The sequence below is a fragment of the Saccopteryx leptura genome, chromosome 10, assembly GCF_036850995.1.
Source record: "Saccopteryx leptura isolate mSacLep1 chromosome 10, mSacLep1_pri_phased_curated, whole genome shotgun sequence".
Taxonomy (NCBI): Eukaryota; Metazoa; Chordata; class Mammalia; order Chiroptera; family Emballonuridae; genus Saccopteryx; species Saccopteryx leptura.
Window position 1 is genome coordinate 7,568,978 of NC_089512.1, and position 244,868 is coordinate 7,813,845.

Sequence of the window (244,868 nt, forward strand, 5' to 3'; positions counted from 1 at the left end):
TATGTTCCTGTCTCTCTCTCTCTTCTTTCCTCTCTTGCTAAAAGCAATAAAAAATAATAATAATAAAATAAAAGAGGTGTTGGCCTGACCAGGCGGTGGCACAGTGGATAGAGCATTGGACTGGGATGTGGAGGACCCAGGCTCGAGGCCCTGGGGTCGCCAGATTGAGCCCGGGCTCATCTGGTTTGAGCAACAAGCCCACCAGCTTGAACCCAAGGTCGCTGGCTCCAGCAAGGGGTTACTCGGTCTGCTGAAGGCCCGCGGTCGAGGCACATATGAGAAAGCAATCAATGAACAACTAAGGTGTTGCAACATGCAATGAAAAACTAATGATTGATGCTTCTCATCTCATTCCGTTCCTGTCTGTCTATCCCTGTGTATCCCTCTCTCTGACTCTATCTCTGTCCCTGTATAAAAAAATAAAAAATTTTTAAAAAATTTTTTTAAATTAAAAAATAAAAAAGAAGGCCCTGGCCAGTTGGCTCAGTGGTAGAGCATCGGCCTGGCGTGCAGGAGTCCCGGGTTCAATTTCCGGCCAGGGCACACAGGAGAAGCACCCATCTGCTCCTCCACCCCTCCCCCTCTCCTTCCTCTCTGTCTCTCTCTTCCCCTCCCGCAGCCAAGGCTCCATTGGAGCAAGGTTGGCCCAGGCACTGAGGATGGCTCTGTGGCCTCTGCCTCAGGTGCTAGAATGGCTCTGATTGTGGCAGAGCAATGCCCTAGATGGGCAGAGCATCGCCCCTGGTGGGCATGCCGGGTGGATCCCGGTCGGGCGCATGCGGGAGTCTGTCTGCCTCTCCGTTTCCAGCTTCGAAAAAATACAAAAAAAGAAAAAAAAGAAAAGAAAGAGGTGTTGGTCCTGGCCAGTTGGCTCAGCGGTAGAGCACCAGCCCGGTGTGCGGAAGTCCTGGGTTCGATTCCCTACCATGGAACACAGGAGAAGTGCCCATCTGCTTCTCCACCCTTCCCCCTCTCCTTTCTATCTCTCTCTTCCCCTCCTGCAGCCAAGGCTCCATTGGAGCAAAAGTTGGCTGAGGATGGCTCCATGGCCTCTGCCTCAGGCGCTGGAGTGGCTCTGATTGCAACAGAGTGACGCCTCAGATGGGCAGAGTATCGCCCCCTGGTGGGCATGCTGGATGGGCGCATGCGGGAGTCTGTCTGCTTCCCCCAACCCTTCTCACTTTGGAAAAATACAACAACAACAAAAAAAAAGAGATGTTCGTTAATTTGCCCAAGGTCACACAGCTAGTAGTAGGTAGCAGGGCTGGGAGTCACACTGCAGGCCTTTGTTCTTGTTCACTTGTTATAGTCCTTTCTGCAGTATATACACAGGCATTTCCAAACAATTTCAGCCTAAGCCACCTGACCTCTCAAGACTACATAAAAACATAACTTTACTCCACTGCTTTGATTCACGTCTTTAACTCCTGGCGCGGCGCCACTGTTTGACTTGGCAAATTTGGGAGCAAGTCAAGGGTGGCAGTTCCTGAGAGCTGTTTCCCTGAAAGCACCTTCGTTTCCTTCCCCACTGCAGCCAGGAGTGAGGCCTTTCCCACTCTCCGAACCCCTCTGACCGGGGGCCTGTGTAGCCCCCCGGGAGCTTCCACAGCGGGTCCCCCCTGCCGAGGCCCTCCTGTCACCTCAGCTGTCCCCGGAGGCCGGTAGAATGGAAAGCATCCCTCCTCTCCAAGGCCAGAGTTTATGGTCCCTGCTGCCACAGTCCGCACAGAAACACAAACCCAGATCTTTGGAGTCTGAGGCCAGAACCTTCTCTACCGAGTGGTGTGGCCTAAGAATTGAGCCCAGAAACCGCCCGGACCCAGAGGAGTTTTCCTGGCACTGGCTCGGGGGGGCAATGAGTCTTACACTGTCAGCCTTTGCTCTATTGATTCCTTTGGGGCCCTTGCAGGGGACAGTGAATGTGTCCAGAGTAAAACCGGGGCTGTCCCCCTCCAGTGGCAGATGGAAGGGCTCAGAAGTGGGACAGGAAAAATACTTTCCTGTACTCCACCTGGGATGTCCCCGAGATCTAAGAAACAGAGTCGAGGTGTTTCAGACATAAGTCAGCCACGCCAGGGGGGCAGATAGCCGCGAAGGGTCAGGGGCTTCAGGGTAGAAGGCCGTGCCTGGGTCCTCGGTGGCTCTGAGGGCCGTGCAGCAGAGAGGATGCTGCTTTTGGATCAGACAGGGCCTCATCCCTGGGGGCCTCCCAGGCCTGGTGATGCTCAGGAGGGATGAGGAGCTCCAGTACTTTCCAGAGATCTGGGTCAATCCAGTTTTCATTCTCTTCCCTGCTGGCGGCTTTAAGCAGTTTAATTTAGCTGAAAGGCAAAATCCTTTAGTCACCAGCTCTAAAGTTTTTTTTAATGTTTATTTTATTGATTTTAGAGAAGGGGGTAGAGGGAGAGAGAGAGCGGGGTGGGGGGAGACAGAGAGAGAGAGAGACAGGAACATTGAGCTGTTCCTGTATATGCCCTGACCGGGGATTGAACCAGCAACCTCTGCGCTTCGGAACAATGCTCTAACCAAGGAGCTCTCCGGCCAGGCACCAGCTCTAAATCAAGGTATGATATTTGGGGTAATGAGGAGGAGGGCAATGACAAGTAGATAAGCTGAGGCTGCAGGGTGGCAGAGCCTGGGGTGAGGTTCGGAGTGTGATCTCAGCTGATTGGCGGCTGGCAGCAGGGGCGGGCCTCCTGTTAGGCGTCTGTGATGGACCTCACCTGACACCTCGGACAGCATTGCTGCAGACACCTGAGCAGTGGGGCGGGGCAGGGTGGAGACTTGGTAAGTTATGGTTTTCCTTTAAAAACAGAATTTGAAAACAGCATGTCCACACAAGGGCTCAAACATGAATACTCATAGAGGCATTATTTGTAACACCAAAGCTGGAAATAACTTAAGTGTCCATCACTGAGGAGTGAATAAGCCACCTGTGATACACCCACCCAATGGAATAGTACTCAGCAGTGAAAAGGCAGGAAACTCCTGACACACGTCCCAACATGGATGACCTCAAACATGTTATGCTGACTGAAGAAGGCCAGACACAGAAGACCACATTCTGTGTATGCCCATGGGTATGACATTTCTCAAAAGGCAAGTTGAGAGACAGAAAGCAGATGAGTGGTTGCCAGGAGCTGGGAGTGTCATGGGACTGCCCGCAGATGGGCCCGAGGGGAATTTTTTGGGTGGTGAAAATGTTTTCAAACTGGATTGTGAAGATGATTACACAATTTTGTAAATTTATTAAAACTCAGCAAACTATACACTTAAAATAGGTGAATTTATGGTATGTCAAAAAGTACTTGAGGCCCTGGCCGGTTGGCTCAGCGGTAGAGCGTCGGCCTGGCGTGAGGGGGACCCGGGTTCGATTCCCGGCCAGGGCACACAGGAGAAGCGCCCATTTGCTTCTCCACCCCCGCCTCCTTCCTCTCTGTCTCTCTCTTCCCCTCCCGCAGCCAAGGCTCCATTGGAGCAAAGATGGCCCGGGCGCTGGGGATGGCTCCTTGGCCTCTGCCCCAGGCGCTAGAGTGGCTCTGGTCCCTCGCCGCAGAGCGAAGCCCCGGAGGGGCAGAGCATCGCCCCCTGGTGGGCAGAGTGTCGCCCCTGGTGGGCGTGCCAGGTGGATCCCGGTCGGGCGCATGCAGGAGTCTGTCTGACTGTCTCTCCCCGTTTCCAGCTTCAGAAAAATACAAAAAAAAAAAAAAAAAAAAAGTACTTGAAGTGCCCGACCGGTGGTGGTACAGTGGATAGAGCATCGACCTGGCGTGCTGAGGTCCCAGGTTTGAAACCCCAAGGTTGCCAGCTTGAGCGCAGGCTCATCCGGTTTGAGCATGCTGGCTTGAGCCCTAGGTCACTAGCTTGAGTGAGGGGGTCACTGGCCTGGCTTGAGCATCCCCCACACCTGTCAAGGCACGCATGAGAAGCAATCAATGAACAAGTAAAGTGATGCAACTACGAGTTGATGCTTCTCATCTCTCTCTCTCAATAAAAATGTTTTTTTTAAAAAATACTTGAAGTGTTTCACTTTTGAAGAGTCCACCACAGAGTTCCCCTGTGCGTCAGTCTGGGAGTAGAGGGCACAGTCTCCATTTTCTCCTGGAAAGAAAGATAGCCTGTCTGTGGTGGCGCAGTAGACAGAGCGAGGACCTGGAGTGCTAGGTTGCTGGTTCAAAACCCCAGCCTTACCCTGCCCTGTGTTTTCTTTCTCTCTGTCTCCTCTCTCCAAAATCAATAAATAAAATCTTAAAAAGAAAAAAAAAAAAGAGAGAAAGAAAGAAAGATCAGCGTGAAATGTGACCTCTGTGCCACCCGCAGCAGCAGCCCCTGGAGGTTGTTGGAACTGCACATTTTCAGGACCTGGCTCAGAGCTGCTGAATCAGGTGCTCTGGTGGTGAGACGCCCAATCAGAGCTCAGCTCCAGCAACCCTGCAGGCCGGTGAGGGCTGTGGTCTAATGGGAGGGGGCGGGGAGGGCAGGAAGGTCATCTATGTGGAGCACCAGCCACCAGACATGCCCTGAGTCATGTCGTTCCCACAGCCACAGTACTACTGACCCTATTTTATAGACAAAATAAGTTTCCATGAGACTGAGAGACTTGCCAGTTAATTAGGGGACAGAGCTTACACCTGACATTAATATATTATATTGTATGTTAACAGTAATTGAAAAATTAAAAAGATTTTTTTAATAAGAGGACAGAGCTGGGATCAAATACCCAAGTTTCTGACTTGAAACACACCTGCTCCATTATTCCACCAACCCTGTGAATCTGAGCAACGTTCATAGTGCCTGGGAGCCCAGAGAGGCTACAGGAGAATTATAATTAACAGTCCTCCTAGGTTCTAAGTTGGAACAAAGCGTGGGTATAAAAAAATGAACAGTAAACATAGCTCTCAACATGGCCCATTATTTTCCTCAAGGCTGTGGCAGTGGTCTTTATTTAAGGCTATATTGTTTTCTCCCAGGGAGAGGGGGTGGGAGAATTTAGAAATAGCTGTTTGGCCAGAAGCCCAAGAGGTCCTGACTCAATTCTTTGGGAGCCTGGAATGTGAGGGTTGGGGATACAGCGTGAGCGGAACTCAGGGATCCTGGACAGAGAGCACGAGAGCCTCTGGGGACCCGGAGGGCGTGTCTGTGGTTTCCAGATGCATGAGTGACATCATGTCTGCCTGGCCTGGAGATACCGGTCCTGCTCCCAGTGGCCCTTCCAAGCATCAGGGCCATTGGCCCTGCCCTGGCTTTGGCCTGCTGTTTAGGGAGTGGACTTTGTTCTGCAGCTGCTCCCGAGACTGAGGCTGACCAGCTGTGGTGTTCCGCTTAAACCCAGCACTGCCAGAAGCTTGGCTCAGTGCCATACCTCAGGCCACCCCGTGTGGGGGTCACTTCCTTCGGTCATTCCACGCTGTTTGCTGCTGTCCGTTTGCTTTGCATGGCCCTCCCACGCAAGGTTCACATCCCTGCTTTTCCCACAGCGATCACCATCGATTGTCAGGCTTGATTCAACAGAGACGCTCTTCTTTTTTTTTTTTTTTTTTTGTATTTTTGTATTTTTCTGAAGCTGGAAATGGGGAGAGACAGTCAGACAGACTCCCGCATGCGCCCGACCGGGATCCACCCGGTACGCCCACCAGGGGCGACGCTCTGCCCACCAGGGGGCGATGCTCTGCCCCTCCGGGGCATCGCTCTGCCGCGACCAGAGCCATTCTAGCGTCTGGGGCAGAGGCCAAGGAGCCATCCCCAGCACCCGGGCCATCTTTGCTCCAATGGAGCCTTGGCTGCAGGAGGAGAAGAGAGAGACAGAGAGGAAGGAGGGGGTGGGGGTGGAGAAGCAAATGGGCGCTTCTCCTGTGTGCCCTGGCCGGGAATCGAACCCGGGTCCCCTGCATGCCAGGCCGACGCTCTACCGCTGAGCCAACCGGCCAGGGCCAGAGATGCTCTTCTGAGAGAGGAAGGGATCTACCCTGGGTGAGGGCAGGGACATTAGAAGAATCCAGAACCTCTGGCCACTGAGCTACTTAATAATAATAATCCTGATCCTCTGGGTAGAGTTTCGTCATTTCCAAAGTGCTTTCATGTGTGATCTCCTTGGCCCTCCGACTAACCCTGTGAGAGGGAGGGTTTATGACTGCTTGATCTATTTATTTATTTTTATTTTTTTATTTTTTACAGAGACAGAGAGTGAGTCAGAGAGAGGGATAGACAAGGACAGACAGACAAGAACGGAGAGAGATGAGAAGCATCAATCATTAGTTTTTCATTGCACGTTGCAACACCTTAGTTGTTCATTGATTGCTTTCTCATATGTGCCTTGACCGCGAGCCTTCAGCAGACCGAGTAGCCCCTTGCTGGAGCCAGTGACCTTGGGTTCAAACTGGTGGGCTTTTGCTCAAACCAGATGAGCCCGCACTCAAGCTGGCGACCTCGGGGTCTTGAACCTGGGTCCTCTGCATCCCAGTCCGATGCTCTATCCACTGCGCCACTGCCTGGTCAGGCTATGACTGCTTGATCTATAGATCAGCAACTTGGGGCTCACAAAGGTCAACCATCTTGCTCAGGATGACCCGATAGTGTCAAAGCCATTGCTTAGGACAAGACAGATGCCTTGGCTCCAATCTCCTTGCTCAGTAATTCATTCCTGATGCTATAAACAATGTCCCCAGTGTCCAGAGGCTCAGGGAGAGCTAGAGGAGTCACACCAAGCACAGGGTCCTCTCCAGTGACTTTCCAGCCTGAACTGGGCAGGTAAGTCCCCAGCTTGAGCAAGTGTCCTGAGCAGCAGCTGCTTCTGAATGCTGAGAAGGGGACGGTGACTGCTGATCTCCCTCTCAGATTTACGGGCAGCCTGGAAACGGCCCTCTGCCCCTGCCCACTGTTTATTTATTTAAGACTTTATTTACTACTTTAAAATATTGTTTTTCATTTATTCATTTTAGAGAGGAGAGAGAGAGAGAAGGTGGGGAGGAGCAAAAAGCATCAACTCCCGTATGTGCCTTGACCAGGCAAGCCTAGGGTTTTGAACCTGCAACCTCAGTGTTCCAGGCCGACACTTTATCCACTGAGCCACTATAGGTCAGTCACATTATTTATTTTCAATTAGTCTTTTCTGTTTTTTATTTTTTAATCAAAAAGTAAAACTGATTATTAAGGGGTTTCAAAATGCTAAGGCATAATGCTCTTATTCAGGGTCCATATATCCAACATACAGTGTCATAAGCTGTTAATATTTGATAGAAAAGAAAGATTTGATAGAGATGGCATTATATTTTTATATAAGATAGTATTTCTTTTTCTTTAAAAGCCTGACCAGGCGGTGGCGCAGTGGATAGAGCATCGGACTGGAATGCGGAGGACCCAGGTTCGAAACCCCGATGTTGCCAGCTTGAGTGCAGGCTCATCTGATTTGAGCAAAAGTTCACCAGCTTGGGCCCAAGGTCGCTGGCTCAAGCAAGGGATTATTACTTTGTCTGCTGAAGGCCCGCAGTCAAGGCACATATGAGAAAACAATCAATGAACAACTAAGGTGTTGCAACGCGCAATGAAAAACTGATGATTGATGCTTCTCATCTCTCCGTTCCTGTCTGTCTGTCCCTGTCTATCCCTCTCTCTGTCTCTGTAAAAAAAAAAAAAAAAATTAAAAAAAAGGAAATTCTTGCCCTGGCCAGTTGACTCAGTGGTAGAGCATCGGTCTGGCGTGCGGGAGTCCCAGGTTCGATTCCCGGCCAGGGCACACAGGAGAAGCGCCCATCTGCTTCTCCACCCCTCCCCCTCTCCTTCCTCTCTGTCTCTCTCTTCCCCTCCCACAGCCAAGGCTTCATTAGAGCAAAGTTGGCCCGGGTGCTGAGGATGGCTCTGTGACCTCTGCCTCAGGTGCTAGAATGGCCCTGGTTGCAACAGAGCAATGCCCCAGATGGGCAGAGCATCGCCCCCTGGTGGGCGTGCTGGGTGGATCCCAGTCGGGCGCATGTGGGAGTCTGTCTGACTGCCTCCCTGTTTCTAACTTCAGAAAAATACAAAAAAAAAAAAAAAGGAAATTCTTTTTAAATTTAAATCTATTTTTATTATATTTAATGGGGTAAGATTTGTAATACATCATCTGTATGTTGTATTGTGTGTTCAAGTGTTTTCGGGTTTTTTTGAATGTTATAGATGACAAAACTCACAATCTGTCATGGTCAGACTAGACTACTGTCCCTTTCATTTTTCTTTTTCTTTTTTTCTTTGAAGTGAGAGAAGGGGAGATAATGAGACAGACTTCTGCATGTACCCCGACCAGGATCCACCTGGTAACCCCCATCTGGGGTCGATGCTCAAATTAACTGCGCTATCCTCAGGGCCCGGGTCCACTGCTAGAACCAATCAAGCCACTGGCTGCTAGAGAGAGAAGGAGAGAGATGGAGGGGGTTGGGGGAGAGAAGCAGATGGTTGCTTTCCATGTGTACCCTGACCGGGGATCGAAGCTGGGACATCTGCATGCTGGGCTGACACTCTATCCACTGAGCCAACCAGCCAGGGCCGAGAAAGATCATTTCTAATGAGGCAATCGGAAAAGTCTTCATGGAGGAGAAAACATTTGGGTTCAGCGCTGAAATAAGGTCAAAACGTTCATAATGTATTTATGAAGGGTGGGTTGGGCAAGCTTTCTGGATGGAGGGCACGAAGTGGGCTAAAGCAGGACCTGTAAACCTTTGGGTGTGTGATTCTTAAACTCATGAAGACAGAGGCCACGCTGGTCCACCTGGCTCACTGCCTTTATCGCCAGAGTCTGGCCTGGGTTGGCACCTAGAAGATACTCAGTAAAAATGCGTCGCTCTGAGCAGTGAGTAGTTCAGTTTGGCTGGAGGACAGGAAGCCTAGAGGGAGGCAGTGGGAGAAGGCTAATGCGTCGGGTATCCACTGCTGTGCAGCAAATTACCTCAAAGCTCAGTGGCTTAATTCAACAAGAAACCTTTATCATCTCTCACAGTGTCTACAGACCAGGAATTCGAGAAGGGCTTGGCTGGCCGTTCTGGCTTGGAGTCTCAAGCATTGCAGTCACATGTTGGCCACAGCCTCAGTCTTCTGAAGGCTTGACTAGGCTGGGGGATCCCCTTTGCCTGCTGCTCACTCACAGGCTTGCCAAGCTGGCCTGGCTAATTTTTTTTTTAAGCAGAAGGGAGAGAGAAGAGGGAGGAGAGAGGGAGAGAAGCCTCCATCAACAGTCTCCGAGAGAGCCTGGAGGACCCCTCTCCACCTGTCTCTCCCTCGGGGGGAGTTTCAGGGTTTGCTCAATAAGTAGTTGAGTCTGGGGAACTCCTATTGTCCCCCAGGAAGAAGCAGATGCCATCTCTGGGCCTTTTTCTTTTGCTGTCACAGACCAATGGGCAATGTCCCCCCTTGTCGTCATCTTCCCACAGGTGCGCCAGGACCCTTGGACAGGCTCCTCAGGTTCTGTGTGGAGTCCAGCTGTGGCATGTGATATATCTATTTAAAAGTCAGGTCTGAGCCTGACCAGGTGGCAGCGCAGTAGAAAGAGTGTCAGACTGGGATGCAAAGGACCCAGGTTCGAGACCACGAGGTCGCCAGCTTGAGCACGGGCTCATCTGGTTTGGGCAAAAGCCACCAGCTTGAACCCAAGGTTGCTGGCTCCAGCAAGGGGATACTCGGTCTGCTGAAGGCCCACGATCAAGGCACATATGAGAAAGCAATCAATGAACAACTAAGGTGTTGCAACGCGCAGTGAAAAACTAATGATTGATGCTTCTCATCTCTCTCCATTCCTGTCTGTCTGTCCCTGTCTATCCCTCTCTCTGACTCACTCTCTGTCTCTGTAAAAAAAAAAAAAAAAAAGTCAGTGCTGAATGTATAAAAAACTGCATCACTGCTCCTTTTGATATGTTGGTTGTGAAGTTTTTGGAAATGACTGTGTGACCTTGGGCAAGTTGTACAGCTTCTCCGAGCCTTATCTGTCAAAGGGGTAACAGATACCAATCTCACTGTGAGAATGAAAGATGATGTGTCTACAATGTGGAGTCCTTTCCGAAACTCAGTAAGGGCTGGGCAAATGGGGCGGCTCTGTCCTGCCCTCCTTGCAGGACGAGTGTGAGGCTTGGCAACAGGTGTTGAGGGTGTTGGACAAAGGAGGGCTGTGCCTATGCTGGTGTCATTTCTAGAAAGTCACTCTGTGAACTTTGGGAAGTGGAGGGAAGGTGTGGAGAACAGAGGCTGAGTGCCTGGGGTGTGACAGGCCCCAGCTGGAGATGGGGATCATGACCCCTGTCACAGCTTCAGCCCCTGATTATGACCCCTGTCAGACCTTCAGCCCCTGAGGCTCAGAGACTCCTGACCTGCCCGTGGGGCTCTTCTAAGCCTCCGCCCAGTTCAGCCAGGATCTGGAGCAGGACACGGCAGTGACCCCCTGATGGGGAGGGAAGGAGTAAGACAGCGGGGCCATGATCAGAAAGACATCTGCAAGGCCAGGGGAAAATGAACGTTTGAGAGAGAGTCTGGGAGGCTGGTTGCAAGAAGACCAAGTGGAGCAGTCTTGAAACTGGAGGGCAGCACAAAGGACCAGCAGGTCAACACAACGCAGCAATTTCCGGAGAAGTCTGGGGCATGGAGGGGAGGTGGTGAAAGCAGGATTATAAACCAAGTCTCGACTCCCACTGTGTTCTTTCTGGAGTTGCGTCTTCCAGGCGGTGGCAGAGGGCCAGAGGGGAGGTCAAGGAGCAGCCTAGAGCTTCAAAGGGAACAGGAAGTCTTTAGAGAGATCAAAGTTCCCAGAGAGCTGGGAATGAGGACACATTGAACTATCTCCCGACTCATTTAAAGACTTCTTTTATTTATTTATTTATTTATTTTTACAGAGACAGAGAGAGTCAGAGTGAGGGATAGACAGGGACAGACAGACAGGAACGGAGAGATGAGAAGCATCAATCATTAGTTTTTTGTTGAGACACCTTAGTTGTTCATTGATTGCTTTCTCATATGTGCCTTGACCATAGGCCTTCAGCAGACCGAGTCAGTAACCCCTTGCTTGAGCCAGCGACCTTGGGTCCAAGCTGGTGAATTTTTGCTCAAACCAGATGAGCCTGCGCTCAAGCTGGCGAGCTCGGGGTCTCAAACCTGGGTCCTCCGCATCCCAGTCTGATGCTCTATCCACTGCGCCACCGCCTGGTCAGGCTAAAGACTTCTTAAGGTCATGTCTTGACCATTTTTTGTCACGAAGATAGCCCTTGTTTTCAGCTTGCTAATAAAAGCAACAGAAAACTTGACCATAAGTCTTGCTCTTCTGCCCATTGCTGATGCCAGCCCCTCAATTCCAATTTCTTGTACCCTGACTGTCAGACGACAAAGCCACACACACGCGCGCACGTGCGCAAGCACACAATGTTCTGCACGTGTGTCCTGCTCAGTGGCTTACCGTTGTTGACTGAGTCCACAGCAGATGCCAAGGCCATCTCATCCTGGGCACAGTTTGGCTCACTGGCCTCCTCTCCTGCCGTTCTTTGCCCTCTTGCAGCTTCCTAAAAGGGCCTTGAAGTTTCAAGATGACCTGTGTTTCCTACTGGAATGCCCTTCCTCCCTCTCCCTCCTCTGCCTTTAAAATATTATCTTTCAGGCCCATTTCCTAGAACTCCTCCTCCCTGAGACTCTCCTTGACCCCTGCCTCCATCCGTCCCCCGCAGACATAAATGTCCCCACAGAACACAGAAAAGAAAGCTGGTTCTATACCACATCATTTATTAAAGCCCAACTTGAATTATAAAGGATTGTCTTTCCCCCAATGTTTTATTAGGAAACATTTCAAAGTCAAAAGAATTTTACAGTTTACACCTACTTCTCTAGCATCTTGTTTCTATCATTAACACTTTATGATGTTTGTTTTTTTGTTTTTTTTAAAAGGTTTTATTTATTCATTTTAGAGAAGGGGGGAGTGGGAGGAGCAGGAAGTATCAACTCCCATATGTGCCTTGACTGGGCAAGCCCAGGGTTTTGAACCGGCCGACCTCAGCGTTCCAGGTCAACACTTTATCCACTGCGCCACCACAGGTCAGGCTATGATATTTGTTTATATCACATATCTATCCATCTTCCTATGCTACTATCCATCGATTAATCCATATTATTTCTGATACCTTTCAAAGTAAATTCTGGACATCAATACACATCTCTCTAAATACTTCTAGATGTATAACATTCATTGCAGTTCAAAATTTTTTTCTTTTCTATTTTGTGTGTGTGTGTGTGTGTGTGTGTGTGTGTGTGTGTGTGTGTGTGACAGAGACAGAGAGGAACAGAGAAAATGACAGATAGACAGGAAGGGAGAGAGATGTGAAGCATCAATTCTTCATTGTGGCACCTTAGTTGTTCATTGATTGCTTTCTCATATGTGCTTTGACGGGGGTGGGGGGGCGGGAGGCTATAGCAGACTGAGTGACCCCTTGCTCAAGCCAGCAACTTTGGGCTCAAGCTGGAGAGCCTTGCTCAAACCTGATGAGCCCTCGCTCAAGCTGGCGACCTTGGGGTTTCGAACCTGGGTCCTCTGCGTCCCAGGTCAATGCTCTATCCACTGCACTACTGCATGTCTTCTTTTCTATTTTTAAATTATTTTTTGGCCTGACCTGTGGTGGCGCAGTGGATAAAGCATCGACCTGGAAATGCTGAGGTCGCTGGTTCGAAACCCTGGGCTTGCCTGGTCAAGGCACATATGGGAGTTGATGCTTCCAGCTCCTCCCCCCTTCTCCCTCTCTGTCTCTCTCTCTCCCTCTCTCTCTCCTCTCTAAAAATGAATAAATAAAATAAAAAATAAAATAAATAATTTTTATTTATTTATTAATTTTAGAGGGGAGAGAGAGAGAGAGAGATGGGGGGGCGAGCAGAAAGCTTCAACTCCCATATGTGCCTTGACCGGGCAAGCCCAGGGATTTGAACTGGCAACCTCAGCATTCCAGGTCGACGCTTTATACACTGCGCCACCACAGGTCAGGCCTTCTTTTCTATTTTAATGTGCAATTTATATACAATGAAATACACACAGCCTGACCAGGTGGTGGCGCAGTGGATAGAGCGTCAGACTGGGATGCAGAGAACTCAGGTTTGAGACCCCAAGGTCACCAGCTTGAGCATGGGCTCATCTCATTTGAGTAAAAGCTCACCAGTTTGAACCCAAGGTTGCTGGCTCGAGCAAGGGGTTACTTGGTCTGCTGAAGGCCCACGGTCAAAGCACATATGAGAAAGCAATCAAAGAACAACTAAGGTGTTGCAACAAAAAACTGATGATTGATGCTTCTCATCTCTCTCCGTTCTTGTCTGTCTGTCCCTATCTATCCCTCTCTCTGACTCTCTCTCTGTCTCTGTAAAAAAAAAAAAAAAGCATTGACCTGGAAAGCTAAGATTGCTGGTTCAAAACCCCGGGCTTGCCTGGTCAAGGCACATACGGGAGTTGATGCGTTCTGCTCCTCCCCACTTCTCTCTCTCTCTCTGTCTCCACTCTAAAAAAAATGAATAAATAAAATCTAAAAAAAAAAAAAGATTTCAGGTGTACACTTCTATTATACTTCATCTGTATATTGCATTATGTGTTCACCACCTCAAGTCAAGTCTCCCTCTATTACCATCTACTCTACATTCCCCCTCTACTCTCCTCCCCTGCCCCCACCCTCCTTTCCCTCCTGCAGTCCCTACAATATTGTCTGTGTCTATAGGTTTTTTTCTTTCTTTAATCCAGTGGTAGTCAACCTGGTCCCTACCGCCCACTAGTGGGTGTTCCAGCTTTCATGGTGGGTGGCAGCAGAGCAACCAAAGTATAAATAGAAAGATAGATTTGGCCCTGACCGGTTGGCTCAGTGGTAGAGCATCGGCCAGGCGTGCAGGAGTCCTGGGTTCGATTCCCGGCCAGGGCACACAGGAGAAGTGCCCATCTGCTTCTCCACCCCTCCCCCTCTCCTTCCTCTCTGTCTTCTCTTCCCCTCCCACAGCCAAGGCTCCATTGGAGCAAAGATGGCCCGGGCGCTGAGGATGGCTCTGTGGCCTCTGCCTCAGGCGCTAGAATGGCTCTGGATGCAACAGAGCAACACCTCAGATGGGCAGAGCATCGCCCCCTGGTGGGCGTGCCGGGTGGATCCCGGTCGGGCGCATGTGGGAGTCTGTCTGACTGCCTCCCTGTTTCCAACTTCAGAAAAATACAAACAACAACAACAAAAAAGAAAGATAGATTTAACTACAGTAAGTTGTTTATAAAGATTTATTCTGCCAAACTTAGCAAAAATCTGACATAAAGTACTTGGTAAGTAATTATTATTATATGCTTTAACTTGCTGTAACTCTGCTTTATAAATTTTATAAAGTAAGTTACTTCCCTATTTTATAGATCACCATTTCTGTGAAACCAGTGGGCGGTTAGAAAATTTTACTACTAACAGATACAAAAGTGGGCGGTAGGTATAAAAAGGTTGACTACCCGTGGTTTAATCCCTTTACCTTTTGCACCCAGCTTCCAACCCCCATCCTCTCTGACAGCTGTCAGTCACCTTTCCATATCTATGAGTCTTGTTTCTATTTTGTTTGTTAGATTATTTTGTTTATTATATTTCACATATAAGTGAAGTCACATGGTACTTGCCTTTCTCTGGTTTATTTCACTTAGCATAATATGCTCCAGGTCTATCCATGCTGTTAGAAAAGGCAAGATTTCCTTCTTCTTTTTTTTTTCTTTTTTTTAATTTTAATTTTTTTACAGAGACAGAGAGAGAGAGTCAGAGAGAGGGATAGACAGGGACAGACAGACAGGAACGGAGAGATGAGAAGCATCAATCATTAGTTTTTCATTGAACTTTGCGACACCTTAGTTGTTCATTGATTGCTTTCTCATATGTGCCTTGACCACGAGCCTTCAGCAGACTGAGTAACCCTTTGCTGGAGCCAGCGACCTTGGGTTCAAGCTGGTGGGCTTTTTGCTTAAACCAGATGAGCCGGCGCTCAAGCTGGCGACCACGGGGTCTCGAACCTGGGTCCTCTGCATCCCAGTCGGACGCTCTATCCACTGCGCCACCGCCTGGTCAGGCTCTTCTTTTTTAATGTTTATTTTATTGATTTTAGAGGGAGAGGAAGGGAGAGAGAAAGAGAGGGAAGAACATTGATCTATCTGTTCCTGTATATGCTCTGACTGAGGATCAAACCAGCAACCTCTGTGCTTCGGGATGATGCTCTAACCGACCAAGCTATCCAGCCAGGGCAAGATTTTCTTCTTTTTTTGTGGCTGAATAGTATTCCACTGTGTAAATGTGCCACAACTTTTTTTTCTTTCCTCTTTTTTTTTTTTTTGAAATATTTTATTTATTGATTTGAGAGAGAGGAGAGAGAGGAAAAAAGGGAGGGTATAGGAATGGGAAACATGAACTCATAGTTGCTTCTGGTATGTGCCTTGACTGGGCAAGCCTGGATTCTCAAACTGGAGACCGCAGCATTTCAGCTTCTACTGTGCCACCACAGGTCAGGGTACCACAGCTTTTTTATCCTCGCATCTGCTGATGGACACCTAGGCTGTTTCCAGATCTTGGCTATTTATTATAAATAATGCTGCAATAAACATAAGGGGTGCATATATTCTTTTGAATGAATGTTTCGGATTTCTTTGGATATATTACCAGAAATGGAATCACTGAGTCATAAAGTTTTTCCATTTTTAATTCTTTTGAGGTAACTCCATACTGATTTCTTTTTTTTTTCTTTTTAGATTTTATTTATTCATTTTTAGAGAGGAGAGAGAGAGAGAAAGGGGGGAGGAGCAGGAAGCATCAACTCCCATATGTGCCTTGACCAGGGAAACCAGGGTTTTGAACCGGCGACCTCAGAATTCCAGGTTGACGCTTTATCCACTGTGCCACCACAGGTCAGGCCTCCATACTGATTTCTACAGTGGCTGTATCAATCTGCATTTTCACCGACAATGCACAAGGGTTCGCTTTTCTCCACACCCTCGCCAATGCTTGCGTTTGTTGATTTATTGGTGATAGCCATTCTGACAGGTGTGAGGTGATATCTCATTGTGCTTTTAATTTGCATTTCTCTGATGATTAGAGATATTGAGCATCTTTCCATATGTCTATTTAAGTCATCTGTAGGTCTTCTTTGGAGAAGTGTCTATTCAGGTCCTTTGCCCATGTGTGGATGTATATTTTAATTTCCTTGGGTAAATATTTAGGAGTGGAATTAACTGTCTTTTTCTTCCTCTAAATTGTGAGCTTGATGAGGACTAATTCATTTTGTCTCTATCTCCAAGCCCTGTACCTTGGTACATGGTAGGTGTTCAGTAGACATTAGTTGAAATGAACCATTTAAACACAACATAATTTTCCTGTAGTCTATATAATATGCACCTCTCAATTAGCACACCATGAGCGCAACAAGATAATGAGCCAACAAGATAAGAATTATTCCATATTATAAGTTAGGATACAGAGGCCAGTGAGAATCGAGGTGAACTGCTGGAGGTCACTAAGTAGGTAAGGGGAAGAATCAGCATTTGAAACTGAAATTGTGTAGAGAGCCTCTGCACATTCCTCTATGTTACTTTGTTTCTTCTTTTTCTTCTTTTTATTTTTTTAAGATTTAATTTATTAATTTTAGAGAGAGAAGAGAGACAGAGAAGGGTCGGGGGAGAGGAATGGAAAGCATCAACTTACAGTTGCTTCTTGTATGTGCCTTGACTGGATAAGCCTGGAGCTTTGAACCAGGGACCTCAGCATTCCAGGCTGATGCTTTCTCCACTGCGCCACCACCACAGGTCAGCTGTTATTTTTCTTCTTTGAATGTCTCAGTTTCTTTAGGTGGAACCCTTGGAGTGACTGTCCCAGACTGTCTGTTCTCAACAATTAGTCAAGGTAGGCTGTCTCCTTTCCTTCTATCGCCATTAGACATAAATGACTATGTGCTAGTGGAACTACTAATTTCCCTTACCTTGTTAGAGATCAAAACTGCACCCCCTTGGGAAGAGGGGAGGGAGATATGGTTTATGTCAAAATGCTTAGTGTCAACAGGCAAATGCGCAGGAGGTGGAATGGAGACTCATCACTGAGTAAACATCACAATAAAGGCTGTTTAGGGCAAGAATCATCAATGGGTACTATATCAAGGGAATAATTTGGATGAGGAACAGCACATAAACAGTCTAAAAACACCCTCCAATCTGCCCTGCCCAGTTTTAACTCTATGAAGAGTGTCAGAGGTACATAAAGTTGCCGTTTTGCTTCCCGGTCAGGGCACACACAAGAACAGCTCATTCTGCCTGACTCTTTCTCTTTCTCTCTCTCTCTCTCTTTTTCTCTCTCTGTCCCCTTCCTTTCTCTCAATAAAGTCAGTAAATCTGGTGTGAATGAATAAGAAAAAAAAAAAAAAAGAGATTCTCTCCATAGATTGCTTATTAGTTACAAGGGGAAAAAAATAGTAACAATACCCTAGGAAAACCAGACATCAGATGTTAATGAAATTGACATCACCAGTTAGGGCCAGATGGATACCACATGCCTTCTGATAGGCTATACTGAGAAGGACACGCTATCACTTGTGCAGTATTCAAGACTGGGGTGCATAACTCAAATCTAACCATGAGAAACCATCAGATACTCAAATGGTACACGTTGTAATAAAAAAAGGGGAGCCTTATTCTCCAAAAATATTAATGTTAGAAACACACACATGTACACATACATACACAAAGGCTTTGAAAATGCTCCTCATGAATGGAAATTAAAGAGACATGACAACTAAAAGTGATATTTGATTCTGGACTTGATCCTATTCTGAAGCAGAAAAAAATGTTCTAAGGGACATTATTGGGTCAATTGACAAAACTGGTATACTGACTGTAGATTAGACAGAATTCCCGAATCAATGTTAAATTTACTGAGGGTGATATTTGTATTGGTTATAGGAAATATTCTTTTTTAAAATATTTTTTATTTATTCATTTTTTTAGAGAGAGAGGAGAGAGAGAAGGGGGAAGGAGAAGGAAGCATCAACTCCCATATGTGTCTTGACCAGGCAAGCCCAGGTGTTTTTTTTTTGTATTTTTCTGAAGCTGGAAACGGGGAGAGACAGTCAGACAGACTCCCGCATGCGCCCGACCGGGATCCACCTGGCACGCCCACCAGGGGGCGACGCTCTGCCCACCAGGGGGCGACGCTCTGCCCACCAGGGGGCGATGCTCTGCCCCTCCGGGGCGTCGCTCTGTCGCGACCAGAGCCACTCTAGCGCCTGGGGCAGAGGCCAAGGAGCCATCCCCAGCGCCCGGGCCATCTTTGCTCCACTGGAGCCTCGCTGCGGGAGGGGAAGAGAGAGACAGAGAGGAAGGAGAGGGGGAGAGTGGAGAAGCAGATGGGCGCTTCTCCTGTGTGCCCTGGCCGGGAATCGAACCCGGCACCTCTACACGCCAGGCCGACGCTCTACCACTGAACCAACCGGCCAGGGCCAAGCCCGGGGTTTTGAACCAGCGACCTCAGCGTTCCAGGTCAATGCTTTATCCACTGTGCCATCACAGGTCAGGCCAAGAAATATTCTTATTATTGGGAACACACACTGAAGTGTTTAGGGGTAAAAAGCCACAATGTATGGAACCTACACTCAAATGGCTCCAAAAATATTTGGGTCTGGTATGTGTGTAGCACATAATCAAGCGAATGGGCACAATGTTTTAAAGAGGTAAACCCTGGTAAAGGGTATGTGAGAGTTCTATGTCCTATTTTTAGCCTTCCAACTTTTCAATCAGTTTGAAATTATTTTCAAACAAAAAGTTTAGAAAATGCTCCCCTGCAAAGTCCCCTGAACCCTAATTCAGTCGGCGTGGACTGTGCCTACAGGTATATCACAAACACATGCAGCTCTTTACTAAATATAAGTTAGTTTGTCCTAACCTGCCAAATGTTTGATTTCAAGCTAACTGGAGGAGTGACAAGGAGCTAAGGTGGGCATCTTTTTTTTTTTTTTTTTTGTATTTTTCTGAAGCTGGAAACAGGGAGAGACAGTCAAACAGACTCCCGCATGCACCCGACTGGGATCCACCCGGCACGCCCACTAGGGGCAACGCTCTGCCCACCAGGGGGCGATGCTCTGCCCCTCCAGGGCGTCACTCTGCCGCGACCAGAGCTACTCTAGCGACCAGAGCCACTCTAGCGCCTGGGGCAGAGACCAAGGAGCCATCCCCAGCGCCCGGGCCATCTTTGCTCCAATGGAGCCTTGGCTGCGGGAGGGGAAGAGAGAGACAGAGAGGAAGGAGGGGGGGAGGGGTGGAGAAGCAAATGGGCGCTTCTCCTATGTGCCCTGGCCGGGAATTGAACCCGGGTCCCCCGCACGCCAGGCCGACGCTCTACCGCTGAGCCAACCGGCCAGGGCTAAGGTGGGCATCTTTTAAAAGAATTTTGCTAGACCTGTGGAAGCACAGTGGATAGAGTGTCAACCCGGCACGCTGAAGTCGCAGGCTTGAAACCCCAGGCTTGCTTGGTCAAGGTACAGATGAGAAGCAACTGGTTAGAGTTGGTGCTTCCCCCTTTTCCCCTCCTTCTCTCTCTCTCCTCTCTCTAAAATTAATAAAATCTTTTTTTAAAAGGCAAAAAAAAAAAACAAAAAAAAACAAGCAAAAGAATTCCTTCATCTTTGTCTTTCTTCAGAATGTCTTTCCTAGAGCAGGCTCTTATACTAGAGGCTTGTTGAATAGGCTCAGGGTCCAGCTTCTGAGTGACCCAAAGAGAGCTCTGAATAAGAGATCTGAGGTTTGGGTCTTGCCTCCCTCTTTTCTGCCCATCTGCTCCAGGGTGGTGGATTCCTTATCTGTGGGAAGAAGGGTTTTGTTTTTTTTTTTAATTTATTTTTATTTTATTTATTCATTTTAGAGAGGAGAGAGAGACAGAGAGAGGAGAGAGAGACGGGGGAGGAGCTGGAAGCATCAACTCCCATATGTGCCTTGACCAGGCAAGCCCAGGGTTTTGAATCGGGGACCTCAGCATTTCCAGGTCGACGCTTTATCCACTGCGCCACCACAGGTCAGGTGGGAAGAAGGGTTTGGACCAAAGCATCCCAAGTACTAGCAGTCCACAGATGTGTTCTGCCTACACAGTATTTTTTTTTAAATGTTTAATTAGTTGCTGATACCAACCAGAATACTGAACATAAGAATTTGACTCCATCTTCTCTGACCATATTGGGCCCACATTTCCAGCAACTGGCAGCGATTAGCTAGACCTGGAGTGTATGCCTTCCTGCTCCTCACAGTCCCCACCCTGCTCTTTTATATTATGACTAATCAGCTTCCACATTTACAATTCCTGCTTGGCCTTTGGACAGGAAGATCTCAAAGGGCCCTCCAGTTCACATCTTCTTTGACCATATCTCATCTCTCTCTCTCTCTCTTTTTAAAGATTTTAGAGAGAGGAGACAGCGGGAGAGAAGGTGGGGGGGGGGGGAGGAAGAGGAAGCATTAACTCATAGTAGTTGCTTCTCCTATGTGCCTTGACTGGGCAAGCCTGGGATTTTGAACAGGTGGCCTCCCCATTCCAGATTGAGGCTTTAATCCAATGTGCCACCACAGGCCACGCAGGCTTCTTTTCATGTTTTTAAATATTTATTGATTTTAGAGAGAGAAAGGAAGGAAGAGAGAGAGAGACAGAGACAGGAACATCGACTTATGCCCTGAACAGGGATTCAACCAGCAACCTCTGTGCTTCAGTACCATACCCTAACCAACCGAGCTATCTGTCCAGGGCGTCCTTTCATTTTGTTGATGTTTTCCTTGATGTACAAAAACTATTTAGTGTGATGTAGTCCCATTTGTTTATCTTTTCTCATTTCCCTTGCCCAAAGAGATATATCTGAAAAAATATTGTTGTGAGAAATGTCCAAGACTTTACTGCCTATGTTTTCTTCTAGGGTTTTTATAGTTTCTTGTCTAATATTTATGTCTTTAATCCATTTGAGTTTATTCTTGTGTGTGGTGTAAGGTGGTCTAGTTTCATTTTTTCGCACATTTCTGTTCAATTTTCCCAACCTTATTTGTTCAACACAACAGATTGTCTTTACTTCATTGTAACTTCTTGTCTCTTGTCTCAAATATTGACTATAGAGGTGTGGGTTTATTCCTGGGCTATTTTGTTCCATTGATCTAGATGCCTATTTTTTTTTTAAGACTTTATTCATTTTAGCCTGATTAGGTGGTGGCACAGTGGATACAGCCTCGGACTGGGATGCGGAGGAGCCAGGTTTGAGACCCTGAGGCCGCCAGATTGATTGCAGGCTCATCTGGTTTGAGCAAAAGCTCACCAGCTTGGACCCAAGGTCGCTGGCTTGAACAAGGGGTTACTCAGTCTGCGGTAGCCCCATGGTCAAGGCACATATGAGAAAGCAATCAATGAACAACTAAAGCACCACAACGAAAAACTGATGATTGATGCTTCTCATCTCTCTTTGTTCCTGTCTGTCTGTCCCTATATACCCCTCTATCTCTGTAAAAAAAAAAAAAAAAAAAAAATTAAAAAAAGACTATTCATTTTATTTTTTAAAGATTTTATTTATTCATTTTAAAGAGGAGAGACAGAGAGAGAGAAAAGAGGGGAGAAGCAGGAAGCATCAACTCCCTTATGTGCCTTGACCAGGCAAGCCCAGGGTTTTGAACCAGCGACCTCAGCATTCAAAGTTGACACTTTATCCACTGCGCCACCACAGGTCAGGCAAAAGATTATTCATTTTACAGAGGAGAGAGAAAGAAAGATATAGTTAGACAGAGAGTGAGAGAGAAGGAGGGAAGAGCAGGAAGCATCAACTCCCCTATGTGCCTTGACCAGCCAGGTAAGCCCAGGGTTTTGAACTGGCGACCTCAGCATTTCAAGTCAATGCTTTATTCACTGCGCCATTACAGGTCAGGCTAGATGTCTATTTTTATACCAGTAACCATGCTGTTTTGGTTACTATGGCCTTGTAGTACAGTTTGATATCAGGTAGGGTGATTCCTCCAACTTTGTTCTTTTTTTTTCAAGATTGCTGTGGCTATTTGGGGTCTTTTGTGGTTATATATATATATATATATATATATATATATATATATATATATATATATATATATTTGGAATATTTGTTCTAGTTCTATGAAATACATCATTGGTATCTGATAGGAATTGTGTTGAGTCTATAGATTGCTTTAGGTAATATGGACATTTTAATGATGTTATTCTTTTTTTTCCTTTTTTAAAGATGTTACTTGACTTTAGAGAGAGGAAAAAGAGAGAGAGAGAGAGAGAAAGGGGGATGAGCAGGAAGCATCAACTTGTAGTTGCTTTTTTGTATGTCTCTTGACTGGGCAAGCTGGGGTTTCAAGCCAGGATCTCAGCATTCCAGGTTGACCCCCATCCACTGTGCCACCACAGGCCAGGCAATGATGCTAATTCTAACTATCCATGGACACAGTATATGTTTCTACTTGTATCCTCTTCAATTTCTTTTTCCAGTGTCTTATAATTTTCTGAGCACTAATCTTTTACATCCTTGGTTACATTTATCCTAGGTATTTTATTATTTTTGAAGCAATTGTGAATGGTATTATTTTCTTGGTATCCCTTTCTGATCATTATTGGTGTGTAAAAATGCAACTTACTTCTGGATATTTACTTTGTATCCTGCTACTTTACTGAATTCATTTATCAGTTCTAGCAGTTTTTTGGTGGAATCTTTAGGGTTTTCTTGAAATTATTATTATTTTTTTTCAGAGACAGAGAGAGTCAGAGAGAGAGAGAGATAGATAGGGACAGACAGACAGGAACGAAGAGATGAGAAGCATCAATCATTAGTTTTTCTTTGCAAGCCCACTAGGGGCGATACTCTGCCCATCTGGGGCGTCGCCCCGTTGCAACCAGAGCCATTCTAGCGCCTGAGGCAGAGGCCACAGAGCCATCCCCAGCGCCCAGGCCAACTCTGCTCCAATGGAGCCTCAGCTGCGGGAGGGGAAGAGAGAGACAGAGAGGAAGGAGAGGGGGAGGGGTGGAGAAGCAGATGGGTGCTTCTCCTGTGTGCCCTGGCTGGGAATTGAACCCAGGACTCCCGCATGCCAGGCCGACGCTCCACCACTGAGCCAACCGGCCAGGGCCCAATCATTAGTTTTTCGTTGCGCGTTGCAACACCTTAGTTGTTCACTGATTGCTTTCTCATATATGCCTTGACCATGGGCCTTCAGCAGACCGAGTAACCCCTTGCTCAAGCCAGCGACCTTGAGTCCAAGCTGGTGAGGTTTTGCTCAAACCAGATGAGCCTGCGCTCAAGCTGGCGACCTCGGTGTCTTGAACCTGGGTCCTTCAGCATCCCAGTCCGACGCTCTATTCACTGCACCACCGCCTGGTCAGGCAAAATTATTTTATTTAAAAAAAATGTTTTGCCTGATCTGTGGTGGCGCAGTGGATAAAGTGTCAACTTTGAATGCTGAGGTCGCCGGTTCAAAACCCTGCACTTACCTGGTCAAGGCACATATGGGAGTTGATGCTTCCTAATCTTCCCCCTTCTCTCTCTCTCCTCTAAAAAACCCCAAAACAAACGAATAAATAAAAATAATTAAAAAAATAAAAAATAAATTAAAAAAATGTTTTGCCTGACCAGGTGGTGGTGCAGTGGACGAAGTGACAGGCTGGGATTCAGAGGACCCAAGTTCGAAACCCCAAGGTCATTGGCTTGAGCGCAGGGTCACTGGCTTGAGTGTGGGATCATAGACATGACTCCATGGTCACTAGCTTGAAGCCCAAGGTCACTGGCTTGAGCAAGGGGTCACTCGCTCTGCTGCAGCCCCCCCCCCCATGCACATATGAGAAAGCAATCAATGAACAACTAAGATGCTGCAGGGAAGAATTGATGCTTCTCATCTCTCTCCCTTCCAGTCTGTCTCTATGACTCTCTGTCTCTATCAAAAAAATGTTTTATTGATTTTAGAGAGACGGGGGAGAGAGAAAGGGAGAGAGAAACATCAATCTGTTCCTATATGTGCCCTGACTGGGGATTGAACTAGCAACCTCTACGCTTCAGGATGATGCTCTAACCAACTGAGCTATTTGGCCAGGGGTGGAAATTATTTTAAATATACTTTTATTTAGCCAGATATATCCAAAACTGTACCAATTTTGTAGCCAATTATCTGACCTACAATCAATATAGAAGTTGTGAATGAGATAGCTTATATATTTTTGATACTAAGTCTCCCAAGTCTGGTATGCATTCTACACTAACGGCACACGTCAATTTGGACCAGCCACGTCACTTGCGGCTGGTGGCAGAGCAGCTCTGGAAAGGCGCCCCCCAGCCACGCCCTCGTCCCCTTCTGGTTCCTTCCAGCGAGTAGCCGCGGGCGCCGCAGGCCCGCTCCGCGCCCCTCCCAGGTTACATCATAGAGCCCACAGGTCCGGCCCGCCGGCAGACCCGGCCCCGACGCCTGAGCCTGGTCGCTCGCATCCTTGTTGCACCCAGCTCCCAACTTCTAAGAGGGAACGACGCCATCACACAGCAGCGGGGCCGAGGGTCTCCCAGCCGGTCGCCGCGTTTAGGGGCAGGGTCGGTGCGGCCAGGACTCCCTCAGGCGTACCTCGCCCCCCAACCGCCCTCCGCTCGCCCCGCTACCCCGGCAAGGTCGAGGCGGCGGGGCCGGCGCCCATTGGTCCGCCGCGGCTCTCCGCCCGCCCCCTTGTCGCGCTTATTGGCCAGAGCAGCGGCGCCCGCGGGATAGGCGGCGGCGGCGCTCCTCCTCCGCGCCGGCCTTGAAGAGGGCGACGAGGAAGCGGCCACCTCCCTGAGCCCCGCCCCTCGGCTTTGCTCGCTGGTTCCCGGCTCCTCCCGGCCCTCTCCAGGCTCCCTCCGGCTCCGGCTCCGGCGCGGCGGCAGCGGGTAGGTGCAGCGGCAGGCGGGGCCCAATCGGAGGGGCGGCCTCGTTGCTGTCCCGGGGGCTGCGGAGCCTCGCCTCGCGGGCGCCCGGGACCTTGTAGGGCCCGCGTGAGGCGGGGAAGGGCGGTGGCCGCCGGCCTGCGGGACGCGGGGGCGGTCCGGCAGGGGGCCCGCGGGCGTGATTTTCGAGTCTTGTGGGCGCGATCTGGGGGCCTGCGGGGCGGGGCGGGCTGAGAGGTCCGCGTCCCGGAGTCCAGGGCGCCGGGGCCGAGGGGCATGCTGCAGGCTCGGGATGGAGCTGCGTCCGAGGGTCGGCTGTAGTCTGGGGCCCTGGGTGGGGCTTGGGGACGCTGGGGAACGCAGAGGTCGTTCTGTGAGGAATTCGGGGGTCAGGTGACGTACGGCTGAGGCGAGCTTGGGAAAGGGCGTCCAGGCAGGAGCTGTGGGAGGGGCGGGGTGGTCCGGGGCTGTCGCCCCCAGCGTGCGTTGGTCCTGACACTGTTTGGGGGGGAAGCATGTGTCTGGCTGAGGGAGGGCGAAGGGGTCGCCGGAAGGTTGGGGTGGAAGGGTGGGAACAGGGACCAGGAGAGTGGGGACAGGGACCGGGAGAGCCTTTGGGAATATTACCCAGAACCGAGATTGAGCACAGGGGCCCGGTTCTCCGCTGGTGTGTAGCTTGAGCGCTTCTTTAGTGAAATTACCCCGTGAAGGGAATGTTGGGATTTTGCTCCCTTCCAGGAACGTGCAAATTAAGTGCATTTGGGGAGGAGGCAGGTAGGACGCTGAAGTTTGCGTTTTAGGACCCGACCCAGGGTGCAGGCATGCTTCCCGGGAAGACGAATGTTACTCAGCCTTCTCCTGGAAACCCCCTGCTCTCCTTTTCCTCCTCTGGTCCAGTTACAGCATTGCTCCCCAGGGCCTCTCCATTCCCTTTCCCTGGCTGCATAGCATTGTAGCCTATCTTGCTGTGCGTGTGTGTTTGTCTCCGTCTCCCGCCCATTTCCCTGCTGCTGCGCATTTGGCAACTGCCTCTGTTCTTTCCCAGGGATGGTTGTGGCATTGCATCAGGGAATATTTGTGCTTGTAACTTGCTCACTCAGCCCGGGAAGAGGGAGAAGAGAGCACGCTGCAGAGATGGGAGGGGGTGCCGTCTGCCGGGCTGGGGAGGCAGAGAGAAGGGTGTGGTGAGGGAATACAGCTGCTCCAGGCCTATAGGGTAACACTGCCCAGTCATCAGCTGAAAGAGATTGAAAGAGCAGCCGCGGCAGCATCTATTTTTATAAATCAGCCCCGAATCCAAGCTGAGCGCATGGATTTAGAGTGACCAGTTGTCATGCTCTCACTGTTACAGGCTGGGTGTTTGGTAGACAACATTAGAGTTGCTAAGCAAGAGACTTTATTTGTACAGTACAGCAGGTACTTCATTTGCAACTTTTTAACTTGGCTCTTCTCAGCTCTGTAGAGTGGGGCTTCTCTCCTCAGGGAGTGTCTTTTATATTGATGTCCTTGGATAGTCCATACTCCTTCCATTCAGATGAAATGGTGTGTTCTTCCTCCTTTCAAATTAAGCTTAAAGACAATAAAGCTATGTTTTTGAGCACTTGCCATCTAGTTGTCTGTATTTACAGATGAGGAAATTGAGACTGATAGGAATAAGAGGTCACACATGGCAGAAATGGCGTCCACACCAAGGTCTCTTTCACCGCCTACATAGTAGTTCACATACTTGAAATTTTTGGTTCACACAGGAGTGATTCAAGCATTTGAGAATTTATTCATGCAAAGTAAACTCACTGGAGACTGATAAACCAGATACCAGTTTTATTTATGATGACAGTATTAAATGCCATGTGTGCAACTGGAATTGATTATCCACTGGCCAGGACTCCTCCTTTGTTTTGGGCAACCTAATCAGTAATAAGGCAGTTGATTATAGAATTGGAATGAAGGGCACTGGATGTTCTTAGGTGCTACTTTAATCATGTTACAGAAGTCTAGTACATCTCCTTCCATTGTATGAACATATACTAATGTTTCACAGTGCTGGGGAATTTCTTATGACACTTTCACCCTCTGTCTTGGTTGTGTTTTTTAAGTCATCACTTTATATATTTGGTAATCAGCATATATTTACCTGTGTTAAAAATTCCAAGCTTACGCCTGACCTGTGGTGGCGCAGTGGATAAAGTGTTGACCTGGAAATGCTGAGGTCGCTGGTTCAAAACCCTGGGCTTGCCTGATCAAGGCACATATGGGAGTTGATGCTTCCAGCTCCTCCCCCTTCTCTCTCTCCTCTCTCTCCCTCTCTCTCTCCTCTCTAAAAATGAATAAATAAAAAAAAACAAACTTGTAATAAAAAAAAAAATTCCAAGCTTACGCCTGACCTGTGGTGGCGCAGTGGATAAAGCGTCGACCTGGAAATGCTGAGGTCGTCGGTTCGAAACCCTGGGCATGCCTGGTCAAGGCACATATGGGAGTTGATGCTTCCAGCTCCTCCCCCCCTTCTGTCTCTCCTCTGTCTCTCCCTCTCCTCTCTAAAATGAATAATAATAAAAAAAAAATCCAAACTTACAAATAAGTTTACATTACATATTTAAAAATTGCTTTCCATTGTTCACTGACAGTGAAGGAAGCACCTGGAGTTTCTTGTCTAGGTGGTTTATTTTTATTTTTTTTATTTCTTTCTTGAGAGTATGAACACTTATTTTTTTATTTTTTATTTATTTATTATTTAAAATTTTTTTTCTTTTAAAAAAAATTTTTTTTCTTATTCATTTTAGAGAGGAGAGAGAAAGGGAGAGAGAGAGAGACAGAGAGGGAGAGAGAGAGGAGAGAGACAGAGAGAGAAGGTGGGGAGGAGCTGGAAGCATCAACTCCCATATGTGCCTTGACCAGGCAAGCCCAGGGTTTTGAACTGGCGACCTCAGTGTTCCAGGTCGATGCTTTATCCCATTGCACCACCAAAAGTCAGGCAACACTTTTATTATTAATTTTATAATATGGCTTTCAAGGGAGAGTAGGACAGTCTTCTCAAGTTTGTTCAAAGTGGCTTGAGAGCAGGGAAGGATGCTGGCTTTCAGGGTTTTATTTTGGTTATAGGATGGAGGTGAGAGTGAATGTTCCCATGTATGTGAAGGGGCTTGTGTGGTTTAAATATCACATCAATGTCAAGATAGGTGGCTCAGTTGAGTCAGAGAGGTGGTTCTTCCTGATCTTAGAGTCTTGTTCTTTTTCCTGATCTTGTTATCATCCTTTGGTTCTGTAAACTTTTGCTGTTGACACTTCAAAATTTTGGCATCACTTTTCCCTACTTCACCACTTCTCTTCCAACTTGGAGCATGGCTGGTTGATGTGTAGGTTTTATTTTTCTTTAGAAAGCAAGCAAATCAAAGAGGTGTATATTTTCACCCAATGGAAGTCATCTCGCTTCATCTGATTTTAGTTTGAAAAGAAAACTGAGTAAATATCACTGATTGCACTTTGTCTTTCTAAATGGCACCTTTGGAACCAGGTTGCTGTGGACTTCTTGGTAGGAATGAATGTTGAGGACAGGATTAAGAAAGGGAGCCTGTGGTAGCACAGTGGATAGAGCAGTGCTGAGGTCACTGGTTCAAAACCCTGGGCCTGCCAGGTCAAGACACATATGGGAAGCAGTCAGTGAACACCTAAAGTGAAACAACTGCAATCTTGCTTCCTCCTTCTCCCCCCCCCCCCCAAATAAAATCAATAAATGAAATCTTAAAAAAAAAATAAGAAAGGAAAATAAAGGGAGCCTTGGTGTTGGTCAAGTAAGTTTATAAATATGATGTATATATTTGCTTGCTTATAGTTTGCACTGGGTGTGGGAGACAGGCTGTAAGCTGGCAAAGTTCTTATAGCCTAAGGCTTAGTTTTAAGACCAAGCCTTTGCCTGACCTGTGGTGGCGCAGCGGGTAAAAGCGTCGACCTGGAACTCTGAGGTCACTGGTTCGAAATCCTGGGCTTCCCTTGTCAAGGCACATACGGGAGTTGATGCTTTCTGCTCCTCCTTCCCTTCTCTCTCTGTCTGTCTGTCTCTCCTCTCTCTAAAATAAATAAATAAAATCTTAAAAAAAAAAAAAGACCAAGCCTTTCTCACCCTTCTAATTCTAAGATCTTCTCTTTTTTATTTATTTATTTTTTACAGAGACAGAGAGTGAGTCAGAGAGAGGGATAGACAGGGACAGACAGACAGGAACGGAGAGAGATGAGAAGCATCAATCATTAGTTTTTCATTGCGCGTTGCAGCACCTTAGTTGTTCATTGACTGCTTTCTCATATGTGACTTGACCACGGGCCTTCAGCAGATCGAGTAACCCCTTGCTCAAGCCAGTGACCTTGGGTTCAAGCTGGTGGGCTTTTGCTCAAACCAGATGAGCCCGCGCTCAATCTGGCAACTTTGGGGTCTCGAACCTGGGTCCTCTGCATCCCAGTCCGACGCTCTATCCACTGTGCCACCGCCTGGTCAGGCCTAAGATATTCTCAAAACTAATAATCTTTTCCCCACACCCTTGACTGTTGTACTCTTATGAGGAATCCCATTTATGCCTCAGATAAGTAGCTTTGTATCAGAGACTTCCTTATTTGTATATTGAATTGAAGGCTTTAATTTTCTACACTAAAATAAAGCAGACCAGTGTGTCTGTCTGTCTGTCTGTCTGTCTCTCTCTCTCTCTCTCGGTTCCTGCCATCAGCATTGCAGAGGCCTCCCTGATCCCTTGCCCTCCATGGGAAAAGCAGGTTTTCTGCCTTTCCCTTGGCTTTTCTTGTAAATAAATTTTTATTTTAATGGGGTGACATCAATAAATAAGGGTACATATATTCAAAGAAAACATTTCCAGGTTATCTTGTCATTTAGTTCTGTTGCATACCCATCACCCAAAGAAAGATCGTCCTCTGTCACCCTCTATCCAGTTTTCTTTGTACCCCTCCCCCTCCCTCTCCCCCTCTCCCTCCTTCCCTCCCCCCACCCCCTGTAACCACCACACTCCTGTCCATGTCTCTTAGTCTCGCTTTTATGTCCCACCAATGTATGGAATCCTGCAGTTCTTGTTTTTTTCTGATTCACTTATTTCACTCCGCATAATGTTATCAAGATTCCACCATTCTGCTGTAAGTGATCCAATGTCATCATTTCTTCTAGCTGAATAGTATACCATGGTGTATATGTGTCCCATCTTCTTTATCCAGTCTTCTATTTTTTTTTTTTTTACAGTGATTAAAAGCCTTTAAGCAAACTCTTGGCCAATACAGCAAGAATCCATAAAAGAGTAGTGTCCTTAACATGTTCACCAAGTCCAAGTTGGCCCCATCACCATGCCAAATCCCTGAAAAATGCAACCCAACCACACACAGTTCAGTCTGTTAGGAGCTGTCACAGGGAGCAGGAGTCCAGGAAAAGTCCACATCCAGGAAAAGTCCGCATGGCACTGGAATTGTTGTCACCATTCTATACTTTGCAGCTCACGTCCAAGTCCCAATGACCACTGCTTCTAGCTGGTAATGATTCAGGTAGACTGGAAAAGCCATTTGCAGCATGTGTGGATATGGAGCTTCTGTTCTCCTCTGCCAGTCTCGGTGTGGCTTCTTTAGTGTTCCTTGGTTGAAGAGTCCTCTTAGTTTAGTCCAAAATTAGTTTTTCCAGATGATAGTTCTTAAAATTAGTTTGTAATCCACTTTGGTTCTGGGAGGTAGATGTTGGTACGTCCTCCTACTCCAGCGCCATCGTGTCTCTCCTCCAACTCCCCTGTTTCTTTACCGTCTGCCCGAATTCAGTGAGAACCTGCATGTGAGTGGCCACAATGGCGGCCCTTGGCCATACACCTGGCCAGGTAGCTCAGTTGGTTAGAGTGTTATCTGGATATGCCAAGGTTGCTGGTTTGATCCCCAGTCAGGGTACATGAAAGAAATCAACCAGTGAGTGGAACAACAAATTGATGTTTCCCTCTCCCCCCCTTTCTCTCTCTCAAATCAATAAGTAAGAATTTTAGCCTGTTTTTTGCAGGTACAGTAGAAAGAGCATTGACCTGGAACGCCGAGGTCGCTGGATTGAAACCCTGGGCTTGCCGGATCAAGGCATTTATGACAAGCTACATGCAAGCAATGAACAACTCAAGTGAAGCAACTATGAGTTGATACTTCTCGCTCTCCCCCCACCTCCTCTTTCTGTAACATCAAAAATAAAATCTTAAAAAAATAAAAAATAAAAAAAAGAAAGAAAAGCAAGCTATGGAGTTAAAGAAAGGGGTATAAAGCAAATTGATATATATGAAGGATCATACTCAGGACCTTCCTAGAGCTCTCCAGGTTAATTTCTCAAAATAGACCTTGTGAACTATTTTGAATGTCACTAAAATTTTAAGCCTGAAAAATCAACCCACATAAAAAAAAAAAAGTCCACTTTGATACCTTTTTTTTTTTTTTTTTTTTTGCACTTTCACGAGAGGGTAGAGGAAGGGAGAGAGATGAAAAGCATCAACTTATACTTACCTCACTTTAGTTGTCCTTGATTACGTCTCACATGTACCTTGACTGGGGAGCTCCAGCTGAGCCAGTGACCTTGGGCTCAAGCCAGCGGCCATTGGATCATGTATGGGGTTTCGAATCTGGGAACTCAATGTCCCAGGTCAATGCTCTATCCACTGTTCCACCACCGGTCAGGCCCCACTTTGATACTTAAAAAAAATTTTTTTTAAGCAAAAGAGAGACAGAGAGAGGGACAGATAGGGACAGACAGATAGGAAGGGAACCCACTTTGATACTTTTAAGGAGGATTTGTACCTTTCCCTCATTATTTATGCAGTCTTTTTTTTGTTTGTTTTTTACAGAGACAGAGTCAGAGAGAGGGATAGACAGGGACAGACAGACAGGAATGGAGAGAGATGAGAAGCATCAATCATTAGTTTTTCGTTGCGACACCTGGGTTGTTCATTGATTGCTTTCTCATATGTGCCTTGACTGCGGGCCTTCAGCAGACCGAGTAACCCCTTGCTCGAGCCAGCGACCTTGGATCCATCTGGTTTGAGCTTTGCTCAAACCAGATGAGCCCGCGCTCAAGCTGGCGACCTTGGGGTCTCGAACCTGGGTCTTCCGCATCCCAGTCCGTTGCTCTATCCGCTGCGCCACCGCCTGGACAGGCTATTTATGCAGTCTTTTAAAGCAGTATGGATATCTGAAAAAAAATTTTTCCCTTTGGGTTATAATCCAGTACTATAGTTTGTTGCTTATATTCTTCTAGCTTTGAACATTCGCATCTGTTCTTTTTTTGTTTTGTTTTTTTTTTTTGGTAATTTTCTGAAGCTGGAAACGGGGAGGCAGTCAGACTCCCGCATGCGCCCGACCTGGATCACCCGGCATGCCCACCAGGGGGCGATGCTCTGCCCATCCAGAGCGATGCTCTGCCCATCCGGGGCGTCGCTCTGTTGCGACCAGAGCCATTCTAGCGCCTGAGGCAGAGGCCATGGAGCCATCCCCAGCGCCCGGGCAAACTTTGCTCCAATGGAGCCTTGGCTGCAGGAGGGGAAGAGAGAGACAGACAGGAAGGAGAGGGGGAGGGGTGGAGAAGCAGATGGGTGCCTCTCCTGTATGCCCTGGCCAGGAATTGAACCCGGGACTTCCGCACACCAGGCCGATGCTCTACCACTGAGCCAACCGGCCAGGGCCTGCATCTGTTCTTTTGACATGTCCCTTTTTGGGGGAGGAAGGGAGCGTTTTTACTTAGTGGTGTTACAAGATGCTCCAGTCTCATCTTGTATTTTTCCTAACCTTGCTCTAAAATCAGCCATTTCACCAAGGAGTCCTGGTTTCTTTTACTGGAGAAAAATATTTAGAAACCAAGACCTGGTTTCTAAGTGAACTGTGTATACCTATTGCTACTAGGGTATCACTTCTCCTAGGTCCTCTTAGGGGCAGAGCTGGGAAATGCATGCATGCATGCTCACCCCTGTCTACATGTTTCTACATATTTATCTCTGTGTCTGTCTGTAAGTACATACTGGTCTCTATCTCTAACCTAGCATCACAGAGTTTGTTCCAGCATTCCCCCTCCTTGCTTATTTGTAACTCCTTTCTCTGGCAGTGAGTGAGAAATGTGGCTCTTGTTAGTTATATTTGATTTACTTAACTATTTAACCCTAAAATATACCATATTTCCCCATGTATAAAACACCCCCATGTATAATACGCAGTTTAATTTTTGGGCCCAAATTTTGAAAAAAAAAGTATCACTTAAAGTTATTGAGTGAACTCAAGTTTTATTCATCATAAAATTCATACAGCTCCTCGTCACCATCAACAGTCCCATCCATTAGTTTGTCCTCATCTGTGTCTGATAACGAATCACTGTCTTCATATATTGCCTTGTCCTCAGTTCCATCTATGGCATTTGAAATGCCACAACCACTGTATAATATAAGAGGCACCCAGTTTTTGAAAATTGGGTGCATCTTTAACATGAGGGAATATGGTAATCCCACCAAAAAGGGACAAAGGTTGATTTGTTAGTCAAGATACTTGATATGAAGAAACTGCTTTGCTTGGGATCAAGCATAACACTAGGAGTGAGACTAGATCAATTCCAGCTACAGTCACTTCCTGTTTGGCCAAGAGCAAATGACTTCACCTCTCCGCTTGAGCTGAAAAATAGTAATTCAAAATACCAATATTACAGCAGTAAAATTTAAATTAGTTAACAACAAAATGCTTTGGAAATTTATGTGATAATTAAAATTGCTTTATCCTACTTTACTAACCGTATTCCTCTATGGATAGTGATGAATTGTATGAATTTTATGATGAATAAAACTTGAGTTCATTCAATAATTTTATGTGACACTTTTCAAATTTTAAGACTAAAAATTAAAATGCATCTTATACATGGGGAAATATGGAACTCCTTTTTTTTAATTTTTAAAAAAAATTATTTATTTTTTACAGAGACAGAGAGTGAGTCAGAGAAAGGGATAGAAGGGCAGATAGACAGGAACGGAGAGAGATGAGAAGCATCAATCATTAGTTTTTCATTGATTGCTTTCTCATATATCCTTGACCGCGGGCCTTCAGCAGACCGAGTAGCCCCTTGTTGGAGCCAGCAACCTTGTTTTCAAGCTGGTGAGCTTTTGCTCAAACCAGATGAGCCCGCGCTCAAGCTGGCGACCTCGGGGTCTCGAACCTGGGTCCTTCCGCATCCCAGTCCGACGCTCTATCCACTGCGCCACCGCCTGGTCAGGCTGGAACTCCTTTTAATAAAGAAGCTGCTGATTTTTAGTGGGTGTTTTTTTTTTATAACTGTGGTAGTATTGCAAGCAAAAATGATTTATTTTCTGGACTCCTCCCTTCTTGTAGAATCATGGAATTGGAAGAGATCTTAGAGATAATCTACTGCAATTTTTCACACAGTGTAAGTGATTCCTCTTGCTTTCTGTGCAAATATTCCCCAAGCAAGATAGGGACTTCACAGCTGGTGGCTATCAATTCCAGGTTTGCAAATTTGTCCTTTTAGAAAGACTTCCCTGATAATGATCTCAAACCTGCCTCCTGGCAGTTTTTATTCACTGGTTCTAATTTTGCTGTCTGCAATATTTTCTTGTAGCTCCAATCTCCACTTGACAGCTATTCAATGACAGTTATTCTGTCCCACTTAAGGTTTTTCTTTTCCAGACTAAACGGTTTTTTTGTTGCAGCCGTCTCTTATGAAATGTTCTCTCTAAACCTTTTACTGTGTTGGGCATCATCCTGTAGACATGCTACAGTTTGTCAGATATGGTCTGATTCAATACTATATTAGGCCCTGGAAGTGAAGTGATTAAGAAATTGAAAAAGATCCCTGCCCTTGGGGAGCTTACCACTTAGTTTCTATCTGTGCTGCTTTAGAATAAATTAGGTTCTTTTTTCTTTCACTGTCCACTTTTCTGTATTAGATTTTATTCTTTTTTTTTTCTTTTTTCAGAGACATAGAGTCAGAGAGAAGGATAGACAGGGACAGACAGGAACAGAGAGATGAGAAGCATCAGTCATTAGTTTTTCATTGGACACCTTAGTTGTTCATTGATTGCTTTCTCATATGTGCCTTGACCGTGGGCCTTCAGCAGACCGAGTAACCCCTTGCTGGAGCCAGCAACCTTGGGTCCAAGCTGGTGAGCTTTTGCTCAAACCAGATGAGCCTGTGCTCAAGCTGGTGACCTCGGGGTCTCAAACCTGGGTCCTCCACATCCCAGTCCGACGCTCTATCCACTGCGCCACCACCTGGTCAGGCTCTCTCTCTTTTTTTTTTTTTTTTTGTCAGAGACAGAGTCTGAGAGAAGGATAGATAGGGACAGACAGAGGGGAAGGGAGAGAGATGAGAAGCATTAATTCTTTGTTGTGGCACCTTTGTTGTTGATTGATTGCTCAAGCCAGTGCTTGGGCTCAAGCCAGCGACCTTGGGCTTCAAGCCAGCAACCCTGGGGTCATGTCTATGATCCCACACTCAAGCCAGTGACCCTGCACTCAAGCTGGTGAGCCAGCGCTCAAGCCTGCGACCTTGGGGTTTTAAACCTGGATCCTCTGCATCCCAGTCAATGCTCTATTCACTGCGCTATTGCCTGGTCAGGCATATTTATTCATTTTTTAGAGAGAGAGGAGAGAGAGAGAAGGGGGTAGGAATAGGAAGCATCAATTCCCATATGTGCCTTGACCAGGCAAGCCTGGGGTTTTGAACTGCGCCACCATAGGCAGTTTATATTTGTCTTACGCTTAGTTCTCCTCCAGGCCATTTTCTTTAGAACTGCTATTTACCCAAGTCTTTGTGTTTGGTTGGCTGGCTTTCTTTCTTTTTTTAAAAATTTTTAAAAATTTATTGATTTTAGAGAGAGAGGAAGGGAGATATAGACAGAAACTTCAGTCTGTTTCTGTATGTGCCCTGACTAGGGATTGAACTGGCAACCTTTGCTTATTGAGACAGTGCTCTAAGCAACCAAGCTATCTGGCCATGGCAGCTTTCTTTCTTTTTTCTTTTTATTTTTTTGTTGGCTTTCTGAACCTGTGTGGCTGACTTTAAAAAAAAATTTAATTCTCTAGACCTGTGGTGGTGCAATGAGTGGATAAAGTGTTGACCTGGAATGCTGAGGTCGATGGTTCAAATTCCTGGGCTTGCCTCATCAAGGCATATACAGAAAGCAGCTACTACGAGTTGATGCTTCTCATTTCTCCCCTCTCTCTCTCTCTCCCTTTTCTCTCAAAACCAATAGATAAAAAATAAAAAATATAAATAAAAAAATAAAAAATTTTAATTTTATTTTTAAGTTCAAGAAAATTTTTAGGTCCTGGCTGGGTGGTTCAGTGGTGGAGCATCGGCCTGGCGTGTGGATGTCCTGGGTTTGATTCCTGGTCAGAGCACACAGGAGAAGCATCCATCTACTTCTCCACCCCTTCCTCTCTTGCTTCTCTCTCTCCCTTCTCCTCCTGCAGCCATGGCTCATTTGGAACAAGTTGGCCCAGGGCGCTGAAGATGGTTCCCTGGCCACTAAGAAGAGCTCAGTTGCTAAGCAACAGAGAAACACCCTAGATGGGCAGAATATTGCCCCTAGTGGGCTTATGGGTAGATCCTGGTATGGGCACATGTTGGAGTCATCTCTCTGCTTCTCCTCTCACTGAACAAAATAAAATTGTTTTTTTAATTTATTGATTTTTAGAGAAAGAGGATAGAGAGTGAAGAACATCACCTTGTAGTTGCCTCACCTTAGTTGGTCATTGATTGCTTCTTGTATGTACCTTGACTGGGTGAGCCCAAGGCTTTTTTATTTTTGTTACTTTTTTTGTATTTTTCCAAAGTGAGAAGTGTGTGTGGGGGGGTGGCAGACAGACAGACTCCCACATGACCTGACCAAGATCCATCCAGCATGCCCACCAGGGGGGCGATGCTCTATCTGGGGCATTGCTCTGCTGCAACCAGAGCCATTCTAGCGCCTGAGGCAGAGGCCATGGAGCCATCCTCAGCGCCCAGGCCAACTTTGCTCCAGTGGAGCCTTGGCTGCTGGAGGGGAAGAGAGAGATAGAGAGAAAGGAGAGGGGGAAGGGTGGAGAAGCAGATGGGTGCTTCTCCTGTGTGCCCTGGCGGGAATTGAACCCCAGGACTTCCACGTGCTGGGCCGACTGGCTAAGGTCAAGCCTTAGGTTTTGAACCAGTGACCTCACCATTGAAATTTGACACTTAATCCACCGTATCACCACAGGCCAGGCAGTTATTGATTACTGATTGAAGTTAGGGTATAGGATTCTTTATTATGACCAAGTGTAGTTATGACTTAAAAATAATTCACACATAAAATAGTTATAACTTTTTATTTTTTAATTTTTTTAATTTTTTGTATTTTTCTGAAGTTGGAAATGGGGAGGCAGTCAGACAGACTCCCACATGTGCCCAACTGGAATCCACCCGGCATGCCCACCAGGCGGCGATGCTCTGCCCATCTGGTACGTCTCTCTGTTGCTAAGAGAGCCATTCATTCTAGTGCCTGAGGCAGAGGCCATGGAGCCACCCTTAGCGCCCGGGGCCAACTCTGCTCCAATGGAGCCTTGGCTGCAGGAGGGGAAGAGAGACAGAGAGGAAGGAGAAGGGGAGGGGTGGAGAAGCAGATGGGCGCTTCTCCTGTGTGCCCTGGCCGGGAATCAAACCCGGGACTCCTGCACGCCAGGCCGATGCTCTACCACTGAGCCAATCAGCCAGGGCCTAAAATAGTTATAACTTTTATCTTATTATTCTCCAACCCCAAATGTTGAGATTGCTATGGAAAATTTATAGCTTTTAGAGAAGATGTATATTCTAAAGGAAAAATGGAAATATTTAGGGGAGATTGGGGATAGGTGGTGAGTGGGAGTGGAGAAGAGACTTTTTAGAAAACGGTTGCTTTTTGCTATGGTTCCTCTCTGAGCTCTATTTTTTTGTTAAACTTTGAAATCCTCGCTCACATTCATTTGGATTAATCCATTTTCTCTTTTAGAAATAGAAGGACACTGTGAGGATTCAAGAGAGCTCAGTCAGTTTCTTATAGGTAGAACATATCTTGAAATAATTTTTGAGGACTAAGTATTTTTTTGGTTAAAGTAAAGTGATTTGCTAGGTAGGTGATTTCTGAGTTTAGACAGGACTGGGGAGAGAAGGAAGTAGGGAATAAGACAGATTTACAGACATAATATCAGCTCAGATGTTACCTTTAGAAAGGCTTTTTTTTTTTTAGAGAGAGGCAGGGAGATAGGAACATTGAGCTGTATGTGTCCTTACCGGAGATCAAACCAATCTCTGTGCTCAGTGCTCTAACCATCTGAGCTATCTGGACAGGGCTTAATTTATTATTATTATTATTAGTATTTTTGTGGCAGAGACAGAGTCAGAGAGAGGAACAGATAGGGACAGACAGACAGGAAGGGAGAGAGATGAGAAACATCAGTTCTTTGTTGCGGCTCCTTAGTTGTTCATTGATTGATTTCTCATATGTGCCTTGACCGTGGGGCTACAGCAGACCAAGTGACTCCTTGCTCGAGCCAGCGACCTTGGGCTCAAGCTGGTGAGCCTTGCTCAAAGCAGATGAGCCTGCGCTCAAGCTGGCGACCTCGGGGTCTGGAACCTGGGTCCTCCACATCCCAGTCCTTCACTCTATCCACCGTGCCACTGCCTGGTCAGGCTAATTAATTAATTTTTTAGAGAGACTGAGAGAGAGGGAAGGGGGAAGCGAAGCATTCACTTGCTGTTCTATGTAGTTGTGCATTTATTTCATTGGTTGCTTCCTGTATGTGCCCTGACTTGGAATTGAACCTGCAACCTTGTTGTTTTGGGACGATGCTCTAACCAACTGAGCTAACTGACCAGGGCTAGATAAGCTTTCTGACCACTTTCTACTTTAGTGTAGGTTAAGTAAGAACTCTTTGGTGTTTTCACCAATATTTATCTTTTGGGCATATATTATTCCATATTTTTTAAAAAATTAAGATATAATTCACATACAGTAGAACTCACCATTTTAAAGTAAATAAGTCATTGTGGTTTTTGGTAGCTTCATAGTGTTTTGCAACCATCACCACTGTCTAATTCCAGAACATTGTCATCATCCCCAAAAGAAATCCCAAACCCATTATCATTCACTTCCTGTTCCCCCAGCTCCTGGCAACAATCACTAATCAGCTTTCTGTTTATGGATTTGCCTTTTTCTGAACACTTTATTTAAATAGAATCATACAATATATGGCCTTTTGTATCTGGTGCTTTTTTTTTTTGTGAGAGAGAGAGAGGGAGGGAGAAGGAGAGAGAGACAGGAAGGGAGAGAGATGAGAAGGATCAACTCGTAATTGTGTCATTCTAGTTCATTGATTGCTTCTCATATGTGCCTTGATTAGAGGGGGGCTCAAGCCTGAGCCAGTAACCCCTTGGTCAAGCCAGTGACTGTGGGTTCATGTCGATGGCCTTGTTCTCAAGCTGGCAACTCTGCGCTTAAGCTGATGGGCATGCACTCAAGCCGAACCTGGGCCTCAGCGTCCCAGATCAGTGTTCTATCCACTGCGCCACCACCAGTCAGGCTTTGTTTTTATTGCTGAATTAGAAGAAGAGTGTTTTGGCCCTGGCTGGTTGGCTCAGCAGTAGAGCGTCGGCCTGGCATGCGGGGGACCCGGGTTCGATTCCTGGCCAGGGCACATAGGAGAAGCGCCCATTTGCTTCTCCATCCCCCCTCCTTCCTGTCTGTCTGTCTCTTCCCCTCCCGCAGCCAAGGCTCCATTGGAGCAAAGATGGCCCGGGCGCTGGGGATGGCTCCTTGGCTTCTGCCCCAGGCGCTAGAGTGGCTCTGGTCTCGGCAGAGCGTCGCCCCTGGTGGGCGTGCAGGGTGGATCCCGGTCAGGTGCATGCGGGAGTCTGTCTGACTGTCTCTCCCCATTTCCAGCTTCAGAAAAATACAAAAAAAAAAAAAAAAAAAAAAAAAAAAAGAAAAAGTGTTTTTTATGTATTTTAGATAGAAATCCCTATGAGATACATGAGTTGCAAATATTTTCTCCATTCTGTGAGTTGTCTTATATTTTCACTTTTTTAAAAAAATTTTATTTATATATATAGTTATTTATTTATTACAGAGACAGAGAGTGAGTCAGAGAGAGGGATAGACAGGAACGGACAGACAGGAGTGGAGAGAGATGAGAAGCATCAAGCATTAGTTTTTCATTGCGTGTTGCAACACCTTAGTTGTTCATTGATTGCTTTCTCATACATACCTTGACCGTGGGCCTTCAGCAGACTGAGTAAACCCTTGCTGGAGCCAGTGACCTTGGGTTCAAGGTGGTGGGCTTTTGCTCAAACCAGATGAGCCCGCGCTCAAGCTGGCGACCTCGGGGTTTGAACCTGGGTCATCTGCATCCCAGTCCGATGCTCTATCCACTGCGCCACTGCCTGGTCAGGCTATTTTCACTTTCTTGGTAGTATAGTTTAGAAGCACAAATGTTTCTAATTTATTTTTATTTTATTTATTCATTTTAGAGAGGAGAGAGAGAGAGAGACAGAGAGGAGAGAGAGACAGGGGGGAGGAGCTGGAAGCATCAACTCCCATATGTGCCTTGACCAGGCAAGCCCAGGGTTTCGAACCGGCGACCTCAGCATTTCCAGGTCGATGCTTTATCCACTGCGCCACCACAGGTCAGGCGCAAATGTTTCTAATTTTGATGAAGTCCAGTCTATGTTTAAAAAAAAAATTTTTTTTATTGGTTGTAGAGAGAGAGGAACATTAACCTGTTCCTGCATGTGTCCTGACTAGGGATCTGTACTTTGGAATGGTGCTGTAACCAACCAAGCTGTCCAGCCAGGGCAGTAAATAAAATATTTTTTAAAAATAGGAACCTTGAAAAATTAAAAACATTTTGGCATTTTAGAAAAAAAAAAAGAAAGAAAAAAAATAGGAACCTTAATGTGATTTTATGTATTATTCATTTATGAAAATGTGTTCTGTCCTTATTCACAAAATAGTTTTTTCATGAATCCTAGATATATTTATAATGTGTTTGGCTATGGTGGTTGTTAATTTCATGTTCACATTTTTTTTCTTTTAAAAACGTTTTTATTGATTTGAGAGAGAAAGAGATAGAGAAAGAGTGAGAGAGAATCATCAATTTGTTGTTCTACTTATGCATTTGTTGGTTGATACTTGTATGTGCCCTGACTGGGGAGTGAACCTGCAACCTTGGTGTATTGCGGTGATGCTGGGACCAACTGAGCTACCTGGCCAGGGCCTATTAACATTTTTTTTCTTTTGGGTAAACCAAAGCTCATTTTCTTTTCCCTCTTGTTTACTAAATCATAGCTGTCAAAGGTAGGATCTGAACTGTTCTTTTTCATTATTGTCTACTTTTCATTACCAGACATGAAGAAATGCTTTTTTTTTTTTTTTTTTTGGTGTGTGTGTGTGTGTGTGTGTGTGTGTGTGTGAGAGAGTGACAGAGACAGAGAGAGGAACAGATAGGGACAGATAGACAGGAAGGGAGAGAGATGAGAAACATCAATTCTTCATTGTGGCTCCTTAGTTGTTCATTGATTTCTCATATGTGCTTTGACCAGGGGGCCACAGCAGACCGAGTGATCCCTTGCTTGGGACAGGGACCTTGGGCTCAAGCTGGTGAGAGCTGGTGAACCTTGCTCAAAACAGATGAGCCTGCACTCAAGCTGGCAACCTCGGGGTCTCTAACCTGTGTCCTCCTTATCCCAGTCTGACGCTCTATCCACTGCACCACTGCCTGGTCAGGCAAAGAAATGTTTTTAAAAAGCATCCTCTGACCTGTGGTGGCGCAGTGGATAAAGCGTCGACCTGGAAATGCTGAGGTCGCCGGTTCGAAACCCTGGGTTTGCCTGGTCAAGGCACATATGGGAGTTGATGCTTCCAGCTCCTCCCCCCCTTCTCTCTCTCTGTCTCTCCTCTCTCTCTCTGTCTCTCCCTCTAAAAAAAAAAATGAATAAATAAAAAAAATCACATTATTAAAAAGCATCCTATTCTTCAAAAAGAGGAAGAGTAGAGAATTTAAAGTTCTCTTTTAATCAGATCATATTGAGATGATTTTTTTTTTTGACAAGAGACAGAGAGTCAGAGAGAGGGACAGATAGGGACAGACAGACAGGAAGGGAGAGATGAGAAGCATCAATTCTTCGTTGCAGCTCCTTGGTTGTTCATTGATTGCTTTCTCATATGTGCTTTGACCAGGGTCTACTGCAGAGCAAGTGACCCCTTGCTCAAGCCAGCCATCTTGGGCTCAAGCCAGCGACCATGGGGTCATGTCTATGATCCCACACTCAAGCTGGCAATGCCTTGCTCAAGCTGGTGAGCCCACTCTCAAGCCAGTGACCTCAGGGTTTTGAATCTGGGTCCTCCGTGTCCCAATCTCATGCTCTATCCACTGTGCCACCGCCTGGTCAGGTTATTTCTCTTTTTTATAACAATTTTTATTTATTAATTTTTAGGGAGAGAGAGAGAAACATCAGTTTGTTGTTTCACTTAATTATATATTTATTATTTGATTCTTTTATGTGCCCTGCTTGGGGATGGATCGTGCAACCTTGGTGTATCAAGACGATGCTCTAACACAGTGGTAGTCAACCTGGTCCAGGCTGCCCACTAGTGGGCGCTCCAGCTTTCATGGTGGGCGGTAGCGGAGCAACCAAAGTATAAATAAAAAGATAGATTTAACTATAGTAAGTTTTATAAAGATTTATTCTGCCAAACTTAGCGAAAATCCGACATAAAGTACTTGGTAAGTAATTATTATTATATGCTTTAACTTGCTGTAACTCTGCTTTATAAATTTTATTAAGTAAAGTTACTTCCCTACTTTTTATTTTTTTTAAAGATTTTATTTATTCATTATAGAGAGGAGAAAGAAAGAGAGAGAAGGGGGGAGGAGCAGAAGCATCAACTCCCATATGTGCCTTGACCAGGCAAGCCCAGGGTTTTGAACCGGCAACCTCAGCGTTTCCAGGTTGACGCTTTATCCACTGTGCCACCACAGGTCAGGCCTGCTTCCCTACTTTATAAATCACCATTACTGTGGAACTGGTGGGCATTTAGAAAATTTTACTACTAACATAGATACAAAAGTGGGCGGTAGATATAAAAAGGTTGACTACCCCTGCTCTAACCAGTTGAGCTACCCAGCCAGGGCTTTATTTCTCTTTTCTAATTTTTTTCTTCTAAACAGCTGTGGATTGGGAAACCAAGCATTAGAATTGATTTCAATGTAATCATGTTTTTTTCATGCAGGGGTTCTGTGACAGACTTTTGACTGATCTAATAGGCTTGTACTAGTGTTCCATATACTAATTCAGTCCTTTTTTTTTTTTTACAGGGACAGAGAGAGAGTCAGAGAGAGGGATAGACAGGGACAGAAAGACAGAAACGGAGAGAGATGAGAAGCATCAATCATCAGTTTTTCGTTGCAACACCTTAGTTGTTCATTGATTGCTTTCTCATATGTGCCTTGACCACGGGCCTTCAGCAGACTGAGTAACCCCTTGCTCGAGCCAGCGACCTTGGGTCCAAGCTGGTAAGCTTTTTGCTCAAACCAGATGAGCCCGCGCTCAAGCTGGCAACCTCAAGGTCTCAAACCTGTGTCCTCTGCATCCCAGTCCGACGCTCTATCCACTGTGCAACCACCTGGTCAGGCTCATTTAGTCCTTTTAATAATCTTTTCTATGTAGACAGTAAAGTAGAGATGAGAGAAGATAAGGGCACAAGTTTGCAGAGCCAATAAAAAGATAGATATGCCTGACCTGTGGTAGCGCAGTGGATAAAGCGTCGACCTGGAAATGCTGAGGTCGCCGGTTCGAAACCCTGGGCTTGCCTGGTCAAGGCACATATGGGAGTTGATGCTTCCAGCTCCTTCCCCCTTCTCTCTCTCTCTGTCTCTCTCTCCCTCTCTCTCTCCCTCTCTCTGTCCTCTCTATAAATGAATAAATAAAATAAAATAAAACACACTAGCCTCGTGTTTTAAAAAAAAAAATAGATTTGCTCTGGCCTGATAGCTCAGCTGGTTAGAGTATCATCCCAAATCACAGAGGTTGCTGGTTTGATCCCTGGTTAGGGCACATACAGGAACAGATCAATGGTCCTGTTTCTTTTTTCTCTCCTTTTCAATAAATAAAAGTAAAAAAAAATAAAAATAGAATTGCCTGATCAGCGGTGGTAGAGTGGTTAACACGTCAACCTGGACACTGAGGACCCAGGTTTAAAAACCGGAGGTCACTGGCTTGAGCATGGGATCATTAACATGATCCCATGGTTGTTGACTTGAGCTCAAAGGTTGCTGGCTTGAAGCCCAAGTTCACTGGCTTGAGCAAGGGGTCACTGGCTCCGCTTGAGCCCTCCAGTCAAAAAAAAGATTTAAATCTAGAGCTGACCATAAAGTATGTGTTCTTTGCACAGTGCCATGCAGCCTGGACTGGTAATTCCTTTCAGGCTTTTACTTGGTTTTTGTTTAATTAATTTATTTATTAATTCATTTTTCCATCTATTTGAGAGAGAGAGAGAGAGAGAGAGACATCAATTCTTTTCATTGAGTTTTTCCATGTAGTTTTGTATTCACTGATTGCTTCTTGTGGTGTCCTGACTGGGGGTCAAACCCGCGACGTCAGCATGTGAGATCTACACTTTATCCACTGAACCACCTGGCCAGGGCCTTACTTGGTTTTTAAATACTAGACGTTGCAAAATATATCTGATACTTGAACTCTGTGTGGTTAGGCAGCACAGCATTCCAAAGCAAATGCATGACACTGGAATACAAAGAAGGTGATAGCTTGGTCCATTATCTGTGGCTTTAATGTGTTGCTGTAATGAGAGAGTGTCAGTGCTTCAGGGTCAGGTTACAGCTTCAGGAGCAGCTCTGTTTTAGTTTTAGTTTTCAAGTTTATATTGTCCGCCATTTTCTTTGTTTTTGTCTTTTTCTTTTCTTCTTCATCCCTTTCATTTAGCTTTTGTACTTTCCTTTCTCTCTGTTTCTAATAGGGAAACCAGAGATGTGTTTTTGAAGAACCAGCATTCTTTTCAAATATCTAATATTTATGTACCTTATTTCTTAGGCTTCCAGGAGTTCCCTTTTGTTAATGAGTTTGAGAGGGACCACCATTTCAAATGGAATTTTATCTTGAAAGTGAACGTAATGAATAGCTCAGTTGGTTATTGTGTTGTCCTGATGCACCAAGGTTGTGGGTTTGATCCGTGATCAGGGCACATATAAGATTCACAGTGAATGTATAAATAAGTGGAACAACAAACTGATGTTTCTTTCTTTCTGTCTAAAAAAACAACAACAATAAATAAATAAATAAGAGAAATTGAATTGAATGTGGTGAAAATGGCACTGAGAAAATAATGAAATGAACAGACATTGAAACACTGATGTAATTCCCAGGAATCAGGGTTATGTATTGTGTATTGTCATTGTGTTTATGGTAAGTTCAGTTTCCTTTTTAAAGTTAAGCTTAATTATTCCTTTTGAATTATATATTATGTTTCCTCAGTTTGTGAAATTTATTTTCTCTTTTAAAATGGTAGCTATCTTCTGACAGCTCTATAAGTTAAATAAATTGGGCCAGGTCACCTTACCACAGAACTTTCTTCCTTTCCCTACTTGGTCTTCTTCAACACCCTCCTCTGGTGTTGAAGCCAAATCATGGGAGCTACCAGGACTCCCTCCCAGTCTAAAAGAAGGACTCTGTCTTTGCTCTGCCCTACCTAATGGCTTTAGACTGAATTTTGGCAAGGAGATAGGGATTAGATTTGATTTTAGGGTGATAATTCTGGTTACCACGTGGCGAGCTGAGTGAGAGACTGTGTTAGAGAGCTCTGTTAGACTTGTGTAGTGTCCACGTGAGGGAGAGGGTTTGAACCAAGATACGTGGTAATCAGTAAGGAGGGCCAAGCCCTCTGTAGTCATGATGGTGATAGGATTAATTATAGAGGTTATCATTACTGAATACTTACTATGTGATAGAAGTAATAAGTACTCTCTATGGATTTAATTCTTTTAAAAGATTTTATTTATTCATTTTAGAGAGGGGAGACAGAGAGAAAGGCCAAGAGAGAGAAGGGTGAGGAGCAGGAAGCATCAACTCCCATACGTGCCTTGACCAGGCAAGCCCGGGGTTTTGAACCGGCAACCTCAGTGTTCCAGGTCAATGCTTTTACCCACTGCACCACCACAGGTCAGGCGGATTTAATTCTTATAACAGCTCCGTGATTACAGGTCTTAACATTTTCATCTTACAGTTGAAGAAAAAGTGTCATGGAGAGATTACCTAATTTCCCCAAGTAGGACAAATTTGGATAGCTGGAAGGAGTTCAGTCCAGGATGGGCAGTGACTGTCTGATTCTAGCTAGAACCTGTACTCTTGAGCATTATGCTAGTTTGGGGGTTTATTTTTCTAACCATCAGAGCTACCCTGAAAAGTAGGGTGCTTTAAATTATGGTCACCAGTCATCTACATCAAGGGTACACATATACTCTGTAAATAGTTAGATTACCCTAAAGGAGCTTTCTGAATTGTCAAGATTCTATGATTTGAAATACAGGGACTACTTTGTCTGTTTCTGATACGCGTGCATTTCCCTTACCATGATTTAGTTAATGACACTATCCCTAATAACATGTTTCAGAATTTGCACAGTATTTTATTAGCTGTGACTGGTCCCTGTATATCTGTTGTTCAGTTCATGCACAGACAGCAAAGTATGCAGTTATATTCCTCTTCGTTTCTTAGTGGTAAACTTGTGACATTTTCCAAAAATAGATAATTGTAAGAAGAAGTGGCCAACAAAGATGGAAGTGTAGCAAAGAACCCAAAAGTAATAACACTGTAAGTGAAAGCAAATTGAATGTAAACGGAGTTGTAGAAGAAAATGGCTCATTGTGGGAGTTGTGACACCACTGCCATTCTGCAGTGCAAGGACCTTGGTGAAAATGAGCTCATCTATAAACAGGAGGAAAATGGTTTGATGAAAAAGATGAAGCTGTCCTAGAGCAAGTGATACTCCAAGAAATTTCACATAAAAGAAGTCTTGAACTACTTTGTGACATTGAAAGCACAAAAGATAAAATGTTAGAAGCTGATCCAAACATCGGAGTATGACAATTTGCGAAGGCATAGAAAAGATGCCATTGTCTATCGTGAGTTACATGATAAGAAGAAGGAGGCTGGCACTATTCAAATAACTCTTAAGTTTTTTTTTTCTTGAGAGACAGAGAGAGGTAGGCAAAAAGGAGAGAGATGAGAAGCATCAACTCATAGTTGATGCTACTTTAGTTATTTATTGATTGTTTCTTATATGTACTGTGACGGGGCCGTGGGTATAGGTGGGGCTCAAGCAAGCGACCCTGGGATCATGTAGATCAGGGGTCGGGAACCTATAGCTCGCGAGCCAGATGTGGCTCTTGATGGCTGCATCTGGCTTGCAGACAAATTTATAATAAGAAAAAAATAACGTTAAAAATATAAAACATTCTCATGTATTACAATCCATTCATTCCCTACTGCTCACGTTCCTGATTGCGGTGGCTGGAGCCAATTACAACTGTCCTCCGGGACAACACCAAATTTTTATTGGATAATGCGTAATGTACAGGGGTCGTTGTATGGCTCTCATGGAATTACATTTTATTATTATTTTTTTATTTTTTAAATTATTATTATTTTTTTTACAGGGACAGAGAGAGAGTCAGAGAGAGGGATAGATAGGGACAGACAGACAGGAATGGAGAGAGATGAGAAGCATCAATCATCAGTTTCTCATTGCGACATCTTAGTTGTTCATTGATTGCTTTCTCATATGTGCCTTGACCGTGGGCCTTCAGCAGACCGAGTGACCCCTTGCTCAGCGACCTTAGGTCCGAGCTGGGGAGCTTTTTTTGGCTCAACCCAGATGAGCTCGTGCTCAAGCTGGCGACCTCAGGGTCTCGAACCCGGGTCTTCCACATCCCAGTCCGACGCTCTATCCACTGTGCCACTGCCTGGTCAGGCCGGAATTACATTTTAAAATATGTGGCGTTCATGGCTCTCTCAGCCAAAAAGGTTCCCAACCCCTGATATAGATGATCCCGTGCTCAAGGTGGAGACTTTGGGTTTTGAAACCTGAGTCCTCAGAGTCCCAGGTCAACTCTCCATTGTGCCACCACTGGTCAGGCTCTTGATAAGTTTAAAAAAAAAATTATATCATTTTCATAGATAGTAAACTCTCTGATATTTCTCGTAGCAATATTTTTGCCAATTTATCTCCACAGGCAAGTGAGATAAAGGACAAAATAAACAAATGGGACTATATCAAATTAAAAAGCTTTTGCACAGCAAAAGACACCATGAACAAAATAAAAAAGACAGCCCCACAATGAGAGAACATCTTCACCAGTACATCTGATAAGGGGTTAATAACCAAAATTTATAAAGAACTTCTAAAACTCAGCACCAGGAAGGCAAACAATCCAGTTAAAAAATGGGCAAAAGAACTTAGACACTTCTCCAAAGAGGACATACAGATGGCCTATAGGCATATGAAAAAATGTTCAACGTCACTAATTGTCAAAGAAATGCAAATTAAAACCACAATGAGATACCACCTCATACATGTCAGAATGACGCTCATTAACAAATCAACACACTAGAAGTGCTGGCGAGGGTGTGGAGAAAAGGGAACCCACCTGCACTGCTGTTGGGAATGCAGACTTGTGCAGCCACTGTGGCGTTTTCTCAAAAAATTAAAAATGGGCCTGACCAGAGGTGGTGGCGCAGTGGCTAGAGCATCGGACTGGGATGCAGAGGACCCAGGTTCGAGACCCTGAGGTTGCCAGCTTGAGCGCGGGCTCATCTGGTTTGAGCAAAGCTCACCAGCTTGCACCCAAGGTTGTTGGCTTGAATAAGGAGTTACTCTGCTGTAGCCCCACGGTCAAGGCACATATGAGAAAGCAATCAATGAACAACTAAGGTGACACAATGAGAAACTGATGATTGATGCTTCTCATCTCTGTCCATTCCTGTTTGTCCCTATCTATCCCTCTCTCTGACTTTCTCTCTGTCTCTGTAAAAAAATAAATAAAAAATGCCTGACTTGTGGTGGTGCAGTGGGATAAAGCGTCAACCTGGAAGTGCTGAGGTCGCTGGTTTGAAACCCTGGGCTTGGCCCTGGCCGGTTGGCTCAGTGGTAGAGCGTCGGCCTGGCGTGCAAGGGGTCCCAAGTTCGATTCCCAGCCAGAGCACACAGGAGAGGCGCCCATTGCTTCTCCACCCCTCCCACTCTCCTTCCTCTCTGTCTCTCTCTTCCCCTCTCGCAGCAAGGCTCCATTGGAGCAAAGATGGCCCAGGCGCTGGGGATGGCTCCTTGGCCTCTGCCCCAGGCGCTGGAGTGGCTCTGGTCGCAACAGAGCGATGTCCGATGCCCGGAGGGGCAGAGCATCGCCCCCTGGTGGGCAGAGCGTCGCCCCCTGGTGGGCGTGCTGGGTGGATCCCTGTCAGGCGCATGCGAGAGTCTGTCTGACTGTCTCTCCCTGTTTCTAGCTTCGGAAAAATAAAAAAAAAAAAAAAAGGAAAAAAAAAAAAAGAAGAAACCCTGGACTTGCCTAGTCAAGGCACATATGGGAGTTGATGCTTCCAGCTCCTCCCTTCCTTCTCTCTCTCTGTTTCTCCTCTCTCTCTCTCTCTCTCTCTGTCTCTCCCTCTCCTCTCTAAAATGAATAAATTAAAAAAAAATAGAACTGCCTTTTGACCCAGCTATCCCACTTTTAGGAATATATCCTAAGAATACCAAATCACTGATTTAAAAGAAGACATGCACCCCCATGTTTATTGCAGCATTGTTTGCAGTAGCCAAGATCTGGAAACAGCTCAAGTGTCTATTAGTGGACAAGTAGGTTAAAAAGCTGTGGTACAGGCCCTGGCTGGTTGGCTCAGTGGTAGAGCATCGGCCTGGTGTGCAGTAGTCCTGGGTTCGATTCCCAGCCAGGGCACACAGGAGAAGCGCCCATCTGCTTCTCCACCCCTCCCCCTCTCCTTCCTCTCTGTCTCTCTCTTCCCTCCTGCAGCTGAGGCTCCATGGGAGCAAAGTTGGCCCGGGCACTGAGGATGGCTCCATGGCCTCTGCCTCAGGCGCTAGAATGGCTCTGGTCACAACAGAACAACGCCCCAGATGGGCAAAGCATCGCCCCCTGGTGGGCATGCCGGGTGGATCCCAGTTGGGTGCATGCGGGAGTCTGTCTTACTGCCTCCCCATTTCCAACTTCAGGAAAAAAAAAGGGTGGTGGTGGTACATACACAAAATTGAATACTACATGGCCATGAAAAAGAAAGAAATCTAACCTTTTGCAGTGGCATGGATGGACCAAGAGATTATTAGGCTAAGTGATATAAGCCAGGCAGAGAAAGACAAATATCATATGATCTCACTTATATGTGGAATCTAATGAATAAAGTGAACTAAGGAACGGAATAGAGGCAGAGGCAGAGTCACAGGGAGCAGAGGGACAGCTGTCAGAGGGAAAGGGGATGAGGGGATGGGATCAGAGAAGGTGAAGGGATTAGTGATATTATATCTACATTACACGTAGATAAAGTTAACAGGACAGCAAATCCCAGAGGAAAGGGGGGAGGGTGTTAGGGGGAGGAGGACAAAGGGGGTGTAATGGAGGACATAGGGGTGGGAGGTGAGGGTGTTATATTCAGTGGGACACTTGAATTCATGTTAACAATAAATTAAAATTAATAAAAATAAACATCAAAAATTTCAAAAGTAGAAAATAATTATAATTTCCTATGTTTTTCAATGTACTAAATACATGTTAGTTTCCTTGTTTTTTATTTTCTTGTATAATTACAACTGAATTTTTTTTTTTTCTTTCTTTTTTTTTTTTTTTTTTTCTTTTTCATTCTTCTGAAGCTGGAAACGGGGAGAGACAGTCAGACAGACTCCCGCATGCGCCCGACCGGGATCCACCCGGCACTCCCACCATGGGGCGACGCTCTGCCCACCAGGGGGCGATGCTCTGCCCATCCTGGGCGTCGCCATATTGCGACCAGAGCCACTCTAGCGCCTGGGGCAGAGGCCACAGAGCCATCCCCAGCGCCCGGGCCATCTTTGCTCCAATGGAGCCTTGGCTGCTGGAGGGGAAGAGAGAGACAGAGAGGAAAGTGCGGCGGAGGGGTGGAGAAGCAAATGGGCGCTTCTCCTGTGTGCCCTGGCCGGGAATCGAACCCGGGTCCTCCGCACGCTAGGCCGACGCTCTACCGCTGAGCCAACCGGCCAGGGCCGAAAGAATTTTTAATGTTTCAACAAAACATTTAGAAGATCACAGAACAATTGTAATTTTTCCCATTGATATTACAGTCACTTTGCATGATTTCAGCCAGCTTTGTTACTTTCTGGTCTTGCATTACTGTGCAAAATGAAGACTATTCTGTGTGTGTGTGTGTGTGTGTGTGTGTGTGTGTGTGTGTCACACAAAGAGAGAGAGAGACAAAGAGAGGGACAGATAGGGACAGACAGGAAGGGAGAGAGAGATGAGAAGTGACAGTTCTTCGTTGCAGCACCTTGGTTGTTCATTGATTGCTTTCTCATATGTGTCTTGACCTGGGGTGTGGGGGGGTAGGGTGGCTACCACTGACCGACTGACCCCTTGCTCAAGCTGGTGAGCTTTGCTCAAACTAGGTGAGTCCGTGCTCAAGCTGGTGACCTCGGGGTCTCGAACCTGGGTCCTCCGTGTCTCATTTCGATGCTCTATCCACTGCACCCCACTGCTTGGTCAGGCAAGACTATCCTTAATTGTTGAAAATTTAATTTTTTTCTTAAGCTTCTAGTAGCACTCTACCCTTTTATTGCAGAAATTTGTACATATATGCATATAACAACTACTCATGCTTATTTTCAGCAAGTTTTGCTTTTTAATCAAATGTTGTACTTACTGAAAATAATGTCTGTCTTCTTAGAATAACAAGAAAGGAGACATCCTTAAAGTTGGCATTGCCTGACCAGGCGGTGGCGCAGTGGATAGAGCGTCGGACTGGGATGTGGAGGACCCAGGTTCAAGACCCCGAGGTTGCCTGCTTGAGTGCAGGCTCATCTGGTTTGAGCAAAGCGCATCAGCTTAGACCCAAGGTCGCTGGCTTGAGCAAGGGGTTACTCGGTCTGCTATAGCCTCCTGGTCAAGGCACATATGAGAAAGCAATCAATGAACAACTAAAGTGTCGCAATGAAAAACTAATGATTGATGCTTCTCATCTCTCTCCGTTCCTGTCTGTCTGTCCCTATCTATCCCTCTCTCTGACTCTGCCTGTCTCTGTAAAAAGAAAAAAAAAAAAGGCTGGCATTAAGGAGAATCTCATATGTCTAGTGTTTTCTTTCTCTCTCTGATAGCTATTTTATTGAGATATTATTCATATATTATACAGTTCACGCATTTAAAGTATAGAATTCAGTGGTTTTTAAGTATATCTTCAATATATGTAACCATTAATTGCTACAGTTTTTTTTTTTTTTTTTTTGTATTTTTCCGAAGCTGGAAACGGGGAGAGACAGTCAGACAGACTCCCGCATGCGCCCGACCGGGATCCACCTGGCACGCCCACCAGGGGGCGACGCTCTGCCCACCAGGGGGCTATGCTCTGCCCCTTCGGGGCGTCCCTTTGTCGCAACCAGAGCCACTCTAGTGCCTGGGGCAGAGGCCAAGGAGCCATCCCCAGTGCCTGGGCCATCTTTGCTCCAGTGGAGCCTCGCTGCGAGAGGGAAAGAGAGAGACAGAGAGGAAGGAGAGGGGGTGGGGTGGAGAAGCAGATGGGTGCTTCTCCTGTGTGCCCTGGCCGAGAATCGAACTTGGGACCCCTTGCATACCAGGCCAACGTTCTACCACTGAGCCAACCGGCCAGGGCCATTGCTACAGTTTTAGAACATGTTTATCACTCCCAAAAGAAACTCCATATTCTTTAACCATCACCTCCAATCTTTTCTCTCCCTACCACCCCCTTTCAGCCTTTGGCAACCATAGTCTTTATGTCTTTATAGATTTACCCGCTCTGGACATTTCACATAAATGGAGTGGTATAATATGTGGTCTTTTGTGACTGGTTCTTTTACTTAGCATAATGTTTCCAAGGTTCATCCATCTTGTAGCTTATTAGTACTTCATTCCTTTTTAGAGACATGTAATATTCTATTACATGTGGGGGTGTGCCGCATTTTGTTTATTCATTTATCTATTGATGGACATTTGGATTGTTTCCACTTTTTGGCTTTTATGGATGCTGCTGCTATGGACTTTGGGTACAATTTTTTTTTTTTTTTTTTTTTTTTACAGAGAGAGAGAGTCAGAGAGAAAGATAGATAGGAACAGATAGACAGGAACAGAGAGAGATGAGAAGCATCAATCATCAGTTTTTTGTTGAGGTTCCTTAGTTGTTCATTGATTGCTTTCTCATATGTGCCTTGACCGGGGGGCCACAGCAGACCGAGTAACCCCTTGCTTGAGCCAGGGACTTTGGGTCCAAGCTGGTGAGCTTTGCTCAAACCAGATGAGCCTGCGCTCAAGCTGGTGACCTCAGGGTCTCAAACCTGGGTCCTCTGCATCCCAGTCTGACGCTCTACCCACTGCGCCACTGTCTGGTCAGGCTCATATGTGCCTTGACTGGGGTGCTACAGCAGACCGAGGGACTCCTTGCTCAAACCAATGACCTTGGGCTCAAGCTGGTACCAGGAGCGCCCGCGTTCAGGTTGGTGACCTCAGGGTTTCGAACCTGGGTCCTCTGCATCCTAGTCTGACACTATCCACTGCGCCACCACCTGGTCAGGCTGTTCCCTTTTTTAAAGATGGTACATTTACTTTTATTTATTTATTATATTTTAAAATTTGAACTTATTGGGGTAACACTGGTTAAAAAATTATACGTTTCCAGTGCACAATTCTACAACACATCTTTTATACACTCTATTGTGCGTTTATCCCACAAGTTCAGTCTCCATTTATCACTGTTTTATCCCTGTTCTTCTCCTTCTCTCTTTCCTCTCTCCTCCCCCCCGTCATTTTGTTCTATTTTTAAAAATTGATTTTAGAGAGAGCAAGGGAGAGAGAGAGAAAAAGAAACAGTTTGTTCCTTATTTATGTGTTCATTGTTTCACTCTTGCATATACTCTGATTGGGGATCAAACCCACAACCTTGGAATGTCAGGGTGACACACTAACTGAGCTCTTAGGCCAGGGCATTGACTGTGTTGAATTTAAAACTCAAGAATCAAGGATCTTCTTTTTTTTCCCCTTAGATTTTATTTATATTTGGAGAGAAATGAGAGAGAGAGAGAGAGAGAGAGAGAGAATGGGGAGGAGCAGGAAGCATCAACTCCCATATGTGCCTTGACCAGGCAAGCCTGGGGTTTCGAGATGGCAACCTCAGTGGTCCAGGTTGACGCTTTATCCACTGCGTCAGCACAGGTTAGGCAAGGATCTTCTTACTGGCTTGTAATTATAAGAAATGGAGGCTTGTGTTGTAAGGTGCTCTTACAAAAGCTTTATTTCAGCATTGGCTTTCAAGCAGTTTGTGGTCAGACTGAGCTATTAGCGATTGCTTTCCTCGCCACTTACACTTAGGAGTTCCAAACTGGTGACTACATATGCCACTTATATGATCAGTGTGACTAGTTTTCAAAAGTCCTTTCAGTTATTTATAAAGCAAAGGACTTGGCAACAAAAGTGCCTTTTATTCATATCAATCCTTTTTTGTGTGTGTGACAAAGACAGAGAGAGACAGAGGGACAGATAGGGACAGACAGACAAGAAGGGAGAGAGATGAGAAGCATCAATTTTTCGTTGCGGCACCTTTGTTGTTGATTGATTGCTTTTCCACATGTGCCCTGACCAGGGGACTACAGCAGACTAAGTGACCCCCTTGCTCAAGCCAGCGACCTTGAGCTCAAGGTGGTGAGCCTTGGTCAAACTAGATGAGCCTGTGCTCAAGCCGGTGACCTCGGGGTTTCAAACCTGGTTTCTCCATGTCCCAGTCCGACGCTCTATCTACTGTGCCACCACCTGGTCAGGAATTCTTTTGTTTTCTTGATGGGAAGAACCAGAAGAACCTTAGTTAGAGGAACAGTTAGATTTTTGTGGAAGTCTATAAAAGAAAAAATTGTTAAGCCAGCTTTCAGATTAAAAACCAATCTATTAGCAAGGCAGGACCTTCTTGCAGATACTGTGGTTAACTGTAGTTTAATGTAAGAAGATTTAAAGCTATGACTTTTGAAATTGAATCTTAGATTGTGTAGGCATGTTTCTGGTAAATATACTTTTATCATCTATATCAGAACTAGTTGGACTACTTTGAAATGCAGATTCTTGGGCCTCTACCCAGGCTTATCAAACAAGATTCTGGGAATAGAATTCTGTAATATATTTTAAACTAGGCCCTGGCCGGTTGGCTCAGTGGTAGAGCGTCGGCCTGGTGTGTGGAAGTCCCAGGTTCGATTCCCGGCCAGGGCACACAGGAGAAGCGCCCATCTGCTTCTCCACCCCTCCCCCTCTCCTTCCTCTCTGTCTCTCTCTTCCCCTCTCGCAGCTGAGGCTCCGTTGGAGCAGGGTTGGCCTGGGAGCTGAGGATGGCTCTGTGGCCTCTGCCTCAGGTGCTAGAATGGCTCTGATTGCGGCAGAGCAACCCCCCAAATGGGCAGAGCATCACCCCCTGGTGGGCATGCCGGGTGGTTCCTGGTCAGGTGCATGTGGGAGTCTGTCTGACTGCCTCCCCGTTTCCAACTTCAGAAAAAAAAATTTTTTTTTAAACTATCTTCTCAGGCGATGTCCACACTGAAGTTTAAAAAACAGCCTTTTAATTTTGTATCTTCTTCTCTTAAGAGTTTTTTTTTTCTTCTTCTGAAGTTGGAAACGGGGAGGCAGTCAGACAGACTCCTGCATGCGCCCTACTGGGATCTATCCGGTATGCCCACTAGGGGGCGATGCTCTGCCCATCCGGGGCATTGCTCTGTTGCAACCAGAGCCACTCTAGGGCCTGAGGCAGAGGCCACAGATCCATCCTTAGCGCCTGGGCCAACTTTGCTCCAATGGAGCTTTGGCTGCAGGAGGGGAAGAGAGAGACAGAGAGGGAGGAGAGGGGGAGGGTGGAGAAGCAGATGGACGCTTCTCCTGTGTGTCCTGGCCGGAAATTGAACCTGGGACTTCTACACTCCAGGCTGACGCTCTACCACTGAGCCAGCCGGCCAGGGCCTTCTTAAGAGTTTTTACCAGAGCCTGACCAGGCGGTGGCGCAGTGGGTAGAGTGTCGTTTTGGAATGCTGAGGATCCTCGAGGTTGCTGGCTTGTGCACAGGCTCATTCAGCTTGAGTACAGGGTTCTCAACTTGAGCATGAGATCATACTTAGACTTAATCCCATGGTCGCTGGCTTGAGCCCAAATGTTGCTGGCTTGAACCCAAGGTCACTGGCTTGGCTGTGACCCCTTGGTCAAGGCACATATGAGAAAACAATCAATGAACAACCTAGATGCTGCTACAATGAGTTGATGCTTTTTCTCTCTCTTTTTGTCTGTCCCTCTCTCACACTAAAAAAAAAAAAAAAAAAAAGGAAGATAGCAATATATTTTACATAGTAAGGGTTAGTATTGATTCATCAAACTTCTATTTCATTTGTATTTGCATGTGTGTGTGTAAAGAAATGTTTGTAAATATGGATCATTACGTAAAATGAATTTTTTCCCATGGGTTGTGATCAGAAGAGAAAAATGGAAGACCTCAAGTAGAAAAATGTACATGTTTTTTTTTATTTTAATTTTTATCTTTTTAATTTTTTTTAAAGAAACAGAGACAGAGTCAGAGAGGGATAGATAGGGACAGACAGACAGGAATGGAGAGAGATGAGAAGCATCAATCATAAGTTTTTCATTGCGATACCTTAGTTGTTCACTGATTGCTTTCTCATATGTGCCTTGACCGTGGGGCTACAGCAGAGTAACTCCTTATTCAAGCCAGCAACCTTGGGTCCAAGCTGGTGAGCTTTGCTCAAACCAGATGAGCCTGCGCTCAAGCTGGCAACCTTGGGGTCTCGAACCTGGGTCCTCCGTATCCCAGTCCGACTCTTTATCCACTGCGCCACTGCCTGGTCAGGCTACATGTTTTGTTTTACATTATTTTCTGTCTACCATATTCCTGGAACTGGGATAGGTGGTGGTGAACTCCCAAAGATCACTGGAAAAAAATAATCCTTGCTTTTGAACTCACAGTTTGTAAAGGATCATAGGTGCAAGAATAACAGTTTGTCGGTGGTGCGCTAGAAGCTCTGCAGGTCATGGAGACTTTCATGCAGTTCTCAACCTGTGGGTCGTGACCCTGGTGGGGGTCGAAAGACCAAAACACAGGGGTCGCCTAGAGCTGGAGATGACTGGGGTGAGTCTTGAAAGATGGAATAGAAAAATAGCATTTGAGTTAATTAAGTGAGAAGGAATTATTTTAGTATGCTTTTTTTTTTTTTTAATTTCAGTGAGGAGAGAGAGAAAGAAGGGGGAGGAGCAGGAAGTGTCAACTCCCATATGTGTACCTTGACCAGGCAAGCCCAGGGCTTCAAACTTGTGAGCTCAGTGTTCCAGGTTAACACTGTATCCACTGCGCCACCACAGGTCAGGCCGAAAGAATTATTTTAGGATCGAAGATGAAGAATTGACAGATTATTTCTGATTCAGGGTACTAATGTATTTATCCACTCTTATTCATGTCACACTTATTCTGATGTAGCTCCTGAGGGCATGGGGATCACTTTAGCAGTAAAGTGATGAAGGGAGGTTTTAGAGCAGCAGTTCTCAACCTGTGGGTCGTGACCCTGGTGGGGGTCGAAAGACCAAAACACAGGGGTCGCCTAAAGCCAGCCGGGGTCACGACCCACAGGTTGAGAACCGCTGTTCTAGAGCTTTTGTAACAACAGCTTTTCCTCTTTCTGGGACATTCTTTCTTCCTCAGAACTTTGTGTACTGGAGTTCATTTATAATATCCTTTTCAGATTATATTTTGTAATTGTGTTACTATCATCATTTAGAGTCCAAGACAGGATGGGAAGGTCAGTTGAGATCCGGGAAAAGTGTTATGCATTTCAGAGGGGCACACTCTATTTTTGTCTTCAGAAACGTTTTAGACTCTAGGCCAGTTTTCTAACTCTAGTCTTTATTTCTCAGTCAGCTTTGTAGCTATCTTTGTTTTCTCTTACTTTAGGACCATATTCACCTTTGGAATGTCAAGAGAGCTGGTGCATACACCAGAAGAAATTGTTATTTTTGTTCTTTATCTTTCTTGTAGATCCTTTGTTTACAGTTTACATCAGGCACCTTTAGCCAGTTGTTTCTCACATGCATTCTGACACACAAGCAGATATAGGATGATTCACTCCAAACAGTGCTCTTGAACTATTATGTGTTTCCTGAATGTTTAGAGCAGAGATGGATCACTGACCACCTAAGCAGAAGGAACTGCTTGGGTAAGATCTGGAGGTGCGTATCCTGTGTCAGAGCGTTTGGTTATGGCTCCATACCTGACAGTATGCTTCCTTGGAGCCAGGCAGAGAGAAGGCACTTCCATATGCTTTGAGTTCCCAGATATATAGTATATGATGAAAAACAACTTTTTTGTGTGTGTGTGACAGACAGAGAGAGGGACAGATAGGGACAGACAGGAAGGAAGAGAGATGAGAAGCATCAATTCTTTGTTGCAGCACCTTAGTTGTTCATTGATTGCTTTCTTACATGTGCCCTCACTGAGGGGCTACAGCAGAGCGAGTGTCCCTTTGCTCAAGTGACAACCTTGGGCTTTAAGCCAGCAACCTTTGGGCTCAAGCCAGCGACCATGGGTTCATGTCTGTGATCCCACACTCAAGCCAGTGACCCCATGCTCAAGCTGGTTAGCCCGTGCTCAAGCCAGATTAGCCCACGCTCAAACTGGCAACCTTCGAGTTTTGAACCTGGGCCCTCTGCATCCCAGTCTGACGCTCTATCCACTGTGCCACCACCTGGTCAGGTGAAAAATAACTTTTTAAGAGAATTAGTAGTAGTCAAGTTAATAGATGGTGAATGCTAATGGATGACTGTGTTATTTCTTCACTAGATGTTGCAAGAGTTTACTTTTGGGGGTAAGGTCAGTCGTGGTCTTGGTGAGGGGAGCTAACTGGTTACCAGTCTTCAGGATCTAGGTTATAATCTTTAACTGTAGATAATAACTTTTCAAGTGAGACAGACTGAGTGATTAGAGGTCTACCTTTTCTTGTTGCTTTTCTGCACCACCACTTCAACCCATCTTGTCTTATTCTGAATGGGAAGAATGATGGGTGAGCATAGATTTGTTTTTTTATTATTTTTTTTAAAGATTTTTTTTTTTTTTTTTTTACAGAGACAAAGAGAGAGTCAGAGAGAGGGATAGATAGGGACAGACAGGAACAGAGAGAGATGAGAAGCATCAATCATCAGTTTTTCGTTGTGACACCTTAGTTGTTCATTGATTGCTTTCTCATATGTGCCTTGACCGTGGGCCTTCAGCAGACCGAGTAACACCTTGCTCGAGCCAGCAACCTTGGGTCCAAGCTGGTGAGCTTTGCTCAAACCAGATGAGCCCACGCTCAAGCTGGCGACCTCGAGGTCTCGAACCTGGGTCCTCTACATCCCAGTCTGACGCTCTATCCACTGTGCCACCACCTAGTCAGGCTAAACATTTTATTTATTGATTTTACAGAGAGAAGAGAGTGGGGTTGGGACGAGAAACAGCAACTCATAGTTGCCTCACTTTAGTTGTTCATTGATTGCTTGTTGTATGTGCCTTGGCTGGGCAATCTCAGGGTTTCGAACCAGTGACCTCAGCATTCCAGGTTGACACTCGATCCACTATACCAGCACGGGTCAGGCACCATGGATTTAGATCAAGGGAATATAGTTTGGAGCTATTTCATCTAAGCTCTAGGAAAGCCAGACAAAATGCCTCTCCCCCCCAGCAGAGAACACTTTTTTTTTTTTTAATTTATTTTTTACAGAGACAGAGAGTGAGTCAGAGAGAGGGATAGACAGGGACAGACAGACAGGAATGGAGAGAGATGAGAAGCATCAATCATTAGTTTTTCATTGCGCGTTGCAACACCTTAGTTGTTCATTGATTGCTTTCTCATATGTGCCTTGACCGCGGACCTTCAGCAGACCGAGTAACCCCTTGCTGGAGCCAGCGACCTTGGGTTCAAGCTGGTGGGCTTTTCCTCAAACCAGATGAGCCCACACTCAAGCTGGCGACCTTGGGGTCTCGAACCCAGGTCCTCTGCATCCCAGTCTGACGCTCTATCCACTGCGCCACCGCCTGGTCAGGCAGAGAACACTTTTTAACTGACTAGATTGCTTATGCTTCCCAGATGTTTGGAAAATAGTGCAGTAATACTAAGATTTGGCTTTTCTAAAACCCCCTTTTCCCTACTTTTTTTTTTAGGTGTGTGCTAACCCTTCCTCATCTGGAACATCTAATGTTATAGAGCAAGGGAAATCCATATACATGTATTTGTTTGTATACCAGCCTGCTTATTTTCCTGTTCCATTACACTCTACCTCTAAGTGTAGATGTCTTTTTTTTTTCTTTTTCTTTTTTTTTTTGTATTTTTCTGAAGTTGGAAATGGGGAGGCAGTCAGACAGACTCCCGCATGCGCCCGACTGGGATCCACCCGTCATGCCCACCAGGGGGTGATGCTCTGCCCATCTGGGGCGTTGCTATGTTGCAACCAGAGCCATTTTAGTGCCTGAGGCAGAGGCCATAGAGCCATTCAGCGCCCGGGCCAACTTTGCTCCAATGGAGCCTTGGCTGCAGGAGGGGAAGAGAGAGACAGACAGGAAGGAGAGGGGGAGGGGTGGAGAAGCAGATGGGCACTTCTCCTGTGTGCCCTGGCCGGGAATCGAACCCAGGACTCCTGCACACTAGGCCGATGCTCTACCACTGAGCCAACTGGCCAGGGCCCTTGATGTCTTTTTATCTGTTTTTTTGGGGGCTAGGAGTTGGGCTGTTGGGGCTGTTGGTGGAGGTGGTAGGATAGAGTGTTATATTGCCTCTGACTTTTCAGTGTATTTAATGATCTTTTATCTCTGCCTCAGGCTTGCTGTAAAAAGTAATTACAGGTTATTTAACCTCTAAGTGCTTTGCTGTCCTCATTTTAAATTGGAGTGTTAATATAGCTACATACTAGAATTGTTCAACATATAATTGAATTAATATATGTAAATATACTGCTCACAAAAATTAGGAGATATTTCAAAATGAATATGAAGTGATAAAAAAGAAGCATTTGGTATTTTTATTAAACAAGAACATTAGAAAAGCAAACAAGTCAAAGAAAGTTGTTTGATCATGCAAATGAGATGCAAAACCAACTTTTATTTCATTGGTGAAAATACACTATACATAAGGCTGAAAGTGCTGGAGTATCTGCACGTTCTCTGATCCCCTAAATTATGTGATGAGTATAGACTATAAGTACTCAGTCAATGTTGAAATAATGCTGGAGAAGAATCCTTGTTTTTTCATACAAATCAGACTCAACAGGTTCAATATTGGGACTAGATTATGAATTTGTTTTACAATTAAAAAATTGTGACAGTAATTTTTTTTTTTACTGGCATTAAATAATTCTGAAAGTCTCTTTGTTCACTTGTAGTGGGGAAAATTTTGTAGAATAAGTGATTTTTAGAAATGGTCAATATGTGAGCTCTTTTTTCCCTGATTTCGTTTTTTCCTTTTGGTTGCCTGAATAGTAAAAATAGATCTGGTTTCCAGGGTTATCACAGCTTGTAACAAAAAGCTTTTTGATAAAGTTTGTTGTTGGATCACTAGGATGAGATCATTCTTTCCTAAGTAGTTTGTAATGTCCAAAGTATTTGTTGAAACAAAAGCCTGCTGGGTAGGCTAACCACACAATAAGCCTGACTTTGTGGTTATGTTTAGGGCAGGAGTGTGGGTTTTCTGTGTGATAGAATACCAGTGATATGTAGAAGAAGGTGAAAGGTACTTGGCACAATACCTGTGCACTCTGTTGGCCACGTGTAGAAAGAGATCAGACTGATAAAGGGGCTCAGGATACACTTAAGGTTGGAACCTGGGCTTAGGCCTTCATTGAGATATAATGAATTACAGTAATTGAAAACAGAATAGCTCTTCTACATTTGGATCAGTGCATCTCTAATTAAAAATATAAAAGATATTTTGAAACTGGAGAGAGGTGAATGCCACGGAATTAATTGAACTCTCTAAAATGGTTAATTGTTGCCTGAGTGGGGGTGGAACAGGGTAGTGCATCAACCTGGGTTGCTGAGGTTCCAGGTTCGAAAACCTGAGGTGGCTGGCATCAGTGCAGGCTCGCCAGCTTGAGTGTGGGGTCATCAACATGATCATTAGGTCGCTGGCTTGAGCCCAAGGTCACTGGCTTGAGCAAGGGGTCGTTGGCTTAGCTGGAGCCCCCGGTCAAGGCACGTATGAGAAGCAGTCAATGAACAATTAAAGTGGTGCAACTAGAAGTTGATGCTTCTCATCTCTCTCTCTTGTCTGTTTGTCTGTCTGTCTCTCAAACAAAATAAAAAGTAAAAAGGAAGCCTGGCCTGTGGTGGCACAGTGGGTAGAGTGTTGACCTGGGACATTGAGGTTGCTAGTTTAAAACCCTGGGCTTGCCCAGTCAAGGCACATGTGACAAGCAACAAGCAAGCAGTGAACAACTATGAGTTGACACTTCTCTCTGTCCCCTCCTCCTCTCTTTGTAAAATCAATAAGTAAAATCTTTAAAAATTTTTTTGGCCTGACCAGGTGGTGGCACAGTGGATAGAGCATAGGACAGGGATGTGGAGGACCCAAGTTCGAGACCCCGAGGTCTCCAGCTTGAGTGTGGGCTCATCTAGTTTGAGTAAGGCTCACCAGCTTGAGCCCAAGGTCGCTGGCTCGAGCAAAGGGTCACTCAGTCTGCTGTAATCCCCCCCCCCCAAGACACATATGAGAAAACAATCAACAAACAACTAAGGTGCCGCAACGAAGAATTGATGTTTTCTCTCTCCCTTTCTGTCTGTCCCTCTCTCTGACTCTCTCTGTAATAAAATAAATAAATAAATAAATAAATAAAATTAAATTAAAAAAAAATTTTTTTTTGGGGGGGAAGAAAATGATTAATTGTTCTGTAAATTTTACCGCAATAAATTATTAACGACAACTGGGAGGAAAACTGGTATATTCACTTCTCTGTTTGTACCAAATTAAATTGTTCACTTAGGAAATTTAATGAAGGCTTCAAGTTCACATCATGGGTATTGACTAGTGGCACAGTGTAAGAATTGATAATTAAATGGGATACAAAGATCTGTATCAGGTTGGCATGGCATTCAAAAAAAAAAAAAAAAGAATAGCTATTTGGCGCTATTTCTTTTTTTTTTTTTTAAAGATTTTAAGTAAATTTGCTTCTTGTAGTTGCCTCAATCAGACAAACCCAGGGCTTTGAACCAGTGACCTTAGTGTTCCAGGTTGATGCTTTATCCACTGCTCCACCATAGGTCAGGCTTGGTGCTATTTCTGATAAGTGACCTCTGAGAAAACTCAAGCATTCTAGCCTAGTATAGGAAATGGTCAGAATTATAATACCCCTTATCTTTCACTTGCTTCCTGCTTTGGAATATAGGACTGAAAGGAAATCCTGGTTCTAGTTGAGACTCAAGGATGACCTTGCACAAGTATCTTTGTTAATCCCCTTAGTCCTTTTCTCACTTATAAAATAAGAAGGTTGGATTTACATGCCCTTTTTAAAGTCTTGTCATTCAGTTGAAAATATTAGATACACATTGTTAAGGTGTTTTGTTTTTCTGAACAATGATAAGTCCTTAGTAGTAGAGTTGGTCACTGTTGTCTATGAATCAACAAAGTTGGTTTTACAGAGTACCAGTGGTAAGACTTCAGATTTGAAGGTTCAGTGGAGAGCCAGTTGTCAGTGATTAGAGACTTGGAAGGTACTCTCATACAGATTTTCCTCCAGGCTTAACTAAGTCTCTTCAGGGAATTGTAGATTGTAAGAGTGCAGTTCTAGGTCTTGGATTAGATATAAGTTGGAAGTGAATACTGGTGATTATTAGAATATTAAAGGGGGTTATCCCTTTTTTTCCATCTGTTTTTGAATACCTGGTCTGGGGAACATAAGGGAAGTATTGTGAACAATTAATATTTTTCTGTTTTAGAAATTTCTATAAATAAGGCTCACATGATTTTTATGCGTAAACAATATAAAATATTGAAATGGCACTTAGCTCTAGTGGCAGTAATCAAGCACTTGAATGGCTAACTCTCTGACCACTTTATTTTATTTTTATTTATTTTTAGATTTTACTTATTCATTTTTAGAAAGAGAAAAGGGAGGAGGAGCAGGAAGCATCAACTCCCATATGTGCCTTGACCAGGGAAGCCTGGAGTTTCAAACTGGCGACCTCAGCATTCCAGGTCAACACTTTATCCACTGCATCACCACCGGTCAGGCTCTCTGACCACTTTAGAAGTGCACATTCTGACCATGTCCAGAAACAAAGACAATTTAAAATTATTGCATTTTCTTTTTAGTGCATGCATGTGCACGCAAGAAAGTGACAGATAGGAAGGGAGAGAGGAGAAGCATCAACTCATAGTTGTAAAACTTTTAGTTGTTTATTGATTGCTTCCCATAAATGCTTAATTGGGGGGTTCAAGCCAAGGCAGTGACCTTGGGCTCAAGCCAGAGACCATGGGATCATGCTGATGATCTCACGTTCAAGGCGATGACCTGAGTGTCCAAGGTTGAAGCTCTATCCACTGTGCCACCACTGGTCATGCAACATAATTTTTATTTTTTTGTATTTTTCTGAAGTTAGAAGCGGGAGGCAGACAGACAGACTCCCGCACGTGCCTAACCAAGATCCATTCGACATGCTCACTAGGGAGCTATGCTCTGCCCATCTGGGCATAGCTCCGTTGCAACCAGAGCCATTCTAGCACCTGAGGCGGAGGCCATGGAGCCATCCTCAGTGCCTGGGCTAACTTTGCTCCAGTGGAGCCTTGGCCTGCGGGAGGGGAAGAGAGAGACAGAGAGAAAGAAGAAGGGGAAGGGTAGAGAGGCAGGTGGGCACTTCTCCTGTGTGTCCTGGCTGAGAATTGAACCTGGGACTTCCACACACTGGGCTGACACTCTACCGCTGACCCAACCGGCCAGGACCCAGGATTATCAGTTTTTTTTAAAAGAACTGTCTTTAGCCTGACCAGGCGGTGGCGCAGTGGATAGAGCATTGGACTGGGATGCAGAAGGACCCAGGTTTGAGACCCTGAGGTCACCAGCTTGAGCGCTGGCTCATCTGGCTTGAGCAAAAAGGCTCACCAGCTTGGACCCAAGGTCACTGGCTTGAGCAAGGGGTTACTCGATCTGCTGAAGGCCCACGGTCACGGCACATATGAGAAAGCAATCAATGAACAACTAAGGTGTCGCAACGAAAAACTGATGATTGATGCTTCTCATCTCTCTCTGTTCCTGTCTGTCTGTCCCTCTCTCTGACTCACTCTCTGTCCCTGTAAAAAAATAAATAAATAATAATTAAAAATAAATAAATAAAAAGAATTGTCTTTATTGATTTTAGAGAGGAGTGTGTGTGTGTGGGGATAGGAGCGAGAAGCATCAATTTGTAATAGTTAACTTCTCTTATGAGCCGTGATTGGGTAAGCCTGGCGTTTCAAACTGGTGACCTCAGCATTCTGGGTCAACAATTTATCCACTGTACCACCACATGGTGGGCGCATCAATTTTTTACATGAATATGTCCATAGAAGAATTTTTAACAAAGATTGTATTTATTGATTTTAGAGAGAGGACACAGAGAAAGGCAGGGGGGAGAAGGAGTGAGAAACATAGTTGCTTTCTGTATGTGCCTTGACTGGTCAAGGCAGGGGTCTCAAACCAGCAACTTGAGTGATCCAGGTTGATGCTTTTATTCATTGTGCCACCACAGGATGGGTAAGAATTTTTCACTTAAATATTTTCAAATTAATTTTAAAAATTGTAGAAAATAGATTTATAGAAAAGTTGTGAGGATGGTACAGAGTTTCCATATACTTCATACCCAGTTTCTCGTTATTAACATTTTACATTAATATGGAATATTTGTTACAATTAATGGACCAGTTTTGATACATTACTAACTGAAGTTCATACTTTATTTGGGTTTACTTTTTCTGTTCTAGGGTTTCTTCCAGGATACTACATTACATTTAGTTGTCATGCTTAGGCTTTTCTTGGCTGTGATAGTTTCTCAGATTTGATTTTTAGTGATCTTTTTTTGGATGACTTTGGCAACTTTGAGGATTATTGCTCTGACATTTTGTAAAATGTCCTCCAAGTGGGATTTGGCTGATCTTTTTCTTATGGTTAGACTGAGGTTATGGATTTTGAGAGGGAAATTACTGCTCTGGCCAGTTGGTCAGTGGTAGGGTGTCAGCCTAGCCTGTGGATGTCCTGGGTTCAATTCCCAGTCAGGGCACACAGGAGAAGTGGCCATTGGCTACTCCACCCCCACCCCACTCTCTCTCATTCTTTCTTGCAGCCATAGCTGGATTGGTTCTCGTGCATCGGCCCCAGGTGCTGAGTATGGTTCCTTGGAGCCTCCACCTCAGGCACTAAAGTAGCTTGATTGTGAGCATGGCCCTAGATGGGCAGACCATTGGCCCCAAATGGGGGTTGCCAGGTGGATCCCGATCAGGGTACATGTGGGTATCTGTCTCTCTCTCTCCCCTTCTCTCACTTGGAAAAGAAGAAAAAGGAAAAAAGAGAAAGAAAAGAGAAGAAGATTATGAGGTAAAATGCTTTTTTTTTGCTATTATGTCAAGGGTATATACTGTCAACATGACTTAGCAGTGTTAACATTAATAATTTTTCTTTTCTTTAGAGAGACAGACAGAAAGGGAGAGAGATAAGAAGCATCTACTTGTAGTTGCGTCACTTTAGTTGTTCACTGATTGCTTCTCATATGTGCCTTAACTGGGGGCGGGGGCTTCAGCTGATTCAGTAACCCCTTGCTCAGCAGTGATCTTGGGCTCAAGCCAGTGATCTTGGGCTTCAAGCCAGGGACCATGGGTCATGTCTATGATCCCACACTCAAGGCAGCACCAGTTATTAGATTAAGTCATATGAAAAAATATTTTTATAGGTCAAAAACAAATATCAATCATTTTATATGGTTCCACCTACTAAATATTAAATACATTTTGTTGACCTGAGATGTCAAATCATAGTCAAAGTGGTAGGCTTAAAAAATACATTATAGGGCCCGGGCCAGATGGCTCAGTGGATAAAGCATCAACCTAGGATGCCAGAGGTCATGGGTTTGACCCCCGTTCAAGTCACAAATACGAAGCAATCAGTGAGTACACAACTAAATAGAATAAGTAAAACAACGAGTTGTTGCTTCTCTCTCCTCTCCATTTCAAATCAATGGGAAAAAAAAAAACCCACAAAAAAACTTTATAGATAATTCTTTTTATAAATCGAGTGAGTTGACTTGCCTGTGATCTTATATCCGGCTATGACAGGGGTAAAGAGAAGCCAGATGGCCTACCAATGATGAATTATTTTAATTTTTTTTTCTTTTTTTTCCAAGTGAAAGGAGGGGAGACAGGCAGACTTCCATATGTGCCCCGACCAGTATCCACCTGGCAACCCCTGTCCAAGACTGATCCTCTGCCCATCTGAGGCTCTGCTGGGAACCAAGCTATTTTTAGCACCTGAAGCAGAGGCTCCATGAAGCCATCCTCAGTGCCTGGGCCAATGTGCTCGAACCAATGAGCCATGGCTGTGAGAGGGGAAGAGAGAGAGAGAGAAAGGGAGGGGTCAAGGTGGAGAAGCAAACGGTCTCTTTTCCTGTGTGCCCTGACCAGGAATTGAACCCAGGACATTCACATGCTGGGCTGATGCTCTACCACTGTGCCAACCAGCCAGGGCCAAATTATTTTAAATCAGACTTGAGTTATTGTTAAAAGCTTGGTATTTCTTTCTTCTCTTGTAGAAATAAAGGCATAATTAGAAGCTGTGTATTTGACAATAGGCCTAATGTCCATGGTACTCTCCTTAGAAATGATCACAAATGCCATTTTCACATGATATGCTTAGATAGGATGTAATACTTTAAATATCTCCTGGCCCTGGCCGGTTGGCTCAGCGGTAGATCGTCGGCCTGGCGTGCGGGGGACGTGGGTTCGATTCCCGGCCAGGGCACATAGGAGAAGCGCCCATTTGCTTCTCCACCCCCCCCCCTTCCTCTCTGTCTCTCTCTTCCCCTCCCGCAGCCAAGGCTCCATTGGAGCAAAGATGGCCTGGGCACTGGGGATGGCTCCTTGGCCTCTGCCCCAGGCGCTAGAGTGGCTCTGGTCGCGGCAGAGCGACACCCTGGAGGGGCAGAGCATCGCCCCCTGGTGGACAGAGCGTCGCCCCCTGGTGGGCGTGCTGGGTAGATCCCGGTAGGGGATCATGCGGGAGGGGAGTCTGTCTGACTGTCTCTCCCCGTTTCCAGCTTCAGAAAAAATACAAAAAAAAAAAAAAAAAAAACTCCTTAGAAAATAAGGGTAATAGAGTAACAAATTATGTAATGTGTTAGTTTGTTGTGATATACAGAGTTGCTAATATTTTCAGCCATATTTTATGGATACAAGTCCAAATGTGCAAACTGGTGTCAATCATAGTATCTGGAATGGATGTCTGTAAGATTTTCACAAGTATTTTTGTAGAAATTTAAGGTCCCTCATGTTTATATGGGAAACTGTATCTTGCTGCCTTTTTGTAGGTTTGTAACAAAAGAACTTGATTGTTTTATTAACTAGTGTAAATTTTAGAAAATCTCTTTATATCAGTTTATTTTTAAAATGAGGGTTTTAGATATATAAGGTTCTTTTTTTTTTTTTTTTTTCCTTTTCTGAAGTTGGAAACGGGGAGGCAGTCAGACAGACTCCCGACCGGGATCCACCCAGCACGCCCACCAGGGGGCGATGCTCTGCCCATCTTGGGGCGTTGCTCTGCTGCAATCAGAGCCATTCTAGTGCCTGAGGCAGAGGCCACAGAGCCATCCTCAGCACCTGGGCAAACTGCTCCAATGGAGCCTTGGCTGCGGGAGGGGAAGAGAGAGACAGAGAGGAAGGAGAGGGGGAGGGGTGGAGAAACAGATGGGCACTTCTCCTGTGTGCCCTGGCCGGAAATCGAACCCGGGACTCTCGCATGCCAGGTCGACGCTCTACCACTGAGCCAACCGGCCAGGGCCAGATATATAAGGTTCTTGTATTAATGTTATCTCCTTTCACATATCTAGCATTTCAGTGACTTGACACAGTTAAGATTTATTTCTTGCTTCCTGTGATAACTGAAGAATTCCAGTTCCTTTCATCTGGTGTCTTCGAGTCTTCCACTGGATCCTTTTTTATTTATTTGGTTGAGAGCAAAGAGCACCAGCAAGGAGGAGCTTATTTCATGTTTTGTGGTGAAGCATATTATTTCATCTTGCATTCCACTGACAAAAATCCAGTCATATGGTCTCAACTTGTAACTGCCAGGGGGGTAGGAAATATCTTTCTGAGGACTCAGGAAGAAGAAATAGGACTGGGAGCATTGAGCACATCTTTGCTGTACTCCCATTTCAGTTTGGATTCTATATTCACTACCAAAATCTTTCTCCTATTGAATGATATATGTTCTACCTTTGATTACTCAGAATTTACTTATGAATTTCTTGGAAGAAATTTAGTTTGGAAGTCTTTGATTTTAGTTTTTGAACTCTTTGGTGCTTGCTAAATTTAGCCCCCCCCCCCAAGTTGGTTATATCATGTTATTTTCTTTTGTAATTTCATTTGTGGTTTAAACTTTTTTATTTCATTATACTTAGCTTATTTTTGAAGGATTAAAAATACATTTATGGCAGAAATCTGCCATAAATTATCGTATAAGAAATACAGTAGGAAAAAACACAGCCATCATCAGAACCAAGTCATTGTCCATGTATGTTCAGTCTATCAGCCCACTATCAGGAAGGAGAACAGACAGACTTTATATTTTCTTTTAAAGGTCAGCACATGCAGACTTGCAGACCATTAGAGAAGCACATTCCAGTGAAGAGGCAAAGTTCTTTTTGCCTTGTACCCACTTAAGATTAAATTTGAAGAGTCAGCAAAGGCTTTTCAGCTTTGATTTCAAAAGCTGCTGTTTTAGAGTTAGCCCCCAATCCCTTCCTTTTCTTTCTATGATACAGTATATATACACCCTTTACATCTAAGTATAAAGTGTAATTCTTCATGGATCCATCCTGTGTTAGTAAATCTGATGAGAATGTTCTAAGTATTAAATGCATTCTTTTCTTAAACTATATAATGAGCTCAAAATAATGCCACAGTTCAGGTTGCATAGTGTTTGAATCAATACTTTCTGTGTTGTTACCCTTCAGTAACTTCCCTACCCCTAATTTTTACTTGTCTATTTTTTCCTGATTAGCATAAAAATATATGACATCTGTAGCATCTGTACCACATATGTAAGGTCATTCAACTTCTTAAAATTATAGTGTTTGTGGAAAGGTTAATTTTGGACAGTATTTTTCTAGGTGTAATAATGCATTACCATCATCCTGGATTTTTTCATTTTTCTTTCTTTTCTTTTTTTAAGAGACAGAAAGAGGGATAGACACAGTCAGATAGGAAGTGAGAGAATGAGAGGCATCAGCTTGTAGCTGTAGCACTTTAGTTGTTCATTGATTGCTTTCTCATATGTGCCTTGACTGGGGGGGCTCTAGCTGAGCCAATGACTCCTTGCTCAAGCCAGTGACCTTGGGCTCAAGCCAGCAACCTTGGGCTTCAAGTCAGTGACCTTTTGGGCTCAAGCCAGTGACCATGGGGTCATGTCTGTGATCCCACACTCAAGCCAGGGACCCTGCGCTCAAGCTAGATGAGCCTGCGCTCAAGCTCACAACCTTGGGGTTTTAACCTGGGTCCTCAGTGTCCCAGGCCGATGCTCTATCCACTGTGCAACCACCTGGTTAGGCTTATTTTTCTTATAGGTTAATTGTACTATTACTTGGGTGCTACGGTTTTCCTAGGATGCTGCATTCAGGTGTCATTTTCCTGGAAGTTCATTCTCAGAAAAGGTGTCTGGAAGGAAAATAAATGTTTTGGATTTATTGCATGTTTGAATTTGCCACTTGATCCTCACTTGATAAATTGGTTGAGTATAAAACTCTAGGGTTTTCTTTTTTTATTTGTTTGGTGTTTAGGTAAGAGTAGAGGAGATTGCCTGACCAGGTGGTGGCGCAGTGCATAGAGTGTCAGACTGGGATGCTGAGGACTCAGGTTCGAGACCCGAGGTCGCCAGCTTGAGCACGGGCTCATCTGGTTTGAGCAAAAGCTCACTAGCTTGGACCCAAGGTCGCTGGCTTCAGCAAGGAGTTACTCTGTCTGCTGAAGGCCTCCGGTCAAGGCACATATGAAAAAGCAATCAATGAACAACTAAGGTGTTGCAATGTGCAAAAAAAAAAAAAAAAGAAGAGTAGAGGTCCTGGCCGGTTGGCTCAGTGGTAGAGCGTCGGCCTGGCGTGTGGGAGTCCCGAGTTCGATTCCCAGCCAGGGCATACAGGAGAGGCGCCCATTTGCCTCTCCACCCCTCCCCCTCTCCTTCCTCTCTGTCTCTCTCTTGGCCTCTGCCCCAGGCGCTAGAGTGGCTCTGGTCGCGACAGAGCAACGCCCCGGATGGGCAGAGCATCGCCCCCTGGTGGGTGTGCCGGGTGGATCTCGGTCAGGCGCATGCGGGAGTCTGTCTGACTGCCTCCCCGTTTCCAGCTTCAGAAAAATACAAAAAAAACCCCAAAAAACCCCCAAAACCCAAAAACAAACAAACAAAAATAAGAGTAGAGAATATAGTGAGGCAGATGCCCACATGTGTCCTGACTGGGATCTACCTGGCAACCCCGTCTGGGGCTGGTGCTTGAGTACTGAGCTATTTTTAGTGCCTGAGGCCGATGTGCTTGGACCAACTGAGCTATCCTCAGTGTCCAGGGCCACACGAACCAATGGAGCTGGCTCCGGGAGGGGAAGAGGGAGAGCAGGGGGAAAGAAGCAGTTGGTCGCTTCTCCTGTGTACCGACTGGGAATCAAACCTCGGACGTCCATATTGCTGGACCAAAACTCTAGGTTTAACATTTTGGTTTTAAAAGGCATCACTCCATTACTTTCTAGCATTTACTGCTGCTGTTAGAAATCAGAAGATAATCTGTTCCTCATTACTTGGTGCTTCTTGGGGAATTCTCTTTTGGTTTTTCCTTTTTCTACCTCCTGTCCTTGTCTCTCTCTTCCCTCAGTCATCCTTATGCTCTCCACCTTTCCTCTTTGTATGTAAAATATATGCAAAATTTAAAGAATAATAAAAAGATAAATATCCACAAGTCTACCACCCAGCTTACAAAGTTGAATTTTTCTAAGCCCCTTGTTTGTACCTTCCCTATTGAATTTTTACCTTAGAGTGTATCACTATCCTGAATTTTGTGTCTTTTCTTGTGTTTAATAATTTCAGTACAAATGTATGACTCCTTTAGCACCATGTAACTGAAATTCACCCATGTTGATTGGTATATCTGTAGTTATTTCATTTTCAATGCTGTATGGATTTCATTAACTTAATATAAGATTTCTTCTATTCTCTGATGTACATTTGGATTGTTTTCAGATTCTTGTTATGAATAATGCTGCTCTGATATTCTCGTATATGGATGCAAGTGTTTATCTAAGAATCTAAACATATCTAGAAGTAGAAAGCCTGGGAAGGATATGTATAAATTCTACCTTATAAATAATGACATACTGTTGTCTAAAATGATTATATCAATTTGTAGTAGTGCATAAGAGGTCTCCTTGCTGCTCATCCTTTCTAACACTTGATAATTGTCTTTCTCATTTTAGCAATTCTGGTTGATATTTATTGGATCTTAATTTATCTCTCCCTGATTATTAGTAAAATGAATCACTTTTTATGTGTTTATTGGCTATTTGGATAGTCTCCTACTATAAGAAGTAGCTCTTTTTTTTTCTTTTTAATAGGAGTTCTTTATATATCCCATGGATAAATTCTTTTCTATGTATTATAGATACCTTCTTCAACCCTATGGTTTGCTTTTCATTCTCTTAATGATATGTATATTTGGATGGACATAAATTTGTACTTTTAATGTCCAGTTTATCATTTTTAGTGTTTTGAGTTTTGTGATTTGTGTGATCTGTTTAAGAAATCTTTGCTTATCCCATGATCATAAAGATATTCTCCAAATTATCTTCTAGAAGCTTTATTGTTTTATCTTTCACATTTAGACCTGCCATCCAAATGGAATTTTTTTTTTTGATAAATAAATTTTTATTTTAATGGGGTGACATCAATAAATCAGGGTACATACATTCAAAGAAAACATTTCCAGGTTATCTTGTCATTTAGTTATGTTCAAATGGAATTTTTTTTAAAATATTTTATTTATTGATTTTACAGGGGGAGAAGGAGGAACAAGAAGTAGTTGCTTCATTCTAGTTGTTCATTGGTTGCTTGTCATATGTACCTTGACCAAGCAATTCTAGGGTTTCGAACCAGCGACCTCAGTGTTCCAGGTCAACGCTCTATCCACTGTGTCACCACAGGCCAGGATGGAATTGGTTTTTGTGTACAGGTGAGGTAGAACTCAAGGTACATTCCCCCAGTAATCAGATAACCAATTGACTCAGCACCATTTATTAAAAAGACAGTTTTCCCCCCAACTGCTCTTCAGTGTTACACTTGTCATAAATTAATTGTGCATATCTAGTGGCTCTTTTTTGAAACTGTTCTCTTGTATTGACCTCTTGTTGTGCCGGTGTCACAGTGTCATTAGCTGAAATGTATATATTGAGTTGTTCAGGCTTGTATATACTTACTGATTTTTGTCTACATGATGTGTTATGATATACTCCTATGAATGAGGACTCGTCTCTTTCTCCTTATTATGCCAGTTTTATGCATTTGAAAAATAGCTGTGGTGTTAGGTACACGCAAGTTTGTTATTTATTGGTAAATCTTAGTGAATCAAACTTTTTGTTACTTTATTTCTATTAATGGGTTTTTGTTTAAGAGTCTATTTTGCTTGGGTTTTATATACCTATACCAATCTGCTATGCTTTTTTGTTATACAGCTGATCCTGCTGTAGTAGATGATGCTGGTGCCCTGTCTAGAGTCCTTTTACCAGCCAGTGTACACACCTCATGGCCACCCCCAAACCAGCTTTGGGTGTTAGCTGCCAAGGGCAGCAGCAGATAGCAGCCACCTCCCCCAGAAATGCCTGGGAAGTTACATCCCTCCCTTTCCTATGACCCATAGCCAGTGACTGCCTGATGAAGGTTACAGAGACCTGGCCCCTTGCCTCACAGTGGCACTGACTTTGTGGTGTGGTTGTGCTTCATAGCTTCCTAAGAGGAGGTGGAGGCTAGATTTCAGCTAAAATCACAGCTTTGTTTCCCTTCCTTACTCACAGATTTCTCTAAGGGCACTCACTCCCTCAATAGATCACTTGCTTAAGTCTTAGGCTTTACTTGTGAAGGGAGGGAGAAGCAAGGGAGACCGTGTCTCTTTCTAGTGTTAAGTTTTACAAATGCTGTTTTTGTTTTATATTTCATTTTAATGAACTTTCTTTTCTTATTTTATTTATTTTTTAAGTGAGAGGAGGAGAGATAGACAGATTCCGCATGCACCCTGACTGAGATCCACCTGGCAACCCCCATCTAGGGCCGATGCTTAATCAACCAAGCTATTCTCAGCATCTGAGGCTGATGCTCAGACCAACTGAGCTATCCTTAGCACCTCAGGCTGATGCTCAAACCAGTCGAGCCACTGGCTGCAAGAGAGAGAGAAGAGGGAGATGGAGGGGAAGAGAAACAGATGGTTGCTTCTCATGTGTGCCCTGACCAGAGATTGAACCCAGGACATCCACATGCCAGGCTGGAGTGCTTCCACTGAGCTAATTGGCTAGGGCCCAGGGCTTTTCACTTTTTTCTTTTTTAATTATTTTTTATTCATTTTTTAGAGGAGACAGAGAGGGGGGGAGGAGCAGAAAGCATCAACTCCCATTTGTGCCTTGACCAGGCAAACCAGGGTTTTGAACCAGCGACCTCAGCGTTCTAGGTCGACGGTTGATCCACTGCTCCACCACATGTCAGACCAGGCTTTTCACTTTTAACACAGATCTTTACCTCTGTTTCAGGTACAGTGTTAAAAGTTATGTTAATAGCCCTGGTCAGATAGCTTGTTTGGTTAGACCATTATCCCAAAGGGCAGGGGTTACTGGGTTTTTTTGTTTGTTTGTTTTGTTTTTGTATTTTTCTGAAGCTGGAAACAGGGAGGCAGTCAGACAGACTTCCACATGCGCCCGACCGGGATCCACCTGGGACGCCCACCAGGGGGCGATGCTCTGCCCATCTGGAGCGTCACTCTGTTGCAACCAGAGCTGTTTTAACACCTGAAGCAGAGGCCACAGAGCCATCCTCAGTGTCCGGGCCAACGTTGCTCCAATGGAGCCTTGGCTGCGGGTGGGGAAGAGAGAGACAGAGAGGAAGGAGAGGGGGAGGGGTGGAGAAGCAGATGAGCGCTTCTCCTGTGTGCCCTGGCTGGGAATCGAACCCGGGACTCCTGCATGCCAGGCTGATGCTCTACCACTTAGCTAACCGGTCAGGGCACAGGGGTTACTGGTTTGATCCTTGGTCAGGGCACATACAGGAACAGCTGGATGTTCTTATCTCCCTCCCTCCCTTCTTCACTTGCTAAAATTAATAAAAAGTTTTTAAAAATGTTAATAATAACTTGGAATATTCCTTTGACTTTTTGCTTTGCCTGTTCAGTTTTCACTTAATAGTATTAGTTTTACTTCTAAGCCTTTCCCCCTTCTACTTAAAAACATCTGTAAGTTACTTTTATGTTAAAGGCAACACATTTACCACCACTAAGATCATTCTACAAAATGCCTACTAAGTATTCCTGTAGTATTTATGCCTACTCAGAATTCTTCCTGCTCAGAATTGCTAACCTACTGTACTCCAATGCTAATTCTGCTCTAGAACCAACAGTAGAAAAACCAGGAGGGTCCTTGCAGCTGGTCAGATGTCAGTCCCAGCCAGAGAAGGCTGACCATCATGACATAGAACAGAGCACACCCAGCGATGTGCATGTGCATTTAATGAGAACTTATGAGGTATCACTTGGTGCCCAGGGTAAATGCAAAAGATACTATCTTTGCCATCTAGGAACTCGGAGTCCAAGGGGGCCTCTAGAACAGACACACATGGTAAATAAGTAATTCTCGAATCAACAGTGCACATCTCTATCTCCTTTCAGTTCTACCACTTTTCTTTACTTTCACTGGTATACAATAAAATATGGTATATTATGGCTCTGAATTTCGGAGAAAAACCCACTTTGCCTGATGGAGAGGTTTTTCTGAAATGAAATAGTTCTCAAAAGCTAAGAGCTGATCAAATGTGAATACTCTTCCTTTTATTCAATTTCTCTAGCAATGAGTCATCTTAAAATTACATAATTTGTTACTCTTGGACAGAGACATGTGAGCTACTACTATAGAGACTTAATATAAAATACATTTTTTTAAAATATTGATTTTAGTGAGAGAGGAAGGGAGAGAGACAGTGACAGGAGCATCGATCCGTTCCTGTATGTGCCCTGACCAGGGTGGAACCGGCACCCTCTGCACTTTGGAGTGACGCGCTAACCAACCGAGCTATCCGGCTGGCCAGGGCACAGAGACTGAACATTTTAATAATTGTAAAAGTTTTAATATTTATACAGTGATGTTAACATCAATGGTGGCAGCTAATCTCTTGAATAAAAACCTATTTGTATTTTGCCACGTTGCATCATGATGTTGTGTGTTTCTAAAAGCAGAAAGCTATTTTTATGGCTCTGCCTAATAATGATAAGATGACTGACATGGAGAGCTGGTTTGTATGGTAACGGCCGGTTGGCTTTCTTTCCATGATTGCTCTGGCATAAGGTATGTTTGGAAAGTAGAAGAATGAGGTGAATATTCTTTTTTTTTTTTTTTTTTTTACAGAGACAGAGAGAGAGTCAGAGAGAGGAATAGACAGGGACTGGAGAGATGAGAAGCATCAGTCATTAGTTTTTCGTTGCGTGTTGCAACACCTTAGTTGTTCATTGATTGCTTTCTCATATGTGCCTTGACCGCGGGCCTTCAGCAGACCGAGTAACCCCTTGCTCGAGCCAGTGACCTTGGGTCCAAGCTGGTGAGCTTTTGCTCAAACCAGATGAGCCCGCGCTCAAGCTGGCGACCTCGGGGTCTTGAACCTGGGTCCTTCCGCATCCCAGTCCAACGCTCTATCCACTGCGCCACCGCCTGGTCAGACAAGGTGAATATTCTTAATTAGTGATGACCCTTCAGCATTGAACCTATTTACTCTTTTTCTGGTTCTGAAGAGTTTTTGTAGTTTTGGCATTTCTGATTAATTTCAAATTAGACATGTTCTTTTATTAACTTCTATTGTACCATTTTATGTATTTATTTATTAAAGATTTTGTTTATTTATTTTTAGAGAGGAGAGAGACAGAAAGGGCCAGGAAGCATCAACTAATACTTGCTTCTCATATATGCCTTGACCAGGACACACACACACACACACACACACACACATACCATTTAGTCACTGTCCTTGACTTTTGAGAACTAGTAGTTTATAGGAGCTACTGGTGTTATGTATGCAGCTAACTACAGCACAGATCAGACTGTACCTGTTAGAATAGAAGTACAGGTGATGGGTGTTAGTTCAGAATGGTGCTGGGAAACAGATTCTATAAAGGAATCACAGAAAAGGTGATAGGATGAGGACCTTGATTTTGAAACTTTGATAAACAAGCAGAGAAGAGAATTTAAAATGTGAATAGCAATATGAACAAGGTAAGGGGGGGGGAAGAAACTTTTCTCTATGCTTAAAGTTCTTTTGGCTGGTCTTATACCAAGGAGACGTGAGACAGATGAACAAGAGAAAATAAGCAAATTTAATATATACATATATATGGGAACCCTGTATACATGAGAGAGTCGGAGATCTCACATGCACAGGAGGTTCGAGACACAGGGAAAATGGGCATAGGTAAGGCACCTCAGCTAGGGCTGAGGTAAGGCACCGTGAGGTAATGCACTAGAAGGTCATGGCAGGGAGAGCACATGGTCAGTAATTATTAGTTTTCCCTACCATATAGAAAGGCAAAAGGTCATTTCTGATTTTAACTCCTATCCTGGGCCAGGCTTCTAATTTAAATTCTTCTAGGTAGTTAAGGGGCAAGAAGTTTCTTTTGAGCCCTCAGAGTTTCAGTTGCTTTAGCTCACAACAATCCACCTACACAGAAGCACATCTTCGGGTAGATCATTCTGAACCCCTGCAAAGGGCAAAAAGTGCTAATGTCCATGGTGTGCTTGTAAAATGGCAGCTGGTCCCATGTGACTAAAGTGTGGGGAGACCCAACATGGAAACCTGCTGACAGCCTGACCAGGCGGTGGCGCAGTGGATAGAGCATTGGACTGGGATGCAGAGGACCCAGGTTCAAGACCCCGAGGTTGCCAGCTTGAGCGCGGGCTCATCTGGTTTGAGCAAAAGCCCAAACCCAAGGTCGCTGGCTCCAGCAAGGGGTTACTCGGTCTGCTGAGGGCCTGCGGTCAAGGCACATATGAGAAAGCAATCAATGAACAACTAAGGTGTTGAAACGCGCAATGAAAAACTAATGATTGATGATGCTTCTCATCTCTCTCCGTTCTAGTCTGTCTGTCCCTGTCTATCCCTCTCTCTGACTCACTCTCTGTCTCTGTAAAAACAAAACAAAACAAAACAAAAAAAACCTGCTGACAGTTGTGGTATGTGATAGGACTGGGTCTCTTAGGATTGTGGGGTCTTAGGATTGTGGGGTCTAAACACTAAGGGGTTTAGATTTTTTTAAAAATAGGCATTGGGTTTCTTTTTTTTTCTTTTTTAAATTATTTTTTAGATTTTATTTGTTGATTCTTATGGAGGGGGGAGATAGAGAGAGTGGAGGGAGAAGTGGGAAGCATCAACTCATAGTTGCTTCCGGTAAGTACCTTGACCAGGCAAGCCCAGGGTTTTGAACTGGTGACCTCAGCGTTCCACTGCGCCACCACAGGTCAGATTGGGGTTCTTTTAAATCAACTGGGATGTTTTCTCCATGTTAGGACTCTTCCCAACTGCCTTTATCCTTTTCTTAATTTAATTTTTGATTTTTATTCTTACTTAAGTGAGAGGAGGCAAAAGAGCAAGGGTCAGGAACCTTTTTGGCTGAGAGAGCCATGAACGCCACATATTTTAAAATATAATTCTGTGAGAGCCATACAACGACCCGTGTACATTATGCATTATCCCATAAAAATTTGGTGTTGTCCGGAAGGACAGCTGTGATTGGCTCCAGCCACCCGCAACCATGAACATGAGCGGTAGAAAATGAATGGATTGTAATACATGTGAATGTTTTATATTTTTAACATTATTATTATTATTTTTTTTTTTTTTGTATTTTTCTGAAGCTGGAAACGGGGAGAGACAGTCAGACAGACTCCCGCATGCGCCCGACCGGGATCCACCCGGCACGCCCACCAGGGGCGAGCTCTGCCCACCAGGGAGCGATGCTCTGCCCCTCCGGGACGTCGCTCTGCCGCGACCAGAGCCACTCTAGCGCCTGGGGCAGAGGCCAAGGAGCCATCCCCAGCGCCCGGGCCATCTTTGCTCCAATGGAGCCTTGGCTGCGGGAGGGGAAGAGAGAGACAGAGAGGAAGGGGGGGGCGTGGAGAAGCAAATGGGCGCTTCTCCTATGTGCCCTGGCCGGGAATCGAACCCGGGTCCCCTGCACGCCAGGCCGACGCTCTACCGCTGAGCCAACCGGCCAGGGCCTTTAACGTTATTATTTTTTTATTAAAGATTTGCCTGTGAGCCAGATGCAGCCATCAAGAGCCACATCTGGCTCGAGAGCCATAGGTTCCCGACCCCTGCAATAGAGAGACAGATTCCTGCATGCTCCCCAATTAGGATCCACCTGGCAATCCCCATCTGGGGCCTATGCTCACAATCGAGCTATTTTTTGTACCTGAGGTAGAGGCTCCACAGAGCCATCCTCAGTGCCCGGGCCAGCACACTCAAATCAGTCGAGCCATGGCTGCAGGAGGGGAAGAGATAGAGAATGAGAGAGAGAGAAGGGGAAGGGGAGGGGCAGAGAAGCACATGGTTGCTTCTCCTGTATGCCCTGACTGGAAATCGAACCTGGGACTTCCACATGCCAGGTCAACGTTCTACCACTGAGCCACCTGGCAAAGAAGGAAAGGTAGCCTGAACAGTGGGGTGCAGTGGGTAGAGCATCGTCCTGGGAGGTTGAATTTCTGGGTGTGAAACCCCAAGGTCACCAGCTTGAGCATGGGGTCGCTGGCTTGAATGTGAGGTCATTGACATGATCCCATGGTCACTGACTTGAGTCCAGAGGGTGCTGGCCTGAAGCCCAGACTTGAGAAGGGGTCACCGGCTCAGCTTAAGCCTCCCCCCCTGCCCCAGGCAGGTATGAGTAGCAATCAGTGAACAACTAAAGTGACGCAACTACAGGTTGATGCTTCTCCTCTTTCTCCTCCTCCCCACCCCTCTTGTCTGGTTGGCTGGCTTAAATAAATAAATAAAATAAAAGGGCAAAAAAATCAACTTTTAAGTATAGTGATGTTGCTCAGAGATAGGCAGAACCTATAAAATTCTAAGATTTTGGCCATTTTTGTGACACCCTGCTTCTCTTCTGGTGTTCTCTGGCTCTCCTCTGAGCCTGGCCCTCAGTCCCAGCTCCATCATAGGGGCTTGTTTGCTCTGGTTCTCCTTTTGTCATCTGTTCAAGTGAAGGAATTGGATCCTAGAATATTTGAACTGGTGGTTTTAAATTTATTTATTAATTTTATTGATTTTAGAGAGAGAGGAATGGAGAGAAAGAAACATACAGAAACTGGAACATCAAGCTGTTCCTTCAAGCTGTTTCTGTATGTGCTCTGACTGGGGATTGAACCAACAACCTCTGTGGTTTGGGACAGTGCTCAAACCAGCTGAACTTGTGGTTTTAAACAAGCTTTTAGAGATTTTAAGTGGTTAGAAATAACTTTTAGATAGTTGTAAGCAAACTCTGAATTTTTTTTCTTATACTGAGGAAGAATATATGGGATGAATAGTAAAGTTTTTTAAAAATACTTTGTTTTTTTCCAAATTTGAGGGCATTAAGTATTGAGAATCATCTTAAAATTTGCTTTTCTTCTTTTAAAATTGAGATAAAATTGAAGATTCCACTCTTCAGGATGGTCAAAGCAGAAATGTAAGTGCTGTGTCATTGTCGTCTCTTGTTTTGGCCCACATAACCAGACTTCAGACTGTATCACATGGCTAACAGTGGGAGGTATCTAGTGTAGATTATTCTTCTTGGAGAAATAGATTTAAATTCACTTGGACAGAGATGTAGGAGGCAGGTTCCTGTTTAGAGATCTAAAATGCATTCGGTCAGGACTGAACCCAAGCTGCCGGGATAGCTCCTGTAAGTAAGCTAGCTTCCTGCCTTGTGCTGGAAGGTTTTATGTGTGTGTGTGTGTGCCTGTGGATGCAGTGCTTTTATATTTAGAGGCCAGAGCTCTCTAAAGTAGTAATGGGAAGAGTAACTCTTTGTTTTGGGGAACTACATGGAAATAAAATGTATCAGCTGGGTGATCCTTCAGCTATTCTAGTAACCAGTGGCTCTCTCCTGTTGTTAATCCTATAAGGAACAGGACAAATGGTGGTTAACAGAAACCTGCCCAGCCTGGAACTCCCTATAGTTTGTCACAGTACAGCTGTTGTCCTTGAAGTGTGTAGGGAGGCACCTGGGGTAGAAAGTTAGCATGTTCTCCAGGGAATTTAGAGTTTATTGCTCAGGACAGTTAAGATGTTGCTGAATTGTCTGTTGCTTTTTGCCAGTCTGGTTCTGGGGAGTAGCGGGAGAAATTCAGATTAGCCGAGGGGATTATGTGCCTCCGAGTTGCATGAGATGGCAGCTGAGTCCTTTAGAGATTCTTAATAAAGATGTGGTTTTACTTACAATAAAATATAGTTTTGATTGAAAGTATAAATCAAGGTTTTCTAGTTAATTAAATTAAAAACAGAACACAGCCATCAGACAAGGTTCAGCTTGATATCAATAGGCTCCTTAAATTCATTAAAACAAATCTGAGGGATAAAGTCCTTATTTAATGACTGAAACTTTGCTAGGCAAACTCAAAAAATCTCATGCTGAATATGAAATCTTTATGATGCAGGCTATACCTATCACCATGTCAGGTTATAAATGGTCTTAAAATCACATTGGGTCTGGCTGGGCTGCTGGTTTTTTTCCACGCCTGAGAAACAGCACTGCATTTTGGCCACAACACTCTCAATAATGTCTTCGGGTAGCAGCTTTGTTGTTGGCTTCAGAATATCAGTCATGCAAAAAAAGTATAGAAGAAAATATTTAGCCCATGTATCTTTTTAGTTCTGTGTCTTGCCCATAACTCACCCCCCGCAAAATAACAGGACAGATTATCAATCACAGATAAAATTTAAGTGAGCATTATGGGCAGTCTCCTACCTTTAAGAATTATTAAACATTTATGTATTAAATTGGTTATTTGGAACGCAAAGTGCATTTCCCTTAGACAACAATGTTGTAAGTGATTATTTTGTTTCTAAACGAATCCAGGTTATTAAGAACTTTTTTTTTTCTTTCTAAAATTGTCAGGAGGCAGTCTTTTGAAAGATGTCAAACTTGTCCTTAGCCATTGTATTGCCTCCCTATCTCCTCCTAGGGCCCACTTGCCCTCTCCCAACTTTATCTTTTCCAGGTTGGCTTTATTCCCGGAAATGTCCCATGTTGCTAAATTATTATTTAAAATTATTTTTTTAATTTAAAATTATTTTTTAGAGGGAAGGAGGGAGAGAGACAGAAACATTGTTCTGTTCCTGTATGTGCCTTGACCCGGGATCAAACCCACAATTTCTATGTATCTGGACAATGCTCTAACCAACTGAGCTGTTTTTCTCCCTTTTCATACTAACCCCAGAAACTCAGAAACTTTCAGAGGAATTTCTCTCTGAGATCAGGAGAAAATTACTTGATAAGCAATCCCACTAAGGTGGTCCTTCTATATAACATTTTATCCCTTTTAAATTGTGAAATAGGCTACAATACTTTTAAAAAGAGAATGCTGGCTTTCTCAAATGAATCTTGGTGGAAGTTTGGCTAATGTGACAGTACCATAAAAATACAGTGTTATGAACAGTGACTGAGTATGTTGGTAGGACTTAGGCTTCTGTTCTTCCTTTTTATGAGTTTTCTTTTTCTGCATTAGCAACACCTTGGGCATGGGGTGGTAGGCAGAGAGATGACAACAGCTCTAACCATCTGCAAACTAGATTGCTCATTTCTCATCAGAAAGAATCAGCTCAGATCCCAAGTGACTGACTATAGATAAGACAACTGACCTAGAATTTTCAAGAGGACTCCCAGGAGCCTAAAAAATTGTCCATACTACTGTGTGTTTAAATTACATATGAATACTATTTAATCTCTTAGACCTAGAAAATATTTTTAGTTCAGTATTATTCCCGAGTTTGTGATCTAAAGTAAACCATAAAACAGAGAAGCTGCTTGTGACCTCATCATATATTCTTATGTACTCTTTATGAGTACATAACTATTAATAGCAAGAGGTAGTCAAGGGAGCAGAATTCTCTCCTGTGCTTCATCATCCTGTCATGTCATTTTCTATGGTTTGCCTGTTCAAAACCAGTCTAGATTACCAGATAGTTTCACTTCAGACATGTAGTCAGAATGAAAGATCAGATGTCCAAGGTGCTATGTTGAAAAACTATGTTCTCTTGGTGACTGGTTAAATAATGTGGGGCTTACTTTCTGGCAGAGTGGTGTCAAGTCTCCTTTGATGTAAGCCAGCTCTGAGTAGAGTTCTTTTTTGAGAGAGAAAGGGGGGGGGGGGGGAGAGGAAGAGGAAGAGAGAGAGAAACATCCATTTTGTTCCATTTATTTATGCTTTCATTGGTTGATTTTTATAAGTGCCCTGACTGGGAATTGAACCCACAACCTTGGTTTAGCTGTACAGTGCTCTAACCAATTGAGCTATCCAGCCAGGGCTGGGTAGAGTTTAAAACTCCAGTCAGATTTGTGCAAACAGAGCCCTGTGCACTGATGAGTTTGTTTTCAGTCTCTCTCTTTGCTAAAAAGCTTTTAATAAACCTGAACCCAGTTATAATTGAGAGTATTTGATATATAAAGTATTTCCATAATTTAATAATGTGAATTCACATTCACATTGAGGATATATATGAAGTTTGTTTATTTCTAACTTAACTGATGAAACTGAATTATAAGTAGTTTATAGAGTAATCAAGCTCAGGAATCATGTAACATACCATTCTCATTTTACAGATTAGGGAACTCAGCCCTGGAAGGTGACTCACTCAAAGCCACAGTAAGAATCAGATTAGACTAGTGCTTCAGCGAAGCACTAAAACTTCTGTAGCCAGCTTTCTTTTCTTGCCTCCGATTGACAAATCCATTTAAAATTAACATTATTATATATATAAATAAAAGACAAGTAGTATAAATAGCAAGAAATTTATTTAAATTTTTATTTATTTACTCATTGACTTTAGGAAAGAGAGGAAGAGAAAAACATTGATTTGTTGTTCCACTAATTTTTTTTTATTTTTAAATTGTTTTCTTTTTCAAGTGAGAGGAGGGGAGGTAGTGAGTCAGACTCTTGCATGCACCCCAACCAGGATCCACCCGACAGCCCCTGTCTGGGACCAATGCTTTGCCTATCTGGGGCCATGCTTACAGCTGAGCTATTTTTAGTGCCTGAGGTAGAGCCTCCATGGAGCCATCCTCAGTGCCCAGAGCTGATGTGCTCGAACCAACTGAACCATAGCTGTGGGAGGGGAAGAGAGAAAGAGAGAGAGAGAGAGAGAGAGAGAGAGAGAAGGGGGAGGGGGAAGGGTGGTAGAGAATCAGATGGTAGATGGTCGCTTCTCCTGTGTGTCCTGGCTAGGAATCGAACCCAGGACATCTACACGCCAGTCCGACATTCTACCACTGAGCCAACTGGCCAGGGCCTTGTTCTACTTATTTATGCATTTGCTGGTTGATTTTTGTTTCTGTCCTGACCCCAGAGATGGAATTTGCAACCTTGGAATATCAGGATGACGCTGTAACCAACCCAGTAACCCAACCAGGGCACAAGATATTTTTAAAAAGTAGATACTTTTCGGCCTGACCTGTGGTGGCGCAGTGGATAAAGCGTCGACCTGGAAATGCTGAGGTTGCTGGTTCAAAACCCTGGGCTTGCCTGGTCAAGGCATATATGGGAGTTGATGCTTCCAGCTCCTCCCCCCTTCTCTCTCTCCCTCTCTCTCTCCTCTCTAAAAATGAATAAAAAAAAAAAAAGTAGATACTTTTCATTCACAGTGGTTTATATTTTGGGTTTTCTTGAATTTCCAAATTTGAGGCTAACACTGTGTCATATCGTTTTGTGCATACACTATATAACTAAACATTTAAGACATAAATGAATATTAAATCACCTTAAATGAGTCTGTAAATGGGATAAATTTATTCATGAGTTTATTGAAATCAATTCTGAAACACTTGCAGAACCAGTTTTAATAACTCTGTAGAGCACTTAAGGAATTTATTTTATATGTCTTAGAATGAGTAACTACATAATTGGGGTGCTCTTTTTTTTGTATTTTTCTGAAGCTGGAAACGGGGAGAGACAGTCAGACAGACTCCCACATGCGCCCGACCTGGATCTACCTGGCATGCCCACCAGGGGGCTACGCTCTGCCCACCAGGGGTTGATGCTCTGCCCCTCCGGGGTGTCTCTCTGTTGTGACCAGAGCCACTCTAGTGCCTGGGGTAGAGGCCAAGGAGCCATCCCCAGCGCCCGGGCCATCTTTGCTCCAATGGAGCCTTGGCTGCGGGAGGGGAAGAGAGAGACAGAGAGGAAGGAGAGGGGGAAGGGTGGAGAAGCAGCCCTGTGTGCCCTGGCTGGGAATCGAAGCCAGGACTTCTGCATGCCAGGCCGACGCTCTACCACTGAGCCAACTGGCCAGGGCCGGGGTGCTCTCTTTAATATATTGAAAACCAGGGCTTTCTGACTAAGAGTGTGCACTTGCACTTCCAATACAATACTAGCATTGCTTTTACAGGGTAATTTTCCATAAGAAAAAATACTGTGTATGTGTTTGTGTGTGTTTAATCATACTGCTATTTATATTTGGTGACAAGAAAAGAATGGCTTAACTGTGTTGAGTTGTAGATGCTGGCTCATTGGCTAGATGCACACAGAACCAAGTGACCTTCCTATTTTATGTCTAATTTTCTATCAGTTTAACTTCTAAGGCTGAATTTAAGCTGCTGTTCATATTCCATGAACCACAGGTCAGCTCAGGAAGTGGTTTGGGAGGTGGTGGTAATGGGGGAGGAGGGGGGGGGAATGATTACAGAGTATTAAAAGCTCCCTTTGAGAATATGCACTCAGATAAATGAGGTTTAAAATCTATTGCTGGATTTTCTGTATTTTCCCATGTCCAAAATTAGAAAATTTTGACTAGATTGCATGAAATAAGTGTCATAATTATATATTTCCAGCAAAAATAAATCTATTGAGCTTTTATTACATGCTATTAAGGGTGGTACAGATATCCTTTCAAATTCTCTTTGATTATGAAACTAGTTATAGACATCCTTTATTGTTTTCAGTTCATAAGAACTTCCATAGGCTAACTGATAATAATGGTTATCATAGGTAGAAAAGGGAAAAGCAATGACTTTTTTCTTTTTAAGAGAGAAACAGACTGGGACAGACAGATAAGGAATGGAGAGAGATGAGAAGCATCAACTTGTAGTTGTGGCACTTTAGTTGTTCATTGATTGCTTTCTCATACGTGCCTTGACTGGGGGTTCTAGGTGAGCCAGTGACCCTTGCTTAAGCCAGCGACCTTTGGGCTCAAGTCAGAGACCATGACGTCATGTCTATGATCCCACACTCAAGCTTGGTGAGCCAGCGCTCAAGCTGGATGAGCCCCACGCTCAAGCCAGTGACCTCAGGGTTTCAGACCTGGGTCTTCAGTGTCCCAGGTTGATGCTTTATATCCACTGCGCCTCCACCTGGTCAGGCAAAGCATTTAAACCTTTGACATTAAAATCTGTCGATTGGTTAAAACATCATCAGGAAGCACAGAGGTGCATCCCCATCAGGGCACATATAGGAACAGCTTGATCTCTCTCTGCCCCCCTTTCCTCTCTCACTGAAATCAATAAATTAAAAACTTAAAAAATTTTTGTCAGACTTTTAAAAAGTTCTTTAATTAGTTATTTTTTAGCTTTTTCCCTGGCAGGTTCTGGAGTGACAATAATACTTCATGTTGCTAAATAGAATTATTTTGTTAATATTTTCCATCATTATTTTTTAATTTATTTATATATTTATTTTTGGCTTCAGGGTTAACAATTAGTCAAAGTGATTTTTGATAGGCTTTTATAAGACTTATTTGTTAGGGAATATTAAAAGTTATTTTCAAAGAAACCAACAGATTAAATCTATTAACGATATTGTGAGCTTTACAAACTCAGAAACGTGGTTTTTCAAAATTTTGTATATATAACACAATTGAATTAAATGGATCAATATTTCATGACTTCTTGTTTTTCTTACTACATGCTTAAATCTGTAATTTGTAGCAAATTCCTAAGACTAAATAAATTAGATAATCTAAGTTTTTCTTTTGAAAGATTGATTTTACTAAGCTATAAGTGCCTGTAGTATGTTTAATTAAAGTATTATAATGGGTTACTTGCACAAGACAAACATTGATAACTAACATAAAATAACATTCCTCCTACCTTCTAAGTTCTTTTAGTTGGGCCAAAGTAACACGAGAAAAATTAATAGCATGATCGGTGGTGGCGCAGTGGATAGAGCGTCATCCTGGGATGCTGAGGTCCTAGGTTCGAAACCCCGAGGTTGCCAGCTTGAGCATGGGCTCATTGGCTTGAGTGCAGGCTCAGCAGCTTGAGCACCAGGTCTCCAGCTTGAGCGTGGGATCATTGACATGATCCCTTGGTTGCTGGCTTAAGCCCAAGGTTGCTGGCTTGAGCAAAGAGTCACTGGCTCGCCTTGAACCCTTTGACATCCTCCCCATCAAGGCACATATGAGAATTAGTCTGTGAACAACTAAAGTAATGCAACTATGAGTTGATGCTTCTGCTCTCTCTCCCTTCCTTTCTCTTTCTCTCGGTCTCTCACAAAGAAAAATAAATAAAAATAAAAAATTTTTAAAAGTTGATATAAATTCAGTATTTCCAAATCTTGTCATTTAACTTGCAATTATATAATATAAAGAATATACAGTAAGTGTTCTCACCAAACCTTATATATATAATAGTTATGCCCTACCCCCTCCCTCTAGCATTCCCTATACTGGACATAGTTATTTTTTTTCTGGACACTTTCCTAGAAGTAAGTCTTGCTCCTGGGCTTATCCCCTCTGTGCTTTGTTCTGTGTCATAGTAGAACTGAATTTGCAATCTATGTTAGTCTAGTTTATTATCTCTGCTTGCTTTAAGCCTCTATGCTACTACTCCTACACTTTCTGCATCATTGAAACACACAGCAAAGCCTTTTAGGTGTTTGATTTGGGAATGGGGGATGGGGTAGGTTCTGAGTTTTCAAGGTTCCAGATGTATTTGCTTTGTGCATATTTTATAATTGTGGTAGTCTCACAGCTTGGTCTTATGGGAGAACTAAGAAGAAATAATGATTGGAAAAGTATAACTTTCGCCTGACCTATAGTGGCATAGTGGATAAAGTGTCAACCTGGAACGCTGAGGTTGCTGGTTCGAAACCCTGGGCTTGCCTGGTCAAGGCACATATGGGAGTTGATGCTTCCTGCTTCTTCCTCTCCACTCTCTCTGTCTTCTCTAAAATGAATAAATAAACACATTTTTAAAAAATGTATGACTTTCATATTTGTATCACAGGTAGAAAAAGTGGGAGCAGAGTGGGGATAAAGGTGAATATAGAATGACTGTATTCCTTGCTGTTTATTTCTTTTTTAGTAAATTTGTTGGAGAGAGGTAGATAGTAGGGGAGAGTTTGAAAGGAGAGCCTGAACATTAAGTATCTTGAATCATAGTAAATTTTGTCCTTTTAAAATTTGGTTTGGGGAAAGATTATGTGTATTTAGTTGAGATTCTTTAGTCAACAGAAATAAATTGACTGAATTTGGCAAAAGAAAGATTGGAAGGTTGCTCACTTAGACTCTAGAAAGGAGACAACCAGGGCAAATGAACAGCTGCCACTGTGGCCCTTCCTTCCAGGATGTAGTCATGAAATGGTCCTTTCCAACTATTGTCTTCCTGTCTTCTGATTGGCCAAACTCCAGTTATGTGTCTAACCTGTTGAGGTGGGGTGTGTGTGGGGGGATAAGATAGAACACATTTCTGGCCAGACAGAAGCAGTAGCCAATATACCATGCAACTAAAGATTGTTATTTTATGTACATTTGCCTGGTCAGGCTTATATGTCCCCTTATCCTTATGAGTCTCTTGGAGACTTGATTCAAATAGACTCTTTGAGAGCAGAGATACTACCCTGCACACTTTTTATATATTTTACTATGCTTAGAATAAACCAGGAATTCAGTTTATTGCAGGCTCTTTGTCTCTTTTTACTACATTATTTCTGTATTTTCTTGGCTATTCACCTACAGTTTTGCCTATAATAGATTGTACTTCTTAATTCAGGTTATGTTTGAAAATTGAGAACCTGGTATTCTGTAAAGATAATATACATGACCACAGAGAGGAACTACCTCTCCTTGCTAATTTAGGGAACATGTCCTTACTTTTCACACCAGCAGAGCTAAGTGTAGTTTGGTGTTGACATAGCAATCCACAAGTGATTCATGAAGAAACAGGACTTGCCTCAGGATGAGACCCCTATTCATAGTCTTTGGTCAAGAAAGGTGACTTTATCTCCTTGATAAAAATGTAACCTTTTTGCCCTGGCCGGTTGGCTCAGTGGTAGAGCGTCGGCCTGGCGTGCAGAAGTCCTGGGTTCGATTCCCCGCCAGGGCACACAGGAGAAGCGCGCTTCTGCTTCTTCACCCCTCCCCCTCTCCTTCCTCTCTGTCTCTCTCTTCCCCTCCTGCAGCCGGGGCTCCACTGGAGCAAAGATGGCCTGGGCGCTGGGGATGGCTCCTCGGCCTCTGCCCCAGGCGCTAGAGTGGCTCTGGTCGCAACAGAGCGACACCCCAGAGGGGCAGAGTGTCGCCCCCTGGTGGGCGTGCCGGGTGGATCCCGGTTGGGCGCATGCGGGAGTCTGTCTGACTGTCTCTCCCCGTTTCCGGCTTCAGAAATATACAGAAAAAATAAATAAATAAAAAATGTAACCTTTTTAAAAAAATGAAAATCTAATCTAATCTGATGTCTGTTTGTTTATTCTTTTAAGACTTATTCTGGGACATAATTTAGAAATGAAGATAATATGGAATATTTGAAAGGGTTATAAGACTTTTTTTTTTACAGAGACAGAGAGAGTCAGAGAGAGGGGTAGACAGGACAGACAGGAACGGAGAGAGATGAGAAGCATCAATCATCAATTTTTCGTTGTGACACCTTAGTTGTTTATTGATTGCTTTCTCATATGTGCCTTGACCGCGGGCCTTCAGCAGACCGAGTAATCCCTTGCTCGAGCCAGCGACCTTGGGTCCAAGCTGGTGAGCTTTTTGCTCAAGCCAGATGAGCCTGCGCTCAAGCTGGCAACCTCGGGGTCTTGAACCTGGGGCTTCCTCATCCCAGTCCGACACTCTATCCACTGCACCACTGCCTGGTCAGGCAGGGTTATAAGACTTTAAATCAAAAGACTTGATTGAGGCTAACGGGCTGTAACCTGGGATAAATGGACTTTTTAAATATACTTCCACCTGATTGGTGGTGGCACAGTGGATAGAACGTTGACCCGGAATGCTGAGGTTGCTGGTTTGAAACACAGAGGTCACTGGCTCTGAGCATGGGCTCATCAGGGCAGGGATCACTCGCTTGAATTGGAGATTGTTCACATGACCCCTATAGCATGAGCCCAAAAATCGCTGGCATAAAAAGCCCAAGGTCTCTGTATTGAACAAGAGGACACTGGCTTGGCCCTGGTCAAATCATGTACAGAAGGAATCAGTGTACAACTATAGTGAAAGCAACTATGACTTGATGCTCCTTTCTCTCTCTCTCTCTCTCGGAAGTAGTCAGTGCACAACTAAAGTGAAAGCAACTATGAATTCATGCTTCTCACCCTCTCTCTCCCTTCCTGCCTTTCTCTCAAATAAATAAAATATACTTCACGTTTCTTACTAATGAAAAGGACAAAATGGCACTTGCTCTGTTTATCTCTCAGATAATGTTAGAGAAAAGTGTTTACCTTGGATAAGACTGTTACTGTGCTTTAATTTTCTAATCTGTAAAATGAGGATGTCACTTCTAGATCTAAATGTTTGGATTTTAATTTTTTGTTGTTGTTTAAAGAACTGACAAGAGTTCCTAAGAAGGCTTTCCCCTTGGTAGTGCTCATTGTATGAAACATTTTTTCCCCTTTAACCAGGCAGTTGCAGTGGTGCAGAATGGCTGACCTCAGTCTTGCAGATGCATTAACAGAACCACCTCCAGAAATTGAGGGAGAGATAAAACGGGACTTTATTGCCACACTGGAGGCAGAGGCCTATGATGATGTTGTGGGAGAAACTGTTGGAAAAACAGACTACATTCCTCTTCTGGATGATGATGAGAAGACTGGGAATTCAGAGTCAAAGAAGAAACCAGGCTCAGATACTAGCCAGGTTGAAGGTAAGTAATTAAACCAAAGTAGATATATAGTTCCGAAAGTAGATTAGGGATTATGCTTTGGGTCATAATCTTGGAATCTTTGAGGAAACTGAACTGAATTTTTTTTTTCAGTGAATTTCTTTTTTTTTTTTTTTTTTTTTATAAATCAAATTTTTATTTTAATGGGGTGACATCAATAAATCAGGGTACATACATTCAAAGAAAACATTTCCAGGTGAACTGAATTTTATACTACAGTCTGGTAACTTTCTTTCTATATAAATTTCTTTATTTGAAACCAAGGAGGTAAGTTTTATACCCTTTAGTTGAGTGTGTGTTCATAGAAGCTGTTGATTACTTTTAACCCAGAGGTTTCTTCTGTAGTGTCTCAACTTCCATATAATCTTCCTCTTAATTTCCTAAATTAAAGTGTTTGCTGTGTCTTTTCTTTGAAAGTAGCCTTGAAAAATTAGAGACATAAAATTCTGTGTTTACGTGAAGACTTAATTTAGAATGGAATCAGATACGTCTGACTGGTTGGTAGTGCAATGGATAGAGCATCAATCCGGGATGCTGAGGACCCAGGTTCAAAACCCTGAGGTTGCCAACTTGAGCTCGGTTTTATCTGGCTTAAGTGTGGGGTTGCTGATTTGAGTGCAGGCTCATCCAGCTTGAGTGTGTGATCATTAACATGATCCCATGGTGGCTGGCTTGAGCCCAAGGTCACTGGCTTGAGCAAGGTATCACTGGTTTGGCTGGAGCCCTCCGTCAAGGCACGTATGAGAAGCAATCAGTGAACAACTAAAGTGAGGCAACTGAGTCGATGCTTCTCATCTCTCTCTCTCTTAAAAAAAAAAAAAAGGAATGGAGTCAGATGCCACTTGACTTTGAGAGTAATCCCTGGTCAGGATTAAAACATGATTAAATCCTTTAAAAGAGATTTGCTGCTTTTATATAGTACTGGGTCAGATTTGCTAATATTTGAGGATTTTTGCGTCTATGTTCGTATAGGATATCGGTCTGTTTTCTTGTGATGCTTTTGTGTAGTTTTGAAATTGAGGTCATGCTGGCATCATAAAATGAATTGGAAAATCTTTTGAAATAGTTTGCTTAGAATTGATGTTTTTTTCTTTAGTATTTGATAGATTTCCTCAGTAATTTCTTTGTCAGTTAAAAAATAGGAATTCATTTTCTTTTTTACTTTTCCAAGTGAGAGGAGGGGGAGATAGAGAGACAGACTCCTGCATGTGCCCCGGCTGGGATCCACCCATCCACCCCTGTCTGAACCAGTGCTCTGCCCATCTGGGGCCATGCTCACAACTGAGCTATTTGTAACGCTTGAGGCAGAGGCTCCACGGCGCCATCCTCAGCACCCTACCCTGGGCTGATGTGCTTAAACCAATTGAGCCATGGCTGTGGGAGGCGAAGAGAGAAAGAGAGGAAGAGGAAGGGTGGAGAAGCAGATAGTAGTCACTTCTCCTGTGTGCCCTGACTGGGAATCGAACCCAGGACATCCACACGCCAGGCTGACACTCTACCACTGAGTCAGCTGGCTAGGGCCGGAATTCATTTTCTGTGAGAGACATAGAACTATTTGAGTCACTCATTTCTTCTCAATGAGATTCTTCTCAAGTGTTTTTGTATCTTTCAAGGAACTGTTCCATTTCCTCTAAGTTATCAAATTAATGGAGATAAAATTGTAATTATCTTTTATTTATTTATTCATTCATTTTAGAGAGAAGAGGGAGAGACAGAGAGAGAGAGGGAGAGAGAGAGAGAGGAGAGACAGAGAGAGAGAAGGGGGGGAGGAGCTGGAAGCATCAACTCCCATATGGGCCTTGACCAGGCAAGCCCAGGGTTTCGAACCAGCGACCTCACCATATCCAGGTCGGTGCTTTATCTACTGCGCCACCACAGGTCAAGCCGTAATTATCTTTTAATGTTTGTGCAATTTATTGTCATGTGCCTCTTTTCACTCATTATATTAGTAATTTACTTTTCTTGATGAATCTGGATAGAGGATTATCAATTAATAATCTTTAACATCCGGCTTTTTGTTTTCTACTATTTTTCTGTTTTTCATCTGCTTATATCTTTAATATTTTCTTCCTTTTGCTTACTTTGAATTTATTTGCTCATTTTCTACCTTTTAAAACTGGCAGTTTAGATCATTGATTTGAATTACTACTCTTTTGGGGGGGGAGTGAGAGGAGTAGGGGGTGACAGAGACAGACAGGACAGGAAGGGATAGAGATGAGAAGCATCAACTAGTAGTTGCGGCACTTTAGTTGATCATTGATTGCTTTCTCATATGTGCCTTGACCGGAGGGCTCCAGCCAAGCTAGTGATCCCTTGCTCAAGCTAGCAACCTTTGGGCTCAAGCCTGTGACCATGGGGTCATGTCTATGATCCCACGCTCAAGCTGGTGACCCCACGCTCAAGCCAGTGATTTTGGGGTTTTGAACCTGGGACCTCAGCATTCCAGGTGGAAGCTCTATCCACTGTACCACCACCGGTCTGGCTCAAAATATTTTCTGATTTTCCTTGTGAATTCCTCTTTGACCCATGGGTTATTTAGAAGTATGTTAATTTCTAGAATTGGGCACCTGAAATCTGTATAATTACGTTAACCAAGTATCACCCCAATAAATTCAATTAAAAAAAAACCGTATGGCCTGACCAGGTGGTGGTACAGTGGATAGAACATCAGCCTGGTACACAGAGGACCCAGGTTCGAAACCTCAAGGTTGCTGGCTTAAGTGCGGAGTTGCTGACTTGAGCACAGGGTCACTGGCTTGAGCGTGGGATCATAGACATGACCCCATGGTCGTTGTCTTTAGCCTAAAGATCACTAGCTTGAAGCCCAACATTGCTGGCTTGAGCCCGAGGTTATTGGCTTGAGCAAGGTGTCACTGGTTCGGCTGGAGCCCCCCCCCCCCCCCTGTCAAGGCACATATGAGAAAGTAATTGATTAACAACCAAGGTACCACAATGAAGAATTGATGCTTCTCATTTCTCTCCGTTCCTATCTGTCTGTCTCTCACTAAAAACAAACAAACTATGTTAATTTTTCAACATTCGGGAATTTCCCAGATGCCTTTCTGTAATTGATATTTAGTTTTATTCTGTTGTGGCCAGAAGACATCCTTTGAAGTTTCAATTTATTTCAGTTTGTCAGAGTTTGCTTTATAGTTCAGGATATGGCCTGTTGTGGTCAATGTTCTGTGAGCACTTGAAGTAATAACATGATGCTGTTAGAGTGTAATGTCAAGTAAGTCTAGTTGGTTGATAGTGTTGTTTAGGTTTTCTGTATCCTTGCTGACTTTATATCTACTTGTTCTAATGATTTTTGAGAGAGGCATATCGAAGTAATTTTGTTTCTGCCTTTAGTCGTATTTGGTTTTTTTTGTTGTTGTTTTTTTACAGAGACAGAGAGAGAGAGTCAGAGAGAGGGATAGACAGGGACAGACAGACAAGAATGGAGAGATGAGAAGCATCAATCATTAGTTTTTCATTGCACATTGCAGCACCTTAGTTGTTCATTGATTGCTTTCTCATACATGCCTTGACCGCAGGCCTTCAGCAGACTGAGTAACCCCTTGCTCAAGCCAGCGACCTTGGGCTCAAGCTGGTGAGCTTTTGCTCAAACCAGATGAGCCCTCGCTCAAGTTGGCGACCTTGGGGCCTCGAACCTGGGTTCTCTGCATCCCAGTCCGACGCTCTATCCACTGCGCCACCGCCCGGTCAGGCAGTCCTTTCAGTTTTTGTTTGATGTATTTTGAAGATCAGTTGTTATGTGCATATACATTTAGATCATATCTTCTTGATGAATTGACCTTCTTAGGATCCCTCTTTATTCCTGATAATTTTGTTTGTTCTGAAGTTTAATTCTGTTCTGAAGTCTAATTTTTGTCTTATATTAATATAGCCACCCTTGCTTCCTTTTGATTTGTGTTTGCAGGGTATATCTATCTCCATCATTTTACTTTGAACACATTTCTTTCTTAATATTTAATAAAAGTGGGTTTCTTATAGACAAAATATAGATGGTCTTGGATTTGTCTAATTCTACAGAGCTCTGTCTTCTAACTGATGTGTTTAGTCTATATATGGTTATTGATATGGTTGGATTTAAATCTGTCACTTTACTAGTTGATTTCTAGTTTTTCCATCTGTTTTTAATTCAGTTCTTTTTATGTTTTTGAACTTTTTTTTAAATGAGAGGAGGTGAGATAGGCTGACTGACTCCCATATGTGCCCCGACCAAGATCCACCCAGCAACCACATCTGGGGTGATGCTCAGATCAACTGAGTGATTTTTAGCACTGAGGCTGATGCAGTTGGACTAGCAGAGCTATCCTCAGCTCCCTGGGCCAACACTTGAACCAGTTGAGCCACCGGCTGTGGGAGGGGGAGAGGGAAGGAAAGAGAAGATTGCTTCTCTTGTGTGCCCTGACCGGGGATTAAACTCAGGACTTCCACATGCCTGGCCAATTCTCTATGCACTGAGCAACCCAGGGCCCTGGAAAGTTTTTGGTTACGAAATTGTGGCCTGGGCCCTGGCCGGTTGGCTCAGCGGTAGAGCGTCGGCCTGGTGTGCGGGGGACCCGGGTTCAATTCCCGGCCAGGGCACATAGGAGAAGTGCCCATTTGCTTCTCCACCCCCCCCCTTCCTCTCTGTCTCTCTCTTCCCCTCCCGCAGCCAAGGCTCCATTGGAGCAAAGATGGCCTGGGCGCTGGGGATGGCTCTTTGGCCTCTGCCCCAGGCGCTAGAGTGGCTCTGGTTGCGGCAAAGCGATGCCCCAGAGGGGCAGAGCGTCGCCTGTGGTGGGCGTGCCGGGTGGATCCCGGTCGGGCGCATGCGGGAGTCTGTCTGACTGTCTCTCCCCGTTTCCAGCTTCAGAAAAATACAAAAAAAAAAAAAGAAATTGTGGCCTGACTAGGCAGTGACACAGTAGATAGAGAATTGGCCTGGGATGCTGAGGACCCAGGTTTGAAACCCCAAGGTGTCTCTCTCTCTCTCTCTCTCTTAAAAAAAAATTGTTTGTATAGAATGTGTTAATTTAAGACTGTGGTTCTGAAATTGTGGTATTTGGACCAGCATTGTCAGTATCACTTGGGGGTTGTTCAAATTGCAATTTTTAGACCTACGGGGATTCAGAAACTCTGGGAATGGGGCTCGGCAATCTGTATTTTAACAAAGTATTGCTGGTGACTTGGATGTATGTCCAAGATTGAGAAACATTGATCCTGGAGAAAGGGTCCAGTCAGTCCTAGAAAGGATGACGGCTAGATATGTATTTCTCCTGTTCAGCCTTCTATTGCAGAGCATCACAACCAACTTTTAATTGGCCACTAGAGGGTGATGTTTGCACAGGCCTATCACAAGAAGGTGCCCTCGCTTGAGACCATGCTGAATCCTCCCCATTCTGCCCAAAGCCACTGTGGCTTTTCCTCACAGCACACATGCCTTCTCAGTGTGCTGCTACTTCCCTTCTCTGCCAAACTGACTTGCTAGCTGTGGCACTCTGAAATCTTTTGTGAAAGAATAGATTAAAAACAAACAAAGTAAATTTGAATATCCTGAATCTCAGAGCATGTGATTAGCTTTTTAAAAATACTTGTGGTGGTGTCAGTGCTATGTGTGTTTAGTTGAGAGAGTTTTCATTTCACGCTATGGGAGTCTGTCTGGGGAAATCTGTGAGAGAGGGCAGTATAGCATCTTTTGAATTAGGACTTTGCTGGTAATATGCAACATTCTCGTGATTAGAGTCCAACAAATCTACTCTGCAGAGAAGTGTGCGTGCCTTTTCTCTCCTCTAAAACTTAATGCTTTTATGTTGTAGGGTTGTTTTTATTTTTCTTTTCTAAGCTTAGAGTTTTAGATTGTTAGGTGTTGTGTACATGGTAGAATCTCAGCCTCCTTTTTATTTTCTTTTAACCTTTGTTTTTATTTTATTCTGATCAGTTGCTTCTATCTTAGACTCACAATTATGGCTTAGTCTAGTAATGTCATTTAAGCTAGATTTTTATATAAGGTAAAAGTAAATTTTAGTGTTCTCACAAGGTTACTTTATAATTTAGTGATCAAATCTAAAGTTGATCTATAGTTGGTCTATAACCAATCTATAGTTGATCAAGCTACAGTTAATAACAATGAGAATAATAGTTATTAACATTTATTAATTTTTTTTATTTATTAATTTTTAGAGAGGAGAGAGAGAGGGCGAGAGAGAGAGAGAGAGAGAAGAGAGAGACAGAGAGAGAGAAGAGGGGAGGAGCTGGAAGCATCAACTCCCATATGTGGCTTGACCAGGCAAGCCCAGGGTTTCGAACTGACGACCTCAGCATTTCCAGGTCGACGCTTTATCCACTGCGCCACCACAGGTCAGGCCAAGTTATTAACATTTATTTGACACAGTACAATTGACACACACAGTACTGCATCCAGTATCATTGCATTTAGTCCTCATGATAACCATAGGAGGTAGATTTTGTCCCATTTTTCAGTTGAGGCTATTAAGACTTAGAAAGCATGAGGAATTTGCATTTGATCATTTAGCTAATAAATGACAGAATCATAACCTGTACCCAGATCTTCTGATTTTAAAACTATATTCTTTCTCTGAAAATATGCCATCTTTATGAATGCATACTTTCTGCTTGACTTATATCTATCTCATAGATACTATTTTTTAAAACTAAAGATTTACTTATTTGACCTAAAAATAATTTTAGATGTATAGATATTATGTCCAGGAAATTTAAGTAAGAATATTACTTTATTTGCATAAAGAGTATGAAATGGAGGACTCTGTTGCGAATCATATAAATTTTTGTAAAGCCTTCCACTTTCCCAGACAATTATTGCACATCTTTTCCTCTTTGTTCAAACCTCCAGCACTTGCTCTCCTGTTCATGTTCTCAACTGATGACCTTTAGAAGAAAGAATCAGTAGTCTCAACCAGAGAGAACTTCTGTACTGTCTTCCCACACCATCCTTTTCTGAGCTACCACTCAGGGGCACTGCCTTACAGTAATGGTCCTTCTGTCTCCTGCATCATTAGCTCCTCCCTTTCAGCTGGGCTGTTCTCCAGCAGTAAACACACCATAATTCTGTCCTTCATGAAAAAAAAAAAATGCCATCTCAATCTCATGCCATCTCATCAACTCCTTTTTATGCTGTTTCTTTTTAAAAATGTTTTCATTTATTGATTTTACAGAGAGGAGGGGGGAGAGTGAGTAGTATCAACTCATAGTTGCTTCGCTTTAGTTGTTTGTTGGTTGCTTCTCACAGTGTGCCTTGGCTAGGAAAGCCAAGGGTTTCGAACCAGCAACCTCAGCATTCCAGATTGATGCTTTATCCACTGCACCACCACAGGCTAGGCCTGTTCCTTCTTTCCTCTCATTCTTTTTTGAACCTACTCTCATTTGACTTGACATGCCACCCAAACTGCTCCTTTTAATGTACAAGCCCTTTACATTGCCAGGAATGAATCCAGGATGACTCCAGGAGTTTTGGCTGAGAAACTGAAAGGAAGGAATTGCCATCATATGAGATTGGTGAGACTGTAGAAGGAGTAGATTTTGAGGGGAAGGTAAGAAATTCAGCTTGGGGTATCTTGAGTGTGAGTTATCTTATATTGGAGAAGATACGCAAGTGGAGAAGATCAGTAGACAGCTAGATAAAAGAATTCAGGGGAGAGTTTTTGTGTTACAGTCTAAGGATTCCATAATTCAAAATTTATTTATTTATTTTAGTGAAGAGAGAAAGAGAGAAGAACAGCCTGACCGGGCAGTGGCACAGTGAATAGAACATCAGACTGGGACATGGAGGACCCAGGTTCAAAACCCCGAGGTCGCCAACCTGAGTGCAGGCTCATCTGGTTTGAGCAAGGCTCACCAGCTTGATCCCAAAGTTGCTGGTTACTCGGGGTTCTGTAGACCCCTGGCCAAGGCACATATGAGAAAGCAATCAATGAACAACTAAGGTGTCACAGCAAAGAATTGATGCTTATCTCTCTCCCTTTCTGTCTATCTCTCTCGGTCTCTGTCACAAAAAAAAAAAAAAAAGAAAGAATGAGAGAGAGGGACAGACAGAGACAGACTCTCTTTGAAGGGAGAGAGATGAGAAGCATCAACACATAGTTGCTGCACCTTAGTTGTTCATTGATTGCTTTCTCGTATGTGTCTTGACGGGGGGAGGGGGGGCTCCAGCTGAGCCAGTGATCCCTTGCTCAAGCCAGTGACCTTGGGTTCAAGCCAACGACCTTGGGCTTCAGGCTAGTGTCCTTTTGGGCTCAAGCCAGTGACCATGGGGTCATGTCTGTGATCCCACACTTCAAATCAGTGACTCTACACTCAAGCTGGTGAGCCTGTGTTCAAGCCAGATGAGCCCATGCTCAAGCCAGTGACCTCTGGGTTTCGAACCTGGGTCCTCGAGTCTTAGGTCGATACCCTATTCACTGCATCACCACCTGGTCAGGCAATATAATTTAGTATTATTAAATTATTTTAGGGGGCCCTGGTCGATGGCTCAGTGGATAGAGTATTGGCCCGGTGTATGGACGTCCCAAGTTCGTTTCCTGGTCAGGACACACAGGAGACGCCACTATCTGCTTCTTCTCTCCTCCCTCTCTCCCTTCTCTCCCTCTTCCTCTCCTGCTGCCTGTGGTTTGATTGGTTCAAGTGTGGCCTCGGGCGCTGAGGATAGCTCCATTGGAGTACATCAGCCTCAGGTGCTAAAAGTAGCTCAGTACTCGATCATCTGCCCAAGATGGGGTTGCCGAGTGGATCCTGGTCAGGGAGCATGCGGAAGTCTGCCTCACTATCTCCCTTCCTCTCATCTTAAAAAAAAATTTTAATGTCCTGTCAAATGACAACTCCAGTATGACCTCATTGATTTTGATGAAGGCAAAGAATTGGAAACTAATTTGGAAAAGGACTGTTAGTCATTAGATTACTCACTTTGTTTAGGGCTTCCTCTTTTTTCACTATTTGTGATGATTATTGTTTTAATCTCTCAGAGAAAATTACGTATTTCTTCAGCATTGTTTCCCTGAGTGATATATGACCTCTTTGAATGAGATGCCTTTCTTCTTGTATTAGTTTTCGGGTTTTTTTTTTACAGAGACAGAGAGAGAGAGTCAGAGAGAGGGATAGATAGGGACAGACAGACAGGAACGGAGAGAGATGAGAAGCATCAATCATCAGTTTTTTGTTGCGACACCTTAGTTGTTCATTGATTGCTTTCTCATATGCCTTCACCGTGGGGCTACAGCAGACCGAGTAACCCCTTGCTCGAGCCAGTATCCTTGGGTCCAAGCTGGTGAGCTTTGCTCAAACCAGATGAGCTTGCACTCAAGCTGGTGACCTCGGGGTCTCGAACCTGTGTCCTCCGCATCCCAGTCCTACGCTCTATCCACTGCGCCACTGCCTGGTCAGGCTATTCTAGGTTTCTTATGATGCATGACTATCACCTACCTGCCTCTGGCAGGGATGTGACAGTGCTGTCAAGTGGGATGTGGAGCTTCCTACTCCTGGGTATCACCAGTCATACAGTGCCAAAGCATTCAGTCTCTGCCACCATCTGGAGGTTGGCACAGTACTGACTGTTGTGGAGTGAGGGAAGGGAAGCGTAGGGGAGGAGCTGGCCTGGCAGCATGTGAGAATCTCATCGACCCTGCTGTTTCTAAGTTTTAAGTACCTTGGAGTCCTGCTTTCTTCCTGTGCTGCCTTTGGGTTGTGGTTTCTCCTTCAGGGTGGTCATGTTTGCTATCATTTTCTTAGCTATTTCTTGTACCCTCCTTCATTCCTAGATCTTTTATTACTTTATGCTTTTAAGCAACGTTTTCTGCTGTTTTTAAGTACTTGTGATAGTATGTTGAAGCTGACTTGTGTGCTTCATTTGACTACCTTTGTTTACTGTTAAATTCTTTAATGTGCTTAATTAAGACAGGACTCTACATTTGTGAGTCTTCTTTTTATCTGTCTCTGGTTCCCCACACTCCATTTCTTAGCACTTCCAGTGGCATTTGGTATATAGTCTTGCATATTTTTTCTGAGTATTTTTGTGTTGTTTTTTATAATGCTATTGTGTATAATTTGTTGTTTTTTTTTCTTAATCTGTCCTGGCATCTTCCCATATCAGTACATGAAGAACTACCTCAATTCTTTAATAGTTGTATATTATTTCACAATTTAATGAATCTATTCGCTTGCATTGGTTACTTTTCAAACGATGCCATAAAGAACATCCTATTTACATTAATTTTTGTGAGCTTTTATGTTTTTTTGTTAACTAAATATCAAAAATGGATTGTTGAGTTAAACCAATATTTCAAAATTTGGTGGACTCCCAAATGCCTCATAAAAAGATTGTCATTCCTGACCTGTGGTGGCACAGTGATCGGAGTGTCGACCTGGAATGCCCGGGTTGCTAGTTTGAAGCCCCGGGCTTGCCCAGTGCAGGAACATACGGGAAACCTATTTCCTGTACTTTTGCCAACACTGCCTATTATAAAATTTTAAAAAGATTTTTATCATTCTCACAGTCAAAACATGGTATTAGTTTTTATAATTTACATTTTTTTCTTGAGATGAAAAGAATAGATTTTATAAGCTTACTATGTGAGGATAAAAGGGAATTTATTTATTTTGGCTTAATTATGGGATAGAGCATATTTTGCATCTCGCTGGATGAGTAAAACACAATATATAAAGCCCTAGCATGGTGCTTAGTGGATATTTAATGATCTTGTTCTATTTCATTCCTTTGTTTCCTGCTTCTTGTTTCTATTAATTGATACTCTCTTTTGGTCTGCCATGTTCTTTTAGTTGTTCCTCTATTATCTGAGACAGAGGAATGAATGATCTTTTTATTGGGTTTATATGGAAAGATTTCTGCTTTGGATGTGTAGGAGCCAGGAACTTGAACAGTGTAGTTTCTTATCTTCCAAAGAAAAATCTTGCGTCCCTGGCCGGTTTGCTGAATGGTAGAACATTGGCCCGTTGTATGGAAGTCCTAGGTTCTATTCATGGCCAGAGCACACAGGAGAAGTGCCCATCTGCTTCTCCACCCTTCTCCCCCTCTTCTCCCTCTCTTTCTCTCTGTTCCCTTCCCACAGCCAAGGCTCCATTGGAGCAAAGCTGGCCCTGGGTGCTGGAGATAGCTCCATGGCCTCCGCCTCAGGCGCTAAAATGACTTCCACAGCAACGGAGCGATGCCCCAGATGGGCAGAGCATCGCCCCCTGGTGGGCATGCCAGGTGGATCCCGGTTGAACGCATGCGGGAGTCTGTCTGACTGCCTCCCTGCTTCTAATTTCAAAAAAAAAAAAGGTAAAATCTTGCATTTTAGGACTTTATGTCATACATCCTAGGTTTTCACTTGTTTTATGAAAAATATCTTTGTTAAGTTCTTGAGAGTGATGCATAGGAAACTCTTGGGTTGGCAGGCTAACTCCAGAGCTATAGCAGGAATGTTAGATATATTCAGAGCCTTTCGGAAAAGGTTGTACGTCCTCAAATTGACCTACATAGTCAGTGAAGTTGTAGTCAAGATTCCATCAGGATTTTTGTATAAATCAACAACTGATTCTAAAATTTATATGAAAAAGCAAAGTAATCAAAATAATTTTGTAAAAGAACCAATTTTAAGGATTCACATGACCTAATTTCAAGAATTTATATAAATACAGTAATCAAGAGAGTGTGTGGTATTGGCAAAATGGATAGATTTTTTTGTTAGTGGTCAGTGGAACAGGAGAGTCCAGAAATATATCAACATGCGATAAGGTCATTTGATCTTTGTCAAAGGTGCAAAAGACAATTTGATGGAGTAAGGATAGCCTTTTCAACAAATGAAAAGGGAAAATATTTGCCTAACTCATATGATGAAGGCTTGGTATTCAGAATATGTACAAAATTCTCAAAACTCACTAAAAAACAGTAAAAAAAAAGCCTGACCTGTGGTAGTGCGCAGTGGATAGAGAGCGTCAACCTGGAATGCTGAGGTTGCTGGTTCAAAACCCCAGGCTTCCCTGGTCAAGGCACATGTGGGAGTTGATGCTTCCTGCCCTCCCCCTAAAATGAATAAATAAAATCTTAAAAAATAACTGAAAAATGTAAAAAAATTTGACCATTTAGTTAACCAAAGAAAATAAAGGGATGGCAAATAAACACATGAAAAAATGTTTGGCATCCTTATTCATTAGGGAATGAGACACAACTATACTTTATTAGGATAGCTAAATTAAAACAAAACAAAACACACTGCTTTCAGAAGTGCTGCTGACCTCCACCCACGTAACCCTCAGGTCTAGGAGCCGTGGTGCCCTGGACTTTTTATGTGGGGGTGTTTTGAAATGTTCCTGTGTCCTTGGAGCATTTGATTCAAATCAGGTGGTAAACGAGTGGTACTTCATGATGGTTTTATTGAATATGATGCTAATCTTTTACAGTTTACAGAACAGAAAAGACTTCGGCTTGTTGTTATGAAGGGCTTTCCTACACTGGGGGTGTTTAACAGAGTCTGGGGACCATAGAAATGAATGACTCAGTTCTGTTCTGATTTTTGAGTTTCCTTTTATTGGATCTTTAAGTTTTGAACTTATTTTAATCTCCTTTAAGCTAATGCTGTGACACAAATTCTATTATAGTTAGACAGTAGTTGAATCTTTTTTTGTTTTGTCTTTTACAATGGGTGATCAGTAACACCTTATTTTCTAGTTTTGTGAAACAAAATTTTTGTATTTCTTTGATGATCATAGTTATCTTTGGTTTTGACCGTCCCTCTTGTTTGTGATGGTTGCAGGTACTCCATCTCCTAAACCAGCAGTGCTAGCCAACGGTGACCATGGAATAGAAGGCAATGACACTATAGGTAAGTGGTTCCCAGGATTCTTTAAATGTGTGGGTAAAACAGTCACAGTAAATACCTGGATAAGCTCCTTTGAGGAGGATTGTTAATGGAAGCATATGAATTATTTTTATTTCTCAGGGTATTGTTGTTCTTGTTGGATGTGTTTAATCCAAAGCATCTGTCACATTAAATCTCCAACAGAGGAAAGAAGAGTGAATTTTCTTTGATATTCTTTGAATATTTGCTGTCGTAATACCACACAAGAGCTGGATCAATCTTAAAAATACACTTATAGAGGCAGAATAATCACCATCCAGATACTTTATATTGGAGGCTTTTGGCCACTCCATCTTTAGGCAGCTCTCTTCCCTGAATGCACACTGCACTCAACTTACTTTCCATGGCTCAGTTGTAGGAAACCTGAGAGCTACTGATGAAAGGTTCTTTCCCTTTCTCTTTTGCCCTCAGTCTGTTGTATTTTTTTTAAATTTTCCCTTAACTGTTACTTTTGGAATCTGTCTCTGACTTTCAACTCCTAGCCTGTTACTAGGGCTTTGATATTCTATTAGCTAGCACTGAGTTCCTATGGTGCCCACCTCATAATTAGCACCAATCCCTGCCCCCGTGTATTTGTAGTGGGCAAAATTCTTGAAGTAATGGCAGGTATCACAGGGAGGTACTATGTAAATCTTTTCTTAGGTAGCTGATAGGAAGGCATGTTGAATTTTTATGAATAACTGCACATAACTTGCAGTCATGATCAGGCTGGTACTTTTGAGCCAAATGATTAGTCTCCTGATGATCAAACACATTGTTCTCTGCTGTAGACCGTGCTCTTCTTAACTAGGACATAGCCATTTGACTCCCATTACTGTGTGGAAGTAAACACTAGCATGGACTGCGTCTGTGTTTCTCTCTTGGATGCTCACCTCAGCCTTGAGAAGCCTTCCCTTCAGCCACTACAAAATCTCTGTTGCTAAAGTCTCCCAAAGCCTTTATTAGCAATAGCGATTATTCCAGGATTTAGTCTTTATTCTGTGACCTTTAGAAATATTGTGTATATCTCTTTACCTCAGATTTATTGATTACTAGGTTGTATTTGTTGCAACAGTTAGTTTTACCCAGTGACATTAATATCCTTATTAGCAACTCAAGAATTAGGAAGGCTTTACTTTAAAAGCAAGAAGCAACCAGAAGTAACACCTTATTTTCCAGTTTTGTGAAACAAAAATTTTGTATTTCTTTAATGATCTTATATTCGGTTTTGACCGTCCCTCTGCCTGCTTTGAAAGCAAAGTCATCTATGTCATTTGCTTTTAAGAAAACATTTATGGAAGTATCCCTATGATTAAAGGAAAATAAGCTTGAATGTGAACTTTAAAAAATGTAAATGCACCTTTTTAAACAGGAAATAGTGCCAGGGGAAGGAGAAGCTGTGAGGGGACTGATTTGATTAGCTGGTGAAAGAGTGGGCGCCATTTTATCAGGAAAGGAAACAACTATCAAAAGTAGAGTAGGTTTCTTCTCCACTATGATGTCAAATATGATCAGAAGAGACTTGAACTTTATGTAGCAATTGTTTCCCACTGCCAAATCTTAATAGGGCAGGAGAAAAAGAACAGGAAAAACACATAGTCTAGTCCTTACTGTTCCAAGACGTTTAGTTCCTTGGTTGCAGAAAAGAACCCTGCTGGTGATGAATTCCCAGTGAGATTGTGAGAGCAGGGCTCCCTGGTCTTGGGCACCTTACCTCCACCCTTGGGTGGAACACACTGGGAAGATGTTGACATTTGACTGTATTAAAGAAGATTTTTAACTTAAAATATGCATGTTTCATTGAGGGTGGGAAGGAGTAGGGACGGGTCAGAGTGCATGTTTTTGGAGCATGTGGTGACTGCATTGCAATTTGGCCATCACTAACTGGTGCCATTTTGAAAATTCCCATTTCTTGCCTTCAGAATGTTATCTCTAATCATAAGAGCATCTCAGCCCCACTGATAGTGTATAAAGGGTTTATGAGCATCTTGCTGTGTTGAACTTGCTGTTTACTAATGACCTGTGCTTTTCCATCCCTTCTTTCCCCTTCCTACTTCTTCCTCCCTTTTCTATTTTTCTCCTCCTAGAAGCCTAGAGTGTCTCTCAACACTGGGGCTGCAGCATCACCAGACCAGTGATCTTTCCTAAGCATCGTTACACTTCTAAAACCTTCAGCATTTTGCAGAGCTTTGCTTTTCCTCCCTGGACACGATATAGAAGAAGCTGAGGGTAGTTCTCCGGGGCCTCTCTCTGCTGATTCCTGAGCAAACCACCTGCTTCTCTTGTACTCTGCAGGGCTTGATGGAACCTCGTTCCCCTTTGTGAGCACAAAGTACAAGATGGATTCTTTTTAATTTTAGTATTTTTATAAAGATCGTCTAATGTTTTTTATTTCTTTTTCTCTTTTCAAACTCATTTTATCATTTAATTCAACCTCACATTTTTCTTTTCTTCTTTTCTTTAAACATTTTCAGTTGGTGTTTTTCACTGGGTGTTCAGATCTCCCACATGAATCAGGATATGGTAACACCAGATGAGAACGTGTGCTTTCATAAAGGCATTGGGTCCACCAGGACTGCAGTGACCTCCCTTTCCTTCTCCCTCCTCTCCCCTCTGTGAGCTTGCTTTTAGGGAAGGGCAGTCTTTTAGGCTACCTGTTTCTCTCCACCTTACTAAAATCTGAGTAATGATCGCTATTTTAATTTAAAGTTTTCTAATTTAGAGGAACTATGTTGAAACTTTACAAACTATTTCCTCAAAATTAAATTATTCTTTGTTAGTTGCAAGTTGGACCAAAATTGATTCTATTATGAAATTATCTTTTTGCCAAGGCTCAGATTCTCCTGAAAATTTAACAGCCTTATTATTGTGTGTGGAATTTTATAACCAAAATTACTTTCTTAACATGATCATGAGCTATCAAATTAAAAACTGAAAATGTAAAGAGAATGGAATCCAGTATTGTTAGAATACTGGGATATTAATACAATTAGAAAATAACTTTTCCTGTAACAACATACGATAAAACTAAATGCCAACATATTGAAGGAAAACAATTTGTCAGGTTTCTAATGAAGTGAATATCTGATTGGACTCCATCTCTGTTCAGGATTAATATCCCTTTAAACTCTGAAGGTGCCTTTATGCAGCATGCTAGGGGATGGGTGGGTCACCGTGAAGACCTGCGTGTCCCGTCCTTCACCATGAACATCAGCATCCACACACATTCTGAGGACTGTCTAATAGGACTTTCTTATTTTCGTTTCTCATTCTTCCAAAGTAATAGCTAAAAAATCTGGAACCATTTGGGATTAGTACTATGGAACTTAACAAATGATAAGCTGTGATTGAAATTTTAGAAATAGAATATAAAACATGGGCCATGTTTTGAAATCTTAGAGGAGTTCTGATTTAAGATCTGGAATGTAAAATACTCTTTTAAATTTTCCATCCTGTTACTGACTATGCAGGTTTTTGTTTTTCTTTTAATTTTTTAAAATTCATTTTAGAGAGGACAGAGGGAGAGAGAGAGAGAGAGCGAGGAAGATAGAGAGAGAGAAGGGGAGAGGAGCAGGAAGCATCAACTCCCATATGTGCCTTGACCAGGCAAGCCTGGGGTTTTGAACCAGCAACCTCAGCGTTCCAGGTCGACACTCTAACCACTGCGCCACCACAGGTCAGGCCTGACTGTACAGGTTTTTTTATAATTGCCAAGCTACTTGATTATTTCAGCTTAGAATGAATAATTGGCACTGTGTTCTGAGGAGAGCTTGAGATATACATTTAGATTCTATTATACAGAACTGCCTTTGGGATGGTAAAATCAAAATGTTATGAAAGTTTAAACAGTCCTTACAATGACTTTTGGGATTTAGGAAGCATTCCCTCTTCTTTTTTTTTTTTTTGTTTTGTTTTGTTTGTATTTTTTTGAAGTTAGAAGCAGGGAGGCAGTCAGACAGACTCCCGCATGCGCCCGATTGGGATCCACCCGGCATGCCCACCAGAGGATGATGCTCTGCCTATCTAGGGTGTTGCTCAGTTGTGGCCAGAGCCGTTCTAGCACCTGAGGTGGAGGCCATAGAGCCATCCTCAGCGCCTGGGCCAATTTTGCTCCAATGGAGCCTTGGCTGTGGGAAGGGAAGAGAGAGAGAGATAGAGAGGAAGGAGAGAGGGAAGGGTGGAGAAGCAGATGGGCGCTTCTCTTGTGTGCCCTGGCTGGGAATTGAACCCGGGACTTCGACATGCCGGGCTGATGCTCTACCACTGAGCCAACTGGCCAGGGCCAGGAAGCATTCCCTCTTCTGGTCACAAGGATCTGATCACAAGGGTTGGTTTCTCTGCTCCGAATTCCTTCTATGGGTTCTAGAGAGAAGACACATAAGGGAACACATTTTAAAGAGAAGACCTTTATGCTTACCTTCTAAGCAGTTGATCAAATAGGGAGAATATTACCATAGGAGACCACACCATCAAATAAAACCCAGCTCTTTCCCTTTGGTGTGTGGCTATTTACTAGTTTTTCTTGTGCTTCTTTTATTGCCAGGGAACTTTTTACAGTCATGTAGTACTAACTTTCTAAGACCATGTTTGACATCTCTCTAAGCAGTCTCTGCAGTCGATGTTAGTGAAAGGCTGGGGAGACCCGGCAGGACTCTCCTGTGCAGTTGTCAGAGGCACACATTCACACTTCGTTACTGACATGGGTTTATTCCACTTCTGTTTCCATCTTGTCCTGTTTTTGTTTTGTTTGAAATACCTATTTTTAATTTATAAAATTAAAATTTTCTAATAGCCAGCAAAAATTTGGTATATATTATTAGCTCACTTTGTTTCACTTCGATGTTTCATTTTGAAAGAAATGAATTTAATGTTTTACATATAAGCTTCATATGCAGTAGCCAGTCCTCTAATGAAATGCAGTGTTGCCGTGGTATTCACACCTGAATGGTCCAGCATCTTTCACTGCGGAGATCACCAGACTGGTCAGGGCTGCTCTTTTGAAATGTGATGTTTCTTGTGTGTAATCTCTTTTCTTCTCTTTCTCTCCATTTTTGGCCCAATGTTGAAGATGTAGAACTTTGTTTTTAAATATTTTTATAACTTTGTTCATGCATCTAAGTTTATATTTTTTGTGATTTTAGACTTCAACAATTTGTATATCAGGATGTTTTAATGTGATCATTGTGCTAATTAAATTACACTAATAAACATCTTACATTAATATCTTACGGACTGGATTTTGGTTGGGGTCTTAATTATTGAAGTATAATGTGACTAAGACATGAGTTGGGTAAATAAAGACGCTTGCGGCATGAGTTCTAAACCTAATAGCTACTAATCCCTCCCATAATAATTTTATAATTGTATGGGCTTTATGCTTCTTGCCAGGCACTTTTGCTTACATTGTTGGTTTTTGATTTTCAGAGTAACTATTCCAAACTGTAAGACTTAAGCCCAAATGACTACTTCATATTTTATAGCATCTGGTGAGAAAGGCAGTTGGCAGAGTGGCAATATGCAGTTATTCCAAAAGACAGTTTCATTGGCATATAAATTATTGTTAGATACCTTTTAATACACATGTATGTTTGGTGTGGTACAATTAAAATTTATGTTCACAGTCTTCCTGAAATACTTTCTGAATTATTAAATAAAACTGTTACATTCAATATCATTTTAATTTTTAACTTTATTATTTGATAATCTGATATACTGGATCTGGGAAGCATTTAGTGGAATGCCCAATTCCCTAGTCATTCTGAGTTAATGTTTTTTTACTAATAGTAGTAGATAGATTTCTAAATGCAAAATGTTGACTTAATTAAGACATTGAAAAGATTCTGTGCCTGAGTTAATTTGTATGATATGAAGAACATTTTTAGCTTGGCAGAAATTTCTTTTTATTAAGAAAGCTCAATTTAATATTTTTAGTTTCCTTTTATTAAGAGAGTTTTATAATCTATTCTTAGGTTTAAAGCACAAGAGTTTAAATACAATGACTAATAATTCACAGTCCTCACTAACTTTCTTATATATACAGTAGGACCAGAGTTTTTGGTGATTAGGGCAATTCTTGGATTTATTAGTAGTGTTTAGTAGATTATTTGATGAAAATGGGATGAAATCTGGCTACAGCTGGATACTATGGTGGAGGTGAGAGAGGGTTCTGGGCAAAGACAAAGGGCTGGTTTTATTCATTTCTAAGGCATGTATAAAGCTGAATTATTCTCGATTTTATATTGGTGCTGTTTCCATTACAGTGAAGGCTTACCAGGACTTAATCACAAATTATTTGTGGAATAAATGTCTGTGATACCATCAAGGCAAATTACTGTTATTTATACTGTTTGGGGCTTGCTATGCAGTACATTAAATGCTCCACAAATGGCAGTGTTATTTGGTAGTTTCCATTGTGATAAGAGTAGGTGGTCTATTTTTATAACTGTTCTAGATATGATGTGATATCAATCCCTCAGGTCTTTCCAACAATGAAACAGTAAAATTGCTTTGTTAGAATGTTCTGACACAGAAGATATCCAAGGTTTTTAAACTGTCTCTTGTATCATCAGGTAGAATGCATTATTAGATTTAGCATTAGAAAAAATTTAAGGCACCAAAAAACATGAAATCTTAACGGAGAATAAATCTGTAATGTTAGAGTGTCTGAGCAGCAGTTACAACCAGCCCATAAACTTGGCATTATAACATAACTGAAGTCCAAACATAAAGCTACATGCTGTATTCCTAGCTATAGAAGTAGCAAGACTGCCTTTCTCCTCCTCCCTCCACAAATCCTGGAAACAAAGCTTTTTAGTTTTTTTCTATTCACTTTCCAGCTATGAGTTGCATGTTGGAGACACATTAGTAAAATACAAAGCCGTTGTATTTCTTAAAGTTTTTTTAGTTCATAGTTTTCTGGTAAAAACGTAGAACTTCTCAGAAAAATACAAGTATACTCATTAACACAACATTTTACATTTACTTTTAGGATGTTTAGGACTCCCCTGAAACCAGCTCATGGACTGAGCTTAAGAACCTTTAAGCAAAGCATTTAATTATACTGTGAGACATTTGATTTCAGTTTCTATTGGAGTTTTGTATTAAGAGAAAATAGCTTCTTCCTGAGCTTTGCGTGATCCATGGTTCTGATAACAATTTTTTAATTATAGCTTTGTTTATATAATTTGCTTCATTTTGTGGAATAAAGCTCCACACTTTGCTAAAAGGCATATATAGATATAAGATATAAAATATTTTCCTTTTTATTTATTTATAATTCTATAAGTGATATATGAATATGTTCTACTAAGAAAAAATCAATGCATTATAGATACAGCCATTCTTTATTAGAGACAGAGCAGTTTTACAGAACTACTAACATTCATACACAGCTACTATATATTAATCTTGTATTTTTACCTGAATCTAGACTTAACAGATTGTTCACATCTTATTAATAATAACGATAAATGTCATTTGTATAAAACATTCAAGTTTGTAAAGTTCTTTTGCAAGTCTAACAGTATATCCATTTTTCATTTGAAGAAATTGAAGTTAGGTTAATAATGGAGCTCAAAGTTGAACCAAGTAAAGCCTTTAAGCTCTTTCCACCACAATATGTCATATCACAGAGGATCTTTTTAAGTCTCAACTAAGCATCAGAAAGGTAGTTGAAAGGAATGGACCTGTTTTAATACCTTTCTTTTTTCTTTTTTTTTTTCTTTTTTTGTATCTTTCTGAAGCTGGAAACGAGAGGCAGTCAGACAGACTCCCGCATGCGCCCGACCCGGCATGCCCACCAGGGGGCGATGCTCTGCCCATCGGGGCGTCTCTCTGTTGCATCCAGAGTCATTCTAGCGCCTGAGGCAAAGGCCATGGAGCCAACCCCAGTTCCCGGGGCCATCTTTGCTCCAATGGAGCTTTGGCTGCGGGAGGGGAAGAGAGAGATAGAGAGAGGGAGGGGTGGAGAAGCATATGGGCGCTTCTCTTTTGTGCCCTGGCTGGAAATCGAGCCTGGGACTTCCGCACACCAGGCTGACGCTCTACCACTGAGCCAACTGGCCAGGCCTTTAATACCTTTCTTAGGCATTACTTTCTTGGAGAAAACACAGGCTGAGGCAAGGACTTTGCATGTAGGTGGCTTATTTTTTGAGAAGTGATCCCACAAAACAAGAGTGGGAGACTGGGAAAAGCAAAATTAGAAAGAGGACTAACCAATAAAATGAGGTATTACTAAATTAGCCACTGCTGTGGACAAAGGAGGCTTAATCTTGTTGGGATTTTTTCAGGAACCATGTCTCAGAATTTTCCACCTGAGTTATAGAATTGGGTAGTGTTAATTCATTTGCCACGCTTGTTGGTTAACTTTTTTTTTTTTGCATTTTTCTGAAGCTGGAAACAGGGAGAGACAGTCAGACAGACTCCCGCATGCACCCGACTGGGATCCACCCGGCACGCCCACCATGGGGTGACGCTCTGCCCACCAAGGGGCGATGCTCTGCCCATCCTGGGTGTTGCCATGTTGCGACCAGAGCCACTCTAGCGCCTGAGGCAGAGGCCACAGAGCCATCCCCAGCACCCGGGCCATCTTTGCTCCAATGGAGCCTTGGCTGCGGGAGGGGAAGAGAGAGACAGAGAGGAAGGCGTGGCGGAGGGGTGGAGAAGCAAATGGGCGCTTCTCCTGTGTGCCCTGGCCGGGAATCGAACCCGGGTCCTCCGCACGCTAGGCCGACGCTCTACCGCTGAGCCAACCGGCCAGGGCCTGTTCTTTAACTCTTAGACCTCTGCTCTGCACTTGTGCAGTGCCAGACTGCACATGATGCAGATGTCTTATCTCTGGCATTGGAGATGGTGTGGGGTGGAAAAAAAACTCTGGTGAGTTGAAACAAAGTACTTTCAGATGATCACACCTATGTGCAACTGGGTGCTGCAGTAAAAGATTGCTGGAGTAAAGATGGACTTTAGTCTGACCAGGTGGTGGCGCAGTGTATAGAAAATCAGCCTGGGGCACTGAGGGCCCAGGTTCGAAACTCTGAGGTTGCTGGCTTGAGCGTGGGATGATAGACATGACCCCAAGGTCACTGGCTTGAGCAAGGGGTCACTGGCTTGGCTGGAACCCCCTGATTAAGGCACATATGAGAAGCAATCAATGAACAACTAAGGTGCCAAAACTATGACTTGATGCTTCTCATCTCTCTCTCCTTTCCTATCTGTTTGTCCCTGCCTGTCCCCCTATCTCTCTCTCTCTCTCTCAAAAAAAAAAAAAAAAAAAAAAAAAGCCTGACCTGTGGTGGCACAGTGGATAAAGCATCGACCTGGAAATGCTGAGGTCGCCGGTTCGAAACCCTGCACTTGCCTGGTCAAGGCACATATGGGAGTTGATGCTTCCAGCTCCTCCCCCCTTCTTTCTCTCTATCTCTCCTCTCTCTCCCTCTCTTTCTCTCTCCTCTCTAAAAATGAATAAATAAAATAAACACACACACACACACACACACAAACATAGTTAAAAAAAAAAAAGATGAACTTTAAAGGAGAAGAATTGGGCACAAGGGTATCCAGTTAGCCAAGTGGTTAATTCAACAAAACATTTGCCTGCTTATACCTATTATAAAGAATGAAATCCTTGAATTCTCTAAGGAAGTTTTGTTAAAAAAATTTTTTTAATAGTTCTTTTTTAGATTTTATTCATTTTTAGAGAGAAAGAGAGAGAGCGAAAAGGGGGGTGGAGCAGAAAGCATCAACTTCCATATGTGCCTTGACCAGGCAAGCCCAGGGCTTTGAACTGGCAACCTCAGCGTTCCAGGTTGACGCTTTAACCACTGTGCCCCACAGGTCTACATGGAAGTTTAAAGAATCTCCATCTATGATAGAACTAATTTGCAAGCCTAACTGTTAAAAGCTGTAGAACTAACCACAAAAATTAGTTTTGGAATTGTCCATCCTAATGTTTTCTTCTTGAATAAGTTTTAGTAGTTTCTTTCTTTCTAGGAATTTGTTGATACACAAAGGGTTTTCGGGTTATAACACAGTACTGTTTCTATAACAGTGATGTAACCCGAATTTTGGTGTAAGTTGGAACACTCCCTAGCCTAAGTCACTTCCCTATCCTAACACAGTTGTAAAATCATAATCTAGAACATAAAAGCACAACTAAGCCACAGAAAAAGGAAAAGAACATAAATATACTGTATTGTACATTGTACTGTAGTAACAGAAAAAACAATAAAAAATGAGTAAGCTGAAACACGTCTCAATTTTTTCAAGTTTTATGGGAGTGAGCGACGTAAACTCAAAACACCATGTGTCAACACTGTCGTAACCTGAGGACCCCCTGTACTGTTGTTCTTAGTATTCTTTTTTTTTTCCCTAATGTATTAGTATTCTTTTTATAAACCTTTTTATTTCTGTAAGATTGGTATTGATGTCTCCTCTTCTAGTCCTGAATTTAGTATTTTTTAAACTTATATTTCTTTATTTATTTCCTTTCTTTTTAGAGAGGGAGGGAGGCAGAGAGGGAGAAAGGGGGGAGGAGCAGGAAGCATCAACTCCCATATGTGCCTTGACCAGGCAAGCCCCGGGTTTCGAACTGGTGACCTCAGCGTTCCAGTTTGATGCTTTATCTACTGCGCCACCACAGGTCAGGCTGAATTTAGTATTTTAAGTCATGTTTCTTTTTCTTGATCACTCTAGAAACAATTTATTAATTTTGTTGATCTTGTCAAATAACCAACTTTTGGTTTTGTTGAGTTTTCTGTTTTACTTACTTCACTGTAATCTACATTATATCCTTTCTTCTGCTTGCTTTGGGTTTAGTTTGCTCCTCTTCCATTTCTAGATTTTATTTTTTTATGTATTTATTTATTTTTTTCCTGAAGCTGGAAACGGGGAGGCAGTCAGACTCGCATGCGCCTGATGGGGATCCACCAGGCACGCCCACCAGGCACGCCCACCAGGGGGCGATGCTCTCTGCCCATCAGGGCGTTGCTCTGCTGCGACCAGAGCCACTCTAGCTCTTGAGGCAGAGGCCACGGAGCCATCCCCAGCGCCCGGGCCATCTTTGCTCCAATGGAGCCCTGGCTGCGGGAGGGGAAGAGAGAGACAGAGAGGAAGGGGGGGAGGTGGAGAAGCAGATGGGCGCTTCTCCTGTGTGCCCTGGCTGGGAATCGAACCCGGGACTCCCGCACACCAGGCCGACACTCCACCACTGAGCCAACTGGCCAGGGCCTGTATTTATTTTTCTTGAGAGAGAGATAGAGAGAGACAGGAAAGGAGAGAGATGAGAAGCATCAACTCATAGTTCTGTCACTTTTAGTTATTCATTGATTTCTTCTCATATGTGCCTTGGGGTAGGGGTTGGGCTCAAGCCAGTCACCTTGGGCTTCAAGCCAGAGACCTTTGGGCTAAAGCCAGTGACCTTTGAAATATGTTGATGATCCTGCACTGAGGCCTGCGACCCTGTGCTCAAGCCAGATGGACCCACTCTCAAGCCAGCAACCTTGGGGTTTCTAAACCTGGGATCTCCACATTTCCAGGTCAGTGCTGTATCCATTGTGCCACCACAGGTCAGGCATCTAGATTCTTTTATTTATTTATTTATTTTAATAGTAGGGGAGCTACAGAGACAGACTCCCACATGTGCCCTGACCGGATCCACCCAGCAACCCAGTCTGGGGCCAATGCTCTGTACATCTGGAGCCCATTATTTTTAGTGCCTGAGGTGGAGGGTCCATGAGCCATCCTCAGTGCCCAGGGCAATGTGCTTAAATCAGTAGAGCCATGGCTGAGGGGAGGAAAGAGGCAGAGAAAGAGAGGAGTAGGGAGGTAGAAGCAAAGCAGATGGTTGCCTCTCCTATGTGCTCTGACCGGGACTCAAACCTGGGATTTCTACATGCTGGGTCGATGCTTTACCACTGAGCCAACCAACCAGGGCCAGGCTTCTAGATTCTTTTTTTTTTTTTTTTAATTTTTATTTTTAGATAGGCAGGGACATTGAGCTGTTCCTGTATGTGCCCGGACCGGGGATCGAACTGGGAACCTCTGCACTTGTAGACGATGCTCCAAGCAACTGATCTATCTGACCAGGGCCAGGCTTCTTAAGGTAGAAGGTTATGTTATTGATTTGTGACTTCCTCCCACTTGGGTTGTAGGTGTTTACAATGATAAATTTCCCTCTAAGCACTAGGTTAGCTGTATCTCCTAAGTTTTGGTGTGTTGTGTTTTCATTTTCATTCATCTCAAAGTGTTTTCTCATTTTTTTTGTGTGATTTCTTTGCCCTATTGGTACTTTAAGAGTGTGTTGTTAATTTCCCACATATTTGTCAGTTTTCCCAACTACTTTCTGTTGTCATTTTCTAATTTTATTCCATTGTGGTTAGAAAACATATTTTATGTGATTTATATCCTTTTAAATATAGTCAGGCTTGTCTTCGGGCCTAACATATGGTCTGTCCTGGAGAAAGTTCCCTGTGTACCTGAAAAAAATATATATTGTGCTGCTTTTGGGTGGAATGTTCTTTAAAATATCTGTTAGGTCTATTTAACATGTGTTAGGTTTATAGTGTTGTTCATGTCTTTTCTTCCTTGTTGGTCTTCTGTCTGATTGTTCTATTTATTATTAAAGCAGGATATTGAAGTCCCCAACAATCATTGTTTCCCAGTTTAGTTTAGTTTCACTTCATATATTTTAAGGCTCTCGTTCTGATGTTTTAAAGGAGACATTTGAATAATGTAATTGACTTTTATGTACTTTTTATATTATTCAAGGATTCGTTTCCTGTGAAAAGTTCTGGACTATAGATTAGAGGATGTGTACATACTACAACTGTGAGCTTCCAGCAGCTTCCAAAATAGCAGTGAAATGTCAGTTACTGGTGGGAAGATTTAAAATGCTTTTTCTTTTTTTTTTTTAATTTTGTAATTAAATTTAATGGAGTGACATTAATTAATAAGTACATAGGTTTAAGGTGAACATCTCTATAGCATTTGAATTGTTGATTGTGTTTTATGCCCATCACCCAAAGTCATATCATTTTCCATCACTATATATTTGTCCCTCTTTACTCCCTTCTCCCACTTCTAAAGTGCTTTTTTAAAAGATGATTTTCTTTTCCTCAAAATCTCAACCTTTTTTTTTTTTTTTTTTCCCTGAAGCTGGTAACGGGGAGAGACAGTCAGACAGACTCCCGCATGCGCCCGACCGATCCACCCGGCACACCCACCAGGGGCGAAGCTCTGCCCACCAGGGGGGATGCTCTGCCCCTCCTGGGCGTTGCTCTGCCGCAACCAGAGCCACTCTAGCGCCTGGGGCAGAGGCCAAGGAGCCAGCCCCAGCGCCCGGGCCATCTTTGTTCCAATGGAGCCTTGGCTGCGGGAGGGGAAGAAAGAGACAGAGAGGAAGGCGGGGGTGGAGAAGCAAATGGGTGCTTCTCCTATATGCCCTGGCCGGGAATCGAACCCGGGTCCCCCGCACGCCAGGCCGACGCTCTACCGCTGAGCCAACCGGCCAGGGCTCAACCATGTTTTTTTATAAATAGAAAAATTTATCCTTAAATTCATATAGAATCTCAAAGGACCCTAAATAGCCAAAGCAATCTTGAAAAAGAATAAAATTAGAGGTCTCACACTTCCTGACTTTGAAACTTACTGTATTCTAAGGCCATATGACCCTGAACTTGCCCATTCTTGTCTGAAACTTACTACAGGGCTACAGTAATCAAACAGTGGTCTTAGCATAAAGACAGATATATAGACCAAGGAACAGAGTAAAGAGTCCAGAAATAAGCCCTTGCATGTATGGTCAAGTGATATTGGACAAGGGCACCAAGACTATTTAGTGGGGAAAAGATAGACTTTTCTTTTTAAAAAAAATATTTATTCATTTTAAAGAGAAGAGAGAGAGAGAGAAAGGGGGTGAAAAATGGGAAGCACCAACTCCTCATTGCTTTCCATATGTGCCTTGACCGAGCAAGCCTGGGGTTTTGAACCGGTGACCTTAGCATTCCAGGTCTGTTCTTTATCCACTGCGCCACCACAGGTCAGGTGAAAAGATAGACTTTTCAACAAATGCTGTTAGGAAAACTGAATGTCTAAATATAGAAGAATGAAGTGGACCTTACTTGACACCTTGTACAAGAGTTAACTCAAAATGGATGAAAGATCTAAATGTAAAAGTTAAAACTATAAAATTCTGAGAAGACAGAGCATAAGCTTTATGATGTAGAATCTGGCAACAGTTTCTTGGGTAGGACACCAAAAGACAGGCAACTATGTGAAAAAGATAAATTGTGCTAGATAAAAATTAAAAAATTTGTGCATCAAAGGGCACTATCAGCCCTGGCCGGTTGGCTCAGCGGTAGAGCATCGGCCTGGCGTGCGGGGGACCCAGGTTTGATTCCCGGCCAGGGCACATAGGAGAAGCGCCCATTTGCTTCTCCATCCCCTCCCCTCCTTCCTCTCTGTCTCTCTCTTTCCCTCCCGCAGCCAAGGCTCCACTGGAGCAAAGATGGCCCGGGCGCTGGGGCTGGCTCCTTGGCCTCTGCCCCAGGCACTAGAGTGGCTCTGGTTGCGGCAGAGCGACACCCCCCCCCCCCCCAGGGGCAGAGCGTCGCCCCTGGTGGGCGTGCCAGGTGGATCCCGGTCGGGCGCATGCGGGAGTCTGTCTGTCTCTCCCTGTTTCCAGCTTCAGAAAAATATAAAAAAAAAAGGCACTATCAATAGAGCAAGAGGACAAGTCGTAGAATGGGAAAAAATGTTTGCAAAACATGTATCTGATAAGAGATTAATATCCAGAATATATAAAGCACTTATAACTCAGCAACATCAAAACCACTTGATTAGAAATGAGCAAGGGACTTTGAATATACATTTCTTCAAATAAGATACAGAAATAGCCAATAAGCACATAAAAAGAAGATTAATATCACTAATCATTAGGAAAATGCAAATAAAAACCTAGTGCAAATCACACCCATTAGTGTGGCTATTATTAAAAAACAAAAGTTTTGGTGACGATGTGGAGAAATTGGAACCCTGTGCGCTATTAGTGGGATTTGCAGCCTCTATGGCAGGGGTCTCAAACTCGCTGATATTTTTAATAGTTGATGATCTTATTATGACCCGTATCTCAGGATAATCTAATAGTGATGAGGGAAAGTTTTTTTTTTGTTTGTTTGTTTGTTTTTGTATTTTTCTGAAGCTGGAAACGGGAGAGACAGACTCCCACATGCCCCCCGACCGGGATCCACCCGGCACGCCCACCAGGGGCAACGCTCTGCCCACCAGGGGCGAAGCTCTGCCCACCAGGGGGCGATGCTCTGCCCCTCCGGGGCATCGCTCTGCCGCAACCAGAGCCACTCTAGCGCCTGGGGCAGAGGCCAAGGAGCCATCCCCAGCGCCCGGGCCATCTTTGCTCCAATGGAGCCTTGGCTGCGGGAGGGGAAGAGAGAGACAGAGAGGAAGGAGAGGGGGAGGGGTGGAGAAGCAAATGGGCGCTTCTCCTATGTGCCCTGGCCGGGAATCGAACCCGGGTCCCCTGCATGCCAGGCCGATGCTCTACTGCTGAGCCAACTGGCCAGGGCCGAAAGTTTTTCTTTTATAGCTCACAAATGAGAAACAAATAACAGAATTAGAATATCACTGTATAGGCATTGCTTAAAAATGGTTGCTAAAAAAAAAAAAAAAGTGGTTGCTTACATTCCAGGAACATAACCAGACATTTATCTTTTGATGGAAGTATATAAACACGTAGAAGGTAATTTTGTCCTTCACACAAAAAAAGAATCTAACAATGATTACGTTTCAGATTTTTAAAAAATTTTTTCAGTTTTCCTCCTGTTGTTGATTTATTATTAATTTATTTTGTTTACATAGATTCTAGTGTCCCCCCGAATACATCCTCCCCTCTCCCGTGTTCCCCAGTACATTCCCTCTGTCCCCCTCCCCATAACGCCCCCCCCTTCCCTCCAGGCTTTGCTTTTCTGCTCTCATCCCATCCTGTCAGCCTGTCATCCCCTTTCCCTCTGTCCGCTTTCCTTCTGGATCCTTTGATCCCACCTCTGTCTCTATTCCGCTCCTCAGTTCATATTGTTCGTCGGATTCCTCAGTTGAGTGGGGTCATATTATATTTTTCTTTCTCTGCCTGGCTTATTTCACTTAACATAATAGTTTCCAGGTTCATTCATGTTGTTGCAAAAAATAATATTGCCTTCTTTTTCGTGGCCCCATAGTATTCCACTGTGTGTGTGTGTGTGTGTGTGTGTGTGTATACACCACAGCTTTTTAATCCACTCGTCCACTGATGGACACTTGTGCTGTTTCCAGATCTTGGCTATTGTAAACAATGCTGCCAATAAACATGGGAATGCATTTCTCCTTTTGATTCGTTGATGTGGTGTTCTTGGGATATATTCCTAAAAGTGGGTTGGCTGGGTCAAAAGGCAGTTCGATTTTTAATTTTTTGAGGAATCTCCATACTGTTTTTCCACAGTGGCTGCATCAGTCTGCATTCCCACCAGCAGTGCAGGAGGGTTCCCTTTTCTCCACATCCTCGCCAGCACTTATTCTGTGTTGTTTTGTTGATGAGCGCCATTCTGACTGGCAGACACCACCAGCTTTTAATGTGTCTGTGGTGCACACATACTCTATCCTTTTTTCTGTGGCAAAGCATGAGATATGCCATTTAGCCTATTTGCTCTGGTGTTACTTCTCATTTCCCCAACAGTGTTAACTTTACAGTAATTTTTCATCTCCTCCTTTACCTAACATATTTTCATGGCTAACGCATTGTCGTTGAGGTAGAAAATAACTGTTTTACAATTATCAAGCCTTGTGCTGTGATCTTTCTATACTATTGAAAAAGGTATAAACTTTTGTCCTGACCTGTGGTGGCACAGTGAATAAAGCATCGACCTAAAACGCTGAGGGAAACCCTGGGCTTGCCTGGTCTAGGTGCATTTGGGAGTTGATGCTTCCTGCTCCTTCCCCCTTCTCTCTCTCTCTCTCTCTCTCTCTCTCTCTCCCCCCCCCCTCTAAAAATGAATAAATAAAATCTAAAAAAAAGTATAAATTTTTATCTTAACCATTATAGCTGTTTTTAACATTGAAAAGAACAGTGGGCCACCTTGCTGTTTTGTGTATAGACAGAAAGATTATCTGACTTTAATATTTTTTTTAGTGAAGGCAAGAGAGAGAAAGAGAGACACAGGAAGGGGGAGAGACGAGAAGCATCAATTCATAGTTGTGGCATTTTAGTTGTTCATTGATTGCTACATACATACATGTCTTGACCCAGGGGGGCTCTAGCTGAGCTAGTGACCCCTTGCTCAAGCCAGTGATCTTGGGCTTCAACCCAGCGACCTTGGCCTTAAGCCAGCAACCATGGGGTCCTGTCTGATCCCACGCTCAAGCTGGCAACCCCGTGCTTAAGCTGGTGAGCCTGTGTTCAAGCTGGCGACCTAGGGGTTTTGAACCTGGGTCCTCAGCATCCCAGATTGACACTCTATCCACTGTGCCACTGCCTGGTCAGGCTTAAATTTTGTACATTATGTAGCTGCACAAGTGGTTTGATTATGCTTTTTTCCCTTTTTTTCACCAGCCTTTTTCTCTGAGTAAGTGGCTCTTTCTGTTTCAGGCCTCACATGGGGACAGAAAGTTAAGAGTAAGACCAGCTATAATTGCAGTGATTTTTGCTATGTACTGGCGTATGTCTTTCTAGAAATAAGTTCCCCTTAGTGATTTGTTTAAATTCGAGAAAGCTGTCTGAAGACCACGCCTAGATCTGGCACCGTCTAGGTTTCGCCTCTTATGTGAGTTATTCGACCTCTTTTAAGCTGAAGGTTTCTCCTCTATAAAAGGTGAACTAGTAATAAAATAATTGTTTGGGTTAAGGGGCAGAAAATATGTTCAGTGCTTTGTAACCTGGTTGAAGGGGTTAATAAATGTAAGATGATAGTAGGATAATATATTCATATAGAAAGTCCTTTCAGGTTCAGCCCAGTAAGTGCTCTTGCTAATAAATCATTCTTTTTGGCCATCAGCTCCTTTTCCTGTTTAAATGACTGTGTAACAGTGTTTTAATTGGATGTAACTAGAGCACATCTGTTGTCCATTGTTTCTTTGGAGATGCTCTATTTCTAGAGGACAAAATTGAAGTTGAAACTTTTAAAGAACTCCAGGCAAACTGAAACACTGAAGAGTTTTGTTCTGCTAATTGTCAGGAAATTAATATAGGACTTTTTGTCACTGCAAAAACCTGGCAAGCTGGTTCTCCAGTAGGTTTTCAGCAACTGAAAATGAGATAAGAAGGTGCAAATCTATGTAAATTTACGTATTGATGTTAGGCTCCTTAGAGGGCTTCACTGAAAGGTTCTGCTTTTTGGTAATAAATGCTAATATGGGCCTGACCTGTGGTGGCACATTGAATAAAGCCTCAACCTGGAACGCTGAGGTTGCCGGTTCAAAACCCTGGGCTTGCCTGGTCAAGGCACATATGGGAGTTGAAGCTTCCTGCTCCTTCCCCGTTCTCTCTCTCTCTCTCTCTCTCTCTCTCTCTCTCTTTTCTCTAAAATGAATAAATAAATAAAAATAATTAAAAAAATTTTTTTAAATGCTAATATGACTCAGGTGAACAAATAATATGGTGTACAGAGAAGTGTTACAGAATTGGGTACCTGAAACCTGTATAATTTTTTTTAAGGGAGAGAGGAGGGACAGACAGGGACAGACAGATAGGAATGGAGAAAGATGAGAAGCATGAACTCATAGTTACGGCACCTTAGTTTTTCATTGATTGCTTTCTTGTATGTGCCTTGATGTGGGGATGGGGGATCAGCAAACTTTGGGATCAAGTGAGTGACCATGGGGTCATGTCTATGATTCTACACTCAAGCCGGCAAACTTTGTGTTTAAGTTAGTGAGTCTGTGTTCAAGCCAGCGACCTCAGGGTTTTGAACCTGGGTCCTCAGTGTCCCAGGCTGATGCTCTGTTCATTGTGCCACCACCTGGTCAGGATAACCTGTATAATTATGTTAACCAGTGTCACCCCAATAAATTCAATTTATAAAAAAGTAATATTTCTAGTCTTCATTTTCTCTGTAAATGAGGGATTTTGCCGTTTCAGCAGCTGATGCTGTTACTAGAGCTGAACAGCAAAAACAGTATGTTTTCTCATGCACATGATAAATTAGAGATTATCATGTGCCTTCCAATTTATTTTCTTTGGTTTAAACATCTCTTGTTCATTTTCCCAGTATTTAAAACTATGTGAATTGAAGCCATTGCAATGTTTTTAATTCTCAGTATATGTATCAGTCTAAGCCTAGTCAGAAGACAGAAACCACACAGTAATTTGATCAGGGAATTAACTCTACTGAGGGGGAAAGAGAGCTCTAAAGTATACAGGAATGGAAGACACGGTGAGCATCTACTACCCCTGGGACTCAGGCAGAGAACAAAAGACAAGAAAAATTTGAACAAGTGCACTTGTCCAAATAAACCAGTTTCCTGTCTTGGATGTCTTCATTTGATGGTGAGGATTTTTGTTGAGGCACTGCTTGCTGTAGGCTAAGCTTGGCAAATGGGAAGCAGTACACAGAGGTGTACTGGGAAGCCAGCTTGGGGCACGAGTGGACCTTGCCTGGGAAGATGCTTATGGGAGGGCCCACTAAAACATGTTGGGGTGAGCACCATTGTGTGTTTTGCTCACAAACAGAGCCTCATTGGAGCAAGAAGATGGAAGAGCACACAGGAAGCCCCTTCTTCCAGCACCCTCCACTAAGCTTAATGTTATGCCAACTGACTAAGGAGAAATGTTTATAGCAGGGGTCCCCAAACTTTTTACACAGGGGGCCAGTTCACTGTCCCTCAGACTGTTGGAGGGCCAGACTATAAAAAAAACTATGAACAAATCCCTATGCACACTGCACATATCTTATTTTATTTTTTTATTCATTTTTATTATTAGAGAGAGGAGAGAGAGAGTGAGGAAAGAGATAGAACAGAGGAGGATTTGGAAGCATCAACTCCCATATCTGCCTTGACAAGGCAAGCCCAGGGTTTCGAACTGGTGACCTCAGGGTTCCAGGCCGACGCTTTATCCACTGCGCCACCACAGGTCAGGCGCCACATATTTTATTTTAAAGTAAAAAAACAAAACGGGAACAAATACAATATTTAAAATAAAGAACAAGTAAATTTAAATCAACAAACTGACCAGTATTTCATTGGGAACTATGCTCCTCTCACTGACCATCAATGAAAGACGTGCCTTTCCGGAAGTGTGGCAGGGGCTGGATAAATGGCCTCAGGGGGCCGCAGTTTGGGGACCCCTGGTTTATAGGATCCAACTCAATTATCGCAAGTGTTAGGTCACCAAAGGAGGCATGCACAAGGCCTGATGAGTTTTCTAAGAAATTTACTTATGCATCTGTGAACTGATGGGCTGGGACCAGCCCTGAGGGTCTGGGATTTTAGCTTTTATAGGATTAGTGAGCAAGGATTAGCTAGGAGGTTAGTTTTGGTGCGAAATTTAGGGCAGTGGGTGAGGGGATGTGAGATATCAGGTTTGCTCAGGTAGGAGAGTTATAGGAACTGCCTTGGCACCAGATTACTTTAAATTCAACCTGAGCTTTTTTGGTAAAAGGCTCTGGACCTGAACCTAACAGCAAGCAAGGCAAGTGTGGAGCTGAGAGGCTTTAACCCTTTGGCTACTGTTATCAAGAGACTGATTGTGGCCTGACCAGGCGATGGCACAGTGGATAGAACATCGGACTAGGATGCGGGAGGACCCATGTTCGAGACCCCAAGGTCGCCATCTTGAGCGCAGGCTCATCTGGTTTGAGCAAAAGCTCACCAGCTTGGACCCAAGGTCACTGGCTTGAGCAAGGGGTTTCTCGGTCTGCTGAAGGCCCGCGGTCAAGGCACATATGAGAAAGCAATCAATGAACAACTAAGGTGTCGCAATGAAAAAGTGATGATTGATGCTTCTCATCTCTCTCTGTTCCTGTCTGTCTGTCCCTATCTATCCCCCTCTCTGACTCTCTCTCTCTCTGTCCCTGTAAAAAAAAAAGAGAGAGAGAGACTGATTGTGAAAGTAATATTTGACAGTGTACAGTAACCAGAAGAAGAAAGAGAAAAAAATTGTTAGACTATACAAATAAACACAAAACATATCAGAGAAAATAGGCAAAGCCATCGCAGTTCTCATTTCTGTAATTAGTCATGAGACCAAAATTGATATCTATGACTTCTACCCATTTGAGATTTCCCTTGCTGTCAGCCCATATTTAGGCATTTAGTCTCTATCAATACCCAGTGGGAAGTCTGAAGCTATTTGTAAAAAGGTGAATAGTTGTCTGCAGAAGAGAGTATAGATTTTCTCCAAAATTCTAGAAGTTTGGGCTGTGATTCTCTGAATGGGGCATTTAGCATCCCTATTTGTTAGGGACACTTCAGGTGTCATTGGATCTGCTACATCAGTTCTAAATGGCAAAGCAGCTTGAACTGCAGTCCGAACTTGGTGCAGAGCCTTCTCTTGCTCTGGTCCCCACTCTATTAGCCTTACTTTGTGGTTGGGTTAAAGAAGTACACTTAAATGTGGGGTATGTTGCATATAACACCCAAAGAGTCCGACTAAGCATTGTACCTTTTTACATTGTTGATGATGTGATTTGTAACTTACTCACCTTGGAAAGGAGATCTTGACTTGTATTGGGCCACTGATTGCAAACACATTATTGATAAGAAGGGCCTTTGAATTTTTGTGGTTTATCCTCTTCCTAAAGTATCTGTATTTGCTACTTTCTACTCCTCAGACCCAGTTAGCATTATGCCAGTATAGTGGGCTAATGTGATTTTTTTTAAATGTCATAACGTTCAAGATCTCTGAGCCATAATATTATGGTAAAGTTGATGTAGCCCTGACGAGCAAGGCTCATATGCATGTAAAAGCACAATGCTTCTGATGATCTTTGTCAACTGGTAGAGAAAAAAGACATTGCTCAGGACTATAGCAGTACACCAATGTCAGGACTGGGTTGATTTGCTCCAATAAAGATGCCATATCTGGAGCATCAGCTGCCAGATGGTAGTCTCCTGGTTAGGATTAGATAGTTTACAGCCACTTGCCAACATCCATCTGACTTTTGCACAGGCCAGACTAGTTAAATGGGGATGCAACAGATATCACTATCTTTGTTACTTTAAAGTCTTTGACAGAGGTATTAAACTTTTTAGTTATCCTTGGAGTGTGGTATTGTTCTGGTTAAATATCTTGGTAGAGAGGGGAAATTCTAGTGGATTCCCATTTAACCCCTTCCATAGTGACCCTTGTCAGTTGGGCCCGCTATTTGGTAGTGGAGAGCCAATGTGGGAGTTCAGCCAGGTGTCAGGTATGTCTGTTCCCAGTTCACCCAGGAACTGAGAAAATAACTACAGAATAGGTGCACAGAGCAAGTGGGTCCATTGTGGGTTGGACTTAAACTAAGCACTACAACTGTTGTTTGACTACTGTTAGCCCTCACTTGGACTGGTAAGCCACACTGGCATTTTGGGTCCCCTGGAATTAGGAACCCCAGAAAGGTCTGAGTATTTCCTTTTCTCTAATCCACAGTTACCCTAGAAAAATGCCTTTGGGGAAGCTTGGATTCGCAGCCTGTACATGTGGGAACAATGTAGGATCCTTCCTGAATAGGTTCTGGGTTTATGAATTGACGGGTCTGGAAACTGGATGATAGGTTATGACTTTTCAAGAATGGTTGTTACTATCAGAAGTAAGGGTTTTCCCCTCCTGTATAGATCGATTCATGTTTTGGTAGCTGCCTATGGAACACTGGTCAATTTACTACCACAAAAGATCCTGGTGGGCTTAGGCATTGTGATTACCAACGCAACCCTGCTGGTAGATACACCTACCTTGTCTTGGTGAGTAGGTGCTGCCACTTGGTTTCTGCTTTTCTAGGGTCCCATAATCCCTGTTGAAATCAGAGAACCCACTTCAGTGGTGACATCTCCCATGGTCATACCTGGGGGTTGTGACAAAAACTACATGACTGTGACATTGGAAAATTATGTGAAATTCACATATTAGTTAGTGTCCATAAATAAAGTTTTATTGGGCAAAGCTATGCTTATCTGTTTATGTATTGTCTGTGGCTGCTTTTGTGCTATAATGGTTGAGTTGAGTACAGTTGACCCTTGAATAATGTGGGAGTTAGGGGCACTGACATCTCCATCCTTGTTCAGTCAGAAATCTGTATATAATTTTTGACTCCTCAAAACTTAACTACTAATACCATACTGTTCATTAGAAGCCTTACAAGTAACATAAACAGTCTGTAAACACATATTTTGTATGAAATATGTATTATATACTGTATTGTTACAATAAAGAAAGTTAGAAAAGCTTGACCTGTAATGGCGCAGTGGATAAAGCGTCGACCTGGAAAGCTGAGGTCGCTGGTTCAAAACCCTGGGCTTGTCTGGTCAAGGCACATATGGGAGTTGATGCTTCCTGCTCCTCCCCCCTTCTCTATCTATCTATCTATCTCTCTTTCTCTTCTCTTGAAAATGAGTAAAGTTTAAAAAAAAAGATTTAAAAAAAGTTAGAAAGAGAAAATGCTATTAAAATCACGAGGAAGAGAAGGTACTTTATAATTATTGAAAAAAACCTTCATCTAAGTGGAACCATACAATTCACACCCGTGTCGTTTAAGGGTATTGTGACAGAGACTATATGGCCTGCAAAGCCTAAAATATTTACAATATTTGCAATACTCTAATCATGTATAGAAGCATATTCTAAGGATCTTCAACCAAGGAAGGTAGATTATAATTCTGTATTGGATCTAATTTATTAATGCGAGTTTACTTACTGCAGAGTTCAGATTTAATGTGTTGGCTTCTACAGCTGGGAGTAGCTCGAACACCTCACTCAGTTGGTTTACAGAAATGTATACTCAACAGTGACCTACTTTTAATGAGGTAGAGATGCCAAAGCTTCCCTGGTGAGACATAAAGGGAGGGACTCAAAGGCTTAGTGCAGCGGTTCTCAACCTGTGGGTCGCGACCCCCACCAGGGTCGCGACCCACAGATTGAGAACCGCTGGCTTAGTGAGACAGAAATATTGTAATAGATTATCCTGTGTGACCTAAATTGCACAGAAAGGCCCAGAAGACACTCCTTTAAGTAAGGCATTGAGAAACATATTAGTAAAGGGGTGACCTACACCCTTGAAAAGCTTTGTAGTATGTACCTGTTTCCCCTAGACCTGGGTTGGTGAACGTGTATCTATAAAGGACCAATATTTCCCCCAGTTATTTCTTTTTAAAAAAAAGATAGTTTGTTAAATTGGAATCGAAATTTCCTTTAATTCATAGATTCTTCTATAGGGGAAATTTGAATTTTGTGTTTTAAAAATGGTAGAGATTTAGTTGTGCTCATAACCAGAGGAGGAGAAGTAAGGAAAAGGATAATAAAACAAGTCTAGGAGGTTGGAGGATTGGGTTACAAGGGAGGTGATAAAGGGCATACTTGCATAAGTGCCAGCCTTAGGAAGGAGAAAGACATCGACTTCTCATTCTCTAGGTTAGCTTTTTTTTTTCATATTAAAAAAAATAAAGGTAGAGAATTATACTTCCTTAATAAGTGGAAAAAAGAAATAATTACAGACTCACATAGTTTTCAGTAGAAGAAAAGGGCAGTTGGAGAATTTTATTTTCTGTGAAGTAAAAGCTTACATATTGGCATGGAGGATGCTGGGGAGTATATGTAAGAACCTCTTTGGAGAATGAGAAAGGAAGTTGTGTAGAGACATGTGTTTGTATAATGTACACTTAGTAAGATAGTAAATCAAGTGTCTGGGAAGTAGAAGGAACCACTGAAAACAGTATAGTGTTTACAGCTATCTTACTGCCAGCTTAGGCTGTATTCTGGCCTCACAATGGCATCTTGTACCTGTGCCTACTCTGGGAAGCAACCTGCAGGATTTCTGGTTGAAGCAAAACAAGTATACTGTGTAGTCTGTTAGGACATTTCCAAGACAAGCATGCTTGTTTGTTTTATAGTGAACTGAAAAGAAACTGTTAACCCAAACATCATCATCCATGTCCTGCTTGAGACCTTCCACGAATGCTTCAGTGTTTTCAGATATTGTTAGAACCATGAACTTTTTTTTTTTTGACAGACATAGATTCAGAGAGAGGTACAGATAGGGACACAACAGACAGGAAGGGAGAGATGAGAAGCATCAATTCTTCGTTGTGGCACCTTAGTTCATTGATTGCTTTCTCATATATGCCTTGATCGGGGGTTACAACAGAGCAAGTGACCCCTTGCTCAAGCCAGCGACTTTGGGCTCCAAGCCAGTGACCTTTGGGCTCAAGCCAGTGACCATGGGGGCATGTCTGTGATCCCACGCTCAAGCCAATGAACCTATGTTTAAGCCAGATGAGCCATTGGTTTACTTATACTGGGAATGGATCTTATCTGATAGAATTATTCTGGCTTTGATATATAGATATTACTACTTAATTAATTAGTACTTTTAATATTTAGTCACCTGCCTTTTCTTTTAAATGCCCCAATTTCTCAAAAATAGAAACTGGCCCCTATTTATTCCTATTTTACTTTTATAGGAGAACCAAGGTATCTAAAGTCGTTTCCATTGCATTATATTAATTGCTTTTGTTTTGAATTTCATTTTTCATTCTTTTGCTGAAATAGGCTGTCTGAGTAGACTACAATTGTGCTAAAGATACCTCTCACATTTATTCTGAAGCCTGTTGCTCCTGCAAGGGAGCTTGCCTTCTTTTGCTTGGAGTTTTGCGAAGGAAATCTAGGTCAGTAGCAGTGAATGAAGATGAGGGCGAGCCCCTGTTGGACATGCTCATTAAGGATAGCGTTGGTGGAGGCCAGCTGTTCTCAGTGCTGTTCCCGAGCTGTGCTGGGCTGGGCTGCAGCACTGCTGTGGAGGGAGTGACATTCGCATTTTAAAACAAGAAGTGCCTATTTCTTCTCCAGAGTGTGAGAGAAAATGCACCCACTTCACTGATTCAAAATTGTGGGTTTTTACCAAAGGGTTAGAAATGGTAAGCTATTGTTTGAATTCTCTTGGGGCTTCTCATGTTTCTCATACTAAACATACATCACTTTGCCAGAAGTTTGTTATGTAGGGTGAATTTATTAACTTAAATCATCCAGTCCATAATAATGATTTTGTGGTAATTTTGATAAAATTTTTGAAAGTAAGGTAATCCTTAGATGTCTAAGATCCTCTCAGGAACTGTACCTGAAGGAGTATACATCTAAGACTATTAGGTTTCATTCTTCTTCTCTTCTCTTTCCCTAAACCACTTCATATTGGTGAAATCAGAATTAAATGATCCCATGAAAGTAAAGGGCATCCTTAAAGGGGAAAACTTGCTCCTCAAGGCAGCCTGATGCGCTGCCCAGTCACAGAGGAGGGTCAGTCTGCCGCTTCTCCCAGCTGACCTTGAGGTTAGAGGTGTTGGTATCTCATAGCGATTTTAATTTGCATTTCCCTAAGGAGTGTCTTTTCGTGTGCCTATTATCCATTTGTATAGTTTCTTTGGTGAAACTGTTCGTTGGAATCCTTTACTCATTTTAAAATTAAGTTGTTTTAGCCTGACCTGGGGTGGTGCAGTGGATAAAGAGTCAACCTGGAGTGTTGAGGTCAAAGATGCGAAACCCCAGGTTTGCCTAGTCAAAGCACAGATGAGAAGCAACTACTGTTGAGCTGATACTTTCTGCTCCTCCCCCTCCTCTCTCTCCTCTCTCTCAAATCAATAAGTAAAAATCAATAAGTAAAATCTTTTTAAAAAATAAAGTTGTCTTATAATAGTGCAAAAGATTTCTTTTTGCCAAGTCTCACTTTTCTCTTATTAGAGTAAACAGATGAATAATTTAACAAATATAATCAGAACAAAAAATATAGGGAAACAGGAAATAAAAACTGTACACACACTTCATTGCAAGTATAAATGGAGCTAAACAAAAAGTCAGATTGAAATAGCTATTTCACTCATATTAAATGCCTACACTAGCCTGACCAGGCGGTGGCACAGTGGATGGAGTGTCAGACTGGGATGCGGAAGGACCCAGGTTCGAGACCCCAAGGTCGCCAGCTTGAGCGCGGGCTCATCTGGTTTGAGCAAAGCTCACCAGCTTGGACCCAAGGTCGCTGGCTTGAGCAAGAGGTTACTTGGTCTGCTGAAGGCCCACGGTCAAGGCACATATGAGAAAGCAATCAATGAACAACTAAGGTGTCGCAATGAAAAACTAATGATTGATGCTTCTCATCTCTCTTTGTTCCTGCCTGTCTGTCCCTATCTGTCCCTCTCTCTGACTCTCTCTCTGTCTCTGTTAAAAAAAAATAAAATAAAAAATGCCTACACTATATGAAAAAATGCTATATGTAACAATGATCTGTTCTAATTTGTGCACCGACTGGGGGTTGAACTGGCAACTTTTATGTTCAGATTGACACTCTTATCAACTGAGCTATGTGGCTGGGGCTAAATATTTTTAAAGTGATAAGCGACCTTGTTAAGAGAGATTTTAATCTTTTCTGCATACAGGTCCTTTATTAGATTTATGATTTGGAAATATTTTCTCCCAGTCTTTAGCTCTTCTTTTTTTTCTTTTTTTTAACGAGGGTAGGGAGAGAGACAGGAATGGAGAGAGATAAGAAGCATCAACTTGTAGTTGCAGCATTTTAGTTGTTCACTGATTGATTGAGCATTTAGTTGTTCATATTTGCCTTGACTGGGGGCTTCAGCCGGGCCAGGGATGTTGGGCTCAAGCCAGTGACCGTGGGGTCATGTCTATGATCCCGTGCTCAAGCTGGCAACCTTGCGCTGAATGAACCTTTGCTCAAGCCAGTGACCTCAGGATTTCGAACCTGGGTCCTCAGCATCCCAGGATGATGTGGACCTCTATCCACTGTGCCACTGCCTGGTCAGGCGAAAAGAAAAAGTTTTAAATTTTGATGTTGTACAGTTTATCATATTTTCTTTTGTATTTTTTCTGAACTGAGAAGTGGGGAGACAGAGAGACAGACTCCTTACATGCGCCCAACCAGGATTCACCTGGAAAGCCCACTAGGGGGCGTTGTTCCGTTGCAACCGGAGCCATTCTAGCACCTGAGGTGAGGTCATGGAGCCATCCTCAGTGCCCAGGCCAACTTTGCTCCAATGGAGCCATGGCTGCAGGAGGGCGAGAGAGAGAGAGAGAGAGAGAGAGAGAGAGAGAGAGAGAGAGAAAGGAGAGGGGGAAGGGTGGAGAAACAGATGGGCACTTCTGTGTGCCCTGGCCGGTAATCGAACCCAGGAATTCCACATGCCGGTTGATGGTCTGCCACTGAGCCAGCTGGCCAGGGTCTGTAGGTGTTTTTCTGAATTCTATTCTGTTCTCTTTATCTAATGTGTGGTCTAGCACACAGATTTCATTATTGTACATTTGTAGTAACTTTTGAAATCAGGTCGTATAAGTCCTGCAACTAACTTTTCTTCCAATTTGTTTTGTGTTTTTTATGGTTTTTGTATTTCCATATAAATTATGGAGTAATGATGTTGGTATCTACAAAAAATTCTGCTGGGATTTTTAATTGTAGTTGTTTTTACTCTATTGATTAGTTGAGAATACCATCTTAACACTACTGAGTCTTCCATTCACGAACATGATATATCTCTCCATTTATTTAGATACTGCTTTCTTTTTTTTTATTCCTTTGACTTGATGCTTTTGACAATTTTGTCCAATTTTTATATTTGTTCTTTTGTGTATAAAAATCACTAATCAGCCTGACCTGTGGTGGTGCAGTGGGTAGAGCATCGACCTGGAATGCTGAGTTTGCTGGTTTGGGGCCCTGGGCATGCCTGGTCCAGGCACCTATGGGAGTTGATGCTTCTTGCTTTTCCCCCCTTCTCTCTTGCTCTCTCTCTCCCTCTTCTCTCTCTATAAATGAGTAAATCAAACCTAAAAAAACCAATCACTAATATTTTGGCCCTGGCCGGATTGCTCAGTTGGTTATAGCATTGTCCCAATATGTCAAGATTGCTAGTTCAATCTCTGGTCAGGGCACATATATGAATCAACCAGTGGCCTAACTGGTGGTGGCACAGTGGATAGAGTGTTGACCTGGAATGCTGAGGTTCCAGGTTTGAAACTCTGAGGTTGCCACCTTGAGTATGGGGTCACTGTCTTGAAGCCCAAAGTTACTGGCTTGAGCAAGGGGTCACTGGCTTGGCTTGACCCCATCACCCCATTTATCCCCAATCAAAGCATGGATGAAAATCAGTCAACAAATAGTGAACAACTAAAGTGAAGCAACTCTCTCTCTCTCACCTTTCCTGTCTCTCCCTCCCTTTCCCTCTCCCTCATCTCTCTCTCATGCTCTTAAAGTCAATTAAAAAAAAAAAGTCAAGTAATGAATGCATAAATATACTGCTCACAAAAATTAGAGGATATTTAAAAATGGATATGAAATGATAAAATATCCCCTAGTTTTTGTGAGTAATATAATGGAACAATAAAATGGATGTTTTTTCCTCCCTTCCTTCCTCTCCCTCTAAAATCAGTCAATAAATTAAAAAAAAAAATTTTATTTTCATTTTTCCAAAGCTGGAAACGGGGAGGCAGTCAGACAGACTCCCGCATGCACCCAACCGGGATCCACCCGGCATGCCCACCAGGGGGCGATGTTCTGCCCCTCTGGGGCGTCTCTCTGTTGCATCCAGAGCTGTTCTAGCGCCGGAGGCAGAGGCCACAGAGCCATCCTCAGTGCCCGGGCCATCTTTGCTCCAATGGAGCCTCAGCTGTGGGAGGTGAAGAGAGAGACAGAGAGGAAGGAGAGGGGGAGGGGTGGAGAAGCAGATGGGCACTTCTCCTGTGTGCCCTGGCCGGGAATCGAACCCGGGACTCCTGCACGCCAGGCCGACGCTCTACCGCTGAGCCAACCGGCCAGGGCCAAAAAAATTTTTTTTTTTTTTTAATTAACCTTTCCATGCATCCAAAACCAGAAGGTCTCTTGCTGTTTTGTGTTTGTTTGTTTGTTTGTTTGTGTGAGGTGGGGAGAGAGGGATGGGATTATTGAGCTGTTTCTGTATGTGCCGTGACTGGGGAATCAAACCAGCTCCAGGACAACACTTCAACCAACCAACCTACCTCTCCAGGCAGAGTTTTTATTTATTTATTTATTTATTTATTTATTTATTTATTTATTTATTCTGGAAGGGAGAGGGAGGGGAGGAGAAGGGAAGCATTTGTTGTTCCATTTTTTGTTTGCTTCCCATGGGTGCCCTGATGAGGGAATCAAACCCGCAACCTCATTGTTTTGGGACTCTTAACAGACTGAGCTTAACTCCAGCCAGGGCCTTCCTGCAGTATTTTTAACCTTATAATAAATAGCCTTACACTCAGAAGTGGAATAAGGGTGGTTAAGGCCCCGGATGCAGAAGAAAATATTGGGCTTCTTACATTGCAAAAAGTGTAAAGTTGGGGTTTTGCGGGGCCTTTCAGAACCTGGGCCCAGGGTGCATACTGCTGTGAAATCTGCCTCTGCTTACACTCTCCAGTACTTGATTGCTTCCTATCGGAAATTACTTTAAGTCTTTGTCAAAGGCACTAGCAGATAGGATTGTTGTTATATTGTACTAGCTGTAATACTTACAGAAACTCAACACTAGTAGAGGAGAAAACAGTGGTACTTTGTAACCTGTTTCATGTTTCTATTTGCAGGGTCTCCGCCTGAATTCCTTGGAGAGCAAATGGCCTACCAGGGATATCAGAACAACCAGAACTGGCCAGAAAATACAAACTTTTGCTTTGAACCCGAGCAAGTGGTGAATCCTGTCCAGACTGGTAAGTATACAGGTTTGCCTATGACCGCTGAATGGGAACTATTATATGAATGAACAGGAAAAAGCCGCAACCGCCACTCAGATAAAACAGTTTAGCCCACATATAGCTCCTAAAGCACAATCAAGGTGTAATTATTAACCTTTGAACTAGGTGAGCCTTACTCCTCTCTGTTTGTCTCTTCTTCCTAGGCACATGCCCCTCTGGTTCTCTTCTTTTCAAAACCTGTTTTGAGTAAATTAACTGAAATTCATATTCATTGAAGACTAAATGATCATTGGTACCTTAGAACCTTAATTCTTCCAAAAGGAATTATTACAACAATAATAGCACCACCTGGCCATGTAATTCATTAGATTGGAATGTCATCCCAATGCATCAGGGTTGCAGGTTTAATCCCCAGTCAGGGCACATACAAAAATTAACCACTCATTATATACTGAGTATATAGATGAGCGGAACAGCGAATCAGTGTTTTTCTCTCTTTCTCTCTCTCTGTCTCTCTCAAAAAATTAGTAAATAAAATTTTTTTTTAAAATAATAGCACCATTTGTGCCAAACTCAGTGCTGCAGCCTTTATATACACATTATATGTATAAATATTTCTTACCTAACTCTGCCGATACATATTCTCATTTGATAGAAGAGAAAACCAAGATTCTTAGATTCATAGCCACGTTCTGAATCATTCAAACTGACCTGTGGAGACGAAGGGCTCATCTGTGGTTGCCTAGAGCTGGAAGCAGGAGGAATGGGTTGCAGAAGGGCCTCCAAGCAGTAGCGTCAGTGCCTCTATGTCAGAGTTAACAAGGTTGAGAGCTCATGGTATTTGTTTCCACTTATATAGCTTTCAATCCCATTGAACTTAAAAGGTACACATAGCTGGCTTCAAAATAGTGAATATTTATTGATTTCTTACCATGTACACTGACATTATCTCTGTTTATTTAACTATTGACAACACCTGTGTAACTAATCAAACTTCATCATAAGGTAATAAGGAATGCTATCTTTGTAGTTATATTCACTATGATTGAGTTTTAAATCCCTTTTTATTCCAGATCCCTTTAAGATGCACCATGATGATGGCCTAGAGGATTTGCTCTTTTTCCCCAGTGGAACAGCTGGTGCTTCAGTGTTTACACAACAGAATGATCCCTTGAAAGACAGTTTTGGTAATACTTCTCCAACTGAATTTATTCCTTAACTTCAGACCATTAATGTGGCCTTTACACCATCACCTTTGAAGATAACCACTAGGCAAAGTTAGGTTTAGGGGCAGTGGCTGGGACAGGACGCTTTCTAGATGAGTCACAGGAGAGAAATCAGTTGGGCTATCTGGGCTTCTCCCATCCTCTCATGGGATCTTGAATCTTGTAGCCTCATCTCCACATTTTACAGCCTGTGGCCTTTGGCAAATTGTGTTCTCCCTAAACTTTGGTTTCTTTATTTATAAAAATAGGACCAACAGTAGTTCCTACCTTAAACATGTGGTGATAATTAAATAAAATTATGTAAAAGCACTTCATGTAGTGTAAATTATATAGTAAACATTAACTAGATTCCCCGCCTTTTTTTTTTACAGGGACAGAGAGAGAGAGGGATAGATAGGGACAGACAGACAGGAACGGAGAGAGATGAGAAGCATCAATCATCAGTTTTTCGTTGCGACACCTTAGTTGTTCATTGATTGCTTTCTCATATGTGCCTTGACCGCGGGCCTTCAGCAGACCAAGTGACTCCTTACTCAAACCAGCGACCTTGAGTCCAAGTGGTGAGCTTTGCTCAAACCAGATGAGCCCGTGCTCAAGCTGGCAACCTCGGGGTTTCGAACCTGGGTCCTCCGCATCCCAGTCCAACGCTCTATCCACTGTGCCACCGCTTGGTCAGGCTAACTAGATCTTAATTATCAATTAGTAGTGTCGCATTTCTGGTTTTGTGAAACTTAACATGAATGTGGTCAGGGTACTTCAGGGGGAGCAAAACTTTACCTCTTCTCATCTTAGGTTTTCATCTAGACTCTTTAACAAAAAGAGAGATTAACAAGAGAAGAATAGTTTATTAATGCATGTATCTTGCATCACTCAGGAGAAAAGTTACTCAAGGTGGTTGCTTAGAATTTGTTTCTGTAGCATCTTCAACAAAAAATAGTAAATTTATAGAGAAATGATAGGACAAAGGAAAGCAATCTTTTGTTTTTAAGGTGACAATCTGGGAAGGAAATAAAATTTCAGTCAGAGAGGCATATTTCGGGGTGACATTCTGGTTCCTTTCAGTACTCAGAGCCAGTAAGCCCCACTTCAAACAATGCTTATAATTCTGTATTTGTAAAGACCCTGGTGAATAAGCCTGACCAGGCAGTGGCGCAGTGGATAGAGTGTCGAACTGGGTTGCCGAGGACCCAGGTTTGAGACCCCAAGGTCGCCAGCTTGAGCACGGGCTCATCTGGTTTGAGCAAAGCTCACCAGCTTGGACCCAAGGTCGCTGGCTTGAGCAAGGGGTTAGTCTGTCTGCTGAAGGCCCACGGTCAAAGCACATATGAGAAAGCAATGAATGAACAACTAAGGTGTCGCAACGAAAAACTGATGATTGATGCTTCTCATCTCTCTCCATTCCTGTCTGTCCCTATCTATCCCTCTCTCTGACTTTCTCTTTGTCTCTGTAAAAAAAAATAGACCCTGGTGAATAATATGTAATAGTATGTTTCAGGTAGGCTTTTCTTTGGACTCCTGGGAGAAGGACGTTAGATGAGTTATTTTGATGCTATCTATCTACTTTTCTGATCATTTGATTTTGGCTTTGACTCCTGTTTTTTTTTACCTCACTAGCTAGTGAGTCATTTAGTTGTATTGACTTCTTTCTTTACAGCATCTCTTTTTTTATTCTTTTTTTTTGTTGTTTTTTTTGTTTTCTGAAGCTGGAAACGGGGAGGCAGTCAGACAGACTCCCACATGCGCCCGACCGGATCCACCCGGCATGCCCACCAGGGGGCGATGCTCTGCCCATCCGGGGCGTCGCTCTGTCACGACCAGAGCCATTCTAGCGCCTGAGGCAGAGGCCACAGAGCCATCCCCAGCGCCCGGGCCATCTTTGCTCCAATGAAGCCTTGGCTGCGGGAGGGGAAGAGAGAGACAGAGAGGAAGGAGGGGGGAGGGATGGAGAAGTAGATGGGCGCCTCTCTTGTGTGCCCTGGCAGGGAATTGAACCCGGGACTTCTGCACGCCAGGCCGATGCTCTACCACTGAGCCAACTGGCCAGGGCCTCTTTTTTTATTCTTTTTTGACAGAGACAGAGAGACAGTGAGAGGGATAGATAGGGATAGACAGACAGGAAGGAAGGGAGATCCAGAATCATCAATTCTTTGTTGCGGCACTTTAATTGTTCATTGATTGCTTTCTCATGTGTGCCTTGACCGAGGGGGCTACAGCAGAGTGAGTGACCCTTTGCTCAGTCCAGCAACCTTGGGCTACAAGCCAGCGACCATGGGGTCATGCCTGTGGTCCCATGCTCAAACCAGCGATCTCAAGCTCAAGCTGGATGAGCCCGTGCTCAAACCGACAACCTTAGGGTTTCGAACTTGGGTCCTCTGTGTCCCAGTCTGATGCTCTGTCCACTGTGCCACTGCCTAGTCAGGCTACAGCATCTTTTTTCTCTCTTTTTGTTCCCTCTGCTTTTCCTGGTGTAAATCCCTGTCACTTCACACCTAGATCACCTCACTAATCTTCTAACAAACATCTTGCTCCCTTTTAAAATTCTTTCTTAATAGACCTGCTGTATTGATTACCCCTAGTCCCTGTTCTGTATTTGCCATCTCATTTTCATGATTAAGACTTAAGGCACCCTATTTTTTTTTCTGTTCAAGTCTAAATTTCTCTGGCTTTCCAGATTTTCCCCCCTTGTTTATTTTAATCTTCTTTTCCCATGGTGGTATGGAAGAACTATTTGAATGAGACCGATTTCATAGTCCAGAAACATTCTTGTCCTGTTGGCATCTTCATACTTTTTTTTTTTTTTTTTGCTCAGTATTCTCCATCCTTGAAATTGACTACTCTTCTCGCTCTTCTTCTCAGAAACCTTCTGTGACTATTCTGGTCCTTGTAGTTGTTTTTAAACTCTTATAGCACCTAGTTAATACTGTATATTTTGTATTATTTGATCTATGTCAAAGATCTTGCTTTTCTGGCTAAATTGTAATAATCTTGAAGGACAAGGAGTTGTTATTAAATCCCCTATTAAGTCCAGCAGTGGACAACATAATAATTTTTTTGATATGATCTAGTTCTTTTTTTTTAATTAAAAATTTTTTTTTATTGATTTCAGTGAGAGAGGAAGGAGGGGGAGGAGAGAGAGAGAGAGAGAAAGAAAGAAAGAGAAAGAGAGACAGGCACATTAATCTGTTCCTGTATGTGCCCTGACCAGGGATCGAACCAGCAACTTTTGTGCTTCAGGATGATGTTCTAACTCACTGAGCTTTCTGGCCCAGGGTGACGTTATTTTGTCCTTAATAATTTACAAAGCATTTTTACAAAATTGTTTTTTAATTTGGGAAGGGAGGTGTTAATCTCTTTTTATGAGTAAGAAAACAGACCCACAATTTCTTACTATACATTATGTTTTATCAGTTGTGATGTTGGAGCTAGAGTTCAGTCTTGGGTTTTTTGGTGTTTTTTTTGTTTTTGTTTTTGTTTTTGTTTTTCATTTTTAGAGAAAGAGTAGAGAGAGAGAGAGAAGGGGGAAAGAGCAGGAAGCATCAACTCCTGTATGTGCCTTGACCAGGCAATTCTAGGATTTTGAACTGGCGACTTCAGCATTCTAGGTCAACATTTTACCCACTGTACCACCAAGGGTCAGACTCAATCTTGGGTTTTTTAAATCTGTAATACGCTCTAGATTGAAGGTTGAATCGTGATGCTATAGGGATGGTGATACTACGCAGCCTGTTAATTAGCCAAAAACTAGAGTGTCAACAGTGTTTTAATTTAAAACTTTCTTGCTTTGTTTTTCATTGTTCCTTGTGTCTGTATCTTTATAGCAATACATAAAAATGTTAGTTTTAAATATCAGATGCTTTTTTCCTCCAACGTTGACATAATTTCAAACACGTGTGTTTGTGTTTCAATATTAGGTCTGTTTCCCTGCGATGCATTTGCTCCTGCAGCGGTTGTACCTCAGGAGTGGCCTGTGAAAGCCCCAAACTCTACCCACGAGGGGGTCTTCATATCTCCAGTGGCCACACCACTTCTGCAGCCCACAGCCGGTAAGGTAGTAGAATACCTTTCAATCAGTTTGTGGTTACAGTATCAATAATCAGTATAAGTCATCAAAAAAACCATATACAGGTATATAAGACACAAGACATTTTTAGTAGTGTACAGCAATATAGAGAAAAATGTTAGAATGATCACAGATATTTTTAAACTTATATTACTGTTTCACAACTAAAGGAATGAAGTTAGAGTTGAGATATAAGACTTGAGGTTGCCTGACCTGTGGTGGCACAGTGGATAAAGTGTCAACCTGGAAACACTGAGGTTGCCGGTTCAAAACCCTGGGCTTGCCTGGTCAAGGCACATATGGGGGGTTGATGCTTTCTTCTCCTCCACCCTCTCTCTCTGTCTCTCTCTCTCTCTCTCTCTCTCTCTCTCTCTCCCCCCTCTATAATGAACAAATAAAATATTAAAAAAATAAAACATTTAAAAAAAAAAAGACTTGAGGTTAATGAGCAGAGAAAATCCCTTTTTAATTTTATGTAGGTTTAAAATTCTAGGGTTCCACAAATACCTTACTGACACTTATTGTGTACCTATGTTGTTTTTTTTAAACTTGGTTATTTTTCAGCCCTGGCCAGTTGGCTCAGTGGTAGAGCATCGGCCTGGTGTGTGGAGGTCCCGGGTTCAATTCCCAGCCAGGGCTCATAGGAGAAGCACCCATCTGTTTTTCCACCCTTCCCCCTCTCCTTCCTCTCTGTCTCTCTCTTCCCCTTCTGCAGCCAAGGCTCCATTGGAGCAAAGTTGGCCCAGGCGCTGAGGATGGCTCCATGGCCTCCTCCTTAGGTGCTAGAATGGCTCTGGTTGCAGTGGAGCAATGCCCCAGATGGGCAAAGCATCCTCCCCTCCCCGTGGGCATGCCGGGTAGATCCTGGTCCAGCACATGCGGTAGTCTATCTCTGCCTCCCTGCTTCTCACTTCAGAAAAATACAAAAACAAACAAAACAAAAAAAAGCTTGGTTATTTTTCTCTTTGTTTATTCTCTTTTACTATTTGTTTTCCCAATATCCTGTTCTTATAAGTATCGGCACTGTCAGAGTAGACACAAGTGCATTAACTAGACAGCTTCTTAGTTACATTGAGGATGTGAGGGTCACAAAAACCAGATGTTCCTGTGCTCTAAGAAAGTAAGTTTAGAATGCAGAGCTATGACCAGACAATGATGAGTCCTAAATGTTCAATGTGTTTCCCTTAGAGCCAGCTGAGGAGCTAGAAATGGCATCAGCAGAAGAGCAGGCACCAAGAAAAGCACTGGAAATGATGGGACCGAAGGCTGCTGACACGGCACCATCTAGAGAAACAGAGATGGTCTTAGCTAAGGACATGGCACTAATCACAGAAACAGATGTGGTACTGGCCAAAAATGTGGAACCACCTACCAAAGTAGACATGGCATTTGCCAAGGACATGGAATCATCCATCAAATCCGATATGGCTATAGTCAAGGACGTGGTACTACCTGTAGAAACAGAGGAAACCCCAGTGGCTGACGGAATACTGTTCGAAGAAACAGAGATGATGGCACCAATTATAATAATGAATTTGGCCCGAGCTGAGGGCATGGTATCAGAAATGAGGATTGCTGAGGATGTAGTATCATCTACAGAAATATCCTCAGCCAAGGAGTTGGCCTTGTCCTCGGAAACAGAGGTGACCCCCGTCAAGGACATGGCTCCATATCCAAAAATAGAGGTGGCCCTGGACAAGGATGTGGCTCCACCCTCAGAAACAGAGGTGGCCCTGGGCAAGCAGATGGCTCCACCCTCAGAAACAGAGGTGGCCCTGGGCAAGCAGATGGCTCCGCCCTCAGAAACAGAGGTGGCCCTGGGCAAGCAGATGGCTCCGCCCTCAGAAACAGAGGTGGCCCTGGGCAAGGACATGGCTTTACCTCCCAAAACAGAGATGACTCTGGACAAGGATGTGCCTCTGCCTCCAGAAACAGAGGTGGCACCAGTTCCAGTTAAGGACATGGAAGTTGTACAGACTCAGAGAGAAATAAGTGAGGATCCCCAATTAGAATCTCCCCAGAATGAGGGGCATTCAGCTGTACCTACTTCTATGATTTCACCAGGTATGGACTTACATTTACTCAGTATTCTGTCTGCCAGGGTGTAGTTTCCAGAAGGGCAAAAGACAATCATCTAGCCAGGTGAGATAAAGACAATACTTTGCACATTACCACTCTCCCAGACAATTACTTCTCACCTTCATACTCCTCTGACATCAGCGACTTCTTCATCCTAACTCTGCTCATCTTGTTTTTCTTATAGTTCAGTAAACAGTAAGAGAAGACACTCCCAGCCTCTACTACCTCATCTAACTAACTACTTGTGTCTCTGTCCAGAGACTCTGCCCCTCCTGTTACTGGAAGGAAACATCCCAGCTTCTGATTAAGGCCACCTGTCTGTTTTGTACTAGATCCCATCTCTCTTGCCTATATAAGCATATATTGCCCTGGTTGTTTGCTCCTTTTTTTGCCTCTCACCAGTTTTTTCCCCTGTTCTATTGGATCATTCCCACCAATGTAGAAACATTTGTTATTTTTCCCATCGTAAAAACAAACAAAAGCCCTTCCAACTTCATGTTCCCACTACCACTCCACTTCTCGGCTGCCCTGACAGGATCACCCCTCACTCCTCAAACACTATTCCCATTTTCAGTTTAGGGAAGGTGGAGAAATAGCTGAAATCGTTCTTCTCTGAAACCTGTATGGTTTTTACTGTTACCTTTAGAACCAGTCACAGCCATGGGCCAAAAGTTCATCTTGCCAACAGATGAAGCATCTGTGTTAGAAAAAATAGAGCAAAAGAAACCACTTAGTAGTCAACTTTCTGAGCTTTCTTCAGAGACCTCAGGTAAGTTGGAAGAATGAAGTGGACTCTTTAGAACCACTGAAACTGGGAGTGATGGGGCGGAGGGGGTGGTAGCCATTGTTTCTGGCCGTAGGGTGGTAATCAGCAGTACTGTTTATGAGGTGACCTCTCTTTCTTGGACAGATTTTGTCTTGTTTAGGCAGAAAGTCAGCTTGTTACATACTTTAAGTGGTCATTACATTAACTCAGGACAACTAAGTATTGATCCAGGTCAGCTGTTCACTATTTTGTTCAGTGTGGTCTTAGGCAGGATATTTAACTTTATTTACTCAACTGTAAGAGAAATATATTGGTCCACTGTTCTGTAAACCCTTGCTATATAGTTAAAGTGTGTGTCACAGCCCAGCAGCATCCACATTGCTTGGAAGCTTGTCAGAAATAACAGTCTTGGACTCCACCTTAGACCTTTGGAATCATAATGTACATTTTCACAAGTTTTCCAGATAATTCTTATATACATTAAATTTTGAGAGCCACTGCTCTCAGATGCTTTCTGATTTAAAGTTCACTTGAAGATTATATGTTTTTCACTGTAAGCCAGGAACATGTACGTGATTATCAACTTGATTCTCTGCTTACTTTTTCATGACTGGTTAGACTGTGAACTGAGGACAGAGATGGTGACTTATTTCACTTACAGTCTCTAATGCTTTGTACAGAGTCTAGTACCAAGAAGGAGCGAGGTACATGTTTGGTTTTTTAAGACGTTGTTTTAATGACTCAGCATATCAATAAGGATTTATGAAGCTCTTTTTGTATAAAAAACACACCATGCTTAGGCACATAGATATTTAAGTCCGGGTCTTGCCCTTTTGTTACTATGTTATAGCCTGGATGGCAAGAGTGGTTCTCAGGCATGAACTCTAAAACCTAAGATTTATATGATTGAATCAAATAGTATAAGAGATGTCACCAAATACTTGCTGATTAATTGCTTATAAAATAAATGTTATAAATGCTGTGGGTTGCGATAGCCTAGCAGGTTTTTTTTTTGAAAGAAGCAATAATCGACTTGAGGCATTAAGTAAAGGGTAGGATTTGGAGGACTTTGGAGGAGTAAAGACTAAAACAGAAGGTACTATTTAAGTATTTTATTATTCTCTGAAGTCATTGCATTGGGTCAGACTTGACAAGAGCTATCCTAAACCTGTTCTTAATGGACTCTTTCTAGGATCTCAGATCCATGCAGCATTGACTTGGAGGCAGGAGGTTGGACTATTTGACTTCTTGAAACTTTTCCAAGGGTGTTCATCCCAATTGTTTTAATTTATTATCCTATTTGGCATTATGTATATTTTGCTGTCTTTGAGGAAGTACATTTAGGAACAGAAAGAACATTGAAATCTAACATATTTGTCTTTTAAAGTAGGAGGCTCTGCTTCTGGAATGATGAGAATTTTTCTATGGCCAAAATACCAGTACAGTGTCTTATTTCTTTTTCTCCTCCTCCTCCTCTTCTTCTTCTCTTCCTTTCTTCTTCTTCTTCTTTTTTTTTTTTTAAGTAGCATAAGTCTGGCCTTCTGTTCTGTTTCAGAATTGATCTGGTTAGTTTGATAACTAATTACTATAATATTGGTGAAAGACTCAGAATTTTAAATTCTGTCGAAGATCATATGTAATTCATTCAATTAATAAATATCACCAAAGAAAGGAACTTATCCTTTTATTGCAGAACTGGAATTATGTACCTAGTAAAAATAATGACAAATATATCAGCTCAGACTTATAGGCAGTAAGTGCTTATTATATAGGGGTTACAAAATCTCAGAATAAAATTTTTTTTTTAAATTATTGATTTAGAGAGAGAGAAACATTGATTTGTTGTTCTACTTATTTATGCATTTATTTGTTGAGTCTTGTATGTGCCCTGACTGGGGATTGAATCTGAACCTTAGCATATTAGGTGACTCTTTAACCAGCCATGCTACCTGACCAGGGTTGAATTTTTTTTCAGTTTTAAATATTTTGTAAATATGTTTTTAAAAATTTTTTATTTGAGATGATGACCTTTGTTAAGTAATTGCTAATCCCAAATAAGGGTGAGAGATGTTTCAGAAAACCTTTTCCTAAATGAATTAGTGTATGGGTTGGTGAAAATAGACTACTTAAGTGAATCACTAAATGGGATTTTTTTAAAGAAACAATAACAAGGAGTTTTCTGTTTGGAATCTTGGCCACCTTCATCTATTGCAGGTACCCCTGCGACACAAGCCAAACAAGCGTGCAGACCCGGTGACCGCAGGGCTGCCCGGCCCAGGCCTGCCAAGGTCCCTTCTGAGCTGCTGGAAGGCTCTCCACGGAAGACTCTTGATCCTGGGCTGGGCCTCTGCTCTTTGTCTGAGTCAGGCTGGGTCTCTGGTTCATCTTCCCGTGATGAGCCCAGGAACCAAAGGAAAACTGTTCATGTTGACTTCTTTGAACCCCAGAGGAATCTTAGCAGGGAAACCTGGGATGTAGAAAACACAGCGATGGCAAAGAAAAAAAAGAAGAAACCAAAGCAAAAGAGATATTCTCAACCCCGGGCTGGGGGACTTTGGGATGATGACAATGCAAAAGAGCGTAAAAGTAATCCCTTTGTAGCTGACCCACAAAAATCGGGTGTTCTCTCCAGCCAGTCAGCCACTGTGGGCATGGAATATGGACTGGCATCCAGAGAACACCTGAAAAAGGAATGTGAAATTGACCCCAGAACAGCCAAACTGGCAGCTGAGAACTTCGTCTCAGAAAGCCTCAGTGTTCCTATGTGTCCTTTGGAAGAACCCCCAAAAGTCATAGTAAATTCTCAGCCCAAGCTGAGCATAGAAGCAGAGGTCAAAGGTAACAACAAGTCAGGACCACTGAGCCAAGACAGGAAATCTCTGCAGCAAGGTGAATGCAAACCACAGACTGCTCCCCATACAGAGACTCCTAGGGATACAGGCCAGATGGTAGACTCTCTGAAACTGGAGGGGCCCCTGGCAGAAGTTTCTGCACACAAAGTAGAAATTGCCTTGGAGGTCAAACCCCAAGAAAGTTGCTCTCCTGTCTTGGACCAAGAGGCTATGGGGAAAGTTTTAAAACCCACAGCAGCAGAAGAACTGCCTAATTTGATACCCACTTTGACAGCCAGTAATCCATTAGGAAGTAGTCTGAAAGAAGGAAGTGATGAAAGGAATATGACTAAGCTCCAGGCTGACAAACAGAAAGAGTTCTCTGAAGGAGCTGAAGAGGTTAAAGAACTTAACAAGGAAGCCTTTTCCAAACAAAGACAAGAGATGAGCATCTTAGCTTCTGAGCAGCCACCGCAGGACAAGGTTCGGGTTCTTGGGCCAGGTAATGAACCATTTAAGAGAATGGCAGGTGATGGCAAAAGCAGGAAGGCAAGGGGAAGTTTTGGGAAAGTGAGAGCGAGTTCTGGGAAGGTGAGAGAAAAGGCTGAGCTGCTGGTCCTTCCAGACAGCCAGGAGGACAGTAGAGCTGACCCTGTGCCAAGTGACCCAGCCCCTAAGACCGCAGTAATGACTGGTAGGGATAAGAGTGAGGAGCTAGGGCTGGGTTTTCCCCAGCAGCCAGGGATCACGGCTGCTCTCCCTGAGACAGTGGTCATGGCGGAGCCTAAGGAGACCACTGGCCCTGCTGTGGCAAGTACCTCACAGACATTGATGCCTTCGGGAACGGGGTCAGGCATGACTCAGACTTCTGCTGCTACCACAGAAAGAGGAGCCATGGCGCTAGATCTGGGTGTCATTAAACAGAGCAAAGAAGGAAAGTGTCCTTGGATGGATTCTGAGGCAGCTCCCTGGATTTCTGAAAAGCCTAAAAAAAGAAGCAGTGAAGGCAAAAACAAAAAGTTTAAAAATAATAATTCCCTACAGCCTGCTAGGGTGGAGAGCAAGGAAGAAATCCTCAGCCCACCGTTTGTAGGAAAGGATGGAGGTGCTGGTGGCCTTCCCCATCAAAACAAGGAGTTAGCACTCCCTTTCCCCAGAAATGACGAGCCTTTGTTCTCACAGACACCAAATATACCCATGGTGGAGGTAGTTGACCTAAAAGGTAGAAATGTTGAGGTTAATTCTTTTGAGCTTGGGGCTCTTGGTGAAAACAAAACAAACACAGTCAAGCATTCTGCTGTTACTGAAGCAGCTACCAAGGTGACAGATACGAGCTGCCAAGACCAAATCCAGGGGACAGGATTTGTTCCTTCAGTACTGCCTGAGGAGCATAAGACAGATGTAGCCAAGGGGCACACTGCCGTGGCTGACAAACCAAATAAAAGGAGTAATGAGGGAAAAAGTAAAAAGGCTAAAAATAGTTTTCCTGAGAAGCACAGTTTGGAGAATAAGACAGGTGCAACAAAAAGACATGTTCCTGACCACAGAATTGAAGGAATGGGCTATGTGGATGAAAATAGAAACATTACATTCACCTGCCCTAGAACATTACCAGAGGTGATGAATAAGCCATCCCCTCTAAAGGCTCTGGATTCAGCAGCATGTGAAAAACTGCCTACTCCTACTCCCCAATTAGTAAAGGAAGATAATTACTTTCCAGACACCTTGGCAAAAAGTAGGCAAGAGACAGCTCTGGCTCAGACTTCCAAATTATTGGTGGTAGATAATTGCAGCAAAGATGGAGTCCAGGATCAAGAAAGACCCAAGGCTCCCTCTGTTGTTATGCCCTGTACAAGCACTGGTGGAGGCACCCTGTCTCTTACAGCAGCCGTAGAATCAGTGGCGAGTCCTGGAGATAGCTGTCTTAAGAATAAAGGTGAATTTGCTGATCCCATAAGTAATAAAGCAGAGAGAGACAGAGGGCATGTGGTAGGAGAATCGGAGTCATTGCCCAGTGGTGCATCTCAGCATTCAGTAGAGAAAATCTCAGAACTAGCAAAGGGGCACCTTTCTGGAGTGCCAGTGGAAAACCGGAGCCTACCAGGCGAGCTCAGAGGCCTGGAAGTATGTGCAGATGGGAGTGATCTTCCAACATGTTCAGGAAACAAAAAGAAAGAGTCTGAGCAAGGTTCTGCTCCAGTTCATATTTGTGACTTACCGGGAGACAAAGCACAAAAGCCCCATTTCTGTGAGGACCAGAATACTGAAGCTAGAGTGTCCAAGGGCCCAGCTAATTTGAATAAGGAGATGGATAGGACTCTTTTGCCTCTAAAAAGTGAGAAGGATAAGTTGCAAGGAATTAGCCTGGCCTCTAAAATCTCAGAATTAGATGTTTCCTTGCCAACAGCAGAACTTCAGTCAGATTTCTTAGATGGCCGGGTTGGAGCTACTACTTCAGGGGTGGTAGATAAGTCAGTAGTGGCTGCTGCCAGGGGCCTTCCACTCCCAGAACCCAAAGATAAGCTTTTGGAGGCACCTGAGGAAATGACAGGAAAACCTGAATCAAAGGATGCAGGAGAAGGAAAGAAGGAAGAAAAAAGAATGGTAGAACCGATGAAAGGCTACATGAGACCCACCAAGTCCCGAGGACTTCCTCCACCTTTGCCAAAGTCTACAGTCCAGGAACGAGAGAGATCCAAGCAAGCGAAGTCCAGCGGTAGGAACCTGCCATGGGGCAATGTGTGTGCTTGTGGCGTTTGAGACCGCGTCAGAGGGGCAAAGTTTGCGCTTTGGTTCCGTCCAAACTCTAATCATCCTTGTTAATCATTGATTTGTTGGCATGAAAAATGTGTAACTGCTAATTATGTGTTTTCTGCAGCCAAGGCATGTCTCGTGTCCCGCTTGAGGAGGCTGGTGACTTGGTTGTATGCCTTTTTGCTCAGCAAGGAACTTTGAATTTTAGGGGAAGTTGAATTTCAAACAATGTGAAGGCCTATCACCATCTACTATCCTTAATTTTTTTTAAAGTGTGCTTTGTACATGACAAGTTTACAGCCACATTTTAATTATTATTTTGTATAAGGAGAAAGCATTTCACATCCAGCCGTGTGTGGAGGATTTTATTTGTTAGTATCTGCAAGGTGGACAAAAGTAGGTTATGGTTGTGTGTGAAACAGAATTTATTCTTGTATTATTATTTATTATTGTGTTATTGTATAATTATTGTATTGTATTAACCGTAAACCTATTTTTGCCCACCCCTGTATGTATAGCTTGTATAGATAGAACTAAATATCCAAGTTGTTTTCAGATTAAATGAAAAGGGTCTGCCTTTGACTAGGAAATGGTAGCCTCCGGCCAGTATCTGTAGGCACAGGCTGCCTTTGTGTTTCTAGTAGTGGGAGGTGATCTCTCAGTGACATAGCCACATCATTCAGCAGTTTGCTGCTTACAGCTATTCATCCATAGTTTCCTGTGGGGTAGAGCTTTGGACCTGGTCTGTGTCCATGAAACAGTCTACATCCACAGGCAAGTCTGTGAAACTTGCCCATGTGGGATTCCTCATAATTTTGCCATTTTTGGCTCCATTTAGTCAAATGAGGTTAAGAAAGATGATTCCTTAAAGATTTAGAAATCTTAGTCTCCCCCCCCCCCCCCAATAGTATATCTAATCATGACTTTTCTGAGCCTAACCTTCAAAAAAATGGTTTCTGGACTTGAGGCTTTTCACAGCCCACAAATAATACTATGTATTTTTTTTCCTTCTTTTTCCAAGTGAGGGGAGGGGAGATAGAGAGACAGACTTCCTAGTGCGCCCCAACCAGGAGCCACCCGGCAAGCCCTGTCTGAGGCCGATGCTCTGCCCATCTGGGTCCATGCTGGCAACTGAGTTATTTTTAGCGCCTGAGGCAGAGGCTCCATGGAGCCATCCTGAGTCTGGGACTGATGCGCTCAAACCAATTGAGCCATGTCTGTAGAGGGGGCGGGGGAGAGAGAGAGAGAGAGAGAGAGAGAAGGGGGAAAGGGAGGGGTGGAGAAGCAAATGGTCGCTTCTCCTGTGTGCCCTGACCGGAAATCGAACCCGGAACATCCACACACTGGGTCAACCAGCGCTCTACCACTGAGCCAACCAGCCAGGGCCAAATAATACTATTTCTTAATCACTGTTTCCCAGCTTGCATGATGCAGTTACTAACTCCAGAAATTAAAAAAACACCAGTTGGCCTTAGTAGCCAGTTAGGGTTTTTGAGAGGCTTTGTTATGGGATGGAATTCTGCATGATAGGGACGAGTTGTTTGGGTAAAGCTTGTGCTATGCATGAATTTGTACTTAGTAAGGAACACATGCTGTGTGAATAGAGAATGCTGAAGATTGTTATTCGCATAAGATTTTCTCATCTTTTCTGTTTTTATCTTCCATTAGCTACTTTGATGCCAAGGCAGAAAATGGGAGCTTTTCAGCATTTGTTAAGATTTCCAGTGTTCCATCTCGTTCTTTAATTTTAATATATGGATTAGTGCTTTCATTTGAGCAGTGATACAGAGGGTAACATGTACATTTTCTGAAACCTAACCATCTCTTTTTGCTAACTATCTTCCAAGAAATATAGAAAAAGGATTTGTTCTGATTATTCAGGAAGCAAGGTAGATGCTGTAGAACATAGGGGCTCTGCTTTGACAAGGCCAGGCTCAGAGAGTACGATAGGAGTGGCCTTTCAGAGTGGCTGTGGAGAGGGTTATGGATTTGGACAACATTTATTGTTTCTTTTCTGAATTCTCTCATACCTTCTTCCTACAGGTAATCTATACTTTTTTTAATATTTAAAAAGGGTTTTATTACTCATTTTTGAATAGGTAGTGCAGACACATGATACAAAGGGATACAGAGTGAAATGTAAATGTGCTTTTTTCCATTTACCCCCACCCAAATTTTTCTCTCCTATGGAAGCTGGTGTTAACATTGTCCTTCCTGCACAGCCTGACTAGGTGGTGGATAGGGCATTAGACTGGGATGCAGAGGACCCAGGTTCAAAACTCCAAGGTCGCCGGCTTGAGTGTGGACTCACCAGCTTGAGCACGGGGTCGCTGGCTTGAGTGTGGGATCATAGACATGACCCTATGGTCATTGTCTTGGGACCAAAGGTTGCTGGTTTGAAGCCCAAGGTCGCTGGCTTGAGCAAGGGGTCACTCACTCTGCTGGAGCCCCCCGATCAAGGCACATATGAGAAAGCAATCAATGAACAACTAAAGTGCTGCAATGAAGAATGATTCTTCTCATCTCTCTCCCTTCCTGCCTGTCTGTCCCTATCTGTACCCCCCCCTCTCTCTCTGTCTCATTCTCTCTCACTCAAAAATAAAAAGAAGCAATGACATATATTTTTTCTGGTTTTATATAAATGAGGTATCACACAGTAAATACTACTATATGACTTGCTTTTTCTTTTTTAATTTTATTTACTAACTGATTTTAGAAAGACAGGAAGGCAGTGAGAGAGAAACATTGATTTGTTGTCCCACCCACCAATGCATTTTTTGGTTGATTTCTTTATGTGCCCTGACCTGAGATCAAACCATCAACCTTGGCGTATTGGAACAAGGTTCTAACTAACTGAACTATCTGGCCGAGGCTGTGTGCTTTGCTTTGCCAACTTAATTATTTTAGATAGAGCTTTTCAAATCGGTACAAGGAAAGGAGCCTCAATATTTTTAATAGCTGTGTAGTATTTTATTGTAAAGATATATTCTAATGTCTTTTACCTCTTCTTTATTGATGGACATATAGGTATTTTCCTATTTTTCTCAGAAACAAGGTACATAAAATATATTTGTGTATACAGAATGCCATACGTGTACAAGGATAATAAAAAAGGACTCTGAAGTAGGCTCTCAAGTTTGAGGAATATATATTCATAATTTTGATAGGTATTGGCAAATTGTTTCCCATAGGGCCACAAAGATGTACCAGAGCTATTCCTCACCTCAACATAGACCACCAGCACCTGTTCCCCTGCTCTTTCTCCACTAGGGTGACTTTTTTGTTTGTTTTATGTGCTGATCTAAATAGGTGAAAAATTATTTCTTGGTATAGCCTGACCAGGCTGTGGCGCAGTGGATAGAGCGTGGGACTGAGATGCAGAGGACTCGGGTTCAAGACCCTGAGGTCGCCAGCTTGAGCACGGGCTCATCTGGTTTGAGCAAAGCTCACCAGCTTGGACCCAAGGTCGGTGGCTTGAGCAAGGGGTTACTCAGTCTGCTGTAGGCCCACAGTCAAGGCACATATGAGAAAGCAATGAATGAATAACTAAGGTGTCACAGCGAAAAACTGATGATTGATGCTTCTCATCTCTCTCTGTTCCTGTCTGTCTGTCCCTATCTATCCCTCTCTCTGACTCTCTGTCTCTGTAAAAAAAAAAAAAAATTATTTCTTGGCATAGACTTTGTGTTTTACTTACTTATTAATTCCTTGTTTATTAGCAAGTTTATAAAAGCCATCATAACTATTTATAAAAATATTTTATTTTTAAATTTTCACATTTTGAATCTTTGTTCAAATCTAGAATCTGTGTGTTTGTGCATGTGTGTTTTGTTTATTAGATGGGAGGTAGAGTTATTTGGTCGTCCACTATCATTTGAATAATCTGTCTCCCTTTGTATAATCTCCCGTCTTTGCTGTGCCCTAAATTCCTGTTTTTGAACTTTCTTGTCTGATTCATTTGTCTTTTTATTGAAGCTTCAATAATACAACATGGCTTAATAATATATTTTAATATCTACTAGATCTATCCCCATGTCTCACTCTCTTATTTATGTATGTATGTATGTATTTATAATATGTATTTAATGAGACAGACAGGAAAGGAGAGAGATGAGAAGCATCAACTTGTAGTTGTGTTACTTAGTTGTTCATTGATTGCTTCTCATAGGTGCCTTGATGGGGGAGGGGGAGTTCCAGCTGACCCAGCGACCTTGGGCTTTAAGCCAATGACCATGGGATCATTTCAGTGATCCCGCATCAAGCTGGGGACCCCGTGCTCAGGCCAGATGAGCCCACACTCAAGCCGGTGACCTCAGGGCTCTGAACCTGGGACCTCAGTGTCCCTGGTTGGCACTCTCTAGTTTGGGGAAACTTTAGCAGAAGGTTTCTTCACATATTATGCATGTTATTCTAATCAGGGAACATTGAGATACTTTGGGAAATCTGAGCTAAACTTGTCAGTAAAGGACTTATTGTGGGACTGTGCTTTTTGTGAAGTTTGAAGGGCACTCGTAATGGACTATAGTGTCTGCTGTAGTTCCACAATAGTTGTGTGCCTGGAAGCCAAGGAGAGCTGTGAGGGACAGTGCACTTAGCACGCTGTGCTGTGAGTGGGACTGTTGTGGATACGTATGGAGAGTCCCTTCCCTCTGCTGCAGTGACAGCCATGCCTCCTTTTTCAGCTGGTTTCATTTCTTTTTATTTAGTTTGCTTGAGCCCATTGACTGTCTTCCAACAGCTGGGAATGTCCATTTATGATGAGAAATTCTCTTGCTTTGAAACTTGAAGTAATTTATAAAGTCTAATTTATTCATTTTAGAGAGGGGAGAGAGAGAGAGAAAAAAAGAGGGAGAGAAAGAAAGGAAGGAAGGAAGGAAGGAAGGAAGGAAGGAAGGAGAGAGAGAGAGAGAGAGAGAAAGAGAGAAAGAGAGAAAGAAAGGAAGGAAGGAAGGAAGGAAGGAAGGAAGGAAAGAAAGACAGGAAAGAGAGAGAGAGAGAAAGAAAGAAAGAAAGGAAAGAGAGAGAGAGAAAGAAAGAAAGAAAAAGAGAGAGAGAGAGAGAGAAAGAGAGAAAGAAAGAAAGAAAGAGAAAGAAAGAAAGAAAGAAAGAAAGAAAGAAAGAAAGAAAGAAAGAAAGAAAGAAAGAAAGAAAGAGAAAGAAAGAAAGAAAGGAAAGAAAGAAAAGGGGGGAGAAGCAGGAAGCATCAACTCCCATATGTGCCTTGACTGGGCAAGCCCAGGGCTTCGAACCAGTGATCTCAGCATTCCAGGTCGATGTTTTATCCACTGTGCCACCACAGGCCAGAATTTATAAAGTCTAAATCCTAACAGTTTCAAGGCCCAGTACATAAATAAAATATGTGCAGCAGATGAAAAAACGAGTGGTAATTTTAGAACATGTTACAATTTTTTTTTTGTATTTTTCTGAAGTTGGAAACGAGGAGGCAGTCAGACAGACTCCCGCATGCGCCTGACCGGGATCCACCTGGCATGCCCACCAGGGGGCGATGCTCTGCCCATCTGGGGTGTTGCTCTGTTGCAACCAGAGCCATTCTAGCGCCTGAGGCAGAGGCCATGGAGCCATCCTCAGTGCCCGGGCCAACTTTGCTCTAATGGAGCCTTGGCTGCGGGAGGGGAAGAGAGAGACAGAGAGGAAGGAGAGGGGGAGGGGTGGAGAAGCAGATGGGCGGTTCTCCTGTGTGCCCTGGCCGGGAATCGAACCTGGGACTCCTGCACGCCAGGCCGACGCGCTACCACTGAGCCAACTGGCCAGGGCTAGAACATGTTACAATTTTACAAGTGGAGAAGTACCCATTTAGTAATGTCTTTTCTTAACAGTAGTGTCATTTATGAAGTTCCTTTCCTTATTGCTTCCTTCCCACTTATTCTCTCATTCTCTGGCCTTTTTTGTCTTACTGGCTACATATTAATGAGGTTTATTGAAAATTTTATATTTCACACAACTAAAAATAAATGTACTGTGTGCTCAGTACTATATTAAATTCTTCTCACCCTCAATCAATCCTGTGCTACTATTCACCTTATTTTATAATAAGAGCAGTTAATATTCTTTGAAATGAGTTTAGTAAATTTTGATTATTCTACTTAATTATATATATATATAATATATATATATATATTTTTAGTGGGCAGGAAGGGAGAGAGAGAAAGAGGAGAAACATAAATTCTTTGCTACAGCACCTTAGTTGTTCATTGATTGTTTTCTCATATGTGCCTTGACTGGGGGGGGGGGGGGCTACAGCAGAGCCAGTGAACCCTTGTTCAAGCGAGCAACCTCGGGCTCAAGTCAGTGACTTTGGGCTTCAAGCAAGCAACCTTTGGGCTCAACCCAGTGACCATGGGGTCGTGTCTATGATCCTATACTCAAGCCAGCAAACCTGCACTCAAGCTGATGAGCCCACGCTCAAGCCAGCAACCTCAGATTTTCAAACCTGGGTCCTCTGTGTCCCAGTCCGACACTCTATCCACTGTGCCACCACCTGGTCAGGCATTAACTCACAATTTGAGCTTAGAGAAACCATTGCATTCTTTTCCTTTCTGGATCCCATTTGCTTTTCTGTAAAATAAGATGATTAAGTTGGAGGAGCGCCATCATTCTGGGTCTGTACCATAGAACATATGTCAGTGTCCTTGTAGTGCTGATTTCATGAATGGCCCTGGATCTAAAAGATGTGGAGAATGGGATGTTACTTTCTTTTAAGTAGTTCCTCCAGATTTTGACAGCTACCTTTTCTTTTCTCTTGTTTCTTAATTTGTTGCCGAAATTAGAGTTTGTATGGTGTTTCTTGTAGTTGGTGATTTGTTTCTGTGTGTGTGTGTGTGTGTGAGAGAGAGAGAGAGAGACAGAGACAGAGACAGAGACAGACAGAGACAGAGAGAGGGACAGACAGACCTGAAGGAAGAGAGATGAGAAGCACCAACTCCTTGCTTTGGCCCTTCAGTTGCTCATTGGTTGCTTCCTCACACTTGCCTCGACCGGGGGGCCACAGCAGACCGAGTGACTCCTTGCTCAAGCCGGTGACCTCGGGATTCGAACCTGGGCCTTCCGCGTCCCAGTCTGATGCTCCATTCACTACACCACCACATGTCAGGTTGTTTACCTTTTCTATCAGAGTTCCTGTGCCACTAATTCCCAAGTCCAGGGGCTTATACTTTATTATATCGTATCAAATTCCCTACTGGGAGACTGAAAACCTACTTCATACCTAAGTACATTTCTTCAGTTTTAATTTCTGTTTTAACCTAGTAGCATTGGGTACATACATTCTTTGTGTTAACTTAACCTTGTGAAATATTTTTTATGTCTGTGAAACTTCACACCTACACAAGGGGTGGATTCTGTGGTGTCCCCATATTATGTTAGGTTCTCCTGTTCTCAGATCCCTGGGTGACACCAGCCTTATGTGCACGCCCGAACATCTAGCTGACATGGTGTCTCAGGTACTCGCCGCTAGTTAGGACTTCTTGTCTAGGCTTGTACTCCTTGGCCACGGATTCCCAGACTGCTGCTTCCAGTTGCCCCACTCTTGAGCCCTGGAACTCTGAAGGCTCTGCCTGGTGTAGTAACCAGATGCTGACCACCTCATTCTCTTCCTTCAGGCTAACCACATTTTTCATCCGCAGTACGAACTCCAGTCCCGAATATGTACTCCGTGGTGACTAGCCACCTTCATTCTCCCAGTTCCTGCATCTGGTCTTTGAGCTGACTCACGTTTTGCTGTTTTATAGAGAAAATCGGTGAGGGGAGGGTGTGTGAGATTTGAAGGTAGCAGGGACTTGCAATCTTGGTTATTGCCTTGGCTTTTGTCTTTTTGTTGTTGTTGTTTTGCTACTGGTGGGGACGGTTTGGCTTGTTCTTCACGCAGGCTCTTCTCTGCCCTTTCAGATTATGGCAGCCATCTCAGATGGTCATTTTCTTCAGAGGTGCTGGAAGTTCCCTTGCTTGAGGAGGTGTGGGATTTATTGTATAAACTGGCCTCTGGAGCCCCAAGTTAAAATCACATTGTCAAAAAAAAAAATCACATTGTCATTTGACATTGCAGCAGACCTGTGATTCTTTGAATGTGTGTTTGGAACCTTTATTGTGATGTGACAGTGTTAAAAGTGTGAACCTGGAAGGCACCAAAAAGATTCCTCCCATTTTATGGATGAAGAAACTGAGACTAGGAGCAGTTATAGAAATTGCTCAGAATCAGAACTATCATATTAAGTGGCATAGAAATGTAAAAACCTGGTCTTCTAAATCCAAGCCAAATTATTTTTTCCCCTACAAAGCAAAGATAGAAGGTGTCATTAAATTGAAGGTAAGGTGTGTGTGTGTGTGTGTGTGTGTGTGTGTGTGTGTGTGTGTGTGTTTTGTGGGGAGTGACTAGTTGAGTGGGTGGGTTTGTTGAAGCATCTGATTTCTAAGGTATTTTCTAAAACTTCCTCTGGCATGTTTAGACTGCACTGTAGCAACACCAGATGGTCGTAACTTTCATCATATATTGTACATAATTACATTATTTGGTTATAAAATACATATTTACAAAGATAAGAAAGCCCAAATTGACTTCGACTGGATTGCATCACTAAGCCTTTCTGTACCCAAGGCTCTCCTATCATTTTTTCCCATTACTTAGTAGAATACCAAGCCTGTTGGATCTGTCTGCATTTCATTGTATATCCTCACTTCCTTTGCCTTGGTGAGAGCTTTGTTGTAGAGGAAGGTAACCTTAACTCCTGACCAGTATACTTTTATTGTTCTTCGACATGTATTACTTCTAAACTACTTAAGGTCAAGGGGGAGGAGAGGCATATATGAGGCTCAGATTAAATGGAAATTCCTATTTTTCTTTTAGCATTGCATCACTGACACTTATGACCATGAACATAGCCCTGTGTTAGGTACTGAGGTTGATGTAAAGGGCATATGAGGTTGGGTCCTGCACACTAGTTGGGGACTTAAGTAAAGTTGAGAGTAGTATATATAGTAGAGAAGGTAAGTACTTGGGAACAGAGGCTCCAGTTAAGAAATCTGTCCTAGGATGGACCTTGGTCATCTCTTCACACTTTATAGATCAAAGGAAGAATAATTTTAACTTGGCCTTGTTTTTCTAAAAGCATTATTAAAAAAACTATAACCAAATTATTGTAGTTGATTGCAAATGGATTTTTTTAAAACTAAATTTTTTTAAAAAATTTTATTTATTGATTTTGAGAGAGAGACAGGAAGGAAGAGAGGAAGAGGAGAGAGGGAGAAGCATCAACTTAAAGTTGCTTTACCTTAGTTGTTCATTGATTGCTTCTCGTATGTGCCCTCACTGGAGCCAGTGACCAGTGCTCAAGCTGATGACCTCGGGATTTCGAACCTGGGACCTCAGCATTTCGGGTCAAAGCTCTATTCTTTGTGCCACCACACATCAGGCTCAAGCTAACTTTTCTTCATCTTGAAAAAGGATATCTTATGTATTCTTTCTTTTTTAAAACAGCTGAGATTTTCTTCTTATTATTGATTTTAGATAGGGAGAGAGAGGGAGTCAGGAAGGAAGAGGGAGAGAGGTAGGAGAGAGAGATGAGAAGCATCAACTTGTAGTTGCTCACTTTAATTCATTGATTGCTTCTCGTACGTGCCTTGACAAGGGTGGGGGAGCTCAAGCCAAGCCAGTGACCCTGGCCTCAATTTAGTGACCCCACACTCAAGCTGATGACCTTGAGGTTTTGAACCAAGGACCTCAGTGTCCCAGGATGATGCTCTGTCCACTGCTCCATCACTGGTCAGGCTTCTGTATTCTTGATAAAATATTTTACAGTTTATGTCTTAGTACGAGATAGTGACTTACAGGCAAGGCAACAAAGATCAGCTTTGTTCAAGGTAAACAATGGCCTATCTTTTAAGTGTAACACCCCACCCCCGAGAATTATTTTTTGTAGATCGTTTAGTCCTGAATGTACAGTTTATAAACTCAAAAGCCAGGGCAGCAAAGGACCATCATCAATTAAAGAGGGGCACTGGGCTCTGGTGGGTGGGTAAAACACCAAGCCAGACTGCCAGGGCCCCTACATTCCAGAGGTCAGAGGAAGATACACTGCTTCAGTGTGTTACTTGGCAACTAAGTGCTCATTAGGCTGGAAAGAGCAGGGCTGGTGCAGAAGGCAGGGACCCTGCTTGTCCAAAGAACCTAGGGGAGCAGGGGCAGGAGTGAAAATATGAGGGCTGTTGTCACATGATTGTCTTATAACTGGATACCTGTCCCCAAAGCCCTGAAACTGCTGTAGTCTTTAAATGAATTTTTATTATAAAACTTCCACGTGCGTAGTATAACAGATGAAGATCTCACTGGGCTTTGGGGACTCCAAATTAGTTTTCAAGTGAATTTGGTAAGTTGCTATGACAGCAAATCCACTCTTCCTCTGAGAAATGAATGCCTCCAATTTTCATATTACATGGGGTATTTTTAAGTGAAAATTTGAGCAATTTTCTAGAATCATTGTTCTTTAAAGGTTATGGCTGGGGATTGGCAAATGAGTCTTCCATATTTTTAAAACAGTTTTTGAGTGGGAGAATGTAGAAGTGTGCACATAATGTCAGATCAGTGAATGTGTAGGTATACACGGGTCTGTATCAGTGAAAGTCAGAATAATTACTATCCTCAGCACCCACATTGGCACCATACCCTGTTTTAAATTGCAGATGTAAGCTGAGTACAATTGTGCAGAAATTACATTTTCAGTTTCATGGTGACATTTGAACATGCAGAAAGTAGCAGATTTTGTCTTTTTTCTTTTGATTTATTCCTTCTTCCTTTTACACATGTAAATAGATTTAGCATCCAACTGTGTGAGCTGAGAGGAGCATTGGGGGACAGATGGGTTTTGTCATTAATGCTGGGGACTTGGTGTGATGTCACCGCCAGATTGTAGGTGGTGTTAGAGCTGCAGTAGCGACGGGGGGAGAGCAGTGGGAAGGACGATGTCGCTCGCAGACAGGCAGCCAGCCTCCCACACGGCCGCGTACAGCCAGCTCGGTCAGGGCGAGCCTGCGGACCGCCGGATGGACTCCCCGAAGGAAGTCAGCCACGCTGGGTTTGAGTGGCAGAAGACGGAAGGCAAGCTGAATGAAATTGGGCTCAATGTCAGCGTGGACGAGCAGCTGAAAGACGGACTTGTGAAAAATACCAGCTTCCTGGAGCCGAGTAAGCTCTGCTTCTTTGAGGGGAAGCTAGACAAAGAGCTCAGCACTGACGTGCAGGACAGGGAGTATCAAGCAAGCTCGGGTCACCTTGAGAGCAGGTATGTGATTTCAGACTCCTGCCGTTCCTCAGCGGGGAACTTGGTACACCAGAAGACAGCCAGGTTCCAGCTGGGACCCAGAGAGGGGCCAGACCAAAACAAAGCCTCTACAGTTAAGGGGATGGTGGCAGAGAAGAATGGGCCAGAGACAAAGAGCCAACCAGAGCCGGATCTCCCTGGGGCTGCTGACCTCCCTGTTAAGGAGCAGGAAACCAGTGTTTGGAACCCCAATTTTCATCCAGTGGCTCCAAGCTGTCAGGGCTCCTGGGCAGCAACTCCAGGAAAGGAGAATGGTGTCACCCGTGGTTGCCGGGTGATTGGGGTGGGGAGTGATAACTTGGGGCAACTTGAATGTGGGTCCTCACTACCTGTGTCTGTGGCCCGCCCAGCCCCCACTACTGAGCGTTCACCCACCGCTATCCCACCAATCACTATGGTGGAGGTCACCCAGGAATACTTGAATGCCAGCTCTCATGTCAAAGACCATGATAAGGAGTTGGAGAAATTGAGTTCTACTGGGGAGGGGGCTTTATTCAACCAAGCCCCCCAGCAGAAAAAGGCAATGCGCCGGGCCCTGTCTGAATGTTCCCACCTCTCAGTTCCCCCAGCTGTCAACCTTGCAGATAAATATCCAGAACCCCCTGCCCAAGAAGAGCTCTCTCCTGGCCTGCTGCCTCTCCCCAGTCGCCCAGCGTCGATTCCTACACCCAGGAAGCCGGGGGCTCCTGCCGTAAGGCGCTCCATGACAGTGTCTGAGGACCAGACAGCTAACTACGGATTGAACCCTGGGGAACTGCCCAGCCTGTCCACCGAAGAGTGCCCTCCTTCCGTCTGTGAGGAACCAGTGACCAAGAAGAAAGAAGAATCGACCCACTTGAACAGCCGCTGCAGCAGCAGCTCTGGGAAGAAAGAACTGGGTGCTGCTGGGCTGTATCTCCAGTGTACGCTGGAGCAGATTCCTGAAGTAAGCAGTAAGGAGAAAAGACAAGAAGATGTTAGTGGAACCAGCACAGATTCATGCTCCCAAGTCTGCCAGGGGGGCGAGAAACCGCCAGGACAGGCAGCTCTGGCAGGGACGAGAGAAATCGAGGTCACTGCGACGCAGAGCTCTCCATCGTTCCTGTGTGAAGAGACCCCACGTGATGGTATGTTTCTAAATTTTGCCTCCATGGGGAACAAGCAGGCAGCAAGGAAGGAACCAAAGTGACAGGTTACTTGCAGGAGCGTTAGGCAGCCTATTGCTGCTGCCGCGTGTGACTGCCTGGGGAAGGCTTGCTTCTGTGGCGGTGGAAGGTTGCTGAGAGCAAGGCGAGAAAGGGAACAAAGTGAATGTGGCTGGGTCAGCCTGGATGTCTGCTGGCAGGATGGATAGTGTGGACTGAGCGTGTGGGCTGATGGGGTCAGAGGAGGTGGTGGGCCTTAGAAAGAGAGCCCCTTCCTTGACCTTATGTCACCCCGCCCACGGCACCCCCATCTTTTTACCCCTCAGCTCCCTGCTGGTTTGGATCAGATGGTTCCCGAGCCCTGTATCATCCAGTCGCAGCTGATTGGTTTCCTTGCTGAAAATCTGTCACTGTGGAGATTCACAGTGGGTTTATCAGCACTGACCTCCTCTCATTAAGTAGCACAGTCTGGGTGTAAGCTCTGTTTCCTGTTTTGCTTTTGAGAACGTTTTACTTTTGTTCAAGCTGAAAAAGAGGCTTTTAAAGCTGGCTATTTAATATTCTTTTTCTGTTCCTCATATTTAACCCAACCTTGCTTCTGGTTTTCTCTTTCGGTGTGCAGTTTGGTAGGATTTGTGGGGAGGAAGGGAAAGGAGAGAGAGAGACTTGCACTTAATAAACGGAGGTCTTTGTGGCTGCCTTCTGTGTGTCTTCTGGCCCTTTTTTCTCGTCCCCACCCCCATCTCCTCATGGCTCTTATTGTTGGTGGTCTAAAAAAAGCTTGTTTTCCTCTGAGTCCAGTTTGAGCACAAAGGGCCATCATTCACAAGCTTGTTAATGGGGATTTAAAACATGGGTTTTATTTGTAAAAGCCTTTTTTACTAGGAACTATTTTCTCTAACATTTATCTCTCAGTACATATGTAATGAAAACGTTTACTCTTTTTCTTTTAAAATTAGATGTATTTTTAGGGGAGGGGTAATTGAAACAGGACCTTTGAAGACTGACAGGATTTTTGTTGTTTTGTGTGGGGGGGTTCAATGGAGATGGGCAAGGAACCTTCATATGTCTCCTATAGTTTCTTATGACCCCCAAGATGGCACGAATGCTGGTATCCTGTGCTTTGACTGACTTCTACTTGTGGCAGAAACATAAAGTCCTTGTGGACAGAATTGTGTCCTCTTTTTATTGATCCCCAAGTTCCCAGTGCAGTGCCAGATACCTTCTAGGTGGTAATACATAAAGATTTTTGTTTATTTCAGAACAAGTTCATCCTAGTTCACGCTAACAGAACTTCATACTGATGGGAATGAATTTAAATGACTAACAAACCTCACTGATTCATTTACCTGATAATGTTTAAATGCTGGCTCTGCTAGATACTATACAAATATTCATTTATTCAGCATGCCTACCACATGCCAGTCACTCTCGAGGCACTGGCAATTGTCCTTATCCTCAAGCAATTCATGACCTAGTTGTGGTAGTATCGGTAATAGGATTGTGAATCATGGAAACTTTTTGGAAAAAGGTGGCCTTGGAAACCTAGGATGCCTAGTAATGTTGAAGAAAGCCTTCTAGCCATAGGGACCGATAGAAACAAAGGTATGAAATCTAGACAGCTCATGTTAATTAGAAGAAAAATGATGAGTGTTTACGGGGCACTCTAATAAGAATTATTTGATTGTGCCTGACCAGGCAGTGGCACAGTGGATAGAGCGTCGGACTGGGACACGGAGGACCCAGGTTTGAAACCCCAAGGTTGCCAGCTTGAGCATGGGTTCTTCTGGTTTGAGCAAGGATCACCAGCTTGAGCCCAAGGTCGCTGGCTTGAGCAAGGGGTCACTGGCTCTGCTGTAGCGCCCCCCCCCCCAAGTCAAGGCACATATAAGAAAGCAATCAATGAACAACTAAAGTGCCCTAACAAGGAAGTGATGCTTCTCATCTCTCTCCCTTCCTGTCTGTCTGTCCCTTTCTCTGTCTGTCACCAAAAAAAAAAAAAAAAAAAAAATTATTTGATTGCAAAGATGGAAGCACACTTAGAGAAACTCAAATTTATAAAAAGTCATTTACAGCCCTGGCCGGTTGGCTCAGTGGTAGAGCGTTGGCCTGGCGTGCAGGAGTCCCGGGTTCGATTCCCGGCCAGGGCACACAGGAGAAGCGCCCATCTGCTTCTCCACCCCTCCCCCTCTCCTTCCTCCCTGTCTCTCTCTTTCCCTCCCGCAGCCAAGGCTCCATTGGAGCAAAGTTGGCCCGGGCGCTGAGGATGGCTCTGTGGCCTCTGCCTCAGGTGCTAGAATGGCTCTGATTGCAACAGAGCGACGCCCTGGATGGGCAGAGCATCCCCCCCTGGTGGGCGTGCCGGGTGGATCCCGGTCGGGCGCATGCGGGAGTCTGTCTGACTGCCTCCCCGTTTCTGGCTTTGGAAAAATACAAAAAAAATAAAAATAAAAATAAAAAAGTCATTTAGTGATGGTCTGTAAAAGAATCCAATTTGAAGTGGAGCCAGCCTGCAGCCATTATGTGTGTCTCTCAGGACCTCTGCTTCTTCCTAAATATGTGGTCCATTCTATTCCTTTCTGGAAACTGGTTTTTTTCTGCCATCTCTTACCTTTTGCTTTGTGACTCTGGTCTGCATAGGACATTGGGTTGACCTGGTTGGGGCTCTGTGCCCTGCTTTATGCTACCTTATAGCTCAAGGACCCAAGATTGCATGACTGAAGTTTTCTTTCTTTTAGAAAAAGAGCGAGTAAATCTTACTGGCTCAGATTGGTCCAGACAGTTCTGTGCCAGGTACCACAGGCTTGTTAACCAGTCTTAGCCATTCAGACTTGCCCACTTCATTCATCTGTAAGGCTCCTCTGGAAAAGGGTGTGGGTTGAGCAAACAGGCCAGAGCCATCTGCATTGTGGCAAGAAATAATGGGAGCCCTGGATGGATAGCTTGGTTGGTTCAAGTGTCATCTTGACGCACAGAGGTTGCCAGTTCAATCCCTTCTTAGGGCACATTCAGGAACAAATCGGTGTTCCTGTCTCTTTCCACCTCCTTCTCTCTCTCTCCCTCCTTCCTCTCAAATCAGTCAAATAAATAAATAAAGGCTCACCTGCTCTCAGTAGATAAAATGAACTGGAAGACAGAAGATCAAAGGCAAAATAAATCCTATTGTGACCATTAGATTCAGGTATTAGTAGCAGGTGAAATATCAAGGTCATGATAGGGGAATTATGTCAGAGGTGAAATCAAGTGAAATTGAAAGCTGGATGATATATAAGGGGGAGGGCGAGAGAGAGGGGTGGGGGAAGAGAGTGAGAGGTAGAGGTAGAAGTGTGTTGAAGGTGGTGCAGTGGTTTCGACCCTGGGTTTCCCAGCAGATAGTACTGGGAAGGTTCCACAGAAGGGAGCAGTTTTGTGCAGCAGTTCTGTTTCAGACTTTTTCCCCCTAAAACTGTGGGGACGTTTGGGTGGTGGTCTCTAACAATTGGTTGGTATATACCCCTGAGGCAAAGGACCTGGGTCATGGCAAGAAGCCTCAGCTGGGAGGAAAGCATCATTTCTGCTTGTGCACAGATCACATGATTTTTAAATTAGAATACCACCCTGGCCTGTTGGCTCAGTGGTAGAGCATCGGCCTGGCGTGCAGGAGTCCCGGGTTTGATTCCCGGCCAGGGCACACAGGAGAAGCCCATCTGCTTCTCCACTCCTCCCCCTCTCCTTCCTCTCTGTCTCTCTCTTCCCCTCCTGCAGCCAAGGCTCCATTGGAGCAAAGTTGGCCCGGACGCTGAGGATGGCTCTATGGCCTCTGCCTCAGGCGGTAGAATGGCTCTGATTGCAGCAGAGCGACACCCCAAATGGGCAGAGCATCGCCCCCTGGTGGGCATGCCGGGTGGATCCCGGTCGGGCGCATGCGGGAGTCTGTCTGACTGCCTCCCCGTTTCCAACTTCAGAAAAATACAAAAAATAAAAAAAAAGAAAACCACCTACCATGACAAAGTGACATTGATTCTCTTTGTTGTATTTCTTTCAAATAAGTAGAATTAAATACTCTGAAACAATTCAATAGATAATCATGAAAGGAACCTGAAAGGTGGAGGGAGAGGGCAGACTAGGTAGGGACCTCAGGGCTTCAGGAAGAGCAGTTAAGTGAGTTACTTGGTTTTCTTTATATTTGTCCATATATCCCAGTTTGGGTACTGGAGCGCACCTGCAACCTGAAATCAACAAGCATAGCGAAAACGAGAGGGGGAGGGGAGGAAAGAAGAAAAGGGAAGAAAGGAAAAAGGAAAAACCTGCTCTTTCCTGCCAAAAAAACAAGAAAGAAGCCCAGTAGAAGTCTTAGTGATGAAGCCATTTCCCTGCCCATATCCAGCAGCAGCAGTGGGCTCAGCCGTCCTGCAGGTACAGTGTCAGCAGAGCTCATGAGGGCCAACCTGTTGTTCATTCCACATCTGGCAGCAGGTGCAGGCTTGGTCCCCTGGCAGCACTGCAGTATGATCCGCTCACACTGATAGGGAGACCCATTCCCTACTTCACACCAGGAGACAGCACCAGACGCACGTATAGGCCTGGTGTCTTCCAGCCTTCTTCCTAGTAACAGGGTGGCCTAGATAGGATTCCTTCCCTCCAGCAGCAGAAGGCAATTAAGGTAGGTGCTCTCCGCTCCTAGCAGCACTAGTTGGCCTGTGTCTTCCAGGCCTCTACCCCAGGGCAGAAAAAGATCTAGATAGAGCATCGGACTGGGATACAGAGGACAGGACGCAGGTTCGAAACCCCAAGGTTGCTGGCTTGAGCATGGGCTCACCAGCTTGAGTGTGGGGTCACCAGCTTGAGAAAGGGGTCACTGATTCAGCTGTTGCCCCCCTGCCCCCGCCGTCAAGGCACATATGAGAAAGCAATCGATGAACAACTAAGGTGTTGCAAGGAAAAACTGATGCTTTTCATCTCTCTCTCTTACTATCTGTCTGTCCCTATCCGTCTTTCTGTCTCGCTTAAAAACAAAACAAAAAAAACATGTTGAGCATAAGAAAATAGGTAGGTTAAAAGTAAAAAATAATGGAAAAAATATATAATGCTAACTAACATTAATTTTCTTTAAAAGTGGCGGGTTATGCTCTGGCTGGTTGGCTCAGTGGTAGAGCGTCGACCTGGCGTGCAGGAGTCCCGGGTTCGATTCCCGGCCAGGGCACACAGGAGAAGTGCCCATCTGCTTCTCCACCCCTCCCCCTCTCCTTCCTCTCTGTCTCTTTCTTCCCCTCCCGCAGCCGAGGCTCCATTGGATCAAAGATGGCCCAGGCGCTGAGGATGGCTCCGTGGCCTCTGCCTCAGGCACTAGAATGGCTCTGGATGCAACAGAGCGACGCCCCAAGATGGGCAGAGCATCGCCCCCTGGTGGGCATGCCGGGTGGATCCCAGTCAGGCGCATGCAGGAATCTGTCTGACTGCCTCCCGGTTTCCAGCTTCGGAAAAATGCAAAAAAAAAAAAAAGTGGCTGGTTATATTAATATCAGACAAAAGATCAGTTCACCAAGAAGACATAGCCATTCTAAATGTATACATGCCCCCCCAAAAACAGAGTTTCAAAATACAAGAATCAGAACCTGATAGAGTTGTAGGAAGAAATAGTCAAATCCACAATTATAGTTGGGGACGTTGTATATCTCTAAGCAATTGACAGAACAGAATATTCATAAGATAAAGAGGTCAGTATTACCAAACAACAAGATCCAATTCACATTTATGGAAATTCCACCTAGTAACAGCAGTATGGCTAAAGGCAGCTCTCCTAAAAGATAAGATACAATAACAGAAGTCCCAAGGAACATTCACTAAGGTGGATCCTAGGTCATAAAACAAATAAAAATACATTTAAAGGATTGAAGTCATATGGAATATACAGAATGTGTCTGCTCATAATGGAATCAAATTAGAGACCAATAACAGAAAGACCACAGTAACATTCAAACAGAAATTAAGCAGTACACTTCTAAATAATCTATCAGTCAGACAGGAAGTTCTCAAAACAAATTTTTTTTAAAAAAGATTTTATTTATTGCCTGCCAGGTGTTGGCACAGTGGCTAGAATGATTGACCTGGAACATTAAGGTCCCTGGTTCGAAACCCAGAGGTTGCAATTGAACATGGGGTTGCCGGCTTGAGCTCAGGACCATCAACATGATCCCATGGTCACTGGCTTGAAGCCCAAGGTTGCTGACTTGAGCAAGGGGTCAGTGGCTAAGCTTGAGCCCTCCTGTCAAGGTACATATGACAAGCAATGAATGAACAACTAAAGTGAAACAACTACGAATTGATGTTTCTCTTCCCTTTCTCCCTTCCTGTCTCTCTCTCAAATCAATAAAAATAAATAATAAAAGAAAATATTTTATTTATTGATTTTACAGAGGGGTGGGGAGTGAGAAGCATCAACTCCTAGCTGCTTCACTTTAGTTATTCATTGATTGCTTGTCATATGTGCCTGCTTGGACAAGCCCAGGGCCTCAAACCAGCAACCTCAGCGTTCCAGGTCAACTCCCTCTATTCACTACAGTCACCACGACAGGCTAGGCTCAAAACAAATTTTAAAAATAACAACTGCCTGAACAGGCAGTGACACAGTTGGTAGAACATTGGACTAGGACTTGGAGGATGCAGGTTTGAAATCTTGAGGTCACCAGCTTGAGCACAGGCTCATCTGGCTTCAGTGTAGGGTTACTGGCTTGAGCATGGGATCATAGACATGACCCCATGGTTGCTGGCTTGAGGCCATATGTCGCTGGCTTGAGCAAAGGGTCATTCACTCTGCTGTAGCCTCCTCCCCACCACCCATTTAGACACACAGGAGAAAGCAATCAATGAACAACTAAGGAACCACAACGAAGAATTGAAGCTTCTTATCTCTCTCCCTTCCTGCCTGTCTGCCCCTATCTTCCCTCTTTCTGTCTCTCTCGCTAAAATAAATAAATAAGGTAAATGCTATTTTTAAAAAAAGCAATTAACTGAATGAAAATACAGCATATCATAATTTGTAGAATGCAGCGATAGCAGAGCTCTTAGTGGAATTTATAGCACTAGTACTTATATTAGAAAAAAGAAAGGTCAATAATATATAAATTCTCACCCTTAAGAAACTAGAGAAAGAAGAACAAAATAAATCCAAGGCAAGCAGAGGCTCTGGCTGGTTTGCTCAGTAGAGAGAGCATTGGCCCAGTGGGTTTGATTCCTGGTCAGGGCACATCAGAGAAGTGACCATTTGCTTCTCTCCCCCTTCCCTCTTCCTTTTCCTCTCTCTTCTCTTCCCAAAGCCAGTGGTTCGATTGGTTTGATTGGTTCAAGCATGGTCCCAGGCACTGAGAATAGCTTGGTTGGTCTGAGCTTGTGAGCTCCTGAGCCTCAGGTACTAAAAATAGCTTGCTTGATTTGACCATCAGAGGAGATTGCCTGGTGGATCCTGGTAGGGGTGCATGTGGGAGTCTGTCTCAGTAACTCTGCTGTTCTCACTTAAAAAAGAAAAAAAAGCAGGCAGAAATCAGTGAAATTGTAAACAAGAAAACAAAATCAATCAAACCAAAAGTTGGATTTTTAAAAAAAATTTTTTTGTATTTTTCTGAAGCTGGAAACAGACAGACTCCCACATGCGCCCGACTGGGATCCACCAGGGGGCGATGCTCTGCCGCAACCAGAGCCATTCTAGCGCCTGAGGCAGAGGCCACAGAGCCATCCTCAGCACCCGGGCCAACCTTGCTCCAATGGAGCCTTGGCTGCGGGAGGGGAAGAGAGAGAGAGAGAAGAAGGAGGGGAGGAGAAGCAGATGGGCGCCTCTCCTGTGTGCCCTGGCCGGGAATCGAACCCGGGACTCCCACACGCCAGGCTGACGCTCTACCACTGAGCCAACCGGCCAGGGCCCAAAAGTTGGTTCTTTAAAAAAAAAATACAAGTGGTAAACCTTAAACGAAACTGACAAAAGACAAAATGAGGACAAAACACAAACCACCGCATCACCAGGTGGTGGCGCAGTGGATAGAGTGTCGGACTGGGATGTGGAAGACCCAGGTTTGAGATCCTGAGGTCGCCAGCTTGAGCGCAGGCTCATCTGACTTGAGCAAAAAGCTCACCAGCTTGGACGCAAGGTCGCTGGCTTGAGCAAAGAGTTACTCGGTCTGCTGAAGGCCCGCAGTCAAGGCACGTATAAGAAAGCAATCAGCCCTGGCTGGTTGGCTCAGTGGTAGAGCGTCGGCTTGGTGTGCAGGAGTCCCGGGTTTGATTCCCGGTAAGGGCACACAGGAGAAGCGCCCATCTGCTTCTCTACCCCTCCCCCCTCCTTCCTCCCTATCTCTCTCTTCCCCTCCTGCAGCCAAGGCTCCATTGGAGCAAAGTTGGCCCAGGCGCTGAGGATGGCTCTGTGGCCTCTGCCTCAGGCGCTAGAATGGCTCTGGTTGCAACAGAGCAACGCCCCAGATGGGCAGAGCATCACCCCCTGGTGGGTGTGCCAGGTGGATCCCGGTCGGGTGCATGCGGGAGTCTGTCTGACTGCCTCCCTGTTTCCAACTTCAGAAAAATACAAAAAAAAAGAAAGCAATCAATGAAGAACTAAGGTGTCACAATGAAAAATTGATGATTGATGCTTCTCATCTCTCTCTGTTCCTGTCTGACTCTTTCTCTGTCTCTAAAACAAACAAAAAACACAAACCACCAATCACAGCAACAGGGGAGATATCAGTCCAGCCCTCAAAATTGTGATAGGGAATACTAGAAGCACCTTTATACTCACAAATTCAGCAACTGAGAAAAAACGGACCAATTTTTTGAAAACCACAAATTACCACAACTCAACCAATATAAAATAGATAATTTGAATAACCATTATGAAATTGAATTTTTTTGTGTGTGTGTGACAGAGACAGAGTCAGAGAGAGGGACAGATAGGGACAGACAGACAGGAAGGTAGAGAGATGAGAAGCATCAGTTCTTTGCTGCGGCACCCTAGCTATTCGTTGACTGGCCTGTCACATGAGCCCTGACGGGGGTGGGGGGGCTACAGCAGACTGAGTGAGCTAGTAACTTTGGGCTCAAACTGGTGAGCCTTGCTCAAACCAGATGAGCCCTCGCTCAAGCCGGCACCTCGGGGTCTTCAACCTAGGTTCTCTGCATCCCAGTCCAACTCTCTATCCACTGCGCCACCGCCTGGTCAGGCATGAAATTGAATTTTTAATTAAGAAGCTTGATGCTTTCACTGGAGAATTTTACTATATAATTAAGAATAATTAACACTAACTTTGCACATAAAAAAATATCAGAGGAGAGGGTATTTTCTTTTAAGTGAGAAAGAGACAGACAAGACGGGAGAGAGATGAGAAGCATCAACTTGTAGTTGCATCACGGTTTAGTTGTGCATTGATTGCTTTCTCATATGTGCCTTGACCAGGGAGCTTCAGCCGAGTCAGTGACCCTGCACACAAGCTGGTGAGTCTGCACTCAAGGCAGATGAGTTGGCAACCTGGGTCCTCAGCATGTCAGGTCAATGCTTTATCCACTCTGCCACCAGTGGTCAGGCAGAGGTGGGAATAATTTTTTTTTTTTTTTTTTTTTGTATTTTTCTGAAGTTGGAAATGGGGAGGCAGTCAGACAGACTCCCACATGCACCCGACCGGGATCCACTCGGCATGACCACCAGGGGGCGATGCTCGGCTGCAACCAGAGCCATTGTAGCACCTGAGGCAGAGGCCATAGAGCCATCCTCAGTGCCCGGGCCAACTTTGCTCCAATGGAGCCTTGGCTGTGGGATGGGAAGAGAGAGACAGAGAGGAAGGAGAGGAGGAGGGGTGAAGCAGATGGGCTTCTCCTATGTGCCCTGGCAGGAATCGAACCCGATACTCCTGCACGCCAGACCGACGCTATACTACTGAGCCATCCGGCCAGGGCCAAGGGAATAATTTATGTGCTCTGTATAATCCTGATACCTCAAACAGACAAATACAGCACAAAGCAAACTACAGACCCATATCCTTCATGAACTTGGATGTAAAAATTTTTATCAAAATATTAAATCAGCCTGACCAGGCGGTTGCACAGTGGATAGAGCATTGGACTGGGATGCAGAAGACCCAGGTTCGAGACCCCAAGGTCGCCAGCTTGAGCGTGGGCTTACCTGACTTGAGCAAAAGCTCACCAGCTTGGACCCAAGGTTGCTGGCTTAAGCAAGGGGTTACTCGGTCTGCTGAAGGCCCGTGGTCAAGGCACATATGAGAAAGCAATCAATGAACAACTAAGGTGTTGCAATGCGCAACAAAAAACTAATGATTGATGCTTCTCATCTCTCTCCGTTCCTGTCTATCTGTCCCTATCTCTGACTCACTGTCTGTCTCTGTAAAAAAAAAAATTAATGGAAACACTGAGGTTGCCAATTCAAAACCCTGGGCTTGCCTGGTCAAGGCACATATGGGAGTTGATGCTTCCAGCTCCTCCCCCCTTCTCTCTCTCTCTCTCTCTCTCCCCTCTCTATAATGAATAAATAAAATCTTTAAAAAAAGAAAATAAAGAAAATTTAAATTACATCAAGCAATATATGAAGGTAGTTAGACATAACAGCCAAGTTGAATATTTTCCAGATGTGCAAGGCTGTTTCAGAATCAAAAGCCAACCGTTGTAACTCATCATATAAACAATCTAAAGAAAAATCATAAACATAGAAAATGCATTTAACAAAACCCTTGTCCTAGCTGGTTAGCTTGGTTGGTTAGACTCAGCAGTGGTGGGCAAACTCATTAGTCAACATAGCCAAATATCAACAGTAGAACGATTGAAATTTCTTTTGAGAGCCAAATTTTTTAAACTTAAACTATATAGGTAGGTACATTCCTTATCGGAGGTAGCACCTGCACTTGGTATTTTGTGGCAGAGCCACACTCAAGGGGCCAAAGAGCCGCATGTGGCTCGCGAGCCATGGTTTGCCAACCACTGGAGAGCATTGTTCCAAAGCACAAAGTTGCTGGTTCTATCCTGGTCAGGGCACAAATAGGAACAGACCGATGTTTCTATCTCTGTCTCTCTCCCTTCCTCTCTCATTAAAGTTAATAAATAAATGTAAAAAAAAATAATCCGACCCTCATGCATGATAAAACTCTCATCAAACAAGAGGCAGAATAATAGTGCAAGACAGTGCTTTCACTTAAAGATCGGGAACAAGGCAAAGACGCTTGCTCTAACCATTCTTATTTAACACACTGGAAGTTCTTGTTAGCACAGAAAAACAAGAACAGGAAATAAAAGTGTCTAGGTTAATAATACGGTAGCATTCCCAGAGGGAAATAGGGGGTGGGGTACAAAGGGGGTGACATGGGAATGGAAAGAGACTTTGCATGGAGCATGGGGGCACAATACAGGGCGTATAGGGTGTTGAGTGGAACACTTGAAACCATGTCAACACAGTACATTTAAAAAAATTTTAAGTGTATAGATTTAGAAAGTAAGAAATAAGTCTGGCTGTATTTTCAGATGACATGATTGATTGTCTATATAGAAAATTCCAAGGAATCTTCCCAAAAAACTTATAGAACTAATAAGTATATTCAGCAAGGTCATAGGCTACAGTATCAGCATGTAAAAATTAATTGCATTTCCATAAACTTACAATGAACCATTTTACTCAAAATCCTTTACATAAATGTTTGTAATAGTCTTGTTCATAATAGCCAAGCTGGAAACAACATGTCCTTTTTAGTACAGTGGTCCCCAACCTTTTTTGGGCTATGGACCGGTTTAATGTCAGAAAATATTTTCACAGACCGGCCTTTAGGGTGGGACGGATAAATGTATCACGTGACCGAGACAAGCGTCTAGAGTGAGTCTTAGACAGATGTAACAGGGAATCTGGTCATTTTTTAAAAATAAAACATCGTTCATACTTAAATATAAATAAAACGGAAATAATGTAAGTTATTTATTCTTTCTCTGCAGACCTGTACCAAATGACCCACGGACTGGTACCGGTCTGCGGCCTGGGGGTTGGGGACCACTGCTTTAGTAGGTGACTGGTTAAAGTGTGGTAAAGTCATGTCTTGGAATACTACTGTAATAAAAAGGAACTACGTAGCAATGCCTGCAACACTGATGCATCTCACAGGTATGCTGGGAGAGAGAAGCCAGACATAAAAGGTAGCGCACTGTGTGATTCCATTTGTCTAATATTCTTGAAATAATATAGAGATGAAGAATAACTACAACAGTAGTTGTCAGAAATTTAGGGGTTAGGAGGTGGGTGGGAGTGTCTATAAAGGGACCATGGGGAGCCCTGTGTTACTGGAACAGTTATGTGTCTTGATCATTTAGTAGTGGTTTCATAAAATTGATAAAATTGCTTAGAACTGTAGATATGCACAGGTGCTTGCACACAAAGATGAGTTCATGTAAAACGAAAAGTCTGAATAAGCTTTGTTGGTTGTACCAGTATCAAGTTTCTTGGATTTGATAATGTACTGTAGTTATGCAGGATATCAGCACTGGGATGGCTGCATGAATGGTACATGGGACCTCTTTGTACATTTTCCTTTTTTTCTTTTTAGCAAGAGACAGAGAGAGAGGGACAGATAGAGACAGACAGACAGGAAGGAGGAGAGATGAGAAGCATCAATTCTTTTTTTTTTAAATTTAATTATTTGTGTTTACATGGATTAATTGTGTTACATAGATTGTCAGCCCAGTTGCATCTCCCTCCCCCGTATTCCCCTCAACATCTCCCTTGCCTGCCTCCCCGTAGCTCCCTCCCTCCTTCCCTTCAGGTTTAATTTCGTTCCTCAGTTCTCATTGTTTCTTGGATTCCTCAGATGAGTGAGGTCATATGATATTTTTCTTTCTCTGCCTGGTTTGTTTCACTTAACATAATAGTTTCCAGGTCCATCCATGTTGTGGCAAAAGGTAATATTTTCTTTTTCATGGCCCCATAGTATTCCATTGTATATATGTACCACAGTTTTTTAATCCACTCGTCCACTGATGGACACTTGGGCTGTTTCCAGATCTTTGCTATTGTGAACAATGCTGCTATAAACATGGGGGTGCATTTCTTTGTTTCATTTGGTGATATGTGTTCTTGGGGTATATTCCTAAAAGTGGGATGGCTGGGTCAAAAGGTAGATCCCATTTTTAATTTTTTTAAGGAATCTCCATGCTGTTTTTCCACAGTGGCTCCACCTGTCTGCATTCCCACCAGCAGTACAGGAGGGTTCCCTTTCTTCACATTCTCGCCAGCACCTATCTTGTGTTGTTTTGTTAATGAGCGCCATTCTGACTGGTGTGAGGTGGTATCTCATTGTGGTTTTAATTTGCATTTCTCTAATGATTAGTGAGAGAAGCATCTGTTCTTCATTGCAGCACCTTAGTTGTTTATTGATTGCTCTCATATGGGCCTTGACCCAGGGCTCCAGCCAAGCCAATGACCCCTTGCTCAAGCCAGCAATCTTTGGGCTCAAGCTAGCGACCCTGGGGTCATGTCTATGATTGCACACTCAAGCCAGTGACCTCACGCTCAAGCTATAATAGATGAGCCTGCTCTCAAGCCATCAACCTTGGGGTTTTGAACCTGGGTCTTCTGTGTTCCAGGCTGATGCTCTATCCACTGCACCACCGCCTGGTCAGGCTCCTTGTAAATTTTCTTGCAACTTCCTGTAAATCTATAATTATTTTAAAACAAAAATTTTTTAATTTTATTTTTTTATATTTTTCTTGAGAGAGAGACAGGAAGGGAGAGTTGAGAAGCATCAACTCGGAGTTGTATCACTTGAATTGTTCATTGATTGCTTCTCAGACATGTCTTTATGCAGGGGTGTGAGGGTTGGGGTGGAACTCAAGCCAAGCCTGCAGGCAGCAACCTTTGGGCTCAAGCCACTGACCTTGGGATCATGTTGATGATCCCATGCTCAAGCCAATGACCACACACTCAAGCTAGCAAGCCTGCACTTAAGCTGGATGAGCCCACATTCAAGCTGGCAACTTTGGGGTATCAAACCTGGGACCTGAGTGTCCCAGATTGATGCTTTATCCACTGCACCACCACCAGTCAGATTAAAACAAAAAGGTTTTAAAATAAAATCTCCTCCTCTTCTTAATTTTTTGCCCCAACTCCCTTCAAATTAAGTTACTATTGTTTTGTTTCATCATGATTCTTCCAAAGATTTTTAAATGTATGTACAGGTGTATTTGCAATAGGAATGTATTTTCCTCCATTCTTTTGTAGACAGATGGTTTTATGTTATTTATCCTGTTCTGTGCCTTGCTTTATTCTTTCTTTCTTTCTTACACTTAGAGATTATTCATTTTCTATCACTCATGAAAGGGTTTCTTGGTGCTTTACTTTTTCAGATTCAGTGATTACATTGATACAACCAGTTTCTTATTAATGGATGTATGGGTTGTGTCACTCCTTTGCTTTTTTTTTTTTTTTTAATTAGGTGAGAGCAGGGGAGGTAGAGAGATAGACACCAGCATGCGCCCTGACCAGGATCTACTTGGCAAGCCCCCTGTGGGGCAATGCTCTGCCCATCTGGGGCATTGATTGTTCCATTGCTCGGCAACTGAGCTATTTTTAGCACCTGAGGCAGAAGTCAAGAAGCCATCCTCAGCACCTGGGGCCAACTCGCTAGAATCAATCGAACCATGTCTGCAGAACAGAGAGAGAGAAAGAAGGGGAAGGAGGAGGGGTGGAAAAACAGATAGTCACTTTTCCTGACTGAGAATCAAACCCAGGACATCCACACACTGGGCCAACACTCTGTCACTGAGCCAACTAGCCAGGGCCCTCACTCCTTGGCCTTGTTGGAATTCTGGGTCATTGATAGAATTAGCAGTGCTCTGATGAAAATTTGTGATCTTTGCTATTTTGCAGGCGTATGAATATATCTCTAAAATAAATTTCTATTTGGAAAAATGCAAAAAAAACACAAAAAAAGCCTGACCTGTGGTGGCGCAGTGGATAAAGCGTCGACCTGGAAATGCTGAGGTCGCCAGTTTGAAACCCTGGGCTTGCCTGGTCAAGGCACATATGGGAGTTGATGCTTCCAGCTCCTCCCCCCTTCTCTCTCTCTCTCTGTCTCTCTCTTCTCTAAAACTGAATAAATAAAAATAAAAAAATAAAAAAATAAAAAATAAAATAAATTTCTAGAAATTTGATTTTTGGTTTAGAATTTGTCTACACTTTTAATTTTCAGAGATACTGCAAGACTGCCCTGCATATAAGTTGTACCATTTCAAGCACTTAACAACAGAATATGTCCTCATATTGTCCTGAACAATTACTTTCAAATTTAACAACTTTAAAAATTTTTTTTTAATTTATTTATTGATTTTTATTGAGTGAAGAAGCGAGAGGGAGAGAGAGAGTGATGGAGAGAGACAGGAACATCAATCTGTTCCTGTATGTGCCCAGACCCCAGAGATAGAACTGGCAACCTCTGCACTTCAGGACAATGCTCTACCCAATTGAGCTATCTGGTCAGGCCAAATTTTAGAACTTTTGACAATAGGTTAAAAAATAGCATCTTCGTGTAGTTTTAATTTTCAATTTCCTTAAAGATTAGCTGTTGCCCTGGCCAGATTGCTCAGTGGATAGAGCGTCAGCCTGGCATGTGGGCGTCCCAGGTTTGACCTATGGTAGGGCATAGATGAGAAGCAACTATCTGCTTCTCTTCCCCTCCCTTCCCCCTTCTCTCTCTTTTCCCTTCTTGTAGCTGGTGGCTTGATTGGTCCCAGCCTCAGGCGCTGAGGATAGCTTGGTTGAGTTGAGCATTGGCCTTAGATGGGGTTGCCAGCAGGATTCTGTCTTATCTATCTCCCTTCCTCTCACTTAAAAAAAAAAAAGATACCTTATTTTCAAAAAAGATTTGTATTTCTATAAACTTCATATTATTTTGGTCATATTTCTAGTGGGTTGTTGGCTTTATAGGAGTTATTGATTTATAGGAGTAATTTGTATAATAAATTCTTTATCTTGGAAGTCTAGTTCAGATATTTTTTTCCTATTTATTACTTGCCTTTTGACTTTCGTTATTTTGGCTACATGGAAGGTTTTTCTTTTCTGGTAGTGAAAGTTATCTTTGTGGCTTCTGGATTTTGTGCCATTTAGAAAGGATTTTCCTACACCTAGGTTAAAAATGTAATGGTATTTTAATGCTTTTGGGTATAGCCCTATTGAAATCTGGAGTAACCTCTCCTCACTGGTACTGCTGGGCATAGACTTAGGCAGTAGACTTTATTTCTGGCTCGGGGTTTGATTTCATGGGTCTCCTCGGCCTTGTTGGAAATCTGGGTCACTGCTAGAATTAGATCAAGTTAATCTCACATCCTCCATAAAGTGGTGCTTTACAGGGAAAGGAAGTAAGAGGAGGATATTGGATGATCTTCTGGCACTTATCCCATCTCTCTGCAACCTTTATTCCAAGAGATAAACTCTAGTAGAAGAGGTTTTTGTCCACTGTGTGCTCTGGAGTTAGTGGTTGGGTGACAGAACCCCATTGCCTGTCCCAGGGAAGGGAAACCAAACTTGAAGGGCCGTTTCCTCCCCTTGATCATTTGTTCAAATCCCACTTAGGTTGCTTCTCCACAGGGACAGGTGCCTGAATCTCTGGAATCTAAAACTGTCCTCCGTCACAATGAGGGGAACTTGGGAGTCTTGTCCACATTGCAGCAGCACAGCCCTGTATTTTTTTTTTCAGGATGAAGTGCTAGTTAGTTGTCTGTCTCTGCTAGGACTTGGCGTTTTTGAAATGGTTATGAAAAACATTTGCTTGGCATAACTTCCTCCCTTTAGGAATATCCAAGCCAGAAGAAGGACAACCTACTGTGAGCGTGACCGGAAATGACATCACCGCTCCTCCAAACAAGGAACTCCCACCAAGCCCAGAGAAGAAAGCAAAGGTAGTTGCCAGAATGGTGGGTTGTACTTTACCGCTGTCATTTTTTTAAAAAGTAGTATCTCAGCTATTATTGTTTGAATTATAAATGAAATTTCTTTTTTCTGAGTTATTATTCCTTTCTCAAGTTTGGATGTGCTTAAAAATAGTTTATATTCCCATTTTACCATAGTGGCCTAACTCAAACCTTAATATCTCTGCCTTTGACCTTGTTATCTTGAATATCTGAAGGAATGTTCCATAGAGTTTATTTCTGCTTCTCAGCAACCGCAAAAGGAATTACAGAATTCTCTTGAAATAGATTCTGAAATCTGCATTTATAAAAGTGAACACAGATTTTTTTAAGGTGAATCATTTCAGACATTTATTAGTACTAATTATAAAGTTTAGTTGGCCCAATTTAGTGTGGTCTTAAAACAGGATGCTGATGTTGCCTCATCAAGGTGAGGAGGATAATAGTAACCTAATCACCCGATGGTAACTTTTTCATAGAATTATTACAGCCACCAGAAGTTAGTTAATTGTTTAAATTTCCAGATGTCAAACTGCTGGAATGTGTGACACTGTCATTAAGAAACAGTTCCCAAGATTCTTTTTCTCTATCCTGGTATCTTTCTACTATTTACTGAGCTCAGAAAAAAGGAATGCTAATTTTCAGTTGCATCCCTTCTAATTGTTTATAATTTTGCTTTGAATTGTGTGATTTATATTTTTTTTATACATTTTGTTTTTATTTTTGTCTCTGTGTTTGATGTTGGCCTTAAAAAACACACAAAAAACAACAAATCAACTTAAAGCCTTTGGCCACAACTCAACCTGCAAAGACTTCAACATCGAAGGCCAAAACACAGCCCACTTCTGTCCCTAAGCAGCTGGCTCCCACCGCCTTTGGTGGGTCGACTAAAAAACCCATGAGCCTTGCTTCAGGCTCAGCACCAGCCACCCCACCCAAACGCCCTGCTGCTGCCACTGCCAGGCCTTCCATGTCACCTTCCAAAGACCTGAAGCCCAAGGTAAGGAGTCACGGAAGCACTGTGCAGGGCAAGGTTTTCCCCGAGTGGCACACAGGCTCTTGTTGCCACCAGACAGTGGAAGCAGGCTGGTGGGGCTGGGGAAAGGCTGGGGAAGGCGACTTGACAGTCAGTTTGGGGCCCATGATGCAGGTGTATCACTGGAAGGCCGTTTATGCTTTTTGCCTTTTCTGTCCCTGGTTGGAGTTAATATTACATCTACTTTGTTTTCTCCTCCTTGCTCCGAGCTCTCTACTTCTCGCCTATTTAAGCACTCACTAGCCAGTTTCCCTTTCTCCACGTACTGATCAGATACTCATTTTTGCTATAACTCCCATGTCAAATGCCCAGTCAGATTTTCTCCTTTGTCTTTGTCTTGAACCGTGCTGTGGAAGTACATGTGGCCCAAGACTTCTGTGATAAGCTCTTCCAGCTCGTCTCAGCCGGTCCTGGCATCCTGTGATAACTTAACTTTACTTTTGGCATTAGGCCACCTCTCACTGGGCTTTTCTGAAGTTTTTCAGTTTTCCAAGTTGCCCCCACAGAAGTGTCCAGAAAAGGTCAGTTTGGAACAGCATTACCTTCACAGGGTTACTGTAGGAGGAGAAGGCAGGTGAAGTCTGTGTGCCTTAGCATCTCATTTTATTTGAGAAGGGCCTTTATGTCAGCCTGATGTCTTTATTTATTTTTTCATAATTTTATTTAGAAAATTAAATTTAATGGGGTGACATTGATCAGTAAGAGTACATAGGATTCAGAGAAACATCTCTAGACCATTTGAACTGTTGATTATGTTCTATACCCATCATCCAAAGTCAAATAATTTTTTGTCACCGTATATTTGTCCCTGTTTACTCCCTTCAGCCACCTCCCGATGTGTTCTTTAAGTTTATTTTGGAAAGTAGTTTTCAAAACTGGTAGAATGTAGGAATTATAATCTAGGCTGAAATCCTGGCCAAGAAACTTAAGAAATTTTACTATAGCCTCAGAACAGTAAAATCTTTTAAAGCTTTTTGAGCCTCTTTTATCCAGTTTACTGCTTTTCTTGATTTTTAGAAAACAATTTCTAAGGATAGGAAGATAGAGGGTAATTGATTAGAGTCACTTATTCAGCACATATCCCAGGGGAGACAGAGCATGGTTTAGGAGTATCTAGTGAAATTGCACTCATATAATAAAAATAAAGAAGTGTACTTTACTGGTTTATTTATATACATTAACGCCTTGAATTCTCTCTCTCAGCAACCCAGGATGCAGATACCAGTAACTTCATTTTATAGCTCAGTTAAATAACCTTCCTAAAGTCTGGTGCTAGTAAGTGGCAGAGGCAGTATTTGAACTTGGGACCAATGACAATCAATGTTGATGCTCAGGGCCCCAGTCAACACTTTTCTTTCATGTTTTTTTGCCATCCAGCTTTTAAGCAGCATTCAAGTTACAGCTGACCTGAAGAGGTGACCTGCGTGACAATTATTACTGTTCTTTGCCTTTTAGATAAGAAACAGATGGAAACATTCTAAGAGATTGATAAAAACTAAAATCTAATAAAATTTATTTTTATCTTTTGATCTTTATTTTGGTAGAAAGATTTATAGAAGCAAACAAAGGGAAGAAAACATATTCCAAAATAAGTAGATCTGTGAATTTGGCAAAGGAGAAGATATGAATTGAGAAACAAAGGAACTCCCCTTAGGAAGGCAGGCTGGCTCTGCAGTTTGCTGAGGCCAAGTCCCTGGAGTATAAAGAATGTCAGATCCTTTAGAGAGTTCTGTCTCTATATTACCTATTTTCTAACTTCTTGTATCATTATTTTTGTTACTAGCAAAATATTAAGATCCTACTAGATTATTGGGAATTGTAGTCATTGTATGGAGAATTTGAAGGAGACCTCGGGGAGCATCTGGTTTGTCCCCCAATTCTAGAGCAAACAGAGGGGAGTCCCTCTGTATAGACTATCTCCTCTGTGTCTCTGCCAACATACAACCCTCTGAGTGGGCATTTCTCTTAGAGCTAAAGATTTGGATCTGCTGTGTCTGTGGTTTGGCTTACTCTCTTGAGTAATATAGTATGTTTGCTTATCAAAGAGTGTGTTCATCCCCTGTTCCTATAGAAACTAGGCTAAAATGATTCCTTTGTTTCCTTGCTAGTGACAGCATGCCCAGGCTCTATGGAGTGACCCAAATGCATCTGTACTTGAGAGACTCCTCTGCTTTCAGTTTATAGCTGTGACATCTGTGCTTCCCTTTTCCTCTATTAGTCAGGCCTGTGCCCTCTTCTTGCCCCTTCTCATTGCCGGGGGACATTCAGAGACTTCTTATCCTCCAATCACTAACATCACATTATCAAAGATGCCTTAGAGATCCTCTGTTCCAGTGTGCTTTATCCAGATGAGGAACGAAAGCCCAGAGAAGCTCAGTGATTTGTCCAAGAGCACCCTGTGAGTTGGGGGCCAGACTGGGGCTGGAGCTCAGGCACTGACCTGACTGGGTCAGTGTTCTCGTCTGCCGCCCTAGTCTGCTCAGCACCCACTGGGTGGGTGTAAGCCAGAAGAATGGCTGAATTTGACACCGTGTTTCATTTTTGTTCTGTTTATGTATTTGTTCATCTTTGGTCAAGTATTTAATATATTAAATCCATCAGTATTTAGTGCAGTAGAGCCTGAGACACGTGGGGTGAGGTGGACATTTCAGGGCCATTCATTCTCATTAGTTCAGGTTGGCTTGAGGTCGTTTGGTTCTACTTTTCCTGACCCCAGATCACACACTCCCCTACAGGGCCAGTTTCTCACATTCTCTGGAAGTCTTTGATCCTAGGACCATATGTCTTTTCCTGTCAGTATCTGCCAGACTCAGTACCCGTTTTCTGGTGTGTGTGTCTGTGGAAGCATCCTTTCACATGACTTCCTGGGGCTGTTTCTGATCTGCAACTCTTATTCCTCATTTCCTGTTATCAGCCTGTTGCAGAGGCAAAGATTCCTGAGAAGAAGGCCACACCATCCAAGCCAGCCTCTGCCCTGGCCTTCAGGTCTGGACCCAAGAGCACCCAGACTATTTCAAAAGCCACAGCAGCTGCCTCTGTTGCCTCAGGTGGGCCGAGCAGTAGGAGCACCCCCATGCCCCTGCCCAAGAGGCCTGTTGGTGAGTATTGTCACTCTTCCCTCCCTTGTGCCCCAGCCATAGCTCCAGCCAGTATCACAAAGAGCTGTGCACATCTGCTTGTGCATCAGTCCTTCCTGGGTGTGTTGGAAAGTGGCAGACTTGCCTCCAAGTGAGGTCAGCAGGTAGATATATTCAGAAAAACCATGAATGAAGGGAACTTCCATGAATCCCTAGGTAGAAATTACTATTCCTTTTTCTTTCTTTCTTTCTTTCTTTCTTTCTTTCTTTCTTTCTTTCTTTCTTTCTTTCTTTCTTTCTTTCTTTTTTTTTTACAGAGACAGAGAGTCAGAGGGATAGACAGGGACAGACAGAAACGGAGAGATGAGAAGCATCAATCATTAGTTTCTTGTTGCGCATTGCGACACCTTAGTTGTTCATTGATTGCTTTCTCATATGTGCCTTGACTGTGGGACTACAGCAGACCCAGTAACCCCTTGCTCGAGTCAACGACCTTGGGTCCAAGCTCGTGAGCTTTGCTCAAACCAGATGAGCCCGCACTCAAGCTGTTGACCTTGGGGTCTCAAACCTGAGTCCTTGGCATCCAAGTCCAACGCTCTATCCATTGCGCCACTGCCTGGTCAGGCTACTATTCCTTTTTTTAATGTATCCAAAGCACCTAGCACATTGTAGTTACAGACTTACATGATAATAAAAAGTAGTCCATCCAGTTCCATAAGTGTGTATATATTTTTTTCAGTCTTTTTTTTTTTTTCCGGGGCGGTGGGGGATAGACAGACAGGAACGGAGAGAGATGATAAGCATCAATCATCAGGTTTTTGTTGCAGCACCTTAGTTCATTGATTGCTTCCTCATATGTATCTTGACTGTGGACCTTCAGCAGACTGAGTGACCCCTTGCTCGAGCTAGCAACCTTAGGCTCAAGCTGGTAAGCCTTGTTCAAACCAGATGAGCCCACGCTCAAGCTGGCGATCTCGCGGTCTCGAACCTGGGTCCTCCACATCACAGTCCAACGCTCTATCCACTGTGCTACCACCTGGTCAGACTCCATACATGTGTATTGATCACCCATTTCTAAGGCCACTTGGAAGGTATTGTAAAGATACAGTGCCTGGCCTTGTGCGCTGCATACAACGTGATTTTATTTATTTATTTATTTATTTTTTAAATTTTTTATTTTTTTTATTTTTTTTTACAGAGACAGAGAGCGAGTCAGAGATAGGGACAGATAGATAGGAATGGAGAGAGATGAGAAGCATCAATCATCAATTTTTTGTTGTTGTACTTTAGTTGTTTATTGATTGCTTTCTCATATGTGCCTTGACCGTGGGGCTACAGCAGACCAAGTAACCCCTTGCTTAAGCCAGCAACCTTGGGTCAAAGTTGGTGAGCTTTGCTCAAACCAGATGAGCCCGTTCTCAAGCTGGCAACCTCGGGGTCTCGATCCTGGGTCCTCTGCATCCCAGTTCAATGCTCTATCTACTGTGCCACTGCCAGGTCAGGCAGCATGGGGTTTTTTTAGAGAGAGATGAGAAATGTCATCTCTTAGTTGCATTACATTAGTTGTTCATTGATTGCTTTCTCATACATTCCTTGGTCGGGGGGCTCCAACGAAAGCAGTGACCTTTGGGCTCAAGCCAGCAACCATGGAGTTCTGTCTATGATCCAAGGCTCAACTGGTGAGCCTGTGCTCAAGCTGGATGAGACTAGGGCAGGGGTCCCCAAACTTTTTACCCAGTTCACTGTCCCTCAGACTGTTGGAGGGCCACCACATACAGTGCTCCTCTCACTGACCACCAATGAAAGAGGTGCCCCTTTCAGAAGTGCGGCAGGGGGCCAGATAAATGGCCTCAGGGGGCCGCATGTGGCCCGCGGGACGTAGTTTGGGGACGCCTGGACTAGGGCATGGTTTTGACATGGTTGCCTAACGTACTACTTTATCCCCAAAGACAGCACAGTTCCTGGCTCAGAAGGAACATTCAGTAATTATTAAATAAATGAGTGAATCTCAGTAATAGGTCAGTTTGTTAAACATTATATTAAGAAGCATATGTTTGTATAGGCATCAAGACTGAGGGAAAACCTACAGATGTAAAGAAGACGGTTGTGAAGTCTGCATCAGGTAATACCACATCCCCCACTTTGTGGAACCCTAACTTGAACCCCTACCTCTTCGTGGCTTTAAGGTTCCCATTTGCTCTCTTTTCCTGAATGCTGTTGTCTCTCACCCCTGCCTTTGCAGGTGACTTGAGTCGCTCAAAGAGCACCTCCAGCAGTACCGTGAAGAAAAACTCCACTGTCCCTGGGACAACCCCCCCAGCGGGTGTGGCTCCCAGTCGAGTCAAGACCACACCCACGCCTCCCCGGCCCTCCGGGAATCCTGCTGTGGACAAGAAGCCCACGTCGGTCAGGCCCAGCTCCTCTGCCCCCAGGCTGAACCGCCCAGCTACCAACCCTTCTGGCCCTGATCTGAAGAATGTTCGTGCCAAGGTTGGCTCCACGGAAAACATTAAGCATCAGCCTGGAGGAGGCCGGGTAGGTCCAGGGAGCTTAGGGCCCTCGGCATGCTGGCCTCTGCTGCTTTCCCGGCCACCTCCACCCACTGTTGCTGAAGCATGTCCTCACAGCAACCCCGGGCACACCAGACAGGAACAGTTAGGATGGGGACTTGGTGTCAGGAAGTGTCAGCCTGGGCTCTGTGCCCGGCAGCTAGAAGGGATGGGCCAAGTTCTGGGCCTTCTCTTTTCATTGGAATCAGAGGGGCTCCTGTTCTGTATTTTGGGGTTTTAGTATTTTTGTTTCGAGGCAAGGGGTTCTTCTACTTTACAAAATGAACAGACGAGATCTCTGAGACTGCAAAGGGGAGAGACAGTGGACGTGAACCTGGTTTGTCAGGGTTCTCAGCCCTGCACTTGTGAGTGGCAGGAGAGACGGGGTGGGGATTCGGTCTGAGACAGGCGAGGGTATCCTCTTGTGGCCCATGACTGTCCTAAACGGAAGGACTTCTGTAGAGTGCTGTGATGGAGGAGGCTTGGCGGGCCTTTCCTCTTGTATTCAGCCTGGAATTCTTTGTTAACTGTCAGCAACCATGGGGACTTGGTGTGTGAAAAAGTTGGGGACAAAAGTCCACGTTCTAGTCCCTGGAGCCATAACCTTTTCACCTCCCACATCATTTCTAGCACTTCACCGCTACCACCCACCCACTCAGGGCAGGATATCTAAATTGCTTCAATCCAGAACTGTTAAAAATTTGCAGAGGGTCCAAGGTGAGGCAAAATCCTGGTGCAGTTGGAAGATGGTGATGGTGAATAGGATTAGTCTGGGGTGAGGGAGCCTGAGAGACGATGGCCCTGGCACATTCAGCCAGGTCTTGGCGCTGCAGTGCCACCGGCTGGCCTGTGTTTCCTCTCTGCACTCTTCTTAGGTGTTCATGGTGCAGGACATCTTGGTGGGGAGTTGAATAACAGCCTAGCGATACCATTATTTTCTGTTCTCACATACCTGAAGGGTGTGATGCTTCCATGTTCAGTAGTGGCACCCACTTGCTGGGGGCATACAGAACATTTGAGTAGGAGGGCGTTGTGATTGGAAAGCAACCACAACCCACACACAGGGCAGAATCGCTGGTTGAGCCCTCCTGCTGCCTCTGGTGATGCTGTCTGCTGCTCCTCCTGCCTCAAGCTTTGGTCTGCAGCTTCTCCCTCTGGCCCGGTCTACCCTGGGAAATGAGCGTTTGTTCCCGGGAGCAAGGGTGACCTCTGCCTGGTGGCCTGGCCTGGATTTGAGGCCCCAGCCTTCTTCTCCTCTTGGCATTTGGACTCTCCTGGTTTGAAATTTGCCCTCCCTTTATCTCCATCTAGGCCAAAGTAGAGGAAAAAACAGAGGCAGCTGCTGCAGCCAGAAAACCTGAACCTAATGCAGTCACTAGAACAGCTGGCCCAGGTGCGAGTGCACAGAAACCGCCTGCTGGGAAAGTGAGTCTTCCTTAGCCTTTTACCTCCGGAAGGTAAAAGATGGAACTGTTTCTCCAGCCTGAGTCACTTTCCCTTCTGTTGCACTTCTTCCTGTCCTTACACTAGTTTCTGCTTCTCCCGTGTGCCCTAGTGGGTGTTTGAGGATTCAGCCATCAGAAAAATTTTTGTGTCAACCCTGAAAGTTAACAGTTGGGTGCCCATTAGCCCTTTGGGGACTATTTATTCAGCAGGACAAAATGGATCTAAAACTCTCAAGTCACTTTCTTCACACTGACTTTCATCTGAAACTCATCTGGTAAGCATATGTGCACACACATACACTCACACTCAGCACCCAGGTTCTTACACACACACACACCCATGCACACAGTCACACTCAGAGCACCCAGGTTCTTCCTCAGTAAGGCATGACACTGGAAACCTTCCAGCACCCGTAACCCTGAGACTCTGTGATTAAATTGAACTAGAAGGCCCCTCTCGTAACACTGCTGGGTGTGAGGATGGCTCCCTAAGTCACCTCTTTACAGGAAGTTAGGGTGCTCATTGCAGTGGAAACCCAGCCAGCCCAGGGACATGGCATCAGCCAGAGGGTGAAGGTGGGCTGACCCATAGGTCGATTTCCTTTGCCTCCACCCAGGAAGAAGGCCCTCCTGCTTTTGGTGCGAACCTTCTTTTCTTAGCTCTGCAGGCAGGTGGTCTCTCTGGCCAAGAGCTTCCATGGAGGCCTGACCTCCAGCCTTTAAGAACCAGGGCGAGTCTCAGTCCAAGGAATTTGTACAGTGAGGTGAGGAAGGCTGCACTGAGGTGCCTGGGTAACGCCTGGAGGTCCTGTACACCTTCTCTGGCTCAGGCCAGGGTTTATTAGGAAATGTTTTATAAATAAGGCAAAAAATAGTGAGTTATTGGGTTGGCGTTTCTCAGGATGGATTTCTCTACTCTGGCAAACTCTTCAGTTTGGGAGCTGCATCATTTGCGAAGGGCTCTGAAGGGAAGGAAGGGAGCTGGCAACTGTTCGTTCTTGAGAAGGCTCCAAAAGAATTCTTTGTTCCAGCCCTTAGAGGCTGGGTCTTTATGTGACTGCATTTCAGGGAGCCACTCCTGTGCAGTACTGTGTACTGTGCCCCTGGATTGTACATCATTGCAGCCCTGCCTGCCCTCTCTGCACACGAAACTTCAGGGCACAGGATTGGGCATCTGAAGGACTGAAGATGGTTTTTTACCCTTGAGTGAGGAGTCTCAACCTAAACCGCAATTGTATTGGGCTTTCTGGAATCGAGACAACTGGGCAACGTGAGGAAACTGCTGAGGCTGCGGTCCGAGCTCCCCCTGGTGTGCAGGATTGTGCATGGCAGGTCCAGAGGCCTGTGCTCCATTTGCGTTTTACAGCTGAGCAGTGTCCCTTCCTTGCATTAGTATCAGGTCTGTGCCTTGTGAGCAAGCTGCCCAATGCTTGTTTCAGCGGCCTTTGCCTCCCAGAGTGGGCCTGGCTGCAGCTGTTCCAGGCCCCAGTTTGAAGGAAAGTGCCATCCTTGGGTCAGGGCTGGACACTGCTACCCCAGCTCTTGGGGAGGGAGTAGGCGGGGTGGTCGGGCTGTACCTGGGTGGGGACCTGGGGCTGGCTGGTGTCAGCCTTGTGAACCACAGCCCAGCCCCCAGAGAGCAATGATAATGACCATGTCGCACTTATCACATTTGCTTCTGTCCTTGTGTCATTTGTGGATGTTTTCGCCCCCTTGCCTTCTCCTTCAAATTCTTTCCTCTGTGCTTTCCACAGCTGTTCTTCAGATGGTGGGGCGGAGTTTAACAACACTCTTTGTTGGTCGTCGTGATCACGTGTGGACTCACAGCCTGCCCTGTGTCAGTTCTAACCAGCCCTCTCCCTTTGTGTTGTTTTTTCTGTTCTCTAACACTCCAGGTCCAGATAGTCTCCAAAAAATTGAACTACAGCCATATTCAGTCCAAGTGTGGTTCCAAGGACAATATTAAGCATGTCCCTGGAGGTGGTAATGTAAGTATCAGCTCTGGACACCTGGCATCTGAGGTTTAGTCCACTGTGGGGCACACCGGGGCGGGGGCCGCCTGCTTGTGCTGACAGGCCTGTGGCAGCCTGGCCCAAGCTTTCCTCAGGAAGCGGGCTGTGGGCTTGTAGTAAGGCTGGCGGGCCCCACACTGCTGTGGCGCTGCTCATTCAGCATCTTGTCAGCCCTGTGGTTTGGGGGGCGCCTTAGCTTCTCCAGCTGTGCCAGAGACCTGGTCTGTGGGCAGTGGCCAGCAGTGGGCCTGTCCCCTGTCTTGAGTCCACTCCTGGGGACACACACCTGGTTGCACTCCCCCCGAGCACGGTGGAGGTCGAGTCTCCCAGGCCCGTCTTGGATCCTCCTACTCACTTTCCCTTCTTCGTTACCCTTTGCTCTTTCCCTCTGCTATTCTTTCTCCTCTTCTTGCCCAACCTTCTCTCTTTCCTCTTCACTCTCCCATTCTTTCCTTTTTCCTCTTTATCTTTCTGCCCCTTTCCCTGTTTCATCCAGATGTTCTCTCATGCTACCCTGCTGTGCCAGCCCTGAGATCTGTGTTGGGGACACAGGTGACTCCAGCTCACAGGGAAGTCCCCAGTCTAGGGAGACAGGGACAAATAGTATTGTCAGTTAGTGTGTGAAAAACATCCCTGTGTGTTTTCCATGTGTCTCTGTGACAGTGTGCAGGCCAGCTGGACTCTGCAGCAGGGTCCCGGGGCATGCTGGGGAGCTGCCCACGGGCAGCCGTGGCCTGTGCTGCTCCTCCACCCGCCTCTGTCTCACCCCCAGTGTGAGCGAGCCCTCCTGCCTCGGTCTCTTCTGGGCTCATCTGACTCCTGTCCCTTATTGTCTTGGACTTGGTCCGCTTACCCTTTTTGTTTCTAGGCTCTGTGCCCTCTTGATCGTCCTGTCATCCTGCCCACGGCTTATAAGCTCCCCTCACCTGCAGTTCTGTTGTGAGGAATGTAGCCATAGTGCACCCCTTTCTTGCCCCATAGAGACCCCTTACCACACCTCCTTTCCAGGTGTCTCCCACCCTTGGCTCCTCCTGGCGTGGGCAGGAGCGTGACTTCGCCTTAAGGTAGCGTGTGCTTGGCCAGTGCAGCAGTTGGCCAGACACTAGCCAGCCTGGTGTGGGATCAGCTGAAGTGGGTAGAACTTCAGAAACAGTGTTTGAACCCTGCTCGTGGGTGCACCGGTGGGCATTGGCCCTCACTATTCCTCTCAGGCTTCTGCCCAGATGGAAACAGAAGGTGAACAGGGATTCAGAGGGAATTGGGTGTCTCTGTGTGTGTATTTTTAACACAGATGCATTTAGGTGTGTTGTGTAGAAGGTTTTTTGTTTTTTTTTTTAATTTTTTAAATTAAATTTTTTTTTTTTTTTACAGAGACAGAGAGTCAGAGAAAGGGATAGATAGGGACAGACAGACAGGAATGGAGAGAGATGAGAAGTGTCAATCATTAGTTTTTCATTGCACGTTGCAACACCTTAGTTGTTCATTGATTGCTTTCTCATATGTGCCTTGACTGTGGGCCTTCAGCAGATTGAGTAACCCCTTGCTGGAACCAGCAACCTTAGGCTCAAGCTGGTGAGCTTTTGCTCAAACCAGATGAGTCCGCATTCAAGCTGGCGACCTCAGGGTCTCGAACCTGGGTCTTCCGCATCCCAGTCTGACGCTCTATCCACTGCACCAACGCCTGGCCAGGCTGTTGTGTTGTATGTTTAAGAGCTCTGAAAATTAGCCCTGGCTGGTTGGCTCAGTGGTAGAACGTCAGCCAGGCGTGCAGGAGTCCCAGGTTTGATTCCCAGCCAGGGCACACAGGAGAAGCGCCCATCTGCTTCTCCACCCCTCCCCCTCTCTTTCCTCTCTGTCTCTCTCTTCCCCTCCCACAGCCAAGGCTCCATTGGAGCAAAATTGGCCCAGGCGCTGAGGATGGCTCTATGGCCTCTGCCTCAGGCACTAGAATCGCCCTGGCTGCGACAGAGCAATGTCCCAGATGGGCAGAGCATCGCCCCCTGGTGGGCATGCCAGGTGGATCCTGGTCGGGCGCGTGCTGGAGTCTGTCTGACTGCCTCCCTGTTTCCAACTTCAGAAAAATACAAAAAAAACACAAAAAACAAAAGAAAACAACTCTGAAAATTACTATTTGTTCTCTATATACTATGGTCTTCACATTACCTACACATGACATCAGCAAGCCTTTTTTGTGGGGGAAGGCAGTTTTTCAAAGCACTTGCATTTTAGGGGCTTCTGTAAACAGCAGGGTGTTTACAGACCCCACCTGCAAGCATCGTTTTCAGGTGGGATGATGAGGAACACCCCTGGCTGAGGTGCCCTCACTGCCCGCATCAGCCACTCTGCAAAGCCACAGAGTGGGCACGCGGCTCTGGCGAATGGGTCTGGCGTGCTGGTGGAATGGCATTACACATCCAGGCCCATTACACACAGCCCCTCCGCGGAGAGAGGTTCTGGAGTTCCTGCTAGGTTGAGGGGCTTGGGGCGAGATCCCACAGACCCCAACCCCAAGAGACACGCACAGACACACTCCTCATCAAGGCCAGGAGGCCGTCAGGAGAGAACTTGTGTGGCTGATCCCAAGTTAACATTTCGCAGCAGTTTTGATTCCATCTCACCCCCACGAGGGGGCTGTGTATGTGTAATGGGTTCCCAGACCTGCTGGCAGGGTCACTTCAGTAGCATATATTGATATCTGCTCCAGGCACACAGGTCTCACAGGCCAGTGACGACTTGTGTGAGCACAGCTACAGCCAGGCACAGGAGATGTGGGCTCGCTCATGCACCATGATGGCCACGGGAGGGACGTGCTTGCTGCTGGCTGTCAGGCTTCTCCGGGGAGGGACCGTGTGGGCCATCCCTGGAAACATGAGAAACACACGGCTCCCTGTAGCTGCAGCGTGCAGGGGACGCAAGTAGTTGGGAGGAGAGAGGATTGTGGATCCTCCATGTCTGGCCTAAGGAGGCAGGGCTGTGTCTCAGAGGCAGTGAAGCTTTTGAAAACTTTTCATTATAGAAATTTGCAAACACATACAACAGTTGAAAAAAGTAGTAAAATGGAGTGGATGTATTGATACTTTTTTTTAAAAAAGATTTTACTTATTTGAGAGAGAGAGAAGGTTGGGCCAGGAGCAGGAAGCAGCAACTCAGCAGTTGCTTCTCGTATGTGCCCTGACCAGGCAAGCCCGGGGTTTCAAACCAGTGACCTCAGCGTTCCGGGTCAATGCTTTATGAGCTGTGCCCCACAGGTCAGGCTGGAGTGAACGTACTTTTTACCCAGCTCCATTTATTTGTAGCCAGTCTATCTCCATATGCCCCCCCTAATTATTTTGGGTCTATATATCTTTAAAAGATAAGAATTTGTTAATATACACGTGTATATATTAAAAAAACCCTACTAACATGATACAAGTTTGCTTATTTGAATCAGGATATGGTCAGGTCCATATTGTGATTGGTTGGGTGTCTCTTGTTTCTTATAATTTTTTTTTTAATTTATTGATTTTAGAGTAAGGGGAAGGGGGAGAGAAAGAGACAGAAACACTGATCTGTTCTTGTATGTACCCTGACTGGGGATCGAACCAGCAACCTTTGTATCTTGGAATGACTATAACCAACTGAAATATCTGACCAGGGTCGATCTCAGCTTTCTTTTGCTCTACAAGTTACCTATTTTTTTTATAGTGTTCTTGTTCATGAGTAAACCAAGTGGCTTTCCTAGAATCTGGATTCTGCTGATTTCATACGCACACACATATGAATTTAACATATTTCTTCATCCCTCAATTTGTTTTATATTAATTCAGGTTTGATCGCCCCCTCCGCACCCCATTTTTATAAGACTTTCATAGGTAGTGTGGTGTTTCTATCAGGAAGCATATTGTGTCTTACTTTTCTGGTTATTTCTCTTGTGATACTGTCAACTGTTGGTGCCTGACACCTATATGTACAAGTTCAGTAGGGGTGCAAGTTCTACATTAGTGGCTGGAATATGTCTCTGAAGTGAAACTTCCCCTCATCAATTACTCTTTAATTGAGGATGAGGCAAGAGGTAAACAAATGGAGGCTTTTGAAGGCAGAACACTGAAGGAATGTGTGGGCCCCATGCCTAGGTGAGAACCTGGCCATGGCAAGTGACCTTTATTAACTCCTCACGTGTGGTCTTGGGGGTCATGCCAGATGGCTTGTTTTAAGCAGCTGCCACCTCTTTGGCTGGGAAAGTACTTCCCATTGTTTCCATGTAGGGAGAAGTGCAGCCTTGGAAAGGTGAGAGAGAGTGGAGGCTGTTGTTTTGATGATAGTAGGTGCTCTGTAAATCGTTGAATACGTGAAGCAGTTAGTGTCCAGTGGTTGCTGGTGTCTATGTAAGAGGTGATGTGGAGAAGAGGTGGAGAGCTGTTAGATCCAGGGAAGGGTTTAGAGAAGTAGCGGCCTTTGAGCTGGGCTTTGAAGGAAGGTAGGAGAGTGCAATGGGCTTGCTGCGCTAGGGAACAGCGTGAGCAGTTCCAGAAGCGAGAGAGGATGGCTACCGGCAGTCAGCCTCCACTCAGTACTCAGATGGCTGAGGTGAGGATCCTTTGATACTTCTAAATTTATTTTTGAGTGTAAAATATGAGTGGAAATAAAATTATTAGATATGATTTCATAACTTAAAAAGGACTTTGCCCCTAAGCTAAAATGAAACTGTGAAAGGATTAAAAAAAGGGAGTGAGGATGGCTTAGGGAAGCTGAAGATTGTGGAAGTTCCTCTGCCAGGCCGTGGGCTATGGGTGGGAATACAGACACACAGTAGACACATGTCTGTCCTCTTGACCCATAGTGGAGACCGTATTTCCTGACATTGGAGAAAGGAAGATAAGGTCCTGCAAACGAGCTATTTAATGGCATGATGAAAGGCCTCCAGAAGGTGTGATTTCTGCTAGCGTTGTTCTGTGGGCCACTGCATGGAGGAGCTGGTGATGGAAAGTCAGACTCTTCCGTAGAACCAAGGAGTGGCTGGGTCACTCACTGCAGCCCCAGAATCCCCATCTAGGGACCCAGCAGGCACTCTTGTCTGTGGATGTCCTTTCCTAATTTAAAGACCTTCCATCAGTCCTGGTACCGAAATGTTTTCCCAAGTCTCCTGCAGGGCAGGTATTGATAAGAGTTTGTTGGCCATCTTACCTAATATATATATCTCTAGGTAAGTAGGTAGATAGACAGACAAATATTTGTGCTGTCAGCCATAAGGGACAAATGCATTGAAAAGAACAGGAAGGAAATACACTGAAACATTATTGTAGTTTGTCTCTGGGCAAGAAGTTGATGGGAAAGATTTGATGTAGAATAGAAGGGTATTGCAGAAGAGGTGGATCCAGGAAAATGGTAGAAGAGCTGTCTGTGGATGCGTGCATAAGGTAGGCATGGAAGGGCCAGTGTGTTTATGGAAACATTGGCTGGTCTAGCTCGAGGTAGGGTCAGAAGCTACACACAGGACCAGGATCGATCAAGAACTCTTTTAAGCACTTTGGGAGGTAACCCTGACCTTGAACAGACTAAGATAAGGGCTTATAGAGGAAGAGAAAAAACTTGAACATGGAGAAGAAGATTATCAAGGGAGTGTGGGTTTGTCACCCTGAGGCAATATTTTTATTTTATTCTCAGGTTCAGATTCAGAACAAGAAGGTGGACATCTCTAAGGTCTCCTCCAAGTGTGGGTCCAAGGCCAACATCAAGCACAAGCCTGGTGAGTAGTGCTTCCCGTGCCCCGGGACACCTTGGCCAACTGGGTTTCACTCTTTATATCTTTGTCATTCCATAAGTCCTTGGGGCCTCCCCAACCCAGGACACAGTGCTGCAATAGAGCAGTCCTCAGTCCCTATCAGGGAGTGGGGACCAGGCCACCACGCTCTCAATGGAAGGAGGAGCGGGTGGTAAAGGCTGCCATTTTCATGGGCCTTATTTGAGGACATGCTGCTGTGTGCACGGTGTTGCTGGCTGAGGCCCGGGGAGAGGTGCGTGTACGGGGCCAGGATTAGTTGAAGGAGCTCCAGAGAGCAGGGCCAGGATGCCAGTTTCTGGAGCAAAGGGTATCCCCAGCAATGCAGTGTCAGCCACCAGCTCTGGGAGGTCCAGATTTGAGGTAGGGCATCCTACTGCAGCAGCAGGTACACTGGCCGGCGGATCTCAGCGGTCAGTCACTGTGGACCAGTTAAAGGGACAGCCAAGAAGACTCAGCAGAATATCACTCATTTTAGGACATGTTCTGTTTAAAACAATGGAGACAGTTCAGCCCTTAGCTAACTTTCCTTTTACCTCTCTCATCTGGAAAATCCACTCTTGTGAGATTCCTCTTTCCCTGATGATACTGAGTGTCGAGGTCCAGTATGTGTGGGGGCGCTGAGATTCCAGTGTGGAGGACACCCGGAGATTTGGCAGGGGCTTAGTGTTGTTTTGTGACGTGAGCTGAGAAGAGATGGAAGAGTCAGTGAGGGGCTCTGAGGGCAGCCATGCTCCTGGGCTGTGTGAGGGTAGGCTGGCCTTCGATCCCATGGCCACCCTGTGGCCCATGAGCTCTGAACAGTGCTCTGTCTATAGGCCTCCTCCCCCCACACCCTGCCCAAGGGCTCTGGATCCTGGTGCTGGCCAGCCCTTACTCAGCTCACAGGCCTGCACTTCTTGTCACTCACTGCAGGGTAATTCAGTTAAACAGCTCTGATGTCTTGTCAGTCACTAGCTTGATGGTGACTTTGGGCAAGGAACTTTTTTCCAGCATTAGTGCTAGCAGCTGTAGAACATAACTCCCGTTCTTAATGGACAGGGCGTTCATGAGACTCAGAGGAGGTGGAAGCACTCCATGCGGCCCCTCAGAGGGCGCGTCACCTGCCAGGGAGCCGGAAGCAGGCGCGCACTGGCTCCCTTAGAGCTGCCCTGCGCTCTGTGCTTGCCCGCCTGGTCAGCGGCTGTGCGACGCGAGCTGAGACGGCCGAAGGGTGACCTCTACTGGAGCCCTTCCCTCTGACCAGATGGAGAGATAGTCTCAGCCTGACTTTGAAAATGCAGCTTTAAATGTTTTTTAAAAGATTTATTATTGACCTGTGGTGGCGCAGTGGATAAAGCATCTACCTGGAATGCTGAGGTCACCGGTTCAAAACCCTGGGCTTGCTTGGTCAAGGCACATATGGGAGTTGATGTTTCCTGCTCCTCCCCCTATTCTCTCTCTCTCTCTAATAAAAAAAAATGAATAAATAAAAGATTTATTTATTGATTTCAGAGAGAGGAAAGAGAGAAGGGGCGGGGGGAGCAGGAAGCATCAACTCATAGTTGCTTCTCGTATGTGCCTTCACCAGGCAAGCCCTGGGCCTCAGCATTCCAGGTTGATGGTCTATCCGTTGCGCCACCACAGGTCAGGCCAAGCAGCCCTGTTCTGACAAGTATGGTCACTGCCTTACCTGCCCTCAGAGCCACTGGGAGCAGGTCACGTTTTTCCCATTTCTACATTGGGCATTTAGCCAGTCCTTGGACAAGCTAGGGTTGCTGTTCTAGGCTCCTGGCTTTGCCTGCAAGGGTATTTCTCTGCCACTCTTAGTGACCGATGCCTTCTTGGTTCTAGGTGGAGGAGATGTCAAGATCGAAAGTCAGAAGTTGAACTTCAAGGAGAAGGCACAGGCAAAGGTGGGGTCCCTGGATAACGTGGGCCACCTGCCTGCAGGAGGTGCCGTGAAGGTAGTGAGTGGGTCATGGGGGGTTGGGGGAGTATGCAGTGGAGTCAGGGTCTCAGCAGGTGGGCGCTGTCACCACCCCTCAGTCTCTTCAGGAGTCGTGTCGCCCCCATGCCATCACTGTCCCCACTTCATCACTGTTTCATTGTCCATCATCAGTTCTGGGCGAGGCAGGAGCAGTGAAGAGACCCTAGCTGGAGGCAGAACCTTGTCCTAAGAGCCATGGTCTTCCTGGCTCTTCGAGCTCATGTCAGCTGTTTTCAGAGGGATTGTGGGCTGGGGCACAGGTCACCAGAAGGTGGATGTTCTTCATGGTCCAGTTCCGTCCAGCTGCCTCACGGAGGACTAGTGGTACATTGTTCCACACCAGGCTCCGCTCTAGGCCTGAGAGCAGGATGGAGCCTTTCCCCACCAGCAGCAGCAGGCCTGCTGTCCCCGTCTCTGGAGGGACTGCCGTGGGAGAGGACTTGCTTGGTGGTAGAGCTTTTCCTTCTTGGGACTGGCTGGGCCTCTCCTCCCTGCCCTCCCTTCGTCCTTCCTGCCCTCCCTCCCTCCCTCCACAGTTCTGTAAGACCCTTTGTGTACCAAGAGGCTGTCTCTCCTTTGTCCCGTGTCGTTGGTGTCTTGTGGGTTTCTGCACTGGAGGGTAGCTCAGGGGAAGGAGAGCGAGGAGAGGGGTCCAGAGCGGCTGCTGGGAGCCTTCCCTCCGATGTCGGAGGGTCCCACGCCGGGCCACCCCAGCCCAGCCTGGGCCCCACCTCCCTCAGCACTCGCTCTAGTCCCACTAGCCTCTGGGAACACTCTGGGGGCCTGGCTCTGTCATAGGCTCTTGTCCCTGCCCCCGCAGCTCTCTAGTCTGTCTCTGTGGGGCACTATCTTGGGTGTAGTCACTTGTCCAAGGTCGCACGGCAAGTAGATGCAGACCAGGGTTCACACCTGGCCTTTCTGACCCGTGTCTGTGTTCTCTCCTTTATTTCGGTGAGCTCCCTTTCTCATCTCTGGAATTATTTTCCTAATACTAACCAGCCTGGGGCATCACCGCTTCCCATCTGAGCTCAGACCCTCCAGCACCAGATGGGTGGTTCCTCAGTCTTGTTGCTATCTGCTGTCACAGCTGCTGCTGTACTTGGTGTCGGCCTTGTCCAGAAGCCTGGCCCCTCGAATCAGAGAGGCTTCCCGAAGCCTTGTGTTTCTCAGAGGAGGCTTCTAGTGTCACCTGTAAGGCTATGCACTGCGTGGCCGGGGCTGCCCTCGACCGCCTGCGAGGAGCCCTTCCGTGGACGGAGAGCACTGGTCCACTCTCCGGCTGACTGGCCCTTAGTCAGAGGGGGTCAGGGGCAGCGGGGGTGGGGCTGCGTGTGAGACCCACCACCATCACCCCATCCCACTCCCTCTCGGACTGACCCTGCATTGTCTCCCCATTGTTTCATTGTAGACTGAGGGCAGTGGCAGCGAGGCCCCTCCGTGCCCGGGCCCCCCCGCTGGGGAGGAGCCGGCCGGCCCTGAGGCAGTGCCCGGAGCTGGCGCCGCCCCTTCAGCCAGCGGCCTCGGTGGCCACACCGCGCTGGCAGGGGGCGGTGACCAAAGGGAGGCCCAGACCTTGGACTGCCAGATCCAGGAGACAAGTAAGTGGCTGGGCTTGGCCTGAGGGCCAGCCAGGGGCCCTGCCACTGGCTGCAGATTGAAACTCCTTTGACTAGAGTGTGGCCTAAATTTTAACGAAACCACCTTTTATTTTCCAGGCATCTAATGATGACATTCTGGTCTCGTCTTCCGTCCCTTTTGTTGCCCCTCTTGTCTCCTTCGTTACCCTCTCCCTTCCTTCCTCCTGTGTCACTGCAGATTGAGACCTACAGGCTGACGTTCCGGGCAAATGCCAGGGCCCGCACCGACCACGGGGCCGACATTGTCTCCCGCCCCCCCTCACTTCCTGGGCGGCCCCAGCTCAGGCACCCAGGCCCATGGCTCCCTCCTTCGGGCTGCCCACTGGACCTGTGACCACTGGGGCGCTGGGCAGCCCCTCTAGGGTTCTCCCTGCCCCACCTGCCTCAGGCAGCAGTGGCCCCCACACCTTTTCCCCCTTCCTGCCCCAGGCCCAGCTCTTAGCTTTGCTCCTGGCCGATAGGTCACTGCTCCAGGGGGTGGGGATGGAACGCTTGGGAGGAGAGTAGGGTGGGGGAGGCTAACGTGGGATCTTGGGAGATCTAAGAGGAAGGAACTGGATTTCAACCTCCTCTTTGGGTTTTTTGGACCAAACCCAAGAGAAACTGACATACTCTCTCTCCTTGTTGGGTCCACCCACCTGGAGGTAAGAGTGAAATGTCCTCGTCATGGTCCGGCCCTGACTGTCCCCTGGAGCTCACTAAGCCACTGCCTCTCCCTTTGACCCCACAACAGCGTCCACCACGTGGGTGGTGCCAGACACCTCTTGCTATCCTGCCCCAAGTTAGTCCGGGGTCAGTGCTGCCTGTCCCGCAGCCTCCCATATCTGCCTAGCTGCTGTCATACTTTATTTTTCGTGTTTTATTCCTTTTTTTTTAATAACCTAAAAACTGGTGGAGTAGTTTTGCAGGTTGAAGTCATGTCTAAGTGAAAGTCCTCAGCAGGTGTTAAAGGAAACAGGGAGGGGAGATCCTTAGGCCTCCAGCCAGGGAGTCAGGCACTGGGGCTGCCCGGGTCAGCCGCTCAGAGCACTGGAGGTAGTGTGGGCGGGACAGGGGATGGGTGGGGCCATGGCCTGGTGAGCAGGCGGGGCACGCTAGGGGCTGCTCAGTGTGGACTGGTTGTTCTGGCATTTTGCGTGTATGCTGCTTTTCTTTTCTAACCAAGAGGCTGGTTTTGGCATCTCTGTCTATCTCATTCCTGGGATCTGGTGGGAGATAGGTCAGGGCTGGGAAGGGCCGTGGAGGTCAGAAGACTGCAGGCCTGAAGCCTAGGACACTCGAGCCCTCCGCTCCCAGGGAGCCTGCGATGTCCAGAACTCATGTGGGTAGTGGGAAATCAGGTCCAGAAGTTTTAAAATAAAGACATGAGACTGAGACCATCCCAGGTTCTCTAGTGTGACCAGAGAGTGGAGGGAGGGGAGGCCAGGCCAGCCTGCGGAGGGGTGTCCCAGTCAGGCCTGTTCCTGGGATGGCTGTGATGAGGAATCCTGGGAATCATATGACACGAAGGTTCTTACTGCACTTGTATTTTTTGTATTAAAGTTTGCATGGTTTCTAATAAAGGATTAAAACCTACCCGTTTGTAGTGAACTGGCCGGGAGTGTTAGGTCTTCTCTGGAAGAGCAGTTTGCTGTGCAGATGTGGCAGCTCGCCCTCCTGCCCTCTGCTCCTGCCCCTCAGAGCTGAGAAGGGGGGCTCTTGACAGTTCATGTGATCTCCATGTAGAGGGAGGGCACCTGGGCGGGGCAGGGCGGGGCGGGGCTCCCCAGGTCTGTAGCAGTACTCTCTGTGCAGATATCTGCCACATCCCCACTTCCCAAGCGTGTACTGCGAACTTGCAGGCCTTGGAGAGAAAGTGTTTCCAGAGCCACTGTCTCCAGAATGCTCGGCTGCACAGGGAGATCAGGGCATCCATGTTTTGTCAGCAAGAGGAAGCTGGGAGAAGGAAGCAGCAGTAGGGCATGAAGACAAAGTAGGGGTGACCTTTAGGTCCTGCACCCTTCCTGTGTTGACCCACAAGGGTGCCGAGGTTGACAGCACGCTCTAGCTGCTTTCACTCCTTTAGCTGAGGGTTGGGATGGGGGAGGTGATTAAGTGGAGAGCTCTGGGTTGCCTGGAGCCAGAGGCTGAGGTGGCTGCCCTAACAGGTGAGGACCAGAAGCCCATGTGCTGTGTCCTATCCTGAAGCTACCTGGGGGATGGGACATTTCTATACTGCCTGATTTGCTTATGGTTCAGCCATTATCTATGTCTGTGATTCTGTTGTAATGAACAAGAGTAAATAAAGCTCGTGATGTCCCACCACGCAGGCCCTCCGTCTTCTGTATGTTCTGGTTTGTCTGCGCCTCCAGCATCCACAGCCCTGCCCTGCTCAGCCCCTTGCGTTGAGGGACTGGTGCGCACTGTGCCGTCTTCACCGCAGCAGCTCCTCAGCCGAGGCCCGAGGGTTAAGGTCCCAGAAGCCCTCCGCTCCCAGGGAGCCTGTGATGTCCGGAACTCATGTGGGTAGTGGGAGATCAGGTCCAGAAAGTTTAGAGGCTGCAGCTGCCTGTAGACCTGGCAGCCAGGTCAGACCACTGCCGCAGGCAGGGAAACCCAAGAAGGCACTGCTCAACAGTTGCTGTACCATCCTCTAAGGACAGGGACAGTTGTGACAGGCCATCTCTGGTGTGGGTACCTAGAAGAGCAGCTGTGACAACCTGGGCTGGACCAGTGTAAGCTGGTTGACAGCACTGGTGGCTCAAGCTCTTGAGGGTGAGTTCCCACCCCTTCATCCTAAGACCTCGGGCCCCAGCCTCTCTCCCTTTCTGTCTGGGGAGCCATGGCCCACAGCCCAAGGTGCTGAGGCCCCGAGACGGGAGCCCCCAGAGGATAGCGATGCTCACAAGGGATAAATAGAACTTTATTTTAAATAAACATTTGCACTCTGTACATAGACCCAGCGGATGCAGGGCTCAGTCTTCAGCCGACTTGCGCACATCAAAGCTGCCACAGGGCCCACGCAGCAGCTCTGCCAGCAGGGCCAGCAGCTGCCCGTGCTCCTGCTGCACCTCAAGGGGCAGCGCAGCTAGCTCACTGCGCAGGCTCCGCTCCACCATGCGGCCCAGGGCCCGGCGCAGCTCCCTCAGCAGCCGCACGGTGCGCGAGTCCCCCTCCAACCTCAGCAGGTCGCTGTCACTCAGTGAGATGGTAGCCCGGCGCCCGTCGTCTGAGAAAGGAAAAGCCAGAGCCGAGGTGAGGCCGGTACAAGGACAGGCCGGTCCCACCGGAACAGTGAGCAAGGTGGGAGGCCCGCAGGTACTCACCGCGGATGTGGACGTCCCCATCGGTCAGCAGCAGCACAGCCAGTGGGTGCACCTGGGAGGAGTCCCGGACGAAGACACTGCCGTTGGATTTGACAGCCATGAAGTATGTCAGCCATCGGCTCCGTAGCCGTGTAGCCTCCCTGGGGAAAGACGGCTGGGTGAGACCGCTGCCGACTCACCGCAGCTGCTCCGCCCAGCCTTGCCCGCCCCCACCTGTTAATGGTCGACTTGTGCAGCAAGATGTTGCCTGATTTGGTCCTGTACGTGACACTGTTGGGCTTGAATTTGCCCTGCCGGGTCACCTTGCCCTGCCTCACCTGCAGGGGTGATGGAAGAGAAGGGTGGGCTGAGCAAGGAGCTGCGGCTGGGGGAAGGAGGCTGGGCTGGGCCAGCGGCCCCCGAGGCAGCACCTGGATGAGGTTGGGGTAGAGACCCGCCATCAGCACGCCTTTCACCAGCTCCTCCTCCTCGCTGTACTCGTTGCACTGGGCCGAGGCCAGGGTGCAGTCTGAGGGCTTCCCCACCAGGAAAGCCTCATAGATGTTCTCGGAGAACTGCTTGATGAGCCCTGGGGAGGCAAAGTCAGGTGACCTGGGAGCCCGCTAGCCACAGGCTAGGCCGGGCAGACACCCAACACAAGAGCGGGAGCGGGGGCTGGAGAGCAGGCGCAGCCCGCTGACCGTGGATGAAGCGCAGGCTGGGCGCGTAGAGCAGGTTCTCCTCCAGGTAGTTCTCCCGGGAGCTGCGGTCCTGCCAGCGCAGCACCTCCTCCCAGCCAGCGACGGCCCGCACGAAGGCCAGGTGGTCACTGCCGCTGTCATGGCTCAGCAGTGCCTTGACCTAGGAGGAGCAGAGAGCACGGGAGGGGCTGCAGGCCACCTCAGGCCGGAATGCCGGAGGGCTATCAGGGAATGCAGCAGGGCTGTAGGGGGGCTGGCCTGACCTTGTCCACCTCCGCTCGGTTCTGCAGGCTGCTGCTGAAGGGGTCCCGGGTGAGGCAGGAGACGACCACCAGCAGCGGGTGCAGACAACGGAAGATGGCGGCCAGCACGATGGCCTTGGCCAGCCGGGGGTCGGTGGAGATGTGGGCGAGGCGCTGCCCCAGAGTGGTCAGGTACTCCCGCTGGTCCAGCACCCCTGCAACAGCTCCGCGATCAGGACCCCCCTCGACAGCCACATGGCAGCCCGGCCCGGCCCTGCTCACTCACCAATCTCCTGGAGCAGGATCACCGCCTCATCCACAGCCTTAATATTCGGACTGTCCACGGCCTTGGACAGGAACTCCACTGCCTGCGGCAAGGACACGAGAGCCCCCGTGAGCCCGCATCCCACCTGCTGCTCCCAAGGCTGGCCCGCTCCGCCCCCGCCGCACCGTCTTCTCCGGCATGTGGATCTTGGCCTGCAGCACCAGGTTCTCGAGGGGTGTGCGCAGGATCTCTGGCACTTGGAATGGGACCATCTTCTCCAGCCGGCTCCGTGGGAACAGGTGGTAGGCAAAGCCTGACTGGCAGCGGCCAGCCCGGCCCCGGCGCTGGATCACATTGGCTCGTGACACCCACACCGTCTCCAGGCAGGACACCTGGAGGAGGGGGCAGGTGAGCAGCCACTGAGGTGCCACAAGCCTTCCTCAGTGCTCCCCTGTGCCTAGCCCCCCACCCCCAGCAGGGACACGGAGACCCTGGAAGCGTGGTCTTTTCCAGACACACACGGCAGGTCCCCGGCTGATCTGGGCCGAGGGCCACCTCAGGATTTTGAATTCTCCCCCCGGGGGATAGCTGGGCCCAGGAGACGGATGCCACCTTGGTCTTCAGGTCATAGCGTTCCTCCTTGTGCAGACCACTGTCCACCACGTGCACAATGTCATTGATTGTGATGGAGGTCTCAGCAATATTGGTGGCCAAGACAATCTTGCGCACCCCGACTGGCGGCTGCTGGAATATGGCCTTCTGGTCCATCATCGGGATGTTGGAGTGCACTGGTGGGCAGCAAGCACACACTGGTTATGGGCACTGCTCCAGCCAGAACCTCGCCGTGGTGAGGCCAGAGCAGGGATTCTCACCACCTTTTCATGAAAGTGAAATCTAGGTCAGTATGCCCAGGAAAGGTTGAAAAGCCAACAAAAAGTAGTTAGGTCAGGAACCCTGGCCCAATGAATCCCAGCTCGGCCAGTCCCCAGGACCGAAGGCAAGAGTGGAGTCCAGGGGCCGTGAAGCCCTGCACACGGCTCTCACCTGGCAGGATGAGGTACTTGCTCTCGTGCATGCCCAGGGCTTCCTGCAGGCGCTGCTGCACCCCTTTGATCTCCTGCCAGCCGGGCAGGAAACAGAGGATCCCACCTGTAAAGGGCCCTGCAAGCATGAGTACTCACTCCCAGCCCAGGAGGTCAGGGTGGGCACAGGGCAGAGGGGGAAGCACCCACCTGGCTCCCCACGGGCATCAATGTGCAGAACCAGATCGGTCACGAGGTCCAAATCAAGTGCACACTCATCCTCTGACTAGGGTGGGGGAAAAGAGGCCAGAGTCACAGCCCCCGAATGGGGTTCAGTGAGGCCAAGGCTCCTGATGTGTCACCTGCAACCCTCACCGGACCCCTACCACAGAGGCCTATCATTTCTGTTTCTATCAAGGCTGCGGGCAGGTATCTTGCCCAGGGCCACTAAGCTAAGGGCACAAGGAATTAAGGCCCAGAGCCCCGGGTGGGATGAAGCGGGACCGCCTCCTCACCTCATGGTGCCGGTGCCGGTGTGGGTATTGGTGCTTGCCCAGCTTGGCCAGGATGTCCTCCAAGTAGTGTTCCTTGACAGGGTACATAAATCCCGGCACTTTGATGACAGGGCAACCACCAAAGTATCGGGAGAAGCGCTCGTTGTCGCCTGTGGCACTCATTAGCACCAGCCGCAGGGCCGGGTTGAGCCGCTGCAGACCCTTGAGAAGAATCAGCAGGAAGTCCGTGTTCACATCGCGCTCATGCACCTCGTCCACGATGACATGGCTCACACCCTCCAGGCTGGGGTTGCCCTGCAGCTTCCGCAGCAGGATGCCCACAGTACAGAAGAGGAGGGCCCCGCCCCGGGCCGGGGGCTTGCTTTCCAACCGCACTTGGAAGCCCACGTTCCTGCGCAGGGAGGGACCCAGTTCGTGGCTGACCCGCTGTGCCACGGACACAGCCGAGATGCGCCGAGGTTGGGTGATGATCACGTTGCAGCGGGCGCCACGCCCCTCGGTCACATAGCGCTCCAGCAGCAGCTGGGGGATGCGTGTGGTCTTCCCACAGCCCGTGTCCCCAGAGATGACCACCACGGGGTGCTGCTCAATGGCATTGAGGATGGTGTCCCGGTGTGGGTCGACAGGGAGCTGGGGAGCCTCCTGCCAGATGGGCCCTCGCCGCCGCCATAGCTCTATAAGGCTCTGGCTCAGCCGCACCTCCTCTGCTTCTGACAGGGGCAGGTAGGGCTTGCCTGTGATAGGGTCATTCAGGGGCCCTGAGTCCTTGCCCAAGGGCAAGATGTCATCACTCTGCAGCCGGAGCTCTGGGGAGATCCATGAATTGTCCACAGGGTACTAGGGGACAGGAGAGACAAGTGAAATGGTGAATGAGAAATATCTTCCTCACTTGCACCCAGCCCCCTCCACGTGATTTAATTGGTCACACGTGGCCCAACCCCCTGGGCAGATGACTCAGTCCGTGACTGCCCGAGGACCCTCATGGGCAAGACTGGGCTGATCGGGGCAAAAGTGCTCCTAGGCTCCGACCCCAGCTGAAACGGGCAGTCACTACACTACTGCCTGCTGCAGGCAGAAGCATTCAGTCTGGAGAAGACGGAGGCAGGTGGGTGGGGACAGGGATGTGAGGGGTTCTTACATGGTTCAGAAAGGTCTCTATCTTGCGTAGAATTGGCTCAGGCACCTGAATGGTACATGGCCGGCGCTGGGTCTCGCCCAGCTCGCGCAAGGAGGCCAGATTGTACATGGCGTGGGTGAGTGGCTCATTGTTCCGGTCCACCAGGCCCAGGCTCTGCAAAGGGGACACGTACGGCACAGTCTAGGCCCCCCCCTCCCGCCTGGAACTGGCCAGGAGGGAGAAGTTAGGAACCAGGAAAAGGTAAAAGTCAGTCACCCCCCAAAAAGAAAAAATAGTAAAATTAATTCAAGAGAAGTACCTGACCAATGGTGGCACAGTGGATAGAGCGTTGACCTGGGACACTGAGGTCCTGGGTTAGAAACCTCTGAGATTGGCAGCTTCAGCACAGAGGTCACTGGCTTGAAGCCCAAGGTCACTGGCTTGAGCAAGGGGTCACTGGCTCGGCTGGAGCCCCCACTCCCGGTTAAGACACGTATGAGAAGCAATCAGTGAACTAAAGAGCCCCAACTATGAGCTGATGCTTCTCATCTCCCTCCCTCCTTCCTTCCCTGTAAAGGGAAAGTAAAGACCTGCCACATCTGAGCAGAACAGCCTCACACCTGCCCAAGATGGGGGCACCCCTGAGAAACCTCTCCCTGAGCAGCTGGAGCCCCCTCAACAGCCCAGTCTCCCCTCCAGAAATTCCTCACGTGGACCTGTAAGACACGTGGGTCAGGTCCTTACCCCTAACAGCTCACTGGTGCCCTCTGCCCCTGCTACCTGACCAAAGCCTAGCCCACCTCATGCCTGCATGGCACCCGTTTCACAGGGTCCCAGTCTACAGATGTCCTGTACATGCAATTTCTACTTGTGCCATCTCATAAAATAAGCCATTGGAAGGGAAACATTATGTCCTAATTCCCTACATGCCCAAAGCCAGCTGACCAGAGATGAAACAGCTTTCCTGTACCTCGAGCCAGTGCACAAACCATTTTCCCCTCATCTTGCATTTCCGTCACCAGTAACGTCTGGATTCTGCTCTCCCTGCAGAGCCCAGATCAAAGAGACCCTCCTCCCAGAACTCCACCCCCACAGGAACCAACCCCCTTCCTCTGATGACCTGGCAGACCTCAAGGGTAGGGATCTACTTCCTGGACCATGGCAGGTGCCAACACAGCCTCCTTGTGCAAGAGAAGCTTCCCCCTTCCCCGGGCTGCAGGAGTTCACCCAAAGCCCCTCTGCCCAAGGGCCAGCCCTCTACCCTCTGGACACAGCTGCCAACTAGAAACTGCTCCTTCCCAGGACAGGCCCACACCAGCGGAGAAGCTTCTGTTCACGAGGGTATGTCCAGCAGCTAAAATTCAGACTTCCTGCAGGCTCTCAATGAGCCCTGGTCCTACTCTTGAGCCATAGGCAACACATCCACTCCCTCTTCTGTCGCTGCTTACCTACCCTGTACTTCTTCTCTCCTCTGAGCTCTTCTTACCTCTCAGCAGGGCGGATCTAAAACGTGGTTCCCAGAGCCAAGTACACACCAGAGGTCTACCTGACCACTGAGCACAGCAGGGCCTCTTTCCTGTCTGGTTCTGTGAACTAAACCTCTACTGCCCTGGGTTCAAATCACCAACTGTCCAGGCAGTCAGGACGTAAACCCCACTGCAGGGCTTCTGCCACCCGCCAAAGCCCCCTCCAGGGGACTGCCAGCTACAGGCCACACTGCCTTCCCTTGTAGCTGACAACTCCTTCCATCTTCATCCCAGATGAATGTCTTGTAACTCATTTTAGCCACAAAGACACGTCCTCAAGAGCCTTCTAGACACCGGGTCTGCCACTCAGCACAGGCACCATTTCTACAGCCTCACACCACTCAGAACGATGGGCATGTCTCCTGCCAGCTTCACCAGGTTCCAGTCAACAGAGCTCAACAGGCTGAGCTGACAGAGTACTTCCGGAGGGACTGTGGGGAGTCCTGTAGCAGCAGCCACACATGGACAAGCAGGTACTTCTGCACTCAGGCCAAAGGCCTGGTCTGGTGGGCTGCGTTTCCTGGAAGAGCAGCCCCATCCGCCATGGGCTGCAGGAGCTCCAAGACATCTAGCTCATACCAGGGACCCCTGGACTCACCTTCAGCTTCTTACAGGCCAAGGCTGCCGCCTTATTCTCAGCCTCTGCTTTGCGGCGCCCTTTGGCGACAAAGGTCATGGGACAGGGCCAGAGCAAGGTGAGGGTGGAGAGCTTGGTCTTGGTGCCCACGGTATGGAACTGCATGAGGTTCTACAGGGAAGGCAGGGAGGTGGTTATAAAAAGGCCAAGAACGAAAACGTCTTTGGAGGTCTCCGAATGCCAAGAAATCCAGACACAGAATTAGCCCGAGCTCAGCAGGTGCCGAACACCAGCCACACGAGCAGTGCTGCTGCACAGACAGAGGCTGGGCCCTCGGCTTTCCTGTGCTGTGGCTGCGCGGGCGACAGTGTCTGGGCAGTGCCACGCTCGCTCTCCTCACCCCGTCCCCTCGGCACCTCCAAGGCGCACAGGTGTGGTGGCAGCTGAGGCAGAAGCTAGGCGGAAGCTGTCAGAGTGTGCCAGCTCGGCCCGTCCTGGGGGGAAAGGGTCTTGCACCTGGAGCACAGCTCTGCTTAGCCAGAGCCCCTTGGCCTGGCAGCCAAGATGCAACTCACACCTCAGCAAGACGGCCGCCCGCTCTGTGATCCCCTCCACTGCTGCCTGTGTGCTGAACAGATGTGGCCTCCCACGCCCAGGTTCCCCGGGCTCCTGTGTGACTTCCGTCTGTCCTTGCGCTCTGCCCTCCCACGCCCCTGCAGTTCCCTCCGACCTGACCCCGAGGAGCTCCAGCCACGGCCCAGCCAGCTCCCTGCCCACATGCGCTTCTGGGAGACCCAGCTCACCTTAGCTGTGGAGGACGATGTCGCTATTTGGATCACCTTGGCCAGAAGGTTCTTGGGAAGCGGAAACTGGGTCAGAGCCCTGATAGCACTGTCATCATCTGTCATTTCAAGGGAGCCCCCCCTGGGAGGACCAAAAGTCTAGGTGAAAAAGCTTTATCTCTTCCAGGGCCAATTCCCCTCCGGCCTTGGGACCCCAGGGGCAGGACACTAAGTGGTGGCAGCAGGCAGGGCCTCTCTGCTGGCCTAGAGCCCTCACAGACTCACAGCATGGCTGGGGGCCCTCGGTGCCCCACGTACATCAGGCAGGGCCAGGCAGAGGGGCTGCTGGCCTCCTAGGGGCCAAGTGTGCGCTGGAGGCCAGGGCCGTGCTGCCGCTGTGCAAAGGCCCTGCCACACAGTACAGGGTGGCTGCAGGCTACCCCAGGAGCGTGCACACGTGCCAGGGAATGGCAGCAGACAGGTGGGGCCGTGCGGCGGGGGCCCTGCTTCCCCAGAGCGCTCCCAGGGAACCCCTCCACTCTCGTCAAGGTGCACCCGACTCCCACGCATCCCCTGCCTCCAGCTGTACCGGAGGGCAGTGTGGGAGTCCTGCTGGGTCATGGACAAGAAGTCAGTGACATCGATGGTCCCCTCTTCTAGCTCTTCCTCCTCATCTTCCTCTTCCTCTCGGCCCAAGGAGCGGGATAGGCCCCCAGGCCCCCCTGGCCGGATGCTCTCAGGGTTCAGCTGCCGCCAGGAAGTGGGTGGCATGGTGGGTTCTGGGCGCCACCAGCTATCAGCTGGAGAGCCAAAGCGGTCGGCGAGCACACGGTATTTGGCTGCATCGAACAGCTCGTTCCGGGGACCCAGCAGACCCCAGCCCTGTGGGGAGAAGGGCGTGTGAGAGTCCAGAGCACCCTGACACCTCGGCCTGCCTGGAACCTACCCAGTCACACTAGGCCCCTCATGTAGGAGCCGCGCTTCCACCTGTCCACCCGCCTCAGGCCCTACCTAGTCCAGAACCAGGCACAGAGAGAACACTAAAAATGTCTAGCTTTTCTTAAAAACAAACAAGAAACAACAAAAAAATCCTCCTTGGATTCATTAAAAAAAAAAATCTAGCTTTAACAGAAGAAAATGAAGGGAGTTACTTATACTTATTGGACAAAACACAAAAACAACCCCCAGACCCCATAGGGCAACAGCTACATTCACTAAGTGATCTGAGAAGCCTCGTGAATACGGCAATTAGGACTGTGTAGCCCACACCACAGAAGAGATATCCCTTCTGATACAAGAACCCTCCACTCCACGAGAAAGCTCGGAGGACCCAGTCCCCCACAGCGGTGAGAAGCGCGAGCGGGCGCCCGCGTCGCCAGGCCGGCGGGAACCGGGCTGCCGCAACTGGTGCTTGCTGCAGGAGACGCCTGCGCTGCCAACACTCTCCAGAAACAAGCACAGTGTTTGTAAAGCCATCTATACAAAAATAATACTATACAAATGTATTATAGCATCACTGTTCTCTAGAGAAAATACCAAACGGAACATATTTGACTCTCTAGCACGTACAAAACAACGTGCTGGCCACCCTGATCTTCACGGTGACGAGACTTGGTCCCTGTCCCCAGGAAGCTCAGAATCAGAGGCAGAACAGAAGTGCAGGCGACCAGGTCTAAGGAACAAAAATGTGAGAAACTAGAACAAGGAGCAGAGTTAAGAATAAAGCATAGGTTCGGGAAAGTGAAGCCGGGAGTGGTGAGACAACACAGGCAAGACATGGGCGGGTCAAGCGGGTTTCTGATGTTAACGCCACATGAGGGTGGACAGCAGGTGCCGGAGTCCAAGAATCTCTTTATAGTGAGGCCTCAGCTCCATCTGACTCATGACCAGCTGAAGCATGACCACATCCTTCCTTCTTAAAACTCCTCAGGTTTAGCCTGACTGGTGGTGGCGCAGTGGACAGTGTTGATCTGGGACGCTGAAGACCCGGGTTCAAAACCCCAAGGTCGCCAGCTTGAGTGTGGGCTCATCTGACTGAGCGCAGGCTCACCAGCTTGAGCATGGAGTCACCAGCTTGAGTGTGGGATCATCGACATGACCCCATGATCCCTGGCTTGAGCCCCAGGTCAATGACTCGGCTGGAGCCCCTCTGGTCAAGGCACACATGAGAAGCAATCAATGAACAACTAAATTGCCATAACTACGAGTTAATGCTTCTCATCTCTCTCCCTTCCTATCTGTCTCTCTCGCTAAAAAAAAAAAAAACCCCAAAATAAAAATTACTCAGGTTTCTGATATAAGTGTAATTTTTAAAATATTCTACTCACAACAGCAATAAAAACCATAAGCTGCCTGACCAGGTGGTGGCACAGTGGATAGAGTGTCGGACTGGGACGCGGAGGACCCAGGTTCGAGATCCCAAGGTCGCCAGCTTGAGCGAGGGCTCATCTGGTTTGAGCAAAGCTCACCAGCTTGAACCAAAGGTCACTGGCTCAAGCAAGGGGTCACTCAGTCTGCTGTAGCCCCCCGGTTAAGGCACATATAAGAAAGCAATGGGCCCTGGCCAGTTGGCTCAGTGGTAGAGCATCAGCCTGGCGTGCGGGAGTCCGGGGTCCGATTCTCGGCCAGGGCACACAGGAGAAGCGCCCATCTGCTTCTCCACCCCTCCCCCTCTTCTTCCTCTCTGTCTCTCTCTTCCCCTCCTGCAGCCAAGGCTCCACTGGAGCAAAAGTTGGCCCGGGCACTGAGGATGGCTCTGTGGCCTCTGCCTCAGGTGCTAGAATGGCTTTGGTTGCAACAGAGTGACGCCCCAGATGGGCAGAGCATCACCCCCTGGTGGGCATGCCGGGTGGATCCCGGTCGGGCGCATGCAGGAGTCTGTCTGACTGCCTCCCCGTTTCCAACTTCGGAAAAATACAAAAAAAAAAAAAAGAAAGCAATGAATGAACAACTAACGTGCTGCAACAAAGAATTGATGCTTCTCATCTCTCTCCCTTCCTGTCTGTCCCTATCTGTCCCTCTCTCTGTCACAAAAAAAAAAAAAAAAAAAAAAGAGGCACAGATGCTTAAAGTACAAATTTTGGCAAAAGGAAGATACATGATCTTATGTTCGAGGATACAAAAGCCTAAACCATGAATGTATCAAGATTCTACTCAAAGTCTTAAGAGTCTTCTTGAGCTTGAGAAATTGCTTCCAAAGTGTGTGTAGATGGACAGATACAGAACAGCGGGCCTCGGAGACAGAAGGGAGGGAGCAGAGCAACCAGTCTGCCCAGGGTGGAGTGATCACAGACAGCAAGCCCCCCCCCCCCCCAGCCAGCAGGACGGGCCTGTTTCAGTCCTCGCTCCCTGTTGTTCCTGGTGAGGACCCTGCGATGCCCCTCTTGCTTGCTGCTGTTCCCTCCACGGAACTCACCCCAATCTGTTTCCCTTCCCGAGCTCCTATGGGGGCTCACACTTCACCAACCCCTCCTCCTCCCTCTTCCTACCTGACCAGCCACTATCTTTTCTACCTTTAAAACACTCCTTAAAGTAGCAGTTCTCAATAAATATGTATTTTCCGATGGCTTTAGGTGACCCGTGTTTTGGTCGTTCGACCCCCGCCGGGGTCGCAACCCACAGGTTGAGAACCGCTGCCTTAAAGAAACCTGTAACTGCTGCGGCTACTGGCATCCTGGCCTGACCTTCTCTCTGTTCCTGACCAATCCTACTTCTGTTGGTGACTCTTCCTAAAGGCAAATGTGGCCATATCATTCTATCAATTAACACCAGTCGGCAGACCCAGCATCCACAGGATCAAATCAAAATTCCTAAATTCCGACCTGTGACATTAAGGCGTGGTGTTCTGGTGCGTGCCCACCCGTCTACACCACAGCCAGTTCTGAGGACCCGCATCCGCCCTCTCTCAGTTGCTCACATACACAGGGGTCTTACGCCTCTGGGCCCAGTGTCTGGACTGCCCTGGTCCCTGGCAAACTTCTACACGAATAGCGTGCGTTCCAGTCAGGAGGCTGATACACATCATTCCCCCGGGGCCTCCCCTCTGCGCAGCTCGGAGGCCACTCAGCTACCTCTGTGCTGCCAGGACCTCACACCAACCTGAGGGCAATGCTTAATGAACACATCTGGCTGGGGAAGGGAAGAGAGCTGAGGAACTGTGGGCACAGGTCAGGGAATACCAGGGCTATGAAGTCCAGAATATATAAAGAACTCCTATAACTCAACCACAAAAATATCCAAACAACTTGGTTAAACAGTGGGCAAAGGACTTGACATTTCTCCAAAGAACATAAACAAATGGCCACCTAGCACATGGGAAGATGCTCAACATCATTAGTCATTAGGAAACACAAATCCAAGCACAATGAGATACCACCTCACAACCACTGTGATGAACACTTACAAAAAAAGAAAAAAGAAATGAGTGTTGATACAATACGGAGAAACCGGCACCTTGTACACTGCTGGTGAGAACGTAGAAAGGTGCAGCCGCTGTGGAAAACCAGTAAGTATGGCAGTTTCTCAAAAAATTACAAATGAAATTACCATACGATCCAGCAAGTTCACTTCTGGGAACTGAAAGCAGGGTCTCAAAGACCTACTTGTACGTCCATACTCAAGGCACCATTATTCACAATAGCCACAAGGTATAAGCGACCTAAGTGTCCACTGATAGATGAATAAACAAAATGTGGTCTATCCACATAATGGAATACTATTCATCCTTAAAGAGGAGGGAATTCTAACACATGCTACCACAGGGTTGAACGTTAAAAACATTGTGCTAAGTAAAACAGGTCAATCACAAAAAAGTCCTAGAGATTAGTGACACAACAGCATGACTGTGCTTAATACTACTGACATGTACACTAAAAAATGGTTAAGATGGTAAATTTTAAATCTTGTGTAACTTTACCACAATTAAAAATACAAAGAAAGACTATGAGATGTCTGGCCTGTGGTGGCGCAGTGGATAAAGCATCGACCTAGATCACTGAGATTGCCAGTTCGAAGCCCTGGTTTGCCCTGTCAAGGCCCATATGAGAAAGAACTATGAGCTGATGCTTCCTGCTTCCCCCCACTCCTCTTTCTAAAAAAAATCAATAGATAAAAATCTTAAAAAAATAAATAGCAAATGATATGACCCTATGATCCAAAGGAAAAAAAAGGCTAGGAGTTAAGGTAGGGGAACAGAGAAATGGCTGTGGAGGAGTGTAAGCATGACTTGCGGCACAGAGGCTGGGTTTAAAAGGCCTTCACACATCCAGGTAGGGAAGAATTAATTCCTAAGCTCGCCACCATTGAAAGTACCCCATGTCCAACCGCTGGGAAGTGAAAGACGTGACCTCCAGGCTTCCACTGTAAGTAAGTAAGAGATCTATTTGGTGGGAAAAGAAAAACAGAAACCGAAGTGGAAGCATATCCAGGGAGCTGCACGTAGTGTGTTTTTCATACAGGGGTCCTGAGAGTTAGTAACTACAGTGGGGAGAAATCTATTTCCTAGGTGGTCAGACAGCAGGACGGCAACCGCGAGGTGGGCAGGACTCAGTACAGGTGCGTGGTGAGCACCCTGTCCACCTCTACCTGAACGACCATCAGAGGAAGGGGCAAGCAGCTTCCCAGGAGGGAGGTCGGCATGGCTTTCACTAGGGGAGGGTCACCTTGAACAGCTGGCATGCCGCGGCGGCGGCCTGCCGCTCAGCATCGATCTTCTTGCTGCCATAGCCTTCCACCTCCACGCTCTTGGGCCACTTTATGTGGAGGGTGACTTTCTGAGGAAGAGAAGAAAGGATCAGGACCATTGCCTCTCCAGACTGCAAAGTCGCTGCATGTCACAGGGAGAACCGAGAGCGCAGCCACGGACCGCCCGGCAGCAGAGCTGAGCGCAGGGCACGACCACCCTACCACTAACTGTGCAGAGCTCTGACTCTCCCACCCGCATGCCGTTCGCCCCACCTCACGTTGCTTTGCTTCTTCAAAGTGCCAGGCGCTAGCCAGAGAGCAAGGTGGAACCCATCTTTAATGTTAAAAATCTTCATGCAGAATGGTTTGCCTGCAGGCTTCAGTGGGTCCCAGGGCCTACAAGACTCTAGGAGCAGGAATTCCATCATCAATCCTAACCCTCCATAGTCCCAGTTAGTAGATGGGAGTCCAAAACCAGGCATCAGTGCAGAGGCCTGTGTTATACAAGATGAGAACTCCTCACCTCACCTGCCCTGTGTTCCCATTCCCCAATCCAGGCTCTTTTTCAAACCTAGCTTTGCTCTGAGATTGTCTCCTGCCAGTTTTCAATGAAGAAATGGCCTCTTTGACAAAGAAATCTGAGGGAGAAAAGGACAGCCTGTCTCCGTCCTGAGAATCAGACCGACACATCCTGCGCCGCCAGTAAGTTACCTTTTTCTTCGGTCCATTTGTGTGCACGTAGACCAGTTTGTCTTTTGCATGTGAAATGCCAAGGGCTCTTCCAATCACACTGTTGAGAAGGTTTTTGGGCTGTGGGAACTCTTTTAATAGGTCCCTAGAAGCTAAGAAAATAAGAAAAGCATTATAGCCATTCTTTTTCTTTAAAAAATTCCATGGGATGTGCATCAGGGCAACGGCTATTTACTGAGGATGCTGGCTCGTGACCCAAACTACCCAGGAGCATCTTAGAAAAGGAAGGAGGATTGGCTTCAGGATTTACCAGGGAGAGTGGAGGCAGACCCACTTGCACAACCATCTCCTGAAGGAGAGGTGCCAATGACACACACCACAGAGAGGAACCAGCCAGCATCCTCTTCCCACCCATGCTCCTGATCTAACACATCAGCTACAGAAGTCTAGATGGCAACAAAGCCCTGTTCTGATGTTTGGAAGAAGGCACTAAACAAAAACAAAACAAAACAAATCCACCACACACACAAACTAGAGATCAAGACGATGCAAGGCCCCACCTAAAATAAAAAGGGAGGATTGACCCCAGAGTCTTGACATGAGGCCCTAGCTTTTAACTGTACCTCGGCACCCTGCAAAAAGCCTCCCTACAGTCAGATTATGTGTAGGGACACTGATTAGCTACCTCTGTAGCTGAGACACAGGCGTGAGATATTCCTTCCTCAATTTCACCGGGGTCAAGTGGTGGCAGGAGGAATCACGCACCTTTGAGAAGTACCTCACTTTTTTTACTTGGATCAATCTGAGAGCACAGATGAGTAAGATGTCCACCTAGAGGGAGCCTGTGCCAGACACAGGGCTTAGCCAGACCATAAAGAAGCCTGCTGGGAGCTGCTAAAAATAGAAGGGCCCCAAAGCGTGAGAGTAGCCCTTAAGAAACCCACAGAGACCAGCAGAGGAGGTGGGAAGCCTTTTCCTTCTCCACCCGGCATCTGGCATTATACTGAACTTTAAAACAGCTCCAAAAAAGAACTTTGTAGGGGGTACATATAACACATGTGCACCTGCATGAATCAATCATAAATCACCTGGGGAGCTTTATCATATCTCTGGACAGACACCCTGATACCTACAGGGCACTTGAGAATGATGGTGATGTTGGGGAAGGTTCTGTACTTTGAAAAAGCTCTTCCAAGAGTTCTGATGTAACCCTGCTGCCTGGGTTGAGACCGCTTCCTTGGGGCAGACTCCTGTGTCAACTGGCCAAGAGGGAGGATCTGTCTGGCTCTGGCTCCTTCTTAAATGGTAACATGTAAAGCAATCAAGAATCAAGTGGTCAAAAAACAGTACTATCTAAGTAGGCCAAAAGGTTTGATTCCATAGAGGGACCCAAACATTAAGCAGCCCGCAAGACCCACAGGTATAAAATGGTGGCAGTGGATAAAGCATCAATCGACCTGGAATGCTGAGATCTTTGGTTCAAAACCCCGGGCTTGCCTGGTCAAGGCACATATGAGAAACAACTACTACAAGTTGATGCTTCCCACTCCTCCTCACCCTTTCTCTCTTTCTCTCCTCTAAAATCAATTTTTAAAAAAAGTAAACAGATGTGCAATGGTGCCCCTCCAGCACTACAGGGCAGACAGAGGCCAGCCTTATCCACCCTTGATGGGCAGGGATGCTCTCACCATTTTCAATCCCTGCACTTTTCAGAAGGCACAGTGCTGGGGTCCGTTAGAGCAATTACTCTGTCTCTACTTGAGAGCCTGAATTCCCAGGTGTATTTTGGGCTCTTTCCCACACTGCTGAGGTTGTGCTTACCCTTGATGCTCTAACCCGTTGACCACCTATCCTGGCAAGATTGGGACGTTTCCCTGTTTTCCCCCTCTCCCTCGAGGTCCCGCACCTCTCACCTGTTCTTGCCAGGTACAGGTGCACGAGTCCCATAACCTGGGCGCTCGGGATCCATTTGGGTCTATACCACACTGAGCTTCACAACAGCAGCGTGAGGCCCGCCAGCGGGTGGCGGTCTCTGCCACTACGGGAGAGGGAGCCCAGCCCGCCAGGCCCGCGCCCCTAGCTCTGCCATCGCCAGGAGTCAAGGGCATCCCGGCCCGGCCGCCCTCGCCACTGCCCTCACCGTTCACCATGCTTCCGACGCCTTCCCCGGGCCCGCAGGCGGCCACCCCTGCCTCGGCCTCGGCGGCCTCCTTGGCGCGGTCGGGGCGGGCGCAGCCTGATGAGAAGCCGCGCGAGCGTGCTTGTCGCCCGGTGCCACGGGGAACGGGCGGCCGCAGACGCGGAGAGACGCCGGCGGCTAGCGCTATGAACCTCCTGGCGGCCGCCATCGCGCTCCCGCCGGCCCCCGCGGCCCCGGAGCCGGGCCCGGACGGCGCCGAAGGGCGGGAGCGGCAGCCCGCGCGCCCTCTGCCGGACAGGCGTACCCGCGCCGAGACCGCCTCCCACGGCTGGGGGGTGGGGGGCGCGGGGCGGGGGGCGCCAGCGCTCCAGTCAGGCCGTGGAGCCGGGGCTCAGACCCTGCCGAGATCACTCCCACAGTCTCGCCGTGGGAACCTGAGGCAGGAAGAAGTACTGAGATGTTCCGGGAAATGGTGCGGGCCTTAGCTCAGTACTCATCCAAGGGAATGAAGAAGTTCCCTCCCAGTCCTACCCATCCCTTGTAAGTCCCTCTCCAAACTGGCTTGCTCTCCCCGCCGGGAAAACCCCTTGAACATAAGCAGACCACATTTATTCCAGGGCTGGAGTCAGAAGTGAAAAGTACCCGACTTAGGCACTGTGCCCAGAGCCGAGCTGGTCCGGCAGTGAGTCCGCCCTACCCTGCTTGTTTGAAAGCCAGATGGGATTCTGTTTCCAAACTACTATGCCTGGGTTCTCGCCAGGCTCCTTCCTCTTCTGCCTGTCATGGCGCTGAGGAGCAGGGCACTGGGTCAGCTGGGAATCAGACAATCCACAGGGGGGGCAGGGGCACGACAGCAAGGGGGCCTCCATCACTTAGAAGAATGTCTTGGTCAGAGGCTGGCAAGTGCAGTCGGGAGTAAGCTGAGAGGGAGGGTTTTGTTTGCTTGTTTTTAAACTCTACATAGGACACTGGTGAACCCCTGGAGAGTTTATTAAAATATGCTAGGAGCCACCCCCAGTTTCCTAGTCATTAGGTCATCAGGTCTGGAGTGGGGCCCGAGAACCTTCAGCTTTAACTCTTAAACAAGTTCCCAACACTGAGAACTTCTGGCCTATGGCAAGAACATGGGATTTGGGGGCTTAGTCCCAACGCTACCACTTGCCAGTTGCGAACCTTGGGCAATGTCACCAATTAGAAAAATCAGAACAAACTCGCTGTACCCATTGCTGGCTGTGGTTAAGATATGGCGAGGCTATCTGGAAGGCAGCTCAGCAAAGTGCCCTCTGAGAAGACCGTGCCCTCCGAGGTCTGAGACAACAGCAGACAGGTCCCTTAGGGACAGAACCAGGCAGAATGGGGCAACGTCAGCTCCTGCTCCTCCACCCCCTCCTCAGCAGGCGTGCACCAGGAAAGAGGCAGAAGGAAAGGCAGCCTTGGCAGCAATAATCCGACCTCACCAGGGGACACCACAAGCTGTGTCCCCCCCCCAAAATCATCCACATTGGGATGGCAAAGTCCTTGGGCACAACATGATTCTACAATGGCTCTGAATGTGGCCAAGTGGCACTTTAATTTACCAAGTGAGGCATCCACCCAGCTTCAGGAGTGGTTTTCAAGGGTCATTAGCAGCCCAAATTCCCTCAGAAGAATCCAGAAGCTTACCAATCGGCTAGTGTTAGCAGGGGCTGAGGCCAGAGTTTGAGAACTGTGGTGTCTGAAAGCTGACGGAGACGACAGCCAACACAGAAGGACCCCATCTGGAAAGCGGGGCCTAGGCCCAGCACAGCGCTTCCGAACCCGAGTGCAGCCTCGGCTCCACACGGCCGCTTAGCAGGCCGAGGTGGACATGCTAGGCTTTCATGGATCTGCTTTCAAAGGGGCCAGAGTGGAGGGACTGGCCATGAGCTGTTCATCGTTCAAGCTGGATAACAGGTACGTGGTGGTTCCTTGTACTATTTTCTCTATTTTCAAAAATGTATTTCAAACAGGTGTTTGAATTTTTATTTTTTTTAAAAAGCATCAAGTGAGGCCAACCAACTTGTTGGAGCTCCCTGTTCCCTTTTCCTATTTCACTTACTTCATCTGGGCTCTAACAGCTGGTGTCACCTTGAGCTAATACTTCATGTCTGTAAGGATACCTCACTGTCTCTTGTAAAATGAGGACGACTCAGACCAGCTCTCGGAACCGTTCTGCTTCTGCGATCTCCCCCTTGGTCTAGAACAGGGGTTGCCTAGCAATAGCCTGAAGATCAAATCCACCCACTGCCTCTTTTTATAAGTAAATTTTTATTGGAGTATAGGCACCCTCAATTCTTTGTGTTTTTCTGTTACCACTTTAACATTATAATGGCATGGTTAATAGCTGCACAAGAAACCGTATGGCTTGCAGAGCCTAGAATATTTACTCTCTGATCCTTAAAAGAAAGTTTGCCAACTCCTGCTTTGGGACCTTAAAGAAAGAGGACCTAGTGCAGCCCCCTCCTTCCCCCCGACATTGAGCCTTCTCCTCTACTCTCCATTCTCTGGGGAGAGAGTATGGACTCCTCTGCCTGGGAAAAAGAAGGAAAGTTCTGAAAAGAGAAAGGGTACTGGCTCAGAGATCTCTCTCCATTCACTTCTGGAACAAGTGTATCACCTGGTACTAAAGTGCTAGCAGCAGGGAACTAAGGTGCAGAGGGTCCGCCGATACACAGGAGAGACACAGGACGATGTTTTAGGACCCTAAACTCTGGAGGCCCTGGGAAAAAAAAACAGGAGGAAGCCCAAGACAGTCCAGACTTTGGGCAGACCAGAGAATTTCTGGAGGGGAAGTGAGAGGGACCCCGGCACCTGAAGAAAGCAGGGGTCTTGGCCACGCCTACCAACTGACTCAGCCAGAGTTAGATCTTTTATGGATGGTCAAAATGGCTAGAAATGGTCCATTTGGTTGTCAACCAGAAAGGTAAGGGGAATGACAGGGGCTGGGTGGGCACCCGGACCACCCTACCCATCCTCCTGGCTTTCTCTTTCACTATGTAAGGTGCAAAGTCCCTTGAGGGAAACCGCCACACAAGAGGAGGGACACATCTGTCAGAGAGAACGGACAGGAAGGACCAGTCCTGTGGTATTACTAGCCCATGCTGCTTTCTAGTGTTCTACGTCTGGGAGCGGGGTGCGTGGAAAAGATCTGCAGTAGAGGCTTAAAGGTTTCTTAGTTTATTCACCCTTTCCCTTGGAAAGAGGCCTTGGTCAGAGGTTGGCAGTAGAGTGGGGGGAGATTGGGAGAGGTGATAATTTTTTCCAAATTCCAAAACTGACTGATAGGCTCTGTAATCTAGTCAAGTGGGCATGGTTTTCTGAGCGCTGCTTTCCTATCTGAACACCAGAGAGACCGTTTCTGCCACATACTTCCTTCGTAAAAGCAAAGGCCCCAGCGCAGCCTTTGGGGAATGAGACGACATGATAGAAAAGCCCCACGTTATATGTGGTCTAAGAAATCTGTTGCTCCTGAGATGAAGAAACAGACAAGAACCCTTTCTGGCTTAAAAGAAAGAGTGAAAGTAAGACAGAGAGACAGAGAGGGAGGAAGGCACAGAGGGAGGGAGAGAAGGCAGAGATGCACACACCCACAGATGCCTTCTGGAGGTGCAGCTGTGAGGCAGTTGGGCTCAGGGTCGATGGCCTCTGGGGAAGACACTGGGGCCTGCCAGGCCGTCCTACGGGGAGCAGCTGTCCCTCCCAGGGCAGTGAGCTTCTCCCCTGCATGTGCTCAAGGAGGCACTGCCTGCCCGTGCGGCCTGGTTCATCCCAACTAGCCATCTTTATGCTTAACCAAAGCACATCTGACACTCTCAGAGCCACTCACCTGCCATGTTGGAAATGTTAACGTTCAGCCTTTTCGAGTTACAGGGCATTTTAAGAAAGAAAAAAAAAAGGGCAATCAACTCTTGTTTTGGCAATGGTAGGGGATGGCATTTCTTTAATACCTAAGTCAAATGGTCAGAGGGGCCGGAAGTACGTATTTCGACACCACTGTCCTTAGTCAGGACCCCTGCAGCAGGAGGGCAGGCAGTGCAAACCACTCGGGGACGTGGTAGCCACACGTGCTGCAAAAACTGAAGTGCTTTGTGTCCCCGCACCCTTCCTGAGCTCTTAACCTTCAAAGCACTTTACAGACAGACCCTAAAGGTACATGCTGTCTCCACAGGCTGCAAAGACTCCATGACCTGAAATGGTATTCTTCCGCTAGGCAACTGGGGATGGGTGTGAAGACGTAGCCAATGGGGTGAGAATGGCAGCTGTCAGAAGAAAGAGGCCCAGGAGCACTAGTCCTAGCAGACCTGGAAAAGAGCTAACTCTGAGGCAAGAAAGGAGATGCTTCTGGGAGGGGTGCCTCCCTGGGTCCTATTACTAGGCCTGTCCCTGGGTATCAGTGGGACCTGAGTGAGCTGTCACTGTCCGGGGCTCTGACAATCTCCCCAGTCAAAACGAGAGCCTACCTTGCCAAATGGACTGAGGCAGATTTTCATGTCAGTAAAGTGCTTTGAGGTGCTGGGAGAATGATTTGCCTGGCATCCCCAGAGCCTCCAGGATGGGTGGCATTAGGCTGAGTCAGGGCTCTCTGCTCTGGCCCTGCTATGAGTGCCCTGCACTGTCTAAGCCACCTGCGTCAGGGACTGCCTAGAAAAGCCAAACCCTACGGCTTCTCCATACTGCTGCTCAGCTTCCAGACTGGGCCTAGGCTTCAGTCCTGCGCACACGGCGAGGCCCGATGACACTGTATGCTCAGCCACGTGGCCAAGGATCATGAACTAACCCAACCTCTCCCATGCTCTGACCCTGAGGGCTCCAACTGCTCTGCTAGCCCCACTCCTCCTCACACACTTCCCAGAGGCCCCCGGTCCTGGCCCCGGGCTCCCACCGCGGCCCACCTCCCCGCAGACCCCGGACCAAGCTGGCGTTGGAGGCAAGGCCCCCCCTTACCTCGAGAGATGGTCCCTCCAGGGGCAGGGTTGACACACATGGGTGGAAGGCGGGGCGGGGGAAGTTTGCACTGACGCTGCCTGTGCTGGGCCCGATCTGGGGAGAGAGAGGGCGTCAGGGCGGCATGTTCTCACCCCTCCATCACAGACCCCTGGACCGACTCACCCCAGAGCGTCTGAGTTCTGGGCAGCAGGACTGCTGGGTGGTATCTGGAGCCAGTCACAGGCTCTCAGAAAGTGTCACCAATGCCACGTAGAAAAAAGGAGCTGTCTTTTATAGATATGATGCATGATAGCCTTGTAGCGATCCCTCCTGGGCCCTCAAAGTCGCCCTCAGACCCTCCCTGTTCCCTGAGCCACCCTCTATGAGTTTAACGGCCACTCCTGTACTTCTCTCTAGTCTGAGTTGTGAGGATGAGACAGGACAACAGCTGACAACCAAGAAGCCATGGTACCATGGAAATCATCTGGGTGCTCCCCTTATCTACCCTCCACTACGGTAGTTATCCCCTATATCTGCTGCGGGTTCCCCAGGTGGCCACTTTGGTCACCAGATCTCAAATTAGTTTCCCTCCAAGAACGGGGCAAGAGAAGCCTGCTGACTGTTGGGATCCTCCCTGACGGAAGCCACCAGATTCACACTTACCAGCCCCCTCCCTCTTTCTAAAAGTTAATGGTTTGCCATTCCAAATATCTCCATTCATTTGGAGACTAAATACTACTTATCAAGTGACCTTAGAGTATATTTTAAGAAGTTCCAAAAAATTTGATATACATGACCTAAAATTAAGATCCCCTCACTGAGCCTCTACAAGAAAGAAGGACTGGAGGACTTTAAAACCCCTAAATGGGTGCAGACCAGTGGTGGCACAGTGGATAAAGTGTCAACCTGGAAACACTGAGGTGGCCGGTTCAAAACCCTGGGCTTGCCTGGTCAAGGCACATATGGGAGTTAATACTTCCGGCTTCTCCCTCCTTCTCTCTCTCTCTCTCTCCTCTCTAAAATGAATAAATGAAAAAAATCTTTAAAAAAACCCAACCCTAAATAGTGGACTGACCAGGCGGTGGCGCAGTGTATAGTGTCGGACTAGGATGCAGAGGACCCAGGTTCGAAACCCTGAGGTCACCAGCTTGAGCATGGGCTCACCAGCTTGAGCACAGGGTCGCTGGCTTAAGCGTGGGATCATAGATATGACCCCATGGTTGCTGGCTTCAGCAAGGGGTCTCTGGCTCTGCTGTAGCTCCCTGGTCAAGGCACATATGAGAAAGCAATCAATGAACAACTAAGGTGCTGCAACAAAGAATTGATGCTTCTCATCTCTCTCCCTTCCTGTCTGTCCCTATCTGTCCCTCTCTCTGTCTCTTTATCTCTGTAAAAATAAAATAAATAGCCTGACCAGGCGGTGGCACAGTGGATAGAGCGTCGGACTGCGATGTGGAGGATGCAGGTTCGAAATCTCGAGGTCACCAGCTTGAGTGCCGGTTCATCTGGTTTGAGCAAAGCTCACCAGCTTGGACCCAAGGTCGCTGGCTTGAGTAAGAGGTTACTTGGTCTGCTGTAGCCCCACGGTCAAGGCACATATGAGAAAGCAATCAATGAACAACTAAGGTGTCGCAATGAAAAACTAATAATTGATGCTTCTCATCTCTCTCCATTCCTGTCTGTCTGTCCCTATCTATCTCTCCGTTCTGTAATAAATAAATAAATAAATAAATAAATAAATAAATAAATAAATAAATAAATAAAATAAAACCCCTAGCTGGTGAAAACGTCAGAGACTCGCTGGTCTGGGCGAAGGTGCAGGAGCCCCTTGCTCTCTTTCCCCGCTGGTTCTGCTTTAACGGATGAGCCAGGGGAGGAGAAAGAACACACTACCCTACACACCAGAGACACAGCCCATCCTGCTATAATGATGCCCCTTTCTGTAATGCAGATTAGCTCCCTAAAGTTGGCGCGTAGGGCAATGAAACCAGGAAAACGTAAGAACCCTGGTGCAAGTGTTTTTTTAAGGCAAGGGAACTGAAAAAGTAGTAAATGCATAATTTTCTGCAGGAAAAGTAAAAGCCCTTTCAGCCATATTTTCAAATATTAAAATGGAGTGCATATAGAGAATTAAGGGGGTAGATACAGGGGTGTTCACCAGACAATTCTCTCAACATTTCAGTATTTTTGAAACTTTTCATAATAAAATGCTGAGGGAAAGAGCAAGTATGTGCCCTCAGGCCCCCCCACACTCCCAGCGGCCTCGCCAGCTCCGAGCTCCAGGCTGCCTGAGCGTCCGCAGCCACCGCCGGCTCTGGTCTCATTGGAACGCACTGAGCTGCCGGCCTCAGTGGTGACTCCAGAGCATCTTCCCGGCCCCAACGAGAGCTCGAGTCCCGCTCTGGTCATAAAGTGGTGGTGGTTGTACTGCCTCAACACTGTCCTGCCACAGGCCCCCTTGAAATGTTACAGGTGTGAGAGTTTTGTGGGCGCACATGTCGGGGGACAGCAGAAATGCCTGTAGGCTGCTTTGGAACAGAGTGTCCAGGCCACGGTTTATCTGGGAACTAATTCCAGCTGGGCCTGAGCCTGAGGTTGGAATGACCAGCTCAACCTCTCCACTCCTGGTTGAAGGGGGTCCTTATTCATATCCAGGGACGCTAGATTGCAGAGAAAAAATGATTTGATGATTATTATCTCATTAAGGAGTTTCAGTAATTGTGGCAAAGTTGTTATAATCCCAAAACTGAGCCCTCTTCTGACCATTGTTGATCCAGTGTTTTTTTGTGCTGCCTGTAAAAGACTCAGCTTGCAGTGTGTGGCCTGATTCTAATGGCATTAGAGCCGAAAGACAAGAAATCTGTGTTAAAATGCTGGCAAAGGCAATAACAGGTCACTTTGCAGGCACACAAACTCTAGTTGGGAGGTGTTAGCAGCTTGGTGAAATTACACAATAGGAAAGACAGTTGCCGCGGGGAATTGCTATGGCCATCAGCATCAGCACCATCCCATGGTTCAGCCCACTGAGCCCGAAAGCCAGACTAAGTACCAGGCAGCGTCTCTGAAACAGCTCTGCAGCCCAGGGTCCCCATGCAGCAGATGCTCTCAGTCAGGCAGCCAGACAGCACATCGCATGCTGAGGCCCGGCTCTCCCTCTCCATCAAAACATCAGCTACAGCCTGCACCCCAAGTAGATCAAGCCAGCCACATTCAAGGACCTGCCGACCCAAGACTAGGGGCAAGGGACAGACCACAGCCAAGTGCTTTTCCTACATCCTCTCTAATCTTCACTGTACTCCTGAAGATGGGAGCTGGGAAACAGGATCAGATCAGTAAACACCTAGTGCTAGTGGGATCACATTCGAACCCCAGCCCGTCTGACCCGAGAGTTCGGGCTCATACTGCATTACACTTCCTTTCAAGATTCCTGACAAGGCCCTGGCCAGTTGGCTCAGTGGTAGAGCATCGGCCTGGCGTGCAGGAGTCCCGGGTTCGATTCCCGGCCAGGGCACACAGGAGAGGCACCCATCTGCTTCTCCACCCCTCCCCATCTCCTTCCTCTCTGTCTCTCTCTTCCCCTCCGCAGCCGAGGCTCCATTGGAGCAAAGTTGGCCTGGGCCCTGAGGATGGCTCTGTGGCCTCTGCCTCAGGCGCTAGAATGGCTCTGATTGTGGCAGAGCGACGCCCCAAGATGAGCAGAGCATCACCCCCTGGTGGGCATGCCGGGTGGATCCCGGTCAGGCGCATGTGGGAGTCTGTCTGACTGCCTCCTCATTTCCAACTTCGGAAAAATACAAAAAAACAAAACAAAACAAAAAACCTCCATGAGAGATAAAGAACAATCCTATATAACAATGAAAGTGTCACAAGGCCACACATGACCAATTGCCGAGGTCATGATGCAAACTGCAGTGATACCAGCATTCAGAAGACAAGAGAGGGCATTCAGCCTTATAGTCAGGTAACCATGAAAAGATAGGTTTGTCTGAAGCAGATATTCAAGGCAGTAAGTCTTTCAGATTAATGGGTTTCCCTGAAACACCCCCAAGCATGAAATGGTTGTTGGTAAGAACACAACACTTACCTGTGTGAAGGCAGGGCATCAAAGGGGACCGTACGAAGTCCCAAAGCTACTTAATTACTACCACAGATTGCGAGTTCACCAGGTGTCAGGCCCTGTTCTAAGCTCTTTATGTGTATTAGCTCATCTGATTCTTGGAACAATCCTATGGTGTGGCTCACTTAAATGGTGAGGAAATGAAGGCAGAGGCACTCAGTCACCTGCTCAGGCTGCTCCTGACTGTGGAGGCAGAGGGGCAGAACTGTGACCGTGAACAGGTATCTGGGTCCAGAACTTTTGCTCAGTGAGGCTGCGCTGCCTCCCACAAAACACTGCTAACGATGTCACCCTGAGGGAAAGCCACTCAAACAAGTCAGTCCCCAGCCTAGAAAGTAAAATAACAAATGCCATAAAGGAATTTTGCCCTCAACTCTCTCACCTGGTACCAACTCCCTATTATACCAGAGTTAAAAAAAAACCACAGGAAAAAGGACCATGATTTTATTGGGCCTCCATCTCTACAGAATCTGTGCTATTAAGTCAGACACACTCCCACCACGAGAGAACCTATTTCTTTCCAACTTTGAAATATGGACAAAGCCCACTGGTTAGTAAGTAAGCACAAGGCAAAGAAGTGTGCTCAATTTTTAGCTCAAAATGTGCTGTCCACACCAATCTCAAGTTCAACTTTTTCGGACACAGTTAACCCACAACACCAGGAAAATAGAGATGACTCTTCATGCAGGATGAAAACAGACGGAGTGGCTGCAGAGAAGGAGGCAGGAGAGGCTGCTGTGAGCCCTGGTACAGCCAGCCCTCCTGGCTCCATTCAGTGGCTCCACGGGGCACCGCTGGCCACGGTCTCCCAGGCCTCAAGGAACATACCTCGAAGAGCAGATACAACTGCACGGACCTCTTTAATCAGCAGTTATGGAAGGACTCTTACAGTTCTCATTTATTTGTAAAATATGCTCAGACAGGAGCCTCACAGTCAGCTTCAAAAGAGGCAACAGGCCTTTACTCTTTATTCCCTTATAGGAAAAAGTTATGCAACTATCTAAGACAGTGGTGGTCAACCTGGTCCCTTTACCACCCACTAGTGGGCGATCTAGCTTTCATGGTGGGCGGTAGCGGAGCAACCAAAGAATAAATAAAGATAGATTTAACTATAGTAAGTCGTTTTATAAAGATTTATTCTGCCAAACTTAGTGAAAATCCGACATAAAGTACTTGGTAAGTAATTATTAGTATAGGCTTTAACTTGCTGTAACTCTGCTTTATAAGTTTTATAAAGTAAAGTTACTTCCCTACTTTATAAATCACTATTACTATTACTGTGGTGGGCGGTTAGAAAATTTTACTACTAACAGAGATACAAAATTGGGCGGTAGGTATAAAAAGGTTGACTACCCCTGCTCTAAGACATACAAAGCCCTTGGGGATTTGGCCCGTGAAGTCCTCACCAACTACATCACTTCCGGTAAGCAGCTCTTGCACACTACTCTACAGCCATTGCTTATACCAGTGATCCCCAACCTTTTTTGGGCCACGGACCAGTTTAATGTCAGAAAATATTTTCACAGACCAGCCTTTAGGGTGAGATGGATAAATGTATCACGTGACTGAGACAAGCGTCAAGAGTGAGTCTTAGACAGATGTAACAGAGGAAATCTGGTCATTTTTTAAAAATAAAACATCGTTCAGACTTAAATATAAATAAAACGGAAATAATATAAGTTATTTATTCTTTCTCTGTGGACCGGTACCAAATGGGCCATGGACCGGTAGCGGTCCGTGGCCCAGGGGTTGTGGACCACTGGCTTATACTGGCTTATACTCTCACTCCATCTGCTGGAGGGCACTGATTTCAACAGCTCATATGGCCAGTAAGATAGCAATGACCCGGTCCATTTCTACCAGCGTTTACTGAGGCCCACCATTTGTAAAACACTGCCAGGTACTGTGGATGATAAAACATGCACACAGGCCTTGGCTGCAGGGAGCTTCTAATCTAGTGGTGCAACATTTCATTCATAATATAGACCAAGCTCAAGAAAGTACAGGTATGGTGCTGAGGGAAGTCGGAGAGAAGAGAGGCTGCATTTGGTGGACAGAGTTGAGAAAGGTTCATGGAGGAAATGGTATAAAACACGGGCCTAAGGAAATTGGTAGGATTTCGATAAAGACTGACTATGTGAAAGGGCATTCTGGAGGGCAGCTGGCAAATGTCTCCCAAGGCCTGAGCAAGGGATGGCACGAGCACCATGCAGAGGAGGCTGGAGAATGCCGGAAGGGGGCTCAAAGAAGTGATCCATGGGACTGGGCACTGGGGAGGGGTCTTCACAGCTGCCCATCACAGGGAGGGAGGGCATGGGGTCACAAGTGCAGGGACATTCTTACCTTTTCTAAATGAGTCCAGGCTGAACATTTCTGGCCAGGAAGGAAAGCTGGAATCCTAAAAGGAGAGACAGCCGAGAGGCAATGGTTATATTCCCGGTCCAGGAACCCACAGACAGCACCGTCCAGAAGATGAGAAAAATGACGCTTTTCACTAAAGAGCCCCAATCGCTGCTTCCCCTCTTAAGGACAGAAGGGCCATCTCCACTCTAGAGTAAGTAGATCTTTGTTTTTTTCTAATTGTCTCTGTCCTAAGCATCCTGAACCCTGTTAGACAGAAGGAGATGCATTTCATCATGAGAGACACAGATTTCCACCTCAGCAGAACAGGTGCAGTTTTCCTGGGACTTCTCGAAGTAAAATTCCACAGGGACCCCTCCCGCAAGCGGCATCAGGAAACAGGACTGATGGCTGCCTTAAGGACAAACTGGTTTACTGGGCTTTCACCAAACCTCGTTAAACCTCTAGGAATGGGGCTGACAGTATCAAAGACTAACTGCACAGCGGTTCATAGTAAAAAACTTTACGAAGGAGTTTCTATGAGCTAACAAATGTTAAATTAAAAGTTTAGTTGTTAGCAAAAAATGTTGCAGTTCACTCATTAGTACATTTAACTGAGGAATATACCTACAAACTTAAAAAACAAGTAACACCTCTGGTTTAACAATTTCGTTTAAAAAAACACTCAATCTCAGAATCATAGATGGTGCATTAACATTATCAAGCCTTAAGTTTAAAAACATCTGCACAGTACCTCAGCAAATCAAGACAATGTCAATATCCCAGGCAGCTAACGGGGCCTACACTCCTGCCCCTGACTGCTGTTCCCTGGCATTCTCAAACTGTGGGCAGTGGGAGGTGGAGGGCTGGTCTGGGGCCAAACCTCCTGGGGCCATCACAGGTCTGCCCAGATAACCTCCTTTCCCCAAGAGGGGCTGGAAATTTCAGCCAACAAGATATGGTAGCTCAGAGAGAAAACTGAAATACAATATCAACAATGATTCGATTTCCTTTAAGAAATTACATTCCAGCCTGACCAGGCGGTGGCACAATAGCTAAGAGCGTCGGACTGGGATGCAGAGGACCCAGGTTCAAGACCCCGAGGCGCGGGCTCATCTGGTTTGAGCAAAGCTCACCAGCTTGGACCCAAGGTCACTGGCTCGAGCAAAGGGTTACTCGGTCTGCTGAAGGCCTGCGGTCAAGGCACATATGAGAAAGCAATCAATGAACAACTAAAGTGTCACAACGAAAAACTGATGATTGATGCTTCTCATCTCTCTCCGTTCCTGTCTGTCTGTCCCTATCTATCCCTCTCTCTGACTCTCTCTCTGTCTCTGTAAAAAAAAAAGAAAGAAATTACATTCCAAAGATTCCTTCTATCCAAAATAAAAGAAAAAAGGTGCAATTAATCTTAAGAAAACTTAAATAGCCTGACCAGGCGGTGGCGCAGTGGATAGAGCGTCGGACTGGGATGTGGAGGACCCAGGTTCGAGACCCCGAGGTCGCCAGCTTGAGCGTGGGCTCATCTGGTTTGAGCAAAAGCCCACCAGCTTGAATTCAAGGTCGCTGGCTCCAGCAAGGGGTTACTCAGTCTGCTGAAGGCCCGTGGTCAAGGCACATATGAGAAAGCAATCAATGAACAACTAAGGTGTTGCAACGCGCAATGAAAAAAACTAATGATTGATGCTTCTCATCTCTCTCCATTCTTGTCTGTCCCTGTCTATCCCTCTCTCTCACTCTCTGTCTCTGTAAAAAAAAAAAAAAAAAAAAAAAAAAAATATTACTTTCTTGCTTAAAAAATTATAATTTGCACCTGACCTGTGGCGGTGCAGTGGATCAAGCATCAACCTGGAATGCTGAGGTTGCTGGTTCGAAGCCCTGGGCTTGCCCGGTCAAAGCACATATGACAGTTGACGCTTCCTGCTCCTCCCCTCCTCTCTCACTCTCTCTCTCTCTTCCCTAAAACGAATAAATTAATAAAAATAATTTAAAAAGGCCCTGGCCGGTTGGCTCAGTGGTAGAGCGTCGGCCTGGTGTGCAGGAGTCCCGGGTTCAATTCCCAGCCAGGGCACACAGGAGAAGCATACATCTGCTTCTCCACCCCTCCCCCTCTCCTTCCTCTCTGTCCCTCTCTTCCCCTCCCGCAGCCAAGGCTCCATTGGAGCAAAGTTGGCCTGGGCACTGAGGATGGCTCTGTGGCCTCTGCCGCAGGCACTAGAATGGCTCTGACTGCAACGGAGCAACACCCCAGATGGGCAGAGCATCGCCCCCTGGTGGGCATGCTGGGTGGATCCCGGTCGGGCGCATGCGGGAGTCTGTCTGACTGCCTCCCCGTTTCCAACTTCAGAAAAATACAAAAAAGAAAAAAAAAATTATAATTTGTTTATAAATAGACTTTTGGTTTTGCTTTTTATTTTATTTTTTTATTTTAAAGATTTATTGATTTTAGAGAGCAGAAGAGAGAAAGGGGGGAGAAGTGGGAAGTATCAATTCTTGTAGTTGCTTCTTGTATATGCCTTGACCAGGTAAGCCCAGGATTTCGAACCAGCAGCCTCAGCGTTCCAGGTCAACGCTTTATGCACTGCGTCACCACAGGTCAGGCAATTTTTATTTTTTATTTTAAAAATAATTTTACTGATTGATTTTAGAGAAAGAGAAAGGGAGAGGGAGAGAGAGGAATATAGAGCTATTCCTGTATGCTCTCTGATCAGGGATTAAACCAGCAACTTCTTTGCTTTGGGATGATGCACAAACCAACCAAGCTATCTGGCCAGGTCTTGGATCTCCTTTTTAAAAGTCCCCAATCCTGAAATAATTTAGAGATTAATAAAATAATATGATGTCAAGTTTTCTTGCTTAATGAAACACACTACTTAACTCCAGGTAGAGTCACTATGGGACGATTAAAAGATAGAGAGCTCCCGTAATGACTAACTAAAAATGACCCTCTTCTTCTAAGACAGTCACAAATAAATTTAATACATGCATCTTGCTTTCCAGTGTGGCTGAACATAAAATCCACGGCGGCTTTGCGTGCATGGCTAAACCAACTCACCTCACAAGAGCAGTGAAAGTCTCAGATTTCGAAGGCTTCTGTGCTGGAGCTGAATTCTCTCCTTGGTATTATTCCTCATCACGAGGCTGGGCCTCCTCCTGGAAGCACAAGGCTGGGTCACTACAGAGATGGCCCCCTCGGGGAAAGGAAGTTGCTCCCCATCATTGAAATTCATTTACTAACACTGACAACAAGGACAAGTTTTGTTAGTGGCATGAAACACACACACACTGGACACAATGACCGGACTTCAGGATCTGCCATGACCCACTCTAGACCCAGCAAATTGTGGGCTCCCCTATGTGGACACCTGTAAGATACCAAGGAAGAGAACTCATGGGAGAGGGGCTTCGAGTTCTGGAAGCATTTTCTTCAAGCCCAGAGCACAGCCTGCTGCAGTTTTGAGTTCCGTTCCCATCATGACTAAGGCTAACTTATCTAAGGCAGGTACAGCAGCTCTTCCAGTCTGCAGAAAGAACTAGACGTCAAACACCATTTTCATAGTTTACCAAGAACTTCAATAGACATTTATCTCACTTAATCTATGCAACTACCCAGTGAGGTAGGAATTCTTCCCCAGAGGTTACACAACTTGCCCAAGATCCCACAGCTGCCACAGGGCAGCATATAAATCATCAGTTCAGAACTAAGCTCAAAGCTTACCTGGCTTATAATACTACACTACCTCTCTCATTCCCAAAATATGCTATTGCCTAGATGTCCCAAGGGTCAGTCTTTGAAATAACACTTGGTAGTAACATCTTCAAAAGTTGAAAGGGGCAAGAAGTGTCCAACTGATAAACTTTGGACCACAGCTACATAAATTAAAACACATGGAGAGTAAATGGCTTTTGGAGGTAAAGGGATACTCTTCACAGGTTGGAAAAAAATTAGCAAAGGATGTACTTGCACCTTAAACAGCTACACAAATAAAGAGCACTATTCTAAATTCTAAATACTTTATCAAGAGTCCTCCCTCTTGGAAACTCCAAAAGTCCAAGATGTAAGTGTAAATTTTAAGATGAGGTCAACACCCATAATGACAGTGGGATTATTGTCTTAAAAGAAACTGCAAAGGAAACCATCAGACAATGTCTCATTTCACTCTGGCCAGTAAGTTGCAGCCCAAATCGGGTTGCGCGTCTGCAAGTAGCCATCTGCGGTCCACCTGCTACAGTGTATGGCAAGCCCCTGTGGACTGGGGGTGCAAAGCGGGGCGACCTCTGCCTTGCAAAATCACAATTAAGGTGACGAATGATGCTACAAGAGGACTAGCTAGACAGCGTGCTGACGCCTTACTCCTGGCTTGAGGGTTCTGACGACCCCTGGAACTCCACTTCACTGAAAACAAAGAACCCAACATGCATGAGGTCCTCTCCTGCGAAATGGGGAAAGGCACCACCAGCAAACAAAGAACACCTCACCCCTTGGCCTCCCCCAGTGACAAGGTCGGTGCAAAACGGGACAACCCAGGGGGGCAAGATTGCACCAGGCTTCCCTTTGGACGAACGGTCCAGGCCGTAGGAGGGGCAGACAAAGGTCCCAGGGCACTCCAGGGGCTTTCCCCAGGCCCTGCCTCGGGAAACAGAGCATCCCCGGAGGCGGACGCATCGTTGCGCCAATGAAGCTGCCTCTCCCGCGGCCCCCGCGGAGCCCCTGGCTACCAAGCCGGCCCCTGCGGACCCGTCTGGCCCCCGCCCCCGCCCCGACTCCATGGCAACGGCAGGCCGAGGCCTGGCTGCCCACGGATCGGCCCCGCCGGCTTCCCGGGCAGGCCTAGGATGCCCGGCCTGCTCTTCGGGCCCGCCCGCTTCTCCGCCCCACTCTCCGCCAAGCAGACGGTCGGACTCGGACCCCTCCTCGCGCCGATCACCCCCAGCCGCAGCAAACTCCTCAAGGGGGCACGAAAGGGGAAAATAAAAAGCCCAATTCACCTGTTGTTACAGATGTGAAACAAGCCTCGGTGCACCGCGCATGAGCCGCGGGCCCCCCCCCACCACGGCCGGACTACAACTCCCACCAGCGGTGGCGCGGCAACTTCCGGGTCCTGGGGCGGAAGTCCCGCCGGCCTCCGGGGCGCTCACGGCCTCGCGCCTCAGCTCCGCCTCCCGCGTCCGACTGCGTCTCATCGGATCTTGAGCGGGTCACCGTCCTGGGGCTCGCAGTGGTCTTCTGAGGCTCACGCCGGTGGGCGGCCAACCCGCGGCGAGACCTCGGCGCCAGGCCCTATGGGTGATGGCCGGGCGGGCGCAGGCGGGACTTCCGGCAGAGTCGCGAAGGGGTGGGCACCGAGACGGCTGTGGGGGCGCCGGGGCCTGCTCGCAGCCGCGCCTCTCGGCGGCATCCGGCCGCGAGCCTCCAGGTGGGAATTAGGAAGAAAACAGGCCGGGTCAGGGTTGAGCCGGGAAAGAAATCCAGCTTGGACTCAAGGCTTCCATCCGCCTTCCCCACCACTCCTCGTTGTTACCCTTCTCTTCTGCTCCATATCCCCTCCGATGTTCTCTTTCTTTAGGGAGGTGAGAACTTCTGCCTCACGAGATTGTTAGGAGAGGAAATCAACGAGACAGAGCATTGTAAATGTACCACGCTAGGGAAGGGACCAGGAGGCACTTGGCCGGTCGCGGAGAGACCGCGGGTCAGAGGGCTGCTGGGCGGGTCTGGCGGTCCCGCCCTCCTACCCGTCGCCTCCAGTGGGAAAGCGCATTGTCCCCGTTGTGTGCCGCAGTCCTTCAGATGAGGCTCCTGGGGGAGTTTAGTGGAATCCAACTTCAGAAGGCGAGAACTCAGTATGGGCAGCTCTGAAGCTGCGTCAGGAGCTTACAGATGGAGAAACGTGGAATATGCTCTTAAGATGGAGCCATTCAGGATCGAGCAAGAATCAGCGCCATATCCTGTCATTTTTGTCCAAATTCAACAGAAATTTATTGTTTCTACTTGGACAGAAGGGTGGGTATGGAACATCATTCATTCAAGTAATTATTACCTTACTCTGAGCTGGGCATGGTGATGCTATTATGTGTGGGGAGTGATCCCTGCGCAGACATTAGAGTGAGCTATATAGCAGCTGCCAAGTAGGGGTGGAGGATACAGACCCTGTCCTCAAGGGGCTGTAGCGCCTGTTAGAGAAGATGAAAACATTCTGCCAAGCAAATGAAAAGTGGTAAATGCGAGGAGGACATACACGTGTTGGAGGGGTTGAAAGGAATTTACTCCTGACTGGCAACATCAGGGGAAAAAAACGGTGTGAACAAAACATTCCAGGTGGAACAAGGGGCAAGTCCTGAAGATAGACACTACAATATGTCCGGAGGGCTGGATGTGTGTACAGGCATAAACAATTTTATTCATTTTAGAGAGAGGCAAGAGAAAGGGGGGAGAAGTGGGAAAGTGGGAAGCATCAACGGACAGTTGCTTCTCTCAAGTATCTTTTTTTTTTTTTTATATTTTTCCGAAGTTAGAAGCAAGGGCGCAGTCAGACAGACTCCCGCATGTGCCGACCGGAATCACCCGGCATGCCCTCCAGGGGGCGATGCTCTGCCCATCTGTGGCCTTGCTCCTTTGCTCAGCAACCAAGCTCTTAGCACTTAAAGCGAAGGCCATGGGGCCATCCTCAGCATCTGGGGCCAACTCACTCCAGTTGAGCCATGGCTACAGGAGAAGAGAAAGAAATGAGAGGGGGAGGGGTGGACATGTGTGCCCTGACCCAGAATTGAACCTGGGACATCCACACATCAGGCTGGTGCTTTACCACCCAGCCAACTAGCCAGGGCCCTTGAATTATTTTTAATGAACAGTTGTATCTGTTTAGGTGCACTTTGTATTAAAATAGGTGCTAGTTAGTGTATCTTTTTCCCTTCCTCCCACATATTTCACGTTTCCTGGTCATTTCCTTAGCACTGTCTTATTTTCCTGTGTTCAAGTCTCTAGATTTCATTCTTTGCTAACATCTCTAGAAACCTCCATTTCCGTTTCCTACTCATTCTGCAGAAATATAGGGATTTGGGTAACCAAGTATACATTTTTTTTCATATGCAGTAACATGGTTATAAAATCAATCTTTTCGCCTGACCAGGTGGTGGCGCAATGGATAGAGCATCAGACTGGGATGCAGAGGACCCAGGTTCGAGACCCCGAGGTCACCAGCTTGAGCGTGGGCTCATCTGGTTTTTGTTTTGTTTTGTTTTGGTTTTTTTTTGCATTTTTCTGAAGCTTGGAAACAGGGAGAGACAGTCAGACAGACTCCTGCATGCGCCCGACCGGGATCCACCTGGCACGCCTACCATGGGGCAACGCTCTGCCCACCAGGGGGCGATGCTCTGCCCATCCTGGGCGTCGCCATGTTGCGACCAGAGCCACTCTAGCGCCTGGGGCAGAGGCCACAGAGCCATCCCCAGAGCCCAGGCCATCTTTGCTCCAATGGAGCCCTGGCTGCAGGAGGGGAAGAGAGAGACAGAGAGGAAGGCGCGGCGGAGGGGTGGAGAAGCAAATGGGCGCTTCTCCTGTGTGCCCTGGCCGGGAATCGAACCTGGGTCCTCCGCACGCTAGGCCGACGCTCTACCGCTGAGCCAACCGGCCAGGGCCGTGGGCTCATCTGGTTTAAGCAAAGCTCACCAGCTTGGACCCAGGGTCGCTGGCTCGAGCAAGGGGTTACTTGTTCTGCTGTAGCCCTATGGTCAAGGCACATATGAGAAAGCAATCAATGAGCAACTAAGGTGTCACAACAAAAAACTGATGATTGATGCTTCTCATCTCTCTCTGTTCCTGTCTGTCCCTATCTGTTCCTCTCAATTTGGTCTTTTCTAGCATTAGCTCTAGTTTATGTCATCAGCCAAACTGTATAAGTCAGTTATCCTCAATCTTATAAAATATTTATTGGTAGCCTGACCAGATGGTGGCACAGTGGGTAGAGCATCAGCCTAGGATGCTGAGGATCCAGGTTCGATAATCTGAAGTCGCTGGCTTGACCATGGGGTCATGTCTATGATCCCATGGTCATTGGTTTGAACCCAAAGGTCATTGGCTTAAGCAAGGGGTCACTGGCTCGACTGGAGCTCCCCCAGTCAAGGCACATATGAGAATGCAATCAATGAATAACTAAGGTGCCACAACAAAGAATTGATATTGATGCTTCTCATCTCTCTCCCTGTCTGTCCCTGTCTGCCCCCCAAATATATATATGGCCAAAGGAACAACACATAGGATATTTATGTATTTAATTTTTTTTTTTTTTTTTTTTTACAGAGACATAGAGTCAGAGAGAGGGATAGGTAGGGACAGTCAGACCGAACGGAGAGAAATGAGAAGCATCAATCATCAGTTTTTCATTGCAACACCTTAGTTGTTCATTGATTGCTTTCTCATATGTGCCTTGACCGTGGGCCTTCAGCAGACCAAGTAACCCCTTGCTGAAGCAAGAGACCTTGGGTCCAAGCTGGTGAGCTTTGCTCAAACCAGATGAGCCAGTGCTAAAGCTGGCGACCTCGGGGTCTCGAACCTGGGTCCTCCTCATCCCAGTCTGACGCTCCATCCACTGCGCCACCGCCTGATCATGCTATTTAATTTTTTTTTATTGATTTTTAGAGAGGGAGAGAGAAACAAAAACATTGATCTCTTTGTGTAGGTCCCCCGACCAGAAATCAAACTGGCAACCTCTGTCCTGGGACAATGCTCTAACCAAGATACCAGCCAGAGCAACACATAGGCTTTTTGCAAAATATGAATGAGCCTGATCTGTGGTGGTGCAGTGAATAAAAAAAAGCATCAACCCGAAATGGTAAGGTTGCTGGTTCAAAACCTTAGGCTTGCCTGGTCAAGACACACACGAGAAGCAACTACTGCAAGTTTATGCTTCCTGTTTTTCTATCTGCTCTGTAAAATCAATAAATAAAATCTTTTCAAAGAAGAATGAATGAAACTGACTTCTGGTCAAGATAGTATTTTATACACATTTGATGTCACTTTCTTTGTTCCAAACACATGGTAGAATTAATAAGAAAAGATTATTCAGAAACAAGATAATTTTACTCTCCCTCTTTTGCTAAAATCAATAAAATTATTTTTTCTTTTTAAGCTAAGTATAAGCAAGATAACCATTTATGCTGACCAGAAACAAAGAGCTGTAATCTGGCCCTGGCCGGTTGGCTCAGAAGTAGAGTGTCGGCCTGGCGTGCAGGAGTCCCGGGTTCAATTCCCGGCCAGGGCACACAGGAGAAGCGCCCATCTGCTTCTCCACTCCTCCCCCTCTCCTTCCTCTCTGTCTCTCTCTTCCCCTCCCGCAGCCAAGTCTCCATTGGAGCAAAGTTGGCCCAGGCACTGAGGATGGCTCTGTGGCCTCTGCCTCAGGAGCTAGAATGGCTCTGGTTGCAACAGAGCAACGCCCCAGATGGGCAGAGCATCGCTCCCTGGTGAGCATACCAGATGGACCCCGGTTGGGCGCATGCGGGAGTCTGTCTGACTGCCTTCCCGTTTCCAATTTCAGAAAAAGGCAAAGAAAAAAAAAAGAGCATCGCTTCTCAGCCTTTTGGCTAAGATCAAGTGTAAAAGAAAAAGCTGTAATCTTTTTGGGCTATGGATTTAGAAACAGAAGCAGTCTGGCTTTTATAACCTATAAAGTAATGTGATTGAGGGGATGGGCAGAAGTGCCTTATGTAATTACTAGGGTCAGGATTGCTACTTGCAATTAGGAATTTAGATGGGGCCCCCTAAATTTAACAGAAAAATTTTTTTTTTTTTGGTATTTTTCTGAAGTTGGAAACGGGGAGGCAGTCAGACTCCCGCATGCACCCGACATGCCCACCAGGGGGCGATACTCTGCCCATCTGGAGCTTCGCTCTGTTTGCAACCAGAGCTATTCTAGCGCCTGAGGCAGAGGCCACAGAGCCATCCTCAGCGCCCGAGCAAACTTTGCTCCAATGGACCCTTGGCTTCGGGAGGAGAAGAGAGAGACTGAGAGGAAGGAGAGGGGGAGGGGTGGAGAAGCAGATGGGTGCTTCTTCTGTGTGCCCTGGCCGGGAATCAAACCCTGTACCCCTGCATGCCAGGCTGACGCTCTACCACTGAACCAAACAGCCAGGGCCAAATTTAACAGAAATTGTAAAGAACTACAAGCCATCCATGTATAAAAATACAGTTTCTATGAAGTTGTATACTTAAGGAACAGATAAAAACATTGAATCCACACCTAAATCCAGCTATTTTTTCAGTTAGTGCCTGTATCTCCTCTCTCCCCAATTTCATGGTGGAAACAAAGTCTCAAGTTGCGATTTAAAACTTGTTTCTGCTTTCCTGGAGGATTGAGGAGAGGTTACCACAAAACCAGGGTGAGAGAGAGATGTGTGTTGAATTCCTTTTCAAAGGAGCTTATAGTTAAGCTCCCAAAACATAAAAGAAAACCTTACCAAAAGAAAAACAACAAGATCAGCATCTAGAGATGAATTCACTGCAATTAAAAGAATGAGATGACCTGATAATAACTTTAAAATTACTATGTTTAGAATATAATAATCAAAGGAAAGATGCCTGTTTTTATTAAATAAGAAATTAGGCCCTGCCCGGCTTGCTCAGTGGATAGAGCATCGGCCCAGTATGCAGATGTCCTGGGTTCGATCCCCAGTCAGGGCACACATGAAAAGCAACCATCTGTTTCTGTCTTACCTTCTCCCAGCCAGTGGCTTGATTGGTTTGAGTATCAGCCTCAGGCGTTGAGGATAGTTTGGTTGATTTGAGCATCAACCCCAGATGAATGCCGGGGGGATCCTGGTTGGGGTGGATGTGGGAGTCCCCTTCTCTCACTTAAAAAATTTTTTTTTAATTATTATTATTATTTTTTTTTTACAGAGACAGAGAGAGAGAGTCAGAGAGAGGACAGACAGACAGGAACGGAAAGAGATGAGAAGCATCAATCATTAGTTTTTCATTGCAACACCTTAGTTGTTCATTGATTGCTCTCTCATATGTGCCTTGGTGGGGCTACAGCAGACTGAGTAACCCCTTGCTCAAGCCAGCGACCTTGGGTCCAAGCTGGTGAGCTTTGCTCAAACCAGATGAGCCTGCGCTCAAGCTGGTGACCTCGGGGTCTCGAACCTGGGTCCTCCGCATCCCAGTCCGACGCTCTATCCACTGCGCCACCGCCTGGTCAGGCAAAAAAAATTTTTTTTAATTTCTACATTCCATTGTAGGATGTAGGTTAACTTTTATTTATTTATTTATTTATTTATTTATTTAATTCATTTTAGAGAGGAGAGGAGAGACAGAGAGAGAGAAGGGGGGGAGGAGCTGGAAGCATCAACTCCCATATGTGCCTTGACCAGGCAAGCCCAGGGTTTTGAACTAGTGACCTCAGCATTTCCAGGTCAACGCTTTTTCCACTGCGCCACTACAGGTCAGGCCAAAAAAAAATTTTTTTTAATAAAAATGGTCAGAGATGGTAACAGGTAAAGAATCAGAGATGCTAGAGATACAAACCTGATAGAAATCCTAAAAATGCAGCCTGACCTGTGGGGCTCAGTAGATAAAGCATTTCCCTGGAATGTGAGATTGCTTGTTCGAAACCCTGGGCTTGCCTGGGCAAGGCACATATGAGAAGCAACTACTAGGACTAGGTACTTCCTTCTCCCATCCTCCTTTCCCTCTAAAATCAATAAATTTAAAAAGAAAATAAAAGAAAGCCTGACCAGGTGGTAGCTCAGTGAACAGAGCATCAACGTGGGATGCTGAGGACCCAGGTTTGAAACCTTGCGGCTGCCAGCTTGAGCACAGGATCATGGCTATGACCCCCTGGTTGCTGGCTTGAGCACAAAGGTCGCTGGCTCGAAGCCCAAGGTCACTGACTTGAGCAAGGGGTCACTGGCTCGGCTGGAGCCCCTAGGTCAGGCATCCCCAAACTATGGCCCGCTGGCTGCATGCAGCTCCCTGAGGCGAGGCCATTTATCCGGGCCCTTGCCGCACTTCTGGAAGGGGCACCTCTTTCACTGGTGGTCAGTGAGAGAAGCGAGCACTGTATGTGGCGGCCCTCCAACGGTCTGAGGGACAGTGAACTGACCCCCTGTGTAAAAAGTTTGGGGGCCCCTGCCCTAGGTCAAGGCACATGAGAAAGCAATCGATGAACAACTAAGATGCCACAATTATGAGTTAATACTTCTTGTCTCTCTCCATTCCTGTCTGTGTGTCTCTGTTTGTCCCTCTCTTTCTCACTAAAATATCTAATAAGAAGAAATAAAGAAAGATAAAGGGTAATGGCAGCCAGATTTTTCAGGAAGTTATACATGTACACTTAGTCAAGCTTGAAACCATCTGAGTTTGTCTCATAAAAATAAACAGAAAAAAAATAAAATATAAAATAAACAAATTTTTTTTTTGTCATCCTTGCACAGGGGCCATGCTAATCTTCTCTGTATCATTCCAATTTTAGTATATGTGCTGCCAAAGCGAGCACGAAAATAAACAGAAATTTTGATGAAGAATGGGATGTTTACATATTTTCAAAATTGTCATTTTTAGGCCCTGGCCGGTTGGTTCAGTGGTAGAACGTCAACCTGGCATGCAGGAGTCCTGGGTTCGATTCCCGGCCAGGGCACACAGGAGAAGCGCCCATATGCTTCTCCACCCCTCCCCCTCTCCTTCCTCTCTGTCTCTCTCTTCCCCTCCCGCAGCCAGGGCTCCATTGGAGCAAAGATGGCCCAGGCGCTGGGGATGGCTCCATGGCCTCTGCCTCAGGGGCTAGAGTGGCTCTGGTCGCAACAGAGCGACGCCCCGAATGGGCAGAGCGTCGCCCCCTGGTGGGCGTACTGGGTGGATCCCGGTCGGGCTCATGCGGGAGTCTGTCGGACTGCCTCCCCGTTTCCAGCTTCAGAAAAATACAAAAAAAAAAAAAAAAGGTTTAAAATGATCATTTTTAGTATGATCACATGAAAGACTTCACAGGGAAACACACTAGTTTTTATAAACCAGCATTTATTTGGGGTGTGAAAAAATGTCTTTCTAAAAAAAAAAAATAGGGGTATGGTTTTCCAAATTAATTTAGAAGTTATTTGAGCAAACAGGTTGGAAAACTACTGCCTTGGAAGTACTGATTTATCTCTGTATGGCTCCAAGCAAATAAAATACCTTTTTGAACTCCAGTGCATCTCCTCTGCTCTTCTCACATACTATTACTAGAAAACATTGTATTTGGGAGAGGGAAGAGTAGTACTCCAGGGTCTAACTCCTGGGTTCAAAAACTGGACTTCAATAATAGCTAGCAAGTTACTTAACCTCTCTCTGCTTCAATATCCTTATCTGCAGGAATGTAGGTGTATTGAGCACAGGGCACCACAGGTCATAAGTGTGCCATAAACACTAGCTATTATCGTTCTTTTTTATTTTTTTTTATATTTATTGAGTCCTTTTTTTTTTTTTTTTTTTTTTTTTTTTTTTTTTTGCATTTTTCTGAAGTTGGAAATGGGGAGACAGTCAGACAGACTCCTGGATGCGCCCAACCAGGATCCACCCGACATGCCAGCAGGGGGCGATGCTCTGCCCATCTGGGACGTTGCTCTGTTGCAACCAGGGCCATTCTAGCGCCTGAGGCAGAGGCCATGTAGCCATCCTCAGCGCCCCGGGCCAACTTTGCTGCAATGGAGCCTTGGCTGCGGGAGGGGAAGAGAGAGACAGAGAGGAAGGAGAGGGGGAGGGGTGGAGAAGCAGATGGGCGCTTCTCCTGTGTGCCCTGGCCAGGAATCGAACCCGGGACTCCTGCACGCCAGGCCGACGCTCAACCACTGAGCCAACTGGCCAGGGCTTATCGTTCTTTTTAAAAAACACTTTTGTACGATCTTACTTATTGATTTTTTAGAGAGAGAGAAAGGGGGGAGAAGCAGGAGGCAACTCGTATTTGCTTCTCATATGTGCCTTGACTTGGCAGTCCAGCCTCAAACTGGCAAACTCAGCATTCCAGGTCAACACTTTATCCACTGCACTATCACAAGTCAGGCTCATTATTTCTAAAGTGTGAGGTTTGGTTTTTTTTTTTTTTGTATTTTTCTGAAGCTGGAAACGGGGAGAGACAGACAGACTCCCGCATGCGCCCGACTGGGATCCACCCGGCACACCCACCAGGGGCGACGCTCTTCCCACCAGGGGGCGTCGCTCTGCCGCGACCAGAGCCACTCTAGCGCCTGGGGTAGAGGCCAAGGAGCCATCCCCAGTGCCCAGGCCATCTTTGCTCCAATGGAGCCTTGGCTGCGGGAGGGGAAGAGAGAGACAGAGAGGAAGGAGGGGGGTGGGGGTGAAGAAGCAAATGGGCGCTTCTCCTATGTGCCCTGGCCGGGAATCAAACCCGGGTCCCCCGCACGCCAGGCCGACGCTCTACCGCTGAGCCAACCGGCCAGGGCCGAGGTTTGTTTTTTTTGTTTGTTTGTTTTTTAATTTTATTTATTTATTTTTTACAGAGACAGAGAGTGAGTCAGAGAGAGGGATAGACAGGGACAGACAGACAGGAACGGAGAGAGATGAGAAGCATCAATCATTAGTTTTTCATTGCAACACCTTAGTTGTTCATTGATTGCTTTCTAACGTGCCTTGGCCATGGGCCTTCAGCAGACCGAGCAACCCCTTGCTGGAGCCAGCAACCTTGGGCCCAAGCTGGTGAGCCTTGCTCAAACCAGATGAGCCTGCACTCAAGCTGGTGACCTCAGGGTCTAGAACCTGGGTCCTTCCCCATCCCAGTCCGATGCTCCACCGCCTGGTCAGGCTAAAGTATGAGGTTTTTTGTTTGTCTTGTTCTTTTAAAAAAATCTTATTTATTGATTCTAGAGAGAAAGGAAGGGAGAGAGGGAGAGAATGAGTAACATTGGTCTGTGTCCTGCATGTGCCTTGATCAGTAATCGAACTGGTAACCTCTGTACTTTGGAGTGACACTTTAAAACCAACCAAGCTAGCCTGACCTGTGGTGGCCCAATGGAATAAAGCGTCAACCTGGAATGGTGAGGTTGCTGGTTCGATACCCTGGGCTTGCCTGGTCAAGGCACATATGGGAGTTGCTGCTTCCTGCTCCTCCTCTCTCTCTCTCTCCTCTCTAAAAAATGGAATAAAGTCTTTAAAAGGATAAATAAAACCAACCAAGCTATTGGACAGGGCTGAAGTCTGAGTTCTTTGAGGGTGCTGCACATAAGTGCACCATAAACATCAGCTATTATCTTTCTTTTTTTCTTTTTTCTTTTTTTAAGCAAGAGGGACAGATAGGGACAGACAGGAAGGGAGAGAAATGAGAAGCATCAATTTTTTGTTGTGGCATCTTAGTTGTTATAGATTGCCTTCTCATGTGTGCCTTGATGGGGAGGGGAGGCTATAGCAGACCGAGTGACCCCTTGCTCAAGCCAGCGACCTTGGGCTTCAAGCCAGTGACCTTTGGGCTCAGGCCAGCAACCTTGGGCTTCAAGCTAGCGACCTTTGGGCTCAAACCAGCAACCATGGTGTCATATCTATGATCCTACATTCAATCCAGCAACCCTGTGCTCAAGCTGGATGAGCCCGAGTTCAAGTCAGTGACCTCAAGGGTTCGAACCTGGGTCCTCAGCATCCCAGACCAATGCTCTATCCAGTGCACTGCCTGATCAGGCTTAAGGAGAGGTTTTTTTTTTTCCTTCTGTTTAAAATTTTTTCATTGAGAGGTGGTGAAGGAAGGTGACAGAGAGAGAGAGAAGCATCAACTCATTTTTCCACTTAGTTGTGCACTCATTGGTGGCTTCTCAGATGTGCTTTAACCCAGGATGAAACCCACAACCTCTGCACAGGGAAGATGCTATATCCACTGAGAAAATCAGTCAGGGCCAAGGAGAGTGTCACCACGCATGCTTTCACACTTTAATTTTTATTTATTCATTTTAGAGAGGAGAGGGAGAGACAGAGAGAGAGAGAGAGAAGGGGGGAGGAGCTAGAAGCATCAACTCCCATATGTGCCTTGACCAGGCAAGCCCAGGGTTTCGAACTGGTGACCTCAGCATTTCCAGGTTGACGCCTTATCCACTGCGCCACCACAGGTCAGGCCATGCTTTCATACTTTAATGCCTTTGTTCTTGTTGTTTCTGTGTGTCAGAAATGTCATTCCTTCCCATCAAATCCTATTCATTTTTATTTATTTATTTATTTATTTATTTTTAGGAGCTAGACAGGAAGGTAGAGAAATCAGAAGCATCAGCTCATGGTTGCGTCATTTTAGTTGTTGATTGCTTCTCATAAGTGCCTTGACTGGGGCTCAAGCCAGCAACCTCTGGGCTCAAGCCAGCGACCATGGGATCACTGATCCCTGTCTTCACTTAAGGAGATTTTAAATGCTTGAGGAAAACCTGTAAGAAATGGATATCAGGGAACCGGCCTTGGGAATCCTGGAGTGGGTCCACAGTGAGAGGCTGGTCAGGAGGCGCTCAGCCCCTGGTTCATCACTGTGCAGTCCTCTCAGCTTCTGGGTTACCTGATCCTCAGTCACCAGCCACTCCAGTGCCAGCACCGCCTCTTCCGCATTTTATTCATTCTTAAAAATTAAGTTTCAAAATCTCACCAGACTGTCACAATTATTCATTTACTATTCTGGGGTCACATAGCATTATGTTCATAAATCCATAATGGCCATTCATACTTTGTTCATTTCAAATC

At 45.6% G+C, this 244,868-nt stretch overlaps 2 protein-coding genes and 1 non-coding gene across 29 annotated transcripts; 1 reads left to right on the forward strand and 2 right to left on the reverse strand.

The window, feature by feature from the left end:
- Window positions 1-24,734: 24,734 nt before the first annotated feature.
- On the forward strand, window positions 24,735-198,639 carry MAP4 (microtubule associated protein 4). Of its 25 annotated transcripts, XM_066351622.1 has the most exons (21): window positions 24,758-24,882; window positions 45,945-46,022; window positions 91,710-91,951; window positions 104,743-104,811; window positions 135,575-135,697; window positions 136,756-136,869; window positions 140,820-140,951; window positions 142,157-143,032; window positions 143,694-143,816; window positions 146,028-149,360; window positions 178,642-178,763; window positions 179,542-179,757; window positions 182,708-182,891; window positions 184,933-184,992; window positions 185,113-185,405; window positions 186,731-186,844; window positions 188,760-188,852; window positions 194,520-194,601; window positions 196,468-196,580; window positions 198,012-198,201; window positions 198,319-198,639. In XM_066351622.1, the coding sequence occupies exons 3-21, from the start codon at window positions 91,729-91,731 to the stop codon at window positions 198,324-198,326; spliced, it is 6,468 nt and encodes a 2,155-aa protein (XP_066207719.1). In that variant the 5' UTR covers window positions 24,758-24,882; window positions 45,945-46,022; window positions 91,710-91,728; the 3' UTR covers window positions 198,327-198,639. The 25 variants fall into 25 exon arrangements, with proteins under 25 accessions (XP_066207717.1, XP_066207721.1, XP_066207722.1 ...); XM_066351620.1 differs by lacking the exon at window positions 45,945-46,022 and having other exon boundaries at window positions 24,735-24,882; XM_066351624.1 differs by lacking the exon at window positions 45,945-46,022 and having other exon boundaries at window positions 24,735-24,882; window positions 198,419-198,639.
- A 2,485-nt stretch (window positions 198,640-201,124) lies between these two features.
- Window positions 201,125-233,854, reverse strand: DHX30 (DExH-box helicase 30). Of its 3 annotated transcripts, XM_066350456.1 has the most exons (23): window positions 233,174-233,853; window positions 231,240-231,337; window positions 228,188-228,242; window positions 221,746-221,841; window positions 220,628-220,656; window positions 214,665-214,795; window positions 213,932-214,042; window positions 208,861-209,153; window positions 208,293-208,413; window positions 207,511-207,660; window positions 205,408-205,560; window positions 204,270-205,106; window positions 203,965-204,040; window positions 203,777-203,881; window positions 203,345-203,520; window positions 202,918-203,124; window positions 202,754-202,835; window positions 202,489-202,682; window positions 202,226-202,385; window positions 201,956-202,113; window positions 201,759-201,862; window positions 201,546-201,685; window positions 201,125-201,448 (listed from the first exon to the last, which is right to left on the reverse strand). In XM_066350456.1, the coding sequence occupies exons 5-23, from the start codon at window positions 220,632-220,634 to the stop codon at window positions 201,195-201,197; spliced, it is 3,459 nt and encodes a 1,152-aa protein (XP_066206553.1). In that variant the 5' UTR covers window positions 220,635-220,656; window positions 221,746-221,841; window positions 228,188-228,242; window positions 231,240-231,337; window positions 233,174-233,853; the 3' UTR covers window positions 201,125-201,194. The 3 variants fall into 3 exon arrangements, with proteins under 3 accessions (XP_066206553.1, XP_066206552.1, XP_066206551.1); XM_066350455.1 differs by lacking the exon at window positions 220,628-220,656 and having other exon boundaries at window positions 233,174-233,854; XM_066350454.1 differs by lacking the exons at window positions 220,628-220,656; window positions 221,746-221,841; window positions 228,188-228,242; window positions 231,240-231,337; window positions 233,174-233,853 and adding an exon at window positions 216,784-217,027.
- Window positions 233,855-240,565: 6,711 nt separating this feature from the next.
- On the reverse strand, window positions 240,566-240,672 carry LOC136382658 (U6 spliceosomal RNA). Its single transcript, XR_010747284.1, has one exon. It is a non-coding gene; the product is annotated as a U6 spliceosomal RNA (small nuclear RNA).
- Between the last annotated feature and the right edge of the window lie 4,196 nt (window positions 240,673-244,868).

What these genes read in the sequence shown, in the direction of transcription:
- DHX30 (XM_066350454.1), bottom strand. Translation starts at nt 216,991, where the DNA reads ATGGCGGCCGCCAGGAGGTTCATAGCGCTAGCCGCCGGCGTCTCTCCG. An exon ending in TGGCCTGTAAGAAGCTGAAG is followed by an intron (nt 205,561 to 207,510) that starts GTGAGTCCAGGG and finishes TCCCCTTTGCAG; the next exon opens with AGCCTGGGCCTGGTGGACCG. An exon ending in TGATGCCCGTGGGGAGCCAG is followed by an intron (nt 203,882 to 203,964) that starts GTGGGTGCTTCC and finishes GGCCCTTTACAG; the next exon opens with GTGGGATCCTCTGTTTCCTG.
- MAP4 (XM_066351620.1), top strand. Translation starts at nt 91,729, where the DNA reads ATGGCTGACCTCAGTCTTGCAGATGCATTAACAGAACCACCTCCAGAA. An exon ending in TACTTCTATGATTTCACCAG is followed by an intron (nt 143,033 to 143,693) that starts GTATGGACTTAC and finishes TGTTACCTTTAG; the next exon opens with AACCAGTCACAGCCATGGGC. An exon ending in CTGCAGGAGGTGCCGTGAAG is followed by an intron (nt 196,581 to 198,011) that starts GTAGTGAGTGGG and finishes GTTTCATTGTAG; the next exon opens with ACTGAGGGCAGTGGCAGCGA.